Here is a 228,694-nt window from a genome sequence, read left to right on the forward strand (position 1 = left end):
ATAACAAGTGATGTCAATTATAATTCCTGACCCTAAAGATCAATGAAGCCCTATTTGAAAATAGAATATTAATTTTTCTCTCTTACCTAAAGAACGTTTATCCCTCAGACCTAAGATTAAAGAAGCCTTAATGTTTCTTAATTCTCCCCTTCGTGAATCAATAATTTCCCCTAGCAATTATGTAAATCAAGTTCACAGGTGCTACTCGTGACAGGCCTAAATATTAAAGAAACAATATGGACTCTATGACCATATTGTTTCATAATTCCCCATGCTCGTGAATCAATAATTCCCCCATCGATTATGTAAATCATCCCTCATGTCATTCGCACGTGGCCAAACAACAACAGATCGATTGACCTTGACACACACACATTAGACTCGATCGATAATCCTTGAATAAATTATGTCCCCCATCGATTATGTAAATCACCCCTCGTGCCATTACACGTGGCCAAACAACAACATATCGATTGACCTTGACCCGCATTATACTCGATCGATAATCCTTGAATAAATTATGTCCCCCATCGAGTATGTAAATCACCCCCCATGTCATTCGCACGTGGCCAAACAACAACAGATCGATTGACCTTGACACACACACAGTAGACTCGATCGATAATCCTTGAATAAATTATGTCCCGTCAGCATTAAACTAAATTGTAGATGGCAGCAGGGGTGGGTGACACGAGTAGCACCTCCCCCTCTACTTATATATATATATATATATATATATATATATATATATATATATATGTGCGTGTCTATATACATATATCTGTAAACATATATACAGTTGTGTGTTTCTATAAAAAATAATCTATTCCCTTGTCACTTGTCCCAAGTTTGGATGTATCTACTAATATTGAATCCCCTTTGAAAGAACTCTTACATGATTCTCTAACATACTTTCTTTTTTACAATCCAATCTCTTTGTGACTTTCCCCAACAGAGAAACTATGATTAAAGATGACTAATTGGTTTTTGTTCTAGCCTTGGCATGATCCTGTCCTCACTAAAATGAATTAACGAAAAGTTTTCTCTTATCTAGCTTTAGCTTCGGCCACAATTGGAGCTTATGCTTGTATTTTCTACACATCCAAGAGGTTTTTCTGAGCTTTGACTGTTCCTAAAGGGAAATAATAACAACTTTTTCAGCGGATTAAATGAAATTTGTTCCGTTTCCTTAAATCAGTTGCAACATGGGACAAACATTAAAATATGAAAGCTTGTAACAGACCCAAGGATGTACATAGAGGGGAGAGGAGGGGGTTTAAATCCTCCCTTAAATGTTTGCCTGACTATTAAAAATGTAACAGAAATGGATATAACAAAATTTGTTATGAATTTTTTTAGGTTTTTTGTGTAGCCCCAGCCCCGCCCCCTGCCCCCGAAAAAAATCCTTGTGTAAAACACACGCCGAAAAAAATCCTGGATAAGGCCCTGAACAGACCCCTCGATAATAATATTAATAAATAAATTATTCTTCCTGAGCCATCTTTGGCCCATGAAGCAACCATAGATGAATTTTAAAAATTTATTTCCTTAAAAATTTGCCTTTATATTCTCATCCTTAGAAAAGTGGTATGAGTGACGTACACGTGTTGCCTTATGGTTAGTTCAAGATCCCCCAAGTTTCAACTTATTACTCTAAGCCTTTTTTAGATTTTGCTGATATACGTTTTAGAAAACCTGCACGCATATAGTGTGTTTTATTTTGTTTAACATACCCCTAAACATTTCTTGAAAATTTCACTTTAATACCCTTAGCCACAGCAGTAGCGATGTTGCAGTAGTACCAACATTTTTTGCAGTATGCACACATAAAACCTTTTGCAATAATAGTAATTACGACGTAGTAACTATTATTACGGAATAATAGTAATAATAATATAAATAGTAGCAGTAGTACTAGTACTACTAGTGGTAGTAGCAGTATTAGTAGTACTATTCCTAGTAGTAGCGGTACTAGTAATACTAGTAGTAAAAGCAGTAGCATTAGTAGTGGTAAACGTGGTAGTTTTAGCGGTAGTAGTAGCATGCACGTATTGCCTTTTGGTTTGTTCAACCCCCTCCCCCCCTCAACATTCCCTGAATATTTAACTTATTCTAAGTTGTTCCTGATATTGCTGGTATATCCTTTTGACAATCTGCATGCAAATAGTGTTTTGATTTAGTTCAAAATTTGCCCTTTATCACCGTCAGAAAAACCTTATTTTTTGAAAATAGTTTCTTATGCATTTTAAACAAGTTCGATTAGCCTTTAAGAAATTCTTCTAACTTAGAAGAAGAAACTAAGGAAATCAACATGAGCTTTTTTATATGGTTTACTGCTGAGTTTTACTTTGCTCCTCTTTTGAACTTAAAAAAGAAAATTAATGGTTTTGTCACACAAGGTGTTTATGGGCTGTGATTATTTCATCAAAATAATTTTTTACATGAAGTATTGTCCTATTTGAAATATAAAGATATTTAGAAAACCGAAGAACACTATGAAAAGTTTAGGTCCCCAGTTGTTGTAATTAGTGGTAGTATTGAATAGCATTGAAATTAGTGATAGTATTTTGCAATTTGTTTGCTGAAAAGATTTTAAACGTCTCATGTAAAAAAAAAATAAAAAATTGATATTGTTGCCATTTTCAACAATAAAACATTATACTTTCGTAAAAAAACAAGTTTTCTGAACTTAAAATCAATTGAACTTTTTGAACCTGATACCGTTATGGACAATACAAGGTTAAAATACGCACACAAATACAAAACTATCATAGATATATGGATTAACCGCCCCCCCCCCGACGCCCAATTACGGTCATGTGTGTAATGTCAAAGTCAGTAGCCTATTTATGCACACATTGACAGGATGGAAGACGTAAAACCCTAATTAGTAAAAATTGGACGAGTGGACATCTCGACACTGCTATAATGTCCCAGTACCCTGCTTTCACTGACTGAAAGCCAAAAAAACAAAAACTCTCAGAAAGTTCAATTTTTCAATTTATTTTCTAAATTTCCGGAAATGGACTCTCGTAGTTCGTTTTTGCTACCAAGATAAACACAATTATGTTTATAATTATTCGTGAATCAGTTGTGAAATACAGTAAATTCTTTTTTTCACTAGATGATTTGTTTTTCATTTTTTTATCTTTAATTTTTATTTACAAATCGGATTAGGAGGGAAAAAGTTCAAGAGGGTGATTTTAAGCATTCTCTAAGTATATTTAGCCAAGGTTGAAATCAACCGTACACTGTCCATGCTTTAGAGCCTATCCCCTCCAGAGATAACTCCACAAGTGTCCCTTTTGTATATAGACGTAGGCAGAAATAGCTCCATAAGTGCCCCTTTTGCATATAGATGTATGCATTACCTTTCAAATGGGATTTTGGGAAGCTATATAGGATGGTGTCCTGCAAGTGATGGACAAGTAAAATAATAAATGAAAAGACAGTTTAACTAAAGAGACAGGCCAATATAATGTTTTAAAATACTTCTATTTCCAATTTACCGGCTAATGTGATTGAGCAGTCGTTCTTAAAAAATTTGGACCAACAGTCAAGGTTTATCGCAAAGAGTGTGGTCTTAAAAAGGGGGCAGCATCTCTGATATTTGGAAAATTTTCTATTTGCTTTTATTTTTACTAAAAGCATTACTTTTATTTGGCAAATTTTGTCTTTTTTTTAAAAATCAAATTTTCTTTAGAATCTCATTGGGGAACTTAAAACGGCTATCCCCAAACTAGACTCTTTAAACCTATATTTAATTTTTTCAATTTTCCAATAGTCTCCTTAATGTTTGAAGAGTGGTAATTGATACTTTTTGGAGTTTCAACTTCAATTAACAAGGCTAGCCCTTTACTTACAGTTCATTGCTACTTGCTGTCTGGCCCATGTGGGTGGCTTTAAACTAATTTTATATATTTGGAATCACAATAAAAATATAAATCCTCCAGTGTATATATTGTTAGGAAAACTCTTTTTTAGTTTTTGTTACTATTAGCAAGAATCGTTCTTTACTTGCAGATCCTTACCACCAACTGTCTAATACAAAAAAACTAAAATCTTAATGCTATCACTTAAATTCTGACAAAATGCTCTTTGATTTTTTGTTTGATACTAAAATGTTCAAACGCTCTATTTAAACGCAGATGAAAGACAAAACTCCTGGTGTCACCTGCCTCCCCTAACAGGTAAGTTGTCCGACTTTGCTCTTGAATAGCCCTCTCAAACCCTACCTCTTAATATCTTTGCATGTAACACCTTGAAGCAAATTTTTTATTACAAAACAAAAAAAAATTCTACAATAAAAAGAGAGATATTATACCCCAACATCTATATTTTAGAGAAAACAGAAAAATATAAACAAGAACAGTTTACCGACAAATTCCTTCCTTCCCCCTCCCCCACCCTCTGACCATTTTTATAGTTATCCCGAAGCTCATGGTGAGTTAGACGATCTGGTTATTAAAATTTACTTTTTTTATGGCATCTGTTCCCCCTCCTCCATGCTCCCATCGCCTCTTCTTCACTATATAGCTGATTCACAATTATACATCATTTTGGATAATTTTATTAACCATTCTTTTTATAAACAGATTAAATAAAAAAAAATCAATTGAAAGTAGGGAGCAAAATTAAAACTTAAAATGAACAGAAATTATTACGTCTATAAGGGATGTTGCCACCTCCTTAACACCTCGCTCTTTACGATAAAGTTTTTCATTACTTTTAAAAAAGCTCTTTATTGTTCAAGTTAAACGACCCTTGTGTTTCAGGAGTCGTTCTTAAAGAACTGGGACACAACTCAAACTTAAGCGTAAAAAGTGAGGTGTTGATGAGGGGGCAATGCAATAATTTCTCTTCGTTTTAAGTTTTAATGTTGCTCCATACTTAGAGATGAAAAAACTTGTTTTTTTAATTTAATTCACGATCGTTTTTTAAATAATGCCAGGAATTCTGGCTCCGCATCCACGGTAAAGTCCCTCCCCTTCCCACGGAAATGCCCTCTAGACAAATCAATCCAGGTGAAAATTTACCGCGGGCGCACTTCACACTTCCCCTGGCACTGGACACACTTTATCCCGGGCACTGAACACACTTCTCTTCACTGAGCTTTACGGCACTGAAGATGGTGCTGATTCAGCAGACATAGAAAAAATAATCAGTGCCTCCGATGAGCTTATGGAGTTCTTTACTGTTTATCTTGGTGCATTGGAAGGTCACACAGACATACAAATGTAGAGGAAAATCTGTCCCCGGCAGAAGTCGTCAAGAAATTTTCGTCTCTTAAACAGTCACTTTCCGAAAGGTCGCGCACGGCAAAACTTTGGATACAATATATGGAAATGATAGACATACTGAAGAAGTTTATCCAAGCAGAGCGTACAGGGAACTGGGATCTTCATCTTCAGGCAATTGAAGCTATGTTGCCGTATTTTGCAGCGTCCAACCAATTTCTATATGCGAAGTCTGCCAGGATACACCTGCAGAATATGAAACAGCTGGAAACTACGAATCCCGACGTGTTTGACAATTTTCAGAAGGGAAGATATGTTATCCGCAGATCCGAAAAGTTTTGAGCGGGTGTGTCGTCTGATTTGGTCATTGAGCAGGTCCTCATGCACTCGCTGAAAACTAACGGTGGTCTTACAAGGGGAAGCGACATGAATGAGTTGCAGAGGCTGACTTGGTTACTTTCAGCGCCAATTTGTAGTGCAATTAATTTGTCGATACAAAATTTTGCTAAGGTCCAATACGAGACAAGCAAACAGCACAAAGAAATTACAGAGTCGAGTATTGAACGCGATAACCATGACACTAGCAAGCTTGTTTGCTTTCTTGCTGAGAATACCCCTTTCGCAGAAATCCCGAGCTTGTAAAACATTACTTCTGGAGTTATGGCTGATGAAAAAGTCAACGTCGACATAGCTAGATCCGTCGGTCATGAAATCCTGGATGGCATGACAGGGGAAAACGTCAACACGTACACATTCAAGAAAAAGTCAGTGACCGTAACGCTTGCTAATAAAGCAGCACTAGTTATTAATGGATAGTCATTTGCCGTTGATCCAGCATTGATGTTTCAGTGGCTGGTGACAATTGCTGGAAATAGCGACGATAATACTTTGAGTATGAATTGTGCTCGCCACCTCCGTAACTTTTTGAAGCAAACGGACTTCCACGATTAGCCGATAAGCCTGCCCTTACCGATACGATGTGGCGTCTAGTTGTAGAGGAGCAGCAAAAAACTGAAGACTTCAAAGATTTCAGTGACAAGCATATAGTTCTCGATGGTGGGGCACTGCTTCAGTAAATCCCTTGGGACAATAACTCAACTTGTGATAGTATCTGCCAGAAGAACTTTGACTACGTTGCATAGAAATACGGGTTTCAAAGGAGGGTTGCAAACCTAATTCTTAGTTTTACTTTCACATAGGCTAAGGGTGATTTTCATAATCACCTTGATCTAATACCCTATTCTAGACATAAATTTTGTTGCAGTGCGCCTTAATATGGGAGCACGAATTTCACCTTCTTAAAATCAACCTCAACATAAAAAAAACCTAATTTTTAATTTTAAGTTCAAGTAAAAGTGATTTTCATAAGCACCGTGACCTGTTACACTATTGTAGACATCAATTTCATTGTTGTACGCCTATATATGAAACACGAGATTCACCCCAACAAAATCAACCTCAACCTAAGAAAAAAATATATTTGTGAAACAGGCAGATGAGCAAACTTTGCATATTTGGAATCAGCACATTTTCTGGGTCGGGTAGTCAAAGAATAATTTCTCTTGCAATTTTTTTATGGTCAAACCGTTCCCTTCCTGGACTAGCAGCCATGCTGGAAAAATATTGCTATTGCTGTAATCATAATAAAAAAGAAGCTTATTTCTAACTTGTTTTCAAGATTAAAATCATTAAGCTTCTAGAAGCTAAAAATAAAAATTAGCATTTATAGACAAAAAGAAAATTCGAAAAAAAAACAAACATCATCAAAAATAAAAAAAAGTGGGAGTAGACCTTAGTTCTGAGGTAATATTTACATATTCCCATCTGATACAACAATGTCAGATTAGTCCCTAAGAAAGAATGCTTGATTTCACTTGATTATATTTTCTGACGTTGGAGAAGCTCATTGCTTATTTTAACGGAATTTCATGATTCTAGTATACATCTAGACAGCAAGTAAAAAATACTGAAAACCATGCAAGGGCTCAACTATTTTAATCATGTCAAATTTTCCAATGCTGTTTTATACCAATAGGCATAAATATTTCTACGCATTAAGTGTAGATATTGTTGAACTAGCATCATTTCTCCAGGAGACTAGATTCAGTGTCTTCAGAGAAGTTAGACATCTCAGGATAGTTTGAGACTCTTGTGTGAGTAAACTACAAGTCAAAACTTTTAGATGTTTTGTCTGTCTCTTTTGCACTTATCAGTTTAAGCTACAATGGTACATACACCTTTTTCTAATGAAAATTGAGAAAAAAAGGCTGATTCTATAAAGGAAATTTGAAACATCAATAAATAGCATTAATATTTGAACCAGGTGCTTACGCAACAAGGGTAAATTTTGGCCAGAACCACTAATTTGGAAAAGTAGGGAGGATATGGGGGAATCATCCCCATATTTAAAGAAATTAAATTCTGTTCTAGTCTTTAAGAAGACCCCCCCCCACGCGTGATTTTAAGGAAAAAATCCAAATTATTGGATTATGAAAAAAAGGAACAAATCCAAATTATTTTCATTGGTGCCATTGACCTTAGGACGTGATTCTTTGGTTTCATATGAATACCTCGAAGTGCTCTTACAGAGTGTGATTTGTTTAATGCCGATATAGAACGAAAAGTAGTAAATAAATCTCCGCCTTTTATTAGAAGTTAGGCCCAAAAAGGACCTACTACATATATTTTACAGGACCTCCTTCATGAGAAATATACTTTTTTAAGAGAACTTCATTCATTAATAAATTTGAATTGAAGAAAGTTGTTTGTTAAAACATATCTGCAAAAGAGCTAAGCAGTTATCGTTTGCGGAAATACTGTTTTGACACAGTTTTATTCAAAATATAAAATTAATACTTAATACGTATTCTCTGCTAGGACTCATCCAAGAAACAGACACCAACTATCATACATTCATAGAAACTGATGGATCTGTACCCGCCGGTGATTTATATAGCCAAAATATTGCAATTTATGATTTGAAATAGAATCTTCTTGGTTCTCAAATAATTACAAAAAAACTTTTTTTAGCAAAAGAGCTAGGTACCTATCTGTTAGCCCGTGCACACTCGAGAATTTGGATATATAAAATCAGACAATAACTGGTTTATTTCTGTTTGTTTCCTGAGAAAATTAGCTTCAGTTCAGTGGAAAAATATATTGTAGCTATATTTTAATAAATATGTAGTTGGTATTTTGGTTAAGTTAGGTTACATTTTGCATGCAGCCCCCCTATACTTAACCCCCCCCCCCTTGCATATGCACAACCAAAATTATATATATAAATACACACACATATATATATATATATATATATATATATATATATATATATATATATATATATATATATATATATATATATATATATATATATATATATATATATATATATATATATATATATATATATATATATATATATATATATATATATATATATATATATATATATATATATATATATATATATATATATATATATATATATATATATATATATATATATATATATATATATATATATATATATATATATATATATATATATATATATATATATATATATATATATATATCAATTGTCTCAGTTGTTTCAACCCAGTACCTGTAGATACACATTCTCGAGGGTGTACTGGGTAACAGAAAAGTACCTGAGCTACATTAACCCAGAGGTGAATAGACATAAAGTCAAATAGTTTTTATTTATATGCTTGGCGTCATTTTGTCAAAATCCTGGTGGGGGGCAAAGTTCGAACAAGTTTCTCCAAATTAATTGAAAATGGCAACGAAAACTGAAAAATGAGCCATATTGTACAATAAAGGTAAAGATATATTTTAGTTCTGATTTTTTTTTTTTAAGAAACTAAATTTTAGCAGGAGGGCAAACGGGGGGAGACAAACTAGGGTCTTGGAGGGGACAAACTGAGGAATAGGAAGGGGGCTAGCCAACTCCCAATCTTTTTGTCACTTAGAAAGGACTCTAGAACTTCTGTTTTCGTTTGAACTAACCCTCTCACGATCTTCTTGAAGCATTGGTTCGATATGATGAACCCTGAAAAAAAAACAAAAAAAACAAACAAATACACACGCATGAGTGAGCATTTTTCTGGCAAAAAAAGAAATAAAAACAATTTGTTGACAGGAAGTAGAAACATCTACAGTAGGATTCACTGATAGGCTGAATCCGATGAAGAGATTTTTATTAAGATCTTTTAACTTTTTTGTGATGTTTCCCCCTTGTTCCAAAATCAGTCTAGTTTTTTCAGGCTTGTAGCTTTTATGAGTAACATTACATTTAATGAATTTCATCTACTTCGAATCACTATAAAAATCCAATTCTTTTGATGCTATTGTTGTCTTCGATATTCCATTTTTTAGAGTTTTCGTTACTATTTGGCCAAGTCACTTCTCACCTACTATTTGACGGAGTTACTCATTTTCTTGTGGAAATCTTAAGATATGTCTATACCAAAATCTTTAGTGAATGCCCTATTTGGTATTTGTGTATTGTAAGCCACTCAATTGCTTCATTTAATTAGAATATGTTTCTTTGAAGCTCAATCCTAATGAAATATCACAAAATGTGATGAAAAAATAATACTTTTGAATGCAATTTGGGCTATAAATTTGCACATTAGGGAAGGGGGGTAAAGTATAGCGGGTCTGCATGCAAACTGTGTTAGGTACAGTTATTCTGCATATTATGAAGTAAGAATTGTTTTTTAGCTTCAAACTGCCCAAATACTTTACCCCCCCCACCCCTCCCCTAATGTGCAAATACATAGCCCAAATTATATATTTACCATCTATTCGGTCACTTGTCTTTGTCTTGTCTAACGCTATGCTGAAAGAAGCTAACGAAGAAACCGGTTTGTTCTCGAGTTTCACACAGCGTAAACTTGAGTGGTGTATAATACACAAGACCCCCTATTTTAACAATAGTTTACGTCAAATCATTTAGTGTCTTCTTCAAATTTCGGCTAACATATTTATGTAAAGTTCATTTAAGAATAACCCTAAGAATGAAAAAATAGTTATTTTCAAAAACTGTACTTTTAACGTTTTTTTTATTTGAATGGGACAGATTTTTTTTTGTCTTTTTGTTTTCGCGTTCGTGTTCTTCTCGCGTTTGTGTTGTTATCTCTGTTTCTTCATATTTTGTTTAGGCTAGTTTATTTTTTTTACTGTTGATAAAGGCTGTCAGATGTGAAGCCAAAATATTCGGATTTATTATTATTTAAAGTCTGCTCTGTTTTTTTTTTGTCCACTGTCTTATTTGAAATATTACAACCGTCTTATTATTTTTCAGTTGTTTTTATTTGAAAACTGAAAGGCAGTGGGGTCTAAGAAATTATTTATTTTTAAAAGCTTTTCGAAAGAGCAATTTTTGAAACTCAATACTAAATAAAAATTGCTTTACAGACCTATTGGTTGGACTATGCAATTTTCTATTGTTAATTTTTGAATCTACCAGTTCAGTTCAAAGCCTAAGCATAGAAACGAAAATTATAAATTGTCAAACTTAATAAAACAAATCTATGAACTTGCCTTAATTTTCAATGCACTAGTTCATTGTCTTTTGTTCAAGAAAAATACAAAAATTAACCAAAAGAAAACTTTCTGAAAAAGAAGTTTTTCAAAGAAAAGTAAAGGTCATTTTAAACTCAAGATCAGCAGATACAAATACCTGTTAAAATCCAAACTCAAAACGACCAGAAATTACTATTAAAGAATAAATGAGATTTAAAACAAACAGAAATTAAATAAACAATCATATCAAAAAAACATTCAACAAATAATATTTAAAATGAATAAATAAATCATAAAACGAGTAATGCTTAAATTGAATAGGCAAATCAAGCTTAAAACGAAAAAAAAAATTTTGCTATTGAAGTATTAAATGAAATCCGAAACGACCAGAAATTAAATAAGGAATCAGTGCAAACAAATGAATAAACAAATCTTCAAACGAGCGAAACTTAAATTGAATATACAAATCGAGCTTGAAACGAATAAAAATCGCTACAAACAAGAGTCTGGGTATCAGCTCCTTCTCTCACTGTAAAAGTCTAAAACCTACTGCCTCATGGCGCTTTACTAAAAACTATATTGAAGAGTCTTGGAAAGTATAAACAAAATGAAATTGAATATTTGATACATAATGATATTAATTATTTAAAGATCCATCAATTCAAGATTTCAGTTCAAGATTTCATTACCTTATTTCAAAATCAAACTTTTTTTAAAATTCAAATGTTCATCAAAATATCAAAGTAACAATATAAAAATATAAAAATGTGTTTGTCTCCACCTCGGAGTTTTATTAGCTGATGTTTGAACTATTTTTAACTAAATGGCTATCTCAAAATTTTATCGGATTGGCTAGGGGGAAAAATGGAGTGTGGGGAGGGCTTATTGCCCTTCGATCTCTTTTAAAACTTTAATTGTGAACTAGAACTTTCCAGCTCTCTCTGGAGTTTATAAGAGCATCCCTTTTTTAAGAACCAAATATGCACCCAAGGCATAACTTACAAAGCCTATCCTTGGGTCCTGAAAGGTTTGGCCGATACCGGAGTTTTAATTTATGATGTTTGAAACTATTTTAAACAGAATGGCCGCCTTAAATTTTTATCGGATGGGTTTGGGAAAGAAAGACGCGTAAAGGGGGAGGGGCTAGTTGCCCTCCTATCTCTTTTGACTCTGAGAAGGTGAAATATAAATTTTAATTCTCAATCAAATGAAATCTCTCTCAAGTTTATACCAGCATCCCTTTCATAAGAACTATATATGGCCACAGGAAATAACTTACAACGTCTGCCCCCTAGGCCCTGGGGGGTTGTGTCGACACCGAAGATTTTATTATCTGACTTTTGAACTATTTTTAAAGAAAGGTCATCTCAAAATTTGAATTCGATGGGTTTACGGAAAAAAGGGCGGGGGGGGGACTAGCTGCCCTGCGATCTCTTTTAACTCTTAAAAATTTAACTAAAACTTTCAACTTCCATTCAAATGAGCCCTCTCTGAAGTTTATACAAGCATCTCTTTCATATGAACCATATATGCCACTAGGGCACATTTTACAACGCCTGCCATCGGGCCCTTGGGATTGTATCGATACCGGAGTTTTTGTTGTCTGACCTTTGAACTATTTTTAACAAAATGGCTATACATAAATTTTTAACACATGTATTTGGGGAAAAAACGGGGGGGGGGTAGTTCTTTTGACTCTGATTTCTTTTTACTCTTAAAAACTAAACTAGAGCTTTTAATTTCCAACCAAATGAACCCTCTCTGAAGTTTATACGAGAATCCCTTCCATAACAGCTATATATGTCCAACGGGCATAACTTACAACGCCTACCCCGGGTCCTGAAGGATTGTGACAACCCCGGAGTTTTCTTTATATGATCTTTGAACCATTTTGGAAAAATGGCTCTCACAAAGTTTTTATCGGATGGGTTTGAAGAAAACAGGACGGGGAAAGGGGGCTTGTTGCCCTCTGATCTCTTTTGACTCTGAAAAAGTGAAAGGGAACTTTCAATTTCCAATTAATTGAGCCCTCCCCGAATTTATACGAGCATCAACCATATATGTACCACGTGCTAAGCGTGAAACACCTGCCCCCGGGCCCTGGAGGTTTGTTTCGGCACAGGAGTTTTTCTTTTCTGACCTTTGAACTATTTTTAACGAAAAGACTATCTCAAAATTTTTATCAGACGGGTTTGGTGAAAAAAGGGTGTGTGTTTGTAGTGGGGGGAAGCTTAGTTGCCCTCGGATATCTTTTGACTCTTCAAAAGTCGACTGGAAATTAAAATTTCCAATCAAATGAGCCCGCTCTGAAGTTTATACGAGCATCCCTTTCATGAGAACCATATACGCCCCAAAGACATTACTTACAAAGCCTACTCTTCGGTTCCTGGGGGGTTGTGTTGACACCAGAGTTTTAGTTATCTCATTTTTGAACCATTTAAAAAAAATAAATATCTTAAAATTTTTAGCGGAGGGGTTCGAGGAAAAATGAGCTTGGGGGCTAGTTGCCCTTCAATCTTTTGACTCTTAAAAAGTGAACAAAAACTTTCGATTTCCCATCAAATCAGCCCTCTATGAAGCTTTTACGAGCATTCCTTTTGTAAGAGCCATACATGCCTTCAGAGCATAACTTAGAACGCCCTCCCCAATCACTTTCAACTATTAAAAAAGGCACTAGCCCTTTCTCTAATCAAATGAGCCCTTTTGAAGTTTCTACGACAAAGCTTTCAATAAAAAACTTATATACCCCCAGGGGATAACTTACAACCCTCGCTCTGAGGACTGAGAGGAGGGGGGGGGGGGGGGTTTTCATCCCCAAACACCTAATTTCCCGAACTTTCTACTACCTTGAACAAAATTAAACTCAGAGAAGAGAGAAAGTAACAAAATGAAAAATAAAACAAAAAATGTTTAAAAAACGAGTATTTTGTAAGCAAGCGAACAATTAAGATTAAAAAATATAAGAGAATATTTCGAAATGTAACTCCGCAATTAGTGCATATTTTAAAAACAAAAAAAAAAAAGAGAAGAAAAAAAAAACGAGAATCTAACCTTTCACAGTTTCCTGTACAAAGACAGAATAGACCCTGAATAAAAAAACAGGCAGGAATCAATGAAAATGAAATTTACCAAGATGATTGTGTAAGGATCTTTCGTCTTGCATTAATTTTGGCTGGTCTACAATTTCGGTTTTCATTAGATATGCAAATAGGTTCTTTTAAGTTTCTTGGGGTGAAAATATTGATTGAGTCCTTCAAGATTAAAATGTCGTAAATTGGGCTTAATGAAATATCTCCAGTATCTCTATTTATTGCTAAATTTTGGTTCATATATTTTTTTATCTCAATAACCTCTTTAATAGTTTGTGGTACGCCATTAACAGTTGATATTAAAGTTGCCTCGTCAAACAGAACTAGATGGGTCGGGTTTACGAAAATATGCGAAGCCAATGCCGAATCAAAGTTGTCATTGTTATTTTTTAATCTCAGGGACTTATCTATTGAAATTTTGTGCTCATGCAAACGTTCACCTAGTTGTTGATGGGTTCTACCAATGTAAAATTTTCCACAAGAACACGGGATTCTGTAGACACCACTACCCAGTACAGGGTCTGTTTTATCCTTTCCTGAGTTATAAAAAATGTTCAACCTTTTGTTCGGTTCTGAAAGAAACAGAGAGATTATGTTTATTTAAAATTTTTCTAATTTTATCGCCAAGTTTCGGGATGTATGGTAAAACGATGAAAGTTTTTCTCAATTGCCGGTGTAACTGAATCAAGGGGGACAAGCTCCCTATTTTGGTCTTTTATCTTTTTAATCGTCTATCTATTATATTTTCAATGAGTTTGATTGGCAACCATTGCAAAAGAATATCCTTGACATAATTTAGTTCAGAATTTATATGATTACGGGAACAAATTTTTAAAACTCTGTCGACTAAAGAGATTATTACCCCTCTTTTACAGAAGGAGGGTGATGGGAAGAGAAATGTAGATATCGATCATTATGAGTCGGCTTTCTATATATAGAAAATTCAAGACCAGGATTAGTTTTTATAATCAAAACATCCAAGAAAGGCAGCTTACCTGAATCTTCGAGTTCCATTGTGAACTGGAGATTCGAATCAAAAGAGTTCAAATGTGCCAAAAAAAACCTCTTAGAGAGTCTTGTCCATGTTTCCAAACAGAAACGATATCATCAACAAAACGAAACCAGATGGAGTGTTTTAAGTGGAAACTATTCAAAGCAGACTGTTCTATGAAATCCATGTAAAAATTTGCCAAATAAGGAGACAAATAGTGCCCATGGATAAGCCCATTCTTTGAAGAAAAAATTTGTTTCGGAATTTAAAATACGAGGAGCATTTGTTGCAAAGACGGACAAGGGTCATTATTGTATCAATTTCCAAAGTTTTGTAATCCGACCAAGCTGAATTTTCCTCTAATTCAGCTTGGTCGGATTACAAAACTTTGGAAATTGATACAATAATGACCCTTGTCTGTCTTTGCAACAAATACTCCTCGTATTTTAAATTCCGAAACAAATTTTTTCTTCAAATAATGGGCTTATCCATGGGCACTGTCTTGTCTCCTTATTTGGCAAATTTTTACATTGATTTCATAGAAAAGTCTGCTTTGAATAGTTTCCACTTAAAACACTCCATCTGGTTTAGTTTTGTTGATGATATCGTTTCTATTTGGGAACATGGACAAGACTCTCTAAGAGATTTTTTGGCACATTTGAACTCTTATGATTCGAATCTCCAGTTCACAATGGAACTCGAAGATTCAGGTAAGCTGCCTTTCTTAGATGTTTTGATTATAAAAACTAATCCTGGTCTTGAATTTTCTATATATAGAAAGCCGACTCATAATGATCGATATCTACATTTCTCTTCCCATCACCCTCCTTCTGTAAAAAGAGGGGTAAAAATCTCTTTAATCGACAGAGTTTTAAAAATTTTGTCCAGTAATAAAATAACTTTTGAGATAAATTATGTAAAGGATATCATTTACTGCAGTAGTTACCAAAACAATCTCATTGAAAATATAATAGATAGATGATTAAAAAAGATAAAAGAAAGAAATATGGAGCTTGTTCACCTAGATTCAGTTACACCGGCAATTGAGAAAAAACTTTCATAGTTTTACCATACATCCCGAAACTTGGCGATAAACTTAGAAAATTTTTAAATAAACATAATCTCTCTGTTTCTTTCAGAACCGAACAAAAGGTTGAACATTTTTTTAACTCAGGAAAGGATAAAACAGACCCTGTACTGGGTTGTGGTGTCTACAGAATCCCGTGTTCTTGTGGAAAATTTTACATTGGTAGAACCCATCAACAACTAGGTGAACGTTTGCATGAGCACAAAATTTCAATAGACAAGTCCCTGAGATTAAAAAATAACAATGACAACTTTGATTCGGCATTGGCTTCGCATATTTTCGTAAACCCGACCCATCTAGTTCTGTTTGACGAGGCAACTTTAATATCAACTGTTAATGGCGTACCACAAACTTTTAAGGAGATAATTGAGATAAAAAATATATGAACCAAAATATAGCAATGAATTGAGATACTGGAGATATTTCATTAAGCCCAATTTACGACAGTTTAATCTTGCAGGACTCAATCAATATTTTCACTCAAAAAAACTTAAAACTACCTATTTGCATATCTAATGAAAACCAAAATTGTAGACAAGCCAAAATTAATGCAAGACAAAATATCCTTACAAAATCATCTTGTTAAATTTCATTTTCATTGATTCCTGCCTGGTTTTTTATTCAGTGTCTATTCTGTCTTTGTACAGGAAACTTCGAAAGGTTAGATTCTCTTTTTTTTTTTTTTTCTTGTCTTTTTGTTTTTTTTTAGCACTGAGGACGACTTGGCGGAGGTCCTTGTCGAAATATTTGCTTATATTTTGTCATCTTCATGGTTCGCTGGCTGACAAAATCCTCGTTTTTTCACCCTTTTTGATTTTATTTTTCATTTTGTTACTTTCTCTCTTCTCTGAGTTTCGTTTGTCATGTATAGCCAGTGTGGTCTAAGAATGTATTTATGTACTTGAACAAAATGGCTATCTAAAAATTTTTATTGGATGTGTTTGGGGGAATGGTGGGCGTGAGAAGGGTGTTAGATATCCCCAATCACTTTCAACTATTAAAAAGGGCACTATCCCTCTCGATTTTCAATTGAATGAGCCCCTTTTGAAGTTTTTACGACAACTCTATCATTAAAAACCTTATATGCCCCCAGGGAATAACTTACAACCTTTCCCCTGGGGACTCTGGGGGGTTTGTCATCCTTAAATACATAATTTTCAGAACTTTCAACTATGTTGAACAAAATGGCTATCTCTAATCTTTGATTGAATGTGTTTTGGGAAATGGTGGGCATGAGAGGGGGGTTAATTACTGTCCATTCACTTTCGACTATTAAAAAGGGCAATTTCAATTTCCAATCAAATGTGCCCCTTTTGAAATTTCTACAACAACTTTCTATATAAACCTTATATGCCCCCAGGGCATAATTTACAACCTTTGCACTGAGGGGACTGATGGGGTTAACATCCTAAAAGACCTAATTTCCAGAACTTTCGACTACGTTGAACAAAATGGATATCTTAAAATTTGATTGGATGTGTTTGCGGAAATGGTGGGCGTGAGAGGGGGGTTATTTGGCCTTCAGTCACTTTCGACTATTAAAAGGGCAAAATCCCTTTTAATTTACAATTGAATGAGCCCTTTTTGATGTTTTTACAACATCACTTTCTATAAGAACCTTACATGCTCCCAGGGATAACTTACAGCCCTTGCCCTGAGGGTTGTGGGGGGGGGGTTGTGATCCTTAAAGACCTAGTTTCCAAAACTTTCAACTACGTTGAATAAAATGACTATCTAAAATTTTGATTGGATGTATTTGGGGAAAAGGTGGGCGTGAGAGGGGGGTTAGTTGCCCTCGAATCACTTTCGACTATTAAAAAGGGCACTAATCCTTTTAATTTCCAATCGAATGGGCTCTTTTTCATGTTTGTAAAACACAGATTTCAATAAAACTCTTATATTCCCCCGGGGCATAACTTATAACCCTTACCCAGAAGACTCTGGGGGGAGTGTCTTGCTCAAAGATATAATTTCATGAACTTTCAACTGCGTGGAACCAAATGGCTATCTAAAATTTTTTATTGGATATGTTTGGGGAAATGGTGGGCGTGGAATGGGTATTAGTTGCCTTCCAATCACTTTCGACTATTAAAAGGACACTAGACATTTCATTTTCCAATTGAATGAGCCCTTTTTGAAGTTTCTACGATGACGAGTTCTATAAAAACCTTTTATGCCCCCAGGGCATAACTTACAACCCTGGCCCTGAGGGCTGTGGGGGAGTAATCTCCTCAAAAACATAATTTCTATCTGGAAATCCACAACAATGAACAAAATGGATATCTAGAAATTTTGATTGGATGTGTTTGGGGAAAAGCTGGGCAACAGAGGGGGGCTAGGTGCCCTCAAATCACTTTTGACTATAGAAAAGGGCACTAGATCTTTGAATTTCCAATCAAATGAGCCCTTTTCAAATTTCTATGACAAAGTTTTCAATAAAAACTTATATACCCCCAAGGCATAACTTATAACCCATGCTTTGAAGACTGTGGGGGAAGTTTCCTGCTCAAAAGTATAATTTCCTGAACTTTAACTGCATGGAACAAAATGCCTATCTCAAAATTTTGATTGGATGTGTTTGGGGAAATGGTGGGTGCGGAAGGGGTGTTAGTTGCCATCCAATTACTTTCGACTATTGAAAAGGGTACAAGCCATTTCAATTTCTAATCAAATGAGCCCTTTTTGAAGTTTGTACGACAACGTGTTCTATAAAAACTTTATATGCCTCCAGGGCATAACTTACAACCCTTGTCTCGAGGGCTGTGAGGGGGTTGTCATCCTCAAAGACTTAATTTACAGAATTTAAAACTACGTTGAATAAAATGGCTATCTCAAAATTTGAGATTGGATGTGTTTTGGGGAAAAGGTGGGCGGGAGAGGGCAGTTTGTTGCCCTCCAATCATTTTCGACTATTGGAAAGAGCACTAGTCTTCTGAATTTCCAATCGAATGAGCCTTTTTTGAAGTTTCTACGACAACGCCTTCTACAAAAACCTTATATGCCCCCAGGGCAGGCTTACTACCCTGTTCCTGAAGGCTGTGGGGGAGTGTCCTCCTCAAAAACATAATTTCTATCTGGAAATCAACTACGCTGAAAAAATGGCTATCTCAAAATTTCGATTGGACGTTTTTCGCGAAATGGTGGGCGTGGAAGGGGTGTTAGTTGCCTTCCAATCATTTTCGACAATTAAAAATAGAACAAGCCACTCAAATTTCCAATTTAGTGAGCCCTTTCGAATTTTCTACGACAGCTTCTTAGATACGAAGTGCCCTGTTCTAAAGGAAAAAAAATAATAAATGATTCATTGTGCCAACATCGTTCTTATATGCCCTCGGTGAATAACTTAAAACCCTTGGCCCGAGGTTTTTGGGGGAGTGTCCTCCTCAAAAACATAATTTCTATCTGGAAATCAACTACGCTGAAAAAAATGGCTATCTCAAAATTTCGATTGGACGCTTTTCGCGAAATGGTGGGGGCGGAAGGGGTGTTAGTTGCCTTCCAATGATTTTCCACAATTAAAAATAGCACAAGCCACTCAAATTTCCAATTTAATGAGCCCTTTCGAAGTTTCTACGACAGCTTCTTCGATACGAAGTGCCCTGTTCTAAAGGAAAAAAATAATAAATGATACATTGTGCCAACATTGTTTTTATATGCCCTCAGGGAATAACTTAAAACCCTTGACCCAAGGGTTTTGGGGGAGTTTCCTCCTCAAAAATATATTTTCTATCTGGAAATCAACTACGCTGAAAAAATGGCTATCTCAAGATTTTGATTGGATGTGTTTGGGGGAATGATGGGCGGTGGGGGGGGGGGGGGCTAGTTGCCCTCCAATCACTTTCAACTATTAAAAAGGGCACTAGCCCTTTGAATTTCCAATCGAATGAGCCTTTTTGAAGTTTCTACGACAACACCTTCTATAAAAACCTTATATGCCCCCAGGGCATAACTTAAAACCCTTGCCCCGAGGGTTGTGGGGGAGTGTCCTCCTCAAAAACATATTTTCTATCTACTACGCTGCACATATTTTCTATCTACTACGCTGCACATATTTTCAATCAACTACGCTGCACAAAATGGCTCAATCTCAAAATTTTGATTGGATGTGTTTGGGGGAGTGATGGGCGTTAGAGGGGGGGGGGGTAGTTGCCCTCAAATCACTTTTGACTATTAAAAAGAGCACTAGCCACTTTAATTTCCAATCGAATGAGCCCTTTTCGAAGTTTCTACGACAACTCCTTCGATACGAAGTGCCCGGGTTTGGAGGAAAAAATAATAATAAAAAAATGTTTGGGGGAATGATGCGCGTGGGGAAGGGGGACTAGTTGCCCTCCAATCACTTTCGACTATTAAAAAGGGCACTATCCCTTTGAATTTCCAATCGAATGAGCCTTTTTTGAAGTTTTTACGACAATGCCTTCTATAAAAACCTTATATGCCCCCAGGGCATAACTTAAAACCCTTGCCCTGAGGGTTGTGGGGGAGTGTCCTTCTCAAAATATATTTTCTATCTGAAAATGAACTACGTTGAACAAAATGGCTATCTCAAAAAATTGATTGGATGTGTTTGGAGGAATGACGGGCGTGGGGGGGGGGCGAGTTTCCCTCCAATCCCTTTCGACTATTGAAAAGGGCACACGCCACTCCAATTTCCAATTGAATGAGCCCTTTTCGAAGTTTCTGCGACAACTTCTTCAATACGAAGCGCCCTAAAAGAAAAAAAAATATTAAATGATACATTATGCCAACATCGTTCTTATATGCCCTCAGGGCATAACTTAAAACCCTTGCCCCGAGGATTTTGGGGCTATGTTCTCCTCAAAAACATATTTTCTATCTGGAAATCAACTACGCTGAACAAAATGGTTATCTCAAAATTTTGATTGGATGTGTTTGGGGGAATGATGGGCTTGGGGGGGGGGGGGGCTAGGTGCCCTCCGATTACTTTCTACTATTAAAAAGGACACAAGCCCTTTGAATTTCAAATCGAATGAGACTTTTTTGAAGTTTCTACGACAACGCCTTCTATAAAAACCTTTTATGCCCCCAGGGCATAACTTAAAACCCTTGCCCCGAGGGTTGTGGGGGAGATTCTTCCTCAAAAACATATTTTCTATGTGAATATCAACTACGCTGAAAAAAATGGCTATCTTAAAATTTTATTAGATGTGTTTGGGGGAATGATGGGCGTAGGGGTTCTAGTTTCCCTCCAATCACTTTCGACTATTAAAAAGGGCACAAGCCACTCCAATTTCCAATTGAATGAGCCCTCTTTGAAGTTTCTACGACAACTTCTTCAATCCGAAGTGCCCTGCTCCAAAGGGGAAAAAAATGATACATTGTGCCATCATCATTCTATGCCCTCAGGGCATAACTTAAAACCCTTGCTCCGAGGCTTTTGGGGGAGTTTCCTCCTCAAAAACATATTTTCTATCTGGAAATCAACTACGCTGAACAAAATGGCTATCTCAAAATTTTGATTGGATGTGTTTGGGGGAATGATGGGCGTGGGGGGGGGAGGGTTGGCTAGTTGCCCCCAGTCACTTTTGACTATTAAAAAGGTCAGTAGCCCTTTGAATTTCCAATCGAATGAGCCTTTTTTGAAGTTTCTACGACAAGGCCTTCTATAAAAACCTTATATGACCCCAGGGCATAACTTAAAACCCTTGCCCCGAGGGTTGTGGGGGAGTGTCCTCCTCAAAAACATATTTTCTATCTGGAAATCAAATACGCTGAACAAAATGGCTCTCTCAAAATTTTGATTGGATGTGTTTGGGGGAATGATGCACGTGGGGAGGGGGGGGGGCTAGTTGCCCTCCAATCACTTCCAACTATTAAAAAGAGCACTAGCCCTTTGGATTCCCAATCGAATGAGACTTTTTTGAAGGTTCTACGACAAAGTTTACTATAAAAACCTTATATGCCCCCAGGGCATAACTTACAACCCTTGCTTCATGGGTTGTGGGGGATTGTCCTCCTCAAAAATATATTTTCTATATGGAAATCAACTACGCTGAACAAAATGGCTATCTCAAAATTTTGATTGGATGTGTTTGGGGGAATGATGGGCATGGGGTGGGGCAGTTGCCCTCTAATCACTTTCGACTATTCAAAAGGGCACAAGCCACTCCAAATTCCAATTGAATGAGCCCTTTTGGAAGTTTCTGCGACAACTTCTTCGATACAAAGTGCCCTGCTCTAAAGGAAAAAAATAATAAATGATACATTGTTCCAACACCGTTCTTATATGCCCTCAGGGCATAACTTAAATTCCTTGCCCCGAGGGTTGTGGGGGAGTGTCCTCCTCAAAAACCTATTTTCTATTTGGAAATCAACTACGCTGAACAAAATCGCTATCTCCAAATTTTGATTGGATGTGTTTGGGGGAGTGATGGGCGTTGGAGGGGGAGGGGGCTAGTTGCCCTCTAATCGCTTTCGAATATTAAAAAGGGCACTAGCCACTCCAATTTCGAATCGAATGAGCCCTTTTTGAAGTTTCTACGACAACTCCTTCGATACGAAGTGCCCGGGTTTGGAGGAAAAAAAATAATAACAAATTTGTGGCAACATCGTTCTTTACATCGTCCTTTACACAAAAAAAAACTCAAAAAAATGCATAAAAAATGTGTTTATGTCCATTTTGTTACGTTTTTACGAGTCAGACAAACATTATGGGGGTGGGGGGTTCAAACCCTGTACCCCCCCTAGATACGGCCTTGGAAATAACTGGATCTCCAGTGTCCATATTATGGTTGATATGTTCTTCTATTAGGGGTGACCAAGATGTTACCCGATAAGTCAGTCCAGTATTTTTATGCTGTTTAATGACTATAAATTTATAATTTTTATGCCTAACTTTTTAATATAATTTCAACTGAATGCTGAATGTTACTGATATCACAGCTCCTGTAGGACTATGAAAAGCCTCATTGATTAGTTTGTTGTCGTGAGGCTACGTATTTACTTTTGACTCCTAAATCAATATTCTTGTTTTTTATACTTGGCTTTTGTGTTTTCCGTAAAACGAAAGTTTTCTGTAATCCTACAAACATAGGGAAATATCATCATTTGATTTATTTGCACTAGTTTTACTGATATATGTTACATAGGCTGTGTAGCAATAATTTTGGTTCGTTTTAAGTTTCAACTTCGCTCTTTACTTCCCTCGGGAAAACTATTTTTTTTAAAATTAATCTAAGGTAAAAGTGAAACCATCCCTTGATGCCTTTTTATCCATTTTAGCAATTCAACAGTCACTTCGGGGGAAAATTACTTTTTTGGCCCTTAATTAGGCCCCAAAAAGGTAAAACAGTCCAAATTAGCCAAAAGTAAAAAAAAAATGTTTCTATGAAATTGCCATTAGTATCTGATTTAGAAATGATAATTATTATTTTTATTTCTCTTAGATGTAAAATACTATTTTGAAAACGAATTTGCAGGATTGTTTTTTTTAAATGGCCTGAAACTCCTCAAAAATGACATCACAGTAAAGCTGGTTTCGTTTTAGGGGTTTCTGGCTCTTTTTATAAATTAATTAAAAAAGTTTTTGCACAAAATAAGTTTTTCAAAAAAACGTAAAGAACTCCATTAAACCAAAAACGAACAATCATAGAATCAAATAATCTACCAAGCATAACCGACCCTAAATCAGTATCAATAAATAAATGAAACCCAAAACAAACAGAAATTAAAATAAATAACACAGTCAAACTCAAAACGAGCAGAAACTAATATGAGTAGGCTTCTAAACCCTATGCCTTCTGTAAGTCAAAGTACCTCTTTTACTCTTATGAAAAAAATTCAAAATGATTTACTGAAAAAAAAAATGTACATTGCCAGTTTAACACACGTATGCTGATATTTATTCCTTAAAATCTTAATTAATTTTTGATTTCTTAAAGTTATAAAAGTGAAAACATTTAAAAGAATTTTTTTTCTTTAAAAGAACTTTTTGAAGCTTCTCTGACAAAATTTCTATAAAAAACCTTATATACTCCAAGGGCATAACTTAGGACCCTTGTCCTGAGGGCTATGGGGGGGGGGGGAGGGTTGTCATCCTCAAAGACATAGTTTCCCGACCTTTCAAATACTTTGAACAAAATGGTTATATTAATGTTGATCGGAAATGTTTGGGGAAATGATGGGCATGGGGCGGGGGTGATTCCCCCTCTGATTACTTTTGACAAATAGCCCTCGCAATTTCAAATCCAATGACCCCTTTTTGAGGTTTTTACGACAACACTTTCTATAAAAATATTATATGCCCCCAGGACATAACTTGCAATCTTAGCCCTGAAGGCTGTGGGAGGGGGGGGGTTGTCATACTCAAAAACATAGTTTCCAGACCCTTCAACGACTTTCAAAAAAATGGCTATATCAAAATATTGGTCGGAAGTGTTTGGGGAAATGATGGGCCTAGGGGGGGGGGGTATTCGCCCTACGATCGCTTTTTGACTATTAATAAGGGCACTAGCCATCTCAATTCCCAATTGAATGAGCCTTTTTTGAAGTATCTATGACAATGGATTCTATAATAACCTTATATGCCCCCAGGGCATAACTTACAATCTTAGTCCTGTAGGGGGGAGGGGGTTGTCATACTCATAATTTCTGGACCCTTCAACTACGTTCAACAAAATGGCTACATCAAAATGTTGATCGAAATTGTTTGGGTAAATGATGGACATGGAGGGAGGAGGGGCATTCACCCTCCAATCGTTTTTTACTAATAATATGGGCACTAGCCCTCTCAATTCCCAATTAAAAGAGCCCTTTTTGAAGTTTCTACGACAAAGCTTTCATTAAAAACCTTATATGTCCCCAGGGCATAACTTACAACCTTTGCCCTGGGGGCTGTGAGGGGTTTGTCATCCTCAAAGACGTAATTTCTTGACATTTGAACTACGTTGAACAAAATGGCTATTTCAAAACTTTAATTGAATGTGTTCGAGAAAATGATGGGCGTGAGAAGGTGGTTAGTTGCCCTTCAATCACTTTCTACTATTAAAATGGGCACAAGCCCTTTCAATTTTCAATTTAATGAGCCCTTTTTGAATTTTTTACGACAACGCTTTCTATAAGAACCTTATATGCCCATAGGCATAACTTACAACCCTTGCCCAGAGGGGTTAGGGGGGTTATCATCCTCAAAGACCTAATTTCCAAAACTTTCAACTGCATTGAACAAAATTGATATCTCAAAATTTTGATTGAACGTGCTTGGGAAAATGGTGGGCATGAGAGGGGGGTTAGTTGCCCTCGATCACTTTTGACTATTAAAAAGGACACCAGCCCTTTCAGGTTCCAAATTAATGAGCCCTTTTTGAAACCTTTACGACAACGTTTTCTATAAAAACCTTATATGCCCCCAGGGCATAAATTACAACCCTTACCCTGAGGACTTTGGGGGGTTTGTCATCCTTAGTGACCTAATTTTCAGAACTTTCTACTACGTTGAACAAAATGGCTATTTAAAATTTTTGATCTAATGTGTTTTGGGAAATGGTGGGCATGAGATAGGGGTTAGTTGCCCTCCAACCACTTTCGACTATTAAAAAGAGCACAAGCCATTCCAGTTTCCAATCGAATGAGTCCTTTTCAAAGTTTCTATGACAACTCCTTCGATACGAAGTGCCCTGGTCTAAGACCAACCAAAAAAAGAAAAATAAATAATACATTGTGCCAACATCGTTCTTTACTTAGGCAGCGCTGTTGCGCTGCCTATGATTCTTGTAGGTTTTATTTTCATAATAATTTTTTACTATTAATACTAATAGTTATAACAATTATCCTTCCTGAATCAGCATCAAATGCCTATTTTTTTTAACTAGCTAGTCTTTTTTACAACCACATTTTTAAGCTTTTGGTTACTATGGGCTATTTTGAGCGCCTTTAACCCATTAAGGCTCAAAATGTAATTTCCCCTTGGAGCGATTATTGGAATGTGAAAGAGCATAAAAAAAGGCATAAACTGATGTATTCAGTTTGAACCAGGCTAAATTATGTTGTCAGCTACAAATTTACCCAGTATTGGGCTTAAGGATCTTTAAAAATTTATAACCTTAGTGGTGATTTGATTAAATTGTAGTTTAAGGATATCATAAGCTTATAACATTGAAAACTCCTAATGAGGCAATCTAGGTTTAATTTTCTCTCTAACTTAGCATTTATTAAATTTGTGTATCTCAAATCAGTTTTAAAACCAGTTAAAAGACTATTTGAAAAAATGAGCTTGGGCGTTGTCCTAACATTTAAATCGGAAAGTATTTTTCCAATAATAGCTCAAAATTAGAAAGGCTGGAACAGGAAGTTTCCATTGGGAGTAGCCTTGATTCCGATATACAGTTAGTTTTAGTTTGTTGCACCACTTTCAGCTCTCAATGTTCTCCCTCAACTGCGCCGGCTTGACTGAAGTAAGCTTTGTTACAGTCGTGTTTACATAAAATCTGTGAAGTGCATAAGAAAATATTAAACATATAAAACATATTAAAACCATAGAATTTTCGCTCCTTTCTAAGTACGTATGCGGCGTTAGACAACATTAAAAGCTGGATTTCCTGATTTCCTGAATAGGCCCGAGGTAAATAGAATTCTTGAAGCATTGGTTGTTTTTTGGGGGATACAAAAGCCCTTTTGGAATCAGGGGGATGGTAGACCTACTATTATTTGTGGTAATACATATTAGTTTTCTGATTGACTTTATCAATAATTTTAATTTTTGGTAGTCTTAGGTTTCGCTCAATATTCCATAATCATGTCTGTAATTTTTAAACAATGCATGATTATCCATCTTAAATTCTACTTGTTTTAAATGTCATTTATACTAATTTTGCATACTGTATAGCTTTTTTTTGCAATTAAGATTTGATTGAGATTCTTTTAGGGCTTAAAGTCATGAGTAAGTTAGCCAATTTTTCATATAGAATTTCAATTTGCAGTGACCCCCTCCCTCAATTTTGTAAATTTTGGCCATAATTCAAAAGTGTTTTCCCCAAGTTAAGCAAAATAATTTTATTTCTCAAAAAGTTCTATTACAAGCCCAAGGGGGGCTGAATTTGCACATTATAGTCAAAAATCACCTGCAAAAAAAAATACGAGCAAATATTAGTTGGGTTAATATTTATCAAAATGTAAAAAAAAACAATAAAAAATATCAACAACAATTAGAGCTCGCAGATTTAAAAGGGAATAAGCAATATAAAAATAGAAATACAATTTGAGCTTGTGACTAACATCTACAAACACAATTTAGTAAAACAAAATTAAATAAATCTGAAAATATGCAAAATAAACATAATCAAATGTAAGATAAAAAATGGGGGGAAACTCGCTTATTTAATATGTTCACTATATCCATATCTTTCAGTGGACAATTTTACGAGGGTATGATGAGAGATTTTTGTTGAAGTAGAATGAGAAAGGCGAGGTCAAAGGGGGGAAATTGACTAGGGAAAAAATAATTTGTTTGATGGGTTATGGAGGGTGGTTCTGGCGAAACAAACGGGAAATTTTCTTCTCCTTCGCTTGAGGGTGACCAGATTGGCTCTCCGAAGAAGGGTGATATAAAAAACATAATTAAAAACAATTTTTAGGCACCTTTTTTGGACTGCCTCTTTTTTTTCTTTTTCTTTTTTTGACGATTTATTGGAGATACCAGGATGCCAAACAGAACAGGCGTACTGAAGGATTGGGTACACAAGTGAAAGAAAAATTCTAAAACAATGCACTTTAGAATATTTAATTTTTTAAGAAGTTTAAGGAGAGAAAATGCGATATTTGAGCGTTTTCAAGTATCATTAGTTTAACAATCCCTTTTAAAGTTGCGTGAGACGATAACACCCTATAATATCATAGAACTAAATGATGTTTCAGGAGGGATTATCCAGGAGAACGAAGGGGGAATCATAAGGGAATTAATTATTAAAATCCTTGACGTTTAAGGGATGACTCATATACTTAGTAACAGCTTCATCTAATATTTGTTCCAGGATATCCATTGAGCTTCTTTTAGAATTATTTCAACATATCGCTAAAATAAAATTTCACCTATCCGAGAAATCGACATCAAGATTATTTAGCATTACAGAAATTACTTTGGGCCTAAGAGGGTTCCCTGGGGTAAACCATTGTAAATTGGAAGGGGACCAGAATATACATTGAGGTAATTGACAACTTTTGTTTTATAAGAAGGAAAGACGGAATCATTCTTGCTAAAAAGGGGTCAACTTGAAATTCATTAAATAGTATTTCTACCAATAGATTATGGTTAACTAAATCAAAAGCTTTTTGTAATTCCACTGCTATAAGATACAGCCCGTTATTGAATTTGCAACGGTGGTAAATGAGATGAACAAAATAGCGGGTTGTGAGTGTAGAGCGTGAGTTTCCAAATTGCCTCTGGTCAACGTTTAGGATTATTTTTACTTTCAACAACTCAGCCAAAAAGCTTTCGTATGAGTTAAAGACCCCAGGAGTAAGTGTAATGGGGTGGACAGCTTGAAAATCTTAATTGTTACCTTTTCTTTCCACGGGAGTAATAACACCTAATTTCCAGCAATTTGTGAATTTACCAGTAGAGGTAATTTCATGAAAAAATAAAGACGAAGCTTTTGAAAAATTGTCAGCAAATATTTTGATTAATTCAATCGGAATTTCAAGCGGACAAGTGCTACAGCTTTTTCTATTTTTAACTTTTGTCTCCACGTCTGACATCAAAATTGTAGGGTTCAAATTGTAGGGAGTGTCTAAAGTGAGTGGAGGGAGACTTTGTATTATGGATAAAAGGAATTTTTTCAAACCGTTGGCTGTATCTAAGGGCTTCTCTTGGAGATGAAAATCAATATTATTTTGGGTTTTCCCTCATTTTTTAATTTTATTATACCTTCTTTTTTTGGCATAGTAGAGAAAAAATCTTTGAGTTGATACTTTTAATATATAGAAACGGCTTGGCGTATTTCTCTTATAATATGTTTACGCACCGAGTTAGGAGCGGACGTTTCACCATGGTTTAGTAGATTTACTTTAATTCTAGTTGAATTTTTCAGTTTACTTGTGATGTACGGTTTGTCATTAGAACATGTTTTTACCCTTTTCTCAGGGAAGGAGTTTATATATTTTGTTTTAATCAGATTAGGAAAGTTAGAAACTTAATCATTAATGTTTTTGTTCCCCATGAGAGACAGCCAATTTTCATTTGTAATCTGACATTGGAAAGGTCATCATTGGAAATTGACCGATAAGAAAATTCAGGAGCGGAAGGTGTTGGGTTAAACTGGAAAGTTTCCACTAATGAATAAAAATGGTAATTTCCCTCTAGAGGGATTAAAGGTGCGTGATCGAACGCATGCATATTCGTGCAAGTCAAATCAAAGGTAGTGCAAGTCAAATCAAAGGAAGTAATTTTGGTTACTTTCTTTGGTATTTCTTTTATCTGTTTTAAATTCAGGGAATTGCAGAGATAATTTTATTTAAATCTTTAGAATGACCAGCTTGAAATAAACTGACCTTTTCTAATTTACAGAGGACAAAGTTGGCACTACTGTGTATTTGTTAGTAGAATCGATGCCTTTGTGCAGCATTTTAATTTGGGAAATAATAAAAATCAGCAAAACACAATCATATTGAAATGATGTGGTAAGACTTAGGGTCATATTCAAACGATTTCATCATAATCATAAGAATTTGGGGCAGGAATTAATTTGGGGAAGATGATTACAAACAAATAATAAAATTCCGCCTCTCTTTTATCTAGGGGGTGATCGTGAGGACTGAATTTTACGAATTGGGAGTTTTTCTTTTTTTTTCAATAGGTCAATAATCCGTGCTTGGACCTGTGTTACGGGAATTGCTTTTGTGTACCTGGGCGTGGGCCTCTATTTTAATCAATTCGTAGAATCCTGACTTTCGTCGTTCGTAACAAGGAAATTTGGGATTCTAAAACAATTGCTAGAACTAACATTTTTTTGTTATTTGTGGGAGCCAGATTAGAATGAAAGGAACGTGAAAAGCGGGAGGAAAACCACCCTTTTTTGTGATGAGAATGGTGATCCTTTTGGAAGGAGGATTATAGAGGAGAGTAGAACAGGGACTGGGAGGAAAGGAGGACGGCGAGTATTATTTCTAAGATAGTGTTAATTTGGCAAGGAACAGTAGCGGTATAGGGATAATCTTTTAAACGGCCGTTACCTGGTGGCTGCTACTTTCTAAATGTTCTGTTAAGAAATCTCTGTTTTGTGGGAGCGTCGGGGGGGGGGATAGAACCCACTTGTGTATTGAGGAGAAAATCTGTGGTAAGAAGGGAAATTGTTTTTTCTCAAATTTAGATAAGGACGGGACAGACGTTACTAAGAGACTGGGTATAATACCCAAACGAGGAGGATAGTTCTTGTCCATGAGTCGAGGCCGGGAGATGATAAAAAAAATGAGGGAAAATTGAGGATTGATAAGAGTTTGTCAATGGCAGAGGTGTGTTTGAAGAACTTCTATGAGATTTTGGCATGAGGATTATGCACTAAAAAAGGAAAGGTAAAGAGGTAGTTGTTATTCTTACAATTTCTGTCTTTTACAGACTGGTGCAATTTTCTTGCTGGGGGTAGACAAAAAAACGGCAACTTATCATGATCGTTAGTGTAACCAAAAGAATGTCGACTAGAAAAAACTGAAAAAATTAAAAGATTAAAATTGTAAAAGAATAAAAGAATAAAACCAAAAGAATTACCAATAGAAAAAAAATAAAGAAAAAATAGAAAAAATAAGAGAGTGCAACCAAAAGAATGACCACTAGAAAAAACTGAAAAAATACTTACATGATTAAAATTGCTCTCGATCTTACTACATTTTCCTGATAGGTAAAATTTACTTAAATACAACAAACTACAACGACTAGATCTGCAGTTACTTCTTAGGGATTGTTTGCAAACTCTTAAAGAAATGTCATTTTGACAAGGCCAGGGTTCGAGAACTTTTTGTCATTAGTAGCAATGCACTTTGTTGTGAGTTCCTTTGATTCATAAACAATTGATATTTTATCATCCCTATGATTTTGACAGGACTGGTCGGTAACCTTTTCACTGACTTTACTAACACAGATTTAAGTTTTTTATCCTCTAAGGAAAATTGGACTGGGTCATTTGCCTGGTAGGATTAATTAGTGCTGAATTATTAACTTCCGCTGAGGGGATGTTACAATGTTTCATAAGTTTCATCAGTGAGTTGGAAGGGAGGAGGATGTCGTGGGCAATATCTAGAGACACTGAGTATTTTTAACTGCTTAGGGAGTTCTAGATAGTTATTGTGGGCAGTGGAGTGGAAATAATTCTGGAAATATAGGTCAAAGATTCTTCAAGCTTATGTTTCAGTTTCAAAGGCCACAAAACTATCTCTGGCTTAAGAATTTCAGATTTTACCAGAGCTAACTGGATCTGGCAAGCGCAATTCTTAACAAAGGAAGTCAACCCTTTGGGATAAAGCTAAATCTGACATGTTGCATCACATGCAGCAAAAAAATGGCTAAATTCCATCTGAACTGACACTTCTCGTGATGTGGGGTGAGAGATGTGACTGGGGTGGCTGAGAGTAGGAGGGGGTCTACGAAAATTGAAGCGCTACCCTCAATCTGAGATACCACTTCCTGAGGAGGGTAACCCCTCTTTTTTATGGAGGCAGGGGAAGTTTAATTTATCCCATGGGAAAGCAGGGTTAGTAGAGATTCGGTATAATCTCCCAGAGGATATTGAGCTTCCAGAATCATAAATCTGTAGAGTGGGGGGGGGGTGCGAGGAAAAGATAAAACAGGTTACTTTAAAGGGTTTACCTGCATGCTAAAAGTATCCTTAAAGGAACAGTCGGGACACATCCAACTTTCAGTCCAAATAGCAGCAACAATTCGAGCCCACTTTTTAGCTTCTATATGAAAAGAATAATTGCTATCTCCTCATTTAAGTGGATTAGAAAACAATATGCATTCAGGACATGATATTCTTTATCTAACTATTATATATATACAAAGGGGTTAACAAACTAAATAAAATCTGGTAAGTCAAAAGGTTCTATCAGAAGGATTTCTAATTGAAGACAGGCTGGTCCCAACTAAGACCACTTCTTAGTCCTTGTCAGGAATTTCAATATTATATCAAAATTCCTAAGGGAGACAGGTAGGGAGTCACCATTCATTTTAAGATTGTCAATTTGATGTTTATGTAGTTTATTTTTGAGCTATTTCTCCATAGTTTGAACTAAATAGTTATTTTCGAGTCATTTAACTTGAAAAATCGTCCCCCCCAATCCCAAATTCCATCCAAGAATGGCTGTTTTTGAACGGCCCAGCTTTGGAAAGACGAATGCCACCTCAAAGTAAAGACACTGTTGGCTTCTCCTCAAATCGTCTCTTTGACCTAAGGACGTTCGGTCTTAATTCTGAACTTATTTACGAAATAAAGGTTTCTTTGCCCTTTTTTTGGCCCAATGGTTGGGAACCACTGTTTGTTGCTTTTTTTCTACATTTCCTATTGCATTTGAAATCCTAAACACAAAGACATAAGGACACAAGTTTCAAGCAAATCTAAAAAAAAGAGGTAAAATCTTTTTTAGCATCAATTTTGAGGGCTTGTACTTCCAATCCATTTTAGAGAATTTGTTTCCTTTTTCAAAATGACTGAAGACCGTAATTTTAAAGAAAAATAATATTTTCTGTCTTGAAAATGGTAAAGCCGACTACTCCAAAGCTTTGTAGGGAGGCCCTTCCCGCCCCACCTTCTTTTATATACTAGAATGGATTTTCTTATGCATTGTTTTTATCTTTTAAAATGAATCACATTCTCGCCCTCAGACCCATAGCCAAACCTGACTGTCCTGGCCCCAGGACACTAAACATTTTAGCTATTAGGCAGGGAAACTTGTATTTTAATGTCATTTTCTATTTCAAGGTGAATTCTATATTCCCTCCAGTAACCCCCTCTATTATCTTTTCCCAAAGTCACTCCCCTGCCTTCCTTAGGTTTTCTTTTACTTAATTTTCCACAAAGTTGCTTCCCCTCCCTTCGTTAGGTTTGCAGTCAATTAATTTTTAACGGGTAAATTATGAAACTCTTATTTAGATTACCATTTTTCTTAATGTTTGTATGTCCAACATTAAATAGAATTTATTACAAAGTCAATTTTGACAATTTTTTGTTTTGTTAAAAATAGCTAAGCATGAGAATAGTAATATTGTTCTTTAATTCTCTTTGAAAACTGTATTTCTTCTAAAATAATTTTTTATAATTACTAATGTTGCTCGACGCTGATTAGTTTACCCATTGAGTAGAAGCACTTTTTGTTCCCAAGTCCCGTGTTTGGACGCCTAATAAATACGACACATGTGATATATAATTAAAGTCTTATAAATAAAATGATATAAATATTATGGTCTTATGAATATGATAAAATAAATAATCGTGTTCTAATAATGTGAGTCCAGCTCAGTGTTACCTATGTGCTGTAGCTCAATGTGGGTCTGTAGCTCAGTGTTACCTAATGCGGCGATTCCGTGCAAATCAAACACTTTTTAAAATAGTTGCGCATTTAATACTTCACATCAGTGTAGTTTTCGGAGCAAATTTTCTGATAAGCTCTCCACTTTGGCGTATTGTTGCTCAAATACACTGATTGCAGTACATTTTACTTTTATAGCTGAGCAAGCTGCAACCTAATGAAGAGCAGCCCCAAGCCCATAATAAAAGACTGCTTAAGAAACGCGTTAAAAAAACACTTGTCTAGTGAAAAAATTGTCAATTTAAGCTGATTCAGGAAAGTAAACTATTATTTCCAATAGTTTCAGCATTAAATGTTGACTGCAAATCACATTTATGGGAATTTCGAAAAATATCCGAAAACCTTTGGAAAATGCCATTACATCGAAATGAAAATTGCCCTGTTGGAATTACCATGATAAAAGATGATATAGAACAAATTACAGTACCCCACCTTGAACAACAAACAAATTCGCTTTTTGAGCACAAGAAGCCCAGATGTGTCTGCTTTTTTTATCCCTGGGTGGGGGATTCTACGGAGCCAGTGGTCATATAGTGTTGGAAGAGGGGTCATTAGAGTCAAATTTGTAATAATTAGTACCCTGTTTTAGTAACAAAGGAATTTATGCCACATTAGCGTGGCGTTTTTTTTTGCCATTTTGTAACTTTTCCAAAATAAGGATAAAATGCCAAATAAAAGAAAAAGATAGCCGAACAATTTTGCTTTATGTAGAACTCTAAACAAGCGGCTTTCAGATCCCAATCTTGAGAAACCACAGCATAATGACATTTTTTATCATTTTATGCTACAAGACAATAATTTTTGTCCCAAGATCTCAAAATCAAAATCTTAGGAACTACAAATTTCAAGATATTAAACCGTTTTCTCATGATCTGAAAATTTAAAAGGAGGTTTCAAGCCCCCATCTAGAAGAAAGCTTTAAAGTATGATCTAAATGCCGCATTGGGCTCCATGTTTATTTGTTCATAAATATTCAGCTGATAATAACATTAATTACGCTGTGGTTATTAAAATTTTGATATATTGATAGAAAATGATGACCTTTCATAGGCAGCACAATAGTGCTACCTAAGTAAAGAACGATGTTGGGACAATGTATTATTATTATTATTATTATTTTTTTTTTTTTTTTTTTACACCAGGACTTCATATCGAATGAGTTGTCTTAGAAACTTCGGAAAGGCTGATTCGATTGGGAATTGAAAGAGCTAGTGCCGTTCTTATTAGTCAAAAGTGACTGGAGGGCAACAAACACCCCTCCCACGCCCACCATTTCCCCAAACATATTCAACCAAATTTTTGAGATAGCCATTTTGTTCAAGGTAGTTGAAAAGTCCGGAAATTATGTCGTTGAGGATAACACCCCCCCCCTCCCAGAGCCCTCAGGGCAAGGATTGTAAGTCATGCCCTTGGGTCATTTAAGGTTTATATAGAAAAGGAGATCGTAGAAACTTCAAAAAGGGCTCATTCAATTGGAAATTAAAAGGGCTAGTGCCCCTTTTAATAGTCAAAAGTGATTTGAGGGCAACAAACTAACCCTCCTCTCACACCCACCATTTTCCCGGTTACAATCAATCAAAATTTTGAGATAGCCATTTTGTTCAACGTAGTCAAAAGCTCTGGAAATTAGGTATTTGAGGATGACACCCCCCCCCTGCAACCCCCAAGGTAAGGGTTGTAAGTTATGTCTTGGGAGCATATAAGGTTTTTATAGAAAACACTGCCGTAGAAACTTCAAAAAAGACTCATTCGGGAGGAAATTGAAAGGGCTAGTGCCCTTTTTAATATTCGAAAGTGATTGGAGGGCAACTAACCCCCCTCTCACGCCCATCATTTTCCCAGACACATCCAATCAAAACCTTGAGATAGCCGTTTTGTTCAACGTGGTTGAAAGGTCTGGAGATTATGTCTTTGAGGATGACAAGACCCCCGGAGCCCAGAAGGCAAAGATTGTAAGCTATGCCCAGGGATCATATAAGGTTTCTATAGAAAGTGTTGTCGTAAAAACTTCAAAAAGGGCTCATTCGATTGGAAATTGAGGACTAGTGCCTTTTTTATTATTCGAAAGTGATCAGAGGGCACATTACCCCCCCGACGCCCATCATTTCTCCGAGCACTTCCAAGCAAAATTTTTAGATAGTCATTTTGTTAAAAGTATTTGAAAGAGCCAGAAATTATGTGTTTGAGGATATAAAATCCCCCCAGCCCTCAGGACAAGGCCTGTAAGTTCTGCCCTGGGATAATATAAGGTGCTTTATAGGAAGCGTGGTCATATGAACTTCGGAGGGATCTCATTAGACTGGTAATCAGACGCTCTAGTCCTCTTTTTAAAAGTAAAATTGATCAGAGGGCAGCTACCCCCCCCCCCACAAACACACACGTACACGTCGTATTCTCCCGAAATGCATCTAATAGAAATTTTGAGGTAGCCATTCTATTCAAAATAGTCTAAATATCAGATAACACGGCTTTTGAGGTTGAAACAAACCCAAAGATTAGGGGCGAGAATTGTAAGTTTTGTCCAGGGAGTATTTAAGGTTTTCATGGAAGGAATGGTTGTTTAACCTTAGAAGAGGCTCATTTGGTTGAAAATTTGAAGTTCTAGTTCCTTTTTAAGCGTCAAAAGCGATGGAGGTCATTTATCCCCCCACCCTCCTAAGACCCCTCCATTCACCAAGCGCATGTGATTGATAATACGAGATAGCGATTTTCCACAACAGTCCAAAGAACATATAATAGTGTCTCTAGGGATGACACAACCCCCCAGCGCCCCGGGGATAGGGTTGTAAGTTATTTTATGAGGATATATGAGGTTTTTATGGATTGGGCGGACGTATAAACATCAGATGGGGGTTATTTGATTTGAAATTGGGAGTTATAGTGCCATTTTTAAGAGTCAAAGTGATTTGGGAGCAAACAGCCCCCCCCCCACGGGGACATTATAGTGCCCTTTTTAGGAATCGAAGTAATTTGAGAGAAACCTCCCCTCCCCCCATGCTTATCATTTCCTATAACAAATACCGAAACAAAGTTTTAGGCATCATTTTTTTCAGCATTGTTCAAAGGTTCAGTAATTATGCGTAACAATAGTTATAGTAGCATTAGTAGCAGTATACTTATAGCACTTTTTTTTCAATATCCCCTTCAACACACGATGAAATTTTTAACTTAATACCATCAACTGGTCCTGAAATATCGTTGATACGTAGTCTTGACCATCTGTATGAGTGTACTGCTCTTTGATTGAACTCTATATAGTTTCAGTATCACCAAACTAATTAACCTTAATATACTAAGGTTTATTATTTGCAGTAGTAGAACTTTTAAATATAGCTGTAGCAGTAGTAAGAGTACAGTTAATAGTAGTAGTCTTAGTTTTAGTAGCAATAGTAGCAGTAATAGTAGCAGTAGTTGTAGGAGAAGCATTAATATTATGATGTAAATGTTGTCTTTTGGTTGGTTCAACATCCCCCACAAGAAGCACTGTAAGTATTAATTTCACTCACGAAAATGTTCCTAATATATTGCTGATATGCTTTTTTGATAACCTGCATACGGATGGCAGGTTGCCATCCGTACAACAGAAATATTTTCTGAAAATATCACCTTCATACCTTCATAGGTTGTTGATTTTGAGACACTGTGTAGACCCCTGCGTCACGCCAGCGGATCGACCGAACGCCGCCAACGAGAGACCCGGTTGGCCCCCGCCAAAGTGTCGCTACGCTGCCGGCACGCCGCAGGCGCGCCGCCGCCGGTAGAGGTGGCGGTGTTCGGCTGATTTTAAATTGATTTTGCGGTAATTCTTTATTGCGTCAACCGCAAACTAGGAGCTATTCTTTCTCGTGTGGTTTAGTATTTCGATTTTCCTGATTATAAATCATACCCCAAAAACATGATTCATAAAAAAATGTAAATTATTACCTATAAGGGGGGGGAGAGGGGGCTATCATTTTTAAATGATAATACCTCATTTTTTTTATTGAAAGCAGGGACGCCAAAAAGATAATTATTTTTTTCACTTAAAGTGGAGATAGAAGAAAATGATATCGAATTCCCTCGGAAACCATTGAAATATTTTGAAAGAGACAGGGCCCACTATTGAACGTGTTCATTGTCTTGGGTATTTTGCAATTTCTCATAGGCTACTGGCCTAATTTGGCTTTTGCGTGTTCTCCCTTTTAATTAGATTCTTTGGATCTTATTGAATGCCACGGCGAATCTATGACTCAGTTTTCCAATAATTTGAAGTTTATTTGAATAATTTCGATATTTTTTTTGTTGTCATTGTACCCCTTCACTCATACCCTTAATTTTTTTTTTCAAGGAACACTGAGCTGTTTAATATTATTTCGCGTGTTTGTTTGAACCATATAGTGACCTAGTTAATTATTAAGTAATTTATTTTTCTAATGTAAAGCTGAGACGGTATCCTATCAAGGTGGTATCCAGAGGCGGGAGAGGGAGGTATTACATTTAAATGATAATATCTCGAATTTTCTTTATTGAAAGTAGGGATGCCAAAAAGTTAATTATTTTTTTAATTTAAAGCAGAGACGATATCCCGTAATGGTGGTATCCAGAGGGGAGATGGTAGGGAGTTATTATATTTAAATGATAGTACCTTTAATTTTTTTATTGAAAGCAGGGATGCCAAAAAGTTAATTTTTTTTTAATTCAAATTAGAGACGGTATTCAATCAAGGTGGTATCCAGAGGGGGAGATTGGGGAGGTATTATATTTAAATGATAATCTTTCAAATTTATTTATTTTTTAAAGCAGGGATGCCAAAAAGTTAATTATTTTTTTAACTTAAAGAAGAGACGGTATCCTATCAAGGTGGTATCCAGAGGGGGGGAGGGTGCTAGGGAAGTATTATATTTAAATGATAATATCTTGAATTTTCTTATTGAAAGCAGGGATGCCAAAAAATTAACTATTTTTTTTAATTTAAAAGAGAGACGGACCTCATTGAAGATTATGTACCTGCTTTAAAAAAAACAAAACAAAAAATACAAAAGGGATTGTGAAGGGAGGTGAGAGACTTTAACAGGAATATGACAGTTTGGTTGCTACCAGAAGCTACCAGTAGGATACTAGGTGGAGTATCCTATGAAAGTGTACTGTCAATGAGTAGACAAAGTAAATTTAAGCTCTGATTTGAGAAAGACTGATAAAAACATTAATGTTGGCGGTCAACATTGATCGCGCGAGCGGCGCGCCACCCCTTCGAGTCGTGGATGATGAAATTCATAGACATTCATGGTTAATAATACTGAGGGTAGTAGCAATATTTTCTCAGAGGCAAGGGGAGGGGCAGGTTTGATGGAATAGCACGGGTATAGACTCTGGTTCCTCAATTCACATACATTGTAAGGTATACAAATATAATCTAATATTTTCCCCCAAATATTGTTGTAAGAAATTTCTCTGGCGTAAGTGATTCAGATAGATCTCAGAGATAGTGACATGACAACAGTCATTCTACCATACATTGCGGTAAATCACACACAGACGATGTATAACCATAACACATCGCCTTCTTAACGAAAATAGCCTTTGGTCGTATTTTTAAAGCCAAAGCGACGTGCTGGTAGCACACCACTGCTGCTATTTTTGGCCCCACCGCCGCCGGTCTTCCCTCATCAGCGCGGGACCGGGTCTAACTATGTGTATTCATTTAATGCTGCTTCTACGGTTACTATCACTAACGACACTAATGGCTTTAAGTTGAAACTTTTGGGGAACGTCTAGGAGGAGTTTCAATTAAAGGAAAAACCTATACGCATGCAGGTATTTAAAGGGCATACAAACACTATAGGGCATATAAGGACATAGGCAGTGATGCTCTACCATAGCTAGTAGTATAATTGATATTTTAAAGGAGCTAATTTGAGTGAAAATTAATAAAGTTCAAGTGCTCTCTTAATATTCAAAAGTGATTGGAGGCAATCAGCCCTCCCCCTTAGCTAATAATTTTCCAGACACTTCCAATCAAAATTTTAAGACAGCCATTTTGTCCAGCATAGCTGAATGGTCTAGTAACTATATCTTTAGGATTATTTGGCAGGTCAACCACCCACAGTAATGCAATTTGCCCATTATGCTTAAAAACAAAGTGATGCTTTAAGATTAAATCAAAATACACTGTTTGCATGCTGGTTACCAATAAGACGTCTCTACAATATACCAAGAATGACTAAGGGTATCAAGTTCAAATTTTTGGGGCTACTCCTATTACTACTTCTTCTCTTAAAATTTTACTGAACCAAAAAAGTGTAAGTGTACAGCTTGCGAAAGAGTATAAATGTATTTTTTGGTAAAGGTATTGACTTTTTTATTTATCAGGTTAACTAGAGAATGTATATAACTAAATTAAACACTATTATTTGTGTCATGATTTCGAAAGAGTTTCTGTTGGTAAAAATTGCTGAAAAAGTTTCTCCAGCATATAAATAGCAGGCCAAACTATAAATTCTTAAAGGAAAACCGGAAAGATTCAAACTATATTTTCTTTGTCCCTGAAAAAGAGTATGTCAACATAAAACGAACAGAAATTAATGAAAAAAAAAAAATTTCCACAAAATAAGTTTTTAAAAAAAAAGTAAAGAACTCCATTAAACCAAAACTGAACAAAAATAGAATGAAATAGTCTACCAAGCATACAATTACCACAAATCAGTATCAATAAATAAATGAAAGCCAAAAAAAACGGAAATTAAAATAAATAAGAGTCAAACTCAAAACGAGCAGAAATTAATATGAGTAGGGTTCAAAACCCATATGCTTTCTAAAAGTTAGAATATAATTTGTACGTTACTGAAAAAATTCTTTTAAATATTTTCACTTTTATAACTTTAAGAAATCTAAAATAAATTAAGATTTTATGCAATAAATATCAGCATAGGCATATTAAACTGACAATGCACATTTTTCAGTAAATTCATTTGAATTTTTTTTTAGTAAAGTACAAAGTATATTCTGGCTTTTAGAAAGCATAGGGGTTTAAAACCCTGCTCATATTAATTTCTGCTTATTTTGAGTTTGACTATGTTATTCATTTTATTTTCTGTTTGTTTTGGGCTTCACTTATTTATTGATACTGATTTGTGGTAGTTGTATGCCTGGTAAATTATTTTATTCTATTTTTGTTCATTCTTGGTTTAATGGAGTTTTTTACTTTAAAAAAAAACTTTTTTTTTTGAAAAGGTTTTTAATTAATTTCTGGAAATAGTGAGTCTTTGGAATGGCGTGCCGTTAAACTTCAGTTTTGCCCAAACAGGCTCGGAATGCAAGGAAATAGAAATTTTAAGATATTTAATCAATTTTTCATGTTCTAAAGTTTTCAACTGAAGGTTCTGAGCATCCCTTCTCATCTTGAAAATAAGACAATTTGCGTATTGCAATGGGGTAGGCTTATCCCAAATTATTTCTCCTTTTTTTCCTGCAAGGGCTAGCAGGTCACCAAAAGCTCACAAAGATTCTTTTAATTGCTCATTTAAAGCAACCGCTTCTATTGTAAATTCTTGATCAGCATGCCTAAGACTCTAGGCAGGCATGCCTTTCCAAAAACTAACCTGACAAGTATGTGTCCAATAAGAGTCATTCATACTCCTGCCATTTACCCGTGCCTCAGCCATTTGAACATTTGCCTCTCAATTACTTGTACTATCTGTCTTGGCTTTTCTCTGTCTACAATTACCCAGCCTAGTCTTGATGCAACCTATGCAACCTATTGCAAAATACATGTTTCGTTCATGCAGATATTTCACAGACCCACTTGGAATGATTTCATCTCTCTATATATCATTTACTCTCCAAAAACAAACACCGAAACCAAGTTGGTTGTTAAAATGCTTTGTTTTTCCGCGACTACGAGTATTTCCAACAAGTCAAGAATCAGGAACAAGTCAGGGCAGTGTCAAAATCTATGAAATTTCCCCTCTCCTCTAAGATTTTTGCAAAGCACTACCTCCCTGGAAAACGTGGAAACAATAGAAAAATGCCCTTTCCCGATTGGATATTAAGTTTTCTTATTAGCTCAATTGAAAATTGCAATATGGCCGGGAAAATAGTTCATTTTGCCACCCTTTATGAAGTGAAAAGGCTTGGCATCAACACAAGGGGTACTATTATAATTTGAATAGTCAAAAATACTAAACGAAGGTTCAAAAACCCGCCTCTTGCACATTGCCCCTGAGTTCCACTGAAAAAATCTTTTTTTTTATAGTACAAAACATTGCTTAATGGCATATTAAGCAATGCATTAAGCCATTAAGCCATTAATCTTAACCTGAAAAAACATTTTTTTTCAAAAAATGTGTTTTTGAAAAAAAAACTGACAAACGAAAACATGCGACTTATTCTTTATTAAATAAAAATAAGGAGTTTTTTTAACTGAAAGTAAGGAGCGACGTTAAAACTTAAAACGAACAGAAATTATTCCGTATGTGAAAAGGGCTGTCCCCTCCTCAACGCCTCGCTCTTTACGCTAAAGTTTTTATTTAAAAAAAAGTTGTGACAAAGGCAAACATTAGCGTAAAGAACGATCAAAAAATCTTGTTTTTTTAATTTAATTTGGGATTTTTTTTTAAATGCTTGGAAATCCGGCACCCCCTTCATAACAGTGTCCCTTCCTCCATGAAAACTTCCTCCACGGAAAGATTCTCCCACATAACCCTCGACCCCACCCCACTACCAGAAAAAATCCCCCCTTAAAACGTCTGTGTACTTCCCAATAACCAATACTATATGTTAACATTGGGTAAAGTTCATAATTTTCAGCCCTCCCCCCGGGGACTTTGGGAGATTAAGTCATCCTAAAAGACATAGTTATCATGTTTTCGACCATGCTGAACAAAATGGCTATCTCGAAATTTTGATCAGGTGACGTTGGGAAAACCATGAGCACGGGAGGGGGCCTAGTTCCCCTCCATTTTTTTGGTCACTAAAAAGGGCACTAGAATTTTTAACTTCCGTTCCAATTAGCCCTCCCACGATATTCTAGGACTACTGGGTCGATATGATCACCTCTGGGAAAAAAAAACAAAAAACAAATAAACACGTATCCGTGATTTTTCTTCTGACAAGAAAAGACAAAATTCCACATTTTTGCAGATAGGAGCTTGAAACCTCTACAGTAGGGTTTTCCGATACGCTGAATCTGATGGTGTGATATTCATTAAGGTTCTATAGATTTTAGGCTGTTTTTACCCCATTTTTTGAAAATCAGCCAAATTTTATCAGGCGCGTAACTTATTATGGGTAGGACTAAACTTGATGAAATTTATATATTTGAAATCAGGATTAAAATGTGGTTCTTTTGATGTATCTATTGGTATTAAAAGATACAGTTTTTAGAGTTTTAGTTACTATTGAGCCGGGTCGCTCTTTACTTGCAGTTCGGTACCACGAACTATTTGATTTACATACAAGCAAATTCTCAAAGATTTCGGTGGCAATATACCTTTCTGACTCTTTAGCTATGTGACAAATGATATATATAACTTGTATGAAAGCTTGAGTCAGTAAGGAATTAAAACTTGAATTTAATGTCATAATTAATCAAAAATAATTTTGACTTTAGTTGGAAAAAAATAATAACCAGAAAACTGAAAAAAAATAATTAGAAAAAACTTTTCTTACGGAATTAAAGAGCAAAATTGCAACTTAAAACGAGCACAAATTATTGCTTCAAAGTTTACGCAAAATATGTCACCAAAACCGGCTCAAATTATCTGACTCCTGATATTTTCCAATTTCTGTAGAATTCAAAAAGCGAGTGATTTACTTAAAACTGAGCTTGCTTAAGTTAGCTGTAGACATTTAGAACTGTATACTAAACGTTATATAGCCTATGTATTATGTTCTGTACAGAGCATGATAAATTAGTGTTTAAATCTCTGACGGCTACTTATTGTATGCTTTTTTTATAAGAAGAAAATAGTATTCTTGTAGGATCTGTTTAGCTTTATACATATATTGGTAAATATCACAAATTAGTATATTTGAACCAGTTTTATTGATATATTTTCGTTGTATTTCGCTGTAGATAATTCAAATTATACACTAAAAGTTATATATGTATTATGTTCTGTATAGAGCATAATAAATTAGTCTTTTAATCTCTGCAGGCTACTTATAGAATGTGTTGTTCAGAAAAAAAACTCCAATTTCTAATCGAATGAGCCCTTTTCGAGGTTTTAATGACAATTCCTTTGATACGAAGTGCCCTGGTCTAAGACCAAGAAACTGTACAAAAAAAAAATAATACATTGTGCCAACATCGTTCTTGACTTAGACAGCGCTATTGCGCTACCTTTGATAAATAGCTCTTTTGAAACTACTAAAAAACTTTAGCGTAAAGAGCGGGGTATTGACAAGGGTGTGATCCCCCTCAGTATACGTAATAATTTCTGTCCGTTTTAAGTTTTAACGTTGCTCCCTTTCTTTCAGTTGAAAAAAAACTTGTTTTTTATAAAATTTCTGATCGTTTTGTATATAATACTGAAAAATAATACTGAATAAGACTTTCAGAATAATATTGAAAAACAACGGCACCCCCTTCATAGAAATGTGCCTTTCCCATGAAAACTTCCTCAGTGGAAAAATTTTACTATGTATGCCCCGCCCCCCGACCCCCACCCACCAGAAAAAAAATCACCCCTGTAAACGTCTGTATACTTCCCAATAATCAATACTACATGTAAACAGTGGGGAAAGTTCTTAACTTGCAGCCATTCCCCTCGAGACTGTGGGAGATTAAGTTATCCCCAAAGGCACGGCTATTAGATTTTTCGACTATGTTGAACAAAATGGCTATCTCAAAATTTTAGTCAGATTACTTTGCGAAAAAATGGGCGTGGGAAGGGGCCTATTTGCGCTTCAATTTTTCGGTCGCTTAAAAAGGGTACTAGAATTTCTAATTTTAGTTGGAATAAGCCCTCTCTCGATTTTCTAGGACTAATGGGTTGATACGATCACCCCTGAGGAAAAAAAAACAAAAAAAAACAATAAACACCCGTTCTTGATCTTTCTTCTGGTAAAAAACACAAAATTCCACGTTTTTACAGATAGGAGCTTGAATAGAGTAGGGTTCTCTGATACGCTGAACTTGATGGTTTGAGTTTCATTAAGTTTCTATGACGTTAGGGGGAATTTTCCCCTTTTTTTCAAAAATATGGAACATTTTCTCTGGCTCATAACTTTTGATGGGTAACACTAAACTTGATGAAACATATATTTGAAATCAGCATAAATATCCGATTCTTTTGATGTATCAATTGGTATCAAAATTCTGTGTTTTAGAGTTTCGGTTACTATTGAGCCGGGTCACTCCTTACTTACAGTTCGTTACCGCGAACTGTTTGATGAAAGCAATTTATCATTGGATAGAGAATAGTTTCTTCAAGCAATTCTGGAAAAATAACACAAAAATGGTTTTACTTATTTTTAATCATTGAAGTTTGGTGTGCATATTACTTCAAATAAAGTAATATTCATCCTGTCAATCTGGAATATTCTGTCTCCTTTTTTCTAAAAATAATTCATTCTTTTCCCTTATTTCCCCCCTTTCAAAGGTTTCTCTTAGTACCATTGAATAATTTTCAACTCAGTTCACGGAGACTGTTTTTAGAGTTTCTTTCTTTCATATTCTATGATCTCTTGACCAAAACCATAACAAATGGGGGCAATAAATTTCAGAAGATCCTTCATTCAAAAGAGAACTTTTTGAAGAGTTCGATGAATATGAAGTTTTGTTCGGTTTTTTCTTTTTGGATTCTTTTCAAATAATTAAATTAAAAAAACAACTTTTTTGAAACTGAAAGTAAGGAGTGACATTAAAATTTAAAATTAACAGAAATTATTCCGTATAGAAAAGGGGCTGTCCCCTCCTCAATGTCCCGCTCTTTACGCTAAATTTTTTTTTTTTTTTTTGAAGTAGAGTTGTGAGAGAGAGAGCCCAACTTTAAAACTCAAACTCGTAACTTTTGATGGATAGGATTAAACTTGATGTAACTTATATATTTAAAATCAGCATGAAATACCGATTCTTTTGATGTACCTATTAGCATCAAAATTCCTCTTTTTAGAGTTTTGGGCACTATTGAGTCGGGTCGCTCCTTGCTTACAGTTCCTTACCACGAACTGTTTGTTTAAAAAAAAATGTATGTTTGTCTTAAGCTGCATTGTTGTTCATTATTTTTATTAGTTTTAAAAAAGTAAAGTGATTCTGATAAAAGTAAAGAACGAAGTTGAAAGTTAAAACGAACAAAATTATCGCTTTATAATTCATCCACAGGCGTGTCAAGAAGTTTTACCTATAAATTGACGCGTGGCATTTCCCTGGGTTTGTTCAAGCTCCTATGTACAAAAATGCGGAATTTTGCACTTTTTCCAGAAGAAATATCACAGATGCGTGTTTATTTTTATTTTATTTTTTTTTTCCTGGGGTGATCATATCAAACCAATGATCGTAGATGATCGGAAGAGGGCTCCTTTGACGAGAAATCAAAGTTTCTAGCGCCCTTTTTAAGCGACCAAAAATATTGGAGGGCAGCTGGCCCCCTCCTACGCTCATTTTCCCCCAAAGTCACCTAATCAAAATTTGGAGATAGCTATTTTGTTCAGCATAGTAGAAAAATCCAATAGCTATGTATTTTGGGATGAGTCAACTCCTCACAGTTCACAGGGGGAGGAATGCAAGTTATGAACTTTTCCAATTGCTTACACATAGTATTGATTAGTGGGATGTATACAGATGTTTTCAGGGGTGATTTTTCTGATGGGGCGTGGGGGGGGGATACGCGGGAAGACATGCCCATTGAATATTTTTTTAAGGAAGAAGGAAATTTCCCATGGAGGGGGAGCCGGATTTTCCAGTAGTATTTTAAGAATCAATTAGAAATTAAATAAAAAAACAAGTTTTTTTCAACTGAAATTAAGGAACAACATTAAACATTAAAACGAACAGAAATGATTACGTATGTGAAGGGGATCACCCCCTCTTCAATGCCTCGCTCTTCACGCTAAAGGGCTTTTTAGCACTTTTAAAAGAGCTATTTATCATAGGCAGCGCAATAGCACTGCCTAAGTAAAAAACGATGTTGGCACAATGTATTATTATTATTTTTTTTTAATGAAACTCAGAGAGGAAAGAAAATAACAAAATGAAAAATAAAATAAAAAAAGGTGAAAAAACGAGTAGTTTGTCAGACAGTGGAAAACCATGAAGAAGAAGAAATAAGCAAATATTTTGACAAGGACCTCCGCCAGTCAACGGAGAAAAAGCCTTTTCAAAACGATGTTCGAAAGAGTTCTGCATGTCAATACATATTGCCTCACGCTATTATTTTGCACTGCTCCTGTTTGCGTATGACCTGAAACTCTTGCCAAAAAAATTGAAAGAGCCATCTGGAGATTTGTTTGGGCGGGAAACTCGAAAAGCTAAAAATAAAACTTCTAAACTTTCCTGAGGAATCGGATGTAACTGGGGTAGCAGATTTCAGGGTTATATGCAAGACCCTCTTCCTCAGAAACATTTGTGAACTTGTGGTTAAAGAGGAGCCATCAACTGCAATTTTGAGGCAGTGGTTTCTCCCTATAGTGAATGAGGATGCAGAGGAAAAGGTGAAAAAATTGAGCAAAAAAATTCCAACCCATCTGTGATGGATTGTCAGCCCACTGAAGAAAGCAAAGGAATTGGGAGCACTGAGATGTGACTTGGGAAAGGAGGAACTAAAGAAGGTATCGGGGGATGTTTTTAGAAGTGAGAAAGAACCCAAATATAGAGCTAGAGAAAAGGACCCGTTCACTGATTTTCAGTTATCTTTTTAAAATATAAGAGAATTGCCGTTTAGTTATAAACAGAAAGAGTTTGTGTACTGCATGATTCACGGAATATTACCCTTTAGCGATAGAGTTAGTCGCATATTGAAAACTCAAACACCTACTTGTTTGGTATGTGGAGACGAAGTGCTTGACGGAATATTGCACAAAGTTATCCAATGCCCCTCGAACGGTTGATTACCCCAAAGATTATTGTAAACGTTATAAAATGAAGGAATACAAACAACGTCTGTAAAAGAAAAGAAAAAAGCTCTAAAGCTGTCATTTTGTGTTAAAGGTAAGCAAAGGAATAGTGACAAGTGTTAGCATGCACGTGTGCAAAATGCGGAAACGTCAGAAGCAGGTCAAAACTCCTTTGGTGAATGTTTGGCTTGAAAGTTATGTGGATGACTTGAGACGGAGTCGAGTATGGAGGGAGAGAGTAGATGTGGAATGGATGAGTAAAATTGAGTTTTAATTTTAAAAATTTTGATTTAAATGGTTTAAAAAAAAGGAACATCGCCAAGTCGTCCACAGTGCAAAAAAAAAAAAAAATAAAAAAAAAACGAAAATCTAACCTTCGAAGTTTACCCGACAAAGACAGAACAGACACTAAATAGAAACCAGCCAGGAATCATTGAAAAAGAATTTACCAAGATGATTGAGTAAGAATCCTTTGCCTTGCAATAGTTTTAGCTGGTCTACAGTTTCGGTTTTCATTAGATATCCAAATAGGTTCTTATAAGTTATATCGGGTGAAAATATTGATTGAGTCCTTCAAAATTAAACTGTCGTAAATTGGGCTTAAGGAAATATCTCCAGTAGCTCTATTTATTGCAAAATTTTGGTTCATGTATGTTTTTTTTTATCTCAATTACCTCTTTAAAAGTTTGTGGTAGGCCAATGTCTTATTATTTTGTTTTGTTTAGACCAGGGCAATTCGTATAGAAGGAGTTGTCTTAGGAACTTCGAAAAGGGGTCATTCGATTGAAAACAGAAAGAGCTAATGTCCTTTTTAACAGTCGAAAGTGGTTGGAGGGAAACTAGTCCACCTCCCACGCCCACCTTTCCATTTGCCCATTATGTTTAAAACTAAATGTTGCCTTAAGATTAAATCAAAATGCACTGTATTAATACTAATTCCCAATAAGGCATCTCACCAGTATCTCAAGACCGATAGAGGGTATTATGTTCAAACTTTCGCGGCTATTTCGGCTCTTAAAATTTAACCAAATCAAAATAGCGTAAGTGTATCCAAGCTATCAAAGAAAGTAAACAGATTTTTTTGCGAATGGTATCAAGTTTTCTGTTTCAGGTCAACTAGAGAAGGTATTAAACTAAATTAAACACTACTATTTGTGACCAGATTTTTAAAAAGGTATGTGTTGTTAAAAATTGCTGAAAATTTTTCTCCAGCATACCAATAGCAGGCCTTAAAACTATAAAGTCTTAAAAAACGAAAAGGTTTAAAGTATTATCTTCTTTTCCCCCGAAAAGACTATGTCAATATAAAACGAACAGAAATTAATTAAAAAACTTCTTCCACAAAATAAGTTTTTCAAAGAAAAGTAAAGAACTCCATTAACCCAAAAATGAGGAAAAATAAAATCAAATAATCTACAAAGCGTGAAACTACTACAAATCAGCATCGATAAATAAATGAAACCCAAAACGAATAAAAATTACAACAAATAACCGAGTCGAATTCAAAATGAGCAGAAATTAACATGAGTAGGGCTCAAAACCCCTATGGCTTCCCAAGGTCAAAACATAATTTTTATGTTACTGAAAAAATGCAAATGAATTTGCATGGTCAGTTTAATCTACATATACTGATATTTATTAATCAAAATGTTTATATTATTTGATTTATTAAAGTTATAAAAGTAAAAACATTTTTATTTCTTCAGTAAAGTGTCAAATTATGTTTAAGTTCTAATTCCCTTTTCAAAAGAGAAAACAGATTCAAAAGATTCAAAAGAGACAGGAGGGGACAGGAGGGGCCACCAGCCCCTCCTGTCCTCTCTTATTTCTGCTTGTTCCAAATATCCTAAAGACCCACTTTAAGATTGGTGATTTAGCCGTTCTGTTCAAAATACTTAAAAACTTTAATAAGTATACCTCTGGGGATGACAAGCCCTGGAGAAAAGGTTCTAAATCATGCTGGTTGCCCATTGTTTACACAGGTTTTGTTATTGGGAAATTTCAAAATATTTGGTCATGAGTCTTCAAAATGGTTAAGGGCATTATGTTCGAACTTCCGGGGTGTGTTGAAGGAAATGTAAGGCTAAATCAAAAGATGCTATTTGAATCCAGCTTGTCGAAAGGGCGTATCATTACATATCTAAGTAATGGTTAAGGGCAACAGTTTAAAACTTTCAATGCCTGCTGAGGTGGATGTTGAGTTGTAAAAAATAACAGTGTGCATCTAAGTTTTCAAAAGGGCGTGCCTGCAATAGCCTACCAAATCAGAGTCGTATCTTGGGGGGCAGGAGGGAGCAACAAAACAGGCTAGAGAGTGAATTGAAAAATAACTTTCCAAAAAAAAATAATTCAATGTTTAGAATTCTCTAAATCGTAATGCACTGGTGTTTTTGTCAAAAATCACACATTTTTAGTGGCCTCTGACCTTTTGTTCCTGTAGTATTTTAAGGGTCTATTTGTGTATAGGGATAATAGGGCGATGCGATGGGCTTGACTGACGCTTCAGTGGTTGTTTTCTGCCCGTTTAGACAGTAAATCTAGGTAGAACCCCTGTAATTAATTTTAAGTTCCCAGGGGGGAACTAATTCACGAATACGTTGAGTGACATTTTTTTTTTCAGAAATCAAAGGGGCGGGCTGGTTTATTTCCTAGTAAAAATACAAAAAACGGCGTCTTTCATAGTTTACCCCCTAATTAAAGCCCTTGCGAATTTCGACATTGCCCCCTATAGTTAGTCTGATTGAGTGGGTTTTGGCCAACCGCCCCTTCACAAAATACTTCCCAGTATACGTGCCTAATGACACAATAACACTTTTATTCCGTTTGATGTAGGATTAGTTGCTATGGAAGTAATACTAATGTCGTTGTTCTCTGCTGAAACAGTTTTAAATATAAGAGGTAAGCTTTAAGTAACATAAATTAACACTAATTGTTCCCAGGCAATGTTAGCATAATCATTGCTCTACCCACAGTTTTATTTAGTTTACATTTAGCGCTTTAAAGAGTCAATCATAGGCAACGCTATAGCGTTGCCTATAGTAAAGGCCTTACGGCTCCAATGTTTTATTATTAGTATTTATAAATTAAAAACAAACTTTCCGAAAAATAAGTTTTTCAAAAAAAAGTAAAGGCCATTTTAAACTTAGGCTCAGCAGATACAAATACCTTTTAAAATTCAAATACAAAACGACCAGAAATTACTATTAAAGAATAAATGAAACCCAAAACGAACAGAAATTAAATAAACAATCATAGCAAAAACATACAACAAGTAATAATATAAACAAATAAATATATCTTAAAACGAGTAATGTTTAGATTGAATATGAATATCAAGCTTAAAACGAAAAAAAATATTTTCCTATTGAAGTATAAATTAAACGAAAAACGAACAGAAATTAAATAAACAATCAATGGAAACAAACATACAATACATAGTAATGTAAATTAATAAATAAATCTTAAAACGAGTAAAATTTAAATTGAATATGCAAATCAAGCTTGAAACGAACAAAAATCACCACAAACAAGAGTTTGGGTATGACCTCCTTCTCTCACTGTAAAAGTCTAAAACCTACTGCGTCAGTGGCGCTTTACTGAAAACCAATTTTATGACAAATATTTTCTTTTGTTCTTAACAGTAAAAATAAACATTAAAATTATAGTAAGATTTTAAACTGATGAGCTTTCAGCAATTAATATCATTATACATCAAATATTCAGTTTAATTTATTAGCTCTTTTTAAAGTTATTAAAGACAAAAATAGCTTCCCTACAAACAAGTGTTTGGAAACTGCCTCCTTTCCTAACTGTGAATTAAATAAAAAAAACAAGTTTTTTAAACTGAAAGTAAGGAGCGACATTAAAACTTAAAACGAACAGAAATTATTCTGTATATGAAAGAGACTGTCCCCTCCTCAACGCCTCGCTCTTTACGCTAAAGTTTTTTATTGTTTTAAAAAATAAAGTTGTGAGACAGAGTCAAACTTTAGCGTAAAGAGCAAGGCGTTGAGGAGGGGACAGTCTCTTTCATATACAGAATAATTTCTGTTCGTTTTAAGTTTTAATGTCGCTCCTTACTTTCAGTTTAAAAAACTTGTTTTTTTTTTATTTAATTTTTGAACGTGTTTGAATAAATGCAGGTTTTGATCTTGGCTCACCGTACATGAATAATTAAAACAAAATTTTCATATTAATTTACTTTTATTTAGTTAAATGGCTTTCTCGAAACTTGTTTAATTTTATCTACGAACGTTTTTATTAGTAATAAATATACGTAACTTACGAATTAACTTACGAAGCGAACTTCTATATTCATATATTTTTAATACGTTTATTAGGGGGTTCGCCAACTAGTCAATACCTTGCTTTTTAAGCAAAAATTCAAATTTTGTTCCAATTCTTTAGAAATGACCGCTTAATCACAAAGGCCGTTAATTAGAATAAATAATTCTGATGAAAGTACTAAAAAATCTTTGGCTTAAAGAGAGAGGCATTGACTACGGGGTGAACCCAATTATATATGTCATATTTTCTGTTCGTTTAAAGTTTCGATGTTGCTGCTGTTGCAGTTGAAATACTTGTTTTTTTACATTAAATTTATGATCTTTTTTTAAATAATGCTGGGAGGTCCGGCGTCCCCTTCATAGCAATGTCCCTTCCCCCATGAAAACGTCCTTCATGGAAAGATCCTCCCACATAACCCCTGACCTATCCACCCCCCACTACCAGTAAAAATCTCCCCTGAAAACGTCTGTATACTTCCAAATAACCAATAGTATATGTTAACATTGGGTAAAGCTCATAACTTTCAGCCGTCCCCCCGGGAACTTCGGGGGATTAAGTCATCCTGAAAGATATACTTATAATATTTTCGAACATGCTGAACAAAATGGCTATCTCAAAATTTTGATCAGGTGACTTTGGGAAAAAAATAAGCGTGGGAGGGGTCCTAGTTGCCCTCCATTTTTTTTGGTCAATTAAAAAGGGCACTATTACTTTCAAGGTCAATTCCAATGAGCCCTTCAACTATATTCTAGGACAATTGGTTCGATACGATCACCCCTGGGAAAAAAAAAACAAATACACCCGCACCCGTGATCTTTCTTCTGGCAAAAAATTCAAAAGTCCCCAATTTTGTAGATGGGAGCTTGAAACCTCTACAGTAGGGTTCTCTGATACGCGGAATATGATGGTGTTATTTTCATTAAGGTTCTATAACTTTTAGGGGGTCTTCCCTCCTTTTTTCAAAAATCAGCCAAATTTTCTCAGGCGCGTAACTTTTGATGGGTAGGACTAAACTTGATGAAACTTATATATTTGAAATCAGTATTAAAATCTGATTCTTTTGATCATCTATTTGTATCAAAATAACGTTTTATATAGGGTATATATAGGGTATATTGGGTATATAGGGTATATTGGGTATAAATATAGGGTATATTGAAACATATTCAGTGCTATAAATAAAAGTTCAAATGAGGATAAATCTTTTAATAGACAGTGATAAATTTTCACAAAAAATACTAGATCTTTTTTACTTTATTTACTAGATATATGACGGTCACTGCATATGTGACCGAAATATCTAGTTTTTCTTGTGAAAATTTGTCACTGTCTATTAAAAGATTTATCCTCATTTGAACTTTTATTTATAGCACTGAATATGTTTCAATATTTGAATTAATGCAGGTTTTGATTTTGGCTCACCGTACATGAATAATTAAAACAAAATTTGCATATTATATTTGGTTAAATGGCTTTCTCGAAACTTGTTTAATTTTATTTACGAACGTTTTTATTAGTAATAAATATACGTAACCTAGAATTAACTTACGTAACGAACTTCTATATTCATAAATTTTTAACACGTATATTAGGGGGTTCGACCCCTAGTCAATACCCTGCTCTTTAAACTATAGTTCGAATTTTTTTTCCAGTTCTTTAAAAATAACCTCTTAATCACAATCAGTTGATCAGTTGAAAAACTTGTTTTTTTTATTTAATTCCTGATCTTTTTCTTTAATAATGCTGGGAAATCAGGCACCCCCTTCATAGCAATGTCCCTTCCCCCATAAAAACTTCCTTCGTGGAAAGATCCTTCCATATATCCCCCGGCCCGCTCCTGCCCCACCTACCAGAAAAAAATCTCCTCTGAAAAAGTCTGTATACTTCCCAATAACCAATACTATATGTTAACATTGAGTAAAGTTCATAGCTTTCAGCCCTCCCCCTGGGGACTTTGGAAGATCAAGTCATCCTAAAAGACATTTTTATCATATTTTTGACCATGCTGAACAAAATGGCTATCTCAAAATTTTGATCGGGTGACTTTGGGAAAAAAATAGCATGGGAGGGGGCCTAGTTGCCCTCAATTTTTTTGGTCACTTAAAAAGGGCACTAGAACTTTTAATTTCCGTTTCAATGAGTCATCCCTAGATAATTTACGAACACTGGGTTGATACGATAACTTATGGGAAAAAGAAAAAAAAAACAAACAAACAAACAAACAAACAAACAAATAAACACGCATCCGTGATCTTTCTTCTGGCAAAAAATGTAAAATTCCACATTTTCGTAGATATGAGCTTGAAACCTCTATAGTAGGGTTCTCTGATACGTTGAATATGATGGTGTAATTTTCATTAAGCTTCTATAACTTTTAGGGGGTCTTTCCCTCTTTTTTCTAAAATCAGCCAAATTTTCTCAGGCACGTAACTTATGATGGGTAAGAATAAACTTAATGAAAGTTATATATTTGAAATCAGAATTAAAATCTGATTCTTTTGATGTATCTATTGGTATCAAAATCCCGTTTTTTAGAGTTTCGGTTACCATTGAGCCGGGTCGCTCCTTACTTACAGTTCGTTACCACGAACTGTTTGATAGAAGAGCATATGTTATCTTACTAGTTCACAAAAATTTGGAACTATAATCGATGAATCTTAGAAGTTAATTAGAAGAGCATATGTTATCTTACTAGTTCACAAAAATTTGGAACTATAATCGATGAATCTTAGAAGTTAGTTAGAAGGCAATCTTAGAATTTAGTTTTTAGTGTGCAGTTCATTTTTAATATAGAAGAGCATATGTTATCTTACTAGTTCACAAAAATTTGGAACTATAATCAATGAATCTTAGAAGTTAATTAGAAGGCAATCTTAGAATTTAATTCTTAGTGTGCAGTTCATTTTTAATATAGAAGAGCATATGTCATCTTACTAGTTCACAAAAATAGTTTGACTTTCTCACAACTCTATTTTTTTAAACAATAAAAAAACTTTAGCGTAAAGAGCGAGGCGTTGAGGAGGGGACAGCCCCCTTCATATACGGAATAATTTCTGTTCGTTTTAAGTTTTAACGTCGTTCCTTACTTTCAGTTTAAAAAACTTGTTTTTTTTATTTAATTTTTGAACGTTTTTGAATTAATGCAGGTTTTGATTTTGGCTCACCGTACATGAATAATTAAAACAAAATTTGCATATTATATTTGGTTAAATGGCTTTCTCGAAACTTGTTTAATTTTATTTACGAACGTTTTTATTAGTAATAAATATACGTAACCTAGAATTAAATTACGTAACGAACTTCTATATTCATAAATTTTTAACACGTATATTAGGGGGTTCGCCCCCTAGTCAATACTCTGCTCTTTAAACTATAGTTCGAATTTTTTTTCCAGTTCTTTAAAAATAACCTCTTAATCACAATCAGTTGATCAGTTGAAAAACTTGTTTTTTTTATTTAATTCCTGATCTTTTTCTTTAATAATGCTGGGAAATCCGGCACCCCCTTCATAGCAATGTCCCTTCCCCCATAAAAACTTCCTTCATGGAAAGATCCTTCCATATAGCCCCCGGCCCTCTCCTTCCCCACCTACCAGAAAAAAATCTCCTCTGAAAAAGTCTGTACACTTCCCAATAACCAATACTATATGTTAACATTGAGTAAAGTTCATAGCTTTCAGCCCTCCCCCTGGGGACTTTGGAAGATCAAGTCATCCTCAAAGACGTATTTATTATATTTTTGACTATGCTGAACAAAATGGTTATCTCAACATTTTGATTCGGTGACTTTGGGAAAAAAATTAGCGTGGGAGGGGGCCTAGTTGCCATCCATTTTTGTGGTCACTTAAAAAGGGCACTATAACTTTTATTTTCCGTTCCAATGAGCCCTCATACGATTTTCTAGTACAAAGGGTTGGTAACGAAAACCCCTGGTAAAAAAAAAAAAAAAACAAACAAACAAACAAACAAACAAACAAATAAACACGCATCCGTGATCTTTCTTCTGGCAAAAAATGGAAAAATCCATATTTTTGTAGAGAGGAGCTTAAAACCACTACATTAGGGTTCTCTGATACGCTGAATATGACGGTGTGATTTTCATTAAGGTTCTGTAATTTTTGGGGGGTCTTTCCCCCTTTTTTCAAAAATCAGCCAAATTTTCTCAGGCACGTAACTTTTGATGGGTAAGATTAAACTTAATGAAACTTATATATTTGAAATCAGAATTAAAATCTGATTCTTTTGATGTATCTATTGGTATCAAAATCCCGTTTTTTAGAGTTTCGGTTACCATTGAGCCGGGTCGCTCCTTACTTACAGTTCGTTACCACGAACTGTTTGATAGAAGAGCATATGTTATCTTACTAGTTCACAAAAATTTGGAACTATAATCGATGAATCTTAGAAGTTAATTAGAAGAGCATATGTTATCTTACTAGTTCACAAAAATTTGGAACTATAATCGATGAATCTTAGAAGTTAGTTAGAAGGCACTCTTAGAATTTATTTTTTAGTGTGCAGTTCATTTTTAATATAGAAGAGCATATGTTATCTTATTAGTTCACAAAAATTTGGAACTATAATCGATGAATCTTAGAAGTTAATTAGAAGGCAATCTTATAATTTAATTCTTAGTGTGCAGTTCATTTTTAATATAGAAGAGCATATGTCATCTTACTAGTTCACAAAAATTTGGAACTATAATCGATGAATCTTAGAAGTTAATTAGAAGGCAATCTTAGAATTTAATTCTTAGTGTGCAGTTCATTTTTAATATAGAAGAGCATATGTTTTTTTATTGTTTAAAAAAATAGAGTTGTGAGAAAGTCAAACTTCAGCGTAAAGAGCGAGGCGTTGAGGAGGGGACAGCCCCCTTCATATACGGAATAATTTCTGTTCGTTTTAAGTTTTAACGTCGTTCCTTACTTTCAGTTTAAAAAACTTGTTTTTTTTATTTAATTTTTGAACGTTTTTGAATTAATGCAGGTTTTGATTTTGGCTCACCGTACATGAATAATTAAAACAAAATTTGCATATTATATTTGGTTAAATGGCTTTCTCGAAACTTGTTTAATTTTATTTACGAACGTTTTTATTAGTAATAAATATACGTAACCTAGAATTAACTTACGTAACGAACTTCTATATTCATAAATTTTTAACACGTATATTAGGGGGTTCGCCCCCTAGTCAATACTCTGCTCTTTAAACTATAGTTCGAATTTTTTTTCCAGTTCTTTAAAAATAACCTCTTAATCACAATCAGTTGATCAGTTGAAAAACTTGTTTTTTTTTATTTAATTCCTGATCTTTTTCTTTAATAATGATGGGAAATCCGGCGCCCCCTGCATAGCCATGTCCCTTCCCCCCTGAAAACTGCCTTCATGGACAGATCCGTCCATATAGCCCCCGGCCCGCTCCGTCCCCACCTACCAGAAAAAAATCTCCTCTGAAAAAGTCTGTATACTTCCCAATAACCAATACTATATGTTAACATTGAGTAAAGTTCATAGCTTTCAGCCCTCCCCCTGGGGACTTTGGAAGATCAAGTCATCCTAAAAGACATTTTTATCATATTTTCGACCATGCTGAACAAAATGGCTATCTCAAAATTTTGATCGGGTGACTTTGGGAAAAAAAATTAGCGTGGGAGGGGGCCAAGTTGCCCTCCATTTTTTTTGTCACTCAAAAAGGGCACTAGAACTTTAAATTTCCGTTCCAATGAGCCCTCCCACGATATTCTAGGATCACTGGGTCGATACGATCACCCCTGGGAAATAAAAAAACAAACAAACAAACAAACAAACAAGCAAATAAACACGCATCCGTGATCTTTCTTCTGGCAAAAAATGCAAATTCCACATTTTCGTAGATAGGAGCTTGAAATCTCTACAATAGGGTTCTCTGATACGCGGAATATGATGGTGTGATTTTCATTAAGGTTCTATTACTTTTAAGGGATCTTTTCCCCTTTTTTTCGAAAATCAGCCAAATTTTCTCAGGCACGTAACTTTTGATGGGTAGGATTAAACTTGATGAAACTTATATATTTGAAATCAGCATTAAAATCCGACTCTTTTGATGTATCTATTGGTATCAAAATCCCGTTTTTTAGAGTTTCGGTTACCATTGAGCCGGGTCGCTCCTTACTTACAGTTCGTTACCACGAACTGTTTGATAGAAGAGCATATGTTATCTTACTAGTTCAAAAAAATTTGAAACTATAATCGATGAATCTTAGAAGTTAATTAGAAGAGCATATGTTATCTTACTAGTTCACAAAAATTTGGAACTATAATCGATGAATCTTAGAAGTTAGTTAGAAGGCAATCTTAGAATTTAGTTTTTAGTGTGCAGTTCATTTTTAATATAGAAGAGCATATGTTATCTTATTAGTTCACAAAAATTTGGAACTATAATCGATGAATCTTAGAAGTTAATTAGAAGGCAATCTTAGAATTTAATTCTTTGTGTGCAGTTCATTTTTAATATAGAAGAGCATATGTCATCTTACTAGTTCACAAAAATTTGGAACTAAAATCGATGAATCTTAGAAGTTAATTAGAAGGCAATCTTAGAATTTAATTCTTAGTGTGCAGTTCATTTTTAATATAGAAGAGCATATGTTTTTTTATTGTTTAAAAAAATAGAGTTGTGAGAAAGTCAAACTTCAGCGTAAAGAGCGAGGCGTTGAGGAGGGGACAGCCCCCTTCATATACGGAATAATTTCTGTTCGTTTTAAGTTTTAACGTCGTTCCTTACTTTCAGTTAAAAAAACTTGTTTTTTTTATTTAATTTTTGAACGTTTTTGAATTAATGCAAGTTTTGATTTTGGCTCACCGTACATGAATAATTAAAAAAAAATTTGCATATTATATTTGGTTAAATGGCTTTCTCGAAACTTGTTTAATTTTATTTACGAACGTTTTTATTAGTAATAAATATACGTAACCTAGAATTAACTTACGTAACGACCTTCTATATTCATAAATTTTTAACACGTATATTAGGGGGTTCGCCCCCTAGTCAATACCCTGCTCTTTAAACTATAGTTCGAATTTTTTTTCCAGTTCTTTAAAAATAACCTCTTAATCACAATCAGTTGATCAGTTGAAAAACTTGTTTTTTATATTTAATTCCTGATCTTTTTCTTTAATAATGCTGGGAAATCCGGCGCCCCCTGCATAGCAATGTCCCTTCCCCCCTGAACACTTCCTTCATGGAAAGATCCTTCCATATAGCCCCCGGCCCTCTCCTTCCCCACCTACCAGAAAAAAATCTCCTCTGAAAAAGTCTGTATACTTCCCAATAACCAATACTATATGTTAACATTGAGTAAAGTTCATAGCTTTCAGCCCTCCCCCTGGGGACTTTGGAAGATCAAGTCATCCTAAAAGACATTTTTATCATATTTTCGACCATGCTGAACAAAATGGCTATCTCAAAATTTTGAGCGGATGACTTTGGGAAAAAAATTAGCGTGGTAGGGGGCCTAGTTGCCCTCAATTTTTTTTGGTCACTTCCAAATGTCACTAGTAATCTTAATTTTCGTTAGAGTGAGAACTTCCATGATATTTTACGACTACTGTGAAAATGCGATCACCGCTGGGGAAAAAACAACAAAAAAACAAACAAACAAACAAACAAACAAATAAACACGTATCCAGGATCTTTATTATGGCAACAAATGGAAAATTCCACATTTTTGTAGATAGGAGCTTGAAACCTCTACAGTAGGGTTTTCTGATACGCTGAATATGATGGTGTGATTTTCATTAAGGTTCTATAGCTTTTAGGGTCTTTCCCCCTTTTTTCGAAAATCAGCCAAATTTTCTCAGGCTCGTAAATTTTGATAGGTAAGATTGAACTTGATGAAACTTATATATTTGAAATCAGAATTAAAATCTGATTCTTTTGATGTATCTATTGGTATCAAAATCCCGTTTTTTAGAGTTTCGGTTACCATTGAGCCGGGTCGCTCCTTACTTACAGTTCGTTACCACGAACTGTTTGATAGAAGAGCATATGTTATCTTACTAGTTCACAAAAATTTGGAACTATAATCGATGAATCTTAGAAGTTAATTAGAAGAGCATATGTTATCTTACTAGTTCACAAAAATTTGGAACTATAATCGATGAATCTTAGAAGTTAGTTAGAAGGCAATCTTAGAATTTAGTTTTTAGTGTGCAGTTCATTTTTAATATAGAATAGCATATGTTATCTTACTAGTTCACAAAAATTTGGAACTATAATCGAAGAATCTTAGAAGTTAATTAGAAGGCAATCTTATAATTTAATTCTTAGTGTGCAGTTCATTTTTAATATAGAAGAGCATATGTCATCTTACTAGTTCACAAAAATTTGGAACTATAATCGATGAATCTTAGAAGTTAATTAGAAGGCAATCTTAGAATTTAATTCTTAGTGTGCAGTTCATTTTTAATATAGAAGAGCATATGTTTTTTTATTGTTTAAAAAAATAGAGTTGTGAGAAAGTCAAACTTCAGCGTAAAGAGCGAGGCGTTGAGGAGGGGACAGCCCCCTTCATATACGGAATAATTTCTGTTCGTTTTAAGTTTTAATGTCGCTCCTTACTTTCAGTTTAAAAAACTTGTTTTTTTTATTTAATTTTTGAACGTTTTTGAATTAATGCAGGTTTTGATTTTGGCTCACCGTACATGAATAATTAAAACAAAATTTGCATATTATATTTGGTTAAATGGCTTTCTCGAAACTTGTTTAATTTTATTTACGAACGTTTTTATTAGTAATAAATATACGTAACCTAGAATTAACTTACGTAACGAACTTCTATATTCATAAATTTTTAACACGTATATTAGGGGGTTCGCCCCCTAGTCAATACTCTGCTCTTTAAACTATAGTTCGAATTTTTTTTCCAGTTCTTTAAAAATAACCTCTTAATCACAATCAGTTGATCAGTTGAAAAACTTGTTTTTTTTATTTAATTCCTGATCTTTTTCTTTAATAATGCTGGGAAATCAGGCGCCCCCTTCATAGCAATGTCCCTTCCCCCAAGAAAACTTCCTTCCTGGAAAGATCCTACCCGATAGCCCCCGGCCCTCTCCGTCCCCACCTACCAGAAAAAAATCTCCTCTGAAAAAGTCTGTATACTTCCCAATAACCAATACTATATGTTAACATTGAGTAAAGTTCATAGCTTTCAGCCCTCCCCCTGGGGACTTTGGAAGATCAAGTCATCCTAAAAGACATTTTTATCATATTTTCGACCATGTTGAACAAAATGGCTATCTCAAAATTTTGATCGGGTGACTTTGGGAAAAAAAATTAGCGTGGGAGGGGGCATAGTTGCCCTCCATATTTTTTGTTCCCTTGAAAAAAGCTCTAGAAATTTTAATATGTATTCCATTGATCTCTCCTTTGATCTTCTAGGACCACTGGGTCGATACGAACACCCCTGGGAAAAAAAAACAAACAAACAAACAAACAAACAAACAAACAAATAAACACGCATCCGTGATCTTTCTTCTGGCAAAAAATCTAAAATTCTACATTTTTGTAGGTAGGAACTTGAAACCTCTACAATAGGGTTTTATGATACGCTGAATCTGATGGTGTGATTTTCATTAAGGTTCTATAGCTTTTAGGGGGTTTGTCCCCCTTTTTTCGAAAATCAGGCAAATATTCTCAGGCACGTAACTTTTGATGGGTAAGATTAAACTTGATAAAACTTATATATTTGAAATCAGAATAAAAATCTGATTCTTTTGATGTATCTATTGGTACCAAAATTCCGTTTTTTAGAGTTTCGGTTACCATTGAGCCGGGTCGCTCCTTACTTACAGTTCGTTACCACGAACTGTTTGATAGAAGAGCATATGTTATCTTACTAGTTCACAAAAATTTGGAACTATAATCGATGAATCTTAGAAGTTAATTAGAAGAGCATATGTTATCTTACTAGTTCACAAAAATTTGGAACTATAATCGATGAATCTTAGAAGTTAGTTAGAAGGCAATCTTAGAATTTAGTTTTTAGTGTGCAGTTCATTTTTAATATAGAAGAGCATATGTTATCTTATTAGTTCACAAAAATTTGGAACTATAATCGATGAATCTTAGAAGTTAATTAGAAGGCAATCTTAGAATTTAATTCTTAGTGTGCAGTTCATTTTTAATATAGAAGAGCATATGTCATCTTACTAGTTCACAAAAATTTGGAACTGTAATCGATGAATCTTAGAAGTTAATTAGAAGGCAATCTTAGAATTTAATTCTTAGTGTGCAGTTCATTTTTAATATAGAAGAGCATATGTTTTTTTATTGTTTAAAAAAATAGAGTTGTGAGAAAGTCAAACTTCAGCGTAAAGAGCGAGGCGTTGAGGAGGGGACAGCCCCCTTCATATACGGAATAATTTCTGTTCGTTTTAAGTTTTAACGTCGTTCCTTACTTTCAGTTTAAAAAACTTGTTTTTTTTATTTAATTTTTGAACGTTTTTGAATTAATGCAGGTTTTGATTTTGGCTCACCGTACATGAATAATTAAAACAAAATTTGCATATTATATTTGGTTAAATGGCTTTCTCGAAACTTGTTTAATTTTATTTACGAACGTTTTTATTAGTAATAAATATACGTAACCTAGAATTAACTTACGTAACGAACTTCTATATTCATAAATTTTTAACACGTATATTAGGGGGTTCGCCCCCTAGTCAATACTCTGCTCTTTAAACTATAGTTCGAATTTTTTTTCCAGTTCTTTAAAAATAACCTCTTAATCACAATCAGTTGATCAGTTGAAAAACTTGTTTTTTTTATTTAATTCCTGATCTTTTTCTTTAATAATGCTGGGAAATCAGGCGCCCCCGTCATAGCAATGTCCCTTCCCCCATGAAAACTTCCTTCATGGAAAGATCCTTCCATATAGCCCCCGGCCCTCTCCTTCCCCACCTACCAGAAAAAAATCTCCTCTGAAAAAGTCTGTATACTTCCCAATAACCAATACTATATGTTAACATTGAGTAAAGTTCATAGCTTTCAGCCCTCCCCCTGGGGACTTTGGAAGATCAAGTCATCCTAAAAGACATTTTTATCATATTTTCGACCATGCTGAACAAAATGGCTATCTCAAAATTTTGATTGGGTGACTTTGGGAAAAAAATTAGCGTGGGAGGGGGCCTAGTTGCACTCCATTTTTTTTGGTCACTTAAAAAGGGCACTAGAACTTTTAATTTCCATTCCAATGAGCCCTCCCATGATATTCTAGGACAACTGGGTCGATACGATCACCCCTGGGAAAAAAAAAAAAAAACAAACAAACAAACAAATAAACAAATAAACACGTATCCGTGATCTTCCTTCTGGCAAAAAATGCAAAAGTCTACATTTTTGTAGATAGGAGCTTGAAACCTCTACAGTAGGCTGAATATGTTGTTGTGATTTTCATCAAGGTTCTTTTACTTTTAGGGGGTATTTTCCCCTTTTTTCGAAAATCAGCCAAATTTTCTCTGGCGCGTAACTTTTCATGGGTAAGATTAAACTTAATGAAACTTATATATTTGAAATCAGTATTAAAATCTGATTCTTTTGATGTATCTATTGGTATCAAAATCCCGTTTTTTAGAGTTTCGGTTACCATTGAGCTGGGTCGCTCCTTACTTACAGTTCGTTACCACGAACTGTTTGATAGAAGAGCATATGTTATCTTACTAGTTCACAAAAATTTGGAACTATAATCGATGAATCTTAGAAGTTAATTAGAAGAGCATATGTTATCTTACTAGTTCACAAAAATTTGGAACTATAATCGATGAATCTTAGAAGTTAGTTAGAAGGCAATCTTAGAATTTAGTTTTTAGTGTGCAGTTCATTTTTAATATAGAAGAGCATATGTTATCTTATTAGTTCACAAAAATTTGGAACTATAATCGATGAATCTTAGAAGTTAATTAGAAGGCAATCTTATAATTTAATTCTTAGTGTGCAGTTCATTTTTAATATAGAAGAGCATATGTCATCTTACTAGTTCACAAAAATTTGGAACTATAATCGATGAATCTTAGAAGTTAATTAGAAGGCAATCTTAGAATTTAATTCTTAGTGTGCAGTTCATTTTTAATATAGAAGAGCATATTTTTTTTTATTGTTTAAAAAAATAGAGTTGTGAGAAAGTCAAACTTCAGCGTAAAGAGCGAGGCGTTGAGGAGGGGACAGCCCCCTTCATATACGGACTAATTTCTGTTCGTTTTAAGTTTTAACGTCGTTCCTTACTTTCAGTTTAAAAAACTTGTTTTTTTTATTTAATTTTTGAACGTTTTTGAATTAATGCAGGTTTTGATTTTGGCTCACCGTACATGAATAATTAAAACAAAATTTGCATATTATATTTGGTTAAATGGCTTTCTCGAAACTTGTTTAATTTTATTTACGAACGTTTTTATTAGTAATAAATATACGTAACCTAGAATTAACTTACGTAACGAACTTCTATATTCATAAATTTTTAACACGTATATTAGGGGGTTCGCCCCCTAGTCAATACTCTGCTCTTTAAACTATAGTTCGAATTTTTTTTCCAGTTCTTTAAAAATAACCTCTTAATCACAATCAGTTGATCAGTTGAAAAACTTGTTTTTTTATTTAATTCCTGATCTTTTTCTTTAATAATGCTGGGAAATCCGGCGCCCCCTTCATAGCAATGTCCCTTCCCCCATAAAAACTTCCTTCATGGAAAGATCCTTCCATATAGCCCCCGGCCCTCTCCTTACCCACCTACCAGAAAAAAATCTCCTCTGAAAAAGTCTGTATACTTCCCAATAACCAATACTATATGTTAACATTGAGTAAAGTTCATAGCTTTCAGCCCTCCCCCTGGGGACTTTGGAAGATCAAGTCATCCTAAAAGACATTTTTATCATATTTTCGACCATGCTGAAAAAAATGGCTATCTCAAAATTTTGATTGGGTGACTTTGGGAAAAAAATTAGCGTGGGAGGGGGCCTAGTTGCCCTCCATTTTTTTTGGTCACTTAAAAAGGGCACTAGAACTTTTAATTTCCATTCCAATGAGCCCTCCTACTATCTTCTCGAACCACTGGGTCGATACGATCACCCCTGGGAAAAAAAAAAACAAAAAACAAACAAACAAACAAACAAAAAAACAAATAAACACGCATCCGTGATCTTTCTTCTGGAAAAAAATGCAAAATTACACATTTGTGTCGATAGGGGCTTAACACCGCTATAGTGGGGTTCTCTGATACACAGAATATGATGTTGTGATTTTTGTTAAGGTTTTATAGATTTTAGGGGGTCTTTCCCCCTTTTTTCTAAAATCAGCCAAATTTTCTCAGGCACTTAACTTTTGATGGGTAAGATTAAACTTAATGAAACTTATATATTTGAAATCAGAATTAAAATCTGATTCTTTTGATATATCTATTGATATCAAAATTCCGTGTTCTAGAGTTTCGATTATTATTGAGCTGCGGTCGCTCCTTACTTACAGTTTGTTACTACGAACTGTTTGATAAAAACCGAAAGCCTACTGTCTCATTGGCGCTTAACTGAAAACGAATTATATTACAAATATTTTCTTTTCCAGTTCTTACAGTATTGAAAACAAAAATACAATTACAGTGAAATAAATTCTTGAACTGATGGATCTTTCAACAATTAATATCATTATACATCAAATATTCAGTTTGATGTTGTTTATACTTTCCAAGACTGTTCAAGAGGCATATAGTTTTCAGTAAAGTGCCAATGACGCAGTATGTCTTAGACATTTACAATGAGAGAAGTAGGTTATACTCAAACTCTTGTTTGTGGTGATTTTTTTTCGTTTCAAGCTTGATTTGCGCATTCAATTTAAGGTTCACTTGTTTTAGGATTTATTGACTAATTTACAGGAATATCTATTGTATGTTTGTTTCTATTAATTGTTTATTTAATTTCTGTTCGTTTTTAGTGTCATTTATACTTCAATATGAAAATATTTTTTTTCATTTTAAGCTTGATATTAATATTCAATCTAATCATTACTCGCTTTAATATCTATTTATTCATTTATATTATTACTTGTTTTTGCTATGATTGTTTATTTAATTTCTGTTCGTTTTGGGTTTCATTTATTCTTTAATAATAATTTCTGGCCGTTTTGAGTTTGAATTTTAAAAGGTATTTGTATCTGCCGAGCTTAAGTTTAAAAGGGCCTTTACTTTTCTTTGGAAAACTTATTTTTCGGAAAGTTTTTTTTTTAATTAATTTTTGTTCCTTTTTGATTGCAAAAAAAGTTTTTCAAAATTCCTTATTTCAAAATCAAACTTAAAAAAATTAATCAAATATTTATCAAAGTAACAAAACTGATATCAAAGCAACAATATCAAAGTGAAAAAATGGGTTTGTGTCAACCTCGGAGTTTTTGTTATCTGATATTCGAGCTATTTTGAACAAAATTGCTATCTCAAAATTTTTATCTGATGGGTTTTGGGGAAAAAGGGCATGGGGGACTAGATTACGCTTCGGTCTCTTTTGACTCTTTAAAAGTGAACTAGAACTTTCTATTTTCAATCAAATGAGCCCTCTCTGAAGTTTATACGAGTATCACTTCTATAAGAACCATATATCCCCAGAGTACAACTTACAAGGCCTATCCCTGGGCCCTGGGGGGTTGCGCCGACCCTGGAGTCTTAATATCTGATGGTTGAACTATTTTTAACAAAATGGTCACCTCAAATTTTTATCGGATGGGTTTATCCATCCGATACACCCAAAGGCGTGGAGGGCGGGAGGGGCTAGTTGCCCTTTGATCTTTTTTCACTCTGAAAAAACGAACTATAACTTTTAATTTCCAATCAAATGAACCCTCTCTGAAGTTTATACGAGCATACCTTCCACAAGAACCATATATGCCCCCAGACCAATACTTACAACGCCTGCCTCAGCCCTGAGGGGGGGGGGTGTTGACGCAGGAGTTTTTCTTATCTGATTTTTGAACTATTTTCAACGAAATAGAGCTTTCAATTTCCAATCAAACTATTTTTAACGAAATAGAGCTTTCAATTTCCAATCAAATGAGCCATCTATGAAGTTTATACGAGTATCCCTTTCATAAGAACCATACATGCCCTTAGGGCATAACTTAGAACGTCATCCCCTGTTCCCTCGGGGATTGTATTGACATCGGAGTTTTACCTATCCGACCTTTGAACAATTTTCTTTAACAAGATTTCTATCTCAAAATTTTCCTCAGATGGGTTTTGAAAAAGAAGGCAGGGGAGGGCTAGCTTCCCTCGGATCTTTTTTGACTCTTAAAAAGTGAGCTCGAACTGCCAATATCCAATCAAATGGGTCCTCTCTGAAGTTTATATTAGCATCCCTTCCATAAGACCCACATATGCCCACAGGACATAACTAACGAAGCCTGCCCCCGGGCCCTGGTGGGTTGTGTCAACACCGTAATTTTTATTTTATGATCTTTGAACTATTTTTAACAAAATAGATATCTTAAAAATTTTATTGGATGCATTTGGTAAAATAAGGTTTCGGGGGGGGGAGGGAGACGGTTACCCTCCAATATCTTTTGACGCTTGAAAAGTGAACTAGAACTTTCAATTTCCAATCAAATGAGCCCTCTCTGAAGTTTATACGACAATGAAGTCTTTACAAAACCTTATATATCCCTAAGGAATAACTTACAACCCTTGCTCTAAGGGTTGTGGGGGAATTGTCATCCTCAAAGACCTAATTTCCAGAACTTAAAACTACGTTTAAGAAAATGTTGGTCTCAAAATTTTGATTGGATGTGTTTGGGGAAAAGGTGGGCGTGGGAGGGGGGTTAGTTGCCCTTAAATCACTTTTGACTATTAAAAAGGGCACTAGCCCTTTGAATTTCCAATTGAATGAGCCTTTTTTGAAGTTTCTACGACAACGCCTTCTATAAAAACCTTATATACCCTCAGGGTATAACTTAAAACCCCTGCCTTGAGGGTTATGGGGAAGTGTCCTCCTCAAAAACATATTTTCTATCTGAAAATTAACTACGCTGAACAAAATGGCTATCACAAAATTTTGATTGGATGTGTTTGGGGGAATGATGGGCGTGGGGGGGGGGGGCGGGGGCTAGTTCCCCTCCAATCACTTTCGACTATTAAAAAGGGCACTAGCCCTTGGAATTTCCAATCGACTGAGCCATTTTTGAAGTTTCTACGACCATGCCTTCTACAAAAACCTTATATGCCCCCAGGGGATAACTTAAAACCCTTGCCCTGAGGGTTGCGGGGGATTGTCCTCCTCAAAAACATATTTTTATCTGGAAATCAACTAACCTGAAAAAAATGGCTATTTCAAAATTGTGATTGGATGTGTTTGAGGGAATGATGGGCGTGGGGGGGGGGTATTTGCCCTTCAATCACTATCGACTATTAAAAGGGGCCCTAGTCCTTTGAATTTCCAATCGAATGAGCCTTTTTTAAAGTTTCTACGACAACGCCTTCTATAAAAACCTTAAATGCCCCCAGGGCATAACTTAAAACCCTTGCCCTGGGGATCGTGGGGGATTCTCCTCCTCAAAAACATGTTCTCTATCAGGAAATAAACTACGCTGAACAATAAGGCTATCTCAAAATTTTTATTGGATGCGTTTGGGGGAATGATGGGCGAGGGGGTGGGGTGGGGGGGCTAGTTGCCTTCCAATGACTTTCAACTATTAAAAAGGGCACTGACCCTTTGAATTTCCAATCGAACGAGTCTTTTTTGAAGTTTATACCACAACGCCTTCTATAAAAACCTTAAATGCCCCAAGGGCATAACTTAAAACCCTTGCCCTAAGGTTTGTTGGGGAGTGTCCTCCTCAAAAACATATTTTCTATCTAGAAATCAACTACGCTGAATACAATGGCTATCTCAAAATTTTGATTGGATGTGTTTGGGGAAAGATGGGTGCGGGGGGATAGTTGTCCTCCAGTCACTTTCGACTATTAAAAAGGGCACTAGCCCGTTGAATTTCTAATCGAATGAGCCTTTTTTGAAGTTTCTACGACAGCGGCTTCACTTGCCCTAAGGTTTGTATGGGCAGGTTTGTTTGGCTAAGGTTTATTTGTTAAATATATTTTCTATCTGGAAATCAACTACGCTAAGCAAAATGGCTATCTTAAAATTTTGATTGAATGTGTGGGGAAATGATGGGCGTAGGGGGGGGGGGGGCCTAGTTGCCCTCCAATCACTTTTGACTATTAAAAAGGGCACTAGCCCTTTGAATTTCCAATCGAATGAGCCTGTTTTGAAGTTTCTACGACAACACCTTCTATAAAAATCTTATACGCCCCCGGGTTACAACTTAAAACCCTTGCCCTGTGGGTTTTGGGGGAGTGTCCTCCTCAAAAATATATTTTCTATCTGGAAATAAACTACTCTGGAGAAAATGGCAAGCTCAAAATTTTGATTGGATGTATTTGGGGGAACGGTGGACGTGGGGAGGGGGATCTAGTTGCCCTCGAATCACTTTTGACTCTTAAAAAGGGCACTAGAGCTTTCAATTTCCAATCGAAAGAGCCTTTTTTGAAGTTTCTACGACAACGCCTTCTATAAAAACCTTATATGCCCCGAGGGCATAACTTAAAACCCTTGCCCTAAGGGTTTTGGGGAATTGTCTGAAATCAACTACGCTGAACAAAATGGCTATCTCAAAATTTTGATTGGATGTGTTTTAGGGAATGATGGGAGTAGGGGGATAGTTGCCCTCCAATCACTTTCGACTATTAAAAAGGGTACTATCCCTTTTAATTTCCAATCGAATGAGCCTTTTTTGAAGATCCTACAACAACATCTTCTATAAAAACCTTTTATGCACCCAGGGCATAACTTAAAACCCTTGCCCTGAGTGTTGTGGGGGAGTATCCTCCTCAAAAATATATTTTCTATTTGGAAATCAACTACGCTGAACAAAATGGCTATCTCAAAATTTTGATTGGAGGTGTTTGGGGGAATGATGGGCGTTGGGGGGGGGGGGGGGTTAGTTGTACTCCAGTTACTTTCGACTATTAAAAAGGGCACTAGCCCGTTGAATTTCTAATCGAATGAGCCTTTTTTGAACTTTCTACGACAACGCCTTCTGTAAAAAACCTTATATGCCCCCAGGGCATCACTTACAACCCTTGCCCTGAGGGTTGTGGGGGATTGTCCTCATCAAAAACATATTTTTTATCAGGAAATCAACTACGCTGAACAAAATGACTTTCTCAAAATTTTGATTGGATGTGTTTGGGGAAATGATGGCGTGGGGGGGGGGGCTAGTTGCCCTCCAATCACTTTCGACTGTCAAAAAGAGCACTAGCCCTTTCAGTTTCCAATCGAATGAGCATGTTTTGAAGTCTCTACGACAACGCCTTCTATAAAAACCTTAAATACCCCCAGGGCATAAATTAAAACCCTTGCCCTAAGTTTTTTTGGGGAGTCTCCTCCTTAAAAACATATTTTCTATCAGGAAATCAACTACGCTGGACAAAATGGCTATCTCAAAATTTTGATTGGATGTGTTTGGGGAAATGATGGGTGTGGGGGGGCTAGTTGCCCTCCAATCACTTTAGACTATTAAAAAGGGCACTAGCCCCTTTGTATTTCCAATAGAATGAGCCTGTTTTGAAGTTTTAATGACAATGCCTTCTATAAGAACCTTAAATACCCCCAGGCCATAAATTAAAACCCTTGCCCTAATGTTTGTTGGGGAATGTCCTCCTCAAAAACATATTTTCTATCTGGAAATCAACTAGGCTGAACAAAATGGCAATCTTAAAATTTTGATTTGATGTGTTTGGGGCAATGAAGGGCCTGGGGGGGGGGTAGTTGCCCTCCAATCACTTTCGACTATTAAAAAGGACACTAGCCTTTTGAATTTATAATCGAATGAGCCTTTTTTGAGGTTTCTACGACAACGCCTTCTATAAAAACCTTATATGCCCCCAGGGCATAACTTAAAACCCTTGCCCTAAGGGTTTTGGGGAATTGTCTGAAATCAACTACGCTGAACAAAATGGCTATCTCAAAATTTTGATTGGACGTGTCTTAGGGAATGATGGGAGTGGGGGGATAGTTGCCCTAAAATCACTTTCGACTATTAAAAAGGGTACTATCCCTTTTAATTTCCAATCGAATGAGCCTTTTTTGAAGATCCTACAACAACATCTTCTATAAAAACCTTTTATGCACCCTGGGTATAACTTAAAACCCTTGCCCTGAGGGTTGTGGGGGAGTGTCCTCCTCAAAAATATATTTTCTATCTGGAAATAAACTACGCTGAACAAAATGCCTATCTCAAAATTTTGATTGGATGTGTTTGGGGGAAGGATGGGCCTTGGGGGGGGGGTTAGTTGTCCTCCAGTTACTTTCGACTATTAAAAAGGGCACTAGCCCGTTGAATTTCTAATCGAATGAGCCTTTTTTGAACTTTCTACGACAACGCCTTCTGTAAAAAACCTTATATGCCCCCAGGGCACCACTTACAACCCTTGCCCTGAGGGTTGTGGGGGATTGTTCTCATCAAAAACATATTTTTATCAGGAAATCAACTACGCTGAACAAAATGATATTCTCAAAATTTTGATTGGATGTGTTTGGGGAAATGATGGCGTGGGGGGGGGGGGGCTAGTTGCCCTCCAATCACTTTCGACTGTTAAAAAGAGCACTAGCCCTTTCAATTTCCAATCCAATGAGCATGTTTTGAAGTTTCTATGACAACGCCTTCTATAAAAACCTTAAATACCCCCAGGGCATAAATTAAAACCCTTGCCCTAAGTTTTTTTGGGGAGTGTCCTCCTCAAAAACATATTTTCTATCAGGAAATCAACTACGCTGGACAAAATGGCTATCTCAAAATTTTGATTGGATGTGTTTGGGGAAATGATGGGTGTGGGGGGGCTAGTTGCCCTCCAATCACTTTAGACTATTAAAAAGGGCACTAGCCCCTTTGTATTTCCAATAGAATGAGCCTGTTTTGAAGTTTCAATGACAACGCCTTCTATAAGAACCTTAAATACCCCCAGGGCATAAATTAAAACCCTTGCCCTAAGGTTTGTTGGGGAGTGTCCTCCTCAAAAACATATTTTCTATATGGAAATCAACTAGGCTGAACAAAATGGCAATCTTAAAATTTTGATTTGATGTGTTTGGGGAAATGAAGAGCCTGGGGGGGGGGGGTAGTTGCCCTCCAGTCACTTTAGACTATTAAAAAGGGCACTAACCCTTTGAATTTCTACTCGAATGAGCCTTTTTTGAAGTTTCTGCGACAACGCATTCTATAAGAACCTTATATGCCCCCAGGGCATAACTTAAAACCCTTGCCCTGAGGGTTGTGGGGGATTGTCCTCCGCAAAAACATATTTTGTATTAGGAAATCAACTACGCTGAACAAAATGCATATCTCAAAATTTTGATTGGATGTGTTTGGGGTAATGATGGGCGTGGGGGAGGGGATAGTTGCCATCCAATCACTTTTGACTATTAAAAAGGGCACTATCCCTTTGAATTTCAAATCGAATGAGCCTTTTTTGAAGATTCTATGACAACACCTTCTATAAAAACCTTATATGCCCCCAGGGCATAACCCTTGCCCTGCGGGTTTGGGGGAGTGTCCTCCTAAAAATATATTTACTATCTGAAAATCAACTACGCTGAACAAAAATGGCTATCTCAAAATTTTGATTGGATGTGTTTGGGGAAATGGTGGGCGGGGGGCTAGTTGCCCTCCAATCACTTTCGACTATTAAAAAGGGTACTATCCCTTTGTATTTCCAATCGAAAGAGCCTTTTTTGAAGATTCTATGACAAAGGCTTCTATAAAAACCTTATATGCACCCAGGGCATAACTTAAGAACCTTGCCCTGAGGTTTGTGGGGGAGTGTTCTCCTCAAAAACATGTTTTCTGTCTGGAAATCAACTACGCTGAACAAAATGGATATTTAAAAATTTTGATTGGATGTGTTGGGGGAAATGATGGGCGTGGGGGTGGGGCTAGTTACCCTCCAATCACTTTTGACTATTAAAAAGGGCACTAGCCCTTAGAATTTCCAATAGAATGAGCCTGTTATAAAGTTTCTACGACAACGCCTTCTATACAAACCTTAGATCCCCCCGGGATATAACTTAAAACCCTTGCCCTGAGGGTTGTGGGGGAGTTTCCTCCTCAGAAGTATATTTTCTATTTGGAAATCAACTACGCTGAACAAAATGGCTATTTCGAAATTTTGATTGGATGTGTTTGGGGGAATGATGGGCGAGGGGGTGTCTAGTTGCCCTCCAATCACTTTCGACTATTAAAAGGGCATTAGAACTCTTGATTTCCAATCGAACGAGCCTTTTTTGAAGTTTCTATGACAACGCCTTCAATAAAAACCTTATATGCCCCCAGGGCATAACTGAAAACCCTGGCCCTGAGGGTTCTGGGGGATTGTCCTCCTCACAAACATATTTTCTATCTGGAAATCAACTACGCTGAACAAAATGGCTATCTCAAAATTTTGATTGGACGTGTTTGGGGAAATGATGGGCGCGGGGGGGGGGGGGGGTTGGGCTAGTTGCACTCCAATCACTTTCGACTGTTAAAAAGAGCACTAGCCGTTTGAATTTCCAATCGAATGAGCCTGTTTTGCAGTTTCTACGACAACGCCTTCTATGAAAACCTTATATGCCCCCAGGCATAACTTAAAACCCTTGCCCTGAGGGTTGTGGGGAAGTATCCTCCTCAAAAATATATTTTCTATCTGGAAATCAACTGCGCAGAACAAAATGGCTATCTCGAAATTTTGATTGGATGTGTTGGGAAGAATGATGGGCGTTTGGAGGGGCTAGTTGCCCTCCAATCATTTTCGACTATTAAAATGGGCACTAGAATTCTCGATTTTCAATCGAATGAGCCCCCTTTGAAGTTTTTACAGCGACCCCTTCTATATGAAGTGCCCTTGGAAAAAAAAAATAATAAATAAATAAATAATAAAACATTGGAGCCGTATGGCCTTTACTATACGCAATGCTACAGCGTTGTCTCTTGGAAATTCAAAAGGCTAGTGCCCTTTTTAATAGTCGAAAGTGATTTGAGGGCAACTAACCTCCCTCTCACACCAACCTAATCCCCAAACACATCCAATCAAATTTTTGAGAAAGCCATTTTATTAAACGTAGTTTTAAATTCAGGAAATTAGGTCTTTGATTATGACAACTCCCCCACAGCCCTCAAAGCAAGGGTTGTAAGTTATGCCCTGGGGCATATAATGTTTTGTATAGACAACGTTGTCGTAGAAACTTCAGAAGGGGCTCATTCGATTGGAAATTTAAATGGCTAGTTCCCTTTTTAATAGTCAAAAATTATTCTAAGGCATTTGACACCCCTTTCACGCCAACCATTTCCCCATTACATCGAATCAAAATTTTGATATAGCCATTTTGTTCAACATAGTTTAAATTTCTGGAAATTATATGTTTGAGCAGGGCACTCCCCGCACAGTCATCAAGGGCAAGGGTTATAAGTTATGCCCTGGGGGCATATATGCTTCTTATGGAAGGAATGCTCGTATAAACTTCAGAGAGAGCTTATTTAATTGGAAATTGAAAGTTCTAGTTCACTTTTTAAGCGTCAAAATATATTGGAGTGTAACCAGCTTACCCCCACCCCCTCAAATGCATCCAATAAAAATTTTAAGATAGCTATTTTGTTAAAAAATGTTTCAAAGATCGTATAACAAAAAATCCGGTGTCGACACGACCCACCAGGGCCCGGGGGCGGGCGTTATAAGTTAGGCTCTTTGGGCATATATGGGTCTTATGGAAGGGATGCTCGTATTAACTTCAAAAAGGGATCATTTGACTGGAAATTGTGAGTTCTAGTTCACTTTTTAAGAGTCAAAAGAGATTGGAGGGCACCTACCCCTCCCCCTCCCTCAAAACCCTTTTTTCCTCAAACCCATCAGATAAGAACTTTGAGATAGCTTTTTTTTAAATAGTTCAAAGACCATATAACGAAAACTCAGGGGTAAACACAGCCCCCCAGGGCAGGATGGCAGGTGTTGTTAGTTATGCCATGGGGGAATATATGGTTCTTATTGAAGGGATACTCGTAAAAAATTCACAGATGGCTAACTTGATTGGAAATTGAAAGTTAAGTTTTTTAGAGTCAAAAGACATTGAAGGCCAACTAGCCCCCCCCCCCACGCCCCGAATTCTCCAAATGCATCCCATAAAAAATTTTTTAGATAGCCATTAAGTTAAAAATTTCTCAAAAGTCAAATAAAAAAACTTAAATGTCGTCACAACCCCTCAGGGCCGGGGGGCAGGCGTTGTAAGTTATGCCTTTGGGCATATATTGTTCGTATGAAAGGGATTCTCGTATAAACTTCAGAGAGGGCTCATTTGAATGGATATTGAAAGTTTGAGCTCACTTTTTAATAGTCAAAAGAGATCCGATGGCAGCTAGCCCCCCTCCCCCACCCAAGCCTTCTTTTTCATAATCAGTCTGATGAAAATTTTGAGATAGACATCTTGTTAAAAAAATAGTTCAAAGGTCGGATAAGAAAAACTCCGGTGTCAATACAACCCCCCGGGGCACAGGGGAAAACGTTCTAAGTTATGCCCTAAGGGCATATATGGTTCTTACGAAAAGGATGCTCGCATAAACTTCATAGAGGGCTCATTTGATTGGAAATTAAAAGTTCTGGTTCACTTTTTAAGAGTCAAGAGAGTTAAACTAGCCCCCCCCCCCCTACGCTCTTTTTTCCCCAAACCCGTCCGCTACAAATTTTGAGATAGTCAGTGTTTTGAAAATTGTTCGAAAATTAGATAACAAAAACGCCCCCCAGATTCCGGGGGATAGGCGTGGTAAGTGCTGTCCTGGGGGCGTATATGGTTCTTATGAAAGGGATGCTCGTAAAAACTTAAGAGGGGGCTCAGTAAAGCATCAATGACACAGTAGGTTTTAGAGTATTTATGTGAGGAATCGAGGTCATTCCCACACTCTTGTTTAGAATTATTTTTGTTCGGTTCAAATTTGTTTTTCCTTCTAAGTTTAATTTTTGCAGGTATTATAGCACTCTCGTCCGTTAGCGTTTATATATTCTGTACGTTAGTTTGCATTGATTGCTTACTTAATTTCTGTTCGTTTTAAGTTTCATTTATACTTCAATAGGAATTTTTTTTTTTCGTTTTAAGCTTGATATCCATGTTCAATCTAAGCATTACTCGCTTTAAGATCCAATTTTTCATATATATTATTTCTTGTTGTATGTTTTTGCTATGATTGTTTATTTAATTCCTGTTCGTTTTGGGTTGCATTTATTCTTTAATAATAATTTCTGGTCGTTTTGGGTTTGAATTTTAACAGATATTTGTATCTGCTGAGCTTAAGATTAAAATGGCTTTTACTTTTATTTGAAAAACTTTTTTTTCGGAAAGTTCTTTTTTAATTAATGTCGGTAAACCAGGCAAATAAAAGTTTCCTAACTTCTAAAACCCTGTCTTTAGTTCTATAATTTTATCAATTTTGTCCACAATATAATTTTGTCCTCTGCAATAGGCCCTATATAATAAATAGAAATAACATAAAACCAACACGAAACGAGATATTTACAAGAAACTTGCAAAACATCGATATTTTTACCGTTTACTTTTGAAATAGGCAGTCAAGACCACCCTACGACAGGTAGGGTTTGAGACAAGGCCGTATCCGGGGGGGGGGGGGGTTAGGGATTTCGAAGTCCCCCCCCCCCCCGAAAAAAAAATATGTTTGTCGTGACTCGTAAAATCGTAAAAAAATGGATATAAACAAGTTTTATATGCGTTTTTTGAGTTTTTTCGTGTAACCCCCCCCTAAAAAAAAAGATTTTTTTTTAGTAAAACCCACTTCAAAAAAAAAATTTTGGGTACGGCCCTTGTTTGAGACAAGCTTTAGGATGTCACAATAAAGACTATTCGAGTTAATAGCTGACTTTCTCAAGTTCCTAGATTCTTACTACATTTTGGCTAGCCTGACTGGACTAATGTTTGGTAATTCTCCAGTTTGTTTTGGAAATAGCTGAGAACTAAAGTGATAATTTTTACCATAAATCTGAAAATATTATCTCTAGTCTATATATAAGCTTTCTACTTTTTGTTAACAAAATATAAAAAAGCTTGAGATCTTTCCATTTTTCATTATTTTGATTTGATGCATTCTACTCAATAATCCGTAGTGTTTTTTTTTCTTTGAATTTTTGCTTTGTTTGATTTGTTGTGGTGTTTTGTATTTATCTTTTGGCTCCTCTATTTTGAAGGAAATGTTATCACCATAGGGTCACGGCTCTTCTGAACTTTAGTAACAAAAGAGAACTGCCATTTCATTTCCCAATTTAATTTCCTTTCAAACGTAATATTCGCCGCTCTCACATTGCATAATATCCCCCCCCCTTTCTCACACAGGCACAATAGTCCCATAAAGAGTCCTAAAAAAAGAAACCACTAAAAAAGGAGTTCTTACTTTATAATATATAGAAAATTTCTATAAAATTTCTATCTTTTTTTTTATTTTATTTTCGTTCATGTTTTTGAAACCAGCTCTTATAAAAAAAACATGTACGGAAAAAATAAATACCATCTTTTTTCCTAGTAGATACATTCAACTCTCCCTCTAAACAAAATTGCAATATTTAAAGTAGGCTATTGACTTTGAAGCAGGGGCCAGTAAAATGTATATTATTTGCCCGTCTCCCAAGAAAAACCTAGATCCGGCACTAAATCGGAAGAACAACCTACCTGTATTAAGTTGAATCCTTCAGGGTATATTGAACTAAATCAGGAGCCACTGTGTAGATCCAAGTTTTAAAAATGCGTTTTGATATATCAGAAACGGCCAATGGCATTACGTTGAAGCTTTCAGGGTATGTTGAGCTAAATCAAAAGACGCTACACACATCAGTAGGGAGAGAGCAACCACCGCGATACGAACAAGATGACAGCCAATTAGAGGACTAGAATCCGTGTACGAACAAGATCACGTGCCTCTTTCTAAACCAATCACAGAGCTAGAAATACTAACGAGAAGTGACATCAAACCAGATTTCTTTTGAATTTACGTAATTTCTGAATGACACAATTTCTCCATGAGACATGTTTATAAATTTGTAAGGCTTTATGGAAATTTAAAATGTATCTGTGCACAGTTGCCAGAACACAGGAAACGTCAGAGATTAATTGACATTTTAGGGGATTTGAAAGTAGAAACGAAAAAGGTAAGGACTCTCAGGGAAGCTAAATCTATTAAGAGATACATATTTTTTTATTTGGGTGGTTCTCGACTGTGTTCTGTATAATACACAAGTACAGTTTAAGCAGCGTAGTCTATATAAAATATGCTTTAACATTCTAGTATACTAAAAAGTTGATACTAAAAAAGAAATTCAGAACAATCAATAGAAATCCTTAGAAATCAACTATTGAGATGATTATAGGTTTGAAGCATCAAGGGTCGCAATCATCAATGACCTTAACCTCCTAAACGCCCCAACCTCCTAAGGGCCCCTTCCGACAACTTTTTTTTGGGGGACACCCCAAATTTTCAATATAGAGGCTCCATTAAGAGTTATGAATGTGTAAACAAAAAGTTATCTGAACGTCATTTCTGACCTCATCTTTCGGAACTTTGACAAGCGGATGCTTTGAACATCCAATTCAGACAATTTTTGCACAACATTATGAAATATGACAATTTAGAATGTTATCCTTTTTTTAAAGCCCCCCTTCCCCCCATGTCCTAAAATGTTTCCTCATTATGACTTTCCCATTTACTAGCCTTAGTTACTTCATCTATTCATGCAAACATCCAGCAATAAAATCACTATTAAAAGAAATTACTAGCATTTTAGAAATTATGACACATTGAAACATCAATTTTCAAAGCACATTTTTGACCGATTTGTTAAATTAAATTTCTACTAACTAGATACAGTTTGAAACCGTTTACAAAACGTTGAATACTTTATTGTTCTTAAGTAACGCGCTTGAGACACAAAAATTAACAAACAGAAATGGTTTTTCAGCAAAAGCAGGGAACAAGTTTGAAACTTAAAATAAATATAATTATTTACTATTTTTTATAATTTCTGTATGTTTTCCAAGTCATACCCGGACCTATCCAAAATATAATTTCAGGTATCAGCCTCTTAAAATCCTGATTAATTACATTTAAAACATGTAAATAAATGACAATATTCACGGTATGGTACAAACGGATTACAAAAACATGAAAATAGAGGGCGAGGGAATATGGAAATGTCTAAAAAGACATAATTTTTGCCTCAGGTAAATTTGGGGTATCGAGATGATTTCTTTATTTGAATATTCCGGTTTATATGATTGATTTATGACTAGGTTACGTGCGTGCACGTAGCCTAGTCTAAATTAATTGGAAAAATTATAATTTAACTGTAACTCTTCTTTGGTAAAATTTAGAATGGAGCTAACTTTTTCTCTTCTTTTTAAAATTCAGAGGAGAACTTGAAAATTTTTTATAGGAACTTTTTATCTTCATGGAGAATATTCACAATAATAGTATATTTTTTTCTATCTTCTGCGGTAAAATTTAGAACAGAACTTAAAAAATTTTTCTCTTCTTTAAGATAATTCAGAAGATATTGGGTGTGTAAGTACGGGGGTCGCCACTTAATGGTGTAAAAATGGCGCAAACAGGTTGCTATACCACTTACTCAAAGCGGTGAACCCCTTGTCGGCCCAAATTATTAGTGGGATTCCCGTTCTTACCCCAACGGTTCTACAAATATCGGGTTTGGTACTACCCTATTTACAGTATACCCTGTCCAAGGGTATGATAACTTGGTCGAGTGGTCAAAGGGCCACTTTCTAAAGCCAAATGTACCCGCCTTGGGTTACGGCTAGAAAATCTCTTAACTCTCTCCTTGGAGGTAACAAACCTCCCTGTCAATATAATAATGACGGTACCTCGTAGCTCTATTCCTACCCTGCCTGGGTTACGGAAACTAGTACACAGTTGTAGAAAATAGCTTATTTGTATTCTTCCAAAAGGGTCACATATAACAACAGAAATATCCTTCCCCAAACAGGGTTAAAACGCAGACTAGCACAAAATAATATTTTACACACCACTGTTCATATGGGTGGACCTCCGCTTGGCCCAGCCAATCAGCTACATCCTCATTCAAACCCAATTCAAATACTTAGATTTATTTTTCAATGACTCCCAAACCCGCAAGTACAAAAATAAACTTAGTTCAAAGCTCACATATTGCAAAACCACAATCGCTTAGTAACGGGAATTTAACCTGTCGTTTGAAATTATACTATAAGCAAATGTAATTAAGAAAACAAAAACAGGTCATTTATCTGAAAGGAAAAGAAACAGAGATGGAGCCCCAACACCTCCCCCCGTAAGATAAATGACCGCCCACGCGCTACCTTGGTCCACCCTTACAAACATAAACACTGAACTTCAACTTTACAAAATCCATTTGCCTTCTCTCTTCCACCATTGTCTGCTCTACCACTTTCACCGCTTGGCTCTGGATCGGTCGTCCTTGACACGCCTCTACTGTAGGACCACTATGGTCTACATCGTATAGTATCCGCATTAAATTTTGAAAGTTGAAGTCTTCAAGATTCGTAGGTAATGATTTTGCGCAGCACAATTCAAAACAAAAAATTTTCTCGCTCTCACGAATTTACATTTGAGAGAAGCAGAGAATCAGTTTCTGGCACATGTGAGGATGCCAGCCATCGTGAAAGATTTGGCTGCACTAGCCTCTTAATTTCCATCTGTGGAAACAACCCCACATCTCAATCAAAGTGAATTGCCCCTTGGCATAATTTCAAATTATTAAGGCCGAAAATGCAAAGGCCTGTGACAACAATAAGGGTACCCGGAATGAAGTAGAATTTTAAGCAACCCACAAATCGCCTTTTTTCTGGGCTCTCTCCCCTGGCATATTGAATATGCGTTGATGCGTTGAAGCTAATTGAAGATGAAATTTGGGTAAATATGCCACTGATTACAATTTGCTGGAAATAATTGTCGATTCCCATGAAGAATAACAGCTATGAAAAGGGTTACTGGACAAGGGTTTGGGTGAAGTATGAAGTGACTGAGAGAGAGTATCCCCCAAGGACTCCAGATCAGAAAGGCAAAATCTCGTTAAAGGGATTACAACTTGTCCGCCAGTTGTGCATTGAGGAAAATGGCTATCTTTCGCGACTTCCCGCAAGGGATCTTCCCCAAGGGATTCCTCCCCCTCATAAAGGAACAAACCCTCTTTTGAGTTGATCAGACCAATATCAGATTCCTTCCCAAATCTTTCCAATCCGATTCGACATTCCATATCTCCCAACTTTCCCCCAACCTGTTGTAGGTCATTCATCTCTATTTTGTATCCATCTTGTTATATTCCCCATGGGTCTTTGACCTCTTTTTAACCCCTTATTATCTATTTTTTCAAGGCACAGCCCATCTAACATTTTATTTTTCTCCCTATTATTTATGTTTTCAAGGCACAGCCCATCCAACATTTTTTATTTTTCGCCACTGCAGGCTGAATCTCCCAATATCTCTTTTTTACACTCCTCTTTTCATCTCTACTTTTCTCAATTTTGTCATTCTCGCAAAATAATAAATCATTGTTAAATCTGATTTGGACTCCAGTGTCCACCTTCTTTGATTGAATAATTTCATTGTAGCTCCGTTTAATATCTCTTTTCTCTCTTTTAGTCTTCTTTATTCTTACCGCCGAAACAAATAGTTCGCTATCAAATGGGAATTGAACTCCGATATTTGGTTTTTCATATTGAACTAAATTTTCCCGAGCTTTGCGCGGAAAGACGTGTACAATAAATTTAATCTCCTTGTTCTCTGGTACAATAAGCGCTTCATTTTGGCCTGTACTTGTTAGCGTCTCATATTCATTAAAAGTGTTCTCAAGTTTTTCATTTTCTGCAAATTTTCCCGAAAAATCATTCTCGCGCGTCTTATTTTCAATATTTTGTGGTCTTTTTACTTCCGCATCCCATTTTTATGGATTATCAACATTTTGAACACGCGTATCAAGCATATTTTTTCCGACAGGGTGGCACAGCCTCCCCATTTGTTTTATGTGCCGGTCCACCTCCCCGCCTAGTCAGCGACGTTGTATATTTTCTCCTAAAAGTGTTTAATGTTTGGTAATTTTCATTTTCTCGCGATTGATTCTTAGACAAATTATTATGGCTATCTGACAGCCTAGAAGTTAGTTGTGATAAAATCTCACTTTCTGGAATTCCCCAGTGGGTTTCTATTAGACCTATCATGGTTCTTTTAAACTCTTGGTGATATCTTTCTTCTTTCTCTCTAGCTGTTTTCTCCTTCTCCATGAAATTTAATATACGTTGTGTCATATCTATTTGAGTACTTTTTCGCGAGCCCCTACCGGATCTCGATTTAACACTGCTCCTTCTACTCGGACTATTTCGTCTCTCCTTTTTTCTTCTTAATTCATTTTCTGAATAAGTTCGTTCTCTATCCGTATTGTCTCTTTCTTTATAGGCTACTCTAGCCCTTTCGTCCTGTTTTCTATTCTTTTTGATTTCATCTTTCTCAGTCTGCATTTTTTCCTAATATTCTTGGTGCTCTCTCTCAAAGGCCTCCATATTAGCCTTTCTTTCTATTTTCCTACTTTTTCTGTGGGCTTCACTCGCCCTTCTCGGTCTTGAGTTAATCTCATCTCTGTCCGACATAATTTCAAAATTTTGTTAAATGAAATTACCTCTTCAGTTTAAATAAAAATTCTTTTATCCATGTAACTTCCGGTCTCTCGCAAAAATTGTTTTGACACGTAGCAATTTTAGCCTTATATTTCTTAATAATAATTAGTTGCGTGATATATTGATTCGTAAATTTTTCAATTATGATCTCACAAGACATAGCCCAAAATAGATCTTCATAATTGTATTAATTGATTCAGCATTTCTTTCTTTTCTCTTTATATGTAACCACAATAGGCTACTATCACTATGTAGGCTAACTCAACTAGTCTCTTCGAAAACGCAAAATTCTTTTAATATCAACGCTGTTAATAGTTTATGTTCTTGCTGCCACCACTTATTGGGTGTGTAAGTACGGGGTTTCCACTTACTGATGTGAAAATGGCGCAAAAAGGTTGCTAAGCCACTTACTCAAAGGGGAGAACCCCTTATCGGCCCAAATATTAGTGGGATTCCCGCTCTTACCCCAACGGGTCTGCAAATATCGGGTTTGGTACTACCCTATTTACAGTATACCCTGTCCCAGCGTACAATAACGCGGTCGAGTGGTCAAAGGGCCACTTTCTAAAGCCAAATGTACCTGCCTTGGGTTACGGCTAGAAAATCTCTTAACTCTTTGACCTTGGAGGTAACAAACCTCCCTGTCAATATAATAATGACGGTACCCCGTAGCTCTATTCCTACCCTGCCTGGGTTACGGAAAATAGTACACAGTTGTAGAAAATACCTTACTTGTATTCTTCCAAAAGCGTCACATATAACAATAGAAATATCCTTCCCCAACCGGTGTCAAAACGCAGACTTGCACAAAATAATATTTTACACACCACTGTTCATGTGGATGGACCTCCGCTTGGCCCAGCCAATCAGCTAAATTCTCATTCAAAACCCAATTCAACTACTTAGATTTATTTCTCAATGACTCCCAAACCCGGAAGTACAAAAATAAACTTGGTTCAAAGCTTACCTATTGCAAAACCACTATCGCTTAGGAACGGAATTTAACCTGTCTTTTGAAATTATACTATAAGAAAATGTAATTAAGAAAACGAAAACTGGTCATTTATCTGAAAGGAAAAGAAACAGGGTTGGAACCCCAACAGAAGAGAACTTGAACATTTTTGCACTTCTTTGAGACAATTCAGAATTAAAATGGAGCTCCTTATCTTCATGGCGAAATATTCACAATCAAAGTATAACTTTTTCAATCTTCTAAGAAAAATTTGGAACAGAACTTTAAATTTTTTCATCTCTTTGAGAAAAATCTGAAGTGAAGTGGAACCTTTTTATTTTCTCTGGAAAATATAGAATTGAGCTGTAAATTATTTTTTTTCATAGAGAAAATTCAGAAGAGAACTTCAACTTTTTTTCATTTCGTTGAGAAAATTTAGAGTTAAAGTGGAACTTTTTATCTTCATGGAAAATATTCACAATTATAGTATAACTCTTCCTATCTTCTTCAGAAAAATTTAGAACAGAGCTTTAAATTTTTGTTATGTCTTTGGGAAAATCAGAACTGAAGTGGAACCTTTTTATTTCTTGGAAAAAATTAGAATCATCTGTAACTAATTTCTCTTCATTGAGAAAATTAGAAGATAACTTGAATATTTTTGCACTTCATTGAGAAAATTTAGAATTAAAGTGTATTCATTATCTTCATTGCGAATATTCACAATCAAGGTATAACTTTTTTCTATCTTCTACGAAAAATTTGGAACAGAACTTTAAATTTTTCATCTCTATGAGAAAAATCAGAACTAAAGTGGAACCTTTTTATTTTCTTTGGAAAAAAATTAGAATTGATCTGTAACTTATTTCTTTATCATTGAGAAAATTCAGAAGAGAACTTGAACTTTTCTTCACTTCGTTGAGAAAATTTAGAATTAAAGTGGAGCTCCTTATCTTCATTGTGAATATTCACAATCATAGTATGACTTTTTCTATGTTCTACGGTAGAACTTAGAAAAGAACTTTAAATTTTTTTATGTCTTTGGGAAATTAAGAACTGAAGTAGAACCTTTTTGTTTTCTTAGAAAAAATTAGAATTTATCTGTAACTAATTTCTTTTTCATTGAGAAAATTCAGAAGAGAACTTGAACTTTAATTTAGAATTAAAGTGGAACTTTTTATTTTCATGGAAAATATTCAATCCTTCTACGGAAAAATTTAGAACAGAACTTCAAATTTTTTTATATGTTTGGGAAATTAAGAACTGAAGTGGAACCTTTTTATTGTCTTTGGAGAAATTTGGATTGAACTATAACTTCTTTGGTAAAATTCAGAATTCAGCTAATTTTTTCTCTTCTTTAAGAAAATTCAGAAAAGAACCTCAGAAAAGATCTGTAACTAATTTCCTTTCATTGAGAAAATTCAGAAGAGAACTTGAACACTTTTGCAATTGTTTTAGAAAACTCAGAATTAAAGTGGAACTCCTTATCTTCATGGCGAATATTCACAATCAAGGTATAACTGTTTTCTATCTTCTATGAAAAATATGGAACTGAACTTAAAATTTTTCATCTCTTTGAGAAAAATCGGAACTGAAGTGGAACCTTTTTATTTTCTTTGGAATAAAATTAGAATTGATAGGTAACATATTTATTTTTCATTGTGAAAATTTTGTTTTGGGATATACATAAAGTTGAAAAATAATGATGGACTTCTTCGACATGCTGGATCTGAAAGTTAAATTTCAGAGAAATTCTATAACCTTTTAGGGTTAACTTACCTTTTTTAGAAATGACCATTTAGGGTTCTCCAACATGCTTAACCTGAAAGTGTGTTCCCTGACATGCTTAATCTGAAAGTATAATTTTCAAGGAGATGAACTATTCTAAAGAATAAAGACGGGTAAGTCTTAAGATATTTATTGCTTAAACATATGAAAAAATATTTTGAAAAAATACATATTTACATAAAAATAATACTTAAAGTTCACTGTTAAACATCCACAGACGAGGATCTCATAACATAGAATACTTTTTACCATGTCTTATGCACTTATCACGATCAGATATGTCCGTAGGTAACCACTGTGCGAAGAGCCTAACCTCCTCTTCAGGATGGTGATAAGACCCTTCAAATTTAGGACACTTAAATTCTTCCAAATTTAAAAGTGGAATCCTAGCATCACAGTTTCGAATTAAAACTTTATCTGTAGGTACATTACCCTTTACATATAGTGCTTCAACTCCGAAAAAGCTGCAAATTTCACTGACTTCTTCCTGAACATTTTTCAGTTCTTAACCACTTCTATTATATGGTGTAATCACTCTATCGTAGCATTCTTGTCTGTTTATACGGCGTAATTTGTACTCCATAAGCTTTAATCATAGTTAAACAAGCTATAGTTCACCAACCAATGATAACAGTCAATTTCTTCGAGTTCCACTGACAATAATAATAATGCAAATTCAAATATAACACCACAGTATGCTTTTTTCCAACCAATAAATTTTGTGTCATATAGTCCTATCATTCTGGATGCTATTAATGTAATATTTGAGCAGAGAAGTACTTCATCAAACTTTTATATCTTTGCTCAAGGTTAGAAAGACTTATGACTAGGGGAAGGAGTCCTAAAACCATCTGAATTCATTGTCTGGGAGAGTCATAAAACCCATAGAACTTATTGTGCGGAGGAGTCATAAGACTCTCGGTGTCTATTGCATGCATATGAAACGTCGAAACTGTTACGTAACTCCTAATTTCCAGAACTTAAAACTATGTATGAAACATAAAAATTGTTACGTAAGTTAGCTTGTAAAATATTACATGTTTGTTAATATAATATATCTCCAACTTTTTAATACCATATTCTAAGCGTCTGTGGTGGTAGTGTAATCTAAAATAATGGAAATATAACAAAGTAATGTGTAGTATATTTTTAATGAAGTAATGACATGTAGAATATTAATACAAAATTATATTTTACATTATTATACATTATTAACTTTATTGAACAACTTTAGACATTCTGAACCTGCATCATAAAATAATTCATGGTATTCTCTCATGATAGTGCCCTCTGTAGAGATATCCATCTTGTCTTTGTCCCTTCTTTATATCTTTCTTTTCTGCTATATCGTACCTCCCCTAGTGAGAGCTTCCCTGTGCTCCTGATCTTCCTTGTATTGGAGAGTATGTCCATTGTCTGTATTGTTTTTTGTCATACTTGTCACTCTCTTCCACTGCAGAAACTGATGAGCCTGCCCTTTTTCTCACCATTTCATCAAAGATTCTCCTTCTCATTTCACGTAGATTGTCCTCTTCTATTTCATTTCCCATGATTTCTAAATTTGCTGCATTACTCTCATACGAATTACTGAAGTCATGATGCTGGCCATTACAAATAGCACAGTCACAATAAAATATATTTCTAACTCTACACTTTGATCCATGTTATAATCTGCTATGTTGCTGTTGTAGCGATAAAAAAGGATGATATTTGTAGCAATAGAAATTTCTCCGATAGCATCGCTTATAGCGCTGGAGATTGTGTCAACTAGGCTAGCGCCGCTCTCAATTAATGAGAGAAAATTGAATATGTAGACATATAAATGTGGCCTCTTTTTTCTCGAGCCATCTGGGGATCAGATTCCTTTGGGAGCGTTTACCTTGGAGACATACGAACTAATTTCCTATTATTAGACTAGACGCAGACATATAAATGAAATAAACACAGATAAAAAGGCAATAGATTTATTGACTTACATATTTAGATGCACAGTAATAGGTCACTTCAAATGACAATAATGGTGACCGAGATAAAAGAGTTTATGACTTCTATCTCAATGGACCTGCTTCAACTTTACGAATCCTTCAAAATCTGATTTACGAATTATCTCAAAAAGCACATCTACCCCACTATCAAAACATAGATTTTCAGTCCTGCGCCATGAGGACTGGCTCACCATTGGCCCAATAGGACCAAGGATGTAAATCTTTCGTCCAATGAATTCTTTTAAATATTTTTGATGATTCAAGCGTTCACACGGTTTTTGCCATTTAAACTCTCTTAGAAATATTGTGCATAGCATTTTTTGCTACTAATTATCTTAGTGAAATTCGAACGACTAGCGTCGTTGTTTGACTGAAGCTAGAATGCAATTTCTCTTTTGGCTGATTAAGAATTTAGACTCTTGGAAGCGGTATTTGAACTCAATTAGGGGACGTTTAATTTCTGCCCGAATCATCTTTAGAAGGAAAGAATCTTGTATTTTAAATATATCGCATTTTACTCAGGATACATATCACCCTTCCCATCAATTAATGACGTCCTGTCATTAGTAACTGCTCGCCTTTGATCTTTTTTTTTTAAATGTTTGCCATTTATTAACTATTTCTTTTACATAATTATTTTATATTTATGTTATGGCTTAATTAGGAGTGCTAAAAATTTTCACTATTACCTTTCTTATTTTATCCTACATCCCTATCTAAAATGCATCTACCGGACTAAGATTATTCATGGTTCTAGGTTTGCTACTATACTAAGGATTTTTTTTTCGATTTTTTACAAGGCTTTTTTTTTATTTTGCTGTCTATATGACGTACTACATTCTATCTACACTACGTTAAATGAATAAAATGATAATATTACACCTAATTCTACTTGTGGTACATACTTGAATGATTTATAACATACAACATTGGGTTCATCATATTCACTGATAACATTAAAACACTTTCACTATTGGGATTTTTGAATTGTTCAAGTTATTAGGAAGTAACACATGTAGATTCACATCTATTCATCACCTTCGAATCCTTAGTGTACTACACACTTCTGTTGTAAATTTTTGTCCTTCACTCTTATTGTCTTGGCGAAAATTTTGAAGCATTTACGTTATGGTTTCTTCAGGGAACAGTTCGAGCCTGGTTGTCTTTACACGAAGTTTTCTCTAATAGTCAACTGGGAAATGATGCTTCCAACTCTAGGTGTTGGCGTATGTCTTCTCAGCATATGATTGTTTAGGATATTTTAAGGCACATAGAGAATGTATTCTTGCGTTAAAATTGTTCATTTGTGCGTTTTTAAAATTGTTAGCTCATGGCTTGCGCCGATTAGCCTTTGCGGTGATTCCTCGGTTAATCATAGGGTAATTGAAGTTTGGATTTGAAATGGGTTGTTGTCATACTATAGTGACTCTTTTAACATATTGTCTTTAACTTGAACTTCAAACATTTTCAAATATCGTTTAACTTCAAATGTCGTTAAATATCGTTTATCTTGTATTGATCGATGGGGTTCTCAGAATTAAACTTCAAATTGTCTCTAACTTCAGCTTCAAATATTTCCAAATGTCTTTAACTATCATTTAACTTCAAATATCGTTAAATATCGTTTATCTTGTATTGATCGATGGGATTCTCAGAATTAAACTTCAAATTGTTTCTAACTTCAGCTTCAAATATCTTCAAATGTCTTTAAGTATCATTTAACTTCAAATATCGTTAAATATCATTTATCTTGTATTGATCGATGGGGTTCTCAGCATTTATGTGATTATATAGTTCGTTAAAGCACTTGATACTGAGGTTCAAATATAGTGTTACCTGATACGTAATATGGTTCATGGTCGAAGAAACGACGATCGAAGGTAACTGTTGTTTTCGTAGACGAAGCTGGGATGAAAATTGCCTGGAGTCTAATGTGAGTACTCTTCGTTGGTTGAGATATGATGAAAATAGATGCTACTGGCTTGTATCTGTACTGGGCAGCTCATTGTAATGCTCAATAACCAATGCATCCATTTACTTCCTGTAATAAAAATAACGAGGCAGAATCACACGTTCTTTGATGTAAATACTCATACAATTATTCATGCATTAATTGGGTTAAAACAACATTGTTCCCATTGTGAAATTCAATACATAGAAGTTTCTTATAAAATATTAATTCTTTAGCTATAAGTATGGTCTGTTATTATACTTTCTAATATACACTACTACATACACTTTATTTTAACTTCTTTTAACACTTAGTTAATTTTACATTAGATCAAAATAATCATTTAAACAGAGTTTATGCTACATGGTTAATTTTTGAGGTCTAATTTTACAACTTATTTCATGCCTGCATTGTTCACGCACGTCCGTGCTGTATAAGAAACGCATGTGCAGCGTCATAACCACACGGTTTTACGTAAACGATACTACAATGAGGAAACAAGACATAACAAGGACGAGTGGAGACCTCTATACCCACTCGTTTTCTAATGTCTTCCCTATTTCTTGGCTTAGACGTTCTCAAGGGGCTCCGGGTTTAATCTCAGCTGAAATGCAGAGGTGTTCTTCTTTGTTTCCCCGTGTTCTTCTCTTGGATTTTCCGTAATTACAAGTCAATATTTGTGCCTCATATTCACCTTTCGAATAAGGTCATTAGATGCAGGATTCCAAGCTGGCCCGCGTAGATTCCAGTTGATGCTTGGCAAAAAATATAAGCGTAAAGAAGAACTTACATCAATATTTTTTTAGAAGGTTATAGTTTGATCAAACCGTTCAGCACTAAATAAATAAATATGATATTAAAGTTTTATTAGAATTTGTTAAGCGAAAAACACCTTCACATTAATGAGGAATTCCTTGTGGGTATTACTTAGTCGCTATTGGACATACATTGGGTTTCAATCCATATATCTTAACTGATCAAATGGTTTTAAAATTTTACATATTATTATTGAGATATAATTCTAAATCCGCCGTGAAATTCTACATATAAACGTACCAATAGCCAACTATAGGTACATATATTTCTCGAGTAAGAAACACATGAATAAGCAGGTGTGCAGCACGTAATTACACTGGTATCCTATTTTATTTGTAGGCCTAAAACAATTATAATCTGCACTAGGACAAAATATTTCATATAATTAGACGCTTCTGTACTGATAATATCTTGTTTTGGATAATATCCATCTTAGTTAGGACATGGGTTGATTTTTCATAGAAAATCCGGGGGGACCTGAGTCATTATAGGTAAGATATAACGTGACTGACTTGCGAAAATATGTCACAAAAATTAGAGCACAAGATATGTCATCGATAAACCAATAAAATTAAAGAACATTTTTGTCACGGAACTATAGAACAGTGATCTCTCTGTTATTGTATGCGTCATAGATATAAACTAATGAAATTAAATTTTTCGCCAAGGAGCTAAAGGAAAATTACTTCCAAAGATTCTCTTTGGAAGTAATGTTTAACACAGAGCTGTAGGACAGCATACGTCATAGATATAATATAAAGAAATTAAAAAGCTTTTCTTTTCTTTTCGCCTCGGAGCTATAAGAAAGTAAACTCTCTGTTTCTCTTTCAAAGCATTCTGATCCAAAAAACGAAAACTTAGCTCACTGAAGTTTCTACTCAACCTTTAAGTATTGTTTTGACTGGCCCTGATTGGCATAAAAACACTAAAATTCTTACACTTGAAGGACTGAGAAATATCCCTTCCTACGGTCGTTTAAACACAAAAAAAAACTACAAAAAACAATCATAGGCCGTGAGTTACTCCCCAGGCTTCCCACAACAAGTGGTCCAACGCCAGTTGTCGTTCTCAGTAGACCACTAGCTTCCTACCTTTGGTTATTTTCTGTGATCGTCAACGTTTTGACATCACTTGTATTTTTTTTTCATTAATATTGACTTGGTTAACTTTACTTGCACACTGTTAAATTTATTATGGTGTTAAATTTGTTATCTTTGAAATTTGCCTTTACATTAGTTAGGGATATTTCCATCTGTCAGGTTTTTAACCGTTCTACCTGACTGTGTCGTTATTTTCTCCTCTGTTTCTTGGGGTTTTTTCTTTTTCGGTTTTTCTAACGAAATAAGGTCAAACTTCTTGTATTGTTTTTTTCAAAATTCTTGCCCTTTTAATCTTGTTTCCTTCGCGTGTGCAGCTGCTGAATTTGGTTTTGATTTCCCTATTTCTTTGACTACTATATGGTCAGATTTGCTGTCAGAATCTTCGGAACTAGTTTACGACAAATCTGGATTAGAACTTTTAGAGGTGGCACTTTTTGAGGTGTCACCTGCCCTTCCTTCGTAAATTTCTACTCCTCTAGAAGTAGAAGGTTTATTCTCTAAGTCCTCGCCTTGAGTTTTCAACTCGAGACATTTGAAAGATTCTTGAGAGCTTTGGGAGGAATCAATAGTTTTTGCGGGGTTCTTCCATTGTTTGAATGCCATGTCCTCAGGGGGATGGGGCATTTTTTGCACTAGGGATTCCCTCCATGAAGTCCACTGTTTATGTTTGGCCTTGGACACAGTTATATCATGATATTGACCTTGCTGGTCATCCTTTGGAGTTTTATTCCCGGGCAATGTACTTTGACTCGTTTTTATGGGAAAATTTATGAGATCCATAGCTTCTCGCAGGTTTGTTTTAGTTAAATCTTTGGGAGGAGTTTTCTTTACAGTAATACCGGGGGTTTCTACAGCTCTGTTCAATTCTTCCTGCAATGACAAGGGCCTTTCTATTGGTGTTGCAGGGTAAACAATATTGTCTGGAAATCTTTTGGGGGGGGGCAAGGGGTCGAAATTCTACCGGGGAAAAACTGGGATTTAGGGGATATTGTATAATCTAAATCTCCTGCGCTTGCCGATGAATAACTTTTTGGACTTTTTGGCGTTTTTATTTCAGGAAAAAATCCTGGTATTAGGGATTTTTTCTTAGGAACAACTAGATTTTCCATAGCTAAAAATTCTTCAAAGTTTTGTTCATCACTGTCATTCTCGAAATAGTTTTGCTTGAAATTGAAGGGTTTTAGCTCTGCCAATCTTGACCTAGGGGGCTCACTTTCCGAATCTGACGAATCAGTAGAAGAGGGATGTGATACCCATCTCTTTCGAAAGTTGGCTCTTTTTATTCGGCTATCATGCGACTTGTATGTTCTTCCACTATCTGGGTTTTCCATTTTAAAGGTATATTCATTATCGTACTTTTTGACTATTCTGTAGGGTCCAGAATATTTGTTTGAAAGTTTTTTTCCTTCCATTTTTGCCTCGTTCTTTAGGTAAACGAAGTCTCCTGCTTTTAAATTTATATTCCCCTTACCTTTGGGGTGGCTTCTAAGCTCTTGGTTTATTTTATATTTTTCCAACTGTCGCCAATCTATTTTATACGTTTTCCTCATCCTATTCATGTATTCTTGTTTATAATCTTCCGAGCTATGATGATACTGCCGAGATTCAATAATAACATTATACGGGATTTTGAAATCACGACCAAAAAGTAAATAAAATGGATTGTCTTTGGTTGTTTCGGAATAAGCAGTGTTGATTACGTTAGTTAAATAAGGTAAGAATTTATCCCAGTCGCTCCTATTGTCTTTCGTATAAATACTTAGTACGTTCGAAAATATTTTATGCCTGTTTTCTATTTTGCCATTAGCTTGTGGATGGTACGGCGCTGTCACCATTTTCTCTATATTGAGAAAACTCATCAAGTCTTTTTTTACTTTCGAAACAAAATTGCTCCCGTTGTCACTCAAAATTTTATTAGGAATGCCAAATTGTAAAAATAACTTTGCTAACGCCTTACTTGTGGCATAAGCACCTTGATTTTTTAAAGCTTTTGCAAAAGTAAATCCGGAAAAATGATCTATAACCGAAAGAATACAAGTATGGCCTCTGCTAGAAACAGGTAAGCCTCCACTTGTCCCATATAGGTCAAATGAGATAATATCGAAGGGGTACTTTTTCTATCGGGATCCTTCCCATTGAAGGATTTGAATAAGCTGGGGGGATTTTTCTTAAGTTAAATGCTTCGCATGTACTTACAAATTCTTTAAGTTTTGTCAGTGGAGATTGTACGTAAAAATATTGTTTCAATTTATGGAACGTTTTCATTACCCCTAAATGTCCCCCTGTCTCTGAATGAAAATATTCAAATGCAGGCCCTATCAAGTTTTGTGGTAATACAGGTATTATTGAGGTTTGGTTTCTGTTTGTCTCGGCGGTCACAATTCTACACAGTTAAAAAAAAAAAAAAATTTAAACGAGAAAAACTGCTTTATAGAAAATTAAAACCCGTTTTTCTTGTTTAAATTTTTTTTTTTTTTAAATGAAAAAGCAGTGTGGTCTAAGAAATTATTTATTCTTCACAGTATTTCTTCATCAAGATCATAGTAAAAATTATCTATCTCTTTTCTAAGAGTTATGAATTTATCCGGTAACGCATCATCATTCACAAAATAATCAATTAGTGCTACACACATTTCGTCGTTTTTTTGCTTTCTTTTTATATTTTCCAAAGACAAGGGACAAAAGTTAATCTTATTTTCTTTTACTGCGTCTTTGACTTTTTTTTTCTTACATCCATGTTTTCTCTTAGCAATTATGGCGTTAACTTCATTTTCTTTAGCTTCCGATGAAATATTTTCTGGGTATCTACTTAAAAAGTCGCAAGCTGCGTTTTGTTTTCCCTTTAAATGTTCAAATTCGTAATCTAGGTCTTGGATTTTCATAATCCATCTAGCTAGAATGCCCGTAGGGTTTATAAATGTGCGCAGGTACTGCAAGCTTTTATGGTCTGATCGTAGTATAAATTTTCTACCAATTAGATACTGTCTAAACATGTCCAAGTGGTAGATAATAGACAACAAATCTATGTTTGTGGCGGAATAACTACTTTCGCCTTTCGATAAAGTTTTCCTTGAATAGCATATAACTTGTTCTATTTATTTAGGCGTTCCCTCTAGGGGATTGGGGTTCTCTACCGGGATTATTTGCAAAAGAATTGCGCCAATGCCTTTTGAACTAGAATCCATTGTAACCACAAATCTTCCGTTTTCGAAATCAGGGAGTGCTAATATTGGTTCAGAAGTTAGTGCCTTTTTGAGACGGTCTAGGGACGTTTGAGCTTTTTGGGACCAGGTAACATTATGGGAGGTCCCTTTACTTAAGTCCGTGAGGGGTTTCGCAGTTTGGGTGTAATTGTGTACGAATTTTTTGAAGTAGCCAGTAAGGCCTGAAATTCCACTTAATTATTTCATAGTTCTGGGGGGCTTGAGGTTTTCAACACATTTTATTTTATCAGGGTCTGGGGATATATCTCCCTGGGTTACTACTACTCCTAAAAATTTAATTTTAGGTTGAAATAAATTTACTTTCTCGGGCCGGGATTTTCAATTGCCTTGTCTGAAATTCTCGAACACCTTAGCTACCGTTGCTAAGTGTTGCTCAGTGTTTTCTCCCAAGCATATGATATAATCAAAAAAATGAATTATATTCTTTAATCCTCTTAACAGGTGCAATAGGGGTCTATATAGCACGCTTGAACTTGTTTTAAGCCCAAATGGTACCCTTAAGTATTCATAAGATCCATGTTCGGATGCTGAAAATGCAGTTTTATGGACATCCTTTTCGGCTATTTTCACTTGGTGGTAGCCTTGGGTAAGGTCCAAAGAAGTAAAAATTTAGTTTTTGCTTGAAATTGAGTCAAGAATTTCGTCTTTTCTTGGTAGAGGAAATTTGTCGCTAACTTGTTGTGTGTGGAGAGCCGCTGAGTCTACTACAAGTCTATGATTGCCATTCGTTTTTGGTACTAGAATCAATGGTGCACTCTATGGACTTATACTAGTGCATAGAATTCCGTTTTTTCTAATTAATGTCTTTTATTTTTTAACTACCTTTTTTTCTTAGATGATACAAGATATGGCTGTTTTGCAACGGGATTACCAGTCGTTAAAATTTAATTTTAAAAAAAATGTAATATCCACATGTAATATTAAGATTCAGAAAAAAAAAACATAAAAATACAAAGTAAATAGCATAAATTTTCACTAATTTACAAGTCCGTAATATGATCCATATTAAATTTGTTTAAAAATTGCGATTTAGTTAAAGGATATTTGTTATTTGAAGCTTTAATACCGTTAACTAGGTTTCTTTTAGAATTTTCCCATCTATTTAAATCATTTTCCGTTAAAACATGGATTTGGACTAGACATGTCCCCTTTTTAATTGCAATTGTATCATTTTCATGGTTATTGGTTACCCAAATAAAACCTTCCCCTTTGTCATATGATATAATCTGTTCCTCGCATAACAGATTTTCGGGTATTTCAGACGGTGTCGCAAACCATATTTCTGACTTGCTAATCACTGGTTCGATTATCTGTGATATTTGAATTTTTTGCGTCGTTTTGGGAGGGACTTTTGTTTTCTTTATCGCGAATCCGTAATATTTCTCTTTATTTTCATTGTTTATTAGATTCATACTGGCGCTATGCTGCGCCATTGCTGCATCTTGTGGCGTCACGTTTGGTTTTATTATGTTCTTCCAAAATTCCACTATTTTTTTAATATCGTTTGACCTGTGCGGTTGCATATCTTCTATTTTTATTTGCGCATATTAAGTACTGTTATTATTTAAATATACTTCATTTCTGCAATATCTTTCAGGGTAATTAAAAAAAATTCGAATTATGACATGTCTTTGCGAGACGTGAGGTTCAAAATATTGCGACATTATACCACCAGAAATTCTGTTTACTGTTACGTTGTCTTCTTAACCTCTGTTACGACTTCTTAGGGTAGAAATTTCTTACCCGGCCTTAGCTGGGTAGACAAGCCTCTCATTTGCTACGTCTAATAGTATTCTATTAGACCTTAGAAAATTTGCTCCTATAAGAGCCTCGTATGGGAAGTTATCACATATAATAAAATTTGTCATAAAGTTTCTATTGTCTCTTTTTACGTTTAGGCGAATTGACCCTTTTGCATTTAATTTATGACCTGTCACGCTCGTTAAATTGGGATTATTAGGGTTCCTCTGTCGCCTAATATGCAGAGGCAACATATTAAATATGCATGAGCTTATGATGTTTACTGTAGCTCCGCTGTCAACTAAAGCCTTAAAGTAAATGTTTTCTACACAAAAATCCTTAAATATAGGTAACTTGTTATTAATATCACTAAAAGACAGCACTAATATTGTCTTGGACCTATTAAATATTCTGGGAACCCTCTGGGTCCAATTTATATTTCTGAGTGGCCTGAAACGTTTCCCTAAGGATTTATTCCATATGTCGGTGCCTGTTATAGATATTCAGACGTATTAAGTTCCGTAGGCATGTTTAAATGATTTACTTCTGTCTGTCTTCTCCATGTATTATTATGGTAACGTGAATGTTTTGTGTCAGTGCCGTTTTCTGGCGTTGCCTGCCAATGCCGTTGGCTTGCAAAATTTTCATTTCCCATCGGCAAATTTTCGTGATTTCTATATTGAATTCTTGCATTATATTGGCCTTGGCGAGTATTTTGGTTTTCAAATCGGTAATTAATTTGTCTGTTGGGAGGAGGGTTATACAAATTTGGTTGGTATGCATTATAAGGTACTGATTGGCGCAATCCCCCCTGGCTATAGCCTATTGCATGACCGGTGCTAAAATTTGTTCTTCCGAACAAATGGTTGCCGTAATTTTGCGTGTTACCGACAGCAATTCTTGGTGTGCGATTGGTGACATAATGGCACTCTCTGGCGATATGGCCAACACGATTACAATTATAGCACCTTATTATTGTGGGGTTATTTCCATAATTAGATTGTTCAATAGGCTGAAAGCGTACTGTTTTCTGCCTAGCGGGTTCTGGCGTTCCGTTTTTTTGGCACTGGGGAGTTATCCCTTGAAAAGAAATTGGGGGATGCCTGATCGCCCTTGAAAATTAGGTTCGCGTTTGAATCGCCTAGGCTATTTATTTTTGCTTTACTATGATTAACCATCATTGTATCAACTTTGATTAATCGCTCTACCTCCTGAACTGCAAGATCCAACGTCTGAATATTTTTGGATATTACTACTCTATATAGTTTTGGGGGTAGCCCTTGCAAAAAGGTATTTAGTATGACTTTTTCATACAGTTGTCCTGAACCACTTCCGTATTTTGCTTCTACAGAAATGCGTATATTATCCAGGTATTCTCGTATATTCTGTGAAAAGTCAAAGCTCACTGCTCCGTGTTTTAATTTGTTTATGGAACTGGTGTCTATAAACCTATCTTTGAATGCTTTTAACAATTTATCAACCGTATTTATTGGCAAGCTGGCGTCGTTGCTTATAGTAGGTTCAATCTGCTTCAAAAATGTTAAGGCCTGGCCTTTTAATCATAGCAGGATCACGTCGACTAACGCTTCTTGCTGTGTTTTTGTGAGTTGTACAAACTGTGTCAATTGGGTATTAAATTCGTCAATATCTGATTGACCATTGAACTCCGGGATAGAGTTTGCTATCTTTTATTTTTCGTGACCAATTTCTGCACTATTAATTTTTCTTCTAAATCTTCAGACATTTTTTTTTTTGAATCAATTGAAATAAATTTATTTTTACTTAATCTATTTTGGGGATTGCTATTTTCTCCTATGAGATATAAGGGTTTTCCTGTCGTAGCTTAGCGGCAATAGGCCTAATCACTTTATTTATATGTCTGTATCTCTCCAATAATTAAATTTAAGTTACAAAGTTTCTATAGCCTAATTAGTTCGCAGTTTTCCTCCAATTTTCGACTCGCGCCATTTGTAGCGATAAAAAAGATTGATATTTGTAGCGATAGAAATTTCTCCGATAGCGCCACTTATAACGCTGGAGATTGTGTCAACTAGGCTAGCGCCGCTCTCAATTAATGGGAGAAAATTGAACATGTAGACATATAAATGTGGCCTCTTTTTTCTCGAGCTATTTGGATATCCGATTCCTTTAGGAGCGTTTACCTTGGAGACATACGAACTAATTACCTATTATTAGACTAGACGCAGACATATAAATTAAATAAACACAGATAAAAAGGCAATAGATTTATTGACTTATATATTTAGATGCACAGCAATAGGTCACTTCAAATGACAATAATGGTGACCGAGATGAAAGAGTTTAAGACTTCTATCTCAATGGACCTGCTTCAACTTTACGAATCCTTCAAAATCTGATTTACGAATTATCTCAAAAAGCACATATACCCCACTATCAAAACACAGCTTTTCAGTCCTGTGCCATGAGGACTGGCTCACCATTGGCCCAATAGGACCAAGGATGTAAATCTTTCTTCCAATGAGTTCTTTTAAATATGTTTGATGATTCAAGTGTTCACACGGTTTTTTGCCATTTAAACTTTCTTAGAAATATTGTGCATAGCATTTTTTGCTACTAATTATCTTAGCGACATTCGAACGACTAGCGTCGTTGTTTGACTGAAGCTAGAATGCAATTTCTCTTTTTGCTGATTAAGAATTTAGACTCTTGGAAGCGGTATTTGAACTCAATTAGGGGACGTTTAATTTCTGCCCGAATCATCTTTGTAAGGAAAGAATCTTTTATTTTAAATATATCGCATTTTACTCATGGTACACTGTTTGATGTTACTTTAGTTCTCAAATGATTCATCCGTGTGGTGTCGATAATCTGCCATAGAGCACCACAGGGAAAACCGTATCGTGTCTATGAGGAAGCATAGCATATGATTTGAACAGTCACTGGCATATTTCATATCATTTTGAGCAAAAGTTGGAGGGGGGTAACTTAAAAGGCAATGTTACTTTTCCATGGATAGCTAAATGCCAATTGAATAAACCCTTACCATACTCAATTCAAACATTACATTAACCCATTCGAACAACAGATTTTATTTTCACTGTCCTCGCTGCGTTAACAGTAAACAACAAGTCGGCGTTGGAGGATCTATTAATGTAATATTTAAGTAGAGGAGTACTTCATCAAACTTTTGTACCTTTGCTTAAGGTTAGAAGGACTCATGGCTAGGGAGATGAATCCTAAAAGCATCTGAATTCATTGTAGGGTGGAGTCATAAAACCCGTCAAATTCATTTCGGAGAGGAATCATAAAGCTCTCGGTATCTATTGCATTTATGTGAAGCGTTGAAATTACAATTTTTTCAAAAAAAAATTCAAAAGAAAGAGTATTTTAAAAAAATGGAGGGGGCAAAAAAGTTGTGGGGGGGGAGGGTCTTGGAATGGGGTGGTAGAGGATCTTTGGAGGTTGAGGTTCTTGAGGTTAGAGTAATTGATGATTGCGGTTCCTTGATGCTTCAAACCTATTTTGCAAATGAATCGTGTTTGTAACTGCGCTTAGCTATCATTACTATTTTAATAAAATCAGAGTCGAAAGAAAGATAAAATAGGCTCAAAATCAAACATGTAAACAAGAATATTCAAATGAAGAAGTCATCTCGTTACCCCAAATTTACATGAGGCGAAAATATGTCTTCTTAGGCATTTCCATGTTTCTACTATACCTTAAATATTTCTACTATACCTTAAATATTGTTATTTATTTACATGTTTTAAATGCAATTCATCAGGATCTTAAGGGTCCGATACCTCAAATTATATCTTGGATAGGTCTGGGTATGATTTGGAAAATCCGGGTATGATTTGGAAGTTTTGCAAAAATAGAGATTAATTATATTTATTTTAAGTTTTAAACTTGTTCCCTACTTTAGCTAAAAAACCTTTTCTATTTGTTTAATTACATTTCGTAAAACTGGAAAGTCTCAAGAATCCAATAGTTTTGGTAACGTAAGAAAATTATCTCTGTTTAGATTTGATGCATAATTAAACAGTTAATGGTTACAAAGTGGGAGTAGGTAAAAGCATTTTTATATTGTTGCTTTATTTAAATGTTGTAGCAGGGGTGTTTGTAGATGAATCGTGTTTGTAGCTGTGCTTAGCTATCATTACTATTTGAATAAAATCAGAGTCGAAAGAAAGATAAAAATAGGCTCAAAATCAATCATGTAAACGAGAATATTCTCATTAAATCACTAAATTCAGTTACTAAATTTGTCTGACATTTCCTTTGCCCCCACCCTGTTTCATGTTTTTTTTTCAATCCATTTGTACTCTACCTTAAATATTGGTATTTATTTACATGTTTTAAATGCAATTAATCAGGATTTTAAGGGGCGATACCTCAAATTATATCTTGGATAGGTCTGGGTATAATTTGGAAAACAGCCAGAAGTTTTAAAAAATAGAGAGTAAATATATTTATTTGAAGTTTTAAACTTGTTCCTTACTTTAGCTGAAAAACCTTTTCTATTTGTTTAATTACATTTTATGAGCCTGTAAAGTCTTGAGAATTTAATACTTTTGGTAACGTATAAAAAAATTTATCTCTGTTTGGATTTGATGCGTAATCAAACAGTTAGTGGTTATAAATTGGAAGTAGGCAAAACCATTTTTATATTGTTGCTTTATTTAAATGTTGTAGCAGGAGTGTTCGAAGATGAATCGTGTTTGTAACTGTGCCTAGCTACCATTACTATTTGAATAAAATCTGAGTCGAAAGAAAGATAAAAATAGGCTCAAAATCAATCATATAATAGAGAATATTCAAATAAAGAAGTCATTTCGTTACCCCAAATATACATGAGGCGAAAAATATTTTTTTTAGACATTTCCATGTCCCCCCCCCTTTTTTCATGACTTTGCAATCCATTTGTACCATAACTTAAATGTTGTGATTTATTTACATGTTGTAAATGCAATTAATCAGGATTTTAAGGGGCCTATACCTGAAAGTATATCTTGGATAGGTCCGGGTATGATTTGGAAAACATACAGAAATTTTTAAAAATAGAGAGTAATTATATTTATTTTAAGTTTTAAACTTGTTCCCTGCTTTAGCTGAAATACCTTTTCTGTTTGTTAATTTCTGTGTCTCAAGCGCGTCACTTAGGAACAATAAACTATTCAACGTTTTGTAAACGGTTTTCAAACTGTATCTAGTCAGTAGAAATTTAATTTAGCAGATCGGTCAAAAATATGCTTTGAAAATTGATGTTTCCATCTTAATTTTCAAAATGCTTGTAATTTCTTTTAATAGTGATTTTATTGCTAGATTTTTGCATGAATAGATGAAGTACCTAAGGCTAGTAAATGAGAAAGTCATAATGAGGAAACATTTTAGGACAGGGGGGGAAGGGGAGCTTTTAAAAAAAGGATAACAGTCTAAATTGTCATATTTCATAATGTTGTGCAAAAATTGTCTGAATTGGATGTTCAAAGCATCCGCTTGTCAAAGTCCCGAAAGATGAGGTCAGAAATGACGTTTTGATAACTTTTTGTTTACACATTCATAACTCTTAATGGAGCCTTTATATTGAAAATTGGGGGTGTCCCCCAAAAGAAGTTGGCGGAAGGGGCCCTTAGGAGGTTGGGGCCCTTAGGAGGTTAGGGTCATTGATGACTGTGGCCCTTGATGCTTCAAAACTAAAATCATCTCACTAGTTGATTTTTTAGGATTTCTACGAATTATTCTGAATGTTTTTATTAGTTTCAAACTTTATATAGATATCGCTGCTTAAATGGTACTTGTGTATTATACAGAACACAGTCGAAAACCGCCCGAATAAAAATAATATGTATCTCTTAATAGAGTTAGCAGTCCCTGAGATGCATTACCTTTTTCGTTTCTACTTTGAAATCCACTAAAATGTCAATTAATCTCTAACGTTTCCTATGTTCTGGCAACTGTGCACAGACACATTTTAATTTCTCATGAAACCTTCCAAATTTATGAACATGTCTCATGGAGAAAATGTGTCAAACAGAAATTACGTTATTTTAAAAGAAATCTGGTCTTATGTCACTTCCCGTTAGTATTTCTAGCTCTTTGATTGGTTTAAAAAGAAGCACGTGATCTTGTTCGTATACGGACTCTAGTCCTCTGATTGGCTGGCATCTTGCTCGTATCACGCTGGTTACTCTCTCCCTACTCACATCAATGTTTTAAAATCTAATGTTTTCAATATCGTTTAGAAAACAAAGGATATTAAATTAAATATTTAGCGCACTTTAACTGAATCAAATGAAAATCTGTACATTCAGTTTGTGAAAAGGGTATCTCTGTAATACCTTAACAACGGATAAAGGTGTTAAGTTGAAAAAAATCAGGAAATATTGGACGGGACATTGAGACTGTTGTTATCCTGATTTTTCAAAGTGTATACCTCTATATGACAAGAATTGCTAAGGGTATTAATTTGATTCTTACAGAGAATATTGATGGGGATTTTGAACTAAATAAAAAAGAAACCATGTGCGTAATCTCTGACGTTTTCTATGTTCTGGCAACTGTGCACAGATACATTTTAAATTCCCATGAAACCTTCCAAATTTATAAACATGTCTCATGGATAAATTGTGTCAAACAGGAACTACGTAAATTCAAAAGAAATCTGGTCTGATGTAACTTCCCGTTAGTATTTCTAGCTCTGTGATTGGTTTAGAAAGAGGCACGTGATCTTCTTCGTACACGGATTCTAGTCCTCTGATTAGCTGTCATCTTGCTTTTATCGCGCTGGTTACTCTTTTGCTACTCACATCAATGTTTTAAAATGGAATGTTTTCAATATCGTTTAGAAAACAAAGGATATTAAATTAAAATATTTAGCGCACTCTAACTGAATCAAATGAAAATCTGTACTTTCAGTTTGTGAAAAGGGTATCTCTGTAATACCTTAACAACAGATAAAGGTGTCAAGTTGAAAAAAAAAATCAGGGAATATTGAATGGGATATTGAGACTGTTTTTATCCTGATTTTTCAAAGTGTATACCTTTAAATGACAAGAATTTCAAAGGGCCTTAATTTGATTCTTACAGAGAATATTGAAAAAAAAAGAAACCATGTGCATAAAACGTTATTCTTAATATCTCAATATAATATATAATACGCCCAAAAGAGTTTCTAGCGTTCTTTCCATCTGGAAAGAATCTGGAAAGAATGTTCTTTCCAGAAAAGAGTTTCGCGCTCTTTCCAGATTATCGAAAGAGCGCGAACGCAACACCTCAGAAACAGCTAAGGGTATGAGTTTAAAAGTTTCAGTGCATCTTATTTGGGGTATTAAATTAAAGTAAAAGACGGTATTTTCATCCTACTTGTCAAAAGGGGACATCTGCGATATCTTTGGAACGATTAAGTGTAATGTGTTGAAATTTTCTATTGAAGATCTAGGAATTGTTGAACACAATCAAAAGACATTATAGTTCAATTTCAGTTCAATTGATTTGATTACAAAATGGTATAGAACATAACATTAGTCCAAGTGGCTGCTCAAAGAAAGATATGAAAGCACTTGAACTGGGCGACCATATATATAACAAATGCTTAACAAACGAACAGAACAAACAAAAAAAAAGGAAAAAAAGCATCCAAATTATGACCAATGTTTAATCATGAAAATAAAAAAAAGAGAAAAGAAAAAGAAAAAAAAAATCTATGAACTAAGATCCAAAAGAAAGTTTATCATTTTTCTCTTAAATAAAACAAGGCGCACCGCCACCCGAATGCTCTCTGAAAAAGGATTCCAAACCTCAGGACTTATATATCTGACAGAAAGACCTGCTTTAGTTCTACTATTGTATTCAGTGACTAGATTGTCAGCATAGAGGGTAAAATAACTATTATGTGATTTTTTTCTCTGAAAAAAAACATGAAACATATCTGTACTGATACACTTCCGACACTGACGCGAGAATATTCATGGTCGGTAGACTCGAAGTTGCCCAACGTTAAGCACTGTAAGTTAATCAAAAAATGCTTTAGAGTAACTAACTTCTTCCAAGTATCCACCAATAAGTTGTATGGCTTTGTTTTGAAGATTTTGTACTGGTTTAAATTCTGAATAAAAGTTGCTTGACCATATCACAAATCCATATCAAATACAAGGGTGGACTAATACATTCTATAAAAGTAATAAAATTTGCGGGGGTAAAAAAATTCTTAAAGGGATAGGCACACGTAGCTGATTTCGGGAACCGATTTCAGCAAGGGTATATTCCACGTCGAGTGATTATAATTAATGATGGTAAAAGGTGGGGCTTAGTGACGTTTTTCGGTGATTAATCATCATTAATTTCGTTCTAGACAAGGAATGTACTAGGGTTTTAGAGCTTCAGGCATTTAATTAATCGTATTTAATGATTATAATAAACTAATTGTAATTAATGATGATTAATCACCGGAAAACGTCACTAAGTCCCGCCTCTTAGCATCATTAATTATAATCACTCGACGTGGAGTACACCCTTACTGAAATCGGTTCCCGAAATCATGTATTCCAGGGTATATTCCACGTCGAGTGATTATAATTAATGATGGTAAAAGGCGGGGCTTAGTGACGTTTTTTGGTGATAATCATCAGTAATTATGTTCTAGACAAGGAATGTACTAGGGATTTAGAGCTTTAGGCATGTAATTAATCGTATTTAATGATTATCGTAAATTAATCGCAATTAATGATGAATAATTACCGAAAAACGTCACTAAGCCCCGCCTCTTAGCATCATTAATTAGAATCACTGGATGTGGAACACACCCTTGCTGAAATCGGTTCCTGAAATCAGCTACGTGTGCCTAGCCCTTAAGTGTCAAATTTCTTCAAGTCCTCGTACGGTTTTCGATCTGGGTAGATTATAATCTAGGTAGAAACCAAAGCATCAAATCTCGTGCACTTGTTTCACTGGTTCCTTCACAAACAAAATTTTTCCGTTAATGTATATTCATCTATGTTGTTAACATTCGTATCTGTAATATCTCAGGAACGGCTAATATACTAAGGTTGAAACTTTCAGGGAATGCTTGGGGAAAGAGGGATGTTTAGCTAAATCAAAAGGCACTATATTCATCCAAATTGTCAAAAGGGCACATCTAAAATATATCAGAAACCAGTAAAAGTCTTATGCTGAAACACTCAGGGCATGATGAGATATATCAAAACACAGTATGTGCCCCTAAGGTGTCAAAAGAACGTCTCTGAAATATCCCAGGAATGGTAAAAATATCAAGTTCAAATTTTCGGAGAACGTTGAACTAATACAAGAGAAATTATGTGCAAAACGACACTTCTGAATTGTCTCAGGAACTTCTAAGGGTATTAAGTTGGAACTTTCAAAGAATGGTGAGGAAAGTATTGAACAACGGCAAAGGACACTATGAGAATCAAGGTCACCGAAAGGAACCACTTCTAATGCGTACGAAACGTGTAAGCGTTATTAAGTCAAAAATATTGGAGAATGGAGGAGTAGAACATTGGATTAATCAAAGAGACATTAAGTGGGTCAGACAAAGCCACAAAAAGTCTAAAGTAAGACAAAGCCACAACATTTTGTTGTGACCACTCAACAATATCTCAAGAATGGGTTGCGGTATTAGTCTAAATATATCAGGGGAGGCTTAGGGAGTATATAGAACTAAATCAAAATACACTGTGTTAATTCAAGTTGTCAAAAGACTGCACCTGTAATAAATCAGAAGCAGCTAAGTCGGGGCAAACAGGATATTTCAAGAGGATATTGAACAAAATCAAAAGATACTAAGCGTATCTTGGTTGTCAAAATGGTACATACGCAATATCTTACGAGCAGCTATGATTATTAAGTTGAAACTTTCAGGCAAAGTTGAGGGGAACGTATAACTAAATCCAATGACATAATTACCATTCAGGTCGTCAATTTTTGTGCACTTGTCGTATTTCAACAACAGGTGAGGCATGAAGTTGAACTTTTTATGAAATATTGATTGGGATACTGAAAAATATCTAAACTCACTATTTATAGTAATGTTGTCAAACGGCGTGTGTAAAATGTCTCAGGAATGCCTAAGGGTGTTAAGTTGAGCTTTTCAGAGAATGTGGAATGGGACACTGAGCTAAAGCAAAAGGCACTTTTCGAATCTAGATTGATGAAAGGGAATAACATTCTAGGTATGGAAATGGGTAAAAATTAACAGCTTAAGGGATCCATCTGAAATTCAGAAGAAATATTTGATGTTCAGATCAAATAAATTCTCAAATTTGTCGAGGTAGACTCAATGGATCTTATTTGGGACAAACTTTTGCCAAAAAATGTAGTTATATTGATTCTTTGTGTGAAATAGTCCTTTTGTTTATTGATCTACTGAGCTTTTTTTCAGGGTATCAATTAAAGTCACTGAACGAAAGAAACCTTGACTTACTTGACTTGACTTAGGGCTCCTGCCGCGTTGAGGGTGGCGTAGGAAGTGTCTTAACTCTGCTCCTCCAGGCTGACCGGTTTGGTGCCAAGATTGGGGCCTCATCGACAGCAATGTTGTCCATCTCCAGGAATTTATTGAGACTATCCTTCCACCTGGTCCGGGGTCTGCTCCTTGGGGGACCAGTAATGACCTTTGGGTCGAAATAATAAATTATTCTGGCTGGGGTTGTCGTCCGCACACATAGGAGGTGTCCAAACCATCTGAGAGTGCGCTGTGATATCTGGATGGAGAATGGCACTTGGGAGGTGGGCGTAAGTAACCTTGCGTTGCTCACAAAATCATCCCACCGAAGCCCTTCAATCCGACGGAGCTGTTTCGTCTGGCAGGTGTCTATCATATTGAGGGTTGTAGGCTTAAGGGGCTATCCATTGAATCTTGATGAACAACTTCATAATTCAACAATTTCTTATAGTTGCGCTTTATCTTTACTTTTGAAGGACTATGGATAGTATTTATTATTATTTCTGAATAAGTTTGGAACTGTGACTAAACCTTTTTGTCTTGGTAATGTTTTTCAAAACGTCATTTTTCAATCTATTGCACGAAAGAGAAAGGGGAGGCATTCAAGGAGAATGTACAAGGTCGGGGATTTTAGGTCAAGAAGATTTCAAAGTCATACAATACAAACAGTCACAATTTTTGTCACCATATGCCGCCTCACTATGGTGCTTCACAGAAAATTTTATGCTAAGCATATGGATTCAAGTACTTGCTTTCAAATGAGCTCTTAAACAGTTTTCTATGATTTTTAAGCACCCCAATACTTATGTCCTGAGTGTCCTCCTGGGCCACGTTGGGGCTATTTTCTTTACACGTTGATGGATCAGCTCTCTCTAGGAAATTCGGTCACCTTCTTAATTTGAAAGTTGCAGGAGTCTGTGTACGAAGTTGTCTCATCATCTCTTCCTTGGTCTGCCAGGGTGGCGACTGGCGTATACTCTACATTCGAAAATAGCTTTTGCAGTTGCGACTTCTCCATCCGGTGAACGTGGCCAAAATATCTCTAGAGTATTGTTGTTTTTCGCTTCAGCTGTTCCTGAAGTTCTTGGTTAGAGACTCTGTCGAGGAATGTTATACCGGTTATACGGTGGATGCATTTTGTTTCGAATCCTGAAATTTTTTGCTCGTCCTCCAGTTTCAGAGTCCACGTTTCGTAGGCCTATAGGGCAACAGGTCGGAGTAAGGCGTTGGAGAGTCGTAGCTTTAGTTGTATTGATATATTCTTATTCTTGAAGACGATCAGCAGGCTCTTGGAGATTGCACTTCCCAGTGTAACTCTTCTTTTTATGTCGTTACTGCAACTATTGTCTGATTTTAAGAGGCTCCCTAGGTATACGAAGTGACCGATTCAACTACTTCGCCACTTACTATAACATGAACAGGAGATGGGCTGGGGTCTCTTATTGTACGCTGATCTTTCGTCTTCTTCGGATTTATGGTTTTGCCAAATCTGTTTGCTGCGGATTCTAGTTCAGAAGCTTGGGCATGTAATCTCAGTGCAATTTGAGCAAGCATATTGAGGTCGTTGGCATAAGCTAGGTTGTCTATGGATACTCTGCTAATGGTCCGGCCTATTTTATTTTTTATTTGGGATTGGACACCGTGGAAGAATAGCTTGAATAGTTGAGGAAAAAGTATGCAGCCTTAAAACACAACCGGAGTCGTTGCAAACTCTTCTCTATGCCCTTCCTGAGTCTGAACGTAGCTGCAGAAGTTATAGTACATATTTTGGATAGTGCTGATTAAGTTTTCGGGCATACCGTGGTGTGCCAGGATTTGCCATTGCCCGTTTTGCCATGCAAGATCAAATGCCTCCTTAAAATCAATAAATATTTATAGGATTTCTTTACCGAACTCAAAATACTTTTCCCCAAGTTGTCTCACTTCAAAATCTGATCTATGGTAGATCGTCCAGGGCAGAAACCGGCCTGATAATTAACTATGACGGTTTAGGAGAATCCTTGTTAGAATTTTAGCTGGATGGCTAGTGAGGCTAATAGGTCAATGATTTTCGCAGTCGTTCCTTGGACCTTTCTTATGGAGTGTTACGATCACTGCTTTTGACCACTTACTTAGACTTAGGACTTCCCACGCAGGTCGGCGCATAAGGCATCAACGATGCATCTTCATGATGACCTCTTCAGCGTCTTCGGCCAAAATTCATCACGGGGTGTTCTTGAGAGCGCTGCGTCTTGTTCTAGGTATAATCTAAGTGTAGCCTTATGTCGTCCTCAGCGTCAAACTCCTGGAAGAGTTCAACAGCAAACACCATGTGGCAGATAATTGCTGCCCATTCTAACCATATGTACCAATATCTCCCTTGACCACTTATGAGTTTATCAATAACGAGTGATTGTTTAGTCTTCTCCGTAATAAATGAGTTGGTAATTTTGTCCGCCCTGTTGATTACAAGAATCCGTCGAACCCAAATTATCTTCAAAACTTTGGATCATTTTCTCTAGCTGTTTTGTCAACGCCCAGTTTTCAGAATCATACATTAGTACTGACAGAAGATTATTATTGAAGAGCCTCAATTTCAGCTTCAAAGAGAACGTGGTATTTCTCGAAACGTTTTTTAACTTATCAAAGGCATTTCCTGCGCACGCGATACGTACACGCGTATATATTTGCACATTAGGGGGTGAGGTTAAGTTTAAACTTACCTCTCATTTGCATCATAAATAAGCTTTACCCCCACCCCCCTAGTGTGCAAATATATACCCTAAATTGATATATATAGGGATGGGGGTAAAATTCCTTTCCGAAAAAAATGATTATTATATTCGTAATGAGCATAAAAAAAGACATCGAGTAGTATGTTTACTTTATTCGTAATTCAATAATATGAACTGCCGAAAATTTACCAAATGTACTTTACCCTCACCCCCCTAATGTGCAAATATTTACCCTGTTTTTGCATATATAGGGGTCAAGGTGAAATTCAGTTCCGACAAAAACGGTTGTTATATTTGGTAAGAGTATTAAAAAAGTCATCGATTAGTATGTTCACTTTATTCGTAAATCAATAATATGAACTGCCGGAATTTACCTCTGTTCGTTTCATGTTTTAATCTCGCTCCTTACTTTCAGTTAAAAAAACTTGTTTTTCTATCTTTTTTAAGTATAAGCAACACCTTTCACTACAAGTAAGTGCAATGTATCTATGGAATTCTAGGAGTTTATGTTCCTTCCTATGCTATTCTAGGAGTTTATGTTCCTTCCTATGCTATTCTAGTAGTTTATGTTCCTTCCTATGCTATTCTAGGAGTTTATGTTCCTTCCTATGCTATTCTAGGAGTTTATGTTCCTTCCTATGCTATTCTAGGAGATTATGTTCCTTCCTGTGCTATTTGGGGAGATTACGCTCCTTCCTATGCTATTCTAGGAGTTTACGTTCCTTTCCAAGCAAAGTGAACAAACACGTTTTGGAACTATGGTTGAGAATGTATAACGCAGACAGATGGGTTTTTGAAGCACTTTCATCATAACATGTTTTATTTTTTTTTTTATCAGAAACTAGAAATTGTCAACCTTTTCAAAGAGAGTGAGTGGAACCTGTCAAAGAGTTTAATAACCTCTAGCTTAAAGGCATCTCATCGAGTTTGATTAAGAATGCAACATGTCTAGAAGTGATGCCATATGCTATTGAATCATTTACCAAAAAAATAACTCTATTTGCAAAAAAAGGGTTTAGCATTTGCGAATTGGACTCTATGAATGATATTAATTAATGTTTGAATAATAGGAGCATGAATGATTCTAATTAGTGATTGGATCGTATGAAGATGGAGAAAAAGGGTTAAACTGATTAGCAGTAAAGGTAACCCCGAAGAGCATGTTAACTCTTAGCTTATTTATTATAAATTTGGAACAATATCAATCTATGGAAATGGTTAACGATGATAAAATGGTCTTATGACTTGACCTAGCTTTACTTCTTCGATGTGTTCTGTATAATACAATAGTGGCGTTGAACAGTGTTGTCAATTTAAAATAGAGTTTAACGTTATAGTATACTAAAAAGTTGATACTAAGAGAGATGTAGATGGCAAGGAAAAAATTTTAAAAATGGATAGCTTTACTTCTTCGATGTGTTCTGTATAATACACAAGTGGCATTTGAACAGTGTTGTCAGTTTAAAATAAATTCTAACGTTATAGTATACTAAAAAGTTGGTACTAAGAGAGATGTAGATGGCAAGAAAAGAATTTTAATAATGAAATTCAGAACAAACCTTAGAAATCCTAGCAAATCAAGTAGTAAGGTGTATGTGAGTACAAACCATCAAGGATCATAAGCACTAACGACCCTAACCAGCAGAAACATCAACCCCCCAAAGGCTCCTATCCCCAAAATCGAAGGGGGGCCCCCTCCCGTCCAACTTTTTTTTTTAACATGATATATTTTTTCAAATTTTTTTACATGTCTTCGAATGAGATGAAACATACTTAAAACAAACGAAAAATCACATTTAATATTTTCCAAGCTCAAAATGAGAATGGTATAGACATGTTAGTCATGACCTTTACTATTAAAAAAATAATGTTTGTAGTAGCACTGTTTTTTATTGGACTAAAAATTTTTTTGGACTTCGGAATTATTCAACTTTTTTTGCGTATCTTAAAATGACATAAAATATTCTTACGGCTCTAAGAATTGTACTCTATGCTTGCTCAGAGACACAATGCAGCTTTCCCACTGGTACTTTATGGCGTGTTATCGACACTATCTAGTTTATTGCATGTATTAAATCATTATTTTTCTACGCGATGGAACGATAAACACATAAGTCATATCTTTAAAAAAAAGGGAAGATGGAGCATTTTAATAAAGTGTGTTCACATGACAATGTTATTGTAGCATTGAATGCCAACAAGGAGAAGTATTTAAACTATGAAACAAGTATAAGTTGTAGCACTATTGGAAATGTATGCATGCATTGTCAGGACAGTAAGGAATTAAATTTCTTTGGAGTGCCGGAAAAAATCAACTCTTATGTTGGTGGATATGCAAGATTGAGATCTTCAGAGATGATTGCACTCAAAGAGAATGCCACCATAAAAATAATCGTTGATGATAAATGACAACTCCTTGCTACTGTTGCAGGTAACACATTACCTGCTGATACATCCTATCGTCAGCTTTCGGGTATTAGCATTCAACGAAAGATCAAAAAAAGAAATGCCTACTCTTCTACTAATATCATAAACAATATCTTGTCTATGTGCCGAAACTGTTACATGTGTAAAAAATATTGTGATAATAGACAGTGAAATTGCCAGAAAAATAAAAAGGGCATTGGTAGAAAATATCACTATGGAATATAAAGATGAATCGATGAAAAAAAAAGTACCAGCAAACGTTACTGCCATTGATGAAACAGTCAATGAGCCAAATAATACCCAAAACGAAAAGCATATTGAGCCTGTCGATGACACACCAGCAAAAGTTGTGTATGACTCAAAATGGAATAATGATTATTCTACTGATTACGAACTAAGAGAAGACAATAACTACAATATCAAAAGAGAACATGGTAAACTATTTTAAGGAACGGATTCAAAATGTGCATCTTTTGTCGGATATGCTGGATAAAATTGACAAAATCTAAGTAACAGATTGAATAAATGCTTTATCAACATCATTTGTTGGATATGATGGATAAAATTGACAAAATTTAAGTATCAGAGTGATTAAATGCTTTATCAGCATCCTTTGTTGGATATCTCGGATAAAATCTAAGTATGAGAGTGGTTAAATTCTATGTCAACATCCCTTTCTCGGATGCATGGGATAAAATTGATAAAATCTAAGTATCAGAGTGAATAAATTCTTTATCAACATCCTCTAAATGCATTATCAACATGATTTGTCAGGTATATCGGATAAAATTGACAAAATCTAAGTATCAGATTGATTAAATTCTATATCAACAATCCTTTCTCGAATACATGGAATAAAATTGACAAAATCTAAGTATCGGATTGATTGAATTCTATATCAACAACCCTTTCTCGAATACATGCGATAAAATTGAAAAAATCTAAGCGTCAGAGCGAATAAATTTTTGTATATCAACATCCATTGTCAGATACATCGAATATAATTGACAAAATCTAAGTATCAGAGTGAATAAATGCTTTGTCATCATCCTTTGTCGAATATATCGGATAAAAGTGGCAAAACCTAAGTACCAGAGTGAATAAATGCATTATCAACATCATTTGTCGGATATGTCAGTTAAAATTGACATGTCGGATAAAATTGACGAAATCTAAGTATTAGAATGAATCATTTTTTTTTCTCAATATCTTTTGTCAGATGCATCGGATATAATTGACAAAATCTAAGTGTTAGAGTAAACAATTTTTTTATCAACATCCTCTGTCAGATACATCGGATAAAATTGCCAAAATCTAACTATCAGAGTGAAGAAATACGTTACCGTAATTACCTTCCAAATATGTCAGACAAATTTTATTATCAGTAAAACATCTTAATTTGTTTAAAATGAAGTACGAAGGTCTTACAAAAAACACAAAAATAATATAAGAGTGAATAAGTTACTAACCAAAATCATTTGTCGGATATATCATTTTGATAAAATTGTAAGAAGGTAAATAAGTAAGTAACAAACTCTTTCCTGAATTCACCTCTTGGATACAAAATACAGAAATTTAATTCAGGAAATTATGAAAAAAAATTGAACAAATTCTTTATTAACATTCATTATCGATTGAAGTCGCTTCCTAGACAGACAATACAGCAATTTAGCAAAATCTAAGATTAAGAGTGATTAAATTCTATATCAACATCCATTTCTCAGATACATAGGAAAAAGCTGACAAAATCTAAGTGTTAGACTGAATAATTTTTTTTATGAACATCTTTTGTCATATAGATCAGATAAAATTGACAGAATCTAAGTGTCAGAGTGAATAATTTTTTTTTATCAACATCTTCTTTCATATACATCAAGTAAAATTGCCAAAATCTAAATTTCAGAATAAATAAATGCTCTAACAACATCCTTTATCGGATATGTCGGATAAAATTGACAAAATCTAAGTTGCAGAGTGACTAAATTCTATATCAACATCCTTTTATCGTATACATAGGATAAAATTAACAAATTCTAAGTGTTAGAGTGAATAATTTTTTTTTTATCAACATCCTTTGCCAGATACATCGGATAAAAATGACAAAATCTAATTATCAGCGTGAATAAATTCATTATCAACATCCTTTGTCGTATATGTCGGATAAAATTGACAAAATCTAAGTATTAGAGCGAATAATTTTTTTTAACAACATCTTATGCCAGATACATCGAATAAAATTGATAAAATATAAGTGTCAGAGTGAATATTTTTTTTATCAACATCCTTTGTCAGATACATCAAATAAAATTGATAAAATCTAAATTTCAGATGAATAAATGCTTTAACAACATCCTTTATCACATATGTCAGATAAAATTGACAAAATCTAAGTATCAGAGTGAATAAATTCTATATCAACATCCTTTTCTCAGATACATAGGATAAAATTGACAGAATCTAAGTGTCAGAGTGAATAATTTTTTTTATCAACATCCGTTGCCAGATACATCGGATAAAATTGACAAAATCTAAATTTCAGAATGAATAAATTCATTATCAACATCCTTTGTCAGATATATCGGATGAAATTGAGAAAATCTAAGTATCATAGTGAATAATTTTTTTTATCAACATCCTTTGCCAGATACATCGAATAAAATTGATAAAATATAAGTGTTAGAGTGAAATTTTTTTTTATCAACATCCTTTGTCAGATACATCAAATAAAATTGACAAAATCTAAATTTCAGAATAAATAATTGCTTTAAAAACATCCTTTATCGGATATGTCGGATAAAATTGACAAAATCTAAGTATCAGAATGACGAAATTCTATATCAAAATCCTTTAATCGGATACATAGGATAAAATTAACAAATTCTATGTGTTAGAGTGAATAATTATTTTTATCAACATCCTTGGCCAGATACATCGGATAAAATTGACAAAATCTAAGTATCAGCGTGAATAAATTCATTATAACAAATTCTGAGTGTTAGAGTGAATAATTTTTTTTATCAACATCCTTTGCCAGATACATCGGATAAAATTGACAAAATATAAGTATCAGCGTGAATAAATTCATTATCAACATCCTTTGTCGTATATGTCGGATAAAATTGACAAAATCTAAGTATTAGAGTGAATATTTTTTTTAACAACATCCTATACCCAATACATTGAATAAAATTGATAAAATATAAGTGTCAGAGTGAATATTTTTTTTTATCAACATCCTTTGTCAGATATATCAAATAAAATTGATAAAATCTAAATTTCAGATGAATAAATGCTTTAACAACATCCTTTATCGCATATGTCAGATAAAATTGACAAAATCTAAGTATCAGAGTGACTAAATTATCTATCAACATCCTTTTCTCATATACATAGGATAAAATTGACAGAATCTAAGTGTCAGAGTGAATATTTTTTTTTATCAACATACTTTGTCAGATACATCAAATAAAATTGACAAAATCTAAATTTCAGAGTGAATAAATTCATTATCAACATCCTTTGTAGGACATGTCGAATAAAATGGACAAAATCTAAGTATTTGAGTGAATATTTTTTTTTGTCAAAATCCTTTGCCAGATACATCAAATACAATTGATAAAATATAAGTGTCAGAGGGAATAAATTTTTTTATCAACATCCTTTGTCAGATATATCAAATAAAATTGACAAAAATCTATATTTCAGAATGAATAAATGCTTTAACAACATCCTTTATTGGACATGTCGGATAAAATTGACAAAATCTAAGTATCAGAGAGACTAAATTTTATATCTACATCCTTTTCTCGGATACATAGGATAAAATTGACAAATTCTAAGTGTTAGAGAGGATAAATTTTTTTTATCAAAATCCTTTGCCAGATACATCGGATAAAATTGACAAAATCTAAATTTCATAATGAATAAATTCATTATCAACATCCTTTGTCGGATATGTCGGATAAAATTAACTAAATCTAAGTATCAGAGCGAGTATTTTTTTTGGTATCAACATCCTTTTTCAAATATATCGAATAAAATTGATAAAATATAAGTATCAGAGTGGATAATTTTTTTTATCAACATCCTTTATCAGATGCATCAACTATAGTTGACAAACTCTAAATTTAAGAATATATAAATACTTTAACACAATACTATATCGGAGATGTCCGATATATCAACATCCTTTTATCGGATACATAGGATAAAATTAACAAATTCTAAGTCTTAGAGTGAATAAGTTTTTTTATCAACATCCTTTGCCAGATACATCGGATAAAATTGACAAAATATAATTATCAGAGTGAATAAATTCATTATCAACATCCTTTGTCGTATATGTCGGATAAAATTGACAAAATCTAAGTATTAGAGTGAATATTTTTTTTTATCAACATCCTTTTCCAGATACATCGAACAAAATTGATAAAATATAAGTGTCAGAGTGAAAAAGTTTTTTTTATCAGCATCTTTGGCAGATAAATCGAATAAAAATTTACAAAATCTAAATATTAGAATAAATAAATGCTTTAACAACATCCTTTATCAGATTTGTCGGACAAAATTGACAAAGTCTAAGTATGAGTGTTATTAAATTCTACATCAACATTTCTTTTTCGGATACATAAATGAAAATTGACAAAATCTAAGTGATAGAGTGAATATTTTTTTTATCAACATCCTTTGCCAGTTACATCGGATAAAACTGACAAAATCGAAGCGTCAGAGTGAATAAATACATTATCAACCTCCGTTGTCAGATATGTCGGATAAAATTGATAAAATCTAAGTAACGGAATGACTAAATTCCATATCAACATCATTTTCTCGGATACATGGGATAAAATTGACAAAATCTAAGTATCAGAGTGAATAAATTCTTTATCAACATCCTTTAAATGTATTAACAACATCATTTGTCGGCTATATCGGATAAAATTGACAAAATCTAAGTATCAGATTGATTAAATTCTATATCAACATATCTTTCTCGGGTACATGGGATAAAATTGACAAAGTCTAAGTATCAGAGTGAATAATTTATTTTTATCAACATCTTTTATCAGTTACAACAATTATAATTGACAAAATCTAAATATGAGAAAGAATAATTGCTTTTTCAGCATCATTTGTCGGATAAGTTGAATAAAATTGACAAAATCTAAATATCAGAATGAATAAATGCTTTAACAACATCCTTTGTCGGATATGTTGGATAAAATTGACAGAATCTCAGTATCAGATTTATTACATTCTATATCAACATCCCTTCCTCGGATACATGGGATAAAATTGACAAAATCTAAGCATCAGAGTGAATAAATTCATTATCAACATCCTTTGTCGGATATGTCGGATAAAACTGACATAATCTAAGTATCAGAGTGATTAAATTCCATATCAACATCCCTTTCTCGGATACATGGAATAAAGTTGACAAACTCTAAGTATCAGCGTGAATAAATGCTTTATCAACATCCTTGAAATGAATTATTAGCATCATTTGTCGGCTATATCGGATAAAATTGACAAAATCTAAGTCTTAGATTGATTAAATTCAATATCAACATCTCTTTCTCGAATACTTGGGATAAAATTGGCAAAATCTATGTATCAGAGTTATTAAATTCTATATCAACATCCCTTTCTCAGATACATGGGATAAAATCGACAAAATGTAAGTATCAGAGTGAATAAATGCTTTATCAATATCCCTTAAATGCATTATCAACATCACATATCAGATATATCGGATAAAATTGAAAAAAATCTAAGTACCAGAAAGAATAAATTCGTTTTCAAAGTTTTTGTCGGATACATTAGATAACTGTCATAAAATCCAAGTTATATTTATTTTGACTTCATGCGTCTTTACGTTGAATTTAGGTTAGACCGGTTATAGATGGCAGCACACCCGCTCAGACACACAGTCATAGTGAGAGAGATATTCAAAAAGTTGAGTTAATCTAGGTTCACTTAGAGTGGCCAGACATGCATTGGAATAAGCAAACACCCGCCCAGACACACAGGCAAAAAGAGTGAGAGAGATAAAAACGCATACAAATACGTAGATTTAGACACAAAAACCGAGAAAGACATGGAGTGTATCCCGTGACGGTGCATACATAGTGAGAGAGACATGCAATGTCGACATAGCTTTATTTCACTTTTAAGGTTAATTTAGACTAGGTTACGTGCGCGCACGTAACTAGTACCCGAGAAAGGGATGTTGATATAGAATTTAATAAATCTTATACTTAGATTTTGTCAATTTTCCGATATAGCCGACAAATGATGTTGATAATGCATTTAAAGGATGTTGATAAAGAATTTATTCACTCTGATACTTAGATTTTGTCAATTTTATCCCATGTATCCGAGAAAATGATGATGATATGGAATTTAATCACTCCGATGCTTAGATTTTACCAATGTTATCCGACATATCCGACAATGGATGTTGATAATAAATTTATTCACTCTGACACTTAGATTTTGTCAATTTTATCCGATGTAACTGGCAAAGGATGTTGATAATAAAAAATATTCACTCAATCACTTAGATTTTGTCAATTTTAATCTATGTATCCGAGAAAAGGATGTTGATGTAGAAATTAATCACACTGATACTTAGATTTTGTCAATTTTATCCGACATATCCGATAAAGGATGTTGTTAATTCATTTATTCATTCTGATATTTAGATTTTGTCTATTTTTAGTCGATGTATCTGACAAAGGATGTTGATAAAAAAAAGCTTGTTCGCTCTGACACTTATATTTTATCAATTATTATTCGATTTATCTGGCAAAAGATGTTGATAAAAATATTATTCACTCTGATATTTAAATTTTATCATTTTTATCTGACATATCTGACATAGGATGTTGATAATGAATTTATTCACTCTGATACTTAGATTTTGTCAATTTTATCCGTTGTATATGGCAAAGGATGTTGATAAGAAAAAAATTTATTCACTCTAACACTTAGAATTTGTCAATTTTATCCTATGTATCGGAGAAAAGGATGTTGATATAGAATTTAGTCACTCTGATACTTAGATTTTGTCTATTTTATCCGAAATATCCGGTTAAGGATGTTGTTAAAGCATTTATTCATTCTGAAATTTAGATTTTGTCAATTATATTTGATGTATCTGACAAAGGATGTTGATAAAAAAATTAATCACTCTGATACTTATATTTTGTATCTATTTTATTCGATGTATCTGGCAAAATTTGTTGATAAAAAAAATTACTCGCTCTGATACTTAGATTTTGTTAATTTTATCCAACATATTCGACAAAGGATGTTGATAATGAATTTATTCATTCTGAAATTTAGATTTTGTCAATTTTATCCGATGTATCTGGCAAAGGATGTTGATAAAAAAAATTTATTCGCTCTAACACTTAGAATTTGTCAATTTTATCCTATGTATCCGAGAAAAGGATGTTGATATAGAATTTAGTCACTCTGATACTTAGATTTTGTCAATTTTATCCAACATGTCCGATAAAGGATTTTGTTAAAGCATTTATTCATTCTGAAATTCAGATTTTGTCAATTTTATTTGATATCTCTGACACAGGATGTTGATAAAAAAAAATTATTCACTCTGACACTCATATTTTATCAATTTTATTTGATGTATCTGATAAAGGATGTTGATAAAAAAAAAATTTCACTCTGATACTTAGATTTTGTCAATTTTATCCGACATATCCGACAAAGGATGTTGATAATGAATTTCTTCATTCTGAAATTTAGATTTTCTCAATTTTATTTGATATATCTGACAAAGGAGGTTGATAAAAAAAAATTATTCACTCTGACACTTAGATTCTTTAAATTTTATCCTATGTTCCGAGAAAAGGATGTTGATATAGAATTTTGTTCACTCTGATACTTAGATTTTGTCAATTTTATCCGATGTATCTGGCAAAGGATGTTGATAAAAAAAAATATTCACTCTAACACTTAGAATTTGTCAATTTTATCCTTTGTGTCCGAGAAAAGGATGTTGATACAGAATTTAGTCACTCTGATACTTAAATTTTGTCAATTTTATCCGCCATATCCGATAAAGGATGTTGTTAAAGCATTTATAGATTCTGAAATTTATATTTTGTCAATTTTGTTTGATGTATCTGACAAAGGATGTTGATAAAAAAAATTATTCACTCTGACACTTAGATTTTGTCAATTTTATCCAATGTATCTGACAAAGCATGTTGATAAGAAAATTTATTCAGTCTAACACTTAGATTTTGTCAACTTTTTTCTATGTATCCGAGAAATGGATGTTGGTATAGAATTTAATCACTCTTATACTTAGATTTTGTGAAATTGCTGTATTGTCTGTCTAAGAAGCGACTTCAATCGATAATGAATGTTAATAAAGAATTTGTTCAATTTTTTTTCATAATTTCCTGAATTAAATTTCTGTATTGTGTATCCAAGAGGTGAATTCAAGAAAGAATTTGTTACTTACTTACTTACTTACAATTTTTTCATAATGACATATCCAACAACGGATGTTGATAAAGAATTTATTCATTCTGATAGTATTTTCGTGTTTTTTGCAAGCCATTCGTACTATACCTTAAACGCATTCAGATATTTCCTTGATAAAAAATTTTTGTCCGACATATCCGAAAAATGATGTTTGATAAAGCATTTATTCAGTCTGATACTTAGATTTTGTCAATTTTATCCGATGTTTCTGACAGAGCATGTTGATAAAAAAATTATTCACTCTAACACTTAGGTTTTGTCAATTATATTCGATTCATCTGATAAAAGATGTTGAGAAAAAACATTATTCACTCTGACACTTAGATTTTGTCAATTTTATCCGACATGTCAATTTTAACTGACATATCCGACAAATGATGTTGATAATGCATTTCTTCACTCTGGTACTTAGATTTTGTCCTTTTTATCCGATATATTCGACAAAGGATGCTGACAAAGCATTTATTCACTCTGATACTTAGATTTTGTCAATTATATTCGATGTATCTGACAATTGATGTTAATATAAAAAAAATTATTCGCTCTGACGCTTAGATTTTTTCAATTTCATCCCATGTATTCGAGAAAGGGTTGTTGATATAAAATTTAATCAATCCGATACTTAGATTTTGTCAATTTTATCCTATGTATTCGAGAAAGGGTTGTTGATATAGAATTTAATCAATCTGATACTTAGATTTTGTCAATTTTATCCGATATACCCTACAAATGATGCTGATAATGCATTTAGAGGATGTTGATAAAGCATTTATTCACTCTGATACTTAGATTTTAGCAATTTTATCCCATGTATTCGAGAAAGGGATGCTGATATAGAATTTAATCACTCTGATACTTAGATTTTATTCGAGATATCCAACAAAGGATGCTGGTAAAGCATTTAATCACTCTGATACTTATATTTTGTCAATTTTATCCGTTATATCTGACAAATGATATTGATAAAGCATTTATTCAATCTGATACTTAGATTTTGCCAATTTTATCCAGCATATCCAACAAAGGATGCAAATTTTGAATCCGTTCCATAAAAAAGTTTACCATGTTTTCTCTTGATATTGTAGTTATTGTCTTCTCTTAGTTCGTAATCAGTAGAATAATCATTATTCGATTTTTAGTCATACACAATTTTTACTGGTGTGTCATCGACAGGCTCAATATACTTTTCGTCTTTGGTATTATTTGGTTCATTGACTGTTTGATCAATGGTAATAACGTTTGCTGGTACTTTGTTTTTCATCGATTCATCTTTATATTCCATAGTTATATTTCCTACCAATGCCTTTTTATTTTTCTGGCAATTTCACTGTCTATTATCACATTATTTTTTACACAAGTACCAGTTTTAGCACGTAGACAAGATATGGTTTATGATATTAGTAGAAGAGCGGGTCTTTCTTTTTTTGATCTTCCGTTGAATGCTAATACCCGAAAGCTGATGACAGGATGTATCAGCAGGTAATGTGTTACCTGCAACAGTAGCAAGGAGTTGTCATCTATCATCAACGATTATTTTTATGTTGGCATTCTCTTTGTGTGCAATCAGCTCTGGAGATCTCAATCATGCATATTCACCAACATTAGAGTTGAATTTTTTCGGTACTCCAAAGAAATTTAATTCCTTACTGTCATGACAATGCATGCATACATTTCCAATAGTGCTACCAGTTGTAATTGTTTCATAGTTTAAATACTTCTCCTTGTCGGCATTCAATGCTACAATAACATTGTCATGTGAACACACTTTATTAAAATGCTCCATCTTCCCTTTTTTTAAAGATATGACTTATGTGTTTATCGTTCCATCGCGTAGAAAAATAATGATTTAATATATGCAATAAACTAGATATTGTCGATAACCCGCCATAAAGCACCAGTGGGAAAGCTGCATCGTGTCTCTGAGCAAGCATAGAGTACAATTGTTAGAGCCGTAAGCATATTTTATGTCATTTTAAGATACGTAAAAAAAAGTTGAATAATTTCTAAGTCCAAAAAAAATTTTAGTCCAATAAAAAAAGTGCTACTACGAACATTATTTTTCAAATAGTAAAGGTCATGACTAACATATCAATAACATTCTCATTTTGAGTTTGGAAAATATTAATTGTGATTTTTTTTGTTTCGAGTATGTTTCATCTCATTCGAAGACATGTAAACAAAATTGAAAAAATATATCACTTTAAAAAAAATAATAAAAAAAAGTTTTAAAAAAATCAAAAAAAAAATTAAAAAAAATGGGGGGAGGGGGCCAAAAAGTTGGAGAGGAGGGGGGCGCCCTTCGAGTTTGGGGATAGGGGACCTTTGGGGGGTTGATGTCTCTGCTGGTTAGGGTCGTTGGTGCTTATGATCCTTGATGGTTCGTACTCACATACACCTTACTACTTGATTTGCAAGGATTTCTAAGGTTTGTTCTGAATTTCATTATTTTAATTCTTTTCTTACCATCTACATCTCTCTTAGTATCAACTTTTTAGTATACTATAACGTTAGATTCTATTTTAAACTGGCAACACTGTTCAAACGCCACTTGTGTATTATACAGAACACATCGAAGAAGTAAAGCTATCCATTATTAAAATTCTTTTCTTGCCATCTACATCTCTCTTAGTGTCAATTTTTTAGTATACTATAACGTTAAACTCTATTTTAAATTGACAACACTGTTCAACGGCACTTGTGTATTATACAGAACACATCGAAGAAGTAAAGCTAGGTCTAGTCATAAGACCATTTTATCATCGTTAACCATTTCCATAGATTTATATTGTTCCAAATTTATAATAAATAAGCAATGAGTTAACATGCTCTTCGGGGTTACCTTTAATGCTAATCAGTTTAACCCTTTTTCTCCATCTTCATACGATCCAATCACTAATTAGAATCATTCACGCTCCTATTATTCAAGCATTAATTAATATCATTCATAGAGTCCAATTCGCAGTTGCTGAACCCTTTTTTTTGCAAATAGAGTTATTTTTTTGGTAAATGATTCAACAGCATATGGCATCAATTCTAGACATGTTGAATTCTTAAACAAACTCGATTAGATGCCTTTAAGCGAGAGGTTATCAAGCTCTTTGACAGGTTCCACTCATTCTCTTTGAAAAGGTTGACAATTTCTAGTTTCTGATTTAAAAAAATAAGTAAATAAATTAAACATGTTATGATGAAAGTGCTTCAAAAACCCATCTGGCTGCGTTATACATTCTCAACCTTAGTTCCAAAACGTGTTTGTTCACTTTGCTTGGAAAGGAACATAAACTCCTAGAATAGCATAGGAAGGAACATAAACTCCTAGAATAGCAAAGGAAGGAACGAAATCTCCCCAAATAGCACAGGAAGGAACATAATCTCCTAGAATAGCATAGGAAGGAACATAAACTCCTAGAATAGCATAGGAAGGGACATAAACTCCTAGAATAGCATAGAAAGGATCATAAACACCTAGAATAGTATAGGAAGGAACATAAACTCATAGAATAGCATAGGAAGGAACATAAACTCCTAGAATAGCATAGGAATGAACTTAAATTCCTAGAATAGCATAGGAAGGATAATAAACTCCTAGAATAGCATAGGAAGGAACATAAACTCCTAGAATAGCATAGGAAGGAATGTAAACTCCTAGAATAGCATAGGAAGGAACATAAACTCCTAGAATAGCACAGGATGGAAGATAAACTCCTGGAATTCCATAGATACATTCTACTCAAGTAATTTGCTTTAAAATCTTCCAGTCCATAATATAAATTCATTTTTAAATTCTACCCAATACGAACAAACAAACTAAAATAATTTGTTTCTTTAAGTTACACGAACAGTAGTGGAAGAGAGAAAGAGAGAGTGGGGGGGAGGAGAAAGAGAGAGAGAGAAAGAAAGAAAGAGAGAGAGAGAGTGAGAGAGAGAGATACAAAAAATACAGAGCCAAGGTAAAACAAAAGTTGAGGAGGAGAGAAAGACACCTATAACGGTAACATGTTATAAACAATAAAAGCACGGATAGCACAACACAGACTGAACCAGAAAAAATAATATATCAAAACCATTAGAATCGTAAGATTTTCTTATTATTGGTTATGAAAATTATCTTGAAAGGGGTCATGGAAAGAAAATATGGAATGCTACATAAATTACAGATAGATAAGCTGGGTAGCATTAGTAAAAATAATGGGAATTAAAATGAGGTATATTAAAAAGTGTATGTTCTATATATTAAGGTTTATTTTTTGGCCCGACAAATTTTGACCCCATTGCAAAATTTCAGTTCTCAGATAATGCATAGAACAAGCAAATCCATAGTTTTAAATCACTTAAACACTCAACTTCTCTCTTTCCTTTTTTACAGAGTTAGCGTTCTATTGAAAACTGGAAAACAATATTTAATTATTATAAATTCCAAGCCTTGGATAAAACAACAAAATCCAGAGAAAAAAGGGGTTGTCCCCGAATTGCTCGTAAAGAAATAATTAAGGGAAATGGAAACTTCTTGGAACGCCGTAAAGAGGGAGGCTTTTAATGGATGGGGATGGAGGAGAAGCGTGCGTAGCTATGTTGGCCTCATGCAGCTTGGTGCTACAGTGAGTTGTTAGTAGTAGTAGTAGTAGTAGTAGTGGCAGTAGTAGTAGTAGTAGTAGTAATAGTAGTAGTAGCAGCAGCAGTACTAGATTGTTCACTAAAAGCTTATTCATTGCAATCAATAAAAAAATATCTCAATAATCGATAAAACGAGCCAATCGTAACCTCAGTGTTCATTACCTTAAAGCTTTCCTTATTTCCCTGGAGATATTCCCTTTCTTAAAGTAAATGTGAAATGTGGCGTAAAATGCTGACAGAAAGGGCAACGCCTTTTTTAAATAGGAAAAAAAATATTAGTGTCGAGCAGAAGCAGAATCTAAGTAGGAAAAATCACTACCGTATTAGAACAGTGCCCTATTTGTCTTCAATAGTGACTAGCTTAATTATGGAAAAGTATGAACATTTTTTGTATATCTTGTTTTAATTATTTTAATTTGTTACTCTTAATTGGATTTTTTAGACATTTCAAAATTAAAATGAACAATGGCATTAACATTTCGGTTAAAAATTAAAAACAATCTATTTAAACTTAAGAGCTTGTGAATCAAACAGTGATTATTCGCAAGATGAGCGGAGTGAAAGATTTGAAAACAGTGAAAACATTTTAAATATATTTTGTTTTCAGCAAATTGCAAATTATGTTCTTGTTTTAAGAAGGCGTGGGGTTGTCAGCCCTACTAATGTTAATTTTTGTTTCTTTAGAGTTTGACTGAGTTATTTATTGTATGATTTAAATAAAAAAAATACGATTAAAATGTTTTATTTTTTTTTTAATTTAATAAATTAAAAATTATTAAAACTTTAATGAATATATATCAGTATATGTCTACTAAACTGACAATCCACATCCATTTTTTTTTTCAGTAAAGTGCAAATTATATTCTGGTTTTGAGAAGGTATGGGGGTTGTCAAAAACATAATTTCCAGACCTTTCAATTACACTGAAAAAAGGGGCTATCCCAAAGTTTTTATTACATGTGTTTGGGGAATTGATTGGCGTAGGAAGGGGGCTTGTTGCCCTCCAGTCTTCTTTGACTAATAAAAAGGGCACTAGCCCTTTTTTACAATCGAATGAGCCTTTTTCGAAGTTTCTGCGACAGCAAATGGCCATCTCAAAATTTCTATCAGATGCATTACGGGAAAATACGAGGTTTGGAGGGGTTGAGGGTTATCCAACCTTCGATCACTCTGAATCTTAAAAAGGGCACTAGAGCTTTTGATTACCAATCCAACGAGCCCCCTCCAAAGTTTATATGACCCTTCTTTCTATGTGTACCTTATAAGCCCCCAGGGCATAACTTACGTTGCTCTGAGGGCTGTTGGGAATGGGGGGGGGGGAGGGTTGTCATCATCAAAGACATAATTTTTGGTCCTTTCAATTATGTTGAACAAAATCGCTGTCTAAAATTTTTTATTGAATGTATTTGGAAAAATAGTGGACCAGGGAGGGTGTTAGTTAAACTCCTATCACTTTCGACTATTAAAAATGGCCCGGACCTTTCAATTCTCAATCGACTGAATTTTTTTCGAAGTTTATACGACAATAAATGGCCATTTCAAAATTAAAATCAGACACATTTCGGGAAAATACGAGGTGTTGGGGGGTCCACCCTCCGATCACTCTGAATTTTAAAAAGAGCACTAAAACTTCTGTTTGCCATTTGAATGATCCCCTCCAAAAAAATATACGGTCATCCTTTCTATATACACCTTATGTGTCCCCAGGGCATAATTTACAACCCTTGCCCTGAGGCCTGTAGTTTGTAGTTAGCCTGCGATTGAGGCATCCTCAAAGGCATGATTTCGGGACTTTTCAACTACGTTAAACAAAAATGGCTATCTCAAAATTTGGATTGGATGTGTTTGAGGAAATGGTGGGCGTGGGAGGGGGCTCGTTGCCCTCCAATGACTTTCGACTATTAAAAAGAGCACTAGCCCTTTCAATTTCAAATCGAATAAGCTCTTTTCAAAGTTTATACGACAACAAATGCCAATCTTAAAATTTCAATCAGATTCATATTGGGAAAATCCGAGGTGTGTGGGGGGGGGGGGGTATAGGCATATCCACCCTTTGATCACTCTGAATCTTAAAAAGGGCACTAGAACATCTGGTTTCTAATCAAATGAGCCCATTCTGGAGTTTTTACGATCACCCTTTCTATATATACCTTATATGCCACCAAGGCATAACTTATAATCCTTGCCCTGAGGGTTGTGGGGGAGGGAAGTTGTCATCCTCAAAGACCTAATTTCCAGAACTTTCAACTGCGTTGAACAAAATGGCTATCTCGAAATATTAATTGGATATGTTTGAGGAAATGGTGGGAGTGAGAGGGGGGCTATTTGCCCTCCATTCCCTTTCAACTATTAACAAGGCACTAGCCCTTTCAATTTCCAACCGAATGAGCCCTTTTGAAGTTTTTACGACAACTCTTTTGATACGAAGTGCCCTGGTCTAAAAAAAATCTTTTCTGGAGAAAAACTATCTAAATACAATAAGACCGTTCTATTAAAGAGTTGAGGGCCTCCAATAAAGTATTTGGGAAGTGTCATAAGGCTACCCTAGATCAAAAGTGCTATAAAGCTTAAGAAAATTAGCTTTAAAATTTGGAAATCCGTTATCAATAAACTGTATCATATCACGTAATAAAATCGTTATCAGAACAAGATAGTAATGTCCAGTAAAAACCATTTCTTTTCGATTTCCCTGAGATCAAAAAGTTGTTATTTATTAGGAAATTCAATACTTCATGTTTAAATATCTGTCAATATCAATTGTCTGTGGTGATTGCCTATCCATATAAATTTTGTAGCAGTCTTCGGAACACGATAACTAGTTTTCTTCAGCATCTTCAATATTCATTTATTTGGAAGGGGGAGACATCTTGAGCTTTCTTAAAGCACTTTATTATGTGGAAGTCATAAAAATATGAAAGCAGGAAGGAAATTAGGCTCTCAATATTACAACATAAAGATTCATAGGGATTTTTAACTACAAACAAAAGGCTCGCTAAAATACTGTAGATGGTCAAATATCTTGGTTAAGAACATGGGATGTAAGTGTGGTTTTGTTAAAGTTCAATCTACCTTATTATATGATTTTTACGACAATATAATAAGTTCTTACTAATGTATTACTACCAACCATTATACCGTATTTCCTAGCCAGAGTTGTTGATATTATAAAAATTAATTAAAAAAAAAAACTTTCCGAAAAAGAAGTTTTGTAAAGAAAAATAAAGGCCATAAGAAATTTAATATCAGAAGAAATAGACACCTACAATAACTCAAACTCGCAACAACCAGAAATTACTATTAAAGAATAAATTAAACCCAAAAAGAAAATAAATTAAATAAACATTCATAGAAAAAAAAAACATACAAGAGGTACTAATGTAAATGAATAAATAAATCTCAAAACAAGTAAAGCTTAAGTTGAATATGCAAATTCAAGCTTAAAACAAACAAAAATATTTTGCTATTCAGGCATAATGAAACCCAAAACGAACAGAAATAAACAATAATAGCAAACAAACAAAAAATAGTTACTCACATAAGCGAGTAAATAAACCTTAAAACGAGTGAAACTTAAATTGAATATGCAAATCCTGCATGAATCGAATAAAAATCTCTACAAAGAAGAGTTTGGGTTTTGCCTCCTTCTTTCACTGTAAAAGTCTTAAACTTACTGCGTCATTTTTTCAATGTTGTAATATGAACAAAAGAAAGTATTTGTAATATAATTCCTTTAAATAAAGTGCCAACTACGCAGCAGGCCTTATACTTTTACCGTTAGAGAAACGGGCAGTAACCATGCTCTTGTTTGTAGTGAAAACACCATTCAGTAGAAGTACATAACCCCTACTCCCTGAAAACGACAGCAGTAACAACCAATCCTTGATCCAAGTCTCACTTGTGTTTGAATTCTGTTCTCAAATTATTATAATAAAAAAAAAATTATTATAATAAAATAACAAAATTATTATAATAAAAACAAAATTAGTTTTTATAATAAAAACTAATTTTGCAGAACTTTGTAGCCACTTACGTAAGATAATGATAATTACAAGTAAAAGAATTCGTTATTCAAGTAAGAGAATGATACTTTTCCCGTTAGGGAAAAGTATCCCGTTTCCCGTTTCTCTTTTCCCGTTTCCCGTTAGGGAAACGGGCATTAGCCATAATCTTGTTTGTAGTGATGAAACCATTCAATAGAAGTACATAACCCCTGCTCCCTGAAGATGACCGTGGTCTAACAACCAATCCTCAATCCAATTCTCACTTGTCTTTGAATTCTGTTCCCCCAATTATTATAATCAAAAAAAAGGTAAACTAATTTTCCAGAATTTTGTAGCCACTGAAGTAAGAGAATGATAATTCTAAATAAGAGAATTGTTTATTTAAGTAAGAGGATGACACTTTACCGTTTGGGAAACGGACAGTAACTATACTCTTGTTTGTAGTGTAGACACCATTCATTAGAACTACATAACCCAATTCTTTTGGTAAGAATTAGGGGAAAAATCCATCGAAAAGTTTTTTTTTTTAAATTAATTGTGTTCATTTTTTATTGCAAAAAGTTTCAAGCTTTTAAAAACTCCTTATTTCAAAATAAAATGTTTTGTTTTTACAGCATTAAACTTTCATCAAAGCATCAAAACTATTATCAAAATAACGATATCAAAGTACCAAAGTATCAAAGTAAAGAAAAAAATTCAAAGTAAACAAATTATCAAAATAAACAAACTATCAGAGCAACAATAAGCGGCTTAAACAACTTACAACCCTTGCACCGTAAATCAGGGTTACCACGTAAATCACTAAATCCAACTATAAAAGTAAACAAAGTATCAAAGTAATAATACTTAAGTTCCATAGCTTAGAGCCATTTCCCCGGGGCTGGGGGAGGAGCAAACCCCGGCAGCATAGTTATTTGGCCTTTGAACTATTTTGAACAAAATGTCTATCTCCAAATTTTGACCGGATGTTTTTGGGAAAGTGGGATGTGGGCTTGTTGGCCATTGATCACTTTTGACTCTTAAGAAAGAGCTAGAATTTTTAATTTCCGACCGAATCAGCCCACTCCAAAGTTAATACTACCACCCTTCCACAGAACCTTATATTCTAATAATGGGCAACTTACATAAGTTACAATCCTTCCTCTGGGGGATAGGAAAGATTTATCAACCCCTAAGTTATAGTATTTTGAATTTTGGACTATTTTGAACAAAATGGCTATTTCAAAATTTTGATAATTTGCATTTGGAGAAAAGGGGCACGAGGGGAAGGAGGGCTTGTTACTTTTTGATCACTTTCGACTCTTAAGAACTGTCAATTTACATAATTTACAATTCTTGTCCGAGGTGCAATGGAGGATTTTTCAACCCCTAATTTATAGTAATTTCAAATTAGGACTATTTTGAACAAACTGGTTATCTCAAAATTTTTATTGGATGTATTTGGGGAAAAGGCACGGAGGGGCTAGTTGCCCTCCGATCGCTTTTGAATCTTGAGAAGGGCACTAGAAATTCCAATTTACAATCGAATAGGCCCCCTCCGAAGGTGAGACGACCATCCCTTCAATTAAAAACCTTATATGCCCCCAGGGCACATTTCACAACACTTGCCCCCGGATCCTGGGGGAGGGCTGTTTATCCCTGGAGTTTTTGTTACATAAACTTTAGTCTATTTTGAACTAATGGATATCTAAAAATTCAATTGGATGTATTTGGAGAATAGTCGGTTGGGTGGGGCTATTTGCCATCGGATCACTTTTGACTCTTAAAAGGTGAATTAGAGCTTTTAATTTCTAATCATTTCAGTCCCCTCCAAAGTTTATACGACCACCCCTTCCATAAGAACCGTATATGCCCCCACGACATAAGTTACAGCCCTACCCCTGGCTCTGGGGGGGAGGGGGTATGTTGACAACGAAGTATTTGTTATCTTATCGTTGGGCTATTTCACACAAACTGGGTATCTCAAAAATTTGCATTTGATACATTTGGGGAAAAGTCTGTGCTTGTGTCAGGAGGGGGGGGGGGGGTAAAAATCTTCCGCTAACTTTTGACTCTTAAAAAGGTAGCTAGAACTTTCAATTTCAAAACAAATGAGCCACCTTAAAAGTTTACACGACCACTCCTTACATAAGAACTTTATACGCCTCCAGGGCAGAACTTAAAACACTTCCCCCGGGCTCTGGGTGGTTTTGTCGACCCCGGAGTTTTTTATTGTCTGATTTTTGAACTATTTTAAAAATTTGCATTGAATGCGTTTGGGGAAAAAGGGCTAGGGGGGGGGGGAACTAGTTGCGATTGGATCTCTTTTGACTCTTAAAAAGTGAACTACAACTTTCAATTTCCAATCAAATGAGCCCTCTCCTAAGTTTATACGAGCATCCCTTCCATTAGAACCATATATGCCCGCAGAGAATAAATTACAAAGCCTGTCCCCAGGAAATGGGGAGTTGTGTTGACACCGGAGTTTCTGTTATCTGACCTTCGAAATATTTTAAAAAAAATGGCTATCCCAAAGTTTTTATCAGAAGGGTTTTGAAAAACAAGGCGTGGAGGGGCTAACTACCCTCAGATTTTTATACTCTTAAAAAGTGAACTAGAACTATCAGTTTCCAGTCAAATGAGCTCTCTTTGAAGTTTATACGAGCATCCCTTTCATAATTCCAATATATGCGACATGGACAAAACTTACAACGCCTGCCCCCCAGGCCCTGGGGGGTTGTGTCGACATCTGAGTTTTTGTTATCTGACCTATAAACTATATGTTGTCTGACCTTTAAACTATCGGATGGGTTTTGGGGAAATAAGGGCGCGGGGGGGACTATTTGCCCTCCGATCTCTTTTGATTCTAAAAAAGTGAGCTAAAACTTTCAGTTTACATTCAAATAAGCCCAATCTGAAGTTTATCCTATCTCAAAATTTTTATAGGATAGATTTGGGGGGAAGAGGCGTGAGGCGGGGGGGGGGGGGGCTATTTGCCCTGGGATCTCTTTAGACTCTTAAAAAGTGAACTAGAACTATCAATTTCCAATCAAATGAGCCCTCTCTGAAGTTTAGTATCCCTTTCATAAGAACCATATATTCTCCCAGGGCATAACTTACAACGCCTTCCCCCGGGACCTGGGGGGTTGTGTCGACACCTGAGTTTTTGTTATCTGAACTTTGAACTATTATGAACAATATGGCTTTTTCAAAATCCTTATCCGATACAATTGGAGAAAAAGGGACGTGGGGGGACTAGTTGCCCTCTAATATCTTTTTATCTCAAAAACTGAACTAGAATTTTCAACTTCCAATCAAATGAGCCCTCTCTGAAGTTTATATGAGCATCGCTTCCATAAGAACTATATATGTCTCCAGGACATAAATTACAACGCCTTCCCCAAGACCCTGGGAGGGTTGTGTCAACCCCGGAGTTTTCGTTATATGATCTTTAAACTATTGTTTTATACGGCTATCTCAGGTTCTTATCGGATGGGTTTGAGGAAAAAAAGACGTGGAGGTGGGGGGGGGGGTGCTAGTTGCCCTCCGATTTCTTTTGACTATTTAAAAGTGAACTATAATTTTCAATTTTCAATCAAATGAGCCCTCTCTGAAGTTTATACGAGTATCCCTTCCATAAAAACCTTATATGCCCCCAGGGCACATTTTACCACACTTGCCCCCGGATCCTGGGGGAGGGCTGTTTATCCCTGGAGTTTTGTTATATAAACTTTAGTCTATTTTAAACTAATGAATATCTAAAAATTCAATTGGGTGTATTTGGAGAATAGAAGGTTGGGTGGGGCTAGTTGCCATCGGATCACTTTTGACTCTTAAAAGGTGAATCAGAGCTTTCAATTTCTAATCATTTGAGTCCCCTCCAAAGTTGATACGACCAACTATTCCATAAAAACCTTATATGCCCCCACGATATAAGTTACAACCCTTCCCCTGGCTCTGGGGGGGTGGGTATGTTGACAACGAAGTATTTGTTATCTTATCGTTGAACTATTTCAAACAAACTGGGTATCTCAAAAATTTGCTTTTGATGCATTTGGGGAAAAGTGTGTGCTTGTGTCAGAAGGGGGGGGGGGGTAGAAATCCTCCGCTAACTTTTGCTTCATAAAAAGGTAACTAGAACTTTCAATGTCCAATCAAATGAGCCACCTTAAAAGTTTATACGACCACTCCTTAAATAAGAACTTTATACGCCTCCAGGGCAGAACTTAAAACACTTCCCCCGGGCTCTGGGTGGTTTTGTCGACCCCGGAGCTTTTAATATCTGATTTTTGAACTATTTTATAAATATGGTTATCTCAAAATTTGCATTGAATGCGTTTGGGGAAAAAGGGCTAGGGGGGAGCTAGTTGCGATTGGATCTTTTTTGACTCTTAAAAAGTGAACTATAACTTTCAATTTCTAATCAAATGAGCCACTTTTGAAGTTTATACGACCACCCCTTACATAAGAAACCTTATATGTCTCCTGGGGATAACTTAAAACATCTTCCCTCGGGCTCTGGGGTTTTGTCGACCCCGGAGTTTTGTTATCTGATGTTTGAACTATTTAAAAAAATGGCTACCTCAAAATTTGCATCGGATGGAATTGGGGGAAAAAGGGCTAAGGGGCTAGTTGCCTTTGGATCTCTTTTGACTCTTAAAAAGGAACTACAACTTTCAATTTCCAATCAAATGAGCCCTATCCTAAGTCTATACGAGCATCACTTCCATAAGAACCATATATGCCCGCAGAGAATAAATTACAAAGCCTGTCCCCAGGAAATGGGGAGTTGTGTTGACCCCGGAGTTTTTGTTATCTGACCTTCGAAATATTTAAAAAAAAAATGGCTCGGGACGCGATGGTTGCGGGGGGACTAGTTGCCCTCCGATCTCTTTTGATTCTAAAACAAGTAAGCTAAAACTTTCAATTTACATTCAAACAAGCCCTGAAGTTTATCCTATCTCAAAATTTTTATCGGATAGGCTTGGGGGAAAAACAGGGGGGGCTATTTGCCCTGGGATCTCTTTTGACTCTTAAAAAGTGAACTAGAACTTTCAATTTCCAATCAAATGAGCCCTCTGAAGTTTAGTATCCCTTTCATAAGAACCATATATTCTCCCAGGGCATAACTTACAACGCCTGCCCTGCCCCCGGGACCTGGAGGGTTGTGTCGACACCTGAGTTTTTGTTATCTGAACTTTGAACTATTATGAACAATACGGCTATTTCAAAATTCTTATCCGATGCAATTGGAGAAAAAGGGACGCGGAGGGACTAGTTGTCCTCTAATATCTTTTTATCTCAAAAACTGAACTAGAACTTCCAATTTCCAATCAAATGAGCCCATTCTGAAGTTTATATAAGCATCGCTTCCATAAGAACCATATATGTCTCCCGGATATAAATTATAACGCTTGCCCTAAGACCCTGGGAGGGTTGTGTCGACCCCTGAGTTTTTGTTATATGATCTTTAAACTATTGTTTTATACAGATATCTCAGGTTCTTATCGGCTGAGTTTGAGGAAAAAAGGGCTTGGAGGTAGGGGGGGGGTGCTAGTTGCCCTCCGATTTCTTTTGACTCTTTAAAAGTGAACTATAGTTTCTAATTTCCAATCAAATGAGCCCTCTCTGAAGTTTATACGAGTATCCCTTTCATAAGCACCTTATATGCTCCCATGGCATAACTTACAACGCCTGCCCCCAGGCCCTGGGGGGTTGTGTTGAGACCTAAGTTTTTTGTTGTCTGATTTTTGAACTATTATGAAAAATATGGCTATTTCAAAATTTTTATTCGATGCATTTGAATAAAAACGGGCGTGGGGGAGAATAGTTGCCCTCTAACATCTTTCTATCTCAAAAACTGAACTATAAATTTCAATTTCGAATCAATGAGCCCTCTTTGAAGTTTATACGAGTATCGCTTCCATAAAAACCATATATACACCCAGGACATAAATTACAACGCCTGTCCCCACACCCTGGGGGGGGGGGTTGTGTCGCCCCCGTAATTTTCGTTATATTATCTTTAAATATTATTTTTTAAATGGCTATCTCAAGTTCTTATCGGATGGGTTTGAGGAAAAAAGAGTATGGAGGTGGGGGGGGGGGCTAGTTGCCCTCCGATCTCTTTTGAATCTTTAAAAGTGAACTATAATTTTAATTTCTAATCAAATGAGCCTGGTTTGAAGTTTATTCGAGCATCCCTTCCATATGAACCATTTATGCCCCCATGGCATTACTTACAACGCCCGCCCCCGCGCCCTGTGGGGTCGAGTCGATACCGGAATTTTTGTTACATGATCTTTGAACTATTTTTTAAATAATGGCTATCTCAAATTGTATCGGATGCATTTGTGAAAAAAAAGGCGTAAGAGGGGCTAGTTGCTCTCCGATCACTTTTGACTCTTAAAAATGGCACTAAAACTTCCTATTTCCAATCGAATGCAAAGTTTTTGCGACGACCCTTTCCATATGAAGTGGCTCTGGTAAAAAAATAATAAATAAAGAACATTGGAGCCGTATGGCATTTACTATAGGTAACGCTATAGCGTTGCCTCTGATATCAGTGTAATTTACAAGTATTGAACTCCAAGGCTTACTTTGGCTATTCTTTGTCAACAATAGCAAAGGCTAATCTTTCTTTTTACCTTTGCTATTCCATTGGGAGAAAACCAATCTCTGCCCTCTAGACGTTTAAAAGGGTTTTTATGTTGTGTCTATTCTTCCTTTGTTACAACCAGGTAAGTATACACCTACTCCGACCCAAATAGCCAGCCTGACAGAGAAAGGTAGTTCTAATTTATGTCAAGACCTGGTAGTGTTTTCTGGGAATAATACCAATCCAAGATTTGTCTTACGTTTTTAAACTAAAGCTGTTAGGTAATAATTATAGTCCATAATCCATAGCCATTATTCCTTTGCCATTATATAATCCATAGTCCATAGCCATATAGTCCATATAGTCCATAGCCATTCTTCCTTTGCTAGTAGCGTCAACTACCTCCGTAATGGTAGCTTAAGATTTACTGAGCTAGCAGTGGAGCTAGGGGGGATTTTCAGCCCTAAAAAACTCGAATTCAGTTATCTGGTTGTATTATTTACTCCAAAGGTGGCACTCGTATAAACAACTTCAGAAGATTTAGGCTGGGCTTAGCTTACATAGCAATTTTGATTATGCACTGAGGAACCCGAGGCTTTTCCTTTTTTTTCGTGAATGTTATTTTTTATACGCCATAAAATATATTCTCTTAACCAGCCAAAGTGATAGAAATATAATGCTTCTTTTATTTACAATTCATCTTTTTCTATCTTTTACAATACTTGAAAGATTCATCTTTTTTAAAACTCTTGCAGAAGATTGGAGTTCATAGTCATCATGTCACTGATTGACTCGTTCTTGCCAGTTAATTCAACTAAAATTCAGTTTCGAGCAGATGTTGATTTGATTAAAAATGAACTTTTGGGCAATTTATCAGAACTAACTAGTGGAAAATATTTTATTTATGTTTACAATAAATCAACAGAGATTACGCTCCAAGTAGAATTACCGGTAAGTCTTTTTACAATAGATGCTTGCATTTGTGGCTTTTCTGTGTTATTTTACATGTTGTTGTCATCATAAAACAATGTAGGAATGACGGGAATCATGTTTGCAATGCTGGAGAATAAAAATACCTATCTAGGAGAAGGAAATCTATTTTGGTACCTAAGAAATTAGATTTCGTCCTGGGTCTGTTAGCCAATTTAAAAATCCCTCTACATTTATTCTCTGTCTGTAATTAACTTAAACAAAAACTAGTTTTTTCGACTGAAAATAGGAGCTAACACTAAAACTTAAAACAAACATAAATTAATCAATATAAAACAAGTATGTTTTATATATTATATATTATTATATTATTATTATATATTATAATACATTAATTATATATTATATATTTATATATTATATATTATAGACATAAAACAAGTATGAGGGCAGCTATCTCCTCCTCAATCCCTGGCTCTTTACATCAAAGTCTTGTTGCTTTAAAAATACTTCTCAGTCCAATGCAGCTGGTCTTGTGTTTGAGCAATCAAACAGTTCGTGGAAACGAACTGTAAGTGAGGAGCGACCCGGCTCAATAGAAACCAAAATTCTAAGAAACGGAATTTTAATACCAATACATATATCAAAAGAATCGGATTTTTATGGTAATTTCCAATTTATAAAGTTTAGTCCTCAGAAAATTTGCCTTATTTTCGAAAAAAGAGAAAAACACTCTCTGAAATTCATAGAATTTTAATGAAATTCCCAACATCAGATTTGGCGTATCAGAGAACCCTACTTAAGAGGTTTCAAGCTCATATCTGCAAAAATGTGGAATTTATATTTTTTGCCAGAAGAAAGATCACGGACGTGTGCTTGTTTTTTTTTCAGGGATGATCGTATCGACCCAGTGGTCCTATAATATCAGGAGAGGGCTTATTCGAACGGAAATTGAAAGTTCTAGCACCCTTTTTAAGTGACCAAAAAACTGGAGGGCAAGTAGGCACCCTCACGCCCCTTTTTCTCAAAATCGTCTGATCAAAATTTTGAGATAGCCCTTTAGTTCAGCATAGTTAAAAGGCCGAATAACTATGCTTTTGGAAAAATCATGACCTCCCTATAGCTCCTGGCGAAAGGTGTTTAAGTTACAAAATTTACCAATTGTTTGCGTATAGCATGTGTTATTGAGAAGTATTCACACATTTTTCAGGTAGGGGGCGAATTTTCTGCTGGTGGGATTTTCCACGGGGGTAATTTTCCATGGGGAGGGAAGTTTCCAGGGAGTGAATTTTTCAGCGGAAATTTTACACTGGGGGAATATCCCAGAATTCCTATACGAAACTCGTCTTATGTCTTGGTTTCTCTTTGTCGACTCTATTTTACTCATGGAGATAATAAGAGTAATTTTCCGGGGTAAATTTTCATCAGGATTGAATTGTCTAGAGAATAAATCTGTGGGGACGAGGGATTTTTCCTTGGAGGTGTAGCCAGACTTCCTGGCATTTCTAAAAGAAAATGATCAGAAATTAAATAAAGAAAAAAATCAACTGAAAGTAAGGAGCAACATTAAAACTTAAAACGAACAGAAATTATTACGTATATACGGGGGGATGCTCTTCCTCAACACCTCCCTCTTTACGCTTAAGTTTGAATTATGTTCCAATTCTCTAAGAACGACTCCTGAAACATTGTGCTCGTTAAATTATAATTTATATATTATTGTTCTATAGAAAAATAAAAAGTTTTTTTTAAGTACTAAAACTTTTAGCGTAAAGAGCGAGGTGTTGAGGAAGAGCGACCTCCATCATATACGTAATAATTTCTGTTCGTTTTAATGTTGCTCCTTACTTCCAGTTAAAAAAAACAAACTTTTTTTTATTCAATCAAGTTAAAGACTCAGAACCAAAAGTCAAATTTAAGTGTGAAACGTCTTTAGCAGGGTTCTCTGATATGGTGAATCTAATAATGTGATTTTCATTAACATTACTTGACTTTCTGGGGATTTTTTTTATTCATTTTCATAAATCAAGCAATTTTTATCAAGTTTGTAGCGTTTGATGGTAACACTAAACTAAATAAATTTTACATGTTTGAAATCAGCATAAGCATTATGCATTATAAGAATTATCATCAAAATTTCTCTCGTAGAGTTTTTGTTGCTATTGGTCTGAGTTAATCCTAACTTACAGTTCACTGGCATACAATCTCTGATTATGGTAGTAAATTTGTTTCTGAAATTGGAGATACATAGGTCGGCAGATTATATGATGAGTCTATATCAAACAGTTCTTGGTAACGAACTGTAAGTAAGGAGCAATGCGGCTCAATATTAACCGAAACTGTAAGAAACAAGAGTCTTGATAACAATACAAACATCAAAAGAATCAAATTGTGATACTTATCTACAATATATAGAATTCATGAAGTTTATTGTTACCCATCAAAAGTTACGAGCCTGGGAGAATTTGCCCAGTTTTTAAAAAGGGGGAAAGAGCCCTAAGAAATCAAGTGATCTTAATAAAAATTACACCATGAGATTCAGGATATAAAGGGTCTTTACGCAAAAGGTTTTTTTTTGAATTTTTAAAAAGCTTATTTCTACTTTAACGGTCCTTGTGTATCGGGACTCATTCTTAAATAATTGGAAGAAAAAGTCAAACATTTATACTAAGGAAGGTGAGGTACTAAGGAGGGGGCAAACCCCTCATATACGTAATAATTTCTGTTCGTTTTAAGTTTTAACGTTGCTCCTTACTTTCAGTTGAAAAACTTGCTTTTTATATTTAATTTCTGATAGTTTTTAATTAATTCTGGGAAACTCAGCTACCCCTCCCATTGAAAATTCCCTCCCCCGCGAAACCCTGGAAAGATTTTCCCACGTAAGCAATTCCACCAGAAACCCCCCCTCCCCGAAAATATTTTTATACGTCGCAATACCCAATAATATATGTAAGCAATGGGCAAAGTTCATAATTTACAGCCTTTCCCCGGAGGCTGTGGGGGGGGGGGGTTAAGTCATCCTCATAGTTATTAGATCTTTCGATCATGTTGAAGAAAACGGGTATCTCAAAATTTTGATCGGCCAATCTTTGGTAAAAACAGGGGATGGGAGTGTGGCTGCCCTCCTATATTTTTTGTCACTTAAAAAAGCCACTAGAGCTTTTGATTTCCAATCAAATGAGCCTTCACCCGATCTTCCAGGATCACTGATTCGATACGATCATTCCTGTAAAAAAACAAAAACAAAAAAAAAAAACGAACAAATAAACACGCATCCGTGATCTTGCATCTGGCAAAAAATTCAAAATTCCGCATTTTTTCATATAGGAGCTTTAAACCTCTACAGAAGGGTTTTGTAATATCCTGAATCTCATAGTGTGATTTTCATTAAGATCACTTGATTTCTTAGGGGTGTTTCCCCCCTATATCAAAATTAGGCAAATTTTCTCAGGCTAGTAACTTTTGATGGGTAACATTAAACTTCATAAATTTTATATATTTTGAATAAGTATCACAATTTGATCCTTTTGATTCATCTATTGTTATCAAGACTCCTGTTTCTTACAGTTTCGGTTATTATTGAGCCGCGTCGCTCATTAAATATAAATCGTTACCAAGAACTGTTTGATATGGACTCATCATCTGCCAACCTATATATCTCCATTTTTAGAAATAAATTTACTACCATAATCAGAGATTGTATGACAGTGAACTTTAAGCTAGGACTAAATCAGGCCAATAGCAACAAAAACTCTACAAGAGATATTTTGATGATAATGCTTATAATGCATAATGTTTATGCTGATTCCAAACATTTAAAATTTATTTAGTTTAGTATAACCATCAAACACTACAAACTTCTTTCTATTTAAACGGTCCTTGTGTATCGGGAATCATTTTTAAACAATTGGAACAAACAGTCAAACATTTAGCGTAAAGAGTGAGGTGCTAAGGAGGGGGCAACCCCCTCATCAACGTAATAATTTGTGTTCGTTTTAAGTTTTAATGTTGCTCCTTACTTTCAGTTGAAAAAATGTTTTTTTTTATTTAATAATCTAAAAAGGCGTAGATTCCAAATTGAAAAAAATTAATTCTTCCGTTCAACAGAGTTTTCGCTTCAAGTAAAACAACCGGTATGTATTTTCGGCAATATATACTCATGTTTTACGTCCTTTATGCACTTTGTGAATCATTATTCTCATTACAAGACTAGAGGTCAGAGTACTGATTTAAATGCTAGGAATAGCCAAAAAAAAAGGTTGTATTAGAACCTATTGAAAAAAAAACAAGTTGTATTAAAGTTTAGCGAACAAAAAACACCTAGAATCAAAACTTATTGGGTCAAAACAGCTTGTCTTGAAACTAATATTACTGAAACTAACAAGCTACTGAAGCACCAAGCCACATGAGCTATACAGTTTCCAATCCCAATTTAAAATTGAGCATGATCTAACAGAGCAAGAGGGCTGTTCTCGGTTTATTATTTTATTTTTCAATTTTCTTCTTTTTTCTGGTGCATACTTTTTTACTTTTAAATTTGAGCATGCTCTACTTTAAATTTCTTTTTTGGTTTCTATAGTATATGTATTCTCTGTCTCTTTTCTTTGCGTATCTTGTAATCAAAATCATGTCTTGTCGCATCTATAATGTTTCGTATCTTGTAATCAAAATCATGTCTTGTCGCATCTATAATGTTTTACCATTCTGCTTTTAAAACTCCAACAATCTAAGCATTGAGTCACTAACTAGTTACTAAAAGTCCTAACAAGTCACTGAAGCACCAAGCCACAAGAGCTACACAGCTACCCATGTTTCTTCTCCTACCAATCGATTCAAAACCTCTTTACACCTTCATAAGAATTCCCCATTTCTCTTAAATCTTTGGTTGCGACATCCTCTCGCCCCATTCGTAGGCAATCTGCTTTTCGTTTTTTTCTAGATTGTTGTCCAACAAGGATGATCCTGGGCTTCTCTCATTATATCGCTAGTAAGTGGGATTGACACCCACTTATTTTCCCGTGTAGTTTTTTGTTTGAGTCCTACTCCCTGTCTATGTGCCCATCCTGCCGGCCTGAGTACATAAATTCTGTGTCAAGTAATTTCATTTTTCCAACCCCTGGGATATAATTTTCTGAAACCCCTAATAAGTCCAGGTCAAAGCCTCTGAGTTCATCAGTTTAGATAGTGGTTATTTAATGTTGTAACATTCCAAATTGCAATGTTCATATTCTTAAATCATTAAATTTTTTATTGGCCTTGGGAAAAGCATTGGTCCCAGAATCAGTGCAAGATGGGGACTAACACATCTGTTCATGTCAACACGAATCGCTTAAGACAGTTTAAAATCGGACAGCAAGAATCTCTTAGTAAACAAATTAGCCAAATTCAATTAGCCAAACAAAAGCTATATCAGAACACCGTGAACAAACACAAGCTGTATCAAAATTTAGTTTGCAATTAATGTATTAGAATTAAGTGAAAAAAAACTAATGCTTAAATTTTGTTGGGAAAAACGAATTTGCCTCGAAATTTTGTAGAGAAATCTTTTTTTCAATCTAGAGAAGAAAAACTGAACAGAAATAAATGCAATTGAACTAAACCTAATCAAATATAAAAATTTTAGCTCGCAAATATCAGATTGAACAACACTGAAGTTTTAGATCTGTGGCATTGTAAAGTTTACTGAGGTTTTGGAAAAGATAAGTCTTAGGCTTTTCAAATTTTGGAGTCCTAGAGGTTGAGAAAAGTGCCGAATAATATAAAAAAATAGTTAAAAAAAATTAGTTACGAAATAAACTTACTCATTTCTTTATTAAAAAGAAAAGCTAGGAAATTTTAGTTACAAGAAAATGCGGTAATAAAATAAAAATATCAAATACAAAAGAGAATTGCATTTGAGAGTCTTTGTCTACATTATTTAAGATGATAAACTAAAATAATTTATGCAAATATATATCCGAATGAATACAAATATGGTAGAAGTATGGAAGACTTACTTAAAGTACCTATAGGACACTGCAAGTGCCATTTTTAATATAGACTTAAAATTTCAATTCTAACCTAAGTTTATAATTTAATTATTTCAGCATATAACTATGCTTTATCCGTAAAACATACCTTATGAGAAAATCAAATGTTTCTTTTATTGATATCTCCATCTGGACATTCAGATAATTGTATTTAATCCAATCTTAACAATTCATGGTCTCAAAAAGATTCCAATGCGCAGATAATTTTCAAAGTTTGGAATAATTGATCTATTTATTCAAAATGATTAATGATAGTACAGGATACATCTGGCAAGTTCGATTAACTTATGCAAGGGGATGAACATTATAAATACATACAATTATATATTTTGACCATCATTTTTGACGATTTATTAGAGTCTTTGTATTTTATTAAAGCAATTTCAAAGGTAGACTATCTCTGAATAAGGCCGTATAAATCCGTAAATTAATCGATTATGACATTTTACTTATCTTGAGAACTCGAACATATCGAATTATTACTTTATGTACGTTTATGTACGTTAATACGTACATAAAGTACATACGGTACTTTATGATGGTCTTATGAAGTCTAAATTATAAGAAGTAAGTAGATACAAAAATTGAATTTGAAATTTGCTTTCAAAAAGCTCTCTTTGATTTTCCAGTGCCCCACCAGTGACAAAGAAAACAAAACCCATCAGTACTTCCAATGGAGAAAAGTGATTCCCCTTATTGTTCAAGGTGGGGGACTGTACTTCTTCTCAAAAGTAAGGGGTTTCTTGACCATGATGATTCCAATTTTTGATTCCACTTTTCATTTCGATTCAATGGCGCCATCGAGGGTTTTCAGGCTCTATTTGATATTGCTATGAATTTGTTTTCGCAATAAAATTTGTACTATTAGAATTCATCGAAATTTACTATTAAAGTTAATCTATTAAGGCTATAAAGAAAAAAGTGTTTAAAACATACCTTGTTTGCTGATGACGCTCTGGCCAGCGGAAGGTATGTACTTTATGTACTTTATATATGTACTTTACATGTATATCGATCAATATATGTAAATTGATCGATTATGACATTTTTACTTATCCTGAGACCTCGAATATATCGAATTGAAGATTTGAAAATATAAAATAAATGAAACCAATCAAGAAGAATTAAAATAAAAAAGAAGACATAAATCCATATGATGGAGCACAATCAGCAGAAAAGGCAAGAAAAATAAAATGCAAAGGCAATTATGATTTTCTCAGAATGACCTTAAACTCTACAACCTATGTCATAGAAGAGAGGAAAAGTTATTACAGATAACTCAAAATGGAAAGAATTTCATTACCATTGAAAGAAAGTTCAAGGGGAAAGTGACAACCTATAAAAAAAATACGAAATAAAATAAAACATACAGAAATATTGGAACAATATATTGAGGAAAGAAATGTGCCCATATGAGGATAATCCATGCAGAAAAGCATATATATATATATATATATATATATATATATATATATATATATATATATATATATATATATATATATACATAGGGAGAGAGAGAAAGGGAGAAAAGAGAGAGAGCGAAAAAAAAGAGAGAGGGAGAGAGAGATAGAGAGAGACATCAGAGGGTGACTTTGAATATTTTGAGTTAAGCTACTAACAGGAGACATGTTTAATAACCAGTTTTTTTTTTTTCAAGGCTTGAGATGATGGTTCAGGGTGCTAGAATAGGTTTGAAAATTAATGTTAAGAAGACTAAGTCACTAAGGCTAGGAAAAAGTGAAGATGAAAAGGTGACATTGGGTAATAAAAAGATTGATAAGGTGGGTAGCTTCACTTACCTTGGTAGTATTATTATTAAAGATGGTTGGAGCAGTGAAGATGTTAAAAGTAGAATAGCCAAGGCTCAGGGTCTTTTTTCACAGTTAAAAAAAGTTCGGAAGAAGAGGAAGATAAGTCTGCAAACCAAAATTAGAATATTGGAGGTACAGTGATGACAGTGGTCAAATATGGCTCTGAAGCATGGGCACTTCGAAAAGCGGATGAAGATATGCTAGATGTTTTCCAGAGAAATTGCTTAAGGATTGTTCTGGGTACCCGGCTGACTGACCATATTTCAAACAATAGGCTGTAAGAAAAATGTGGTTCAATACAGCTCTCTAGGGCTATAATGAAAGAGAGGTAGGGGTGGTTAGGACACGTTGTACGGATGAAGGATAACAGATTGACGAAGGTTGTTCTCTTCGGCCAACCGTCTAGGGCTAAACGGAAAGCAGGTCCTCGTGTAGGATGGGGAGACGTCATAAAGAAAGATTTAAAGGAAATGGGAACTTCGTGAGAGGGTGTAAAAAGGGAGGCTCTGAATAGATTGGGATGGAGGAGGATTGGGATGCAGTTGTGTTGGCCTCAGGGAGCTTGGTGATGCGGTGAGTTGTTAGTAGTAGTAGTAGTATGTTAAATTAAGTTTCAAAGTTAAATTAGTTTATCATAGTTAAATTAATAGTTTAATTCAACTATGCTAAATTGAGTTTCAATTTCAGAGGTTTCATTTTGTCTGTAAATCGTTTTCATTTCTTTAGGGGGCTCAGGAGCTTTGTTGTTTGTCTTATTTTGTTATTTTTCCTTCGATTTAAGTAGTTTTGCTGTAATGTGATATACATTGGAGCCGCGGTAGTTGAGTCAGAAATCTCTGTTTCTTCAACTTAATCTGAAATACCTAAAGCAGGCGATGCTGCTTCACATAAAGCAAATTAATCTGTCTGACTCCTGTTCACCTTTATATATCTTCAAATACATATGGGAGGTAGGTCCAGAGAATTCTAAGATATTGGAACTTACAAGAACTTTTAAAAACTTATAAGAAGCGCGCATCCTCAGGAACAAGCAATACAGTAAACTTCAAATTTTAGGAAACGTGACTTTATGCGACAAATAAGGAGTATTAGTAGAAAATACTTTAGTATTTAGGGAGGGGAAGGAGAAAAGTCTATTTCGTACTTACCTGAACAATTCCTACCATTGTAAGAAGAATTATCCACAGCTACAAACACATAGTGTTTAGGATTTTCATTAGGTTAATTTTCAATCGCTATTGCGTTGTCTGTGAACAAGTAAGGTTTTTCAAAATAAATGGTCTAAGGCCTATACTTTGTCGTTTTCAGTTCCATTCAAAATTATTCACAAGGAGACAACCTCTGATTTCTTGTTCTTAGCCATTTTTAGTTTTTTAGTCGTTACTGAAAAATTTCTATTTGTTCAGTTTTTATATCTTATTATTAATTTTTTTTTAATTTAACGGGCAGACTAAACAACATAAATAGTTTTTTTCTAACTCCCTTCCCCATATAAAAATCGATCTAATTTTAACTTGGATATGGGTGGCCCTTTGTGGTAATTTAACATAGTAATTACCTGTTTTTTACCCTTTGTTGATGAGCTTTGATTGGTAGTTTCGAGGCATTCATCTATATTTCCCGCCTTCCAGATAAAGGCCCATTTACAATGAAATATTTAAAATGCTAAGGTTTAATTAGTATTAATTTGAACCAATCAGATTTTTTTGTAGAGTTCTTCAGCGAACCAGAAATTTCAATGAAAAATCTGATTGACTCTAATTAGCGATAGTTATATCTGAGTGTATGTAAAATTCCATTCAGAATAGGCCAAGACACTTTTTTTCAATGGCTGATTTATATAGATTCTAGCTGGTGGAAAACGATAGGTAACACACGAAGGATAAAGTCAATTATATTGTGAACAGATTCCTCTCTTTCTTCAACATATGGTTTTCAGAAGATATTAAGCGAAATAATGTGTCCAGTCACTAGAAAAGCTCCCTTGGTTACTCTTAGTTCCTGCTTTTGAATTATGTTTAAATGCAAAAATTGTTGAGAAAACTCTTTTGATTATCTTTCCTTTTAAAAAGGCGAAAAAAAAAATAAGTAAGATATAAAGCTTAAAATCGATTAAACTGTGAACAAGTTCCAACCTTCCTTCAACAAACGGTTTTCGGAGAAGATATCAAGAAAAATAATGCGTCCAGTCACAAGAATAACTCCCTTACTTTCGATTCTTGCTTCTAAAAATTAAATAAAAAAAAACAAGTTTTTTAAACTGAAAGTAAGGAGCGACATTAAAACTTAAAACGAACACAAATTATTCCGTATATGAAAGGGGCTGTCCCCTCCTCAACGCCTCACTCTTTACGCTAAAGTTTTTTATTGTTTTAAAAAATAAAATTATGAGACAGAGTCAAACTTTAGTGTAAAGAGCGAGGCGTTGAGGAGGGGACAGCCCTTTCATATACGGAATAATTTGTGTTCGTTTTAAGTTTTAATGTCGCTCCTTACTTTCAGTTTAGAAAACTTGTTTTTTTTTATTTAATTTCTGATCGTTTTTTAGTTAATGCAGCTTTTATTTTGGCTCACCATCATTGAATAAGTAAACAAAATTTGCATAAAAATTTTACTTTTCTTGTGGTAAATGGATGTCTCTAAATTTGGTTATGACGTAATTTACAAATTAACTTATGTAACTAACTTCTATATTCGTATATTTTTCTTCTGGCAAAAAATACAAAGTTGCAGATTTTTGCAGATATGAGCTTGAAACCTATGTAATAGGGTTTTCTGATATGCTGAATCTGACGGTGTGATTTTCATTAAAATTCTTCTACTTGTAGAGGATGTTTCCCCCCTCTTTAAAAAATCAGGTAAATTTTCTCAGGCTCGTAGCCTTTGATGAGTAATACAAAACTTAGTAAAATTTATATATTTAGAATCAGCATTATAAACACATTCTTTTGATACATTTATTGACATCAGAATTCCGTTTTTAAAAGTTTCGATTACTATTGAGCCGTATCGCTTGTTTTTTATTGTTTTTTTTATTAGGTATGTTTTATTACTTATATGAGGGGTTCTCCCCTTAGTCAATGCCACGCTCTTTACGTTAAAAGTTAAAAAAAAATTTGATTCACAAACCCCTGAATCACAAAGGCCGTTTAATTAGAATAGAGAGCTCTTTTGAAAGCACTAAAAAAAACTGTAGCGTAAAGAGCGAGGTATTGACTTGGCGGAAAACCCCCTCACATACGTTATAATTTCTGTTCGTTATAAGTTCTAATGTTGCTTCTTACTTTCAGTTGAAAAAACTTGTTTTTTTATCTTTAATTTCTGATCGTTTTTTAAATAATGCTTGGAAATCCGGCGTCCCCTTCATAGAAATGTCCCTTACCCCAAAGAAGCATCCTCCACGGAAAGATTCTCCAGAGTAACCCCCTCCTTTATCCCCCCCTCCAGAAAAAAATCCTTCCTGAAAATGTCTGTATACTTCCCAATAACCAATAAATAATGCTGGCAAGTCCGGCATGGCAATTTCCCTTCCCCCATGACTTCATGGACAGATGCTCCAACATAACCCCCGACCCATCCCCCTCCCACTACCAGAAAAAAACCCTCCTGAAAACTACTGTATACTTCCCAATAACCAAAACTATATGTTAACATTGGGTAAAGTTCATTACTTTTAGCCCTCCCCCTGGACACTTCGGGGGATTAAGTCATCCTAAAAGACATAGTTATCATATTTTTGACCATGTTGAACAAAATGGCTATCTCAAAATTTTGATCAGGTGACTTTGGGGAAAAAATAAGCGTCGGAGGTGGCCTAGTTGCCCTCCATTTTTTTTGGTCACTTAAAAAGGGCGCTAGAACTTTTAATATACGTTCCAATGAGCCCTTTCACGATATTCTAGGACCACTGGGTCGATACGATCACCCCTGTGAAAGAAAAACAAATAAACACGCATCCGTTATTTTACTTCTGGCAAAATATACAAAATTTCACATTTTTGTAGATAGGAGCTTGAAATCTGTATAGAGGGGTTTTCTGATATACTGAATCTCATGGTGTGATTTTCATTAAGGCTCAATAACTTTTAGGGGGTCTTTCCCCCTTTTTTTGAAAAACAGCCAAATTTTCTCAGGCGCGTAACCTTTGATGGGTAGCACTAAACTTGATGAAAGTTATATATTTATAATCAGCATTGAAATCTGATTCTATTGATGTATCTATTGGTATCAAAAACCCGTTTTCTAGAGTTTCGGTTACCATTGAGCCGGGTCTATACTATATGTTAACATTGAGTAAAGTTCATAACTTTCAGCCCTCCCCCTGGGGACTTTGGGGGATCAAGTCATCCTAAAAGACATTTTTATCATATTTTCGACCATGCTGAACAAAATGACTATCTCAAAATTTTGATCGAGTGACTTTGGGAAACAAATGAGCGTGGGAGGGGGCCTAGGTGCCCTCCATTTTTTTGGTCACTTAAAAAGGGCACTAGAACTTTTAATTTCCGATCCAATGACCCCTCCCCCTATATTCAAGGCCCCCGGGGTCGAAACGAAACCCCCTGGGGAAAAAAAAAAAAAAAAAAAACAAACAAACAAACAAATAAACACGCATCCGTGATCTTTCTTCTGGCAAAAAATGTAAAATTCCACATTTTTGTAGATAGGAGCTTAAAACCTCTACAGTAGGGTTCTCTGATACGCTGAATATGATGGTGTGATTTTCATTAAGGTTCTATAACTGTTAGGGGGTCTTTCCCCCTTTTTTCGAAAATAAGCCAAATTTTCTCAGGCACGTAACTTTTGATGCGTAAAATTAAACTTAATGAAACTTATATATTTGAAATCAGAATTAAAATCTGATTCTTTTGATGTATCTATTGGTATCAAAATCCCGTTTTTTAGAGTTTCGGTTACCATTGAGCCGGGTCGCTCCTTACTTACAGTTCGTTACCACGAACTGTTTGATTTATGTATGAATACAAACTTGTTGAGAAATCTCTTTTGATTATCTTTTCTCTTAAAAAGGCGAATAAAAGCTAGGTAGCATATAAAGGGTAAAATCAATTAAGTTGTAAACAAGCTTCTATCTTCCTTAAACAAATGGTTTTCAGAAAAAAAATATTAAGCAAAATAATGTACCAAATCACCAGAAAAACTCCTTTGGTTACTTTCAATTCTTATTTCTGAATTATGTTCAATTACAAACTACAAGAAAGATATTCAATTACGATTCAATTACGAATTACAAGAAAGATATTTTGATTATCTTTCCTCTTAAAAAGGCGAATAAAAGTCAGGTAATATATAAAGGGTAAAATCGACTAATGGTTCAATGTTACTCTTTACTTTCATAATACAGCACAGACTAGAGATATTCCCACAGAAATTAAGAGGGATTAAAAATCAATTTCACACTTTAATGTATTTTTTAAAGTTTTTTATCCCCCCCTTCCCCCCTGTGAAAAAATAAACCGCTCCAAAAAAAGTCCTGGATATCGCCCTGGGGATTATATAATAATATCAATTGCTACCTCTAACCACCCCTCGTCTCACTCTTAGAACTAATACTGTATTTATCTGAATTCTCAATGATAATTGACATTTTTGCCTTAAAATACACCCTTTGAGGCATTCCTCTCCCTCCTTAATGACAAAATAATCATAAAACTGCATGTAGAGGTTTAAAGCCCCTGTATTCAAATATTTGGAATTTTAAAACAACATGGAATTTACATAGGACAGGGAAATTCTTTTAGCCCTTGAAATTATTTCGGCTAGTTAGGGAGGGAGGGAGATACCTCAGACAGTGCATTTTAATGCCAAAACATACCAACTCTCATTACGCCTTAAGATAAATGCAGAACTAGTTCTAAGGGAGACACAAGGGGAGGATGCAGGGGAGGATGGATCACACAAGGGGAGGATGCAGGTTGTGATCACGCTCCTATCTTTCTTAAGCAAATGGTTTTCAGAAAAAAAATATTAAGCAAAATAATGTACCAAATCACCAGAAAAACTATTTTGGTTACTTTTAATTCTTACTTCTCAATTATGTTTAAATACAAAGTTGCATAGAAAATATTTTTGATCAACTTCCCTTTAAAAAAGGTGAAAAAATGGTAACAAAAGATATAAATGGTAAAATCAATTAATTTATGAATAAGCTCCTATCTTGCTTCAAGAAAAGGTTTTCAGAAGACATCAAGCGAAATAATGTGTCCAGTCACCAGAAAAGCTCTCTGTCACTTAATTCTTGCCTCTGAATTATGTTTAAACCTGGTGAGAAAACACTCTTGATTAACCTTCCTGCATGTTTGCAGTCAAAAATCAATTAAACTGTGAACAATTTCCTAACTTCCATCAACAAAAGGTTTCCAGAAGATATCAAGCAAAATAATGTGTCCAGTCACCAGAAAAACTTCTATTGTAACTCTCAATTCTTGCTTCTGAAGTATGTTTAGATACAAACTTGTTGAGAAAGCTCTTTTGATTAACTTTCCTGTTTGTTTGCAGTCCTGATTACATTTGACTTAAATCATCTCTCGGAAGTCGAAGAGGACCTTAATTCTTTGAATTTCAGAAATGTTCGTGCCGTATCCCCCTTTTTTTGGAAGAGAAAAAGTGAGAATTTGTGAGAATTTCTTGAAAATATTGTTTTTTCAAGCATGTAACTTGTTCCGCACGAAATTAGAAAGCAGAAATTCACAATTCACTAAGAGGAAGAAATAAAGTAGATTTTCCTTTGTAGTACTTTTTTTTTACCTTTAAACAACCTCTGCATTTGAATGATTAGGACAAGCTATCTTGCTCTTCCCCAAGAATGTGGGACTGAGTATTCAAAAACGAATTAAAATTCAAAAAGGGTATTCAAAAGCAAAAAAAAAGTTCTGTTATACTTTTACGACCGAAAGGACCTTGGAATAAGCCTCTCAGATTCCCCACATGTGCCACAAGCAAGGTCACTAATTTAATTTTTATAAAATCCTTTAACAACAAAAACAAATATACACTGGAAGAACTGAACTTTTTACTCATATTTTTCTATTGTATTAAGTATATAAAAAAAACTGAATGTAAGGAGTGACATTGAAAATAAAAAGAAACAGAAAGCATTCCATATATGAAAGGGGCTGCCCCCTCCTCAACGCCTCGCTGTTTACGCTAAAGTTTGACTCTTTGTCACAACTTAACTTTTAACGTAGGCCTAATAAAAAATACATGAAAAATACTTCAAAGGTTCAATAAATATGCGTTTGATGATGATATGACTTACCATAGTATGAACAAAGGGCTGTAAGTTACGTAATTATGTCTATGTAAGGGGGATAGTATTGAACCAATTGTCCAAGAAAATCGGCATAGGGCTTATTCAAATGGAAATTACCAGCTCTAGTGTCCTTTTTAAGTTAACAAAGAGATTGGTGGACAGCCAGTCTACCTCCCCCTTGAGCCTCGTCCCCCACAGTTGTCTGATAAAAAATTTTGAGATACCAATTTTGTCCAGAATAGCTGTTTGGTCCCATAAATATGCCTTTGAGGATAACATTATCCTCCGCAGCCCCTAGGGAAAGGGCTGTAAGTTATGGAATACGTCTATATTTTCCACATACAGTATTAGTTAGTGTTGTATATATAGACCATAGATTTGTGGTACAGCGTTCGCCTGCAATTTGAGAGATTACCAGTTCAATAACCCAGTTATTTTCATTTTTTTTTCAGAAAAAATGAAGAGCTATGACTAGAGTTTTGACATAAAATAATACACTGGGGGTGGTGGTATTTCCGGAAAAAAAATACCAAGGGGGGGGGGGAATTTCTGACATGATTTGAAAACATTTTCCTAGAGGATTTTTAGCAAGGATGGAAGGGATTAGTGGGTATTTGTTCAACTCTAGGTTGTTGGGGGGGGGGGTGTTTTACGTGAGAAGAGCTTTACTTTGATGAATTTTGTGTAAGGGAAGGAATTTTCTTGGAGGGTAGCATAATTTCCCGGCATTGTTTGAAGAAAATGGTCAGAAATTAAATAATAAAAAAAATTTCAACTGTAAGTAATGAGCAATATTAAAACTTAAAACGACCAGAACAGTTTTTCTATTTCTTCATTTTATCATCATTCATTCAATTTAGCCTATGGGTACACTGTGAAAATAAGAATGACATATGTAAAAAAGGAATGGGACATAAGGGGCTTGGGGTAAAGTATAATTGAAAGTAAAGCTTTTTCCCAAAATGTATTTAGTTAGCATAAACCTTAATGATTTTCACCCGAAATTTACTTAGTTGGTTTAATCTTGACTAATCTTTAATTATGTTATGATACCAGCTTCAAAAAATTAACCAACTTGTGTTTGAATATTTTAAAAGCAGTTTATGTAATCAAACAATCAGTATATAATGAAAAATATATCACATAATAGAATATTTCATTCCTTGACTGTAACAAAAAGTAAGAAAGGCAGCCAAAGGCTCATTGCAAATTGTGGTATTCAAGAACAAAAAGTTAATTTGTATTATCAACATATTGAAAAAATTCTATCTATTATCTCTTGATGAAGTAGTTTTGCCACACAGCCTTCAAAAATCGTGTATACCATTTTGTGCCTCATGGATATCCTGGCATTATTTAAAAAAATGATCTCCAAATTAATCTCAAAATTTCGACCAGGTGACTTTGGGGTAAAGGGCGGGGACGGGGAGGGGGCTATCTGCCCCTAGTCTCTTTGGTAACTTAACAATGGCACTGGAACTAGAGCGTTTAAATGAGCTCTCTGTCGATCTTCTAGGACGACTGGGTCGATACGATCTCCCCTGGAAAGAAAAAGAACAAACAAATAAACACGCACCAATAACCTACAAACCATAATATTTCGCATTTTTGAAAATAGAAGCTTCAAACCACTACAGTATGGTTCTACACCCACTCCCCCCCCCCCCCCACACACGCAACACACTCACACCGCCCTCAGGGCAAGGGTTGTAAGTTATGCCGTAGAAACTTGTCGTAGAAACTTCAAATAGAGACCTTTCAACTACATTGAACAAAACAGTTATCTCAAAATTTCTATTAGATACATTTTGAGACAATACGACATGTGTATGGGGGGGGGGTATCTTCTCTCCCATCACTTTGACACTTAAAAATTGCACTAGAACTTCCGATTTCCAGTCCCACGAGCCCCCTCTGAAGTGACCACGCCTTCTATATTATATACCCCCCGCCTGAGGGCTGGGGGGGTTTTATCCTCAAAGACATTTTTTTTCGACCTTTCAACTACGTTGAACAAAATGGATATCTCAAGATTTTAATTCCAAGTATTTGGTGAAATGATGGGCGTGAGGGGGGGGGCACAGCAACGACAAGACCAAAGTCTGAACGCACTGAGGGGTGGAAGGAACCAGTATATCCTCCTGATTTCGAACTGAATATGGGTTGACTTAACTCACTCGTTGAAACATGCCAGAAAAAAATTTTGGGAGATCTCCGAGGAAATAAAGGAATGCCATTGAACATGGCGAAAGCATATAGATATCCTTCAGATGTATGAGCTGGACAGGATTAGAAGTGCTGGACTTGAGGGTTTTTGCTGATTTCAGCTGGAGATTACGGATGGGGGAAGTAAAGATAAAAAGTGGACATCCAAGCAGATGAGTAATGGTATAGACAAGGATAAATAAGAAAGAAGTATAAAAGACAGAGAATAGAAAAGAACAATTTTTCTTTGAGTTTTCTTATGATTCCCAGTCCTCTTGAAACCTTGACTCTTATCATCTGAATATGCTGCTTGAATATTAGATTTTCACCCAGAAGAAGTCCAAGGAATCGCACAAATCGGTCAGGTGGCCGGCATAGAGGACCTCTTGAAGTAAAAAGCTCCATTAGTGTAGGACAGCTCTTACCTATACGAGAAAAAATAAGTAGGTGTGACCTTTTTACATTCATAGCTAAACAATTACTATCAAACCAATGATAAACGTTCTCAGCCATCGTTTGTAACTTTAGTGTAAGGGATTGTTCATCTGTAGCCAATGTACCTAAGGTATTGTCATCAGCGAATGCGATTAATTCTTCATGAGTATTGGATGCAGCTATTGGTGCGATTCGGTAATTATATTTGTGACATAATCCACAGCAGAGATTTGGTGCCGTGGCAGTAAAAAGCCGATAGAGGTTATTGATGTAAATGAGGAATATACATATGCGGTTCTCATAGGAAGGGTGGCAGTATATGTTTTGGAGGGACTCATTGGATTGGTAATCAGAAGTTCTAGAGCCCTTTTTAAGAGTCAAAGTGATTTGAGAGAGACCAACCTCCCCACCACGCCCATCATTTTCCAAAACAAACATCCAAACAAAGTTTGGAGACATCAATTTTTTAGCATTGTTGAAAGGTTCACTAATTTTGCGTTTTGGGATATCCCCCCTCCCCCCTAGGCCTCAGGGAAAGGGCTACAAGTTATGCAATTTTTTTGTTTACATATAGTGTATGCTATTGAGAAAAGGTATGCATGTTTGATTTCAAAAGAATGTTGAAGGGAGTGTTGAACTAAATCTTTACGTGTTATGCGTATATGGGTTGTCAAAAGGGTTTAACTTAGGAATAACTGAGTATATTCATTTGGAATTTTCAGGAAATAATAAGAAAGATGATCAATTGACAAAAAAGGCAATGTTTACACGCTACTACTATTACAACGACTGCTGCTTCTACTGCTATTACAAGTACTATTACTACTACCACTACTATCACTAAGACTACTACTTCCGTAGCGAATACTACTAAGGCTGAGGATAATGATTAAAATATCTGAGGAACCGTTGAGGGGAACTTGAACTAGATTAAAACATACTATGTGTTAACATGATTGCTAGTACGGGCGCATCATCAATATTTTTGAATTGCTTATCAAACAGTTTGTGGTAACGAACTGTAAGTAAGGAGCGACCCCGCTCAATGGTAACCGAAACTCTAGAAAACTGTATTTTGATACCAATAGATACATTAAAAAAATCAGATTTTAATGCTGATTTCAAATATATAAGTTTCATTAAGTTTAGTCCTACCCATCAAAAGCTACGCTTCTGAGAAAATTTGGCTGATTTTCGAAAAAAGGGGGAAAGACCCCTAAAAGTTAAAGAACTTTAATGAAAATCACACCATCATATTCAGCACATCAGAGAACCCTACTGTAGAGGTTTCAAGATCCTATCTACAAAAATTGTGGAATTTCAGAAGAAAGATCACGGATGCGTGTTTATTTGTTTTGTATTTCTTCCCAGGGGTGATCGTATCAACTCAGTGGTCCTAGAATATCTTGGGAAGGCTCATTGGAATGGAAATTAAAAGTTCTAGTGCCCTTTTTAAGTGACCAAAAAATGGAGGGCAACTAGGCCCCCTCCCACGCTCAGTTTTTTTCCAAAATTACCCGATCAAAATTTTGAGATAGCCATTTTGTTCAGCATGTTTGAAAATATAATAATTATGTCTTTTAGAATGACTTAATCCCCGAAGTCCCCGGGGGGAGGGCTGAAAGTTATGAACTTTACCCAATGTTAACATATAGCATTGATTATTGGGAAGTATACAGACGTTTTCTGGGGGGATTTTTTCTGGTAGTGGGGGTGGGGGTGGGTCGGGGGTTATGTGGGAGGATCTTTCCGTGAAGGAAGTCTCCATAGGGGAAGGGACATTTCTATGAAGTAGACGCCAGATTTCCCAGCATTATACTAAACAAGATCAGAAATTAAATAAAAAAACAAGTTTTTCAACTAAAAGTAAGCAGCAACATCAAAACTTAATACGAACAGAAAATATTACATTTATGATTGGGTTCACCCCCTAGTCAATACCTCGCTCTTTAAGCCAAAGATTTTTTAGTAATTTCATAAGAGCTATTTATTCTAATTAACGGCCTTTGTGATTAAGCGGTCATTTTTAAAGAATTGGAAAAGAATTCGAACTTTAGCTTAAAGAGCGAGGTATTGACTAGGGGGCGAACCCCCTAATATACGTATTAAAAATATATGAATATAGAAGTTCGTTACGTAAGTTAATTCCTAAGTTCCGTATATTAATTACTAATAAAAACGTTCGTAAATAAAATTAAACAAGTTTCGAGAAAGCCATTTAAAGAAATAAAAGTAAACTTAATATGTAAATTTTGTTTTAATTATTCATGTACGGTGAACCAAAATAAAAACCTGTATTAATTCAAAAACGTTCAAAAATTGAATAAAAAAAACGTTTTTTTTAACTGAAAGTAAGGAACGACGTTAAAACTCAAAACGAACAGAAATTATTCCGTATATGAAAGGGGCTGTCCACTCCTCAACGCCTCGCTCTTTACACTAAAGTTTGACTTTCTCACAACTCTATTTTTTTTTAAACAATAAAAAACTTGAGCGTAAAGAGCGAGGCGTAGGTAGGGGATGGCCGTAACAAATTAAGAGTGTATTAGATCAGTGTGGACTAAGTCACATATGGGGGGATAATTTAGGTCTCGAGAATATGGGGCACCAAGTAAGTGGATTAGTTGAAAGGATTTTACAGGGCCAAGAAATACAGGCGTGGTAGGCCACTTTCAAACACCTTTGAATTCAGCGTTCACCTTTCTACTACGTTGAACAAAATGCCTATATCAAAATTTTGATCAGAAGTGTTTGGAAAAATGATGGGTGTAGGGGGCATTTGCCCTCTGATATCTTTTGACTGTTAAAAAGGGCAATAGTCCTCCCAATTTCTAATTGAATTAGCCCCCCTTCAAGTTCATACGACAACGCTTTCTATAAGAAACATTATATGCCCCCAAGGCATAACCAGCCCCACCCTCTCCTCTCCAAGCTCATCTTTTCGTTTAACACCTCCAATCAAAATTTGGAGACAACAATTTAGTTCATCCTACTTGAAGGGCCCGAAAATTAGGTATGTGAGGAAACCCCCCCCCCCGACAGCTCTTGGGGCAAGTGTTGTAAGCTATGCCCTGGGGGCATAACTTACAACACAAAAAAATCCTAAAAATCCCTAGAAAAAATCCTAAAGGGCCCAGAGGCCCGTTAACTGGGAAAAAAAAATCAATACTACCGTAACAATGGCCGTAACAAATTAAGAGTGTATTAAATCAGTGTGGACTAAGCCACATGTGGGGGGATAATTTAGGGCTCTAGAATATGGGGCACCAAGTAAGGGGATTAGTTGAAAAGATTTTATAGGACCTAGAAATACAGGCATGGTAGGCCATTTTTGAATACTTGTGAATTCAGCGTTTCCTTTCAAATTCACTGGGTCTTTATTGTTGGTCGAAGGAAATTTGGGGTGAAGTTTTATTCTTTAAAATTGGTTTGAATAAAAATGAAATAAAGTTATTAATTGAAATGAGGGCTAATAATATGCCACTGGGCCAAAGAAGAAAGTTTATCGGGAGGTAAAGGTCAAAGGCTGGTTCTTATTTTTGTCCTATGTGTGGAGTTTTAGATGAGACCCTATATAACTTGCTGTGTGAATGTGAGGAGCTGAGTGATTGGAAACTTGAAGTGTTTGGTAGGGAGATTATGATTTTGAGTAGTTGGTGAGAGTGTACGCGGATTAATGTTTTATGGGTATCAGAAGCTTGGCACGATTCCTTCGTCTCAAGATGAATCATAGAAGTAGGTTTCTGTAGGATTATGTTAGGATTTGTACAATTTCTTTCTAATTGTTCTTTGTTTATATTTTTGCCATGGCCTATGGGCTTATAGCGCAAATAAATTCTATTCTATTCCATTATATACTGTTACTGTTACTACTGTTCCTACTACTACCACTACTACTATGATACTAGTACAATTAAGACTACACGTATGAAGGTGAAAATTTGACAGAATATTGAGGAGGAATTTGAATTAAATCAAAACACACTATGCACATGCAGATTGTCAAAGGGGAGTATTCAAAAATTGATTAGGGTTTTAAGTTTAAACTTTCGGAGAATACTTAAAGGCGAAGATCAATTGACAAAAAGGTAGTATATGCATGTTACTTCTAAAACTAATACCGCTGCTACTTTTACTTATGCTACTACTGCTACTAAACTACTCCAACTACTACTTCAATTGCAACAACTTGTAAGGCTTAGAGCATTAAGGTTGCTACTACTACTACTAACAACTCACGCAGCACCACGTTGCCCTGAGGCTAACACAGCTACGCACGCTCCTCCTCCATCCCAATCTATTCAAGGCCACCCTTTTTACACCCTTCCTAGGGAGTATCCATTTCCTTTAAATCTTTCTTTATATCGTCCTCCCACCCCAGTGGAGGACGACCTGCTTTCCATTTAGCCCTTGACGGTTGGCCGAAAAGGACATGCTTCGGCAATCTGTCATCTTTCATCCGCACAAAATACCCTAGCCATCTCAACCTTTTTTCATTATAGCCCTAGAAAGCGGGATTGAACCACATTCTTTCGTGCAGCCTTCTGTTTGAAATACGGTCAGTCAGCCGGGTATCCAGAATAATCTTTAGGCACTTTCTCTGGAAAACATCAAGCAAATCTTCATCCGCTTTTCGGAGCGCCCAATGATTCAGAGCCATCCACTGTCATCACTGTAGCTTCGAATATTCTAATTTTGGTTTGCAGACTGATTTTTCTATTCTTTCAATTTTATTTAACAGTGAAAAAAAACCTTAAGCCTTTGCTTATTTTAATTTTAACATCTTCACTGCTCCCACCGTCTTTACTAATGATACTACCAAGGTAAGTGAAACTACCCATCTAATCAATCTTCTCGTTATCCAACGTCACCTTTTCTTCTTCACTTATTCCTAGCCTAGTGACTTAGTCTTCTTAACATTAATTTTCAAACCTATTCTAGCACCCTGAACTTGAAAAACCTCTAAAAGTCCATTCATTTTGCTCACACTTTTATCTAGGATGCTTAAATCATCAGCGTAATCTGAGTCTAGGAGTGTTTTTCCTCCCAATTTGACTCCGTGGTCTCCCATTGCCTTTCGTGTGCTCCTTAAGACAAAGTCCATCAAAATGATCCATATAAAGGGGCATAGAACGCAACCCTGCTAAACTGCTGAATCAATGTAAAACCACCTCTTAATATCAATTCCTACCTTAACCACAGCAGTAATATTCTCGTAAATAGCACTAATCACTTGCAATGGTATACCAGCACTATGTCTGGTATACCATGCAAGAATAAGACCTTTGCTAAAGCTCTTCCATCAGCAGAATCGAATGCTTGCTCATAATCTATAAAACTCGAGGACCAAAGGTGTTTGACAACTCAGGCACTTCTCAATTATTAACCTAAGAGTGAAAATTTGGTCGACACATCCTCTACCTTTTCTAAAACCGCACTGTTCTTCTCTTAAAACTTTGTCTACAGCATCTCTCAGTCTAAACAATATCATATTACTAAGTAATTTGCTACCAACAGAAACCAGACTAATGCCTCGATAATTACCACCCTCACTCTTATCACGTTTCTTATACAGTGGCTTAATTTAGGTCTTTCTAAAATCGTTAGGTACTTCCTCTTTTTCAAAAAATCATATTCATAATCTTCAGTAACTTATTTCTAGCCTCAGAGCCACCATATTTAAGAAACTCATTTACCACACTATCAGCACCTGGAGCCTTTTAATTTTTTAACCCTTTTAGCACTGTTGCTAATTCTTCCTATCAAAACAAATTGTCCTTCACATCCAAGGTATCATAAACGTTTTCATTTTCCTCTGTATGTTTTCCTGCAACTCTATCTCGGTTTATCACATTCTCAAAATGTTCTGCCCATCTCTCTTTAACTCTTTCCTTATCACTAATTGAGGCCCCGTTCCTATCTTTAGCTGGGACAAGTCCGGATTAACTACTCCCTTACAATTTATTAACATTCCAATACAATATTTTACTATTCTGCCGTCTAGCTACATCTTCTAGATCTTCGGCAATTTTAACCTTGGCCTCCACTTCACACCTCCTTAGTTCATACTTTAATGCTTTCTTCACTTTCTTTACATTCCTTTAGTTTTCATATCATCTATTACTCAGATTAATAAAAAAAAATTTCCACAAAATAATTTATTCAAAAAAAAGTGAAGAACTCCAATAAACTAAAAATGATCAAAATTAAATCAAATAATCTACCAAGCATATAACTACCACAAATCAGTATCAATAAATAAATGAAACCCAAAACAAACGGAAATTTAAATAAATAACAGAGTCAAACTCAAAACGAGCAGAAACTAATATAAGTAGGATTCTAAAACCTTGTGCTTTCTAAAAGCCAGAATATAATTTGTAGTTTAAGAAGAAATTCAAATGAATCTACTGAAAAAAATGTCCATTGTCAGTTTAATATGCTTATGCTGATATTTATTCCTTAAAATCTTAATTATTTTTTATTTCTTAAAGTCATAAAAATGAAAACATTTCAAAGAATTTTTTCATTAAATTAAAAGTTATATTCTGGCCTTTAGAAAGCATAGGGTTTTAGAACCCTACTCGTAATAATTTCTGCTTGTTTTGAGTTTGACTCTGTTATTTATTTAATTTATGTTTGTTTTGGGTTTCATTTATTTATTGATACTGATTTGTGGTAATTGTATGCTTGGTAGATTATTTGATTCTATTTTTGTTCATTTTTAGTTTAATGGAATTCTTTACTTTTTTGAATAGCTTATTTTATGGAAAAAGTTTTTTTTAATTAGTTTTTGTTCGGTTTAAGCCTCTTCTAAAATTAAACAACCATCCCTTCCTTAAAAACTTAAATACCCCCTGGGCGTAATTCACAACCCTTGCCTCTAATCTCTGGGGTTTGTTTCAACCCCAAGAGCCTTGTTATGTGATATTTAGACTATTTTAAGTAGAATGGCTATCTAAAATTTCTATTAGATGCATTTCGGGACAATACGACGTGTGTGCGTGTGAGGGGGGGGGGTAGCTGCCCTCCGATCACTTTGACTCTATAAAAAAAAGCACTAGAGCTTCTGATTACCAATCCAATGAGCCTCCTCCGAAGTTTATATGAACATAATTTCTTTAAAAAACGCCATTTGCCCCCAGTGCATAACTTACAACCCTTGCCCTGAGGGCTGGGGGGATTTGCTTTCCTCAAAAACATCATTTCCATACTTTCCAAATACGTTCAACAAAATGGCTATCTCAAAATTTTGATTGGAAGTGTTTGGGGAAATGATGGGTGTGGGGGGAGTATTTGCCCTCTGATCACTCTTGACTGATAAGAAAGGCACTAGTCCTCCCAATTCCCAATCGAATGAGCCTTTTTTGAAGCTTCTAAGACAAAACTTTCTATAAAAACCCCATATGGCCCAAGGGCATAACGCAGGACCCTTATCCTGAGGGCTATGAGGGGAGGGTTGTTATCGTCAAAGATATAATTTTCAGACCTTTCAACTATGTTGAGAAAAGGCCATATCCAAATGTTGATCGGAAATGTTAGGGGTAATGAAGGGTGGGTGTGATTCTTCCTCTAATTACTTCCGATTATTAAAAAGAGCAAAAGCCCTCTCAATTTCCAATCGAATAAGCCCTTTTTGAATTTTTTACGAAAATACATTCTAAGACCTTTATATGTCCCCAGGGCATAACTTACATCCTTAGCACTGAGGGCTGTGGGGGGAGGGTGTAATACTCAAAGACATAATTTCCAGGCCCTTGAACTAAGTTCAACAAAATGGCTCTATCAGAATTTTGATTGGAAGTGTCTGGGGAAATGATGGGCGTGGCGGAGGGGGGGGGGGGGGCATTCGCCCTCCGATCGCTTTGGACTGTAAATAAGGGCACTAGCCCTCTCACTTCCCAATTGAATGAGCACTTTTTGAATTTTTTACGACAAAGTTTTCTATAAGAACCTTATATGCCCCCAGGGAAAAACTTGAAACTTTTCCCCAGGGGGCTGTGAGGAGTTTGTCATCCTCAAAGACATAATTTCAAGACCTTTCAAATACTTTGAACAAAATTGCTATCTAAAAACTTTCATTGAATGTGTTTGCAGAAATGGTGGGTGTGAGAAGAGGGTTAGTTGTCCTCCAATCACTTTCGACTATTAAAAAGGGCACTAGCCCTTTAAATTTCCAATCGAATGAGCCCTTTTTGAAGTTTCTACGAAAACACTTTCAATAAGAGCTTTATATACCCCATTGTTATAGCTTACAACCCTTGCCCTGATGGTTGTGGGGGGGGGGGGGTGTCATCCTCAAAGACGTAATTCCCATAAGTTTAAAATACGTTGAACAAAATGGCTATCTCAAAATTTTGATTGAGTGCGTTCAGGAAAAAGGTGGGCGTGAGAGGTGGGTTAGTTGTCCTCCAATCACTTTTGACTATTAAAAAGGACACTAACCCTTTCAATTTCCAATCGAATGAACCCTTCTTGAGGTTTTTACGACAACGCTTTCTATAAGACCCTTATGTGTCCCCTGAGCATAACTTACAATCTTAGAACTGAGGGCTGTTGGGGGAGGGTATCATACTCAAAAAAATAATTTCCAGACCCTTGAACTAAGTTCAACAAAATGGCTATATAAAAATGTTGACTGAAAGTGCTTGGGTAAATGAGGAGCGTGGCGGGAGGGGGGCATTCACCCTCCGATTGCTTTTGTCTATAAATAACGGCACTATCCCTCTCACTTCCCAATTGAATGAGCCCTTTTTGAAGCTTCTACGACAACGCTTCCTATAAGAATGAGCCGTTTTTGAAGTTTCTACGACAACGCTTCCTGTAAGAACTTATATGCCCCAGGGAACAATTTGAAATTTTTGCCCTGGGGGCTGTGGTTTTTTTTTATGCTCAAAGACTTAATTCCCATAAGTTTAAACTATGTTGAATAAAATGGCTGTTTCAAAATTTTGATTGAGTGTGTTCGGGGAAATGGTGGCGTGAGAGGGGGTTAGTTGTCCTCCAATAGCTTTCGACTATTAAAAAGTACACTAGCCCTTTAATTTTGCAATCGAATGAGCCCTTTTTGAAGTTGTTACGACAACACTTTCTATAAAAACCTTATATAGCCCCAGGGCATTACTTACAACCCTTATGCTGAGGGCTGTGGGGGTTTTCATTCTCAAAGACCTAATTTCCAAAAGTTTTAACTACGTTGAAAAAATGGCTATCTCTAAATTTTTATTGGATGTGTTTGGGGAATTGGTGGGCGTAACAGGGGGGTTAGTTGTCCTCCAATCCCTTTCTACTATTACAGAGGGAACTAACCCTTTCAATTTCCAATTGAATGAACCCTTTTTGAAGCTTCTACGACAACCCTTTCTATAAAAACCTTATATGCCCCCAGGGTATAACTTGCATGCTTACCCTGAGGGCTGTGGTAGGGTTTTCATGATCAAAGACATAATTTCCAGAATTTTCAACTACGTTGGAAAAAATGGCTATCTCAAAACTGTGATTGGGTGTGTTTCGGGAAATGGCTGGCGTGAGAGGGGGGTTAGTTGCCCTCCAATCACTTTCGAAATTTAAAAAGAGCAATAGCCCTTTCGATTTCCAATTAAATAAGCCCTTTTTGAAGTTTCTACGACAACGCTATCTATAAAAACCTTATATGGCCCTAGGGCATAATTTTCAACCTTTGCCCTGAGGGGTATGGGGGGTTTGCCATCCTCAAAAACATAATTTTCAGAACTTTCAACTACGTTGAACAGAATGGCTGTCTCAAAATTTTGATTGGATGAGTTTGGGAAAATGGTGGGCGTGAGAGGGGGGTTTGTTGTCCTCCAATCACTTTTGACTATTAAAAAGGACACTAACCCTTTCAATTTCCAATCGAATGAACCCTTCTTGAGGTTTTTACGACAACGCTTTCTATAAGACCCTTATATGTCCCCTGAGCATAACTTACAATCTAAGAACTGAGGGTTGTGGGGGGAGGTAAGACATAATTTCCAGGCCCTTAAACTATGTTCAATAAAATGGCTTTATCAAAATATTGATTGAAAGTGTTTGGGTAAATGAGGAGCGTGGCGGGGGGGGGCATTCGCCCTCCGATCGCTTTGGACTGTATATAAGGGCACTAGCCCTCTCACTTCCCAATTGAATGAGCACTTTTTGAAGCTTTTACGACAACGCTTACTGTAAGAATGAGCCCTTTTTGAAGTTTCTACGACAACGCTTCCTGTAAGAACCTTATATGTCCCCAGGGAACAATTTGAAATTTTTGCCCTGGGGGCTGTGGTTTTTTTTTTATCCTCAAATACCTAATTCCCATAAGTTTAAACTATGTTGAATAAAATAGCTGTTTCAAAATTTTGATTGAGTGTGTTCGGGGAAATGGTGGGCGTGAGAGGGGATTAGTTGTCCTCCAATAGCCTTCGACTATTAAAAAGGACAATAGCACTTTAATTTTCCAATCGAATGAGCCCTTTTTGAAATTTTTACGACAAAACTTTCTATTAAAACCTTATATACCCCAGGGCATTACTTACAACCCTTATGCTGCGGGCTGTGGGGGCTTTCATTCTCAAAGACCTAATTTCCAAAAGTTTTAACTACGTTGAAAAAATGGCTATCTCTAAATTTGATTCTATGTGTTTGGGTAATTGGTGGGCGTAAGAGGGGGGTTAGTTGTCCTCCAATCCCTTTCTACTATTACATAGGGAACTAGCCCTTTCAATTTCCAATTGAATGAGCCCTTTTTAAAGTTTCTACGACAACCCTTTCTATAAAAACCTTATATGCCCCAGGGTATAACTTGCAAGCTTACCCTGAGGGCTGTGGTAGGGTTTTCATGATCAAAGACGTAATTTCCAGAACTTTCAACTACGTTGGAAAAAATGGCTATCTCAAAACTGTAATTGGGTGTGTTTCGGGAAATCGTGGGCGTGAGAGGGGGGTTAGTTGCCCTCCAATCACTTTCAAATTTTAAAAAGAGCAATAGCCCTTTCGATTTCAAATTAAATACGCCCTTTTTGAAGTTTCTACGACCACACTATCTATAACAACCTTGTATGGCCCCAGGGCATAATTTTCAACCTTTTCCCTGAGGGGTGTGGGGGTTTGCCATCCTCAAAGACATAATTTTCAGAACTTTCAACTACGTTAAACAAAATGGCTATCTCAAAATTTTGATTGGATGGGTTACAAGAGGTGGTGAGCGTGAGAGAAGGGTTTAGTTGCCCTCTTATCACTTTCGACTATTGAAAAGGACACTAGCCCTTTCAATTTCCAATTGAATGAGCCCTTTTTGAAGTTTCTACCATAACATTTTCTATAAGAGCTTATATGCCCCCACGGCATAACTTACAACCCTTGCCCTCGGGGGTTTGAGGGGTGTCGGGGGTTTTGTCATCCTCAAAGACAATAATTCCAAAACTTTCAATTACGTTGAACAAAATGGCTATCTTAAAATTTTGATTGGATGTGTTTGAAGACGTGGTTGGCATGAGAGGGGGTTTAGTTGCTCTCCAGTCATTTTTGACTATTAAAAAGGGCACTAGCTCTTTCAGTTTCCAATCGAATGAGCCCTTTTTAAAGTTTCTACGACAACTTCTTCTGCAAAAACCTCATATAACCTCAGGGCATAACTTAAAACCCTTACCCATAGGGCTCTGAGGGGTTTATCATCCTCAAAGACAAAATTTCCAGAATTTTCAACACCGTTGAACAAAATGAATATCTGACAATTTTGATTGTATGTGTTTGGGAAAACAGTGGGAGTGAGGGGGGAATTAGTTGTCCTCCAATCACTTTCAACTATTATAAAGGACACTGGCCCTTTTAGGAGGTGTCCTCCTCAAAGACATTATTTCCAGGAGGGTGTTCTCCTCATAGACATTATTTCCAGATCCTTCAACTACGTTGAATGAAATTACTATCTCAATATTTTGATTGGATGTGTTTGTGGAAATGGTGGACATGGAAGGGGTGTTAGTTGCCTGCCAATCATTTTCAGCTATTAAAAAGGTTACAAGCCCTTCCAATTTACAATCGAATGAGCCCTTTTCAAAGTTTCTACAACAACTCCTTCGATACGAAGTGCCCCGGTCTAAAAGAAACCAAAAAAAATAACTAATACATTGCGCCGACATCGTTCTTTAATTATGCAGCGCTATTGCGCTGCTTATGATAATTCTTGTACAAGACACTCCTCCTCTCTATTAAACATGGATTAAAAAAAACTTTTTCCACAAAATTAGTTTTTTAAAGAAAAGTAAAGAACTCCATTAAACAAACAATGAGCAAAAATAAAATCAAATAATCTACCAAGTGTGAAACTACCACAAATCAGCATCGATAAATAAATGAAACCCAAAACAAACAGAAATTGAAATAAATAACCAACTCAAACTCAAAACGAGCAGAAATTAACATAAGTTGGGCTCAAAACCCCAAAACCTTCCTAAGGCCAGAACATAATTTGCACTTTACTGAAAAAAATATAAATGTTTTTACTTTTACAACTTCAATAAATCAACTAATATTTACATTTTGATTACTAAATATCAGTATATGTATGTTAAACTAACAATGCACATTCATTTAATTTTTTTCAGTAATCTGATATTTAGTAATCAAAATATTATTATTATTTGATTTATTAAAGTTATAAAAGTAAAAACATTTATATTTTTCAGTAAAGTGCCAATTATGTTCTTGGCTTGGGAAGGCAGGGGGGTTTTGAGCAAAACTTATGTTAATTTCTGCTCGTTTTAGGTTTGACTTGGCTATTTATTGTAATTTCTCCTCGTTGGGGGTTTCATTTATTTATCGATGCTGATTTGTGGTAGTTTCACGCTTGGTTGATTATTTGATTTGATTTTTGCTCATTTTTTGTTTAATGGAGTTCTTTACTTTTCTTTGAAAAACTTATTTTATGGAAAAAGTTTTTTTTAAATAATTTCTGTTCGTTTTGTATTGACACAGTCTTTTCAGAGAAAAAGAAAATAAAATTTTCAATCTTTTCGTTTTTTTTTAGACTTAATAGTTCGGCCTGCTATTTGTATGCTGGAGAAAAATTTTCAGCAAATTTTAACAACATACACCCTTTTAGAAATCTGGACACAAATATTAGTGTTTAATTTAGTTTCATACCTCCTCTAGTTGACCTGAAATGGAAAACTTGATACCATCCGCCAAAAAATCTGTTTTGTTTCTTTGATAACTTGGATACACCTAAACTATTTTGATTTGGTTAAATTCTAAGAGCAGAATTAGCCCCGAAAGTTTGAACATAATACCCTAAGTCGTTCTTGGGATGCTGCTGAGATGCCTTATTGGGAATTAGCATAAACACAGAGCATTTTGATTTAAACTTAAGGCAACATTTAGTTTTTAAACATAATAGGCAAATGGGAGGGTGGGCGTCGGAGGGAGATTAGTTACCCTCCAATCACTTTTAACTATTAAAAAGGCACCAGCCCTTTCTATTTTCAATCGAGTGAGCCCTTTTCGAAGTTCCTACGACAACTCCTTCGATGTGAAGTGTCCATGTCTAAACAACAACAACAACAACAGAAAATAACACATTATACCCACATCGATCTTTACTATAAAAATGTCCAGCCTTCCAATCATTTTCGACTATTAAAAAAGGCACTAGGCCTTTCGATTTCCAATTGAATGAGCCCTTTTTGAGTTTCTATGACAACGCTTTCTATAAAAACCTTATATGCTCCCAAGGCATAAATTACAACCCTTACCCTAAGAGTTGTTAGGGTGTTTGTCATCCTGTAAGATCTAATTTTCAGAACTTTGATCTATTTTAAACAAAATGATTATCTTACAATTTTGATTGGATGGGTTTGGGGAAAAGGTGGGCGTGAGAGGGGCGTTATTCGCTCTCTAATCACTTTCAACTATTAAAAAAGGCACTAACCCTTTCAATTTCTAATCAAATGAGCCATTTTGAAGTTTCTACGACAACACTTTCAATAAAAACCTTATATGCCCCCAGGACATAACTTACAACCCTTGCCCTGAGGGCTGAGGGTTGGGGGTTGTCATCCTCAAAGACGCAATTTCCAGAACTTTCTACCATGTTGAGCAGAATGGCTATCTGAAAATTTTGACTGGATGTGTTTGGGGGAATGGTGGACGCGAGAGGAGGGTTAGTTACCCTCCAATCACTTTCGACTATTAAAAATGGCACTAGTCCTCTCAATTTCCAATTGAATTAGCCCCTTTTGAAGTTTTTACGACAACTCTATCTGTAAACTTTATATGCCCCCAGGGCATAACGTATAACCTTTGCCCTGGGGGCTCTGGGGGGTTTGTCATCCTTAAATACATAATTTCCACAACTTTTAACTACGTTGAACAAAACGGCTATCTCTAAACTTTGATTGAATTTTTTTTGGGAAATGGTGGGAGTGAGAGGGGGGTCGATTAATCTCCACTCACTTCCGACTATTAAAAAGGGCAATTTCTATTTCCCATCAAATAAGCCCTTTTTGAAATTTCAAAAACAACTCTCTATATAAACTTTATATGCCCCCAGGGCATAACTTACAACCCTTGCACTGAGGGCTCTGACTGGGCCATCATCCTAAAAGACCTAATTTTGAGAACTTTCAACTACGTTGAACAAAAAGGATATCTCAAAATTTTGATTGGATATGTTTGGGAAAATGCCGGGCGTGAGAGTAGTTGCCCTTCAATCACTTTCGACTATTAAAAAGGGCACTATTCCTTTCAATTTCCAATTGAATGAGCTCTTTTTGAAGTTTCTACAGCATCACTTTCTACAAAAACCTTATATCCCCCAGGGGCATAACTTACAACCCTGGCCCTCAGGGCTGTGGGGGGGGGGTGTCTTCCTTAAAGACCTAATTTCCAAAACTTTCAATTACGTTGAATAAAATGGCTACTAAATAAACTAATAAACTAATAAATAACTAATAATAAACTAATAAACTAATAATAATACGTTGGTGGGTATTTGAAGGTTATTGAAGGGCAACTAACCCCCCTTTCACGCCCACCCTTTTCCCAAACACATCCGATCAAAATTTTCAGATATCCTTTTTGTTCAACGTAGGTGAGAGTTCTTGAAATTAGGTCTTTTAGGATAATAACCCCCTCAGATTTACCCGTGCTCCAACCATTTAAACATTTGCCTCTCAATTACTTGGACTATCTGTCTTGCCTTTTCTCTGTCTACAATTAGCCATGTCTTGATGCAACCTATGCAAATCTACTGCAAAATAATTGATAAATTCAATTCAAAATCAACGGACTTTTTTTTTTTTAGACCAGGTCACTTCGTATCAAAAGATTTCTCATAGGAACTTCGAAAAGGCTCATTCGATTGAAAACAGAAAGGGCTGATTCCCTTTTTAATAGTCGAAAGTGATTGAAGGGCAACTGGCGATTGGATGATTGGACTTGAAGATTACCTCCTCCCTCCCACCTACAAAGACTACACAAGGAATATTGTACCCATGAAAATTGCTCCTGCAGAAAATTGTTAAATTAAATAATTGATATAGTGCAAGGGTTCCAAATTATGGCCCTTTGGTCATATTGTAATATTGAAAATCATTCAGGGAACGATTTTCTGACGCTCTTTTTCTCTCGTACTTGTTTTGTGCATTTTATAAAATTTAAAGTTTTGCTGGGCGGGAGAGTAGTTGCCCTTCAATCACTTTCGACTATCAAAAAGGGCACTATTCCTTTCAATTTCCAATTTAATGAGCTCTTTTTGAAGTTTCTACAGCATCACTTTCTATAAAAAACCTTATTTAACCCAAGGGCATAACTTACAACCCTTGACCTGAGGGATGTGGGGGGGGTTGTACCATTTTTTTTCAAATAATAATACATTTTGCTAATAATAATAAACTAATAATAAATAAACTAATAAATAAATAAACTTTCAAATGAGCCCTTTTTGAAATTTCTAAAACAACTTTCTATATAAACTTTACATGCCCCCATGGCATAAATTACAACCTATGCACTCAGGGCTCTGAGGGGGTTATCATCCTAAAAGACCTAATTTTAAGAACTTTCACCTATGATGAACAAAATGGATATCTTAAAAATTTGATCGGATGTGTTTGGGAAAAGGGTGGGCATAAGAGGGGGGTTAGTTGCCCTTCAATCACTTTCGACTATTAAAAAGGGTGCTATTCCTTTCAATTTCCAAGTGAATGAGCCCTTTTTGAAGTCTCTAAAACATCGCTTTCTATAAAAACCTTATATGCCCCAAGGGCATAACTTACAACCCTTGCCCTGAAGGCTGTTGGGGAGGGGGTTGTCATCCTTAAAGACCTAATTTCCAAAACTTTCAACTTCGTTGAATAAAATGGCTATCTAAAAATTTTTATTGTATGTGTTTGGGGAAAAGGTGGGCGTGAGAGGTGGGTTCGTTGCCCTCAAATCACTTTCGACTATTAAAAAAGGCACTAGCCCTTTGAATTTTCAATCGAATGAGCCCTTTTTGAAGTTTTTGCGACAATACGTTCTGTAAAAACCTTATATGCCTCCAGGGCCGAGCTTACTACCCTTGCTCTGAGGGCTGTGGGGAGGAGGTGTCATCTTCAAAGACCAAATTTCAAGTCATTTCAACTAAGTTGAACAAAACGGCTATCTTAAAATTTTGATTGGATGTGTTTGGGGAAAAGGTGGGCGTGAGAGGGGGAGTTAGTTACCCTCCAATCACTTTCGACTATTAAAAAGGGTACTAGCCCTTTCAATTTCCAATCAATTGAGCCCTTTTGAAGTTTCTACGACAACGCTTACAATAAAAACCTTATATACCCTCAGGGCATAAGTTACAACCCTTGTCCTGAGGGCTGTAGGGTGGTGGTTGTCATCCTCAAAGACCTAATTTCCAGAGCTTTCTACTACGTTGAAAAAAAATGGCTATCTGAAAATTTTGATTGGATGTGTTTGGGGGAATGGTGGGCTTGAGAGAGGGGTTAGTTACCCTCCAATCACTTTCGACTATTAAAAAGGGCACTATCCCTCCCAATTTCCAATGGAATGAGCCCCTTTTGAAGGTTTTACGACAACTCTATCTATAAAAACTTTATATGCCCCCAGGGCATAACTTACAACCTTTGCCCTGGGAGCTGGGGGGGAGGGGTTATCATCCTTAAATACATAATTTCCAGAACTTTCAACTACGTTGAACAAAATGGCTATCTCTAAACTTTGATTGAATGTTATTGGGGAAATTGTGGGCGTGAGAGGGGGAATAATTACTCTCCACTCACTTTCGATTCTTATAAAGGGCAATTTCGATTTCCAATCAAATGAGCCCGTTTTGAAATGTTAACAACAACTTTTTATATAAACCTTATATGCCCCCAGGGTATAACTTACAACCCTTGCCCTGAAGGCTCTGAGGGGGTTATCATCCTAAAAGACCTAATTTCCAGAAATTTCAACTACGTTGAACAAACTGGATATCTCAAAATTTTGACTGGATGTGTTCGGGAAAATGGTGGGCGTTGGAGGGGGATTAGTTGCCTTTCAATCACTTTCGACTATTAAAAAGGGCACTATTCCTTTCAATTTCCAATTGAATGAGCCCTTTTTGAATTTTCTACAACATCGCTTTCTATAAAACCCCCCAGGACATAACTTACAATCCTTGCCCTTAGAGCTGTGGGGGGTGTGGGGTTGTCATACTTAAAGACCTAATTTCCAAAACTTTCAACTACATTGAATAAAAGGGCTATCTAAAAATGTTGATTGTATGTGTTTGGGGAAAAGGTGGGTGTGAGAGGGGGGTTAGTTGCCCTCAAATCACTTTCGACTATTAAAAAGGACACTAGCCCTTTGAATTTCCAATCGAATGAGCCCTTTTTCAAGTTTTTTACAACAAAGATTTCAATACAGACCCTATATACCCCCAAGGGCATAACTTATAACCCTTGCCCTGAAGACAGCGGGGGGAGTGTCCTGCTCAAAGGTATAATTCTCTGAACTTTAAACTGGGTGGAACAAACTGGCTATTTCATAATTTTGATTGGATGTGTTTCGAGAAATTGTGGGAGTAGAAGGGGTGTTAGTTGCCTTCCAATCACTTTCGACTATTAAAAAGGGCACTAGCCATTTCAATTTCCAATCGAATGACCCCTTTTTGAAGTTTCTACGACAACGCTTTCTATCTAAACCTTATTTGCCCCGAGGGTATAACTTACAGCCCTTGTATTGAGGGCTGTGGGGGGTTTTTAATCCTCAAAGACCTAATTTCCAGAACTTTCAACTACGCTGAACAAAACTGCTATCTAAAAATTTTCATTTAGTGTGTTCGGAGAAATGGTGGGTGGGAGAGGAGGGTTAGTTGCCCTCCAATCACTTTCGACCATTAAAAAGGGCACTGGCCCTTAGAATTTCCAATCGATTGAGCCTTTTTTGAAGTTTCTACGACAACGCTTTCTATAAAAAACTTATATGCCCCCAGGGTATAACTTACAACCCTTGCCCTGAGGGCTGTGGGGGAGTGTCCTCCTCAAAAACATAAGTTCTATCTGGAAATAAACTACGCTGAACAAAATGGCTATCTCAAAATTTTGATTGGATGTGTTTAGGAAAAAGGTGGGCGTCGAAGGGGTGTTAGTTGCCTTCCAATCACTTTCGATTATTAGGAAGGGCAAAGGCCACTTCAATTTCCAATTGAATGGGCCCTTTTTGAAGTTTCTACGACAACTTCTTCGATACGAAGCGCCTTGGTATAAAGGAAAAAATAATAAATAATACATTGTGCCACCATGGTTCTTATATGCCCCCAGGGCATAACTTAAAACCCTTGTCCTGAGGGTTGTGGGGGAGTGTTCTCCGCAAAAACATATTTTCCATCTGGAAATTAACTACGCTGAACAAAATGGCTATCTCGACAACTCCTTTGATTCGAAGTGCCCTGGTATGCAAACCAAAAAAAAAACATTAATAAAAAACTAATAATACATTGTACCAACATCGTTCTTTACTTAGGCAGCGTTAGTGCACTGCCTATGATAAAACTTTTCCACTAAAATTTGTAGCTGCAGTCTTAGCTTTTTTCCCTAAGACACCATCAGCAACCTCACAAATTCTATTTCTAAAATTATTCCAACCATCTTCCACATTGTCAAATTTCCAACCCTCAAGTTTAGCATTCAAGTGTTCCAGAAAACTTTCTTTCAAATGCTCATCCTGGAGTCTACCAACATCATAACTTCTCCAGAGGTAATTACCCTTCCGAAATTTCAGCTTTAAATTGACCCTAGACACCACTAAATGGTGATCTTTACTTTTAACAGCACTCCTATATACACTAGTATTTCGTATTAATCCTGCCAGTCTTCGGTTTACTATAATATAATGCATAAGGTTTGCTGTCTTACCATCACCTGAATACAATGTTAACTTATGGGCTATTTTATGGCCAAGCACCGTATTAGTTGTAACTAGATTTTTATACCTACAGAATGGCAAAAGTCTGAAGCCATTACTGTTTTCTTTACCTACACCAAATTTTCCGAGGCTAGGATATCATCTATCCCCATTTTTACCGACCAGGGCGTTAAACTTCTCTAGTAAAAACATCATATTTCTACCTGGGAATATTTACTCCTGTAACTGTAAGTAAAATTCATCTGAGTCAAATCTGAGTAAATTCATTTCGTTACTTTGGGATTATTCTCGCTGAGCTTTTATCTTTCATTAAGCATTCTGATTATTTGAGATTGAAACTTGCCCATAACTGAGGTTGTCTTCATAGATTGAAACATGTGTTTCCTTTTTCCATCCTTAAAATTTTATACCATTCTCTAATTGAATCATATCTAAATTATTGCCCTGTAATCTATCTCAACACATTTATGGTCCATCTGCAACCTCTTCAGATAATTCAAAACAAGGCATATTAGAATTCTGGGTGCTCTTGTTCATTGCCCAGTGATGTTTCAAAATCTTTTGGAAACCCAGACTTTGTATGTTTTTCTCAATATACTTAATCTCAAACAACTGAAAGACCTTCATACAGCAATGTGGTTTTATGATATCCAATCTTTAACAAATTATTTCCATGATTTAGGTATAATTGAGACTCCCATTTCTCCTGCCCACCACGTCCGCTCCAAGAAATATGGCCTTCTCCAAGTAAATCTGATAGAGCTAGATTCTCAGTCAGATACCAGATTCCTCATATTGTAAATAAACTTAATTTAATAGAAATATTCCCAAGTTTCAAGAGCCGATTGTCTTCGAAAAAAACATATTTCAAAAATGGTTCTTTGTGTGAATGTTGAAATTGAAGAATAAAAGATATCAGTATGAAATGTAATGTGGTGTTCTGGCACTGGGGTACTTTTTTTTTTTTTTTTTTTTTTTTTTTTTTTTTTTTTTTTTTTTTATTGATATCCTGTATTTGTTATTTCGGCATTTTCTTAAATTTGTTTATAGCCGACACATCGAGCCCTGCTCTCCCTCGACCAGTTTAGAAATCTATTTATCATGTATTTTGTCAATATAAGATCTTGTCTTGAGTCACTAGTATTTCCGTCAGTCGGTTCTACAGGGGCATATACTACTATAACTGGTAACCTCAACTTTTCAGTCATAAAATGAAAAATTAGTATTCTATAATTAATGCCATCCAAGCCTAAACAAGGATTAGCAGCTTTTTTATTCACCATGAGACCTACTTCCTGTCGGTGCATCCCATCTTTCCTGCCTGAGTAAATAAAATCCTATATCACTTAATTTCAAGCTTCTTACCATGCAAGTATTAAAAGGGTATATAAACAATATCATAGGCAGCGCTGCTCTATCATAGCTAGTAATACTAATGCTATTTTAAAGGACCTAAACTGATTGGAAATTCGATGTTCTAGTGCCCTTTTTAATAGTTAAAAGTGATTGGAGGGCAATCAGCCCTCCTCTTTAGCTCACAATTTTCCAAACACTTCCAATCAAAACTTAAGATAGTCATCTTGTTCAGAATAGCTGAACAGTCTTGTAGCTGCATCTCTAGGGCCATTGCGTAGGTTACCCCCCCCCCCCCCCATAGTTATGAAGTTTGCCCATTATGTATAAAAACTAAATGTTGCCTTAAGATTAAATAAAAAAGCACTATGTGTATGCTGATTGCCAATAAGACATCTCAACAGTATCCCAAGAAAGACTGAAGATATTATGTTCAAACTTCCGGGACTACTTCTATTACTACGTCTGCTCTTAAAATTTAACTAATTCAAAAGAGTGTAAGTGTATCCAAGCTGTCAAAGAGAATAGATAGATTTTTCCGTGAATTGTGTCAAATTTTATTTTTTAGGTCAACTAGAGCAGGCATAAAAATAAATTGAACAGTACTATTTGTATCTAGATTTTTAAATAGATCTGTATGTTGTCAAAAATTGTTGAAAAATTTTCTCCCTCATATAAATAGTAGGCCAAACTATAAATTCTTAAAGAAAAACCGTAAAGATTTAAAGTAGTATATTCTTTTTCCCTGAAAATAATATATCGGTAAAAAAGAACAGAAATAAATTAAAACAAAATAAGTTTTACAAAGTAAAATAAAGAACTCCATTAAACCAAAAATGAGTAAAAGTAAATTCAAATAGTTTACCAAGAGTAAAAGTACCACAAATCCACACTAATAAATAAATGAAACCCAAAACGAACAGAAATTGCTGTAAATAACCGAGTTACTGAACCAAGTTACTTGGTTACTAACCGAGTCACTTTACTGAAAAATTCTTTTTTAACGTTTTCACTTTTATAACTTTAGTAAATCAAATATTTTAAACATTTTAAGGAATAAAAATCAGCATATGTGTATTAAACTGACAATACACATTCATTTCGTATTTTTTTTAGTAAAGTGTAAATTATGTTCTGGTCTTGGGAATGCATGGGGTTGTTTTTAGCCCTACTCATGTTAATTTCTACTCCTTTTGAATCGGTTATTTATTGTAATACGTGTTCTTTTCGGGTTTTATTTATTTATCGATGCTGATTTTTGTATTTATACGCTTAGTAGATTATTTTATTTTATTTTGTGCTCAGTTTTGGTTTAATGGAGTTCTTTACTTTTCTTTCCAAAACTTATATTGTGGAAAAAGTTTTTTTAATTAATTCTAAAATAAGACAAACTTTCTCAGGTTCGTATCTTCTCATGGGCAACACTAAACTTCGTGAATATTAAATATTTAGAATCAGCATAATAAGTTAATTCTTTTGATAAAAATTCTGTTTTTACAGATTTGAATACTTTTGAGCTGCGTTGCTGACTAAAGCTCACTTCGCTCGGTGCATTTGCTTACTACAGTTTGTTACCACGAACTATTACTTAGCATGATTGGAAAAAAGGTCAGAAATTAAGTTAAAAAAAAACTAGGTAACTAAGGAGAAGCATTCAAACGTGAAACGAACGGATTGGAGCCACCCCTTCTTCAACCCTCGCTTTTTACGCTAAATTTGGACTATTTGTCACAATTCTCTAAGAAAGACTACTGAAACACAAGGGCCATTAAATTTGAATGAGATATATTTTTAATGAATGTTAGACTTTAAGCATAAAGAACAAGGGTTACGAAAGTTGCAGCCACCCTCATGTACACAATAATTTCTGCTCGTTTTGAGTTTTGATGTTGCTGTTTACTTTCAATTGAAATAAAACTTGTTTTTTTTTTATTTAGTTTCTAGCCGTTTTTAAAATCATACCAGGAAACACCCCCCCCCCCCCCCCCGTGAAAAATTTTCCTAATGAGCAAGTGATTTATTTTTTAATTTTGTGACTAAAATGGAACTGTGTAAAGAAACTTCACCTCAATGAGCTCTGCTGCTCTTGATGTGTATAAAATATTATGTATTCTGTCCCAATCCCCCTTGTTCTAAAGCATTCGTTATTAATGCAAGAGGGACAAATATTTATATTTTACTGTAAGAAGCAGGGGGTTGAGGAGGTGGCATCCTCGCTTGCATGGGGAAATAGCTTTTTAATAAAAGTTTTTCCACTTAAAGTAGGGAACAACCTTAAGAATCAAGACAAACAGGGATTATTCCATCAATGAGGGTGGGTGCTCCCTCCTAAGCTCCTTGTTCATTCCACTAAACTTTTTTGGTACTTGATAAAAGCTTCTTATTCCAATTCAACAGCCATTGTGTTTCAACAGTCCCTCTTAAACAAAAGTGACCAAAAGTCAAACTTTTGATAAAAAAAAGCTAGGTTTTAAGAAAAGACAGTTTCCCTCATATACTGAATAATTTCTGATCTTTTCAAATTTTGATATTTCTCCTCACTTTTTATTTAAAACTCATATTTTATACATATTTAATATCTGATGGTTTTTAAAACATGTCTAGGCCCAACCAAAATATGATGTGGGCTACTTACCCCATAAACCCCAAATTCATACTGTTAAATTGTGTACAATACATCAATAATTGTAAAGTGGTTTGTAGCGTCCCACTTTTGAAATGTTTCTATTGGAAATTAAAGCGTCAAATTATAATCAAAATTTGACAAAGCTTAAAAATCTGAAGAAAAAAAGTCCGTCCCTTCAGGTCCTAAGAAAAACAGCCAAACATAGGGGACCTAAATAAGTAGGCTAAGTAGATTGTCATTAGGAATTCAATCTACAGTTGTACGAGCTTTTTGTAACGCAAATTGACCAAATGTCCCATAAAATGTGTTTTAAGGGTCACAGAGAATTCTAAAAACTAAACTTCTTCGGAAAATAGAGCTTGTTTCTGGCTTTTAAAAGAAATGAACTTAAATTAAGTTATTGATATCATGGACAGTGAAGACTTATTAAAAGCTTTGTAAGTTTTTCTTTTTTCTGTTGGCTTCTCTGCTCCTAATCAAACATCCGTTTTGTTTTCATTATTATTTTGTAGATGGGTGGGGCATTTTTATCTTCTAAACGCTAATTTTACGCTAATTTTAGCGTTTGTTAATTAGCAAAACGCTAATTTTAGAGTTTTACGGCTATTGGAAAATATCAAAAGTCTTCTCTTTGAAGAAGTTATGAAGATACATTTTGCAAAATCTCTGAAGGAATATTTTTTTGTTTCTCATAGAGTTGAGCTTTACTCTTTACTTCCGTAAGATATTATTTTTTTCTTTGTGAATAAGCGGGGATTTATGCACAGCTCAGCACAAAAACCAACAGAACAAGTTCATCCGCGCATCTACTTCACTTGGTCGGGTTTTACATTCCCTATCACAATTTCCGAATCTTTCGCAGTTGAGACACTGCTTGGGTTCTTTGATAGGCGTAGTGACACGAAATAAACAATATTCAATTTTTATTCTAAATTTCAGTGCATGATCAAGGTCGTCTTTTGTCTTAGACTTCAACAGCACAACTCTTGAATTTCCGAATCGTGACGGAGAAATTACACTTTCAACAAGCACATAGATTAGAGAAATATCCAAATCAGTGTCCATTTTAATAACACCTACGCGCTCGGCTCTTATAATCTTAGCCTAAATTTTCATACTACTAGGTATTGCTGCCACAGCTGCAGAATCTTCATCAACTATTTGGACTATCAGTCCATTTCGGCAACTCACAATGTGTTTCACCTTGTCAGTACAGCCAAGCTTCTTGACAAATTAAAGCTGATTTGTAGGATTTGTCAGAATTATTTGAAATCAGCATAGTAACAGATTGGGGTTTTTGTTAGTACAGAACTAGGATATTTAGCTTTTGGACGCATTCATTGAGATTATAGGCCACTAATTTAGGGGGTTTGTTGGAAACTAAGGCCCATTCGAAGGATCAACTATCAGAAACAGCGGCAAATTCTCATGCCGCTCTTTGATTCCGTAAAGTACCTTGAAAATATTCAACAAAAATGATGACGCTGTATATGATTCTCTTCTCTTCTCAAGTGTGTCAACTTTCAGTTCTACTTTACAGGTATCAATTGCCCGCTTAATTGTATCTTTCTCAAAAAATTGAACATCAACCTTTATTACCGCATCTTCATCCTTGACGGCAGACCACTTCAAAAAGTTCAGCACCGGACAGAGATAAATAGAACTAGCCATGTTAATAGTTTCTTCTCTAAATAGGTAACGTAATGTCCAGTCAATAATCATAGTTCATATAACACGTCCAATATCCAGAGAGCACACAGATAAATGATTAATCAAGTTCATCCAGGAACAAGACAAGCATAGTGACCTACTTGCCGTAATTTAATAGTAAAAAAACACCGGCGGGCTCGTATAGCACTTGAATCAGCTTCCCTCATCGCTTTTGCCTTTTACCTGAGACACCTGCAGAACACTGTTGTTGTTTAGGATTATTTTTTTCTTAAAATACTCAGATCTTTCTTGCTTATTGGAATTTTAGATTTTAGCTTAAAAAGTCAGCTAAAGAATCGTACAAGAAATTTGTGAATGTTTTCTTGATATTAAAAAAAAAATTATGGGAGTATTAGTTTTTTAGAATTGTTCAATTGCCTAGGTGCTTAGAAAAATATTTGTCACCATACGTTGCACGTTTGATAATTGAATAGAAAGACAGAGTTTCTTCACTTGATCAATAAATCATTTTAGTTTATTTATTCGATATATTACAGGTAGAAGAATCAGCAATTCAAATTGATAAGAACGGTGAACTCTTTGATGTCGATGACGGACAACTACCACTAATAATTGGAGCCAGCTCTGGTCTGTTTTTACTGATCTTCGTCATGACTGTTGTATGTGTCTGGAAGCACTCTCGCCCGTTGGTTGAAGGTGGAGGAAAGCAATACTGTAACGTTTTTTGTCACTATTTTCTCTCTGTGAGCACTATGAGGCAAAGATTAAAAAAAAAAAATATTTTCTGTTAGAAGTAAAGTGTGAAGTTGAAACTTGAAAAGAACTTATTTATTGCTTTCCAGTTTATGCAAAACATATCTGCGCAAAACTTGTTCAAATTAAATTCCTCGTCATACTTTCCTCTATTATTAGGATTTTACAGAACCACGGCTTTACTTAAAATACAAATACAGCACAACAAAATAGGATTTGGAGCAAAAAATTTCAAGTAGCTTGCAGAAAATGAAGTTCTTACTTATTAAATTCTCAATGGCCTTTTGCCGACTGTGAAATCTGTAAATTTTACTTTTCAACTTTAATGCTCGAAAAAGCTCAAACAAGTTCGGTTATCAGAAAAGCACTAATTTTTTTTAGAATTCTACGCATTGTCAGTGACCAATTTATGCATTTTTGTATAGGGTAGGTGAATCGAAGCCCAAGTTGTCAAAAAACTCTTATTTTGAAATTCCTAAATATTTACCTTTGTTTGTTATTGGCTTTCAAGCTTTACAACTCAAAAATGCTACTTTTTGGTGTACCAAAAATTACAATTTTTATACCACATGACACTCTATATTGACTATAGAAAGAAGAATTTACGAAATACATGTAGATAGGATTGAGAGCTTTCCAATAAACAATTAAACATACTTTTACGATCTTGCAGGAGCATGCTAATACTACTATTCAGCCTTTCTTTTATTAGGTTGTAGCTGTCAATCCATCTATGCGACTAATAGAAATACTTTATAAAATCTGTTGTTTCCTCTTACAGGCATTGTAGAATCTCCTACATTTTTGTTTGTGGTTAAGTAAGAAAATTGACAAAGAAACCTTTACAAATTTATAAAATGGATTATAATGACCTTCGTTTCTGCTTCTGCTTCTTTAATAGAAAGCTCTATGTGGTTCTTTTAGAATTTTGGTGATTTTGATTTTCTTTCTTTGTAAACCCTCAGTTTTTTTTTTATAAAAATAGATTAGAGACAATGTCTAGTTTCCAAAAATTAATGGTAATCCTGAATTGCATGAATTTTTCTAACTAAACGGTTGCTTTTTCAGATACGCGTTAAAAAGTGATATACCTAATTGGAAAAGAGGTTTTGTGATAGACAGGGTCTGTAACATCTATTACAGGGTCTGTATATCACATACAAAAATAACAAAGAAATAACCAGTGGCTTTTAAAGTTTAGGGACCGTATTACGAATAAATTTCTATTTCGATTTTTTTTTTTTTATTGCGGCCATTTAAGATTATTTTCTTTCCTTCTTTGCAGATCTTCTATTTCTTATACAACTAGGTCAGAGACATTGGCTACTTTCAAAACATTATTGAAAAGCATATAACGGTCAGTAGCTGATCTGACACATCGGATACCTTGAGTTTAAAAAAGAACTTCTAGGCTAAGCTTCGTTGTTAAAAACAAATAACAGTGAAAGCGGCCTTTTGGCACTTTTATTATCACCGAACAAGGAACTGGGATCTTTTCTAACGCAGTCATCTATATAGCTCTGCTAAAGCATTTCCCTCAAGTTCTTTTGATTTACAGAAACAATAGAAATGAATAGTCTTTGTTTGACCTTTGTTTAAATAGTTCAAACGATGGAAAACAAATTCTGTGATTGAAAATACTAAATGGGACTTATTTTATACAATTTTTCCTTTCATTTCTTCTACAGTTCCTTGATATTCGTCAATTTTTCCTGTTTTTTTGGAGTTATAACTCTCCCCCCTAACCCTAAAGAACCAACTCCTATAGTACACTTGTAACTAGTGGTGGCTCTAGGTCTGGAAAGGGGAGCAGCCCCCTCCCCAAATTTTTCTGACCTCTGACACTAAATTTCTTAATGCTATATAATTATACTCCTATTCAGGTCTAAATACGATCTAAAAAAAATTAGCAATTCTAATTTTGTATACCTTGCCCCCTCCCACCAGCTTATGAGGCCTAAAACCGTTACTGCTTGTAACACTTCATGTGCATTTTATGTGAACATGTTTTCCGAGCAGACATCTGGTGTATAAATTTAATTGGAAGTTGCTTTGAAATCTCAACGATATTTGCCATGACTTTGAAAAGAGGAGGGAGGGACTTCCACCATAATGCCTGATAGCCATGTAAGACTTGTTCTTTGAAAATGAGGATGTGCACCCAAAGGAACCCAAGAAACTGAGCGAAAAATCTGTTATCAACAATACCATATAATACATTAATGATAAAATAATTTTCTTGAGCCAAAACCCATGAACAATACGAAAGTAAGTCTTCACCATTTTGATAGGTAACCACAAAATCAGAGGCATGAAAATCGTTTAATTTGTAATTTCTTCAGCAAAATTAAGACCTGTAATTAGCAAATCTTTTTTAAGACTACTGGACAAAAGGTAGTAATGATAATACATAAATAAATATCTACAATACAGGGTGTCTGCAATAAAACACGACAGTTCCATATCTAAGGTACCAAATATTGTGTAAAAATATTTCCATTTTTTCTTATCAGCTACAAGGGGGTAAATTATAAAATCTTCTTTTAGGGATGTGAAGTGAAATCAAACTAAGCCAAAGTAAAAGCCATTACCGAAAATTGTTTTTACACCGAAAAGTGTTATATCTCTTTTTGTACCATAATAAAGGAGTAAAATATGATTTGATAAAATACAATAAGTTTTACACAATATTATATTATTTTAGTTTCGACATGTGATCGATATGAAGAAAATAAAAGATTCTCCGGTGCAAATCCGACATGGGAAGGGTAAGTCTTGCATATTTTTTCTATAAGGCATAGGTCATGGATCTTATTATTATATTTAGTTTTTTATTCATATTCTTCGTTCTGTTACCAGATCTGAATCTTATCATTGCTATTGTTAATATTTTCATCAATTAATTTTGTAATAATAAACGTTTCAGAATTATACGAAGCAAATATTATTTAAAGCGTTGGGGTTAGGCGATGAGAATTGGATGCCATTGATAGAATCAAACTTGGACCCTATTGATATAATCCGATAGGATAGAAATTATCCAGAAGAGAACCCTGCGAATTATCTACGGTCAGGGAAAGTGTCTTACATTCTACTCCTCAAGGAATTCCGCCTCCCTATCTTGGCAGCCCGACATGTTATTCTTTGCACTAATTTCGAGAGTAATCTGTGCCGTAATCCACACTTTCAGTGTATGCTCCCAGCCCCTTATTGCCCACGAAAGCCGTGTTTACCCCGATCAAAAGCACAAAAAACAATCCTGGTTCTAAATCCTATCAATCGAACTGAGCGTTACAGAAAGAGCTTTGTGCCAGCGTTTGTTGAAATCATAAATAAGTGAAAATTGTAATATATCATGTTTAGTGTTAATGTGTCAGTTTGGTTGTTTCATTTTTATTTGACAGGCCAGTAGGGTTCATCCCTATATGTTTTTATAATGTACTGATGGGTTTTTTTTTGTTTTTTTTTTATGCAATGTAGGCTACCTGACAGAAAGCAACAAGTTCGACAGTTTGATGTTGTGAGAGTTTGCTTGTTAATAAAGTATCATTCATGTACAATAAATATAAACAAATTAACCCGGAATAACAACATATGCATTAAGCAAGTAAAAGAAAAGGTAAAGGAAATGTTTTTGTTGTTGGGAAGAGGGGGAGGGGTAATTAAGATTGAGGAGAATTCTTAATAAGAGGCAAATTTCAGTTTAATAGTCCGGGACTTGGCTGCACAGCATAAAAAAAAAAAAAAATTCCAGATTTGGACTTCATTTAAGCTTAAAAGAAGTTATTGCTATTGAAAAAATTATTAATCTTTAACCAATTTGTATTTTTGAGCTGTAAGCATGAGTTGAATCCTGTTAATATAACTGAAAATTCTGAAAAATAAAATTTACGCAAATAGACTTTGTTTCTTATGGCTATCAAGGAAAACATGGTAAGTTTGTTAATATAAGGTTTACCCACCTTATAGTTATACCATAAAGATACCCCAATAATACCATTAGATACCCAAACAAGCTTCAAGCTACAACTTCAGAAGTAAGAAACTTAGTATTTTTGTGTTTTTTTTTCAGTTTTTTGCGTCTCTTTGTTTTGTTTTATTGTGTTTTTTACTACTTTCATTGTTTTTTTTGTTTCTTATCTGGGATTTTTTGTTGTATAATTTTAAGGAAACGCTCAAACTAAAGTAAATACAAAACTCAGATGCCCCTGTAAAAAAAACAGAAAAAAAACACAATAGTCAAGAATTTTTCCTGTTGTTTAATTTTTATTGAATAATTGAAGCTGTAGTATTGGTCCAAGAAAGGTTAAAACTATTCAGATAGAATTATCAAGTTATACTTTCAAATTCTCATAGATTTAAAATTCATAATACTCTCTGGCCCTCAATTGCTCCCTAAACGGTTAAATAGAAAATGTTGTCTGAATTGCAATCAGATTTACACTGCATGGGATATGTTAAGTGTTTTAGTGTCTTTTGATTGGCTCCATTGATAAAAAAATTGTTGGGCCAAAACTTTATTCCTGCATTTTTGTCACTGACAAAACCCAGATATTACTAATCCTACAAATACATACTTCAGCTCAAAACCAGGCGCACTCTTTATTTATTGACAATCAAACAACATTCCTACTTATATCAACCTCAAGTAATAGTATTGGTAATGCACCATTCAGCTACAATGTTGAGTTGTCTCAAATATCGCAGAAGTCTGTTTTCGGCTTGTATGTACAGATTTTCCAAATCTGAAGTAAATCCAGTAACTGGAGTGCGTAGAGTATATGGAGATATACTCTATGGAACAATATACTCTACATACTTTATGGAGTATATGGAACAATTACTTTTGTTTTTCATTAAAAGAATTGTGTGTATCGTATCATTTTTTTCTTGGCTCATCAGATGGCCGGACCAGGAAGAGCTCAACCGCCCTAAACTATGAAACTGAGTGAACTCATTTAGGGAATTAGCCATCAAAAGGAGATCTTATAACTACTTTAATAACTAATATAAATTTAACTAAAACCGGTGAAAGATGAAAAACAGCTACTAAACTAATTTCATAATCATATAAAACAAAGATATTTCAAAATTTAAGATTACTTGTCATCGGCAGCTCTTTTGGACCTAAGCTCTGTTCAGCTTCATCAATCGCTTGCATGTGTTTTTTTTGAAAATCTTACTTGCCAAACCTTATAGTTTACTATAGCGTTTTCAACTTCTCTTATTTTATGGTTGCCTTATGTTTTAATTAAATAAAAGAAAACAAGTTTTTCAAATTAAAGCAAAGAGTAACATTAAAACTTGAATCTAACGCAAATTATTCCAAATTATTCAGCAGCCCTCAGTTTTAGCGGCGGTTCTTAAATTACTGGGACAAACAGTCCAAATTTAGCATAAGGAGGGTTTAGTCACAAGAGGTCCACCCTCTTATATTCGAAAGTTTTAAAGTCGTTTGTGCATTTACTTGAGAAAACCTTTTGTTGTTTTTCTTTGTTTTTCTTAGCATACCCAGGATTATCCCAATTGCGAGGAGGATTATACTGAAACTTGATTCTTTAAACTGAAATAAAAGTTTTACATAGCAGTGCTTAGGGAAAATGGGTCGATTTAGCGCCTTCGCTTTTTGAAATCAAGAGTAGGTTATCGAATGCCTTTAACAATACGATATGTGAGTAATTGACCCTAAAAACTCACATATATATGCTTAAGCACCCTATTTGTTACAGAAGTTTTTTAATCCTCAAATTCAAACAGCCAATTTTGTACAATTGAACCAAAACCAAGTGCGGGAAAATCCGGGCAGCTCGTTGAAAGTAAGATATCTGAACAATTTATTTTGACTAGATAGATTCATAAAAACACAAGTGTTTAAAAGCTTTCATTGGAAGGGATAAGATTAATCTACCCAATAGCAGATTGACTTTGGAACTGTTTTAGATTTAAATATATCTTTTTCTTTATAGGTCGGTGCTTGGTATCTCTGGCTCATCTAGTATAAATATTGGCGTTGTCTCAGGAATGATAACTCCTCCAACCGCCTTTGAAAGTAGTAAAGCTGAGAGACGAAGCTTACAAAATAACAAATATATGTCCCAAGACCTTCTTACTGGCACACCCATTCAAAATACATATGTTTCTTTTGAATCTTCGTCATCATTTGACCACAGCAACGGTAGTAGAAGTTTTTCAAATGCTCGAAATAAGTCTAAGATACTAGGTAGGTAAATTTATAATAAATATTAAATAATTGTAAGTTCGCAATATTGCTCTGCAAAGTACTTCATAGCAAATCAAATATGCCGAAATAAAACACTTCACTTTTACTTCATCATCGGTCCTTTCACAATTTTAACAGATAATTTTCCATATTATTATTGAAATTAGATTTATATTCATATTAAGTTTTATAAACAAGAACAAGATTTTTCAAAACTGTAATGCAAAAAATTATATTTGGCCCCAGCTCTCTTGGCATTTGCGCAAAAAACTGCTACAAATCTATACCCAGATAGAAGTGGGACTGCTTTTGTCACTAAAACTTTGTGAATATGAAGGATATTACGGTGTTAAGTCGATATTGAGAGTTCATAGCTTCTAGTGTAAAATTTGTCTTCAATCCTTGATGGAGTGTGAAACAAGCAAGAAGTAATATCTGCATGTGCCCTGTTATCTCTACAATGAATGTTTCTTAGTGTAATATTTTAGTGTAAAAGTCCTATTTTAGTGTTTAAGTTCTTAGTGTAATATTTTAGTGAAAAAGTCCTATTTTAGTGTTTAAGTTCTTAGTGTAATATTTTAGTGTAAAAGTCCTATTTTAGTGTTTAAGTTCTTAGTGTAATATTTTAGTGTAAAAGTCCTAGTTTAGTGTTTAAGTTTCTTAGTGTAATAATTTAGCGTAAAAGTCCTATTTTAGTGTTTAAGTTCTTAGTGTAATATTTTAGTGTAAAAGTCCTATTTTAGTGTTTAAGTTCTTAGTGTAATATTTTAGTGTAAAAGTCCTAGTTTAGTGTTTAAGTTTCTTAGTGTAATATTTTAGCGTAAAATTCCTATTTTAGTGTTTAAGTTCTTAGTGTAATATTTTAGTGTAAAAGTCCTATTTTAGTGTTTAAGTTCTTAGTGTAATATTTTAGTGTAAAAGTCTTATTTTAGTGTTTAAGTTCTTGGTGTAATATTTTAGTGTAAAAGTCCTATTTTAGTGTTTAAGTTCTTAGAGTAATATTTTAGTGTAAAAGTCCTATTTTAGTGTTTAAGTTCTTAGTGTAATATTTTAGTGTAAAAGTCCTATTTTAGTGTTTAAGTTCTTAGTGTAATATTTTAGTGTAAAAGTCATATTTTAGTGTTTAAGTTCTTAGTGTAATATTTTAGCGTAAAAGTCCTATTTTAGTGTTTAAGTTCTTAGTGTAATATTTTAGTGTAAAAGTCCTATTTTAGTGTTTAAGTTCTTAGTGTAATATTTTAGTGTAAAAGTCCTATTTTAGTGTTTAAGTTCTTAGTGTAATATTTTAGTGTAAAAGTTCTATTTTAGTGTTTAAGTTCTTAGTGTAATATTTTAGTGTAAAAGTCCTATTTTAGTGTTTAAGTTCTTAGTGTAATATTTTAGTGTAAAAGTCCTATTTTAGTGTCTAAGTTCTTAGTGTAATATTTTAGTGTAAAAGTCCTAGTTTAGTGTTTAAGTTTCTTAGTGTAATAATTTAGCGTAAAAGTCCTATTTTAGTGTTTAAGTTCTTAGTGTAATATTTTAGTGTAAAAGTCCTATTTTAGTGTTTAAGTTCTTAGTGTAATATTTTAGTGTAAAAGTCCTAGTTTAGTGTTTAAGTTTATTAGTGTAATATTTTAGCGTAAAAGTCCTATTTTAGTGTTTAAGTTCTTAGTGTAATATTTTATTGTAAAAGTCCTATTTTAGTGTTTAAGTTCTTAGTGTAATATTTTAGTGTAAAAGTTCTATTTTAGTGTTTAAGTTCTTAGTGTAATATTTTAGTGTAAAAGTCCTATTTTAGTGTTTAAGTTCTTAGTGTAATATTTTAGTGTAAAAGTCATATTTTAGTGTTTAAGTTCTTGGTGTAATATTTTAGTGTAAAAGTCCTATTTTAGTGTTTAAGTTATTAGTGTAATATTTTAGTGTAAAAGTCCTATTTTAGTGTTTAAGTTCTTAGTGTAATATTTTAGTGTAAAAGTTCTATTTTAGTGTTTAAGTTCTTAGTGTAATATTTTAGTGTAAAAGTCCTATTTTAGTGTTTAAGTTCTTAGTGTAATATTTTAGCGTAAAAGTCCTATTTTAGTGTTTAAGTTCTTAGTGTAATATTTTAGTGTAAAAGTCCTATTTTAGTGTTTAAGTTCTTAGTGTAATATTTTAGTGTAAAAGTTCTATTTTAGTGTTTAAGTTCTTAGTGTAATATTTTAGTGTAAAAGTCCTATTTTAGTGTTTAAGTTCTTAGTTTAATATTTTAGTGTAAAAGTCCTATTTTAGTGTTTAAGTTCTTAGTGTAATATTTTAGTGTAAAAGTCCTATTTTAGTGTTTAAGTTCTTAGTGTAATATTTTAGTGTAAAAGTCCTATTTTAGTGTTTAAGTTCTTAGTGTAATATTTTAGCGTAAAAGTCCTATTTTAGTGTTTAAGTTCTTAGCGTAATATTTTAGTGTAAAAGTCCTATTTTAGTGTTTAAGTTCTTAGTGTAATATTTTAGTGTAAAAGTCCTATTTTAGTGTTTAAGTTCTTAGTGTAATATTTTAGTGTAAGAAAAACTTGTCTTCATGTGGGATTTCTGGACCTCCACAAGGCGTTTGACAGTGTCGACAGAGAGCTAATAAAGGATGCCCTGTTTAGAATTGGTCTCCCTCATTTGTTTGTGAGGTTGATAGTGAGTATGTATATTTGTGTGAGTGGAATCGTGTTAGTTGGTAGCGGGTTTTCTAGGTTTTTTAATATTCAGCTGGGTGTAAAACAAGGCAGCACTCTTTCTCCTAAATTGTTTAATATTTTTATAAATGATGTTGTTGATTATCTAGAGAATAGATTTGCTCCGAATGTTAGTCTAGGGACCCATAAACTATCACTACTATTATTTGCAGATGATATTGATTTGGTGGCTAGCACACCGCAAGATCCGCAGATGCTTTTGAGTCTTATAGAAGAATATTTGCAGATGAAAAAATTAAGGCTGAATGTTGAAAAGAGTGAAGTTGCTATTTTTAAAAAAAGGAAAACAAGTGGCAAAAATAATTATGGATTTAAATTCAATAGTAAGGAACTGAAAGTAAGTAAAAGAATAAAATATCTAGGATTTGTTTCGTCGTAAAACGGAAGTTTAAAGAGTCATAGTGTTGGGCTATTTAATAGAGTCAAAGTGGTCATACCGACAATATTCTGAAATCTGACTATAATAGGAATTAAAAACTTAAAAATGCAGCACAGAATATTTAAGACAAAAGTTTTACAAACATTCGAATACGCAGCAGAGATTTGGGGCGGAGAAGCGGCACAGAGGATGGAGTCCCTCTAGCTCCAGTATTATAAAAGACTGTTTAGATGACGTCAGACAACTCATTCACAGGTTCTAAAAGGTGATATGGGCCTGTTTTCGTTAGAACTGTGTAGGTCTATTTTGATGCTTAGATTTTGGTTGAAGATCATTAGGTGTAATGAAGATAGACTAGTAAGTGCTACTTATTATCAGATGTTGAGATATTGTTCGAAAACGTCGTGGCCATCCCAAATTAGGTCATTACTAGAAAGAGTGGGAATGGCTTACTTATGGGATGACGGTCTTGGTTCCCCTGATCTACCAACAAATTTAGTAAGCCAGGTACGATTTATCTTAGAGGGTCAAGAAATTCAGTATTGGCAAGGGCTGGTTTTAAGTTCTGCTACATTGAATCATTCTAATCAGGTTAAACCTAGTTTTGGAGAGGAAATTCATTTTAAATTTAATATACCGGCTATGACTTGATGTCGATGGATTCAGCTTAGGGCGAATTGCCTTCCAATCAAGAGCAGGCAAAAGGTGTTCGACAGGGGGATAGTACATCCTGATGGTCGGTATGTGTGTCCTCTTTGTAAAGATGAGAACGAAGATTTGGACCATTTTCTCCGAAAGTGCCCGGTGCTCTCTGATTTAAGGGAAAATTAATTACATGGGATTGTTTTGCTGCTTCCAAAAATTTTACAAAGTAGTAATCCAACCACAATATTTCGTATTGGTGCGTACATGGAGAAGGGATTAGAAAGAAGAAAATGTTTTTACAATTAATTATTATTAATTATATGGAATTAAAGTTATTATTTTGGTAATTTACCAGAAGATATTTTTCGCTATGTATCATGTTAATGTGTGTTTCGTAATTTGCTCTGTTGTAATTTTTCTATTTTTATAATTTTTGTGTGTATATGGCTCTTGGGCTTTTGAAATACACGATCTATCTATCTATCTATTTATTTCGCAGCAAAAATTACGGTTACACTAAGTGTCACAAATAGCTTAATTAATAACCGTGTCCAAATCCTGGCTGGAAAGTTGCAATTAGTGTCCTTCTTATTGATAAAAAATACTTTTTTTATCATGATAATTTTTTCTGCGTGAGTCTACGCACTAATAAGTTGGGATGCATGTGGGAAATGTTGTTCTGTTTACAGTTTTCTACAATTTATTTAATTTCTGTTCGATTTGAGTTTCGTTTTTTCTTTAATAGTCATTTCTGATCGTTTTGAGCTTTAATTATTATAGATTTTTATTTCTGCTGATCTGAAGTTTAGTATTACCGTTATTTTTTCTTTGAAAAACTTCTTGTCAGGAAAGTTTTTTTAATTAATTATTAATAAAAGCTATTCATCTCTTACAGCTTTGTCACTATAAACTGTTTAATCTAAGGATTAGTTAAATCTGTAGCAAACGTTCGTTAGTAGTGAGACAGAGGACGTGAGAAAGAAAATGAAATAACTGAATAAATTAATATTTACAATCATTATCTTTTTTCCCTCTTCTGGATACAAGGGTTTTTTGATGCCATAAAATGGCACAAAACGCGACACATTAAAAGGATACTAGAAATCGTATTTTTTCCGTTTCAATAAGTGTTTTTTTTTTCTTCTGAAACTATTGGTCCAATGCAATCCCCTCTGAAAAAAGAGAAGTAACACGCTTCTTTTGTCTTTCTTTCCAGAAAAACACTAAATTTTGTGTTATATAGAAAAAGACTCAAAACCTCTGCAATTGATTTTTTGATAAATTGAATTTGATTCTGTGATTATCATAAAGACGGCTCGTACTTTGGAGGGTGTTTCTTCATTTTCAAAGAATCTACCTTTTTTTCCCCATTGTTTCTCTTGGTGGATGCCTTCAAATTCAACGAATTTTATGTCTTAAAAATTTTCTTAATAAGTTCCATCTATTTGACGGACACATTTATATCACCCCCTTTTTTCTTCGAGTTTTGGTCTTTCTTGCGGTTTTGGTCTATCAGTTAAAACGTTCCTTAACTGTAGTTCGTTATTACGAAGTGTTTGATGAGTTTACTTTTGCTTCTACCGAGCTGATGTTTTCGTAGTCATGACAATTTTGATTTCATTATTTTCTAATAAGGATTGGTTTTTCAAAGAAGATTTTTTTGGTGATTATTGCTGAATTATATCAGGCCAAAAATCGGGATTTTCTGTATAAGAATATTTCGATTTCACTCCAATTTTGTGACAACTTTTCACGGCAGTAGGATGTTTTTACTAAATTTTTTAAGTATACGCATAGTTTTTAAAGAAATTGAAATCTTTATTAATAATTCAAAGTTTATTTCCTGTAAAATTTTGTTTTTCATGAAGTATTACTAATTTTCAATCCATCATTAATTGTTGATGTCTGCCTGAAAAACTAAGTTCAGGCAGGTTCTAAAATAAACATCAAAAATTTCAGTACAAAATCTTTTGTGCTGAAATATTCATTCAAATTAGAATTCCACTAGTCCAGGACTTTTAGCTCAAAAAAGTATCGAACCCGGACAAAATTGCAATATAAACGAAAATGATACAAAAATGATCAGAAAAAAATTCTGTACAACATACTAAAATTCCTCATAAATCTGAGTGGGGCGAGTACCCGAAAAACAGGGGAAAAGGGGGAAATGCGGGGGGAAATGGGAAAAATGCCGAACATGCCCAGAAAATAGTTTAAAGTTAGTTTTTCTGAGGTTTTCACATACGCTGATTACGAAATTGACATCTAAAATTCAGTATAGAAAAAGAGTACTACGGAAAACGGGGGAACAGGGGAAAGAGGGGAGAAAAGAGAAGAATACAGGGAAGGGGTAGAAAGCGGTTTGAAAGATATTTTCTGGGGTATTCCTATCTGGTGATTACGAAATTGAGAAGTAAAATGATATAAAAAAATTGATTAACATAAAACGGGGAAATGGGGGGGGGGGGAGGGAGGGGAAAAGGGAAATATACAGGGTAGGGGTAGAAAGCATGTGGAAATGTTTACAAATGTTAATACAGGAGATCTATAGAGGTTCGGCTACCCCATAGGTTCGGAAAAGGCAAAAAAAAACTCGAGAAAGAAATACGGAAAGATACTGAAATTACTGAAAGATACCATGTCATCTGAAAATGACATGGCAGAAACTCTACGTTACGAACTGTGCAGTTTTCCGCCCGCTTTGTTTGAGAATTCTGGCATAATGCGTCAGCCAGACAAACCTGCACTAGCGAAAGCAATATGGAAAGAAGCGAAAACGGACTCGATTCACCACCTGCCAGTGTCAGATCGTGTCACTGTACTTGACGGAGGTTGGCTGCTTCAGCAATTACCATGGAAGATTGGTGATACTTATGATTCAATCTGTAACAGCAATGTTAGTTTCGTTACTCGACGCTGTACCTCACCTACTGTTGTCTTCGATGGATATAGCGCTGGTCCAACCACGAAAGATGCTACCCACAACCGACGGTGTAAGGGAAGCCAGCATCAAGTGATCGATTTCAGTTTAGGGATGAAGCTCCAGAAAAAGAAGGAAGAGTTTTTGAGCAACTCTCAGAACAAACAGCGAATTATAAGCTACATCGGGGAAAAACTCAGAGCCAAAGGATTTGAAGTCGTCCATGCGAAGGACGATGCTGACTATCTAATCGTGAAGACTGCCATAACGAAAGCAGAAAACTCTGAAACAATAGTTCTTGGCAACGACACTGACCTTCTGATTCTACTCTTGTATCACCTCCCGCCTAATGCAAAAACACTTTACTTCGAATTGTCAACGAACGCAAAAGAACCAATAACATGGTTCTTGTGCCTCAACAAAGCTAAAAAAAAATGGAGGAAGTATCTAAGCTACTTCTGGTAGGGGATGCACCCTTGGGATGTAACACGACCTCACGAGTTTTTAGACTTGCAGAGCAATATGCTCTACCTTTTTTGAAGAAGAGGGAAGTATTCAGAAAAATAAGTAAAGTGTTTCTGGATGAATCATCGTCTAAAGATGAAATTGTGAAAGCGGGTGAATATCTTCTTCTCAGCTTGTATAAAGCACGACCAAACGAAGATCTCACTAAGCTGCGACATCGAATTTTCTTGGAAAAAGTTTCTTCGTCAAATACTACGGTGTTTGTTAAGCCTGAAAGGCTTCCGCCAACCGAAGCTGCAGCTTCATTTCACTCCCAGCGAGTGCACCTCCAGGTATCCTTGTGGAAAGGGGAACCAGCTGACCTCGACCCGGCGGATTGGGTTTGGGTCTTCAGAGCCCATAAATATTCACCTGGGATGACCAATCTGTTGCCCGTACTGCAAACTCATTTGAATATTGTGGTGTACAACCGTAAGACAGGCTGCCAGACCTCACGATGCAGCTGTACGAAAAATGAATGAGCGTTTACTTTCGTGTGCAGAGAATGTCAGGTTATCAACTTTTTGAACAGGGACAACGAGATTGTCGAAGACGAGGAGCTCGACTAGTGACATCAATACTGTGTTTTTCAAGTCAACTCTACTGCCTTAAAAAGTGCAGATTTTACCTATAGTTACTGAAGTTCTTTTTTTAGTTTTTTATTCAACGATATTGCTTTCGAAAGTACAAATTTTACCTATAATAGCTGAAGTTTTATACCGTAATCACTGCCAAGCCGTTGTTTTCTTTATGTTTAGTAATTCAAATGGTTGCAAGAAATGTCTGTGATTCAAGAAAGTAAAAGTTTGATACTTAAGCGAGTTATTTTGTCCATAGGCCTACTTATTAGCCATTAGCAGCTGGCTCAGGAGTCAGGCTTCCCTTCCCCTTTTCCGTTATTTCCTCCAGTTTGGTTCGGTTTTCATGAGTCTCGTTTTCTTTCTTTTATTTTAGGTGTCAGTGTCGTGATCAGCAGATAGGAAAACCCCAGAAAACACATTTCAAACTGATTTCTACCCCTGAATTCAATTGTCCCTTTTCTTCCCCTCTTTCCCCCTTTTCCCCCGTTGTGGTGGGGCTCATGTTCTTTATTTCATTTTAGATGTCAGTTTCGAGATCAGCGGATAGAAAGACCCCTAAAAACATATTTCAAAGTGCTTTCTACCCCTACCCTGTATTTTTAAACTTTTTCCCCTCTTCCCCCTGTTCCCTCGTTTTCTGTAGTACTTTTATTCTATACTGAATTTAGATGTCAGTTTCGTGATCAGCGTATGGGAAAGCCCCAGAAAACTGACTTAGAACTATTTTCTGGGCATGTTCGGCATTTTTCCCAATTTCCCCCGCATTTCCCCCTTTTCCCCTGTTTTTCGGGTACTCGACCCACTCGGATTTATGAGGACTCTTAGTATGTTGTACAGAATTTTTTTCTAATCATTTTGGTACCATTTTCGTTTATATTGCAATTTTGTCCGGGTCAAACCCTAAAAGTCCTAGACTATACAAAAAAAATTCCCTATTGTTCTTCTTGTTTTTGATGTTTGTGTTGGAAAGGCAATGTGGTCTTCATCGCTATTTAGGTTCTGAAAGGTCAAAACTGACCGTAAAATATAGCATAGGTATAATCACCAAACACAACTGGTTTTACTGTTTCTTGCTTAGAATCATTACACCTTTACCCCAATCTATTCATGCTGTCCCTTTTTACACCCTCTCAAAAAGTTCCAATTTCCTTTAAATCCATACTACCGACCTCTTTTCACCGAATTCGGGGATGACCTGCTTTTTTTACCCTAGATTGTTTGACGAAAAGGACGATCTTTGACGATCTGTAATCCTTCATCTTCATATCCTAGACATCTGAACCATTCTCCATTATAGCCCTGAAAAGTGTGATAGAACCACATTTTTTGCACAGGTGACATATTTGAAATACGGTAAGTGAGATGGATACCTAAGAAAATTGAAAGACAAACCTTTTGAAAACATCTAATAAATATTCCACTATCATCTGAAGGGCCTATGTTTCAAAACTCGAAGGGCCTATGTTTGAGAACCCAAAGGGCCTATGTTTGAGAACAAACTTGAAAACTGTTAGCGCTGTAGCTTTCAATATTCTGACCTTGGTTTGCAAACTTTTTCTGCAGTTCTTCAAAACATTTTTCAAGTGTGAAAAACCACCCAGGGCCTTAGATTTTCTACTTTTGATGTTTTCACTACATTCACCATCTATATTACTAGCTATCTAGGCAGGTGAAGGTATACACTTGATAAATCGTCTTTTTACCCAATATCAACCCTTCACCTTCATTTTTAACATTATTTTTCAAACCTATTCTTGCCCGATAAAATCTCAAAAACCTCCAAAATACGATCTAACTTACGATCTAACTTATTTCACTGCTTCTTAGGTGATACTGCATTTGATTCTTCGGTAAACGATGTTGGTTTTCCATACACACAACCTTTGTCAGACTTATCAAACCATTGGAAATGTCAAACATTACCCGTAAGCCGAAAACCGAAGATTCAACAACAAAGGGAAACAAAGGTAATTAATATAACTGGTAAAATCTAACGTTAGGGTTTAAAAAATAATTATGTTCTGTAACAGTCTAGATTCGTACAAAATTAGGGTCAAAATTCGGGAAGCCTCAAGTCTTGTTTATCATTCTTTAAACTCATATGTAAGATCAGCCTGAAGTAATAGCCCATCGCCCTTCGCCCTATGTTCAGTGTTCTCAAATTTTGAAGAAAACACCCTTGGCCGATCGCCCAATCTTTCAAATTGATTACAACGTTGCCAAATTTTGTAGCCTATAACGTCAAGAACTATTAAAAATACTTTAACACAATTACTTCAGAGCAGAGTAGATTCGAAGGGGTCAGCTGTCAGGCTGGTTTATATTACTTCAGAGCAGAGGAGATTCTAAGGGGTATTACTTCAGGGTGGTTAACCAGCCTGAAGTAATAGCCCATCGCCCCATGTTCATTTCGTTGACTTACAAGTGTTTGTAAGTCATCAAAAGCATTTGTAAGTGATGTAGAGCCTTTATAAGTGATCAAAAGCGTATATAAGTTATCTAAAGTGTTCACCAGTGATCTGAAACGTTTACAATTCCAAAGCATTTATAAGTGTTCGTAAGGGTTTACAAGTTATCAGAAGTGTTTAAAATGATTTTGGTTGCTTGTAAGTAATCTAATGTTTATAAGTGATCTCACGCTCTAGATGCGCTTTTGGATTACAAGTGTTCTAAAGCGCTTAAAGCGATTTAGAGCCTTTATAAAGATTTTTTAGTGTGTATAAGGGTTAGAAGCCTTTATAAGTGTTCGGGAGCGTTTATAAGCTGTCCAAAACATTTTTAAGTGATCAAAAGCCTTTATAAGTGATCCAAAGTGTTTACAAGTTATCCAACGAATTTAATGTTCCAAGGCAAATAAGTGATTTAAAGTGCTTATAAATGATCTAAAGCGTTTATAAGGGATTAAAAGCATTTAAAGCACTTTTAATTCATCAAAAGCGCTGGTTATTGATCTAAAGCCTCTATAAGTGACCAAAAATGTTTTTAAGTGATCTAAAGAGTTTATAAGTGGATAAACAAATGTTCTAAAGCATTTATTTGTGATCAGGTTCAGGTTCAGGTTCATACATTTTTATTAACAAAAAAACAACTCAATGTGACAACAAGTCGCACTAAAGCAAGAATATGCTTGAAAAAGCGACCGGTTGGATATCATGCATGCCAAATCAACAAACCAATTAAAATGAAAAAGGGGAAAACAATAATAATAACTGAAAATAATGATAAATATATAATGGCACAAAATATAAAAAAAAAATAAAAATAAAATATCTACAAAAAAAAGAAAAAAAAAAGCCTTCTCTCGAACCATTAACACTACCAAATTCCTGAAAAGAAATGATTTTTAATACGGGTTTTAAGTTGCGGCACACTTTCAGCTTGACGAACAGAATCTGGGAACGAATTCCAAACTGACGGGCCCATGTGTCTGGTCACATGACTTGCTCTCATTGTGTTCCATGGCTCAGATGCAAAACTATCCGCACCCCTAGTCGAATAATCGTGATAAAACGAATTAGGCTTAAAAATATTCAAAAAAAAATTCGGTGCAAGACCATTCAGACACTAAAATACAAATATTTCAATTTGATAATCCCTTATTTCACCAACCTTTAAAGTTTTGAACTTTCTAAAAAGTGATTCAGTGCTATCAATACCACGATCATACCTTCCAATCAACCTTATAGCCTTATTCTGCAAAACTTGAACTCTTCTAAAATTGCAACTAAAATTACTCGCCCAAATCAAACAACCATAATTTATATAAGGCGCTATTATGGAAAAATACAATAAAAGCAGAATTTTCAAAGGTAAAAAATTTTGAAAACGGTTCAGAGCTCCAAGGCCTCGCGCCAGCTTGCATGCTATGATGTCGCAGTGTTTTCTCCAACTCAAGTTTCGATCCAGGATGAATCCCAGATATCGGATCTCTTCGACCTGTGAGAGCGGTAGGCCATTGTAAATACTGACACCAGGGAGAGTGGGAGCAGAACCAGCCCTCGTAAACATCATAAAATTTGTTTTTGATGCATTGACGCTAAGTAGGCTAGCACAAACAAATTCATGTAGGCCATCCAGCGCCTTATTAGCCTTGAACAAGAGCTCTTGCAGCGACTTTGCTGCAATCACTAAAGCCGTGTCGTCAGCAAAAGAAGTAACTGAAGCTCCGGGAATGTAGAATCTCATTGTGTCTACAAATATCAGGTACAGGAGAGGACCAAGAACTGAGCCCTGTGGAACACCACACTTCATGGGAAACGGCTGAGAAGATTTGTTACTCAGAGTCACTCGTAGCTTCCTTTCACTTAAATACGATTCAAACAAATTTAAAACACTACCCTTTATGCCTAAATAACACCGCCTTTCCAATAAAATCTGAAAATCAACAGTGTCGAAAGCCTTTCTAAAATCAATAAAAACGCCCATGCACTGCTCGCCATTCTCAAGTGCTGAGTTAATATTTTCCAGAAGATGCTGGACTGCCTGCGTCGTCGAATGTCCTTTCCGGAAGCCAAATTGACCATCGTGTAAAACACCAATTTTCATCAGAAGGCCGGTGATGAACAATCTTTTCATAAACTTTTGAATAAATCGGGAGAATTGATATTGGTCTCCAATTAGATATATCAGTTTTGACTCCACCTTTGTGCAACGGTACAACTTTAGCTATTTTAAGCACACTCGGAAACATCCCCTTTTCCATAGAAATATTGATAAGGTATACGAGGACAGGAAGCAAACAAACCAGAACCGACTTGAGCGTTCTAAGGTTCATTCCATCAACTCCTGCACTGTTTGACTAAATCGTGCTAACAATTTTGCGTACCTCCTCTTCAGTACAAGGCTGAAAATGCATTTCAAAACCTCTTCCTCGCTCATCCACAAAACTGCTTGATTCGAAAACATGGGAGCTCCTTGCTTCTTCTTGAATCTTGCAGCCAATTTCAGAGAAATATTGTCCAAATGCGTTGCAGATTTCCTCAGTTTCATTCAAGGTCCTATTATTTAGCACAATTTTTGGCTCCGATGGCTTCATAGGGCCTTTTAGAAGATCATTCACAACTTGCCATGTTGCTTTGGGATTACCTTTACTTTCTTCAAATACATTAGTAAAATATGCCTTCTTTTTTTCCTTCTTAGGGCATTTGCCCTATTCCTTAGCTCTTTATACATCACATGGAGCTCATTATTCTGCGGATGATTCAGATGCTCCTCACACGCCTGATTTCTCATATTAAACAGATTCAGCAGCTCATCATCACACCATGGTGTTCTCGGTTTATTCTTTCTGGGGTTTGTTTCTTTAAGCGGACACGTGCTATCATAAACATTCGACACTATTTGGTTAAACTTTTCAAATGCTTCCGACGGATTATCTTCATTCAGTACTGTTTCCCAGTTAATAACACTAATTTGTTCTTCAAATTTTTTCAGATTAACTGGCTTCAGGTCACGCATTGGTATTTTATTCTTTCTGTTATTTTTCTTCTCTTCAGAATTCAAATGCAATACAAACGGAAGATGGTCGGAGGCTTGGCTTATAACAACAGAGCAGTACGCTTTACTTAGTATCGCTGAAGACACAAACACATTATCGATGAGCGTTTCCGAATGATCCGTGATTCTCGTTGGAATGCTCACGGTTGGGTATAAATCATTTGACATCATCAGGCTCAAAAAATCCAAATTTGGTCCACGTACATTTAACAAATCAAAATTAAAGTCTCCCATACACATAAACTCTTGACTAGATCTATTTACCTTTGCAGCAAGACATTCAAATCCTTCAGCAAACTCTTCAAATGATGCACTTGGTGGCTTATATACAACAGTAAAAATACAAGCTCGATTTTCAAACTGAATTTCTATACTAAGGGTTTTTATCTTACCCTCCTTCCAAATGTCCAAATCCTTTCTAATTTTACAATTCAAATCCTATCGGACAATGAAAGCCAGACCTCCACGTCCCATTGACGATTGACTTCAAGCAATCAGTTCATAACCTGGAAAGTTAAAGGACGAAAGAAGGGTATCATGACCCAAAAATGTTTCACATAATGCCATTATATGTAAATTATTAGATCGGGAAATAAAATCGAAAATCTCATGGTAAGAAGACGTTAAATGACAATTCCATGTACATGCATGAAATCCAGACCGGCCTAACTCCTCCAAAGTTGATAACTGACGATATTTACTATCAAGAGATGGACGAAAACTAATTTGTGACCCATCATTTCCAATATCCGTCAACAAATAATCATCAACATTAAACGGATTATTTTGCAAATCACTCGATCTTCCACTTAAACTACTACTCATATCAACTTACGCAAAAAAGAATCCTATAATTCATCCCTTTTCCGCTCTCAAACGGGACGATATTTATGCTCATAAGAAATCAAAAAATAAACAACAAAATAAAAATATAACTAAAGAGTAATATAGAACATCTTAACGAGATAAACACTACCAAACTACTCATAAACAACAAACTAACCGCAATCTGAAAGCGAGTTTATTGGACGAGCAGCTTGCTCACCCAGAAGCATTGCGAGAACCTGACCACGATCTGACCATACATTTTTCACGACAAACTTGTCTCTCGCGGCACTCAGGATATTGCGACGGCGCTTGGTTAGAGACTCATACAAAAAAATTTTCGAACCAGCCAATTTTGATTTACTCGCAAACACTTTACGGGCCGTCTCACAGGTAGAAAATCTCACGAACACTGGTACAACTTTATCGTTTGCCGACCCTGGATTATTCAATTTCGACCTGTAAACCATAGCAAAATCACAATCAGAGATACCGGAAAGCCCCAGCTTTTGCGAGGCTATATTCAGAATGGTCGACTTCAAGTCAACACCCGGCTGCTGCTTAATACCATGAAAAACTAGAGTTCCAAGCTGTTTTTCTTGCTCATAATCATCAATTTTCACTTCTAATTTTGCAATACGGTTCTCTAAATTTTCAATCAGTCCTTTGATATTCTTTACTGATACCAACATAGCGATTATAAATCGCTATGCGATTATAAAGTATTAAGCGATTATAAAGTATCTAAATATTTAGCAAACAAGCAATAATATTTAGCAATAATATTTAGCAAATATTTAGCAAATAAATATTAACAAATAAGTTATCTAAAGTGTTAATAAGTGGTTTGAAGTGTTTGTAGCTGATCTAACTAATTTATAAGTGATATAAGGATTTTATACGGGATATAGTAAGTCAATTATAAGTAAGTAAGTCAATTGCTTTAAGAAAGAAAAAATATCATATAGGGTCCCCCAAGGTTTGGTCCATTTCCTGATATTTAAAAGAGATCTAAACCGCTTATAAGGGGTCCAAAGTGCTTATAAGTGGCAAAAGCGCTTATAAGTGATCTAAAGTAATTTAAGTAATCTAAGCGTAATTTGAGAAGCATTAAAATCTAAGAGCATTCACCTAAAGCGTTTATAAGTTATTTCAACTGTTTATAAGTGATCTAAAGCGTTTATTGGTGATCTAAAGGGTTTGTAAGAAATTTAAAGAATTTATAAGAGAATTTAAAGTTTAAGCGTTTACCATCATTCTAAAATATTTATAAGTATTCTGAAGCATTTATAAGTGATCTAAAGTTTTTATAGTCGAAATAGTTCTTACGTATGTGAAAAAAGTGAGTTCTAAAGTTGTTTACATGTAATCTAAAGTGCTTATACGTGATCTAAAGAGTTTAGAAGTGATTTTAAGTCATCTGAAGCATTTTTCAATTTATTTAGCTGTTTTTAAGCAAGTCAAAGCCTTTTTAAGCAATCAAAAGTATTTGTAAGTTTTCAAGTCATCTAAAGTGTTCATTAGTGATCTAAAACGTGTACAGCAGATTAAAAATACTTATTATCTTTTTCAGGCATTGTCTTCAAATTTTTTACAAGTGATCGGTAGTGTTTTAAGTGATTTTGGGCTTTTATATGTAATCTAAAGCGTAAATAAGTGATCACCTCTAAATCTCACGCTTGAGATTGTAAGGAGGCCTTATTTTGTCTAAATTTCGTAACTCAATTTTATTAAAGCTTGGAATTCTCTTTAGCTTCATAGATCAGAAATATAACGACAATTTCAAATTAGCTTGAATTTGAAATAACTTCTCTTTGCGTAACTAGCCATAAATCTTTAAGTGACACTCTTTGTCCAAGAATCAAACGAACTTTGAACCCGTGATATGTTAAGCCCTAATTTAGACCAGTTTTTTCAAGTCCTTGAAAGACTGGAAAGAAACTACTTTTAACAAAAGGTGGTTGATTGGCTAGGAGGGAGGGAAGGTCACTAAACGGAGCAAGTAGCAAAAAGAATATAACTTATGGAGGAGAGACAAATCGGGGTAGTTTTTGCCTCGGAACCAAGGAAAGAGTAAGTGTTTACTTTGTAATAACGATAAGCTACCACTGTCTGTCTGAAATTCTCCTTGGGGATAAAAGTTTGAAGATAAAGGTTAAAATAAGAAGATAAACCTCAAAAAGGCTTTGTGTCACTTGTAGATAATTTTAATACGTATATAAGAGAAATTGATGATTTTGGGACTTATAGTTTCATTCGTATTTTCACCTAAATAAGGGTTGAACCATTTGGAAAAGAAAGCATTTTTTTAAGGTTAGAATAAGCCAAGGTAAATTTCTTTCCAGAAATTTAAGCTTTGAATAACTGAGAGTTTAAAGAAGGAAGGAAACCTCAACCAAGAAAAGAAAGCTAGGAGCCATTTGGGCTCTCCCTTTTTCAGCCTAGAGTCCCTTGAGCCTTAGCTTGACTTTATAAAGACCTTATATCCAAAATTGGAATTATCGGACAATAACATAAATTAACACCCCCCCCCCTTTGTGCAACCCTCAGACGTTTATACAAAGAGGAACACCGTTCCATTTTAAATCACTCTTTCATTTCGTTAACCCGTACTGCTTGTTTATACAAAAGTAACCTTAATGTTTATACAGGAAAGGTCAGGGGAAAAAGGGGAACAATATTACCAGCTTAAGAATTTCTAAACCTTTATGTCCAGATATTTTCAATTAAGTTTCCCTGCTAAAATTAAAGCTTAATAAAGGTCAAAGGAATACACAATCCTATCAAGAAATAATAAAAAAATCTCTTGGTTTAGGTTAATGAAAATTGGAATTAAAAGCAAGTACGGTTATTCTTAGCTTAGCTCAAAAATAGCTTGAACTAAAGGATTTTATAATCCAGAACTCAAGCCTTGACTAGCTGTTCAAGTGCAACCCTTTTAAGTTGAAACATTTGTTAGCTTAGGATTAACTTAATCTTTTTCATTTCGGTATACATCGGTGGATGTGAACAAGTAGATCTTTTGACCTTAGAAGAGGTTTGGAAATAGCCAACAGATAGAATTAGAATATTTTTCATTTTATCTTATTTTAGAATAAAATCAGTTGTCACTGAATTCTGAGTACCGATTCTTATCCAACGCCTCAGTCTATATCACGCTATCAAAGTTATTAGCCCTGTTAAGTAGGGGCAACCTTACAGACGTGACTTCGAATTTATAAGTGTTTTAAAGCGTTTGGCAGTGATCTAGAGCGTTTAAAAAGATTCTGCGCGTATTCAAAGCCTTTGTAAGCGTTTAAAAGCGTTTATAAGTTGTCCAAAACCTTTATAAGTGATCAAAAGTAGTGCTCTGAAGAGTTTTAAATGATCTAAAGCGTTTATAACACAATGAAAAGACATACCAGCATGAAAAATGTCTTTTTTAAGTGTGTTTAAGTGCTCAAAGCCTTCAAAGATATAAATATGTCCGATCTAAATCTTTGGATCATTTGTAAACGCTTTAACCCAGTTATAAACTCTTTAGATCATTTATAAAAGCTTTTGATCACTTAAAAACGTTTTGGATGGCTTATAATCGCTCTAGAAGACTTATAAAAGATTTGAACACTTATATGTGGAGGATCTTTATAAACGCTATAGATCTATTCAAAACGTTTGAAAACACTTATAAATGGTAAAGCGAATCTAAAGCGTTATTTGTTATAGATCATTTATCATCGCATTAGACAACTTACAGATTCCTCACTTAAGAAGTACACGCTTTTAATCACTTATAAATGCTTTAGATCATTTGTAAACTATTTAGACCACTTATAAACTCTTTAGGTCATTTATAAAAACGTTTTGATCGCTTAAAAACGTTTTGGATAACTTATAAATACTCTAGAGAACCTATAAGGGCTTTGAACAGTTATATGTGCATGATTCTTATAAACACTTATTTAAGGCTTTGAACGCTTGTACACGTTTAAAAATCCTTATAAACGCTATAGATAATTTTAAGCACCTAAAATCATTTCAAACACTTTTGAGCGCTTGTAAACGCTTATGAACACTCATAAATGCTTTGGAAAGATTATAAGCACTTTTGATCAATTGTATCTAATAAATCTAGCTAATAAATGTATTTAATAATAAATCATCTAATAGATTCAAAACGCTTTAGATGACTTATATTCACTTCCAAACGCTTTAGAGCACGTATAAGCACTTTAGATTATGTGTAAACGACTTCAGATCTTACTCTTTTTCTCATACGAAACGACTAAGATAGACTATAAAAACTTTAGATCATTTATAAACGCATCAGAATACTTATAAATGTTTTAGAACGATTCTATACGCTTAGACGTAAAATTCTCTTATAAATTTTTTAAATCTCTTTAGATCGCCAATATACACTTTAGATAACTTATAAACAATTGAAATTGCAGTTTCATCACTTATAAACGCGTTAGACCACTTATAGAGAAGGTTTAGATCACTTTTAAACGTCAGGAAATGGATCAAACCTTGGGGATCCCTATATTAAATTTTTCTTTCTTAAAGCAATTGTAAAGGCTAAAGATCACTTAAAAGCACTTTGAGTAGTATTGATGACTTACAAACACTTTAGATCCCTTATAAAATCATTAAGTTTCTTATAAACTCGTTAGATCATCTACAAACACTTTAAATCACTTATTTGCTTTTGATCATTTATAATCACGTTAGACCACTTATAAACTCTTTAAATCATTTTTGGATAACTTATAACTGCTCTTGAAGACGATTTAGAACGTATTCACTTATAAATGTTTTAGATCATTTAAAAGCGCAGAAGATTACGTTTTAGCGCTTTAGATCACTTAAAAACATTTTTGGTCGCTTATAAATGCTTTAGATCGTTAATAATTGCTTTAGATGAATTAAAAATGCTTTAGATCACTTATGAACGCTTTGGATCATTTATAAGCACTTTGAATCACTTACTTACCTTACAGCATTTAAAAGCACCTAAGATAACTCATGAATTCTTTAGATAGCTTGTAAACGCTTTGGATCACTTATAAAAGCTTTTATTCACTTAAAAACGTTTTGGACAGCTTATAAACGCTCTAGAACACTTATAAAGGCTTGAAACACTTATACATTAAAAAATCTCTATAAAGGCTCTAGATCGCTTTAAACACTTTAAAACACTTGCAATTCAAAGATGCAACTATAGGGTGAGATCACTTAAAAACACTCTAGATTACTTACAAACTACCAAAATCATTTTAAACCCTTTTTGACCAGTTTGAACGCTTATGAACACTTATAAATGCTTTAGAACGATTATAAGCACTTTTGATCCATTGTAAACGTTTTTGATCACTTACGAACACTTAGTGAAGATCACTGAAGATCAACGTTTTAGATCACTTACGAACACTAAATAACTTATAAACGCTTTAGATCACTTATAAATGCTCTACATCACTTACAAATGCTTTTGATGACTTACAAACAATCCCTTATAACAAGCCTGAACTGAACATAAGGCGATGGCCAGGGTGGTGGGCTATACTTCAGGCTGGTTATAAACCAGCCTGAAGTAATACCTCTTAGAATCTCCTCAGCTCCAACGTAATATAAACCCGCCTGAAGTAATAGCTGACCCCTTAGAATCTCCTCTGCTCTGAAGTAATTGTGTTAAAGTATTTTTAATAGTTCATTAGGTTATAGGAGACAAAATTTGGCAACAATGTAATCAATTTGAAAGACCGGGTGATCGGCGAAGGGTGTTTTCTTCAAAGTTTAGCAACACTGAACATAGGACGATGGCTAGGGCGATGGGCGATGGGCTATTACTTCAGGCTGGTTATGTAAGTATGCGTCAAAGAAGGCATTTTTGCCAAGACAACAGTTTCTAACCACTCTCCCATCAAAAAAGCAGTTAATGTCGTTGCCAAATATATAAATAGAAAAATTCTAAAAGTATTTACCAACCATTACTCTATTTAGAATTTTTGGTAAACTTGTTTTACCACTTTAATTTTGTGCAAGAGGTTAGACGAAGCATGAAAATCAGTTTTTTTTTTGTGTGTGCAACCAATAACACAGGATATCCAAATGTAAATAAGAATACCCCCTGGCTTTGGAAATCGAATGATCAAAACTAAAAGATTTTGAACAAAAAATGTTAATAATAATAATCAAACCACAAAACCTAGCCTCTGTGTCAAGGTCGTATCCATGGGGGGCTAGGGGGTTCGAACACTCCTCCCCGAGATGTTTTTTTGAATATAAGCAGAATGAATATGGACATGTTTTGATGCGTTTTTAAATATTTTTCTTATCCCCCTCCAAAAAAACCCTTTGTAGCCCCCCTCCCCCCTCGAACAAAAAATACTGGATCGGACATACTTTTTTCGAGCTTTGAAAGGGGATGGTGCAGAGTTTTTGAAAAAAGTACATGACATTTAAATCTGTCTTGTAGAGAATTTGCTTGCTGTGAAGGTTTTGCACAATTTTAAGACATAATGGTGATCTTTAACATTACAAATATGATAATCCAAAAATCAGTTCTCAAAAAGGACTTGTTTTCATTTATGTTTGTTGTATTAGCATTAAGTTGTGCTTGCTACTCCACGTACTTTTCTTATGTTCATGAATAGCAAGCGATAGTTTTTTCCAGCTGTGACAATAATATTCCAATATTTTTAAATATTCAATATTCCCATTTGGGTTAAGCAATAAAAAAAGGATTAGATCCACATATTTATTCGATATTTTTTTGTCAAACTTAGTATATGCACTCCGATGCTATGCACCCCTCCCAGAAAATTCCCCTCCACTGAAAATCCCCCTCCCCCACGAGGAAAATTCCCTTTCAGAAAATCTTCCCCCGTGGAAAATCTCCCCACAGGAAATTCACCCCCGGATAATTCCCCTCATATTCCTCCTGGATAGTTTCGGATGTTCAATAGAAAGGAAGCCGAAGTCCTTCTCACCTGTTTAAGTCAAAGGCAACACCCCAGCGTTGCCTATAGTAAAGAGCCATAAGACTTCAATCTATTATTATTTTTTCCATAGGCACTTCATAAGGAAGGGATGGTCATTTAAACTTCAGAGGCGGCTTAGTCGATCGCAAATTAAAATTTCCAGTGCCCTTTTAAGATTAAAAAGTAATTGGGGGCATCCAGCCCCCCCTCGCACTTTTTCCCCTAACACATCTGGTCAAACGCAAAAGGCTAAGGTATAAAATTAAAACGTTTAGAAAATGTTAAAGGGGAAGTTAAACAAATTCAAAACGCACTATTTGCAGGAGAGCTGTTAAAAGGGTACAATAGCAATATCTAAGGGATGGCTAAGGGAATAAGTTGGAGCTTTAATCATATTGAGAGGGAAGTAGAAAAAGGAACGGACAGCTCCCGGGGTAGGATTGTAAACTATCTAATTTGTCCACTCTTAACATGCAGGATTTATTATTGGGAAACATAACCTGAATCGACTTGGTCACTACTAGGAATCTAGGACACTACTACCCCCCCTCCCCCAAACACCAATAATAAAGATGTAGACCAAAAATATACGTGGTAACCAAGAAGGATAAAACGACGAGTACAAAAATTCGCCCAATTTTTATCTTATTTCTCAATGAGGCTTAGACAATTAGGCCATTTAATCGCACTCCTTTAGGCATCTTACCCCCCCCCCCCCTACACGAAGACATACCACCCTTCCTTAATAATACGTCACAGTATTATGAAAAAAAAAACACTTCAGCTGAATAAAGTATTAAAGTAAACGCCAGAAACATTTTGGTGCAATAAGAAGGGAGGTGTTGCCCTGCAGCATCGTTGAGGACATTATCCAAATTTTACAATTACATTTTACCATTCTCTTGCAAAATCTTTCTGCAAGAGAATTTGATCCCTGCTGAAACCTTCCCCTGGATAATTTCACCGCAACATTGATGCCATATGTAAAATTGTGCGTCCAAAGAGAAAGAAAGACAAATAAACAGGATTCTCTAATTAAATTAAGGGAAATTCTTCTCGGAAATATTCTTCCCTGCCAAAACTTATGCTCCAGGAAATCCCCTTCCCCTGCAGAAAAATCCCCCGTGAAAAATATCCGTATGTTTTCCAATAGCAAATACTTTCTGTATCATATAGTAACAAATACTGTGTGATTGGAAAAATTACAAAAACTACAGTCCTTTCTCAAGGGGCTGTGGGAGGTCATGTCATCCCCAGAGGTATATTTACGGGATCTTTCAATTATGTTGAACTAAATCTCAAAATTTCATTCAGATGTCTTTGGGAGAAAAAAGGGGCATGGGATGGGGGCTAGTAGCCTTCCATTTTCTTTGGTCACTTACAGGGCACTTTAACTTTAATTTGTTGATTGAATGAGCCCTCTCTCGAATCTTTTAGGACCCTTGGTTTGGTACAATCATCCCTGGGGGAAAAAAAACACCAAACAACACTCACCCATGATCTTCAAATACCGACGAAGGCCATACTGCCTTTCCATCATAAGAACAACAACTTTAGACTGTTTTAATTTCTCAATTTTGGTGTTAAAGATCCCACTTTATTTAAGTATTTCATTTATACACGTAGTTTGCTGAGGACGGATCTAGGATATAAAGTCGAAATATTCTTAAGGTTTAAACAGATTTCACTGTCTACGGTAAATTCCTTTTTTTGTCCATGATCATTCTTTGGCAAAAAATAAGAAATTCCAAATATTCTTAGATGAGAGCTTGTATCCTCTATGTTTCTTAGATTGTTTGGTAGTTAGGGGGTGGGGAAGATGGCCCAAAGGGTGAATTTTAATGCCAAAAGATCTTAATTATCATTGATACTTCAGATAAACACAGAATTAATTCTAATGAAGGGACGGGGATAGTGGACGTAAAACTTGATATATTACCCCTCTTAATTTCCGGGAATATTTCTGGCCTACGCTGTTATTAGGATAAAAAGAATAACATTAAACCCCAAAATGAATAGAATTTATATCTTATAGGAGAGGGACTGCCCCTTCTTCATTCCACCCCCCCTTACCACCCTCATGGTCGTAAACTCTGGAGAATGCGCGTTTGATTGGAAATCGATAGCTCTAGACCTTTTTTTTTAAATCAAAAGTGATTGAAGACAAACCAGCCTCTATTAGTAGTGATGCCTCACTGCCTTTAAGGGTAGCCATAGCCACTACTCTTTTCTTCCTTAATGATTTAAGATCATGAAGAAGTTTAACAGCGATTCCGCTAAGACACGGGCGTTATTAATTTTCTTCAAGTCACAGGTGTTTGTTACGTAATAAGGAATGTTTCCTAAAAGATGAAGGTGTTTGTTACATAATAGAGAATATTTTTCCTTTGACTGTTTAAAAAAATTTGACTGTTTACATAATATTAAACCTTACTTGATATTTTAAAAGTCTTTCATAATATTACCAAATCCTATTAAATCTTACAAAATTTTATCGTGCATTATCAAAGTCATGTGAGATATTATGAAAATCCTTTCTAGCATTGCCTAAATCTTTGCAACTTATTATCAGAAATGAGAATGGTTTTAGCAAAATCGTGTCCTGTACTATCCAAATATTATCAAGTATTACCCAATTCATGTGTCGTATTATCAAAATTTCGTCTGATTTTATCAGACATCTTGCAGTATATTATCAAAATTTTGCATGATATACCTAGAATCCCCTATTGCATTATCAAAACCTGAAGTGGCATTATTAAGATCATGAAAGCTTTTTAAAAAATGTTGCATACTATTATTAAAATATTACCAGGCATTAAAAAACCATTTTCATGTACTATAGAAACGTGTCTAATGTTGTCAAAATCTAACACTCAAGACCATTCTGCTGTCATCTATTAATTTGCAGTCAAAGATGGCACCGTTTTAATTTTCCTGAACAAGTGCTACCATGTTTTTTCACGTTTTTGATAATACCATGCTTTTGATAAAACCAGGCAACATTTTGTTAATAGGTTACATGATTCTGAAAACACAGCTTTAGGTTTTGATAAGGCAACAGGTGATTCTCGTTATAACAGGCAAGATTTTGATAATATAATGCAAGGTATTTGATAAAATCAGACAATATTTTGATAAAACCATACATGATTTGGGTAATACTTGATAATATTTTGATTGTACCAGACAGTTTTGCTAAGAGCATTCTAATTTTTGATAATAACTTGCAAAGATTTAGGTAATACTAGAAAGGATTCTTATAATTTATCATATGACTTTGATAATGCAAGAAAAGATTTTGTAATATTTAAAAGGATTTGGTAAGATCATGCACGACTTTGATCATATCTTGTAATGTGTTGATAATATTTGACAAGATTTTGATAATCTTGATAATAGCAGACATGATTTTGACGAGACCATATTAGATTTTGTTAATAGCAGACACGTTTTGATTATAGCTGAAAATATTTTGTTAATAACTTGCGAGATTAAATGATAATTCCCATGCAAGATTTTGTTGATAACTTGTATGATTTTGATATTACCATATACGGTTTTAATATTGTCATAAAGTATTCTCATTAAACCAGTCGGGATTTTGATAGTGTAGTGTGAGATGTTTTCATAATATCAGACAAGATTTTGATAGTATCATACAAAAGTTTCGTAATATTTGGCAAAATTTTGATAAATCTTGATAGTGACAGAAATGATTTGATTGCACTATGTTAAATTTGATAATAGCAGACATGATTTAGATGTCATCATGTTATATTTGACGATATCAGACACGTTTTTATATTACCAGAAAAATATTTTTATCAATATCATGTAGAATTTTTATAATACCATTCATGATTTTGTTAATAACTTGCAAGATTTTGATAATACTATGCAAGGTTTTGATAATATCAAAGACAATTCTCATTATAACATGTGGGATTTTGATAATGTAGCACAAAGTATTGGATAATTTCGGATGTGGTTTTGATAATATCGAACAAGATTTTGGTAATGCTTGATAATATTTTGATAGTACCAGACACGATTTTGCTAGCATCAATCTAGGTTTTGACAATAACTTGCAATGTTTAGGTAATAGCGGAAAAGATTTTCATAATATCTTACAAGACTTTGAAAATGCAAGACAAGATTTTGAAAAATTTAAACAAGATTTGGTAATTTATTGCAACACTTCGATAACAACATGTAAGGTTTTGATAATATTTGACAAGATTTTGATAATCTTGATAAAACAGACATGATTTTCGTAGCACTATGTTAAACTTTGTTAATAGGTAACATGATTTTGCTAGGACCATATTAGATTTTGGTAATAGCAGACACGTTTTGATTATAGCTATAATATTTTGTTAATAAGTTTGGAGATTAAATGATAATTCCCGTGTAAAATTTTGTTAATAACTTGCATGACCTTGATAATACCATGTATTGTTTTGATATTGTCATAAATAATTCTTATTAAACCAGTAAAGATTGTAATAATCTAGTATGAAATGTTTCATAATATCAGACAAGATTTTGATAGTATCATACAAGAGTTTGGTAATACTTGGCAAGATGCTGATAATGTAGTGCAAGATATTTGATGAAATTCGACAAGATTTTGATAATACCACACAAGGCTTTGGTAATACTTCATAATATTTTGATAATGCCAGACACGATTTTGCTAAAACCAATCTAATTTTTGATAATAACTTGCAAAGGTTTAGGTAATGCTAGCAGGATTATCATAATATATCATATGACTTTGATAATACAAGACAAGATTTTGTAATGTTTAACAGGATATCATGCAATATCATGCAAGACTTTGATAATATCATATAAGGATTTGATAATATTTGACAAGATTTTGATAATCTTGATAATAACAGACATGATTTTGATAGGACCATATTAGATTTTGGTAATAACAGACGTTTTGATTATAGCTGAAAATATTTTGTTAATAACTTGCAAGATTAAGCAATAATACCATGCAAGATTTTCTTAATAACTTGCATGAATTTGATAATATCATGTATGGTTTTCATATCTTCATAAAGAGTTCACATTAAACCAGTCGAATATCAGACAATATTTTAATAGTATCATACAAGAGTTTGGTAATACTTGGCAATATTTTGATAATCTTGATAATTACAGACACGATTTGATCTCACTATGTTAAATTTGGTAATAACCAACTTGATTTATATATTATCATGTCAAATTTGACGACATGAGACACGTTTTGATATTACCAGAAAATATTTGTGTTAATGTTATGTAAGTTTTCATAATAACATGCATGATTTTGTTAATAAGTGGCAAAATTTAGATAATACTAGGTAAAGTCTTGTTAATATCATAGGGGGTTTTCATTATGCCATGTGGAATTTTGATAATGTAGTACAAGATATCTGATAATTTTGGGTATGATTTCGATAATGTCACACAAGATTTTGGCAATGTTTGATAATGTTTAGATAGTACCAGACATGATTTTGCTATCTTCATTCTAGATTTTGATAATAACTTGCAAGATTTAAGTAATAGCAGAAAGGATTTTCATAATATCTCACAAGACTTTGAAAATGCAAGACAAGATTTCACAATATTTAAATATTATATGGTAATATGATGCAAGACTTCGAAAATGTGATGTAAGGTTTTGGTAAAAATTTGACAAGATTTTGATAATCTTAATAATACAACCTTTTATTTTTCTAATCGAAAAAATCACGGTTGACGTTTTTATAACATATTCATTTTGTACTTTCAAAATATCATCGGTGATTTTTTTGCTTTAAGTATATTTAGTTTTATTTTAAGACATGAAAAAAGCTTAAAATATTTCAGTTTTTAAGTTCAATAAAAACAATTAAGTCAAAAAACGTCACTACAAAAATTATTTTTCCAATAGGAAAAATAACGACTGACATTTTTATATCATCCTCATTTTGCATTTTTTTAAATATTACAAGTGATTTTTTTGTTTTAAGTATAATCAATTTGATTCTAAGACATGAAAAAATGTTGAAAAAATTTCAGTTACAAAAATCTAATCAAAAAAATGGGGGGGGGGGGGGGTAAAAACCGGGGGAGGGGGATTTGGGCCCAGGAGGGGGACTAGGTGCTTTTTTTTCTCGCACAATTTCCAGTAGAAAGGATCTATCACCTTCTGAGAAAGAGAAACTATGTGGAGGGAGTTTATGCAGGGTGGCGGGAGAGATATTTTCCTTAAAACCAATTGATTATACCCCAACAAAACCTAAATATATTTTCGAGGCTTGTGCTTTTGTAACAAGAAATAGAGTTTGCTTGCCCATTCGTCTAGTTACAAATCAAACTTATTTATTGTACGAAAGGAGCTCTGGAGAGGGACTCGGGGCCCTGATGGGCGATATTGGGTCCTGGATAGGAATATGGAGGCCCAAACTTATGCGCAAGATTATGTAAAGGAAAGCTAATGTTCTCAGGACCGTTACATTGTAAAAATGATAACCGGCCAGTTGTATTCATAATCAATAATCACTAATCGGCTCGATATCATTAGAGTACAAGAATGATGATATATGTGTGTGCTTGGATGTATTTTATGGCTATGGAGGATTAAAAAAAAAGTGCCGGTACCAGGGATCGAAGGGAATCTGCTCTTATAGGAGTACTGCCCCCACACTACTGCAGAAGCTTTATTAATTTTACTAGGCATAGTAATGTCAATAGCTGCCGAATTAGTAGTATTAGAAGTAGCATTATGCACATACTTGCTTTTAGCTAATTCAACACCATACTCAACTTACCCTATGAGTTTCAATTTAAAACCAAAAAACTTTCCTGAAATACTGTTGATACGCCCTTTTGACAACCAGTATGCACACAGTGCGTTTCGATATAGGTCAGCAATCCACTCAAAATACCCTAAGAGCCTTACCTCAGTACCGTTAGACTTTTTGACGACCCCTGTTCAAACATTTCCTCTCCCTATTCCATTCTATTTGAACTAACACTATTCATAAATAATGGGCAAATTGTAGGGTCAAGGACCGAAAGGGCCCCTGCAATGCTACTAAAACAATTTCTTACATACGATGTTGCTTGTTTTAGAAAAAATAGTAAAACATAAAGTTCACTTTGCTGTTTACTTTGGCAGTGGTAATGCACTGCCTGTGGTAGATTGATAGATATATAATTAATTCATAAACAATATACAAACGATAATAATCAATTGTTGCTCATACAGTGTTATATACCAAAATTAGAGAGCCTTACATATCTATTTCCATGTCAACACTAATATTCTACTATATGGGGGATTTTTTTACCAAGTAAATTGGCTTTTTATTGAAAAACATAAAACTAAATCTTTGTTAATTGCAAAAATACTTACTTTTTCTAATTAGCAAGATTATCAGCTTTCGCAGCAAAGACCACAAAATGTAAGGTTTTACCATAATATGTGACCCTGTATTTTTTGTATTCTATTTTTAGATAGAAGAAGAAGCTTTTTTTCAAGATTGCTTAATGAGCAATACTCCACATCAAGACTACGGGACAAAACATGAGCAAAGACGGTCAAAATATGGACCAAATTCCAGAACAGCTTTATGATTGATTTTAATTTAACCTAAATATTTTCTTCGCCTTTTAATTAATGTTTCTTTTTAACTTGAATATTTCTATTATAACCAATGAACCTATCTATTATATATTTCTCCTTATTGCTTTTACATTGGTAGCAAGTGGATCGTATATCACTTCTGCATGTGTCTGTAGTAGCTAGAACTCAGTTAAGAAGTCACAATTTTAAGGGAAGAGAACTTTTTCCGATCTCTAGGCTTGTTTTAGTTTATATAAGGTAATATTCACCATAACTTATTATTTTAAAATCTATAGAGGTCCCACTTTCGTTATTAATGGAGCAATTAACGTTCTCATAAAAGGCCATGATCAGGCTTATTATTTTCTTGGGAATACTATAGAACCAGGGACGTACGCTGGGGGGGGGGGGCTTCAAGGCCCGGGCCCCCCCCCCCCCCTCCCCGAAATCTCACGATTTTTTCATTTCCCCATAATTTTCTGATTTTTTTCACAGAATAATGGGTTTGTAGGATTTGGGCCCCCCCCCCGAAACAAATTCCTGTGTACGTGTCCGCATAGCACTACACGATCTCGTAGAGAATTCCCAGATGCACTGAATCAATTGCTTTTCCAAAGTCAATAAAGAGCATGTAGATCTTGTTGGACCGTCCATTGGATTCTTCTATAATTGTTCCTAGGGTAAATATGAAGTCAGATCAAGAAAACCAGAACAAAAGCCATGCTTCCCTCAAAAACAAGTCGAGTGGTTGTTTCAATTTTTCGAGTGTGATGATAGCCAGTACCTTGCTTAGTAGATACATACATCAGATTTAATCCTCGCCATTTTTCGTAAACAAGTACATCACCGTTCTTGAAAATCTTAACAATAATGCCCTTGGCCCAAGCAACGGGGACTTTTTTCAGTTTATGAAATTGATGTAGTCAGTGTTTTTAAAAACAGAAAGACCGTCATCATTAATACCTTGACCATTTCTTATATTATGCAATCTTAATTGGATGATTTTTGAATTTTGTACTCCTTCACTGCAACGAGTGTTCCTGTTGATGAAGATGAGTTCCTATAAATATGTAGGTTTAAGAACATCGTGGCAGGAATACTCTCTTAGTTCATTCCAATTTCAGAATGCAAAAAATGCTTTCAGCTACACAGAAAATTAATTCCTATGAGTGTCTCCGTCATTTAGTTTATCAACGTCACACTCTCTCTTGACATTTAAATTGGCCTTTTCGTGCACTTTCAGCATAATTTTATCTTTTTCATCATCAAAATGCAGTCTGAATGAGCATTTACATCTCTAAAAAGAGTACTTATTCATTATTCACTTATTCACTATCTCTTCGAGATCAAATATTGATCAATCTGATTCTTTTTTCGTTACAAAATATCATTCTTGATTAACAAGGGAAAACCCCAGAGAGATATAGAACCGAATTATCACAAAAAACAGAAAATAATTTGCACAAGGCCTTACGATTATTTTTACCCCAGTTTACAACAATTCTCAGATAACCAACCTGAATTTTCATCTATGAGTCTGAAATCAGCTGAGAACGAAAAGATATTATATTATTAGTAATATCGATACCCAACCACCTAAAATACGCTACAGAGGGGACAGAAGACAGTTTGTATGTCAAAGATGTTGCAGTTGAATGTGACGAAGAGCCAACAGTAAAGTGTTTGCACATAGTGAAATTTAAGTTAAAGACCAATCCGAACAGAAGTTTCAGAAATTTAATTAATAGAATTGGGAGGGCAATCTTTACTTAGTGGCATATCCAGGGGGCGAGGGGGCATCCCCCCTAATATAGTCTAAAGTAGTTTAATTTACTTGATTAACGCAAGATTGCGTTAATTAAACTTAATCCTAACGCAAGTTTATCAGATCAACCTATTTTGCAGCCCCCCCCCCGTAAAAAAATCCTGGATCCACCCCTTTCTTTACTTCTATTAATAAAAAGAAGGCTATCAGCATTAGCTAAATACGAAACATTCGACAACCCAGAAAAATATATCAGAGGTATATTATTAATTACATGAGAAGTACAGATTTCTTATAAACTAGGTAGCAAAACACCACTTTGGCTGACCCCTTTCAAAAATGTTATTTTTCCAAAACGAAACCCTTAGCTTAAACTTTAAGAAAAGAAGAAGAGTACCAACACTGCAGCAACCAAATGATAGAAAAATCCCTTTTGTAAACAATTACTGAAAAAGCTGGAAATGGTTAAAAGAATCAAAAGCTTTAGAAATGTCAAGAGCACAAAAGTGTAAAATTTGGTTATTTTGAGAAGCATCCAAAAAAGAGGGAGAATCCGGTGAGCATGACTGCATCCAACCCTGGGCCGAAAACCCAGCTGATTGTTTCCAGGAAATTATCCAGAAGTAATATGTGGAAGAAGATTATATTCAAAAACTTTACTCGGGATTGTAAGATACCGTACTATGACGATAGGACGAACAATTAAAAGGAGATTTACCTTTTTTAGGAATTGATTTAAAAACTTTCCACAAAAAAAGTTTTTCAAAGAAAAGTAAAGAACTTTATTACACCAAAAATAAATCAAATAATCGACCAAGCGTAAAACTACCACAAATCAGATTCGATAAATAAATGAAACACAAAATAAAAGAAATTACAATAAATAACCGAGTAAAACTCAAAACGAGCAGAAATTAACAAGAGTTTCAATTAAAAAAGTAAAAATGTGTTGTCAGTTTAATATACATGTACGGTACTGAAATTTATTCCTTAAACTGATAATAATATTTGATTTATCAAAGTTGTAAAAGTGAAAACGGGGACTTTTTTCAATTTTTCACTTTTCAGCGGGGACTATTTCAGTTTGTGAAATTGATGTGGTCAGTGTTGTTAAAAGCAGAAAGACCCGTCATCATTAATACCTAGACCATTTCTTAGATTATGCAAGTAGTATGTATAATAAAGGCAGGACCAGTGATTTCAGGGATGTTATAGTCCATATACACCATATACAATGCAGTTTCACGACTACAAGCCCAGGGGAATGAATATACAGTGCAGTCTAACCGGTACATTGACTTACCAAGGACAGTGAAAGTGTATACAGTTTCAATTGCAGATGGAATTACACCAAAATATACAGTGCAGTTTAACTGGTACATTGAGTTACCAAGGACAGTCACACCTTACCAGGGTGCAGTCAACTATGATTCTATGAGTGATTACATAATATGACTAGTGGTATTTGCAATGTGGGGACAGGTTTCTGACTCTTCATTCATGTAAGTCAGATTTCTACTTCATAATATATATGACCTACATGCCTTTTAGGGTAAGTTCATTATCCTACCCAAAAACCGGTGCGTCTTGGTTATGTGTTAATATATTTAGTTTTTTTTACTATAAAATAGAGATTCAAATTAGAATTTTGTACAGTTTGAATAGTTCATTCATTGTATCTATAGATTTTTGATCATTTGCAATGGTAGAGATATGGAAAGTTCTAAGCGAGTTCTGGTGAGTAAATTTTTCTTGTATCCCAATAGTATCACTGCATCCAGCCCATGACTGCATAACGGCTTTAGGCATATGTGAATAAGTTCTAAGGCGAGAGAAGAAGTTATGCCAATTTTCGGAGGTGCCAGTAGGTTGCATAGGTTGCATTAAGACATGGCTAATTATAGACGGCCAAGCCAAGTAATTATAGAAAAGCCAAGACAGACAGTCCAAGTAATTGAGAGGCAAATGTTTAAATGGCTGGGGCACGGGTAAATGGCGGGAGCATGCATGCCTCTCTTATTGGACACATACTTGTTTGTTAGTTTTTTGGAAAGGCATGCCTGCTTTGAGTCTCAGGCATGTTGAAACGAGGTCGGGGCCAAGGGCCTCGACCGAGTCCGTTGATTTTGAATTGAATTTATCAAGTATTTTGCAGTAGATTGCATAGGTTGCATCAAGACATGGCTAATTGTAGACAGAGAAAAGCCAAGAAAGATAGTCCAAGTAATGGAGAGATAAATTTTTAAATGGCGTGTCCAATAAAAGAGTCATACATACTCCCGCAATTTACCTGTTCCCCAGCCATTTAAACATTTGCCTCTCAATTACTTGGACAATTTGTCTTGGCTTTTCTCTGTCTACAATTAGCCATGTCTTGATGCAACCTATGCAACCTACTGAAAAATACTTGATAACTTCAATCCGTTGATTTTGAATTGAAGTTATCAAGTATTTAGCAGTAGGTTGCATAGGTTGCATCAAGACATGGCTAATTGTAGACAGAGAAAAGCCAAGACAGATAGTCCATGTAATTGAGAGGCAAATGTTTAAATGGCTGGGGCACGGGTAAATCGCAGGAGTATGGATGACCCTCTTATTGGACACATACTTGTTTGTTAGTTTTTTTGGAAAGGCATGCGAATGTGTAAGAATGTGTATTGTCAGTTTAATATACATATACGGTACTGATATTTATTCCCTAAACTGTTGATAATATTTGATCTATCAAAGTTGTAAAAGTGGAAACATTTAAATTTATTTCTTCAGTAAAGTACAAGTTATGTTCTGGCCTTGGGAAGGCATAGGGGTTTTAAGCCCTACTCATGTTAATTTCTGCTCCTTTATTGTTCGAATCGGTTATTTATTGTAATTTCTGTTTGTTTTGGGTTTCATTTATTTATCGATGCTGATTAGTAGTAGTTTTACGCTTGGTAGATTATTTGATATTATTTTTGCTCTTTTTTGGTTTAATGGAGTTCTTTATTTATTTTTCAAAAACTAATTTTGAGGAAAAAGTTTTTTTTAATAAATTTCTGTTCGTTTTATGCTGACATAGTCATTTAGGGGAAAAGGAAAATAATTGTTTAAATATGTTTAGTTTTTTTAAGATTTTATAGTTTGGCCTGTTATTTGTATGATGGAGAAACTTTTTCAACAATTTTGAACAACATACACCCTTTTAAAAATCTGGAAACAAATAGTAGTGTCCAATTTAGTTTTATAACTCCTCTAGTTGACATGAAAAATAAAACTTGATACCATTCGTAAAAAATCTATCTATGCTCTTTGACAGCTTTGGTACATTTAAACTCTTTTGATTTACTGTAGTTAAATTTTAAGAGCAGAAGTAGCAATAAAAGTAGCCCCGAAAGTTTGAACTTAATACCCTCAGTCATTCTTGGGGTATGGCTGAAAAGTCTTATTGGTGATCAGCATACAGACAGTGGTTTTTGATTTAATCTTATGGCAACATTTAGTTTTTAAATATAATGGGTAAATTGCTTAACTTTGGGGGGTTGACCTACGCAATAGTCCTATAGATGCAGTTACAAGACCGTTAAGCTATGTTGAACAAGATCGCTGTCTTAAATTTTGATTGGAAGTGTTTGTAATGAGCAAAAGAGGAGGGATGATTACCCTCCAGTCCCTTTTGACTTTTAAAAAGGGTACTAGAATTTTGAATATCCAATCAAATTAGCTCCTTTAAAATATCAGTGATATTACTTGCTATTATAGAGCAGCGCTGCCTATGATATTGCTTATAAGCCCTTTAAATACTTGCATACGCATAGTTTTTTGTTTAACCGAAACTCCCCCTAAACGTTACAACTTATTGCCCGTATTGTCATTAGTTACAGTAACCGTAGAAGTAGTATCAAAAATATATACATAGTTTTTTATGACTAATTGAAAATCTGTCACAACTTACCCTGAAAGGTCTAACTTAATAATGTAAGTCGTTATTGTGATATTGCTTTGTCACCCTATTGACAATCTACATGATCATAGTTCGTTTTGATTTAGTTCAGCATCCGCCTAAATATTAATTGAAAGCCTCACCTTGATACCCTTAGCTTGTGTAGTAGCAGTAGCTGTAGCAGCAGTAGTAGCATTAGTATGCACATAGCCCTTTTTTCAGCATCCTATTCAACATACGACGAAATTTTTAACTTCATTCGATCAACAGGTCCTGAAGCATTGCTGATACGTCCTCTTGAAAACCTATGTGGGCATAATGTGTTTTGAATTATGTCAATACAGTTGCAAAATTTTCGACTTAATACCCTTAGGTTTATTAGAGCAGTAGTAGTAGCACCGGTAGTTGCAGTAGTAGCAGTAGAAATAGAGTTAATATTAGTAGTCTTAGCTTTAGTAGCCGTAGTAGTAGTAGCAGCAATAATAGTAGTAGCAGTAGTAATAGTTATAGGGGTACAAGCAGTAGCATCATGATGCAAATATTGTCTTTTGGTTAGTTTAACATCCCCCACAAGAAGCGTTGTAAGTTTTAATTTCACACATGAAACTGTTCGTAAGATATTGCTGATATGGCCTTTTGACAACCTGCATAAGGATTTCATGTTGTCATCCGTATAAAGAAATTTTCAGAAATATTCTATGAAAATTTCACCTTCATACCCGTAGGTATAGTTGTAATTTTATTGATAGCAGCAGTATAACTGCTAAATTTAATGCATTTAGCCACAACTATGATATTGTCGATTTGCTCTTTTGATAAACCTGTATATTCATATACTTCTTGAAATTTTTCATTTTAATACTCTTAACCTTACATGTAGTTGGGACAGAAATAGTAGTTGGCAGCAGTGTTAGCAGTAATGTGCACATATTGCCTTTTCGTCAGTTGATCTTCCCCTTTAAGTATTCTCGGAGAGTTCCAACTTAATACACAAATCAATTCTTAAGATACACTATTTTGACAATCTAAATGCACATAGTGTCTTTTGCTGTTTCGATTGTCATCAATCTTCGGTAAAATTTTACCTTCATAAACTTAGCCTTAATAGTACTATTATCACAGTAATTTCAGTGGTAGTAAAAGTAGTTGCAGTGTTAGTGTTGTATTAGTAGTAGTAGTAGTAGCAGTAGTAGCAGCAGTATTAATGGCGGCAGTAGCACGTACATCTTGCCTTTTGGTTAGCTGAATAATACATTATGATGCACCGTAAGTTTCACCTTGACACGTTAAGGCATTCCAAAAATATTGTTGAAATGCGCCTTTGACACCCTTTAGACGTCCTTTTCACCTTAATTAAATAAAAAAAAATAATTTTTTAACTGAAAGTAAGGAGAAACATTAAAACTTTTAAAGAACAGAAATTATTCCGTATATGAAAGGGGCTTTCCCCTCCTCAACACCACGCTCTTTACGCTAAAGTTTTTTATTGTTTTAAAAAATAGAGTTGTGAAAAAAGGGTCTAACTTCAGTGTAAAGAACGAGGCGTTGAGGAGGGGACAGCCCCTTTCATATACGGATTAATTTATGTTTCTTTTAAGTTTTAATGTTGCTCCTTACTTTCAGTTAAAAAAGAACTTGTTTCTTTTTTATCTAATTTTTGAACGTTTTTGAATTAATGGAGGTTTTGATTTTGGCTCACAATACATGAATAATTATAAAAAAATTGCATATTCATTTACTTTTATTTGGTTAAATGGCTTTCTCGAAAGTTGTTTAATTTATTTACGAACGTTTTTATTAGTAATAAATATACATAACTTACGAATTAACTTACGTAACGAACTTCTATATCCATATATTTTTAATATGTATATTAGGGGTTTTGCCACCTAGTCAATACCTCCCTCTTTACGCTAAAGTTCGAATATTGTTCCAATTCTTTATAAATGACCCCTTAATCACAAAGGCCGTTAATTAGAATAAATAGCTCTTATGAAAGTATTAAAAAATCTTTAGCTTAAAGAGCGAAGTATTGACTAGGGGGTGAACCCAATCATATACTTAATAATTTCTGTTCGTTTTAAGTTTTGATGTGGCTCCTTACTTTCAGTTGAAAAACTTATTTATTTTTTTATTTAATTTTTTATCTTTTTTTAAATAATGCTGAGATATCCAGCACCCCCTTCATAGCAATGTCCCTTCCCCCATGAAAACTTCCTCCCTGGAAAGATCCTCCCGCATAACCCCCGACTTTCCCCCCACTACCAGAAAAAAATCCCCGTTGAAAACGTCTGTATAATTTCCAATAACCAATACTATATGTTAACATTGGGTAAAGCTCATAACTTTCAGCCCTCCCCCCGGGGATTTTCGGTGATTAAGTTATCCTAAAAGACATATTTATTATATTTTCGACCATGCGGAACAAATTGGCTATCTCAAAATTTTGATCAGGTGACTTTGGGAAAAAGTGAGCGTGGGAGAGGGCCTAGTTGCCCTCCATTTTTTTTCACTTAAAAAGTTGTTTTTTGAAACAATTGAAACAAGTTGTTTCAATTGAAGTAGTAGTTAGAGTAGTTTAGTAGCAGTAGTAGCAAGAGGAAAAGTAGCAGTGGTATTAGTGTTAGTAGTGACATGTATATATTACATTTTTGTCAATTGATCTTTCCCTTTAAGTATTTTCCGAAAGCACAAGAGAACAAGAGGCTGAAGCGCCTAGTAGAAAAGAAAATCCAGCAAGCCCTTCGAAACTACGTCAATGACAAATGTCGCAAGTGTGAAGAAGCCTTTTAAAAAGGTAATAGCCACTTCATGTATAAGAAAGTCCGTGAACTGTCAAAAAAGAAGTCCTCGGCCGCTCCTATACTGTTAGAAAAACATGGGCTCCCAATCACGGACTCCGAGGGAAGACGAAAACGACGGAAGGATCACTTCAGCGAAAAACTGAGCCCCACAATAACGCCCGACCAGAACATCTTACTATCTTTCCAACTACCGTAGTACCCAGTAGACCCAAGCCCTCCTCCCCTAAGAGATGAAGTACTCTCAGCAATAAAATCTCTTAAAATTAATGAAGCCCCAGGCCCGGATGGTATTCAGTCAAAACTATTAAGAGCAGGCCCAGAGGAACTGGTCGATATCTATCACGAAGTCATAACAATTGTCTGGGAAACGGGCCACTTCCCCGGATCATGGGCGAAAGCCACCATCATCCCCCTTTTTAAAAAGGGGGAAAATGGCGACTGCAATAACTACAGACCAATAAGTTTAACTAGCCAACCGTCTAAGATTCTTACAAAAATACTCCTTGACCGTCTGAAATCTCTGACAAACCATATCTTAGAGGAATACCAAGCAGGTTTTCGAAAAAACCGCTCTACAATAGACCAGATTTTCTCCACTCGGCAAATGATGGAGAAGTATATCGAGTTTGCAAAAGAGCTGCTACTACTCTTCATCGATTTCAAGCAGGCTTTTGACTTTATATGACGAGATGGATTATGGCGCATCCTGCTATACTAAGGAGTCCCTGAAAACATAGTAATCCTGATAAGAGACATGTATTCACATTTCGTCAGCCAAGTCCAGACGCTTGAGGGATTGACAGAGGAGTTTCTGACATCAGTGGGCGTTCTTCAAGGTTGCCTCTTGTCACCCCACCTCTTACACCTATTCCTCAACGCAGCGCTATCATTTGCTGAAACTGTTGACGATGCAGAGATTGGAGGGAAGCTTATCGATAAACTGGCATACTCAGATGACATCAAGAAACTCAATAGTCAAGAGCATCTACTCCAAGCTGACACCGACGAACTAGTGTCATCAACCGAGGCCTTTGGGATGGTCGTTAATACAGCCAAAACTAAGTTTATGTGGATGTGTAGAGACCCTGCTTCAAGGAACGTGTAGCTAACAATAAAAGGAGAACTAGTAGAAAATATTGACTCCTTTGTCTACCTTGGGAGCCTTCTAACTCCTGATAACGACTGTTCAAAATTGATTAAACGAAGACTCGGCCTGACATGCGCAAGCTTCAAGAACCTCTTGCCAATCTGGAAAAACAAGACTCTGTCAACTTCTCTGAAGGTGCGACTCTTCAACTCTCTCATAATCCCAATCGCTTTATACTCAAGTGAAACTTGGTCAATAAAGGCTGATGATGAGCAAAGAATCTCCCCTTTTGAAACTAAATGCCTTAGACACATTGTGGGGATTATCTACATTGACTGGGTCTCAAATGAAGACCTCCGAAAACTACTCCGTTGTCCCCGCACCATCATGGACCGGATCAGAAGCCAACAACTCCGCTGGCTTGGCCATATCCAGCGAATGTCGGCCAACCAACTTCCAAAAATCACATTCGAAGGACGGGTTCAGGGCACGCGCCCTATAGGCCGACCTCGTAAGAGATGGACAAACAATTTCCCGGCCCATAACCTCCCCCAGCTTCTTCGTCTAGCGCCAGACTGATCGAACTACCGTCGCCACATTCATCATTTGCTCAGGAGAGAATAAGCCCCAACACAGCCACAAAGGCCGGACAGGACTTAAGTCAACTCAAATCATTCTCCGAAAGTTTCCACTTAATGCCCAAATCAATTCTTCAGATACGCCCTTTTGACAATCTGCATTCGCATAGTGAGTTTTGATTTAGTTCAAATTCCCCCTCAATACTCGGTCAAATTTTCACTTTCATACGTGTAGCCTTAATAATGCTAGTATTGTACTTATTTGTACCTGTTGTTTACTTGTTTGTTGTTGTACCTTGTTGCTGTCGACTTGTTGTACCTTGTTTGTACTTGTTTGTATTAAATAAAAAAACAAGTTTTTTAAACTGAAAGTAATGAGCGACATTAAAACTTAAAACGAACAGAAATTACTCCGTATTTTAAAGGGGCTGTCCCCTCCTCAGCGCCTCGCTCTTTACGCTAAAGTTTTTTATTGTTTAACAAAAATAGAGTCGTGAGAAAGTCAGACTTTAGCGTAAAGAGCGAGGCGCTGAGGAGAGGACAGCCCCTTTCGTATACGGAATAATTTCTGTTCGTTTTAAGTTTTAATGTCGCTCCTTACTTTCAGTTTAAAAAACTTGTTTTTTTTTATTTAATTTCTGATCTTTTTTTAAACAAAAAAAAACTTTAGCGTAAAAAACGAGGCGCTGAGTAGGGCTCGAAACCCCTATGCCTTCCCAAGGCCAGAATATAAGTTGCACTTTACTGAAAAAAAATACAAATGAATGTGCATTGTCAGTTTAATATACATATACCTATATTTAGTAATCAAAAATATTATTTGATTTATTAAAGTTATAAAAGTAAAAACATTTATATTTTCTTAGTAAAGTGCAAATTATGTTCTGACCTTGGGAAAACATAGGGGTTTTGAGTCCTACTCATGTTAATTTCTGCTCGTTTTGAGTTTGACTCGGTTATTTATTGTAATTTCTGTTCGTTTTGGGTTTCATTTATTTATCAATGCTGATTTGTGGTAGTTTCACGCTTGGTAGATTATTTGATTTTATTTTTGGTTTAATGGAGTTCTTTACTTTTCTTTGAAAAACTTATTTTGTGGAAAAAGTTTTTTAATTAATCATAAATAAGACGCACTTTGTCATTTTAATATTCATTATGAATATGCGTTGTTATTGTTATGTAGGCTACCATACTTTGCTATGAGTGTTATAATCATGTGCTATTATTTTGTGTGATTTTCCTTTTTTTGCCATGGCCCAAAGTGGCTTTTATTGCAATAAATATCTATCTATATCTATAATGATTTCCCCATAAATAAATTCGAATACAAAGGGTGGCAATTACAAAGCACCCTATATCTCAGAGTAAAGTTTTTTTTTATTAGAAATACATAATTTCAACAAAACAACAACCTTAGCCAAGGGAAAGCAGAGCTCGACGTTTGAGCTTAATGCATAAATGGAAAGCGATTCTGTCATTCAGAAGTCCTATATCCAAACAAGAGTAATCTTAAAAACATTTTTTTTTAAATAATGATGGGAAATCCGGCGCCCCCTTCATAGCAATGTCCCTTCCCCCCTGATAACTTTCTTCATGAAAAGATCCTCTCATATAACCCCCGACCCACCCCCATCCCCCACTACCAGAAAAAATTCCCCCTGAAAACGTCTGTATACTTCCCAATAACCAATACTATATGTTAACATTGGGTAAATATCATAACTTTCAGCCCTCCCCCTGGGGGCTTTGAGGGATTAAGTCATCCTAAAAGACATAGCTATAATATTTTCGACCATGCTGAACAAAATGGCCATCTCAAAATTTTGATCAGGTGACTTTGGGAAAAGAATGAGCGTGGGAGGGGGCCTAGTTGTCCTCCTTTTTTTTGCTCACTTAAAATGGGAACTATAACTTTTAATTTCCGTTCAAATTAGCCCTCATAATATTTTCTTGTACAACTCGGTCGATACTATAACCCCTTGTTAAAAAAAAAAAAAAAAAAAAAAAACCAATAAATAAACACCCATCCATGTTCTTTATTATGGCAAAAAATGCAAAACTCCACATTTTTGTAGATAGGAGCTTGAAACCTCTACATTAAGGTTCTCTGATACGCTGAATCTGATGGTGTGATTTTCATTAAGGTTCTATAAATTTTAGGGGGTCTTTGTCCCTTTTTTTGAAAATCAGCAAAATTTTTTCAGGCGCTTAACTTTTGATGGGTAAGATTAAACTTGATGAAACTTATATATTTGAAATCAAAATTAAAATCTAATTCTTTTGATGTATCTATTGGTATCAAAATTCCGTTTTTTAGAGTTTCGGTTACCATTGAGCCGGGTCGCTCCTTCCTTACAGTTCGTTACCACGAACTGTTTGAAAAACCTAAATGTACTTGTGGTCGCAGTAGAAATTGCAGTAGTTGTAGTAGTAGTAGTAGTTATACTAGTAATAGTAGTAGTAGTGCAGTAGTTATAGTTGACATCCCCAAACGTATAATTACTTAATCTTTCAACACTGCTGGAAAAAGATTGACATCTCAAAACTTTATTTGGAAGTTTCTTATCGGAAATAATGGGCGGGGAAGGGGTGGTTCTCTCAGATAACTTTGACTCACAAAAAAGGCACTATAACTTTCAATTTCAGATCAAATGAGCCCCATCTGAAGTTTATACGACCACCCGTCCCATAAAGACCTTATATGACCCCAGGGCATGACTTAAAACCCTATTCCCCAGGGCACTGGGGGTTTGTTTCAACCCTAAAGGCATTGTTATATGTTCATTTGACTAAATTGAGGAAAATCACTATCTCACAATTTAATCAGATTCGATTGGTGAAGAGGAGTAGTCGGGAAGGGGTGCTAGCTCCCTCCATCATTTTTTACCCTTAAAAAGGAACTAGAACTTCCAACTTTTAACCAAATGAGCCTCCTCTGAATTTTATACAACCATCCCTTCCAAAAAAACCTTCCATGCCCCCTATGTATAACTTAAAACCCTTGCCCCCTGGCTCTGGGGGTTTGTTTCAACCCCAAAAGCCTTGTTATATAATATTTATACTATTTTGAATAAAATGGTTATCTCGAAATTTCTTTTCGATGCATTTTGGGACAATACGTAGTGTTTGTGGGGGGGGGGAGGGGTAGCTGCTCTCCGATCACTTTGACTCTTAACAAGGACACTAGAGCTTCTGATTGCTGATCCAATGAGCCACTTCCGAAGTTTATATGACCACACTTTCTATAAGAAAAATCTTATATGCCCCCAAGGTATAACTTAAGGCCCTTGTTCTGGGTACTGGGGGCGGGGGGGGGGGGGATTTTTCATCATCAAAGATATAATTTCTGGAGCTTTCAAATACGTTAAGCAAAATGACCATCTAAAAATTTTGAATGGAAGCGTTCGGGGAAATGATGGACAATGGGGGGGGGGTCTTTTCCCCTCCGATTACTTTCGACTAATAAAAAGGGTACTAGTCCTCTCAATTTCCAATAGAATGAGCCCTTTTTGAAGTTTCTGCTACAAAGCTTTCTATAAAAACCTTATATGCCCCATAGGTAAAACTTACAACCCTTGTCCTGAGGGCTGTTGGGGTGGGGGGAGGACTTCTTCCTTAAAGACATAATTTTCAGAGCTTTAAACTACTTTGAACAAAATGATTATATCAAAATTTTGATTGGAAGTTTTTGGAGAAATGGTGGGCGTAGGGGGGGGGGGTATTCACCCTCCGATAACTTTCAACTACTAAAAATGGCACTAAACCTCTCAATTTCAAGTCGAATGAGCCCTTTTTGAAGTTTCTATGACAATCCTTTT

The 228,694-nt window shown here is 34.9% G+C and overlaps 2 protein-coding genes across 6 annotated transcripts; both read left to right on the forward strand.

Annotated features, from left to right (window-relative positions):
* The first annotated feature begins 7,359 nt into the window (after nucleotides 1-7,359).
* On the forward strand, nucleotides 7,360-214,841 carry LOC148942275 (uncharacterized). 5 transcript variants are annotated; one of them, XM_089103421.1, is made up of 7 exons: nucleotides 7,360-7,390; nucleotides 136,155-136,350; nucleotides 179,661-179,838; nucleotides 182,582-182,645; nucleotides 185,844-186,097; nucleotides 195,653-195,792; nucleotides 214,618-214,841. In XM_089103421.1, the coding sequence occupies exons 2-7, from the start codon at nucleotides 136,177-136,179 to the stop codon at nucleotides 214,735-214,737; spliced, it is 930 nt and encodes a 309-aa protein (XP_088959547.1). In that variant the 5' UTR covers nucleotides 7,360-7,390; nucleotides 136,155-136,176; the 3' UTR covers nucleotides 214,738-214,841. The 5 variants fall into 5 exon arrangements, with proteins under 5 accessions (XP_088959547.1, XP_088959548.1, XP_088959546.1 ...); XM_089103422.1 differs by lacking the exon at nucleotides 7,360-7,390 and adding an exon at nucleotides 26,320-26,348; XM_089103420.1 differs by lacking the exon at nucleotides 7,360-7,390 and adding an exon at nucleotides 26,401-26,515.
* A 9,124-nt stretch (nucleotides 214,842-223,965) lies between these two features.
* LOC148942276 (uncharacterized) lies at nucleotides 223,966-224,316 on the forward strand. Its single transcript, XM_089103278.1, has one exon. It carries the CDS (start codon nucleotides 223,966-223,968, stop codon nucleotides 224,314-224,316), a length of 351 nt encoding a protein of 116 aa, XP_088959404.1.
* The last annotated feature ends 4,378 nt before the right edge of the window (nucleotides 224,317-228,694 follow it).

Source organism: Artemia sp. Qi Xiang Cuo, chromosome 17, assembly GCF_049724085.1.
Source record: "Artemia sp. Qi Xiang Cuo chromosome 17, ASM4972408v1, whole genome shotgun sequence".
NCBI lineage: Eukaryota > Metazoa > Arthropoda > Branchiopoda > Anostraca > Artemiidae > Artemia > Artemia sp. Qi Xiang Cuo.

What these genes read in the sequence shown, in the direction of transcription:
- LOC148942276 (XM_089103278.1), top strand. Translation starts at nt 223,966, where the DNA reads ATGTATTCACATTTCGTCAGCCAAGTCCAGACGCTTGAGGGATTGACA.
- LOC148942275 (XM_089103419.1), top strand. An exon ending in CGCTCCAAGTAGAATTACCG is followed by an intron (nt 136,351 to 179,660) that starts GTAAGTCTTTTT and finishes GATATATTACAG; the next exon opens with GTAGAAGAATCAGCAATTCA. An exon ending in AGGTGGAGGAAAGCAATACT is followed by an intron (nt 179,839 to 182,581) that starts GTAACGTTTTTT and finishes ATATTATTTTAG; the next exon opens with TTTCGACATGTGATCGATAT.